Here is a 260,147-nt window from a genome sequence, read left to right as displayed (position 1 = left end):
ACCAGGAACTACCCCACAAGTACAGGGATAAAAACCCCACTACCACAATATTACCCAACACTGGAAACTACCCCACCAGTACCGTGATACAGAGCATCCGGAAAGTATTCACAGAGCTTCACTTTTTCCACATTTTGTTATGTTATGTTAGAAATTCTCATGTACGTAAGTATCACAGACTCCTCCCATCACAGGCTCCTCCCGTCACAGGTTCCTTCCATGTACATAAGTATTGCAGGCTCCTCCCATGTACATTAGTATCACAGACTCCTCCCATCACAGGCTCCTCCCATGTACATAAGTATTGCAGGCTCCTCCCATGTACATTAGTATCACAGACTCCTCCCATCACAGGCTCCTCCCATGTACATAAGTATTGCAGGCTCCTCCCATGTACATAAGTATCACAGACTCCTCCCATCACAGGCTCCTCCCATGTACATAAGTATTGCAGGCTCCTCCCATGTACATAAGTATTGCAGGCTCCTCCCATGTACATAAGTATCACACTCCTCCCAGCGCAGGTTCCTCCCATGTACATAAGTATCACAGACTACTCCCATCACATGCTCCTCCCATGTACATAAGTATTGCCGGCTCCTCCCATGTACTCCTCCCATGTACATAAGTATTGCCGGCTCCTCCCATGTACATAAGTATTGCCGGCTCCTCCCATGTACATAAGTATCACAGGCTCCTCCCATCACAGGCTCCTCCCATGTACACAAGTATCGCAGACTACTCCCATCACAGGCTCCTCCCATGTACACAAGTATCGCAGACTACTCCCATCACAGGCTCCTCCCATGTACACAAGTATCGCAGACTACTCCCATCACAGGCTCCTCCCATGTACATAAGTATCGCCGGCTCCTCCCATGTACATAAGTATTGCCGGCTCCTCCCATGTACATAAGTATCACAGGCTCCTCCCATCACAGGCTCCTCCTGTGTACACACGTATCGCAGCCTACTCCCATCACAGGCTCCTCCCATGTACATGAGTATCGCCGGCTCCTCCCATGTACATGAGTATCGCCGGCTCCTCCCATGTACATGAGTATCGCCGGCTCCTCCCATGTACATGAGTATCGCCGGCTCCTCCCATGTACATGAGTATCGCCGGCTCCTCCCATGTACATGAGTATCGCCGGCTCCTTCCATGTACGCAAGTATCAGACTACTCCCATCACAGGCTCCTCCCATGTACACAAGTATCGCAGACTACTCCCATCGCCGGCTCCTCCCATGTACATGAGTATCGCCGGCTCCTCCCATGTACACAAGTATCGCAGACTACTCCCATCACAGGCTCCTCCCATGTACATAAGTATCGCAGGCTCCTCCCATGGCACTCAGAATGGAGCTCAGGTGCCTCCTGTTTCCACTGATCGTCCTTGAGATGTTTCTACAACTTGATTGGAGTCCACCTGTGTGGTAAATCCAGTTGATTGGACGTGATTTGGAAAGGCGCACCCCTGTCACAGGAAATACCCCTCAATACCAGGTTATAACCCCCCTAATACTGAAAAATACCCCTTCAATACCAGTAAATACCTCCAATATCAGGAAATGCCTCCAATACAAGGCAAATACCCCCCAATACCAGGGGAAATACCCCACAATGTCCGTGTATTGTGTACGGAGAACAACTAAAGAAATTCCCCTCCCCCACCTTAAAGTAGAGACCCCTTACCTGCACATAGTGTGGGGCACTTATAGAAAGACCCCTGTGCCTGTTGCAATACCTGAAGCTAGATGCCTCCCCAATACCCTGAAATACCCCTCCATTACCCCCCAGTAATCTCAATACCAAGAAATACCTTCCTAATTCAGAGAAATGCCCCTCTAGTACCAGGAAATACCCCCCCCCCCCCCCAGTATAGGGGGAAATACCCCAAGATGTGTGTGTATTGTGTGCAGAGAACACCCTGTATCTGTAACCGGAGAAATCCCCCTCACCTTAATATATGGACCTCCTCCTTACCTGCACGTGGAAACCCCACCGTACCTGCACAGGAAGACCCCCCCCCCACCTGTACATAGAGACCCCCACCCTCCTTCTATCTACACATAGAAAGTGAAACCTCTACCTGTACCTGCAGATAAAGATCATTCCCTCCCTCCCCCCGTGTACCTGCACATGGAGACCCCCCCCGTGTACCTGCACATGGAGACCCCCCCCCCCCCCCAGTGTACCTGCACATGGAGACCCCCCCCCCCGTGTACCTGCACATGGAGACCCCCCCCTTCCGTGTACCTGCACATGGAGACCCCCCCCCCCCCCGTGTACCTGCACATGGAGACCCCCCCCACAGTGTACCTGCACATGGAGACCCCCCCCCACAGTGTACCTGCACATGGAGACCCCCCACAGTGTACCTCCACATGGAGACCCCCCCCAGTGTACCTGCACATGGAGACCCCCCCCCCCAGTGTACCTGCACGACCCCCCCCTAGTGTACCTGCACATGGAGACCCCCCCAGTGTACCTGCAGATAAAGATCATTCCCTCCCTCCCCAGTACCTACAGAAGGAGACCCCACCTGACCTGCATAATATAGAGACCCTCCAGCATAGGTGCACATAGAGCCCCCCCACTGTACTGCACATATTTGGGGACAGATATAGAGGGACCCCTGTGTGTCGCAATACCTGAAGTTAAATTAAGAGACCAGCAGTGGGGCAAATATAGTCCATGCGTGGTACCTGCATTTGGGGGGAGGGGGGGCACACCTCTCTACCAATGGTGAGGAGCCTTTAGTCTTCCTAACATTTCAGTTCCTGGTCACTATAGAGAGAATTTTCCAGCTTTTTTCTGACCTCCTTGGCTATAAATCTTCATTTTATACATTTTACAGTGATTTCCCGATGAAGGACATAAAGCAGATTCTGGCGGCTCCCCCTGTATTGTGTCCCATAATGGACTGATATTGTGACAGATGTCGGAGGTGTACCGTGCCCCCGTCTCCGGTATCTCCCAGTATGTGCTATAAGCAATGCTAACCTTTGGAGACCCAGGCAGATCATACGACCCAAAAGTCATTCAAAGTCTTCTCTCTGCACAGGTGCCGATGTGGAATGTGAGAAGAATCCCGACTACGTTGAGCATTTGGCTCGAAAATACATGGTAAGAATTCTACTCCTTATGTTGTAGGAAGTGGTGGAGAATGCGGGCAGCATAGCTAGCAGAGAGCACACTGTTATGTTTTTATGTCACTGTAATTCCTTTATTAGTACCCTCTAAACACACAGAAAAGGAGAATCGGGCCCCACTGGTGGTCACCTACAACCCACACTGAGAGGGTCCAAGAAAGATCACCAACTAACTACAGCTTCTTCCACATGAGCTCAAAAGATTTAAAGATTCGCACATGTATCCATAGTACTGATACATAGTTACATAGTCTGGATGAAAAATGACACAAGTCCATCTAGTTCAACCCAACTGGTACCAGTACCCGGATCACATGACTGATAGGGTACCAGTACCTGGATCACGGCAATGACTGGGTACCAGCACCAGGATCACAGTATCAATAGAATACCAGTACCAGGATTACATCACAGACTGGGTAACTGGATCACGGCACTGACTGGGTACCAGTACCTGGATCACGGCAATGACTGGGTACCAGCACCAGGATCACAGTATCAATAGAATACCAGTACCAGGATCACGGCACTGACTGGGTACCAGGATCACGGCACTGACTGGGTACCAGGATCACGGCACTGACTGGGTACCAGGATCACGGCACTGACTGGGTACCAGGATCACGGCACTGACTGGGTACCAGGATCACGGCACTGACTGGGTACCAGCACCAGGATTACAGTATCAATAGAATACCAGTACCTGGATCACAGGACTGACTTGGTACCAGTACCAGGATCACAGTACCGGTATCAATAGAATACCAGTACCTGGTTCACAAACTGATAGGGTACCAGGACCAGGATTACAGCACCAATAGGATATCATTACTGGGATCTTAGTGCCAATAGGGTACTGGTACAGGAATCGCAGTACCAATAGGATACCGGTACCAGGATAAGGATAGGATACCAGTAATGTGATCACCGTGCCAAATAGGTACCAGTGTAAGGATCACAGCGCTAATAGAGCACTAGTACTGGGATCCGAATGCTGATATACCAGTGTCAGGATCACGGCACCCATAGGGTACCAGTGTCAGGATCACGGCACCCATATAGGGTACCAGTGTCAGGATCACGGTACCCATAGGGTACCAGTGTCAGGATCACGGCACCCATAGGGTACCAGTACTGGGATCACGGCACCTATAGAATACCGTGACAGTACTTGGGCTGCCCATAGATGGTTTGAATCTCAGCCGGGTTCCTGCTGAACCGGCTGAGATTCAAACCATCTATGGGTGCAGGAAGTGGTGGAGAATGCGGGCAGTGTAGTGAATGCGGGTACATTCAGCCAGTGCAGGCTGAATGTGCCAAGTTGATCGATCAATAATTTGGGTACAGCCACTCAATCACTTGAATATATTGCCAATGGCTGCTATAGCCGCTAGCAATGATCCCTGTTTACTCCTGGTGGGGACGGCTCCCCTCGCCCGCAGCCACAGGCCTGCTGGGAAAATACAATTGCCTGGTAGGAGGGATTGCCCTATTAGCGCTGTCTGTGTTCATGATGGGAGAATCGTGCAAATTTTCTTTCCTGCAAACCGTGGTTGCAGGAAAAAAATTTGCCTCGTCAATGGCCTGCCTTAGGAATGGATGGAAATCGGCATGTAATTAAGGCCAGGTTCACATCCATGCATTCCCGCAGCAAGAACGTGCCGCTGTGTAGCAGATGCACGGGGGGTGCCATTAATTCCTAATGGCACCCCCACACATTGGAGATCGCAGTGCATAGCACATCACCGATAGGGTACCGGTACCAGGATCACCAGGTTCGGGGGACCCTTTCCTTGCTTTTCTCGCAGGTACAGCACCCCATTGAAATGAATGGGCTACAGTGTGTGCACGAATGCTGCTGCAGGGAAACCGCATAAGTGTGAACCCAGACTTGCTGCCGTTTGGAGTAACTGGGGAGATGCAGATTTACATTCACCGACCATTGTAGAAGTGTATCACATGACCACCAGATACGAACCAAATTTACAGTAATCTACAGCCTCCTCCTGGGCACACCCCATGCATCGGCGCAGGAAGAATGTGCTGAAGTGTTGTCCCAACATGACCTGCCTTGACACCTCCGCTTGTCTCTCTCCAGTACTCATCCAACAAATCTTTTTTTTTTGTCTTAGAGGAAGTGCCGAGTGGAATCCAGCACAGACTCCGAGTCCGACAATAACGAGGTATTCCCTGAGCTTCTGTCTCCTTGCTTCATTATATTCATTTATCGTAGATGTTAGTACTTGGTCACATCCAAGATTCCTTCTGTAATGCTGAAGACCTTTTGTAGCTTCTCCAGTTCACTACTTCGGTTCTTCTAAGTGTCGGGAAGATACTCCAGTATTTCTATCCGGACAGGTAACGCCTTCATCCATTCACCATTGGACGTGTCGGGGCAGATGTCGGTTGTCCAAGGGCAGGATGGGAGGTGTGAAAGTTGTGGAGCCACCCTGTTTGAAATTAAAAATTGTGCACGGTCGTGTAATAGCGACTAACTACGATACTTAAAAATTCCATAGGCAACGTCGGGGGTTAACACCGTTTACGATCTTCCATTCCACCAACCACGACAGCTTATCCGACAATCCAGCAGACAGGACCCATTCCATTCCCCGGAGTAAAGACGAGACACACACACAGCTCTGTTCTTTCTGGTTCCAAACAAATGAATCCTTTAATGGTACACTCAGCTTGTTATACAGTTACAAACATGCTACAGTAGTCACAGGGACAATGAAACTCTCCACCCAAAACATCACACAATGGGTGGTTAACGAGTTCCCCCTCAATCCACATCCCAGACAGACATTTGGACACCGCATCTAGAGGAGTTATTTACTACAGCTGACATGGCAGGCGTTGACTCCAGTTTGTCGCACCTGCTACATAAAACACATTTCTTTTAGTAAACATAATTGACATGCTAATCCACTGAACCTGCGAAGTCAGACATCTGACCTTTCAGACTGCCAACACATATCTATCATCAATAGAACTTCCACAGAATACAGTGTCATTAGCATACACAATGAAATATCTTAGGAGCAGATCTAATTAGCACAGTGGACACAGAATGCAATCACAGCAAGACACTTAAACATCCCATAATAGGCAGCCAGACTGGCTACCAAGCTCCAATTCACATCACCACAGTAGCAGACTTAATTAGCATCTCAACAGTCTATTGAATGAGACATTCTTATTGACCTGTTGGGGGTCAGAATAAACCACCTGTAATATGTCAAGATCCTGCAGTACATGAATTATCATTAATGTCCCATCTCATGTAAATCATGATATCAGTTCTCAGTCACCCTATGCCCAAAAGGGACATAGGATGACCCTAGACCCAAGAGTCATTAGTGAAGCTGGCACAGGAGTACCCCCCATCCTTCAAAAGTCTCTGGGTGTCGCGGGCCATTCCGTTACACAAAGCTTTAATTTTTTTTTTTACAGATTAGCAGGTTAGAGTTACAGAGGAGGTCAAGCACTAGAATTATTGCTCTCGCTCTGACGTTTTTGCCGATACCTCACCTACGCGGTGCGAACACCATTTACATATGCGCGCATGCAACTTGCCTATTGGTTTGCTCTATATTTTTAATTAATATTTGTTGTTTTTGTTTTTTATTTTTATACAGTGCCTTTTTTTTAACACTTTTATTCCTTTTTTTCCTATCGCAAGAAATGTAAACCTCCCTTGTGATAGAAATAAGGGACGACGGGTCCTCTTTATGGAGATATCTGGGGTCTAAAGGACCTTTTTTTAAAAGCATAAGCGAAATCAAAAACATTGATCTTTTGCTTTAAAAAAATTTTTAATAAAAAAATTACTTCTGCCCTAGACCAGAAGTGATGTCATGACATCGCTCCGGTCCTCCTAGATCAGGCATGTCCAAAGTCCGGGCCTGCGGGCCAATCGCGGCCCGCGTTATGGTTTCGGACGGCCCGTCTGGTAATTTTGATGTATATATTTTTTTGTGGCCTCCAACAAATCCCTGAGCTCAGGGGGGGGGGGGGGGGGCACAAAAGATATATATATATTCTGGCTGCTTGGAGGGGACGGGACCAGTGCCGTGCATACAGGAGGGTATTTCCTGTTTACATGGCGTCCTGTGTAAAAGGAAGTCTCGTGTCCTGCGCTGCCATTGGACGACTGTTCTGTCCATCATAGGAGGCGGGACATTCTATTAAAGAGGCAGCCGAGAAAACAGGAGTTTCTCCTGTATGTCTGTTGGCGCTCGTCCCGCCCTCTCCCTGTCTCCTCCAAGGCTGCAATGGTGGGTGCTGCATTCATGGCAATGGTGGGTGCTGCATTCACGGCAATGGTGGGTGCTGCATTCATGGCAATGGTGGGTGCTGCATTCATGGCAATGGTGGGGCTGCAGATGGGCACTGGCCCTTATTTTGCTTCACAATTCTTTATTTAAAATATAAAAAAAATTTCCTGAGTTTTTTAAACTGAACCCTAGTGCGAAACGCGTCAAGCTATACACCCCACTACTTGCTGTTTTTTGTAGTGCTTTTACCATTAAAGGCTACCGTTTTTACGTATTTTTTTTTTTTGGTGTGCGGCTGTCCATACCGCCTCATCAAGTTTTGGGAAGGTGGTGCTGTCTGGGTTTTCTCTTGTCCTGATACAGTTCAGGGAGTGACCCAAGAACAGGAAGTGTGTTACTGGCAGGATCAGCCTGGAAAAAAAGCAAACGAATGCAGCCACCACATCGAAGGACTAATGAGCTGCAATGTGACATATTTTGTTCTTGGGGTTTCGATCTTTCCGGGAAATATTTTCAGACAGGGCCATAGTCATTGTGGGGGGGGGGGGTACACCACTAATACACCTACATTCCTCCTCATCATTTGTTTTTTTTGTTTCTAGAACTTTGGAAATCCATTGTCCAGCACCCCGACACATGAGATCACATCCAATGTGGAATTCCTGACATTACAGGTATTTATCATAAGTGATTGTAAAGTCTTTGTTATTAAAAAAAAAAAAAAAACATGTTCTACTTCCCTCCTCTGTGTATTGGATTTGCCCAGATCCTCCTCTTCTTGGGTCCTCCTTCGCAAGCTGCAGCTTCCTGTGTCCATTCAGGCACAGAGTTGTGATTCGGTTTCTTCTTCTTCTATCTTCTATATCTTTTCTATCTCCTTCTTTCTCCTTCTTCTTCTTCTCTTTCTTCTTTCTTTCTGCTTTTTCTTTCTTCTTTTTCTTTCTTCTTTTTCTTCCTTCTTTTTCTTTCTTCTTTTTCTTCCTTCTTTCTTCTTTTTCTTCCTTCTTTTTCTTCCTTCTTTCTTCTTTCTCTTTCTTCTTTCTCCTTCTCCTCCTTTTTTCTCCTTCTCCTCCTTTTTTCTCCTTCTCCTCCTTTTTTCTCCTTCTCCTCCCTCCTTCCTTCCTTCTCCTCCCTCCTTCCTTCCTTCTCCTCCCTCCTTCCTTCCTTCTCCTACCTCCTTCCTTTCTTCTCCTCCCTCCTTCCTTTCTTCTCCTCCCTCCTTCCTTCCTTTCTTCTCCTCCCTCCTTCCTTCCTTTCTTCTCCTCCCTCCTTCCTTCCTTTCTTCTCCTCCCTCCTTCCTTCCTTTCTTCTCCTCCCTCCTTCCTTCCTTTCTTCTCCTCCCTCCTTCCTTCCTTTCTTCTCCTCCCTCCCTCCTTCCTTCCTTTCTTCTCCTCCCTCCTTCCTTCCTTTCTTCTCCTCCCTCCTTCCTTCCTTTCTTCTCCTCCCTCCTTCCTTCCTTTCTTCTCCTCCCTCCTTCCTTCCTTCCTTCCTTCCTTCTTCTCCTCCCTCCTTCCTTCCTTCTTCTCCTCCCTCCTTCCTTCCTTCCTTCTTCTTCTCCTTCCTTCCTTCTTCTTCTCCCGCCTTCCTTCCTTCTTCTTCTCCCTCCTTCCTTCCTTCCTTCTTCTCCTCCCTCCTTCCTTCCTTCTTCTCCTCCCTCCTTCCTTCCTTCTTCTCCTCCCTCCTTCCTTCCTTCTTCTCCTCCCTCCTTCCTTCTTCTCCTCCCTCCTTCCTTCCTCTCTCCTCCCTCCTTCCTTCCTCTCTCCTCCCTCCTTCCTTCCTCTCTCCTCCCTCCTTCCTTCCTTCCTTCCTTCTCCTCCCTCCTTCCTTCCTCTCTCCTCCCTCCTTCCTTCCTCTCCCCTCCCTCCTTCCTTCCTTCCTTCCTTCTCCTCCCTCCTTCCTTCCTTCTCCTCCCTCCTTCCTTCCTTCTCCTTCTGTCTCTCCTCCTCATCCTTTATAACCATATAGGGGGTGCATGAGTTTAGTCAGGCCTAGGGCAGCACAAAACCAAAATACATCCCTGTGTGTGAGATATAGATAAATACACACACACACACACATATATATTTATCTATAATCTCACACACAGGGATGTATTTTGGTTTTGTGCTGCCCTAGGCCTGACTAAACTCATGCACCCCCTAATTTAAATGCACCCCCTTCCTGTCAAGACCACACCCCTTGCAGTTTAAGACCCACCCTGAAATTTTCACGTGGGGACACTAGTTCTGATGGCCGGGGGGGGGGGGGGGCAATGGATTCCCTTAATTTTCATAGATTTCCTCTTACTTCCTGTTTGGCTATGGGACAGGAAGTGAAGGGAAATCTCTGCAATGGGACAGGGATGGTAAAACATTTGAAGGGGGGGGCCCCCCCCTAACAGTTGCAGAATGCCAACCGCCCACATACTGGAAGCAGTGCAGCCAATTTATGGGGGTGCTAAACTAATTTGCCTAACAGTGTAGCGCAAGCCGGCGGGGACACTGTCCGTGCTACCCCCCCTGCAAAGTGCTGCCCTATGCCTGGGCCTTGTTGGCCTAGACCAGGATACAGCATTGCGCACACACACGGATCCAACATGGAGCTTACACATGGTTATAAGGCTTCAGTTGGGAGGGATGAACTGCATGGTGGTACGATGACGGAGAGTAGTCATGGGGTGGGTTGGAGCCTTGGAGAGAACCTGTATTATTTGATACTTTGGGGCAAATGATGGACATTTGAAGTCCTGTGTCCTGCTGGATGACCTCTGCACCTTCTGTTGTAGTGCCGGGACCCGTACGATGGGGACTCTGAATCATCGGCACAATCTGAAGGCAGCACCCACGATCCCTTTCTGAGTGAAGCCGACTCGACTATCCATGGCACTAAAGATGACCAAGTCCACATGGAATGCAGCTCGGGGGCCGCACAGGAGCAGCAGTCCACATGGGACGATTGCAGCCTCGCCTCGTGTGAGATTACCGACGTCAGTTTCCAACCTCGAGCCACCACAGACTCTTCACCAGATAACGTCCGATCGTGTCAGAGCGCCACCTCCAGGTCTCGCCAGTCCATGGACTCCGGCATCGTGGCCGAGGAAGCCAGTCCTACATCTGGGCGCTTCGTCCTGCTTGGTGTAGACCCAAGAGCGCCAAATTCTCCTCCTTCCGTGTTTGCGGCCAGTATGACCTCAGAGGAGAACAGTGACTTCAGTATGGTGGAGTCCTCTGTCATCAAACGGAAATTTGGACTAAAAATGGACATTGAGAAGCTGAGAAGGAAGAAGGCTCGCGTGGCGGAACATTCCGTAAGTTTCAACCACTTTGCTGTTGAGGGCCATTTTGTTGTCCACCTGTACAGTCCATTGAATGTATTTTTGTGTTTCACACTCTATTTTTGTGTGCTGCAGGGTATAGTTCTCCACTTGCCGACCGCTATACATATACAGGGGAACCTCGGATTGCGAGTAATGCGGTTAATGAGCGTTTCGCAATACGAGCGCCGTATTTGAAATAATCTTAACTTGGTTTGCGAGTGTTGTCTCGCAACACAAGCAAGATTCAGGCCAAAGCGGTGTGCAGTACTGCGTTTGGCCTGAGATGGGGGGGCGCCCCCCCGACCTCTGGCCGCATGCGGTATTGCATGCCATTGAAGTCAATGTAGAACAAATTATTTTCTTTTCCATTGACTTATGATCTTCCCTGTAATAGAAGAGGCATTCTATCCCCCCCCCCCTCCGGTGTCCTGTGTCTCCTACCTCCCCTCCATTCCCTGTAATAGAAGGGGTATTATAGCTCCCCCTCTCCGGTGTCCTGTGTCTCCTACCTCCCCCCCATTCCCTGTAATAGAAGAGGTATTATAACCCCCTCTCCGGTGTCCTGTGTCTCCTTCCTCCCCTCCATTCCCTGTAATAGAAGGGGTATTATACCCCCCTCTCCGGTGTCCTGTGTCTCCTACCTCCCCTCCATTCCCTGTAATAGAAGGGGTATTATACCCCCCCCCCCCTTTGGCGTCCTGTGTCTCCTACCTCCCCTCCATTCCCTGTAATAGAAGGGGTATTATACCCCCCCTCTCCGGTGTCCTGTGTCTCCTTCCTCCCCTCCATTCCCTGTAATAGAAGGGGTATTATACCCCCCTCTCCGGTGTCCCGTGTCTCCTACCTCCCCTCCATTCCCTGTAATAGAAGGGGTATTATACCCCCCCTCCGGTGTCCTGTCTCCTACCTCCCCCCATTCCCTGTAATAGAAGGGGTATTATAGCCCCCCCCCTCTCCGGTGTCCTGTGTCTCCTACCTCCCCTCCATTCCCTGTAATAGAAGGGGTATTATAGCCCCCCCCCCCCCCTCCGGTGTCTCCTACCTCCCCTCCATTCCCTGTAATAGAAGAGGAATTATATCCCCCTCTCCAGTGTCCTGTGCCTCCTACCTCCCCCCCATTCCCTGTAATAGAAGAGGTATTATACCCCCCCCCTCCCCTCCATTCCCTGTAATAGAAGGGGTATTATACCCCCCCTCCGGCGTCCTGTGTCTCCTACCTCCCCTCCATTCCCTGTAATAGAAGAGGTATTATACCCCCCCCTCCGGTGTCCTGTGTCTCCTGCCTCCCCCCCATTCCCTGTAATAGAAGAGGTATTATACCCCCCTCTCCGGTGTCCTGTGTCTCCTACCTCCCCTCCATTCTCTGTAATAGAAGAGGTATTATACCCCCCTCTCCGGTGTCCTGTGTCTCCTACCTCCCCTCCATTCCCTGTAATAGAAGGGGTATTATACCCCTCTCCGGTGTCCTGTCTCCTACCTCCCCTCCATCCCCTGTAATAGAAGGGGTATTATACCCTCCCCTGTAATAGAAGGGGTTTTATACTCTCCTTTGCATTGAATTATTGCGGTTTGAGGCTCTTCGGGTCTCAGCTGTTCAGACTTTTTATGTAATTTTATCAGAGATTTGAGACGACTCCTCCTCCCCTCCTCCTTCTTTCTGTATTCATTACATTTTTTGTGCCCACAGAGCTGATGATGATCCCGGGATGAACTGAAGGGCCTCTGCAGCTTCTGTTTACTTTATCCGCATAATGTAATAAATATGGAGATTGAATACTTCTGTCTCAGGCGTGGCTTCTCTAGGTAATGCTGGCGGTGAAGCATACAGGGGTCTGGCTCCAGACATTTATTGGGTAACGCGGCGTCCAAATTGCTAAATACAAAAAATATATATATATAGGATCAGATACTTGGCTAAATGTGTGAAATGCGTAGGGTTGCGATTCCCCCCCCCCCCCGTCCCTTTCATAGCAAGGAGGATGACCCTAAACTGGGGACATCCATGCATTGCCCTTCTGAACTGTAAGTCCATCTGAGTACTTCTCTAACCTATGAGCTTCCATCTATGGTTGTCCACTTTTGTGATATAGGGGCCTCGAGTGTGGTCCCTGACACCCCCCCAAAGGGACACAGAAAATAACATTTATAGGATACAAAAAGACTGCAGACACTCCTGTCCTATGTCTGCAGTCTCTGACCATCTCCTGTATTATCTCTGCAGTCTCTGATCATCTCCTGTACTATGTCTGCAGTCTCTGATCATCTCCTGTATTATGTCTGCAGTCTCTGACCATCTCCTGTACTATGTCTGCAGTCTCTGACCATCTCCTGTACCATGTCTGCAGTCTCTGACCCTCTCCTGTACTATGTCTGCAGTCTCTGACCGTCTCCTGTAGTATGTCTGCAGTCTCTGACCATCTCCTGTACTATGTCCGCAGTCTCTGACCGTCTCCTGTAGTATGTCTGCAGTCTCTGACCATCTCCTGTACCATGTCTGCAGTCTCTGACCATCTCCTGTACTATGTCTGCAGTCTCTGACCCTCTCCTGTACTATGTCTGCAGTCTCTGACCCTCTCCTGTACTATGTCTGCAGTCTCTGACCCTCTCTCTTGTACTATGTCTGCAGTCTCTGATCATCTCCTGTACTATGTCTGCAGTCTCTGACCCTCTCTCCTGTACTAAGTCTGCAGTCTCTGACCCTCTCTCTTGTACTATGTCTGCAGTCTCTGGCCCTCTCTTGTACTATGTCTGGCTGGCATCAATGGGAGGAATATTGCCCCGTGGTTGGGGGTCAATGGCACGATTAGTGCCCCATGGTTGGCATCAATAGGAGAAATGGTGCCCCATCAGCAATGTCAGTGGGAGGAATAGTGCCCCATCATTGGGTCTTAGCAGGAGAAACAGTGCCTAACCAATCGTGTCAGTGCGAGGAATAGTACCCCATTAATGGTGGTGTTGGGAGAAATGGTGCCTCATCATTGGTGTCAGTTGGAGCAATAATGTCCCACGGGCCGGATAGAGGCAAGGAAAGGGCTGGATCTGGCCCCCGGGCCGCAGTTTGGAGACCACCGGTGTAGAGGGTCAGGGAGTTATATACAGGGAATGCCATTGTGACCCACCCCAGGATCCTGTGTGCCCCCCAGTACAGTGGGGGGCTGCATTTAGAAGGAACCAATCCCTCCCTGTAGCTGCTGAATGCCCGCTTCTTGGTGGGCATCAGTTCCTCTACATGTTGCTTCCGCCGTTTCTATATCTCTGGCACCCCCCTCCTGCTGCGCGCGGGGGGTGAATCTATCACGATGGAGAGCAGGGAAGAGAAGCGGTAAATGTGTCATCGGTACCGATCACTGACTGTTTTTTGTTATTGTTTTTTTGTTCATAACCGAGGCATAGTAAACGGTTTCCTATGCTTCATTTTATGAATGAATGGGAGGTCTCTGTACAGAGCACTCTGTGAAGTTGAGGCTGCAGGGGAAGGGATTGATGAATCTGTCCTCAGACCTCCGATGTCTCACTTTTGAGACAGAAAGACTGTTTTTAGACCCCTAATCATTCACCAAAGCCCCCCAACAGGGATCCCAAAAGGTATATCATTTTTTTTTATAAAAAAAAGAAGAAAACTGGTGACACCGGTGGTGGAACTACCAGGGTCACAAAGGTCACACTTGTGACGGGGCTCTGGTGTTCCGCCACCATGGGGGGGGGGAGGGGAGATCCCAAGATGGCAGGAAGGTGATCTGATGCAGGACCATAATAAAGGGTGTAAAGTGCCCCAGGATCAGTGGGAAAGGCCCGGGTCCCAGGGGTCCTTTTTTATGGTTTCTTGCACCGGGTCCCTGAAGGCTCTAGTTGCGCCCCCTGCAGAGAGTTAAAAGTAAACCTACAAACTGGCAATGGCTGGAAATTGAAATTTAGCCAGTGAATTTTTTTTTTTTTAACCTCCTACGGCGTAACCTGTAATGATGTATCTGCCCTCCCCTTCGACCTGTGTCCCTCCCCCTTCGACCTGTGTCCCTCCCCCTTCGACCTGTGTCCCTCCCCCTTCGACCTGTGTCCCTCCCCCTTCGACCTGTGTCCCTTCCCCTTCGACCTGTGGCCCTTCCCCTTCGATCTGTGGTCCTTCCCTAAACTGTCTGCTCTACAGCACAACTCGATGGCCACGCCGATTAAGAGAAGTTCCCACTTGGGCAGAGTGGCTGATATCAGGCTCAGGGCAAATGTTCAGCACTCTACTTAACTACTTCAGCCCCCGGCCCATTATGCGGGTAAAAGACCGGGCCCCTTTTTGCGATTCGGCACTGCGTCGCTTTAACTGACAATTGCGCGGTCGTGCGACGTGGCTCCCAAACAAAATTGGTGTCCTTTTTTTCCCCACAAATAGAGCTTTCTTTTGGTGGTATTTGATCACATCTGCGGTTTTTATTTTTTGCGCTATAATCAAAAATAGAGCGGCAATATTTTTAACTTTTTTTCTATAATAAATATCCCCCAAAAATATATAAAAAAAATATTTTTTTCCTCAGTTAGGCCGATACGTATTCTTCTACCTATTTTTGGTAAAAAAAAACGCAATAAGCGTTTATTGATTGGTTTGTGCAAAAGTTATAGCGTTTACAAAATAGGGGATAGTTTTGTTGCATTTTAAATATTAATTATTTTTTTATTAGTAATGGCGGCGATCAGCGATTTTTTTTTTTTTTTTTCGAGACTGTGACATTACGGCGGACACTTCGGACAATTTTGACACATTTTTGGGATCATTGTCATTTTCACAGCAAAAAAATGCATTAAAAATGCACTGATCGTTCCTCACCACCATTGCACAGGGGTGAAGCTGAGCATAGTTTAAAGTGATTGTAAAGGCACAAGGTGCATTCTATGTATGAAGCCATGGGCGTAGCATAAGGGGTTGCAGGGGGTCACAATCCACCCCTAGCTCCAGGGGGCCCCTGCAGTCTCCCTGTCATATCCTCCATAAAGTTCTGCTCCGATCTGCCCAAGGGCCCCATAGCCACACTCCAGTACTGGGCTTCCACGGCCCACGCCCCTCCGTTCTCATTGGCTGGGGACAAGCTGTGAGACATTTCCTGAATGGAGAGGAGCACAGGGTGAGAACAGCCCAGGGGCAAGGGGCCCACATGCTTCAAGCTACACCTCCTGTATGAACGTAAAAAAATAAAACACCTGTGTGCAGCAGCTCCCCCTAATACTTACCTGAGCCACCCCTCTTGATCCAGCGAGAGCCTTGTCTCTCCGGGGACTTGCACTCATGCGGTCAGAGTGGAGGACATCTATTCCTCTGCCGACTGGTAACCTGGAAGCTCTGAGGATTTCAGGTTTACAGCTGGTAACATCCTGGCTGAAAAGCCAGGGGGGGGGGGGGTATTCAGCACAGATCAGATCAGGCGCAGGCTGTACTCGCTCAGCTGGAGCAAAGGATATAAGAGGGAGATGATAGACTCCTGATGTACTCATCACATGTGGCCTTAGCAGTGCGTCCAAAACCTTTCCTGTCCACTCCTTAGTGCAGGACGTTCTGTAGGTTGAATGGCCACATCTGGGAAAAGCAGATGATCCACCAGAACGCTTTGCAGAACCAACACGGTTTCTCTTTTCTTTTTCCTTGGGAGAACGACATTTTCAATTTGTGGTGCTTCCCTTGGCTTGGACACTGGGGTCATCACAAAGGCCTTACCCTACTCTTCCCCAAGGAGTCTATGAAGTGGGGTACCTGGACATCTTGATGTTCAAGGTCTGATCAGTGGCAGTGCCTCCATAGAGGGCGCAGGAGCGCCGCTCCCTCTCTCCTGCCCCCCGTTGGGTTCATGCCATGCAGAAGAGATTATCTAGGGTTGCTGCTGCCGCCCCCTATTCAGGTGTCCGGCCCCTTGTTTGGCACCGGGCATCTGAATTACAGTGCGTTCGCTGGTTACACAGTGTTGTGTGTTAGGGAAGCTTTTTTTTTTTTGCTTCCCTAACACTGACCCGCCTCTCGGCCAATCAGGTTCACCGGGTCTGGTTACCTGTCACCTGATTGGCTGAAGTGACAGGTGCTGTGATTGGGTGCCTATCAGGTGTCCAATCCATAGCAGAAGAAGACATCGAGGACTTGGAAGGGAGCATGGAGGCCAGGGGCCATGACCCGAGACGGGTAAGTGCTAGGCGGGGGGGGTGGGTACACCGGCAGCATTTGCGACACACTGCCGGCGTTTGATGGGCACAGTGGCCGCGTTTGGCACAGTGGTTGCACTTGATGGGCACAGTGGCTGCATTTGTTTGTTTTTTTTCCAGTTTGTTTGCACCTCCCCCCAAAAAAAATTAGAGCACCAGCGCCGCTGGGTCTGATGTAGCCAGATTCTGTCCTGCAACATTCAGTGGGTGACTCCGATGTAACAAGTCTTTGTTGGATCCTCCGCTGCCAAAAATGTGCATGGTCTCCAACGTATGGCTTGGAGTAGCAAGGCCTTGTCCTGGACAGGTCCCTGGGTCAAGTGGTTATTCCTCCACAAGGCTGGGAACAAGTACAGACACGCTTATTTGACCCTCAGCGCAGTTTTGCATGCTTTCAGGACAAGAAGACTTCTTCTCTGGGGCGACCCATGTGGCTGTTGGCTGGAGCCAGACCCTCTGATGTGGTGGATTTGCACTCCGTTTCTGGAGTTGGAAAGGTCCTTTCTCAAACTAGACTGAGCAGTGATCATGATGGAATGACAGCCTTCGGGGCTGGGGGGGTGGCGGCCTCGGGACAGTGAGGGGGGGGAAAAAAAATGTAATAAATCACGACTTCCCTTAACCAGTTCTAGACCGCCCACCAAACCTTGTCCGTCGGCGGCCTTGTCCGGCGTCCGTCACATCTGTCTGCTGGTCCGTCCAGCCTTGATGGTGTCCGTCGTGCCCGTCTGCCGGGGGTTGCAGCTTTGAATTTGGCGCCTCAGTCGAGCTGTGCAGAGCCGGATTTCCGGTGTGTTCGGCTTCTCTCGCATTGGCCGAGCCTAGCCGAGTGCGCAGTACACGCGGCTCGGTCTTTGTTGGCTGCGCTCAGGGACAGCGAGGATCGGCTGTCCCTGAGGAGGATCGGCGTATATCACGCACCTACAATTTCCCCCTGATTTTAAGGGGAAAAAAGTGCGCAGTATACGCCGATAAATATGGTACATCTCATGAAAATCCCAAATCTACAATCTCAGAAAATTTGAATATTGTGAAAAGGTGGAATATTCTCGGCGTAAAGTCAGATAATTGAGCCATAACACCTGCAAAGGGTTCCTGAGCCTTTAAATGGTCTCAGTCGGGTTCAGTAGGAATCACAATCATGGGAAAGACTGCTGACCTGACACCATCATTGACACCCTCCATAAGGAGGGAAAGCCTCAAAGGGTAATTGCAAAAAATATTGGATGTTCCCAAAGTGCCGTATCAAAGCCCATTAATAGAAAGTTCTGTGGAAGAAAAAGGTGCACAAGCAGCGGGGATGAGCGCAGGGGTGTTGGGGGGTGCAGGCATACACCTGCCACCCTGTCTGTGCTGTCATTCGATACAGTTCAAGTCAGTTAGCAGGTCCTAGCCAATGATTGATGGCTGGGACCTGCTGATTGGCTTGACAGAAGACAGTATAGAGCTCTGTGTTTTTTTAACCACTTAACCCCCGGACCAGAGCACTTTTTGTGCCGGTTTAACTGACAATTGCGTGGGCGTGCGACGTGGCTCCCTAACAAAATTGGCGACCTTTTTTTCTTTCTCCACAAATAGAGATTTCTTTTGGTGGTATTTGATCACCTCTGCGGTTTTTATTTTTTGTGCTATAAACAAAAATAGAGCGACAATTTTTGCAAAAAAAAACCAATATTTTTGACTTTTTGCTATGACCGTGTATAGTATTAGCAGTAATCGCTGTATTGGTGTCGCAGGTGATATCAGATTTCCATTACTGGGTGTATCGGTCGTGGGGGGGGGGGGGGGTTTTTGGACATCAGGCTTTGTTTGTACAATTGTAGGAGGACCATCTGGTCACCAAGATTTACGTGGTGGATGGTCATGCCTGGGCTGGTGCAGCTTATGGTCACAAGGTGCTTTAGGCTGACGTTTAATTTGGGTTCTGTACCCTTTTGGTTGTTGCCCTTTTTAATTTTTTTTTTTTTTGCCTTTTTCAATCCTTCCCTCATTAGAAAAATGAACCTTTTTCCCCCCCCAAGTCAAGTCGCACCGATTAGAACAGTTCCATTGCAGTTAATGGGGGGCAAGACTTTGATTTCTCAAGTCACACCAGTGTGAATGGGGGGGTTAGTGGCATATCCAGCGTATGGCAGCCATGGCACGTGCCATGCGGGAGGGGGTGTGGCAAATAAAAAAGAAAATGCTGCCCGTACGAAAAAATATTCCCACCTGTTGTCCTGCGGGTGCCGCCTCCCACACCATAGCTCTGATGACGGCAGCGGCATGGCAATTCACTTGTAGTACACTGTTACTGGCTGGCTGGCAGTGTAATGGCGCCCCCCCATGCTTGCCTACGAGACCGCCCAGACCGTCATTCGGCTAAAGCTCCGCCTACCCTCCTCTGCGCAGCGCTGCTTCGTCATCTTCTCCCCGAGCGGGTCGGTGACGTCACCGGCGTCACTCGGGAGGAAAAGGAGTTAAACAATTGTTGGACTCTAGTCTCTGAAACCCCCTCCCAGCACTGCAGCAGGCCAGGTACTTCCGAATAGTCACACACTAATCTGTTAGCATAATCATGTTCATGTGAACAGTATGACGATGTGCGTCACTGCCAAGCAAATATAGTGCCTAATATATGGATAAAATTAATTATATTTATGCAAAGCCAAAGTTATCATAAATAAAGTGATAAGTGCAACAGCATGTACTACTTTCACAAATCACTTTATTCATGATCTCTATGGCTATGCAGCATTATCATTTATTCAATCCACATTGAGCAAGCACTAGATTTGATTGGCTGCTTGCTTCTGTTTGGGCCTGTGCCCGGCGCATGATGACTTAGGCTATTTTCACACTGGGGCGTTGCGCCGCATTTATGGGTGCCGGTAAGGCCGCATTTATGGGTGCAGCTTTTATGGGTGCCAGTAAGGCCGCATTTATGGGTGCCGGTAAGGTCGCATTTATGGGTGCCGGTAAGGTCGCATTTATGGGTGGGGAGGGAGAGAATATGGTGAGGGATCACAAGGGAAGCAGCATACTTAACTTCTCCCCCAAGGGTAAGCTGTACCCCCAGATCTATGAGAAGTGAGAACACCGAGTGTAATAGTGAAAAGTCAGATTGCTGCACCCCGGGAACCGATACGTTCACCTCAACATGTTGTGCCGCCCTGGGCTTCTTCAGGAGATCTTATATCATGTCTAATTGTATAAAGAACATTAAATGAAAACACGGCCATCCGACTTTTCTGTGCGATCACCACAAGTCTGGGGGTGCAGCTTACCCCTCGGGTCGCAATACTCAAGTATAATGCCACCGTTATATACAGGTTGTGCTCATAAGTTTACATACCCAGGTAGATTTTCTGATTTCTTGGCCATTTTTCAGAGAATATGAATGATGAAACAAAAACTTCTCTCTCATGCCCATTACCCGTTGCGTAGAACCCCCCTGCCCATTACCCGTTGCGTAGAACCCCCCCTGCCCATTAACCGTTGCGTAGAACCCCCCCTGCCCATTACCCGTTGCGTAGAACCCCCCTGCCCATTACCCGTTGCGTAGAACCCCCCCCTGCCCATTAACCGTTGCGTAGAACCCCCCTGCCCATTACTTAGAACCCCCTGCCTATTACCCGTTGCATAGAGCCCCCTGCCCATTACCCCGTCGTGTACCCGTTGCATAGAGCCCCCTGCCCATTACCCCGTCGTGTACCCGTTGCATAGAGCCCCCTGCCCATTACCCATTGCATAAAGCCCCCGCTGCGTAGAGCCCCCTGCCCATTACCCGTTGCGTTGAGCCCCCTACCCATTACGTAGAGCCCGCCCATTACTCTATGTTATAATCAGCTGTAAAACACGAAAGAAACAAGAGCACACAAAATAATGTACTGAATATTTATTAGGATAAAATGGACACATCACAGATTACTACAAAAACATATAAAGCGGCAGACCTTTTGTATATTTTACGTATTTTTGAATTGCGGTGCGGCGCAGTATACAAGACATGATTGGTTCCGAACACAAATAAGACAACGTGTCACCGAAATATTATTTGTTGTAAAACACAAACTGCATTCTTTTCACTGTCCGAATGTGAACCCACCAAATTCTCTCTATACAAGCAATCCCCTCCCCGACTCTCTCCATACAAGGAATCCCCTCCCCGACTCTCTCCATACAAGGAATCCCCTCCCCGACTCTCTCCATACAAGGAATCACCTCCCCGACTCTCTCCATACAAGGAATCACCTCCCCGACTCTCTCCATACAAGGAATCACCTCCCCGACTCTCTCCATACAAGGAATCACCTCCCCGACTCTCTCCATACAAAGGAATCACCTCCCCGACTCTCTCTATACAAAGGAATCACCTCCCCGACTCTCTCCATACAAGGAATCACCTCCCTGACTCTCTAATTCAGTGATGGAGAACCTCGGCACCCCAGATGTTTTGGAACTACATTTCCCATGATGCTTTTGCACTGTGCAATGTAGTTGAGCATCATGGGAAATGTAGTTCCAAAACATCTGGGGTGCCAGGGTTCTCCATCACTGCTCTATATACACCTCATCTTATTCCTTCCTCCACCTGACATAAAACTTTCTTCTCTTTCTTGTATGCAGAACATAAAAAGCGAGGAATCAGAGAAATGAGGGCCGCCGTCTACTCTGTGCTCAGGATGGCCACTCCGCGCTCATAGAAGCTGTGAGGATCTTCCTTCGTGGCAATTTCGAGGTCAACCGTAAAGATCAAATCGGCCCGAGTGAAGTTCAGATAGACCGGAAGAGTCACCTAAAAAAAAAGAAAAGAAAGGCGGCCGTGAGTGGAAGATCTGAGTTGGCCCTTCCACACGGGGCCGGTTCTGTTGGGAGTCGCCCTTCTCAGGGAATCTGTCCACCGATCCCACAGCTGGCTGGTCCATGCAGAGCGGACAGCCCACTCTTCTCTATGGTCGATCGAATGGAAATAGACCGCCTTGTCCATTTACACCAAACTGCCATCCGATCCACAAATGGGAACAAATCCCCATCTGCCCGTTTTTAGCAACTAGGATGTTGGGGGGTGTAGATTGTCACATGGCCATAGAGAAGAATGGAGGGTCTGATCGGGTACACCTTCTGCTCCTCCATAGAGAATTGATTGCCTGAAAAACCCAACAGGCTGACCCCCGATCTGTCTGCTAGTGTGAGACCTCCCCCCCCCTAAAACTACAGGAAAGAAGTCTATTGGCTTTCCCCGTCTCCATGTTGGAGGTCTACTCACCACATTGGCCTTCTTCTCAGCGTTGGTCTGTCGGGACCAGCGGAGTTGGGTGAGAGCCAGCGCCGTAGAGATGGCGTTAGAAAGGGACAGCTTGTTGTTGGTACAGGTCGCTCCTTGAAGTTTGAGACCTAAAATGTGATTGGATATTAGAAATCAGAAAAGCCATACATTTTTTTTATTAACCATTCCACAAAAACTGAGGAACTCCCGACACCGTTATGTCCGAATAAAGTGCCGGAAGTGTCGTGTGCCACAGGAACCAAGCAGATCGACCCCTCCCCCATTACTATCCCTTGTATACGGTTTATGTTGGTGTTGTACAGACGTGGTCTAGCATTAGGGGGCACTTTGGCTATATAGCCCTTTACCGCAGAAACTTTATCTAAGTTTATTTCCTGCATGTTCCTTGCCGAGTCCTGATAATACAAGAAGGATGCCACTGGTGGCGAGATTTTACCCATCTTCTCAGCAGAAGCCAAAAAGAACCGACTACAGTCTTCTCCCCCCGGAGACCGGGGGCCAGAGGTCTCAACTGCTGCCCGGGGGCCAGATGTGGCCCTTTGCTTGCTTTTACTAGCCCTTAGGGGCACCAATTCTCCCCACTGCCACCAAGGGCCCAATTCCTGCCAATAAATGATGAGGCCCAATTCCTCCCAATGACACCAATGGTGGGGCCCAATTCCTCCCAATGACACCAATGGTGGGGCCCAATTCCTCCCAATGACACCAATGGTGGGGCCCAATTCCTCCCAATGACACCAATGGTGGGGCCCAATTCCTCCCAATGACACCAATGGTGGGGCCCAATTCCTGCCAATGAATAATGGGGCCCAATTCCTGCCACTGACTGGGGCCCAATTCCTGCCAATGAATGATGGGGCCCAATTCCTGCCAATGACACCAATGAATGATGGGGCCCAAATCCTGCCAATGAATGGTGGGGCCCAATTCCTGCCAATGAATGATGGGGCCCAATTCCTGCCAATGAATGGTGTGGCCCAATTCCTGCCACTGACTGGGGCCCAATTCCTGCCACTGACCGGGGGCCCAATTCCTCCCAATGACACCAATGGTGGGGCCCAATTCCTCACAATGTCACCAAAGGTGGGGCCCAATTCCTGCCACTGACAGGGGCCCAATTCCTCACAATGACACCAAAAGTGGGGCACAATTCCTGCCAATGATGGCTTTTTTTTACCAACTGACGTCGAGACCTTTCTTACTCAATAGCCACAGTCCGGACCCCCCAAAGTCTGAAGGACAGTAAACTGGCCCTGTGTTTAGAAAGTTTGGAGACCCCTGATCTAGTCTATAGACCTCCATTAAAGATGGACTCCCCTTTGGCTCACCTGCAAGCCCTGCCATTATAAAGTCTGCCGAAGCCTCAGACAAGCATTTTGCACGAGGGTGCGCCACTTCCCAGAGTACATTATTAGGTGGCCCACGCCTGTACAATATGTAATTCAGGTAAGTTGGACATACCGGTCACTCCGAAGCTGTAAGCATCCATCACGGCATTCTGGGAAGTGGTCACGCTGACTTCCAGGCAGAGCTCCTCCAGCGACCAGCTGTTGGCCTGGGCCACGTATTGCCTGGTGGCAGTGATGTAGGCTTCAGGGACAAACAGACCACCCAACCACACGTGGAGGTTCTGTGAGGAGAAAACAGACCAGCAGCTGAAATCAAAGCAGAGCTAAAGCCAAAGCGTGAAACATTACAGTCACAGACGCATGTGTAAACGGGAATCGGCGGCATCACCGGAGAGATACCACAGAGTAGACATGTGCAATTCGTTTCGAATTCGTTAACCACTTTCCCACCGGACCATTTGTCAGCCTTAAGACCAGAGGTGTTTTTACAATTTTCCACTGCGCTGCTTTAACTGGTAATTGCGCGGCCATACAATGTTGTACCCAAACAAAATTTGCGTCCTTTTTTTCCCACAAATAGAGCTTTCTTTTGATGGTATTTGATTGCCTCTGCGATTTTTAATGTTTGCGATATAAACGGAAAAAGAGCGAAAATTTTGAGAAAAAATGATATTTTCTACTTTTTGTTATAAGAAAAATCGAACAAACTCAATTTTAGTCATACATTTTGGCCAAAATGTATTCAGCCACATGTCTTTAGTAAAAAAAATGCCAATAAGCGTAAATTTATTGGTTTGCGCAAAAGTTATAGCATCTACAAACTAGGGTACATTTTCTGGAATTTACACAGCTTTTATTTTATGACTGCCTATCTCAATTCTTGAGGTGCTAAAATAGCAAGGAAGTACAAAACCCCCCCAAATGACCCCATTTTGGAAAGTAGACACCCCAAGGAACCTGCTGAAAGGCATGTTGAGTCCATTGAATATTTTTTTTTTTTGTAACAAGTGATTGAATAAAGAAAAAAAAAAAAAAAGAAAAAAGAAATTACAAAAAGTTGTCACTAAATGATATATTGCTCACACATGCCATAGTTATATGTGGAATTGCACCCCAAAATACATTCTCCTGCTTCTCCTGAGTACGGGGATACCACATGTGTGAGACTTTTTGGGAGCCCAACCACGTACGGGGCCCCGGAAATCAAGCACCGCCTTCAGGATTTCTAAGGGCGCAAATTTTTGATTTCACTTCTCACTACCTAAGACAGTTTTGAAGGCCATAAAATGCCCAAATAGCACAAAATCCCCCCAAATGACCCCATTTTGGAAAGTAGACACCCCAAGGAATCTGCTGAGGGGCATATTGAGCCCACTGAATATTTTTTTTTTTTGTACCAAGTGATTGAATAATGACAAAAAAAAAAAAAGAAAAAAGAAATTACAAAAAGTTGTAACTAAATGATATATTGCTCATACATGCCATGGTTATATGTGGAATTGCACCCCAAAATACATTCTGCTGCTTCTCCTGAGTACGGGGATACCACATGTGTGGGACTTTTTGCGAGTCTAGCCGCGTACGGGACCCCGAAAACCAAGCATCGCCTTCAGGATTTCTAAGGGCGCAAATTTTTTATTTCACTCCTCACTACCTATCACAGTTTTGAAGGCCATAAAATGCCCAAATAGCAGAAACCCCCCCCAAATGACCCCATTTTGGAAAGTAGACACCCCAGGCTATTTGCTGAGAGGCATGTTGAGTCCATGGAATATTTAATATTTTGACACAAGTTGCGGGAATATGACAATTTTTTTTTTTTTTGCACAAAGTTGTCACTAAATGATATATTGCTCACACATGCCATGGGCATATGTGGAATTACACCCCAAAATACATTCTGCAGCTTCTCCTGAGTACGGGGATACCACATGTGTGGGACTTTTTGGGAGCCTAGCCGCGTACGGGACCCCGAAAACCAAGCACCGCCTTCAGGATTTCTAAGGGCATACATTTTTGATTTCACTCCTCACTACCGATCACTACCTATCACAGTATTGAAGGCCATAAAAGGCCAAGATGGCACACAACCCCCCCAAATGACCCCATTTTGGAAAGTAGACACCCCAAGCTATTTGCTGAGAGGCATGGTGAGTATTTTACAGCGCTCATTTATTTTTGAAAATGAAGAAAGATATATATATATATATATTTTTTTTTTCTTTTTTCAATTTTCAAATCTTTGTGACAAAAAGCAAGATCTGCAAAATACTCAACATACCTCTCAGCAAATAGCTTGGGGTGTCTACTTTCCAAAATGGGGTCATTTAGGGGGGTTTTGTGCCATCTGGGCATTCCATGGCCTCCGAAACTGTGATAGGTAGTGAGGAGTGAAATCAAAAATTTACACCCTTAGAAAGCCTGAAGGTGGTGATTGGTTTTTGGGGTCCCGTACGCGGCTAGGCTCCCAAAAAGTCTCACACATGTGGTATCCCCGTACTCAGGAGAAGCAGCAGAATGTATTTTGGGGTGTAATTCCACATATAACCATGGCATGTTTGAGCAATATATCATTTAGTGACAACTTTGTGCAAAAAAAATAAAATAAAATAATAATAATTCTCTTTCCTACAACTTGTGTCAAAATATAAAATATTCCATGGACTCGAGATGCCTCTCAGCAAATAGCTTGGGGTGTCTACTTTCCAAAATGGGGTCATTTGGGGGGGTTTTGAACTGTCCTGGCATTTTATGAACAACATTTAGAAGCTTATGTCACACATTACCCACTCTTCTAACCACTTGAAGAAAAAGCCCTTTCTGACACTGTTTGTTTACATAAAAACATATTTTTTTGCAAGAAAGTTAAGTTGAACCCCCAAACATTATATATTATTTTAAAGCAAAGGCCCTACAGATTAAAATGGTGGGTGTTGCATTTTTTTTTACCACGCAGTATTTGCGCAGCGATTTTTCAAATGCATTTTTTTGGGCAAAAATACATATTTTTTTATTTTAATGCACTAAAACACACTATATTGCCCAAATGTTTGATGAAATAAAAAAGATGATCTTAGGCCGAGTACATAGATACCAAACACGACATGCTTTAAAATTGCGCACAAATGCGCAGTGGCGACAAACTACATACATTTTTAAAAGCCTTTAAAAGCCTCTACGGGTTACCACATTAGATTTACAGAGGAGGTCTACTGCTAAAATTACTGCCCTCGATCTGACCTTCGCGGTGATACCTCACATGCATGGTACAATTGCTGTTTACATATGACGCCAAACCGACGCTTGCGTTCGCCTTTGCGCAAGAGCAGGGGGGGACAGGGGTGCTTTTTTTTTTTTTTTTTTTTTTATTATTATTTAATTTGCTTTTTTAATTTTATTTTAAACTGTTCCTTACTTTTTTTTATTATTTTTATAATTTTTATTGCCATCTTAGGGCATGTAAATATCCCCTATGATAGCAATAGTTAGTGACAGGTACTCTTTTTTGAAAAAATTGGGGTCTATTAGACCCTAGATCTCTCCTCTGCCCTTAAAGCATCTGACCACACCAAGATCGGTGTGATAAAATGTTTTCCCACTTTCCCAATGGCGCAGTTTATATCCGGGGAGGGGACATACCCTCCCACTGCTTGTAAAAGCAGTTTAGAGGCTAATTAGCCGCTAGGACTGCTTTTACATGAAAGCCGACCGCTGGCTGAAAAGAATGATACCAAGATGATACCTAAACCCGCAGGCATCATTCTGGTATAACCATTCAAAGTCCAGCAACATACCATACGTTGATGGTTCTTGTTGGACATGTATTGTAATCTTTTTTTTTTTTCATGCAGCCTGTTGGCTGAACGAAAAAAAGATTGATCGGTGGGTATGCCCACCATTAGAATACCTCCCTTCATCCACCCACTTCTAATGATGGGCATACATGCACCATTTATATATGCCGAAGCATGGGGCATCCTCCCGCAAAAAAGTTATGCCGCTCACACACGTATGTACGCCGCATAAAAAGTTATGGCGCATACACACGGTCGGACTTTTCCACGGGCAAGCTTCCGACGGAATTTCGACCGTATGTACGCGGCATTAGGAGCAAAATCGCTCCTCCGCCCCTAATGCCCCCATGCTTCGGCATATATGCTCTTTTTTTAACTGTGGTGGTGAAATCACCTCCCACAGTGTTGGAGTCGCGGCTTTATGTATCGTGGGAGCAAACGCTGTTGCTGTCACGCTAAATAAATCCGTGCTGCAACTGAATGGCGTACCTGCTAAGCAAATGATGGTTAACATTATAACAAAGTAACATTACATTTTAACATTAAGATCTTACCATACCATACCTGCAAAGCAAATACCAAAAAAATAAATACAGTAAAAAATAAAACATTTTTTAACGCAACCTGTGCCTAAAAAATATACATGCCAAAGCATGGGGGCATCCTCCCGCATAAAAAGTTATGCCGCATACACACGGTCGAACTTTTCCACGGGCAAGCCTCCGTCGGAATTTCGACCGTATGTACGCGGCATTAGGAGCAAAATCGCTCCTCCGCCCCTGCTGCCCCCATGCTTTGGCATATATGCTTTTTTTTTTAACCGTGGTGGTGAAATCACCTCCTACAGCGTTGGAGTCACAGCTTTATAAATCGTGGGAGCAAACGCTGTTGCTGTCACGCTAAATAAATCCGCGATGCAACTGAATGGCGTACCTGCTAAACAAATGATGGTTAACAATAAAACAAACATTACAGTATAACATACCATACCTGCAAAGCAAATACAATAAAACATTGTAAAAATAGAGAGAATAGATATAGAACAATAGTGAGTGGACAGTAGAGAGTGAACATAAGAGAACAATAAAGAGAGGAGAAAAATACAACCACAACTATTTTTGGATTTTTTATTTTATATATTTTTTTGTGTTTTTGTGTAAGTTTTTTTAATTTTTTTTCCACTTTTTTTTACTTTTATAAAAACTGTAAGAAAACTGTAAACTGAACGTTGCAGATTATGGTCTCTCAAAATGTGATGGCCATCACATATTCCGAGACCCTGTGTTGGTGTGCCTAGGACTGTGTGGTGCTGTACCCTACGCTAAAACTCAACTAGTGTGTGGTAGCGTTTGAAACATGCACCAATGCAGAGACCAGGTTGGTCAGGACAGTCGGGACAATAAAAGCGGGTGTCACGCCTAAATCCGAGTTTGCTGCAGACACGACATCTTTTTTGGCGGGCTCTTTGGGTAGGGGTACCAGGGAGGACAAAAGGAAAATGCCTCTCATACAGCCGGCTCACTGCATTTGCGTTGGGAAGGTGGGGCACAGCACCATCTGGAAACAGAAGGGCTTCGACGATCTCTTCCTGGAATTTTAGGAAGGATCCAGTCCGTCCTGAAGCTCTGTATAGCACATGAGCGTTCAGCAAAGCCAATTGAAACAAATACACTGACACTTTTTTGTACCAGCGTTTGGACCTCCGGGCAATTAGGTACGACGCCAACAACTGGTCATTGAGGTCCACCCCTCCCATGTTAAGGTTGTACTCGTGGATACAGAGGGGTTTCTCCACAACACCAGTCGCCGTAGGAATTTGGACTGCCGTGTCTGCGTGAAGCGTGGACAGAACGAAAACATTCCGTGAATCCCTCCACTTCACTGCTAACAAATTATTACACCGTAAGCAGGCTCTCTCCCCCCGACTAAGACGGGATTCTACAAGCCGTTGGGGGATGCCCCGGCGATTAGGTCGCACGGTGCCACATGCGCCAATTCCATAATCAAAAAGGTGACTAAAAAGTGGCACGCTTGTGTAATAATTGTCCACGTACAAGTGGTACCCCTTTCCGAATAAGGGTGACACCAATTCCCACACTATCTTACCAGCGCTCCCTATGTAATCAGGGCAATTCTCCGGCTCTACGTGACTGTCTTTTCCCTCGTAAACCATAAAGCTAGATGTATAGCCTGTTGCCCTGTCACAGAGCTTATACAACTTGACCCCGTATCTGGCACGCTTGCTGGGAAGGTATTGTTTGAATGACAAGCGGCCAGAAAACTTAACCAGGGACTCATCAACGCAGACAACTTGATTGGGATTATACAAGGCTGCAAACCGTTCGTTGAAGTGGTTTACGAGGGGCCGAATTTTGTAGAGCCGATCGAATTCAGGGTCTCCCCGAGGACGACAGAGTTCATTGTCACTAAAATGCATGAACCGCAAGATCTGCTCGTATCGTGTCCTGGTCATGGAGGCAGAGAAAATGGGCATATGGTGAACTGGGTGCGTGGACCAATACATCCGCAGCTCACTCTTTTTAGTAATGCCCATGATGAGGGAAAGGCCCAGAAAGATCTTAAATTCGGAAACCGTAATTGGCTTCCAATCTCTGGCAAGGGACAGCTGGGGATTAGCGGCGAAGAATTGACCAGCGTACAAATTGCTTTGGTCCACAATAGATCTATAGAGATCTTCCGTGAAATACAGCGAATAAAAATCCAGTGACGTAAAATCAACTGTATTCACCTGAATTCCGGGTTGGCCAGTGAATGGGGGAAGTACGGGTGCTGCAGAAGTGGTGGGTACCCAATCAGGATTGGCGAATGCAGCAGGAAGGGCACTATGGGGACGGGCCTGTCTTTGTCGTCTTCTTCTTCTTGGTGGCAGCGGGACACTACTCGTGCTTGCCACCTCTCCAGCTTGAACTGCACTTATGGGACTCGCCACGTCACCAAGTGTTACTGCAGTGCTGGATATATGACCAGGATGTACTAGGCCGCTGGTGCTTGCCAGTTCACCAGAAGGAATAGCGGCGCTAGTACTTCTCTCCTCCATACGAGAGCCCTGCGGTTCTTGCACCTCAGCGACAGCAGAAGATCGGGGTCTGGTACGCCTGACCCTAGCAGGGACCACTCCGTCGTCAGAGCTATCTGTCAGGGAGCCACTGTCGTCTACAGGATCGTATTCTGAGCAAGAATTTGACAGATGCGTGACCTCCTCATCACTATCCGTCAGGCTCATAAACAAGTAGGCCTCTTCATCACTGTACCATCGATTTGCCATTTTGGGCTCTAAATTTAGGGGTACAGTGGTGAGATTCACAGGCAAAAAAGCACCTGACCTGTTAGCGACTGAGTCAAGCGCTACCAAAAAAACTGTTAGCGATCGCAGAGATCAGGCCTGACTCTGCGAACGCTGCAGTTATGTGTTTTTGTGTTTTGTGTCAGTGATCGATCGATTGATCGATACTGCACTTCGGTGGGCTGGACTGGGCGAAGGGGCTAAACGCAGGTGCTAGCAGGTATCTGGGCTGATCCCGCTAACCATGCGTTTTTGGGAACCCTAAACTGCAGGGGACGCTAGTATAGATCTGATCAGATCAAGTATCGATCCGATCAGATACTATACCACTAAAGGGATGCGTATGGTGCGTGCGTGGGTGTTAGCGCTATTGGCCGCTGCCTGGGGCGACGCAGACCCTATCTGGCGCTAAAACCAAACTTTGATCACCCGCCGGGCGATCAGGGGGTTAAAATTTTATTGCAAAAAATATGGCGGGTGCCTTGATGCAATAAAAAATTAACTAGCTAAACTGCGTCACCGGTGACACTTATACTGTGATCACTGGTGACAGGGGGTAATGATGGGGTTAAACCTTTATTGGGGGGGGTTAGGGGGGGTCCCTAGACTATTTAGAGCCTAAGTCTGATTACCCTAACACTTATTTTTGTCACTAATGACACTAGTACAGCGATCAAAAAAAAATCTGATTGCTGTACTGGGTGACACAGTGACAGGCAGTGAATGGGTTAATTTGGGGGGTGATCGGGGGGTGATCAGGGGGTTAAAAGTGTGCCTACGTGACCTGGTGTCAGTGTAGTGTTGTGCAACTCACTGTTAGATGCTCTCTCCCTCTCGGTCTGGAACGGAAAGACCGACACGAGGGAGAGAGCAGTACTTCCCCTGCCAATGTTTACAAAACATTGCCAGGGGAAGACAACCATTGGTTGGAGCGATCGCCAGGTCCAGGCCAGATTTTATTGGCCTGGACCTGGTGATTGATCAGTTCTGCATCGAATCTGATCATCGTGAACGGCGGTGGGGCGCGCGCGCGCGCCCCATCGCCGTTCACGCGCCGGACGTCATAATACGTGATCTCGCCCAGGAGTGCCATCTTGTGGACGTATTATGACGGTGCGGCGACGGCAAGTAGTTAAAACATTTCGGAATGAACCAATTTGGCAAAATTCATTAATTTACGGAATCTTGAAATCTGAAGTTGTAGTAATTGGAAAATTCGAAATTTTGGAATATCAAAAAATGTCAGAAATTCCAAAAATCGGAAAGCGAAAATTAGAAAATTCAAAAGTTAGGAAATTCTAAAATTTAGAAAATTTAGGGAAATTCTAAAATCTTGGCATTTCGAAAATTTGGATTTTCAAATATCAGATTTTTAATTTTTTTTCTTTAGAATTTTGTCATTCGGAAATACAAAATTCGAAAATCTGAAATGTTTTATTTTCGAATTTCCAATTTTTTTTTGAATTTGAGTTTCTGAAGCAAAAGCACGAAAATTCTATTTTCCGTCAGAGCGTGTGTCTACCACCTCCGTGATCTCAGGTCTGTCCAGTGAACAGTGAAGACATTACTTGTAGACGATTGTAAATCTGATCGATATTCAGGGACCCTGGACTTGCCTTTAATTCCTTGGCTCCTATGGCAGCAGCCGCCTGAGAAATGTTCTGAAGCTGTTTAATGCGGTCACTGAAATCCGCCACCCACTGAATGACCGTCAGCCCAACCGGGACGGTAAAACGAGACCAACTTCGGGGCAAGATGCCTGCAGGGAAAGAACGACAAATACATTAGAAATGATTCTGGGAATCTTCCTGATGGGGCTCCAATCAGTGGTGCCGATTGAGTTTTATAATGGTAGTGGATCGGGCCGAGAGGCTGTGTGGGTCTATTGACGTACACAACTCTGCTCAGGAGCCGAATGCCCCCCCCCCCTCCTGGCAGCCAGCTTGTAACGGGGGGCAGTCACAGAAGAGAAGCAGAGAGTGGCGGTGAGGGGGGGCGGGGCCAGATAAGGTAAGACCTCCGGTCTGTTGTGGCCACTTACCTTTCACCAGCTCATTGATCAGGGTGCGCAGGTAGTTGGTCTGCTTCTTCTTTCCTTCGCAGACCTGGACAACGTCAGTGAGATCCTGGCGCACATCCTGCAGTAATTTGGCGCCCATCTTCACTTCTCGTTCAAAGAACCTGAACAGAGGATCCTGCGAGGAGAAGACAAAAGTCAACATCTCCAGTAAGATTGCACCACAGGACTTCGGATTGCGAGTAACACGGTTAACGAGCGCTTTCGCTGTGTTTGAAAAAATTCCTAACTCTGAGTGCTGACTCGTAAAATGAGCAGGATTCAGGCCAAAGCGGTGTGCAGTACCACATTTGGCCTGGGGTGGGGGCATCAAAGCCGAAAGGCGCCGTTCGGAAATACTCCATTCCCAAGGTTTTCCCAGGTCAGCTGAGTTGTCCTCGGACCTTTTATGTACCCATGTAACTTTAATAAATTGCGATTTTATGAAGTCCCGTCCCATCCCCCCTACTCTGTATTTTCTATACCTTTTATGGGGACGTTGGTGCGGTAACATAGCATGTTTAAATCCTGGAGTTGACCACTTAACTACATATAAAAATGTTATTGTTCAGCCACCTGAGGCTTCTCACACCTTGCACTGCCATTGACGCCCTCCCTCCAAAGAGGGCCCAGCAAGCACTCACGCCCTCCCTCCAAAGGGGGCCCAGCAAGCACTCACGCCCTCCCTCCAACTGGGGCCCAGCAAGCACTCACGCCCTCCCTCCAAAGGGGGCCCAGCAAGCCCGCCCTCCGAAGTCAGCACTTTTTCTTGTCAACTCACCTTGATGTTCTCCACGGTACGTTTGAGGTGGTTGAGGGACTGTGGAATGAGTTGGAGCCAGTTGCAGGCGGTGGTGTGCAAGGTTCTCATCCAGGCCGGGCGCCCGTCAGAAGTGGAGTCCTTCCTCTGCTTCTTCTCCGTCTCCGCGTACGCCAAGTCATCCTCATCCTCCAGCATTTGCATTTTCAGCATTTTACTGATCATATCAATGCCTGAACCACAAAGGGGAGAAAACAAAAACAAGCGGCCAAAAGTAAAGCAAACTAAAAACTGAATCTGGAAAAAAAAAAGATATAAAAGCACAACAGAAACTAGGCCCGAGGACGTTCCATCCAAATAAGTCTACAGGGGGAGGGGGGGGGAGGGGCAAATCTACAGGTTCTCTTTCTGAAGGGTGCAATCTATAATCCTCTGGAATATTCAAATATATATTCCCAGCCAAAACTTTGTTCTGGATACAGCAGGTAAGGGTTAGGACCCCTACCTGGTTTTACTGTTCTGTTTCCACACCGGTGCAAGTCGCCCTCACTTCCTGTACGGTTGACCTCAAAACACCCAGACAGGAAGTTAGGGAAATCCTCCAAGTATCTGACAAAGGTTAAAGTCACCATTGGGACCTTCGGGTGTTCCCAATATGGCAGCTGCAGCCCAACCCCCCCCCCCCCCCTGTGGCAGAAGTTTCCCCATACTAGCGGTCACGGTTTGAAATCAGCGCGGCCGTGCGGGGCTCCACCCACTTGGCCACGCCATTCATTCACAAAAATGTGCATCGATTTTTTTCTAAAAAGTGAACTTGTCCTTTAAAGTTGGTTAAAGGAGCCGGAACCCGGATGTTTTATTATCAATTTGTATTATCGAATGAATTCCTTCACACCTATAAGTGCCGCTTCACACAGGGGCGGCTTCAAAGTCGCTCGACTCTGAAGCCGCCCCGTAAAGGGCGACTTCAGCGCGGGTTGCAAAATGAATTCTGTATAGAAATCAATGCAAGCCGTTCCCGAAGTCACCCCCCAAGTAGTACAGGGACCTTTAAGGCCCCTTTCACACTGGGGCGGGGGTGAAGCGTGGCTATTTTTAGCAGCTTTTGATCGTCATTTTTTGCGGAGGTAGTCGGCCGCTAGTGGGGCGCTTTTAACCTCCCGCTAGTGACAAAAAAGGGTTAAAACCACCCGCAAAGCATCGATACAGCGGCGCTTTGCCGGCGATACCCACCAATTTCAATGGGCAAGAGCGGTGGAGGAGCGCTATACACACCGCTGCTCCTTCACCGCTCCAGTGTGAAAACACTCTGGGCTTTCACACTAGAGTGTGAGGAGCGGCTCTTTACGGGGGTCCTTTGCAGGTGCTATTTTTTAGCATTATAGCCCCTCAGTGTGAAAGGGTTCCAAGTCAGAGCGACTTGAATCGCTCCAATTAGAACGGTTCCATTATACTGCATGGAGCGCAACATGTTAGGTTGACAAGTCGCCCGACAGGTCGCCCCGTGTGAACCGACACTAAATCATTGCATCCACAATCAGCAGGTGGTGGGTGCAACGCCATGGTCCTGCAGACTGTCTCTACCTCCAATACAGGAAGATCAAATAACCACAGACACAAAGGCTGCTGGGCCTTGTAGTTCTCCCATTTAGAGAACACGGTGAATGGATGGACGCAGTCGTATGGCGGAGCTCCGCATTGACCTCACATTTTTTCAGATTGTGACAGCTACGATGGGAGACCATTCCCTCTCTAGATGTCAAAACGGAATGGGGGGGGGGGGTCAGTGCATATGTACTCTTATTCTTCAATCTATTGAGACTACATGTTCAGATTCCCACAGAGGCCCAAACGTATCATTCTCATCAATACGTTGTTTATTGGGCTATAAGGAATGACACCATTTATTTCCTCAGACCAGTAGAGTAGATGTTCCATTAGCAATACAAGGATCCGAGGGGAAGCACAAGCTAATCGAGAGCCTGATGGTTACAGCCCTCCGCGGCCTTAGGGGCCCCCGGTGCAAACTCCAAGACTGTGCTGGCTGCAGTTGTGTTCTACTTCCACATACGGAATTATAGAAATATCCCGAGGGCAGGGAAACCTTCGCCGCCGCCACCAGGTATCCCGAGGGCAGGGAGACCTCCCCCTTCCATCAAGTAACCTGAGAGCAGAAAGACTTCCATCAGAATATGTGACGCAGGCTATAATGCAGATTAAGTGAGGAAAATCCTGACAGGGTGGTTGTACAGAAGTCGAATGATTGTACAACCTTTCTGTTCCTGCATGGATAAAACTTCGCCCGGTCCCTGCTGAACTGGCCAAAATTTGATCCATGGATGGCTGGCTTTAGACAAGTATAGGAGAACATTTAGAAGACATAATCATGGAGGAGAGGTTAGCTGGACACAGGGAAGATCTGGCCCTGTGGGGGGTACTTTACCCTGAGTGGTGAGGAGGACCCTCTCTGCGTTGTTCGGTAATCCCAACCAGGACGGGGTCTGCGTGTCGGGCAGCAATTCAACCCACTGCACAAACTCGTCACGTCTAAAAGATGGGAAAAAAAAAAAAAAAAATTGTAACACATTATATGTTAAAGCAAAGAAACAAATAAACATTCAGTACGTCTTCAATACACATTCCCTGATGTTCTACCCTTAAGACATTTCTCCATAATACAACATTTATAATGTACCAATCAGCGTTGGCCTCCACACACCATTCCACCCGCATAGACACTTCATTCAGGTTTGGGATGGTTTACATTAAACAACGTGTCCCATCCGCCCCTGCAGACTGTCCCGAGCGCCAGGACAAACCTCTCTCCCCCCGTAGTCTGCACTTCCTCCAGTCTTATAACTGCAAGTCCACACCGCCGGTGGAGACACAAAGCTCATGCAATGCCTGTGCAAAATGCACTCAATGCAAAAAAAAACAGGAGGGAGGAATAAGGAGAAGAGTGGGAGAAGAGAGGAATAAGGAGAAGAGTGGGAGAAGAGAGGAATAAGGAGAAGAGTGGGAGAAGAGAGGAATAAGGAGAAGAGTGGGAGAAGAGAGGAATAAGGAGAAGAGAGGAATAAGGAGAAGAGTGGGAGAAGAGAGGAATAAGGAGAAGAGTGGAATAAGGAGAAGAGTGGAATAAGGAGAAGAGTGGAATAAGGAGAAGAGAGGAGGAATAAGGAGAAGAGTGGGAGAAGGGAGGAGTAAGGAGAAGAGTGGGAGGAGTAAGGAGAAGAGTGGGAGAAGGGAGGAGTAAGGAGAAGAGTGGGAGAAGGGAGGAGTAAGGAGAAGAGTGGGAGGAATACGGAGAAGAGTGGGAGAAGAGAGGAATAAGGAGAAGAGTGGGAGGAATACGGAGAAGAGTGGGAGAAGAGAGGAATAAGGAGAAGAGAGGAATAAGGAGAAGAGAGGAATAAGGAGAAGAGAGGAATAAGGAGAAGAGAGGAATAAGGAGAAGAGTGGGAGAAGAGAGGAATAAGGAGAAGAGTGGGAGAAGAGAGGAATAAGGAGAAGAGAGGAATAAGGAGAAGAGTGGGAGAAGAGAGGAATAAGGAGAAGAGTGGGAGAAGAGAGGAATAAGGAGAAGAGTGGAATAAGGAGAAGAGAGGAGGAATAAGGAGAAGAGTGGGAGAAGGGAGGAGTAAGGAGAAGAGAGGAATAAGGAGAAGAGTGGAATAAGGAGAAGAGTGGAATAAGGAGAAGAGAGGAGGAATAAGGAGAAGAGTGGGAGAAGGGAGGAGTAAGGAGAAGAGTGGGAGAAGGGAGGAGTAAGGAGAAGAGTGGGAGGAGTAAGGAGAAGAGTGGGAGGAGTAAGGAGAAGAGTGGGAGGAGTAAGGAGAAGAGTGGGAGGAGTAAGGAGAAGAGTGGGAGGAGTAAGGAGAAGAGTGGGAGGAATAAGGAGAAGAGTGGGAGGAATAAGGAGAAGAGTGGGAGGAGTAAGGAGAAGAGTGGGAGGAGTAAGGAGAAGAGTGGGAGAAGGGAGGAGTAAGGAGAAGAGTGGGAGAAGGGAGGAGTAAGGAGAAGAGTGGGAGGAGTAAGGAGAAGAGTGGGAGGAGTAAGGAGAAGAGTGGGAGGAGTAAGGAGAAGAGTGGGAGGAGTAAGGAGAAGAGTGGGAGGAATAAGGAGAAGAGTGGGAGGAATAAGGAGAAGAGTGGGAGGAGTAAGGAGAAGAGTGGGAGGAGTAAGGAGAAGAGTGGAACCCCGGGAATCCATCCGTCGTTATTTGCTGGGATCCCATTTATTCCATGAAGAAAAGATTGGAGCTTCTGCGCCATCAGCTGCACATTTATGAAATTTGTAAAACACAAGAATCTGTACACATTTACCTGATACCGTCCGGCATCTGGATGTCCTTGTGGCCGTCGATCTTAGAGGCCAGCTTAAAGTCGCCATCAAAGCTCGAGGTGGTGAAGAGCCTGTCCAAGAAGGTATTGAGCAGCCGCTGATCGAATTCGTTGTCGATTCGGCCTCCATAAATAGACTGCGCCATCAGAGTCTTCAGGGCGGACCACGGGATCTTATCGGGGGAAATGTTCTGGCGGCCCTGGAACAGGATCCGGATGGGAGGTAAGTATTTGATGGTGAACACCAAAGGGGGGGGGGTCACATTTATCAAGCAGTGAATGTGACTTTCATTAAACATTCTCTGGTGGTGAATCCATTAAAAAAACACACATGGACCTAAAAGATTGCTCTGCAGCGAAGGTCTGCGGATTGTCAGAAGTGCTGCTTTATAAACATTGGGCAATACTTCGGGAGTCAGACCTTCAGGGTCCCATAACAATGATCGGGGGGGGGGGGGTCACTTATTGGGCAGCCCTTTAAAGTTCTAAATAACAACTCACAACTGCAAGCGTGTTTGAACCCCCTTATATACTGCACCACAATGATGATAGACAAGAGGTAAAGCTGGCCATAGACTTGTAGGAATCCCCCCCAACCCTCGGGACTGCTCTCACTTTACATCGATCAGTGGCTGCAGCTCCTCCCTTTAATAGAGGTCGATAAAACGATGATTTCTCTGATCGAAGTTTGGCCCGTTCAGCAGGGACTGGCCAAAATTTGATCAGTCTGACCACACCTACCGTGTTTCCCCCCCCCGAAAATAAGCCCTACTGTGATTTTCAGGGAGGGCTGAAATATAAGCCCAACCCTGAAAATAAGCCCTAGTTTAAGTCCTAAAATGCACTTTATTGCATAGTGATCCATGTTTGATTCATGCCTTCTGTGCGGCACCGCTCAGTTTATCCCCCCGCTGCTCTCCTCTTCTCCAAGCTGTCAGCGGGGGATCTCGGCCCCCCTCTCTGCAGTGCTTGGAGTAGGGAAGGAAGCTCCGAGCGGCACTCGGCTGATCCCCCGCGGCTCTCCTCTTCTGCCAGCAAGGGGGGGGGGGGGGGAATCTCACCCTACCCCCCCTGCAGTGCTCAGAGCAGGGAAGGAAGCTCCGGCTGGCCATGAAAGCACTGAGCGGCGCTCAGCTGATCCCCGCTGCTCTCCTCCTTCTGCCAGCGGGATCTTGCCCCCCCCCTCTGCAATGCTTGTAAGGCGCGTCCTGGACGGCACCAGAAAATTAAGGTCAGGACGGGAAGAGAGGATCGGCGGGTCACGGGTGTTTATCACAGATTGCAGTGAAATGCACGGCTTGCATTGTGTAATAAGGTGCATGTTGGGATTTTACTCAGTTCCACTGGCCTGACAGGCAGGAAAGGAGGGAGATAAAGAGAACAGACAGCACATGTCAAGCCCTCCCCCAAAAATAAGCCCTACTGGGTCTTTTGTTGCCAAAATTAATATAAGACCCGGGATTATTTTCAGGGGCACACGGTACAACATTGGCTTTCCTCCCAGCGACTTACTTTAGCCGTGTCATCCAACCAGGTATCCACCGTGTCACAGGCGGATCTCAGATCGGATTCACCAAATTCATATTTCTTAGACCAACCCAGGGGAGCGTAGCGCAGACGTTCCTGGATGATTGCATGGAACCAAGCCAACAGGAAGTAGAGGCGAGCGCGCTCATTTGGAGCCTAGAAAATGGAGAGAAAGGATTTAGTAATTGCGCCGATGTCTAGAGAGCGGATTGGCTGACCCCCTCAGTGTTGTTACTTCTCGTACCTTACAGATCCTGGAAACTGGAATACTGCTGAAGGTTCTCAGCATGTTGGCCTTCACACCGGGAGGAGGCTCAAACACAAAGATCCGTCCGGCACGCAGAAGATTCACGGGGACCTATGATAGAAATTAAAGGCTCAGAACACACACAGCAGCTAAATATCATTTTCTTGTTAATCAACAATATTTCCAGCTGTACCTTGGGATTGATCTCCATGGTCAGAAATAGTCGGAAGGAGGAATGTGGTTGTAGAGAGTGGAGCTTCTTCTCCAGCTGCATCAGCCAGCCCGGCGCCAGATGTACGTTCTTCAGCACCACCCACCTGAAGCCAGAAACGTACCCGTCATTCATAGAACATTACCCAGACAAGGCCACCACTCATAGAACATTACCCAGACAAGGCTCACAAGGCCACCACTCATAGAACATTACCCAGACAAGGCCACCACTCATAGAACATTACCCAGACAAGGCTCACAAGGCCACCACTCATAGAACATTACCCAGACAAGGCCACCACTCATAGAACATTACCCAGACAAGGCCACCACTCACAGAACATTACCCAGACAAGGCCACCACTCACAGAACATTACCCAGACAAGGCCACCACTCACAGAACATTACCCAGACAAGGCCACCACTCACAGAACATTACCCAGACAAGGCCACCACTCACAGAACATTACCCAGACAAGGCCACCACTCACAGAACATTACCCAGACAAGGCCACCACTCACAGAACATTACCCAGACAAGGCCACCACTCATAGAACATTACCCAGACAAGGCTCACACGGCCACCAGTCATAGAACATTACCCAGACAAGGCCACCACTCATAGAACATCACCCAGACAAGGCCACCACTCATAGAACATCACCCAGACAAGGCCACCACTCATAGAACATTACCCAGACAAGGCTCACACTGCCACCAGTCATAGAACATTACCCAGACAAGGCTCACACTGCCACCACTCATAGAACATTACCCAGACAAGGCTCACACTGCCACCAGTCATAGAACATTACCCAGACAAGGCCACCACTCCTAGAACATTACCCAGACAAGGCTCACAAGGCCACCACTCATAGAACATTACCCAGACAAGGCCACCACTCATAGAACATTACCCAGACAAGGCTCACACTGCCACCTCTCATAGAACATTACCCAGACAAGGCTCACACTGCCACCAATCATAGAACATTACCCAGACAAGGCTCACACTGCCACCAATCATAGAACATTACCCAGACAAGGCTCACACTGCCACCAATCATAGAACATTACCCAGACAAGGCCACCTCTCATAGAACATTACCCAGACAAGGCTCACACTGCCACCTCTCATAGAACATTACCCAGACAAGGCTCACACTGCCACCACTCATAGAACATTACCCAGACAAGGCCACCACTCATAGAACATTACCCAGACAAGGCCACCACTCATAGAACATTACCCAGACATGCGCAGTAGGGAATTGGGCAGTGAAGCCGCAACGCTTGACTTCCAGGTTCCCTCACCGAGGATGGCGGGGGGGGGGGCAGCAGAGTGACGAGCGAATTGCTCATCTTCTGCTGCCGACCTCGCAGGACAGGTAAGTGTCCCGATATTAAAAGTCAGCAGCTGCAGTATTTTAATATTTTTTTTTTTACAGCAGAGTTACGCTTTAAGTTGTATGCAGCATAGTGATGTCACTACTTACAATCTCACAAGGTAACATCTGTGTTTGCAAAGGAATTTGTCTCGCACAAAGTGGCTTTATATCCTTTATGACTACTGAGAATATTTTTTAACTAATCTGCATTCCCTGTTCTACCATTAAGAGCCAATAGAAATGCCCAGAACTTTAGTGTATGGAGAATACATGTCTTGCTCCCTTTCCTGTAGTGTATGGCGATTATAGATGCCCGAGTGACCAATCACAAAGCCAGAGGGGTCACTCGGGGGAGGGTAGAGACTAATCAGCTCTCAAATGTTCGATGCACAAGCTGTTCCACCTATTCAGCAATACCAACGCGTTTCACAACATCTGGTGCTGAGGAATACTCTCCGGCTGGGGTGGAAGAGGTTCGGATTTGCAGGAAAGGTGAAACTGTTTGCTCATCGAACATTTGAATAAACCTACACAAGGCTTCTAATGGAGAGCGGCTTCCCTTTACCAGCACCCAGAGCCGGAGGAGTGAGGAGAGTGTGAGGTCTGAACGGGACGGAGGATTCTGCAATGCCTAAAATCTCATTAGAACCAACCTTCCAGACTTCACAGCTGTGTTGATGGCTTTCTCCGCTTGGCTGAATCCTTCTGCAGAGCCTGGAAGTGAATAAAAAAAATCAAATACCATTAGGAAAAGATTTGGTGTTCTAAAAAAAAAAATGCAGAAAAAGCAAGAAAATTACAAAAAAAAATCCCCAGGCCACATGGGCCCAGAGGAGCCATGTCATTCTCCTGTGCTAGGCAGAAAAAAAACTGAGGCTGCAGATGCAGAGAGAAGGGGGATGTACCCGGGGGAACCGCCCCCTAGGAGGTACTGTACTGTGTGATGTGTTTTAACACTTAACATGCTGTTTTTTTGCCTAGTCAATCTCCTAGAAAGGAGGATAATACCCCAAGGTCAAGATGCTGCTGTGTCCGTCCATTAACTGAAGAGAAAAAAAAAGTCTTGACCGCGTCACTTCCGGTGCGGATACGTCGGCAAACAGCTGTTCGTGGGGCGTTGCCACGCATGCGCGACTTTACAGCCGCTTTATTACGCATGCGTGGGTGCAATTTTCAGGGTCCAGAAAAAAATTCTAGACCTGAACAAGTGGGCGGAGCGGCAATTTGTTTAAACTCGTCAGCACCACGTGCAGCCCCGCCCCCAACCTGTTCTTTCTACTAACCCGTACCAAAGGAAAGTAGGAGGGGGAGATAGAGCGGAGAGTGGGATGGTCCCCACAGTGCAATGCACAGGGCCTGCCCTCCTCACCAAGCACCGCTCCACCTCCCTCTTTCCTTGGGTACGGGTTAGTAGAAAGCACAGCCTAGGGGGCGTTCGGAGCGGTGCTGCCGATGACTAGTTTAAACAAAATCGCCCACTTGCTCAGGTCTATAAATTTTATGGACCCGAAAATTGCATCCGCGCATGCGCAATAAAGCAGCGGTGAAGTCGAATGCGCGGTAAAGCCCCGCGAACAGCCGTTTGCTGACATAGCCGCACCGGAAGTGACGCGGTCGAGGAATTTCAGGAGGTCGAGATTTTTTTTTTATTATTACACCAGCAAAACAGTAACAGTCCATGTGCAGAGAGAAAACAGGACATACCAATGGCTATATTTGTGATCTGGGTGTTCTGTTCTGCCGCCAGATCTTCCACGCGACCGCTGGCGTCATAGCCGGGAACGGAGCACATCAGTACCGGAGTGCTGGGCTTCACCTGAGGAAATCACACAAATCATTTCTACTACAGAACCATCAATCAGCAAAGTCTTACATTCACTGCTTTTATTGGGAATATAAATTGATATATATATATATTTTTTTTAAACGGCTCATTACCTCGGTATCCACGATAAACGCCAAATCCAACGGCTGATCAATGACCGACATGAAGGATTCTCCCAGGATGGTGGCGACAAAGACATGAGCCATGGCCAGAAGGCGGTCCGGACGGAAGGCTTGGGTGAGGAGCAAGCGGTGGACGTCTTGACCGATAGGTGCTGAAAATATCAAAGCAACAAACTTTAATTTTAAATGATTAAATGTAATTTCTTTTTAATACTCATTACTTTGTCATTTGGCGCAATCACACAGCCATAACCTTTAAAGTGATTGCAACATGTTTTTTTTTGTTTTTTTTTAACCACTTAAGGACCGAGCCTGTTTTTCAGACTCTGTGTTTACAAGTTTAAAAGTTTTTTTTTGCTAGAAAATTACTTAGAACCCCCAAACATTTTATATATATATATATATTATATAAAAAAAATTAACACCCTAGAGAATAAAATGGCCGTCATTGCAATACTTTGTCACACCGTATTTGCGCAGCGGTCTTACAAGCGCACTTGTTTTGGAAAAAAGCACACTTTTTTTTAATAAAAAAAAAAAAAAAAAAAACCCCACACACACACACACACAGTAAAGTTAGCCCAATTGTTACGCCGAGTAAAAGGATCCCAACACGTCACGCTTCATAATTGCGCCCGCTCGTGGAATGCAGTCAAACTTTTACCCTTAACAATCTCCATAGGCAACGTTTAAGAAAATTCTATAGGTTGCATCTTTTGAGTTACAGAGTAGGTCTAGGGCTAGAATTATTGCTCTCGCTCCAACGATCGCGGCGACACCTCACTTGTGCGGTTTGAACACCGTTGTCATATGCGGGCGCTGCTCACGTATGCGTTCGCTTCTGCGCGCGAGCTCGTCGGGACGGGGCACTTTAAAACATTTTTCTTTTGTTTTCTTATTTATTTTAATTGGTTTTATTTTTACAGTTTTTTTTTTTTTTTAAATGGGTCCCTTTCATTCCCATTACAAGGAATGTTAACATCACTTAATAGAAAAAAGCATGACAGGTCCTCTTATATATGAGATCTGGGGGTCAAAAAGACGTCACATCTCATATTTACACTAAAATGCAAAAAAAAAAAAATGTTTTTTAAATGACAAAGTGCCTTTAAGAAGCATGGGCCAAAGTGACGTTTTGACGTCGCTTCCGCCCTGCTATGGTATGGAGACGGGTGGGGGCCATCTTGCCCTCACTCGTATGCACACACAGCAGCGTGAAGGACTCGATCGCCTCCGGTAAGCGGCGGGAGGGGGGGGGGGGCGCCCTCTCCCGCCGCCGATAATGGTGATCTTGCGGCAAATCCACCACGGAGGCCACCAATATAGTTTACAGGACCGGCCGCGGAAAATATGAATATCTCGGTTGTGGCAGCAGCTGCTACCGTTACCGAGATATCCATCTTTAAAGTGCCAACGTGTATGTACATGAGCTGGTCCTCAAGTGGTTAAACAAGTGATACTTACCTCCGTGTAAGGGTTTTGCACAGAGTGGCCCAGATCCTCTTTTCTGCCCCCCCCCCCCCCGGCTTCTCCTTATCAAGTGCCCCCCTGGAGAGCCGCTTTCCAATGGGGGGCACTCGTGTGGGTGCGCTCCCAAGTCCTGCTGCTGCATCCATTGACGCAGACAGCAGGACTCGGACTTGGATTTTCCCCCCCTCCATCACTGGATTTGATTGACAGCAGTGGTAGCCAATGAGGACCCAAGACAGCGGCTGGAGCTCGTCCCCGTTTCTGGGGTGAAAAAAGGGGGTGGGGGGGCAGAAGTACAGTACAGAACTTTTTGGTTCAATTATAAAAGCAGCACACCAAAATTCAAAATGTTTTTTGAAAAAGGAAAAAAACCCAAACAATTTTCAGAGCAATCTGCACCCCTTTATCAGGCACACAGGTAATGGTTGAGGATAAGACCCGTGTGGTGTCCCCCCCTCCCCCCATGAATGATGGACACTTACTAGCGGGCTTCTCTTCACTCCACAGGTACGGCACCGTCTGCTCCGGAGAGCTGCTCTCAAGCCAGATGCAGAATTGCTGGAAAAGGAAAGAAAAAAGGTAAGTCCTCAATGCGGATGACTCTGCGGTGGGAAACGTAGGAGGTAGACATCTGTCTGCACACAGGAGGAGGACACAAGTATACTCACATCATCAGCTTCCACCTTGGCTAGAAGATCCCTGAAGGCCGGCAGATTGGAGAGTCTCACCATGCCTTCCACCTGCTCCTCCGTCAGCCCGCTGACTTTTGGCACAGAGGAGGAACTGAGGACGATCTCTCTTCCCCTGAGGAAGTGCTGGAACTCCTGATCATAGGTCGGCTCCCTGAAATGAACACAAATAGAAAAAGGATTACTACAACAGCAGTGCGGCCGTCTATAAAAACTACACTTCCTGAAGACATCACAGCGCCTGCGGGGCGCTTCGCTGAGAGGAGCTCACAGTGTGCAGCGAGATCCGAGTTATCAAATTCAGGACAGGACCGTGCAAGACGGAAGGTGATCCGATGTGAAGCTGAACTCCAGCTTGATGTCCCTCACCAATATGCGAGGGCGCTGGATGTGCGGTGTAAAGTGTAGCTGAGGCTAAAGCTAGCATATTGCACGGTGTTCCGAGATGGAGCCGAGACTTTGTCTCCTACCCAAAACACAGACGAGTCCGATTGGTGCTCAGCCAGAGAAAGCAATGAATTCTAGCAAAACTTCCTCCAATTGGCTGAGGTTGTGACATCATCCCGCCTCTCTGTATACATCACTTTCTCTGAATGGCTGAGGTTGTGACATCATCCCGCCTCTCTGTATACATCACTTTCTCTGTATGGCTGAGGTTGTGACATCATCCCGCCTCTCTGTATACATCACTTTCTCTGAATGGCCGAGGTTGTGACATCATTCCGCCTCTCTATACATCACTTTCCCTGAATGGCCGAGGTTGTGACATCATCCCGCCTCTCTGTATAAATCACTTTCTCTGAATGGCTGAGGTTGTGACATCATCCCGCCTCTCTGTATACATCACTTTCTCTGAATGGCTGAGGTTGTGACATCATCCCGCCTCTCTCTATACATCACTTTCTCTGAATGGCTGAGGTTGTGACATCATCCCGCCTCTCTGTATACATCACTTTCTCTGAATGGCTGAGGTTGTGACATCATCCCGCCTCTCTGTATACATCACTTTCTCTGAATGGCTGAGGTTGTGACATCATTCCGCCTCTCTGTATAAATCACTTTCTCTGAATGGCCGAGGTTGTGACATCATCCCGCCTCTCTGTATAAATCACTTTCTCTGAATGGCTGAGGTTGTGACATCATCCCGCCTCTCTGTATACATCACTTTCTCTGAATGGCCGAGGTTGTGACATCATCCCGCCTCTCTGTATACATCACTTTCTCTGAATGGCCGAGGTTGTGACATCATCCCACCTCTGTATACATCACTTTCTCTGAATGGCTGAGGTTGTGACATCATCCCGCCTCTCTGTATACATCACTTTCTCTGAATGGCTGAGCACCAGACTCTAGGGTGTTCCGGATATGAGAGACGAGAAGTCTCGGCTCCAACCTGGAACACCGTGCGGTATGCTGGATGTAGCCTCACCTACACTTTAAACAGTGGCCTCACATGTTGGTGAGGGACATCGTTGATTTGGCTGTAAAGTAGATCAAAAGCCGGAGTTCAGCTTTCATTCGGGGTGTCAAAATTATCCCAACCTGCAAAGAAGAAAAAAAAAAGACAAAAAAATAAAACACCTTACCCAATAGTTCCCTTCAGCTTAATCCTGGCCAGAAGCATGGCAAAGGTGATGTGGTCCTGATGCAACATTCCTCGGGCCACCCTGTTGAAGGCCACCTGGAAAATAAGAACGTGGAAGGGTCACCGATTTATGTTCTGTACAGCGGGGGATCAGGGATCTCATCCATCAGAGGATGATAATCTGCATCTTATACCATCATGGGGGGGGGGGGGGGGTCACTGTACCTGGAAGAGGTCTTTGGTGATGACAGACAGACGCTGAGTGTGATCGGTGATACCTTTGAGGTTGGCGTTCTCATAGAGCACAGTGTGGTAGATGTCCAGGAAGAATTGCAAGGAGTACTGGTACAGGAAGTGGATCTACAACCAAGGAAACAAGTACTATTAAATCACAACACTTGGTGGATCATTCATGGGCAAAGCAGATCTAAAAGGTTCCTTTTCCCTGAAGAGTCTTCCGGGCTCCGAAACAAAGAGTCTTCCGGCCCCCGAAAGAAAGAGTCTTCCGGGCCCCGAAAGAAAGAGTCTTCCGGCCCCCGAAACAAAGAGTCTTCCGGCCCCCGAAACAAAGAGTCTTCCGGCCCCCGAAACAAAGAGTCTTCCGGCCCCCGAAACAAAGAGTCTTCCGGCCCCCGAAACAAAGAGTCTTCCGGCCCCCGAAACAAAGAGTCTTCCGGCCCCCGAAAGAAAGAGTCTTCCGGCCCCCGAAAGAGTCTTCAGGGCTCCGAAAGAGTCTTCAGGGCTCCGAAAGAGTCTTCAGGGCTCCGAAAGTCTTCCACCCGTCGGATGCAATGAACGCGATACGTCACTTCCGCTCTTTGCTGGAACGCAGCTGAAGCGATACGGCGTCCCCGCTTCTTGAATTGTTTGTACCAATGTATGTTATGGTTTTAATTAGGGTTGTCCCGATACCACTTTTTTAGGACCGAGTACGAGTACCGATCCTTTTTTTTTAAATGTGTCCCCATATGCAGCCATATCCCCCCACATATGCAGCCATGTCCCCCCACATATGCAGCCATGTCCCCCCACATATTGCAGCCATGTCCCCCCACATATTGCAGCCATGTCCCCCCACATATTGCAGCCATGTCCCCCCACATATTGCAGCCATGTCCCCCCACATATTGCAGCCATGTCCCCCCACATATTGCAGCCATGTCCCCCCACATATTGCAGCCATGTCCCCCCACATATTGCAGCCATGTCCCCCCACATATTGCAGCCATGTCCCCCCATACCTTGATGCCGCCGCCGCATGGGTTAAACAGCGTGCGGGGAACATCACAGCTTTCATTTGAATAGCTGTAGTATTCCCGCTGCGCCGCGTATAGACACTCCCCCTTGGACAGATCCCGAGCAAGGGGGAGTGTCTATACGCGGCGCAGCGGGAATACTACAGCTATTCAAATTAAAGCTGTGATATTCCCCGCACGCTGTTTAACCCATGCGGCGGCGTTGTTGCGGTATGCGACGGGGTCGGCGGCGGCATTCGTTGCGGGGGGGGGGGGGGGGGGGGGGTTTGGGTGGGAGTTTTTCAAGTATTCTATTTAGGTATCCCGCAAATACTCGGTATCGGGACAACCCTAGTTTTAATCCTTTTAAAATAAATGATCGTGATGTGCTTCACCATGGAAGCTTGTTTGTTTCTTTTCTACATTACTCCACGGGTGTTTGAAGTGGTGACGGCACGATCTGAGTCTGGAGGGACCGGCGCCATTGGTTGCTCGTCTTGCGTATCTTGACTACCTGTAATGGGTGTCATGGCGATTTGGTGGGTAGGATGTGTGACAGGTGGTGGTAGAGGAAGACGCAGTCACTTCTAAATCGTGGTTACAAAGATCAACCTTTATCAGTTAATTTGTCATTGTATGGATGTTCCTGACAGATCCCTGTACTACACATTGGACTTGTTTTGCACAATCGCACTTTATTGGAATTTTAGATTTTTTTTTTATTCTGCATATTGCACTTTGTTCATGATCAACATGCAATCATCAAAATACAGAACAGAAAACGCGTTGTCGTGTCACAAAGTTACTTTCAATGAAAACTGTACATGTGTTGCTGGACTTGCAATACTAAAACCCCGCCGTCCTCCCCGCACCCCACATGCGACTCTCCGTCATACAAGGAGACGGTCAGAGCTCCTCACCTGTTTGAGGGATTCCATGGTGAAGTAGATGCTGCTGCAGGCGGTGGAGAGGGGTAGGTACTGCTGGGACACAGTCTCCACCTCCTTCATGATGATGTCCGTCTCCTGCACTTTGCGGGTGACCTCGGCCGCCTCCTTCTTCAGGTTCTCCAGAGTGGTGATGATGGTGTCATCGTCCAGTATGCGACCTTTCACCTCGTTGAGAGCCTGAAGAAGAGATTTCTCCAGCTGTCTCAGGCGGAGCTGGAACTCACCTGGAAAGTAAGAAGACAGTTATTTCCCTCTCCCTGCATGGAAATGTAACGGTTACAGTCTCTGCCCCTCCTTGTCCCCAACACCCCAGAGAGCTATCCCCTGCTGTGTTATGTACCCTTTGCTGTCGGACTATAAGCCGCAGTTTTTTCTGGGGGGGGGGGGGGGGGAATGTCCCTGCGTCTTATGGTGCGAATAGATGACAGGCACCGCCCCCCCCCCGCTGGCAACGCCCCCCGCCGGAAGAGGCAGGAGAGCGGATTACAGACTCCCAAACCCCCCGTGCGCGCCAGGCGATCTTCCGGCTGGTTCCTGAGGCAGAGGAAGGCGGAAGTGATAACATGAGGAAAAGGCTGCGTTTGTGGCCGCGGTCACTGTGCATTGCCTATGGGCCGCGGTCACTCTGCATTGCCTATGGGCCGCGGTCACTCTGCATCGCCTATGGGCCGCGGTCACTCTGCATCGCCTATGGGCCGCGGTCACTCTGCATCGCCTATGGGCCGCGGTCACTCTGCATCGCCTATGGGCCGCGGTCACTCTGCATCGCCTATGGGCCGCGGTCACTCTGCATCGCCTATGGGCCGCGGTCACTCTGCATCGCCTGGGCACTGGAAAATATTTTAGTATACCATTTGGTTCAGAATTTTTTCTTCTTGTTTCTCCTCCTCTAAAACCTAGGTGCGTCTTGTGGTGTGAAAAATACGGTATATATGAAAATATAAATATGTTTGGGGGTTCTGAGTAATTTTCTAGCAAAAAAAAAAAGGAAAAAGAAAAAAAATATTTTTACATGCAAGAGAGGAGTGCCAGAATTGGCCCGGTATGGAAGTGGTTAAGTTGCATGAACTACTTTAAAGTCGCAACTTTAAGTTGCGCATTTATGAATGGTTATCATTGGAAAACATGGGGAATGGCTTGTCATGCGACTTTGATGTCCATAGAGGCATGACAAGTCGCACACGTGTGAATGGAACCGATACGTCCCGCTTCACTCAACCAGGACGAGCCTGAGCTCACCTTGAAGTTTAAGGAGATCCGATCGCTTCTCATCCACATCGGGTCGTTCTGCCTTCAGGACCTCGTTCAGACACTGGCTCTGCAGACTGCTGCGAGTCACGGTGAAGTTGACAAATGTCACACGGGAGCAAAGATCTGGCGGGAATTCCACCTATATAGAAATGGATAAATAACAGTAAGCATGGGGGGGGAAGGGCGCCATTCAAGGTGTCATTTCTTAGAACCCACCTGTGTATAAGAGGTACTTACCGTGGGGTCTCTGGTGGAGAGGAATATTACAAAGGATGGGGACAAGTCAATGTCCTGATCTCCCAGTGTGATCAACACTCTGCCACCAGTTCTACGAACCTCGCGGTTCAGGACGGGGTTCAGGATTGGATCGTAGCTTTCAACATCCTAAAAAGGGGGAAAATATAAAATAAAAGTTACAAAGCATCAAATCCCAAGAAGTAGTAGGAAGCAGACATGTGCAATTCGTTTAGTGCCCGAAAAACTCAAGGTGGTTTCGAAAGTTCGGAATACTTAAATTTTGAAAATTCCAAAATCCAAATTTTTTCGGATTTTTGAACTTCAGAATTTACAAGAAAAAAAAAAAAAATGCAAAAAAAAAAAAAAGGAACACATTTTTGGCAGTGCACATGTCTAGTAGGAAGTAGAACTACACATACATTTAGCTGACCCCGCAGGACTTCCTTTCCGCCATTAGCAGTTCTTAGTCTTTAGGGGTAACTGATAGCCAGCCTCAGTCAAATCACTTTGTTCAAGTCCAGTCATGTACCCCCCCCCACCTGTAGTGACATTACACCAGACCAAGCAAAAGTGTCACCAGCACACCATGGATCTCCACAATGGATCCAAAGCTTTATTCAGCGATTGCATCGTTGCAGCAAACATGTCAAGGCCTTGAAGGACCCCTTTTTCATCTGACCATGCCCAATAAAGGGGTCCTGCGAGGATCTGATGCATTGATATTTTTGCTGCAATGATGTGATTGCTGAATAAAGCTTTGGACCCGTTGTGGAGATCCATGGCGTGCCGGTGACATCCTCCCACTCTGACTATTCACGGTTCCAGCCGGTGGTTGCTTGAGCACCCATTTATATGCACAGCCAGTCTCAGGGCTGGTGCAAGGATTTTTGACAGCCTAGGTGAAACCTCATTTTGCCACCCCTGACTCCACAGCCTTTGCCCTGCCCATGTGACAGAAGGCATTGCTATACAGAAAGCATCGGCTCTGCTTCCGCTGGCTCCAGTGCTGCACCTCCAATTACACTACCAGTCGTATCGAGTTCGTTACATGCTGCAGACGTGGAGGGAAACCAGTGGCCGGGCGCCCCTAGGCAGCAGTGAGCCCTAGGTGACTGCCTAGTTTACCTAATAGTAGCACCGGCCCTGACCATTCTACAGGAACGCGAGCGCTGGGAATACGTTGTAATATTACAGGCAGACTGGGCTGAATATATTACCACACTAAACAGCTCCGGTGTGATTACATTTCACCATTCGGTACAAGAAAAGCCGACAACCGTCACAACCAGGAGAAGGATGGAATTGGACCATTTGGAGGACCCCTTGGTTCAGTTTGAGAGATCAGACCTCACCTGGACAAGTAGCGGGTTTCCAAAACGCAGAGCGCTTTCCAAGTTCTTTCTGAAGGCGTCATCCAGGAAGCTTGTGCGGGTGATCTTGCGGTCCTTGTATTCGTTCATGATGAACTCTGTTGCCTGGCCCGACGGGTCGATGATCAGAGGATACCTGGAACACACACACAGGATTGTGGCATCTGATCTCACATTGGCTTTACCTTCTGGTGTGTGTGTGTGTGTGTGTGCATGTGTATGTATTATTATTTATATGAATATATAAACACACACACACACACACACACACACACAGCATACCTGAATCTATCAAAACCATAACAAATAAGACCCCCGAAGTGATTAGCCCTTTAATTATTGAATAGAAGAGATGTACCTGTTGAATCGTTTCAGCATGATGGCGTTCTCTGTACACAGGTCATCCGCAGGTAAGGAGCTGGCCTGCCAGCGAAGCCTTTCATCTGCATTGGACAGATATTCTGTTCTGGCAATATCTGTGCGGAACTGTGGACAAAAAACAAAAAACAGTAAGTAAAAAGGGGGCACGGTAAAAGCTGGTAAAGCAGATTCAGATCATTCTGGTATTTAAATTATTCTATCGCACATTAAATGTGTTGCAGTGTGCCGACCCAATAATTTTGAATAGTCTCATCGTACTGAGAAAAAGAAAGAAATAAAGAAAGAAAGAAAGAAAGAAAGAAAGAAAGAAAGAAAGAAAGAAAGAAAAGAAAGAAGGAAAGGAAGAAAGAAAAAAAGAAAAAAGAAAGAGAAAGGAAAAGAAAAAGTGGAAAGAAAAGAAAGCTTACCTGTACTTTTTTTTTAGCACAACACCAACACAGAGGGCCATATTCTCGTACTTTCTGCGGCGGTATCGCGTAAGCTATTTACACTACGCTGCCGCAACTTACTGGAGCAAGTGCCGTATTCCTCAAGCACTTGCTCCGTAGTTTGCGGAGGCGTAGTTTGCGGAGGCGTAGTGTAAAAGGCCCGGCGTATCCCCGCGTATTTCAAAGGGGGCGGCTTATATTTAAATTAAGTGCGCCCCCGTTTCGATCGAAACTGCACATGCACCGGGCTAAAAATAGTGTAAGTGACTTACACATGTCGGATCTTCAGCGTATCTATGCGAAAATGATTTTAGGAATCACTCGCATAGGTACGCGGGCCAAAAAAGAGAGATGACGGAGTTTCCTGAGATACTCCGTCGTAACTCTACTGAGAATATGGCCCAGAGTGGATTTCTGTGTCTGATGTTAAACAATGAAAGTCCAATAGCTCGTCATCCAAAAATCATTGGTACTACAAGGCTCACCATTCATGGAATCTGGTACCATGGTGTAAAAATGAGGCGTGAATCTGGCCAAAAACAAATGAAAATCTTCTTTTCTGCAACACCAGATTTTAAAAAGGGGGTTGGAAACGCTCATGGATTTTCCCCTGAATGCATTGAGGTGAACAACATTCCCCTCTTGCTGCAGCCCCCCCGTGCCCCCGTTTTACTTGCCTAAAACCCAGTCTTTCTTCTCCAAGGACGAGCACACCAGATCTAGCTGGTGTCCCGATTAGATAGATTAATAGCAGCGGCGCCATTGGCTCCCACTGATGTCAAACAAATCCAATGACATGGGCACCAAGGGGGCGGGGCTGAGTTCCGATTTCCACATCAATAGACGCAGAAGAATGACTCTGCAGTACGCCCGTGCGGGTGTCCCAAAGGAGAACGTTTCTCCAGTGCGTCACTCGAGAAGAGGAGGAACTACCAGCGTCACAGAGGGACCCCAGAAGAGGAGAATCAAGTGTCGAAAAACGTATAGAGAAAGTGTGGAGGAAAAACAAACCTTTAGCAACCCTTCAAGCAAGAAAAGGCGGAGTAGAGTAGATTACCTGGATGTTGGCTTGCTGCAAATGATGAGACCAGGTGGTGAACAAGTTCTGCCTCATCTGCTGGTCGAAGTATCCAGCGTAGGCGATAAACGCCGCGGAGAGCAGACAGTCGCCAGCAATGGTGGACATCTGGTTTTTGAAGGTTTCGCTGGTTTTCTCCCACCTCTCGCTCTCCGCAGACAAGCTTTTCAGGAGTGCAGTACTACGGTTCACCTGGAAATCAGATCATATATAAAAGTGGGTGCAAGATCTATAGAAATAAGCCTGTGGAGGAGGTCACCTGGCATTGTGACCAAAGGCCCATCTTCAGTGTATTATGCCATAAGATTGGTCCATCTGATGCCAAACATGCAGCCACCTCCATTACATATCTGTCTGTGGTTTGGAACAATGTCAGGATCCCCCCCCCCCCCCCCCCAAAAAAAAGTTCTCTCTTCATATCCTCCATCTCTCCCTCCATATCCCTCCATCTCTCTCTCCATATCCCTCCCTCCATCTCTCTCTCCATATCCCTCCCTCCATCTCTCTCTCCAACCATCTCCATATCCCTCCATCTCGCTCTCTGCCTCCATCTCTCTCTCTCTCCATATACCTCCCTCCATCTCTCTCTCCATATACCTCCCTCCATCTCTCTCTCCATATCCCTCCCTCCATCTCTCTCTCCAACCATCTCCATATCCCTCCATCTCGCTCTCTGCCTCCATCTCTCTCTCTCCATATACCTCCCTCCATCTCTCTCTCCATATCCCTCCCTCCAACCATCTCCATATCCCTCCATCTCGCTCTCTGCCTCCATCTCTCTCTCTCCATATACCTCCATCTCTCTCTCCCTCATGTCAACACAGTGCAAACTTCTGCTACACCGATCTAGATCTGCTCAGACATGTGACAGATTTGGCCACATAGATCCTATGCATGTGTATTCTATATACCCGCTCAGAGCCCACCCACCCAAAATTAGGCCGGGACGTGTTCATCTAAAGGCCCGTACACACAATCTGATTTTCCGACAACAAATGTGTGATGGAAGGGTTTTGTTGGATAATCCAACCGTTTGTGTGCTTTAATCGGACAATTGTTGTCGGATTTTCCGACAAGAAATGTGGGGGTCGCAGGCTTTAACCGCTTGCCGACCGCCGCATGACTTTTTTACGCCGACAGAATGGGCGTAATTACACGTCCTTTAATTTGCCTTCGTGTGCACTCGCGACCCTGTCGCGAGCTCGGGACCCGCGGACTCCATGTCCGCCGGTGTCCCGGAGCCAAAGAACGGGGAGATGTCAGTGTAAACTCATCTCACCGTTCTTCCTAGTGACATGTCACTGATCATCTGTTCCCTCCCATCGGGAGCGGCGATCAGCGACGTGCCATGGCAAGCCACGCCCCCTAACAGTTAGAATCACACTTAATAGCTTCAGCGCCCCCTACAGGTTAACCCCTTCCCTGCCAGTGTAATTTTTACAGTAATCAGTGCATTTTTATAGCACTGTTCACTGTAAAAATGACAATGGTCCCAAAATGGTGTCAAAAATGCAGATCACCGCCATTACTAGTAAAAAAAAAAAAATGTCAATCCCCTATTTTGTAAACGCTATAACTTTTGCGCAAACCAAACGCTTGTGATTTTTTTTCCCAAAAATATGTAGAAGAATACGTATCGGCCTAAACTGAGAAAAAAAAAAATATGTTTTACATATTTTTGGGGATTATTATTGTAGCAAAAAGTAAAAAATAGTGTTTTTTTCCTTCAAAATTGTCGCTCTATTTTTGTTTATAGCGCAAAAAATAAAAACCGCAGAGGTGATCAAATACCACCAAAAGAAAGCTCTATTTGTGGGGAAAAAAGGATGTAAATTTTGTTCGGAAGCCACGTCACACGACCGCGCAATTGTCAGTTAAAATGAATCGGTGCCGAATCGCAAAAAGTGGCTCGGTCTTTGGCCAACCAAATCCTCCGGGGCTGAAGTGGTTAAAAACTGTCCAACAAATGCGCGATGTCGGATTATCCGATCGTGTGTCCGTCAGAATACGTGTATGTTGGCTGAAAAGGTTCTGCCGTCTGTATGCAGAACAAGTTCATGGCCAAGGCCCTTCGGACAAAAATCCACGGATTTGTCCGATGGAAATCTGATTGTGTGTACGAGGATTTGGAATCAAACACTCAGTGGAATTCTGTGTCCTCCATTCTTCTTACCTTGGCTTCTACAGCAGCCAAATCGGCTTTGATGGCCTGAGCTTCGGAAATGAGGACGGCGTACTCCTCCTTGTAGCGGGCAATGCTGGACTCCAAGTCTCGGATCATCTGCTCCACTTCATTGGCCTTTGCCTGGTTGTCGTTGGCATCGTCCTCCAGTTTTTGGAGTTCGTTCCTCAGGGGCTCCACGCGCTTCAGCATGTCGGCGTAGTTCAGCTGTACAGGAAAATAAAAAAAGGAATTTATTCTGACAGGCTTGTCTTTTTGGAGGCTGCCTCCAAGAACCGAGCTAGAGTTCTACCCAAATGGTGACGGCATAGTCCAGGAACAAGTTTTCCCTCTGCAGGGCTCAACATTTCAAGTCCTGAGCTACTAGCCGGGTCTCAAGGGTTACTCGCCACCAGTTGCCCCACCCAACCCCTACCCTGCCCCGCCCCTAACCACACCTTCACAAATTCTCATGAAATGACACTTAAAGTTGTTAATATTTATTTTTATAACTTAATTCTGCATTTTATCTGCCCCCCCCAATGCAGCCCGCTTGTGTCCCCCCCCCCCCTCCCAATGCAGCCCGCTTGTGTCCCCCCCCCCCTCCCAATGCAGCCCGCTTGTGCCCCCCCCTCCCAATGCAGCCCGCTTGTGTCCCCCCTCACAATGCAGCCCGCTTGTGTCCCCCCCCCTCCCAATGCAGCCCGCTTGTGTCCCCCCCCCTCCCAATGCAGCCCGCTTGTGTCCCCCCCTCCCAATGCAGCCCGCTTGTGTCCCCCCCTCCCAATGCAGCCCGCTTGTGTCCCCCCCTCCCAATGCAGCCCGCTTGTGTCCCCCCCCCCCTCCCAATGCAGCCCGCTTGTGTCCCCCCCCCCTCCCAATGCAGCCCGCTTGTGTCCCCCCCCCCTCCCAATGCAGCCCACTTGTGTCCCCCCCTCCCAATGCAGCCCGCTTGTGTCGTCTCCCCCTCCCAATGCAGCCTGCTTGTGTCCCCCCCCTCCCAATGCAGCCCGATTGTGTCCCCCCCCTCCCAATGCAGCCCGCTTGTGTCCCCCCCCTCCCAATGCAGCCCGCTTGTGCCCCCCCACCAATGCAGCCCGCTTGTGTCCCCCCCCCCCTCCCAATGCAGCCCGCTTGTGTCCCCCCCCCCAGGGCATTACTTTGCCCAGGGGCCCATGATGCTATTAAGACGGCCCTGAGTGCCACATAAGCCATTTCAAAACTAGGAATTCCGCCAAGGAGGTACATTCACCTGCAGAAAATAAACCCAATAAACCCTTCAACACAAAAGTCAGCAGAACATCGGCGCGTTACCTGAGCAATCGCCCATTTGACCATAGGCCCACAAGCCAGGGAGGCTCTGTTCACAATTTCATAGTTGTAGCTGGGATTGGACATATAATTCTTCTTCATTTTCTCACGAATGGCGTCACTAAGGGAGGGAAATAAAAAGTCAGGTTTATACGAGAACAGCGACTACACAGCAGCGATTAACTGCGCTAACCGACTAAGGGGGCAATTCTGAGAAACTGAGCGCCTGTCCTGGTGAATTGTGACAGGGCCTCTTCTCTCACCCTTGGTCAATGGCGGGGGACGCAGAGACACAATGGCGGGGGGACGCAGAGACACAATGGCGGGGGACGCAGAGACACAACGGCGGGGGACGCAGAGACACAACGGCGGGGGACTCAGAGACACAACGGCGGGGGGACGCAGAGACACACAATGGGCTTTTTAGCAGAGAAGAAAAAGCATTCAACTCTTTGATAGGCTGTTAAAGTGCAAGTTCACCTTTAGGCCCCTTTCACACTGAGGAGTTTTTCAGGCGGTACAGCGCTAAAAATAGCGCTGCTATACCGCCTGAAAAACGCCTGCACTGCATACTCAATGTAAAAGCCCGAGGGCTTTCACACTGAGGCAATGCGCTGGCGGGAGAGAAAACAATCTCCTGCCAGCAGCGGTGAGAGGAGCGGGAAACCGTGGCAATACCGCCCGCAATGCGCCTCTGCAGAGGCACATTGCGGGCGGTATTAACCCTTTATTGGCCGCTACCGGGGGTTAATACCGCACCGCTAGCGGCCGAATCCCGCGGCAAAACCGACGGTAAAGCGCCGCTATACCGCCAGCGCGGCTCCCGCCCCAGTGTGAAAGGGGCCTTACAGAAAAATCAGAACTTACAGTCAGTGCCCCGATTTGTGTTTTACTGTGGGGGGCGTTGCTTAGTGTGTGACGTCACTGATCGTCGTTCCCCATGACAGTCTCACTAGGAAACATGGGGAGAGATTTGTTTACACTTACCTCTCCCTGTTCTTCCTCTCTGTGCCCCGATCGCGGGACACCAGTGCCGATCGGGTCAGCTGTTCCCGCAGGGACGGTCAAGGGAGCTTAGGACCGGGTCGCGAGCGTGCCGGCGGCGGTGCGCGACCCACGGCTGGGCTCTTATAGGGGACGTACATGTACGCCCTTGTGCCCAGCCGTGCCATTCTGCGTGCGGCGGTCCTTAAGCGGTTAAGCAGGTAAAGTAGATCTCCTTCTGCAGCCAAACTGGGACATGGCTGGGTGTTGTCTGGCTACAATATAAATTGACCTGTAATCTTGTATGAATTCTGTGTATTCAGTGCCGATCCTGACCTCCCTGGGGCCCTAATCAAAATGACATGTCACGTTAAAGTTGAGAAGCGCGGGGGGGGGCTCGCTGCCGAAAATGGCATGTCGCATTAAAGTTGAGAAGCGGGGGGGACAGGGGACGCCGACATGTCACATTGAAGATTAAAGTTGAGAAGGGGGGGGGGGGTTTCTTTCTGCTGTCGAAAATGACAAATTACATTAAAGTGAGAAGCGGGGGGGGGGGGGGGGCCGACTTCTTACCTCTTCTCCCATGCAGGCAGCGAGTTGAGAAGCAGGGCGAGGGGCCGAAAAGGACTTCTCACCAGGCGGGGCCTCTAGTATATTTGGGGGGCCCTCCACAGGTTTGCGGAGGCCCAAAGCAGTGAGTATAGTGAGCCTATAGGGCGGATCAGCCCTGTGTGTATTTAGCGACGTGCCTGGAGTTTTGCCGAGTGTCTGCACTAAGGATGAGCTCCGGTGTGTTCGCATAGAACACGTGCAGAGCCCGCCAGGAAGTCTGCACAGCGCTGCTCTAATCACAGCCAGGGAGACATTTACCGATCTCTGCCGCCGAGCATCGGGACAATGTCTCCCTGCCTGTGATTAGCTCAGTGCCGTGCACACTTCCTGGCGGGCTCTGCACGTGTACACTTCCTGGTGGGCTCTGCACGTGTACTATGCGAACACGCCGGAGCTCACCCTTAGTCTGCACTGGACCCAGCACACTTCATGCAGCAGACTGGGTGAGGGGTGAACGAGCAGATCTATATCTGGGATCAGATCCTGATCAGTTTAGTTATCTGCCTGAAGATGGACCACATGCACGCCCCTCCAAAAAAAATAAAAAATACGCTGCAAGAAGCCGATTCTTACACAGCAAGGATTAGGAAAGACAGAAGTAAAAAAATAAAGCATGAAGAATAGTTCTGCGCACTTTGAGGGCAGACGGAAGTGAAGAAAGTTGCAGTTTGTTAGCGCAGTGGTCATCACCCCCGTCCTCAGGGCCCACTAACAGGCCAGGTTTTATGCATTACCTTGGGGAAAATAGAATAATGCAATCACTGAGCAGCAAAGGATATCACCTGGGATGTATTTCAGTTATCCTGCAAACCTGGCCTGTTAGTGGGCCCCGAGGACGGGGGTTGATGACCACAGAGTTAGAGGGAGAAGATTGCTGAGGACAGAAGACAGTACCTGAGATCTTCTGGGACCAGGTTGATAATCTGGCTGATGAAATTGTCCCTCATAACCACAGTTCTGATCCTTTTCCAATCGTTGGTCTCCTCGCCCAGGAGGAGACAGATGGACTCTAGGGCCAGTTTTACTGCAGCGGGAGGGTTGGCCATTGCTTTTACTTCAACAAGGTGTTGTCTTTTTATAGAGCTCACCGCTATGAAGGGGGTGGGGGGGGGGGGGAACAAGGTTAATATACATGCAATGTTAGTAAAGAAACTGCCGCTGGGGATCCATGAAAGAAATTTCAGTTCCAGGAAATGAAAAAAAAAAAACAATCCAAACAATGAGCACCTCCAGCCAGAGGGGGGCACTCTAGTTCTGGGCGGTGTCATCTGTGAGATCTTCCTTGCCAAGTCCTTGGCTGGGTGTTGCCACAGGGGCCCTAAAAGTAAGGGGACCTTGGACTTGTTCACACAGGGGCCCTACGGTAAGGGGACCTTGGACTTGTTCACACAGGGGCCCTAAAAGTAAAGGGACCTTGGACTTGTTCACACAGGGGCCCTACGCTAAGGGGACCTTGGACTTGTTCACACAGGGGCCCTACGCTAAGGGGACCTTGGACTTGTTCACACAGGGGCCCTACGCTAAGGGGACCTTGGACTTGTTCACACAGGGGCCCTACGCTAAGGGGACCTTGGACTTGTTCACACAGGGGCCCTACGCTAAGGGGACCTTGGACTTGTTCACACAGAGGCCCTACGCTAAGGGGACCTTGGACTTGTTCACACAGGGGGGCCTAAAAGTAAGGGGACCTTGGACTTGTTCACACAGGGGGGCCTAAAAGTAAGGGGACCTTGGACTTGTTCACACAGGGGCCCTAAAAGTAAGGGGACCTTGGACTTGTTCACACAGGGGCCCTACGCTAAGGGGACCTTGGACTTGTTCACACAGGGGCCCTACGCTAAGGGGACCTTGGACTTGTTCACACAGGGGCCCTACGCTAAGGGGACCTTGGACTTGTTCACACAGGGGCCCTACGCTAAGGGGACCTTGGACTTGTTCACACAGGGGCCCTACGCTAAAGGGACCTTGGACTTGTTCACACAGAGGCCCTACGCTAAGGGGACCTTGGACTTGTTCACACAGGGGGGCCTAAAAGTAAGGGGACCTTGGACTTGTTCACACAGGGGCCCTAAAAGTAAGGGGACCTTGGACTTGTTCACACAGGGGCCCTACGGTAAGGGGACCTTGGACTTGTTCACACAGGGGCCCTACGCTAAGGGGACCTTGGACTTGTTCACACAGGGGCCCTACGCTAAGGGGACCTTGGACTTGTTCACACAGGGGCCCTACGCTAAAGGGACCTTGGACTTGTTCACACAGAGGCCCTACGCTAAGGGGACCTTGGACTTGTTCACACAGGGGCCCTACGCTAAAGGGACCTTGGACTTGTTCACACAGAGGCCCTACGCTAAGGGGACCTTGGACTTGTTCACACAGGGGCCCTAAAAGTAAGGGGACCTTGGACTTGTTCACACAGGGGCCCTAAAAGTAAGGGGACCTTGGACTTGTTCACACGGGGGCCCTACGGTAAGGGGACCTTGGACTTGTTCACACAGGGGCCCTACGCTAAAGGGACCTTGGACTTGTTCACACAGAGGCCCTACGCTAAGGGGACCTTGGACTTGTTCACACAGGGGGGCCTAAAAGTAAGGGGACCTTGGACTTGTTCACACAGGGGCCCTAAAAGTAAGGGGACCTTGGACTTGTTCACACAGGGGCCCTACGGTAAGGGGACCTTGGACTTGTTCACACAGGGGCCCTAAAAGTAAGGGGACCTTGGACTTTTTCACACGGGGGCCCTACGGTAAGGGGACCTTGGACTTGTTCACACAGGGGCTAGGGCAATCAAAACAATGAGCACCTCCAACCAGAGGGGGGCACTCTAGTTCTGGGCGGTGTCATCTGTCAGCTTTTACAGCAGTGAGATCTCCCTTGCCAAGACCTTGGACTTGTTCACACAGGGGCCCTACCGTAAGGGGGGACCTTGGACTTGTTCACACAGGGGCCCTACCATAAGGGGGGACCTTGGACTTGTTCACACAGGGGCCCTACCGTAAGGGGGGACCTTGAACTTGTTCACACAGGGGCCCTTAAAGTAAAGGGACCTTGGACTTGTTCACACAGGGGCCAAGGCATGGGTCTTCTAACTACGGCCCTCCAGTTCAGGAACTACAATTCCCATCATGCCTTGTCATGTCTGTGAATGTCAGTGTGTTACAATGCCTCATGGGATGTGTAGTTCTACAACAGCTGGAGGGCCGTAGTTTGAGGTTCCCTGGGCCAGGGCATCACAGGGGGCTCACAGGGCATCACAGGGGGCTACAGGGCATCACAGGGGGCTACAGGGCATCACAAGGGGCTACAGGGCATCACAAGGGGCTACAGGGCATCACAGGGGCATGAAATGATTGCATCCACCGGCTGAGAAATGCACGCCGGGTATTGACTTCCTTTATGAACAATTGCTCTCGGTCCTCCCAGCGGCGGCTTCGTACACAGATCTCATCTAGTCACCTGATCTCCTCAGCAGAAAAGTTTACAATAGTCGGGATGAAGTTTTCCCTCATAATGATGGAACGGATTTGCCGCCAGTCCGTTGTACTTTCTCCCAGCAGCAGACAGATGGACTCCAATGCCAGCTTCACTGCTGCTGGAGGATTAGCCATTGAACGGACCTCTACCAGGTGCTGCTTCTTGATTGATTTTACAGCTAATCAGGAGATGCGATCACAGCAGATCATAAGAAGGACAGACAGCGGGAGAGACAGAAATCCAAAAAAAGGGACAGGAAGAAAAAAAAAATAAACGGAAGGAAAGAAAAATGAGGAAAATTTGATTAGAACATTCATTATGGAAAAATCTGAATTATAATTCTTCTGATAGGACCGTACAACCGACCACAAGAAATAAAAACTTTCCTCCAATTAAAACCAAAAGCCCCTTCAACCCTCGGGTGTATTTACTAAAGTAAAATAGGCGGCGCACTCCGCACGAGCAGAGTTCAGGAGATGAGGGGAAGCTCTGCTGACTTCCATCCTCCAATCACGTGCAAGCGCAAAAATGCTGCTCATTTATTTTCTTTGCATGTTACTGTATGCAAAGTCACGCTTCACCTCTTACTAAAAACAGTACTCAAAAACATGCAAGAAAAAAAAAAAAAAAAAAAAGCTTGCATGTGATTGGAGGATGGAAGTCAGCAGAGTTTCTGCTCATTAATAAACTCCGGAGCAACTTAACTCGCAGAGTACACAACCTATTTGCCTTTAGTAAGAGCCCTTTCACACTGGTGCATTTTTGCGGCATTTTTGCAGTCAAAATAGCGCTATTAAAACGCTCATTAAACGCTCCCCATGCATCTCAATGGACCCTTTCACACTGAGGCGTTGCGCTGGAGGAGCGTTGAGAAAAGTCCTTCAAGCAGCATCTTTGGAGCAGCTTTTGAGTGCTGAAAAAAAAACGCTCCAAAAACGCCCCTCTCCATTAAAATGAATTGAAAACGCTGTAAAATAGCAGTGTTTTACCGCTATTTTAACCCTTCGCTATAGGCGTTTCCAGTGTAAAAAGGGCTCTAAATGTATCCCTCCGTGTCTGGGAGTCGCCCAAGTCCAGGCCAAATTTTGCAGCATCTACAGCGGAACCTCAGATTACGAGTATAATCCGTTCCAGGAGAACGCTCGTAATCCAAAGCACTCGCATATCAAAGCGAGTTTCCCCATAGAAGTCAATGGAAACTAAAATAATCAGTTCCGCATTGACTTCTATGGCATGCAATACCGCATGTGGCCAGAGGTGGGGGGCGCCGGAGAGCCTCGGAAACGGCCGGAAAGGCACGAGGACAGTTCAGGCTGACCTCGGCAAGACTCCGTTCACGAGCCTTTCCAAGGTTTGCTGAGCCGTCCTCAGGTTCAGGCGCCCCCACCTCAGGCCAAACGTGGTACTGCACACCGCTTTGGCCTGAATCCTGCTCGTGTTGCGAGACGCTCACAGTTTAAATGCACAGCACACGTATTGCAAAACGCTTGTTAACCACGCTACTCGCAATCTAAAGACTCCACTGTACAGTATTTGTTCATGAAATGCCTCTGTAGGACTTCTTTGCGCCTCTAAATCATTTCATGTAATAAATCCTTTCCTCATTTTTTAGATTCACAATTGCAGAAATATAAATCTGGCTGTAACGCATCATTTTATGGAACCAGTAATGTGACAATTACAGAATTGGGGGCGGGGGCACCGCAGATTATTCCCCAATGTAACTGCTGGCCGGCAAGTGGTCACCAGACACACCCATCATCATGATCACATGATGGGGAATTGGGGTTCCAGATCATTGGTGGGAACCCCAAGATAGCAGCGCAGCGGCCGGCTCTCAATCCTGGACGTCACCAAGGGGGTTTATTTACTAAAGCTGGAGAGTGCAGAATTAGGCTCACTTCTACATAGAAACCAACCAGATTCTAACCTCGGCTTGTTCATTTAAAGGGATTGTAAAGTCTTGTTTTTCTCCTATAAAAACAAACATTCTACTTCCCCTCATCTAATGGTTTTGCACAGAGCACACCGGATCCTCCTCTTCTCAGGTCCCTCTTCTGTGATCCTGGCCCCTCCCTCATGTTGCGTGCCCCCCCAGCTCAGTCACAGCTTCCTGTGGCCAGACACGGAGCCCAGACCCAGATCCAACCGCTCTCTCCCCTGATTGACTGACAGCAGCGGGAGCCAAGGGCACCACTGTTTTGTGTCTCAGCCAATCAGGAAGGAGAATCTCAGATGGCTGGGACACTTGTGGACATCGCTGACAGAGAGGGGGCACAGGCAAGCATTAGCAGACCCAGTAAATGATGGGATGTGGGGTTGCAGCACCTTGCACCTCTGGGCCCATTTACATTACACAGCACTCTGGGCCCCTTTACAATACACAGCCGCCCACAGTTTGTTACAGACACCCCCCTAACAGTTCTGGACTCCCTGCGTGGTACACAGACCTCCCTACAATACAGACCCCCTCCCTACAATAGACGTAAACCTGCGGGCCACACGAGCATATGCCCGGTATGCCCTATGGCCAGTCCGGGCCCGAGTATTAGGGTGGCTGCTGCACACAAAAGGCTTTTCACCTTCATGCATAGAATGCACCTTCTACCTTTAAAACACTCAAAGGGGTTGTAAAGCTGCGCGTTTTATCACCTCAATGCATCCTATGCATTAAGGTGAAAAAACATCTGATGCTTACCATTGGCTCCCGCTGTTGTCAATCTAATCAACGACGTGGCGCGCCGAGGGCGGGGCCGAGTGATACACTTGCTGCCACAGTATCACACGGGAGCATGCCTGCAAGCTAACCACCCCGTTGGCAGAGCGCTTCCCAGAAGTGTGTTCGCTCTTGCTGGGAGGAGCCGAGACAGCTGCCAAGGGACCTCAGAAGAGGAGGATCGGGGCCAATCTGTGCAAATTGAGCTGCACAGCGGAGATATGTATGACATGTTATTGAAAGAAAAAAAAAGGAACCTTTACAACCCCTTTAAGTTTTGGCAATAAAGCCTGGAAGCCGATTGGTTTCTATGTAGAAGTGAGCCTGATTTTGCACTCTCCAGCCTTAGTAAATAAACCCCGCCCCCTCGTCACAGGAGAGCAATTAATTTTGCACTCCTGTGACCCGTTTTCAGAGAGTGATCTAAACTCCGCTCGCCACTGACATCACTGGAATGAGCGAGGAGGATCAGAGCAGGAGAGATGCTCACCGACAGGCAGCATCTCTCCGCTCGGGGAGTGAACCGAGCCATCGGGCGTTGTTCGGTGGCTTGGTTCTCAGTGCAGAGACGGCAGGGGACAGCTGCACCCTCCACCTGGGTAAGTACGATTATAAATAACACAACACCAAACCCATACTTCTCTCTTAACCTCTTGGCGCCGACGGCTCACAAATATGCAGTCTCCTGGCGGATGGGCCTTGGCGCTGAGCGTCCACCTATTGGCGTACCCAATTACAAAGAGCTCTGCCAGAAATAAACAGCCCCGTGTTCTCCCGGTGGCCAACAGAAAGCTCCCAATCGCTGCCAGTAATTGGGAGCTTTCCAATCATGTGACCGCCAAGCACAGCGGCCACATGATCGTAAACCCCGCCCCCCGGTATCTGGAACCCCTTAAAGGTGACCGCCAAGCACAGCGGCCACATGATCGTAAACCCCGCCCCCCGTATCTGGAACCCCTTAAAGGGCCCGGGAGGTGCCGGCGCTAAGAGGTTAAAGGAACGCTGAGGCGGGTAAAGTGAATAGCAGCAATGTCTGTAATTGATCATCACTATGGACCTCACCATTCTGGGCCTCAATGACGGCCGGCTCCACTTGGTCCAGCTCCTCTTTTACACTCTTCTGCTTCTCAGCAATACCAGCTTGCTGCTTATGTACCTGTTCCTGGATCTCCTGACTCATCACCTGCACGACACAAAGTCATCATCACATCAATGTTAGTAGAGGTGAGGGCGCTCACACACGTCATCCTTGGCATCAGCATTCTTCAAGGATACATCTACTTGGTGCCGCACCATAGAAGAGGGGGCAGAGCTGTGCATTACTGGGCAATATACAGTACATGGGCACGTATGGTCTGAATGTTGGGCTACCAGGAGAGATAATTGGGCAATTCCGCTCCTAAGTTTGCAAAAGTTCCAAGTATGGGTTTCCAACACAGTGGCGGCTGGTGCTCAATATTTGGGGGGGGGGGCACGTCAAAGCCAATCCCCCCACTGGAGATGGACGGGAAGGTGGCAATACCCCCCCCTCTTCCACCCCCGTGGGAGACGGAGAGGAATGTGGCAGCAATCAGAGGCTGCCTTACCTTAGGACGGAGGCAGATGAAGAAGGCTTGGATCTCAGCTCCTCACTCCGGGGGGGGGGGGGGGGGGGGGGAAATGCTTTTCCTCCAGGCCCAACAGGAGTCCCTGGCCAAAAATTGGGTCTCAGGAACTGCTTCCCGATTGGCCGGGAGGAGAAACAGAGATACAATAGCGAATATTAATCAACTACAATTAGGTGGGCTTGGGGTACAGTGCTCTGCGCCCTAAGCACACCCTTTTAAAGCGGAGGTTCACGCTAAAACAATTATATACCATTACATCCAGCATGCTTCCGAGATCTACAGTATGCTGGTATTTTTTGTTTTTCGCTGTACATACCGTTTTAGGCGTTCCTATGAAGAGGCGTAGATGATTGACGTGCGGATAAGGCGCGTTCCGAAAATAGCCGAACTGGGACTCGGCTATAAACGGCGCCTGCGCAGTCAGCTCTACACGGCTCCTAGTCTGTGCGCAGGCGCCGTATAGCGCCGAGTCCCAGTCCGGCTATTTTCGGAACGCGTGACGCGCCTTATCCGCACGTCAATCATCTACGCCTCTTCATAGGAACGTCTATTCCCCCGCGGGAGTGAGAAAAGAAAAAATAACTATAAAACGGTATGTACAGCGAAAAAATACAAAAAAACAGCATACTGTAGCGGTCGGAAGTATGCTGCATGTAAAAAAACAAAAAAAACAAACATGGAAATCCATGCGTCTGGTGCCGCGCATGTAGATTAGGGGGCCGTATGCATGAATTGGGAGGGGGGCACTGCCTAGATGGCTACAGCATTGCTCCAATGCTGCACCTGTCCTCCATGTACAACACTTAGGAATGATAAACGAAGGCAGATCGCTCAGTTTTCAGGGAGCAGAGGTGACCATTCACCCCCTCTCTAATCTGCCCCTCCAGTGCTCACAGGGCATCAGGCTGTGGAGGGGGCGAGGGAGTGCGTGTCTCAGAAAGACTGAGCCAGCTGATGGTCCAGACATCTGGGTGGATCCAGACTCGAAAGTCGGGATCTTTGCCAGAGTCTGGACGGGCTGAGTGATATCAGCCAAAACGAGTCACAGAAACGCAGAACAAAATCGCACACTTCTGTGACGCCGAGAAGAAAAGTGTAGCCCATGACTTCTCCTGGACACATGTACGATTACTTCCAAGGAAAATCCTTCAGAAAGAAAAAACAAAAAAAAAACAGATAAAATTACCTTTTTCTTCTCCGCTTCCTGCTGATCCTTCACCATTTTCTTCAGCTTGTCATTGGCCGCTGCATTTTTCACCTCCAGCTCCTGACTCTTAATGCGCAGATCACGGCGGAGTTCCTCCACCTGAAGTCACGAAAAAAAAAAAAAAAGGACTTCCATTACAATTTTAAGGTATAATGGAGAGCGGGTATACAATCTGTGCGCTCAACGTATTAACAACGCAACCGTCAATATTGGGGGGGGGGGTTCTATGGCGGTAAAGGAATATTGGGGGGGGGGGGGGGGGGTTTATGGCGGTAACGGAAGCTTCACAAACCTGATCCACCGTCTCCTTGATCTTCCGCAGACCGACATTCAGATGCATCTGCTGCTCCTCCAGCTCGCTCCTCTTCTCATTGAAGAGATCCGCATAGTGATTTATAAAGTCCAGGTAGTGGCGCGGTGTGATGGCCATCGTTCTGCCGCCTCGCTTAGCAAGTCGAGTATTTGCCTGGGGGGGGGGGGGGGGGGGGGGACAAGACACATGACTTCAGTCAGACCCAAACAAATCTTGTGTGAACCAAACACATTACTCAGGAAAACTCCATGGATTGGCCGATGCAAGCGCTGAAAAAAAGGATTTTTGTACTCACCGTAAAATCCATTTCTCTGAGTTCATAGACGGACACAGCCTTCCTAAATCTCCTGGTAGGAAGAAGTATAACCCTAAGGTCAATGAAGGCTGTGTCCGTCTATGAACGAAAGAGAAAGGAGGAGAGCAAAGTCTCTGGTTTCCTAAACCCGCCCCCGAGGACAAGCCAAAGTAAAAATAAGAACTCCTTCTGGTAGGATCTCAAAGCTGGGAGAGAGGAGCCAGGTCAGATCACTTTAAAAAAAGCCGAAAAAAATAAATAAAACACTAAATGTGAGCGTTCTCACCAGCAAATATTTGCATTTCTGGCCATCCAGCTCTAAGATTTATACAGCTCTGCCATACAGTATAAGCCAGCCCGGTGCACTTAAGCAATACATCCTGTGCCCTATACAGTGGAATCTTGGATTAATAATCCGTTCCAGGAGAAAGCTCGTAATCCAAAGCACTCGCATATCAAAGCGAGTTTCCCTAATGGAAACGAAAATAATTTGTTCCGCATTGACGTCTATGGCATGCAATACCGCATGTGGCCAGAGGTGGCAGGGCGAAGGAGAGCCTCGGAAAGGCTCAGGGACAGCTCGGCTGAATGCGGAAAGCCTCGGTAACGGACTACTTTCGAGTTTTTCTGAGTATTTCCAAACGGCTCAGCTTGGCTCTGGCGCCTCCACACCTCTGGCCAAAGGAGGTATTGCACATCGCTGTGGCTTGAATTCTGCTTGTTTTGCGAGACAAAAAAAGAGCTTATATTGCAAAACGCTTGTTAACCGCATTGCTCGCAATCCGAGGTTCCACTGTATATGAAAGATGCCCTTTTCTATCAGTACATGTGTATGCAGGATGCCCGATAGTGCATCAGTACATGTGTATGCAGGATGCCCGATAGTGCCCAAGTAATGCCCCTTCCTCTACCAGTGCAGGATGGATACAAGCCAAAAATGTTTTTTTTAGGGATGCACCGATATATCAGTGGCCGATACATATCGGCCGAAAACCGCTGTTTTGGGGACATGCCGGAACAGCTTTAAAATTGCCAATATGACTAGTGGCTGCAGAGCGGTAACCCACACTGAAACTGTCTCCGCTCGCACACAGCCCCGCCTCCTCCTAACCACGCTGTGATAGACAGAATGCCGTTCTAATGCTGAGATTTTTTATGTCTATCACAGCGTGGGGTTAGGAGGCGGGGCTGTGTAGCAGAGCGGAGACAGTTTCAGCATACGGGCGGCAGTGAGTTGCTTTCTTTTCTAGCAGCCATCCATCCTCCCAGTCCCCCCCCCCCCCCGCTCCATACCTCCCTCCAGGTGGCTCTATCTTCGGGTCTCTGTCCACCTCCCCCCTCCTCTGCTGCCAATCCACTCCTGAGGTGACAGGGTTAATAAAGAGAACCTGTCACCTCCAATTGCTATCACACAGGGAATTATTTTCTCCTGTGTGTTAGCAATAAAGTTAAGGGCCCTTTCACATGCATGGACAAACGGTCCGTTTATTACAAGTCCGTTTAAGCACTTGTAATGTATCCCTATGGGCTTGCAGACGTTAGCGGATGATGCATCCGCTAACGTCCGCAACCATCCGCGTCCGCAAAGATCTGCTTTTGTGGATGGAAGAAAACCCTATTTTTCTTCCGTCCGGCGGAACGGATCGGATGAATACGGACACATGCTCCCTATTTATCCGATTCCCCATAGGGGAGAGCGGAGGAGAGACAGGGCGGTCTCTGCACAGTGTGCAGGGGTCCGCCGACAGCTCAGCGGGGATTAAAGGAGCCAAACGGGCTAACGGAGCGGATCAATACGGATCCGCTTCGTGTGAAAGAGCCCCAAGTGTAAAAATAAATAAAATAAGTAATTAAAAAGTAAAGAATAAGATATTAAAAAGAAAATTAAAAAAAAAAAAAAAAAAAAAAAAAAAAGTGATAAAGTATTAAAAATAAATAAAAACAAAGAAACAAGAAGCAGCAATTGGGGGCACAGTGAGTATGTTTTAACATATATATATATATATAAAAATAAAATAAAAAAAAAGCCACTTTCGGTTTCGTTTCTGAAATTTCCATTTCGGTGCACCTCTAAAAAATGTTTTTAATACATTTGCATTCATTGGTGTGTTTTCCTAGATCTCAAAAGTTCATTTTAAAGTTAACCATTTGCTGTCCCTCCTCCTCCCAGCGACAGGAGAAGCAGACACACCCCCCGGCTGACCGCAGATGCCAAGCATTTGATATTAAGGAAGGGTGGGGGGAGGGTGTACCTGGTGAAGAGTTTGATGGACAAACACACATCCGTTCACAATGGCCTCCCTATGGGAAGGAGTCTGGGGAAGCTTGTCATAGACCGCAGGCATGTAGTCTGGAACAATGTAGTTTGGCTTCTCCAGATCCATTTTGCTGGTGAACTCCTTGGCCACTTGATAGAGGGCTTCTGTTGACCAGTCACCAAACCAGTTCAGCACACATCTTAAAAGAGAAAAAATGAGTATATGAAATGAATACAACATCCAATAGAGCAGAAGAGTTTCCAAAAGTCACAAACCTGTTGAACAGAGCGGGGGAGGTGGCGGCTCGGTCCTTCAGCCCTTCTGAAGAGGGGTTCATGGTGAAGACCACGTGGAGATTTCGGATGACTTGGCTGGCGAACCATTTGTAGAGCTCTTCATGGGAATCCAACATCAATCCTTCTTTCTGAGCCCCTTCCTTGCATTGTGTCATGAGTGTGGAAAACTCGTCGCCCTCAAACAAGCCGGGAACCTTCATATGGAATCAGAGAGTCAGACCTGGAAACACGACGGAAAAACCGACCAATCAGGGAGGAAACAAAAACTCACCTCTCCATTGGCCAGTAAAGTGTTCATTCTCTCAAGGAATCCGGAGTCCAGCACATTGGACTCATCCATGATGAACGCAATCTTTTCATTTTTGCAGCCGGAGCGCCTCAGTACAGTTCTTAGATCTTCATCAAAGTCATCACCTGTGTACTTCCTGTGCACCTGTGTAACACACGACACACGCATTGTGTAACATACGACACACACACATTGTGTAACATACGACACATACACATTGTGTAACATACGACACATACACATTGTGTAACATACGACACATATTATGCAACACACAACATACAATACACACTCGGCACATTGCAAAATCTAAAAGAAAAAAAAATGCAACATCTTCACAATGTGGACACATTTTCCTAGGTCTAAAACACAGCAAAAGAAAAGTCCCCTGCAAGGTGATGTCATAGTATGCGCATCACATACTAGCACATGAAAGACTTGCCTTAAAATAAAACCCTCCAGTGGTGTGCTGTCATTACCGACAGGGCTTCTATCTTCACCTGGTCTTTTCTTATGGCTTTGCGGGCGCCGGATGTTTAACCACTTGCCAACTGGCTCATGCCGATATGTGTCGGCACAATGGGACCGCTGGGAAAACCGCCGTACCCGTATCCTTTAAGAGCCGTAGCAGGTCAGAACGGGACAAAATCCGGTTCCGATAGTAGGAACAATGATCTGTCTCTCCTCCCCTAAGTAGGAACAGCGATCTGGCTGCTCCTCTAGTCAGTCCCATCCCTTCACAGTTAGAAACACCTCCCAGGGAACACATTTAACCCCTTGATTTTTATAGCTCTGATCGATGTATAAATGTCTATGGTCCCAAAAAAGTGTCAAAAGTGTCCGATCTGTCTGCCGCAATCCCGATAAGAAAATCGCTCATCACCGCCATTACTAGTAAAAAAATAAAAATGCCACAAATCTATCCCCTATTTTGTAGACGTTGTAACTTTTTTGCAAACCAATCAATTTTTTAGAATACATATTGGCCTAAACTGATGAAGAGGAAAAAAAAAAAAAAAAAAAATCATTATATATATATATATTTTTTTTTTTTCCCCCCCGCAATAAGCGTATATTGATTGGTTTGCACACAAGTTACGTCTACAAAATTGGGGATAGATTTGCGCCATTTTTATTTTTTTACTAGTAAGGGTGGTGATTAGCGATTTTAAAAACACATTAAAAAAAAAAAAAAAAAAAAGTTTTTTTGTTTATTGCGCAAAAAATAAATACCGCAGGAGGTGATCAAAAACCATCAAAAGAGATCTCTATTTGTGGGGGGAAAAAAGAGTAAATTTTATTTGGGTACAGCATCGCATGACCGCGCAATTGCCAGTTAAAGGGACGGAGTGCCACATCGCAAAAAAATGGTGTGGTCAGGAAGTGGGTAAATCCTTCCGGGACTGAAGTGATTAATGGCCGAGCCAAGATGACGTCAATCCACAGGGCTTTGGATTGACGGCACACTCATTACGCCCTCAACTCAGAACGCTGTGCACATGTGCCAGGGACATGAGCGGCCTCAGAAACAGAGCAGATCTCCTGAACTGTGCACGTTCAGGAGGTACTCATTGTAACTACAGGTAAACTTGATACCTGTAGGTACAAGTGACCATGCGGTGTTTACCATCTTTAAATGTATCAGTCCTTACCTTGATCTGGTAAACGCTAAGGCCATTCATCCACGCAACGAAACGCGAAAGCGTGGTCTTCCCGGCGCCACTCACACCAATCAGAAGCAAATGACCTTGTGGCTGTCGGAAGATTCTACAAACATGAAAAAAAAAAAATGACAATTCAAATAAAAAAAATGTGCCTTCTTGGGAATCTAAAATGGGAGGTAAAAGTATCCAATTTAAAAAAAAAAAAAGACGAAGGGGAAGGAAAGAGGGAAAGACGAGGGGGAAGGAAAGGGGGGAAGGAAGTAGAGAAAGACGAAGGGGCAACTACCACCAATTAGATTGAGTAATCTTTCAATTTGGCATCCAATGCTGAAGGGTCCAGTATTCATTCACCGGCATGTGCCGGGAATAGGTGCGCGGTTCATCATACCTGTCAATTCTCAGGACGTGATCCAATACTTCATTAAACAGCACAAGAGGAACATCCAGCTCTTCCTCATAGAAGACTTTCAGACGAGCTTTGACGTAATCTCTCAGCTCTTCTTGGTCCACTGGAATGTAATCCTGACAAAGTAAAAATCAGGAGGAGATTAGACCCCCGCCAAAAAAAAAAAAAAAAAGGGGAAAATCAACCCAACAAAACCAACGAAGGATTGTTTTTGTAATGCACAATCTCTGGTCATGTGATCTTATATAGCATTGCATACTCCATGCTGCTGCAGCTACAAAAGCCGTTTTATAGACACATGCAACTGCATGATCCCCGAGAGAGAGAGAGAGAGAGAGAGAGAGAGAGAGAGAGAGAGAGAGAGACACACACAGAGACACAGAGAGAGAGAGAGAGAGAGAGAGAGAGAGAGAGAGAGAGAGAGAGAGAGAGAGAGAGAGAGAGAGAGAGAGAGAGACAGAGACAGAGAGAGAGAGAGACAGAGACACAGAGAGAGAGAGAGAGAGAGAGAGAGAGAGAGAGAGAGAGAGAGAGAGAGAGAGAGAGAGAGAGAGAGAGAGAGAGAGAGAGAGACACAGACAGAGAGAGACACAGACAGAGAGAGACACAGACAGAGAGAGACACAGACAGAGAGAGACACAGAGAGAGAGAGAGAGACACAGAGAGAGAGAGACACAGAGAGAGAGAGACACAGAGAGAGAGAGACACAGAGAGAGACTTCAGCTACAGAAGCTCTGACTAGCACTGCAATGTGTAGACGAGTTTCCCTGAACACTCTGCAGACGAGATCAGACATAAATTCCTATTACCTTGGACAGCCAGTTGCTGTAGAGGATTGGTCGGCTCAGAGCCTTTTCTTTCTCAACATTCGGGAAATGTTTCAGGGCCACAATGTCGATGTTCTCATCTGTCCAGCGTCTCTCCTCATCTTCAACAAGCCTATCGTCAAACAAAACAGAGCAACACATTTTCAAAGATTAAAGTGCATCTAAAATCCCTTTTTATTTGTTTTGGGTAGAGTAAGGAGGGGATAGAAATCTGTCAGATCCTTATTGCTGGGGAGATTGTTCATCAGTTAGGTTTGGATAAGGGAAATCTTACAAGAAAAAGGATACAGATCAGTATGTTGCATCATAAGCTGTATATATATATATATATATATATAGCATTCTCAGGTTTACTGATGAGTAATACAGTGAACTTGCTCTTTGAACTGTAACAGAAAATCTTTAAGGTGAACATACACAGGACCCCTGTCCCGGGCTGTATCTTAGTCCCGCAATCCCCCCCCCCCGTGTCAGGCACCAGGCTCACCGTTCCAGGGATTTGAAATCCCAGTAGCTTAGGCCCCTTTCACACTGAGGAGTTTGTCAGGCGCCTAAATCCCGCCTGAAAAACGCCTGCCCAAGCCTTCTCAATGTGAAAGCCAGAGGGTTACACGCTGAGGCGATGCGCTGGCAGGAGAGAGAAAAAAATCTCCTGCCAGCAGCATCTTTGGAGCGGTGAGAGTAGCGGAGTGTATACCGCTCCTTCACATTTAAAACAATGGGAAACCGCGGTAATACAGCCCGCAATGCGCCTCTGCAGAGGCGCATTGCGGGCGGTATTAATCCTTTTTCGGCCGCTAGCGGGGGTTAATACCGCACCGCTAGCGGCCGAATCCCGCGGCAATTCCGACGGTAGGACGCCGCTATACCACCACCGCACCTCCACTGCCCCGTGTGAAATGGGCCTATATCTTGTGTCGGTACCTCTCAGTGTACGGACATGCAGCTATTTTTAACTGGAACACCGCCATATGGACGGTGCTGACCAATCAAAATCCATCTAGTCCGTCCTATCAGCGCCGAGAGGAGCGACAGCCAGATGACTGGACCGGTGAATTGGCATCACGGTGCCCGTCAGCGGTGGATTGCGGGACTACGGTAGAACAGGACCGGGAGGGGGGACTGATGTAAGATCACAGGATTTTCTGTAAAGGTGAACTTACCCTTTTAAATTATAGTTGCCATTTTTTGGTATTGCTGCCAAGAGAATTACTGTATTTGCCGGCGTATAAGACGATCCCCTAATTTTCCAGCTAAAATTTTGTTTTTGGGATATACTCACCGTATAAGACGACCCCTCACTGTGCCATTACTGCAGGCCTCGCTGTGCCATTAGTACAGGCCTCGCTGTGCCATTAGTACAGGCCTCGCTGCGCCATTAGTACAGGCCTCGCTGCGCCATTAGTACAGGCCTCGCTGCGCCATTACTACAGGCCTCGCTGCGCCATTACTACAGGCCTCGCTGCGCCATTACTACAGGCCTCGCTGCGCCATTACTACAGGCCTCGCTGCGCCATTACTACAGGCCTCGCTGCGCCATTACTACAGGCCTCGCTGCGCCATTAGTACAGGCCTCGCTGCGCCATTAGTACAGGCCTCGCTGCGCCATTAGTACAGGCCTCGCTGCGCCATTACTACAGGCCTCGCTGCGCCATTAGTACAGGCCTCGCTGCGCCATTACTACAGGCCTCGCTGCGCCATTACTACAGGCCTCGCTGCGCCATTACTACAGGCCTCGCTGCGCCATTAGTACAGGCCTCGCTGCGCCATTAGTACAGGCCTCGCTGCGCCATTAGTACAGGCCTCGCTGCGCCATTAGTACAGGCCTCGCTGCGCCATTAGTACAGGCCTCGCTGCGCCATTAGTACAGGCCTCGCTGCGCCATTAGTACAGGCCTCGCTGCGCCATTAGTACAGGCCTCGCTGCGCCATTAGTACAGGCCTCGCTGCGCCATTACTGCAGGCCTCGCTGCGCCATTACTGCAGGCCTCGCTGCGCCATTACTACAGGCCTCGCTGCGCCATTACTACAGGCCTCGCTGCGCCATTACTACAGGCCTCGCTGTGCCATTACTACAGGCCTCGCTGTGCCATTACTACCTTCTCCTGTTTGCAGCGTACAGACGGCGGCCATCCATTATTCAAAAGCCGCGCCTCCTTCACAGGCTGTTCCGTGATAGGCGGAACACAAATTTTCCCAGCAGAGCCTCTGTTCAGTGTTCCGCCTATCACGGATGTCCTCCCATTCGAGGCCGAGGATGAGAGGACATCCGTGATAGGCGGAACACTGAACAGAGGCTCACCTGAGGCCGAGGATGAGAGGACATCCGTGATAGGCGGAACACTGAACAGAGGCTCTGCTGGGAAAATTAGTGTTCCGCCTATCACGGAACAGTCGGAGGAGGCGCGGCTTTTGAATAATGGATGGCCGCTGTCTGACACAGGTACCTGGCGTATAAGACGACCCCCGACTTTTGGGGCATTATTTTAGATGCAAAAGGTCGTCTTATACGCCGGAAAATACGGCAACAGATTTAGGAACTATGATACAGGAAACATTTGCAACCTTATTGAATGATAAAAGGGTGCCATTCAGAGAAAACATTTCCTGAATTACTGTAACATTCTCTGATTGGACAGGATAGACCGTGAGCCATCACTCCCCCATCTCACCACCCAACCAGAGAACCATCTGCATGTATTCAGAAAAGGCAAATGATTGTCTGAATGGCACCCATGCCAAGTGGTCAACCTTCTATGTTCAGAATGCAGACGCAGGACCCGTAGGCAAGTGAAAGATCACTGGAGGTGTTTAGTCCAGTAAATCCATACCCCCCGGGGCATCGAATATGGATAGTTACAAGCTGAACCAATGCGACTAGGCATGAAATATCCATACCTGGAATTCTATAAGTCTGTAGGATACAAAGCAAAAAAACGCATACCTGTCCTGGAAGAGACGAAGTGCTTCATGGGCCCAAATTCGGATTAACCCTTCAACAGGTAGGGTTTCCAGTGGCCTCAAGGCTTCAAATATGCCCCTCACCCATCGCGTCATCTCACGGGGGGAGTAGATGTAATGTGGCTGAGTATCCTGGGTAAATCTCTCCTGAAAAAACAAACATTACAAACCAAAAATTAAGCTTCACCCCTGAATACAGGTAAAACGACAAGTATTTTATCATCACCAACGGTTGGGTCATTACCTGGGACATAGTGTAGAACTCCACCATGGCGGCAGTCAGCGGCTCGGCGTAGGTGCGCAGTGTAGGAATGAGCCTTAGCATTGCGCGGTTGAATGTTCCGTAAATCTGAGTCAGTGAGGCGGGTCCGGGGTAGTCCACATACACCACCGGGACATGTCGCAAAAACCTGGAGGGAGAGTAAACAGAAAAATAGGATTTTTGTACTCACCGTAAAATCCATTTCTCTGAGTTCATAGACGGACACAGCATTCTTTGACATTAGGGTTATATCCGCTTTTACTAGGAGAGTTTAGGCAGAAAAAAAGCGCTTAAAGTGTTAACAAACACAAGCCTTAGTGCAGCTCCTCCCAGGGGGCGTGGCCCCCCCGGTATAACCCACACCCTGCTCTAACAGCCTCAGTACGTAACAAGCAGTACAAACCAAGGAGGGGTGGGTGCTGTGTCCGTCTATGAACTCAGAGAAATGGATTTTACGGTGAGTACAAAAATCCTATTTTCTCTTTCGTTCATAGACGGACACAGCATTCTTTGACATTAGGGACGTCCCAAAGCAGTGTCAAAAAATTCGAGGGGCGGGAAATAACACAGCAAAACAGGTTACACCCCAAACAAAACCGGGAGTTGCTCAACGGAGAAACTCCCACCATAAAACGCCGCCTGTAACATCTGCGGCCGAAGGAGGCATCAGAAGATGCGCACACATCCACCTCGTAAGACCTTGAAAGTGTGGATCGACGACCAGGTCGCTGCCATATACCCCTGTAACACAGAGGCCTGATGCCAGAAAAACCAAAAAGGCTCCGATCGCCCTGGTCGAATGCGCTGTAACCCAAAAGGGAGGCGCCAGCCCCTTCAGGGCATAGGCCTGAAGCACAATTCGTCGGATCCACCCCGAAAAAGGGGTGGCTGACGAGACTACCAGGCCCCCTGGTAGAACCAGCCAGCGACACGAACAGTGAGTCCGACTTCCGGAACGGAATCGTAGCAGATAAGTACATACGTAGGGCCCAAATCACATACAGAGGATGTAAAGAGGCCGCCTCCCTGCATTTCGGCCAAGGACATAAGGATGGAAGAACAATGTCCTCATCAACGTGAAAAGCCGAAACGACCCTGGAGAGAAAAGACGGCTGCGGTCGCAGCACCCCCTCATCTTTATGGATGACCAAGTAGGGAGCCTTGCAAGACAAGGCCGCCAGAACAGACAAACACTCGTCTGATCGAGGTAATTGCTACCAGAAAAAATCACAGTGTAAATGCCCACGCTGAGCCATGGCCACGTGACGACGCAGACCTTCCTGGGCTAGCACCCAGAGTCAAATGCATGAAGGGCAGGTACTCTAGCGCTGAGCTAAACCTGCTCCCGTCTCGTGACAGTCAACAAAAAACCTCCCGAATGTCCACAAAGGGAGCATCCAGAAGAACCAAAAGGACTAAATTCAAGTCCCATGGGGGTAGTGGAGGGGCCACATGCCAGACCCCCAGACCAGACGTACGCACCAAGGAGTGCGACGCCAAGGCTCATTGAAAGTAACAGCCAGAGCAGAAAACTGACTCCTAACCGTACTTAAGGCGAGAGCCTGATCCACTCCCTGCTGTAAAAAACAGCAGAATCCTGGACACCACGTATGTCCGAGGGTGCCACTTCATCTCCTCACACACAGAGATGCAGGCCTTCCACGTATGATGTAAAACCTACGTGAGGTAGACTTCCATGCAGGCAGCACGGTAGAGACCACTGAGCCCAATAGGCCTCGGGCCCACAGCCCCAGGCTCTCAACAGCCACGCCGCTAAGCCAGTGGCTGTAAAAAACCGGGTGGATGATCGGACCCTGTAACAGAAGATCAACCCCCAGGGGAACGCGCTAGGGGGTGTCTGCCACCAGACGCACCAGGTCCGCGTACCATGAGCGACGCGGCCAATCTGGGGCAATCAGGATTGATAGAATTCCCTCGGCTTCCATTCTGCGCAGCAGTCGAGGAAGAAGCTACCGAGGAGGGAAGGTTTAAAGTAGGCGACAGTGACCCCAAGGAGCCACCAACGCGCCTGACGCGTCTGCCCATGGTTCCCTTGACCTGGCCAAAAAAACATGGCACCTTCCGGTTGAGGCGGGACGCTAGAAGGTCCACGCATGGAGTGCCCCACTTTCGGCACAGACACTGAAAACCCCTACGGGTGGAGAGACCACTCTCCTTGGTCTAGCGCAGTCCGACTCAGGAGTAGGCCCGCAAATTCCATACTCCCAGAATGTACACGGCCGATAGAGCCGGAACGGACCTTTCGGCCCACCGAAGGATGTGCGCGACCCTCGTCGCTGCAACAGAACTCCGTGTGCTTCCCAGATGGTCGACGTACGCCACAGCGTTGTCGGACAGGGTCCTGATGGTCAGCCCTGTAGATCCAGGGACCACCAGGCAAGGCAAGCCTGATCCAGAACACCGATTGGTTCCAGCGCCACAGGGCTGACTGGGTGCCCCAAAAAAAACCCTCCCCGACCGGAGAGGCTGGCATCCGTCGCGACCACCGTCCAGTGACATGGCAGAAATGCCTTTCCAGCCCGAAGCACCGGAAAAGTCAGCCACCACACCAGGGACCAGGTGACTCAACTGAACCTGGTAATCCAGGGATGACGGAAGCTTGTCCCCACGAGACAGCAGTTCCCTCTGTAGCACCCTGGCGTGGAATTTGGCATACGGAACCGCCTCGACAGAGGCCACCGTCAGACCCAGCACCCTCATGCAGAATCGCAGAGATGACCACTACTAGGTCGACAACTGCTGCCCAGCAGATTGCAGAGTCTGAATTCTTTCCGTTAGGAGAAAAAAATTTTCGCCCCGGCGGAATCCAGGACTAGTCCCAGGAATTCCAGTCCCCGAGACGGGACCAACACTGACTTCTGGACAAAACAGAAGTCAGCCAAACTCTTGGAGAGTCTGACACGTGACAGACATGGCTCCACTAATTCAGAGCTCGAGGAAGCTCGTAGGAGAATGTTGTACAGACATCCCACAATAACAAACCCCCTCTGCCACAGCCGGGCCAGTATCGGAACGAGCACCTCGGTGAAAACCTGTGGTGTCGACACCAAGCCGAGCGGGAGGGCCACAATGAAAAATGGTCCTCCCTGACCGCAAAGTCCAGAAACTCTGGTGCTTTGAGCATATGGGAACATGCAGGTATGTGTTCACGGCATCCAAGGACGCCAGAAAAACCTCATCCTGATAGTTTGCACTTTTATAAAAAAACAAACAAGGGCCTGAGGCCCAGGATTGGACGGGCCCCGTCCTCCTTTGGGGACCCCAAAACAGATTGGAGAAAAACCCCGGAGCCTGTTCCACGAGGGAACTGGCACAATCACTGCCCTGACCAGAAGATCCTGGACAGCCCCTGACAGAGCCACCCGGCGAGCCAGAGGATGGAGGGAAAAAACCTGTTTGGTAGACAAGAGAGAAATCCTGTCTCGCACCCAGAGGAAACTACCTCGCAACCCAACGGTCAGAGAGGAGAGACCTCCACCGAGCCGCGAATTCGCGGAGCCAGCCCCCCACCCAAGATGCGAGCGGAGGCAAACCTCCAAGCGGGAGCAGGCTTGCTGGGCTTGCGGCACCCGGGGCGCCTGTGTCCTCAGTGGACGTCCTAGCCCCTTGAAAATGTTTTCCTGCCGCACTTGGCGGGCGAAAACCAAAAAACGCATGGGGGAACAGTAAATGAGGGCCCTCGCCTACAGTGAGGCACCTACCCTTTTTTAGATTGCGGGAGCAGAGTGCTCACACCGCCCGTGGCATCCTTTATGATGGCAATCAGAGACACCCCTGCGTACACCCCCACAGGGCAATACCACCAGGGACTACTGAAAAGACCGTCCGCAGACCAACCCCCAGCCATACAAGGCAGGGCAGAAAACATGGCGCAGGCGGATGCCCTGGAGAGCAAGGGGAGCATATCCGGGGTCGACACACAGACAAATATCTGACCTAGTACAAACTGGTCGGTCAGGACCACGCAGGCCATAGAAGCATTCTGCGCCTCCAGCTCCCCGTCCGGGAAACGTCTGCGACACCAGAGTCCCGGCCAAAACCGGACTCACCCCCCCCCCCCCCCCCCCCCCGCTGTGAATATGGAGCGACCACATTCACAGCACCCCTATCAGCGGGGTCCCCAAAAGCGGGAGCCCCTTCCCCAGGGGTAATGTGGCAGCCTTGTTTTAAAAACAAGCTACCCAGCTGAACACGGGGGGGGGGGGGGGGGGGGGGAGAGAGAGAGACACCCTGATACAGGAATCCTCCCCAAAAAAGAGGGGACAGACCGCAAAGCATTTTGTACCCTGCGACTGATCCCAATCCTTGCACAACATATTCCAGACATGGAACACAAGGAAAAAACACATATTGCGGTGCGGGGCGGCACGGAACCCAAAAAGGGACTGACACCACTGATGCCACCTCCGAAACCACCATAGCTAACCATGGTAACCCGCACCGCAGTGTTAAGAGCCCCAACAACAGCACCATCAAGTGCTGACCCTGAAACAGGGCCATCCTCACAGTCCGTGTGGACTTCAGCCAGCAGCTACTGACAAAAAAGGCCTAGTTAGACTTACCGGTGACGGTATTTCTAAGAGCCTTTCAGGACAACCTTGGAGAGAGCGCAGCTCCGCCTCTTCTGTAGGAAACACCCACAGGCTTTAAATCCCTCCTCTTCCACCATGGCTTCAGTTATTGTGTGGCCTCCGGCACTGGAAAACAAAGCACAGAGAACCACAACACCATGATAGATACATACTTTACTTTTTTATACACATTTAGGGAGGGAAATAGCGGTTGTCCTGAAAGGCTCTTAGAAATACCGTCACCGGTAAGTCTAACTAGGCCTTTCTCAAATCGCCTTTCAGGACAACCTTGGAGAGGATAACCAAGTAACTTACCCTAGGGTGGGACTACTGCCTGCAGTACCTTCCTGCCGAAGGCTTGATCTGCGGCCGACAGCAAGTCCAACCTGTAGTGCCGAATAAAAGTTGAGAAACTGGACCAAGTAGCAGCCTTACAGATCTGATCAGGCGTAGCACCGGCCCTTTCGGCCCAGGAAACTGCGGTTGACCTTGTAGAATGAGCAGCGATCCCAGAAGGAGGAACTTCTCCTTTTGCTTGATAGGCTTCAGAAATTGCTTGTCTAAGCCATCTACCGAGCGTACTCTTAGAAGCTTTTTCCCCTTTACGGGAACCAGAGAATACCACAAAAAGAGCGTTTGATTTCCTGAACTCCTTGGTGACGGAAAGGAACTGTAACAGACATCTCCTTACATCCAGTGTATGGAAAGCTTCTTCTCCTGCATTAGCCGGAACTGAGGAAAATGTTGGTAGAATTATTTCTTGCGACCGATGGAAAGTTGAGGCCACTTTCGGTAGGAAGGCTGGATCCGTTTGAAGGACCACTCGGTCTGGCAAAACTCTAAGGAAGGGTTCCTTAATTGCTAGAGCTTGGAGCTCACTGATTCTCCTTGCTGATGTAATGGCAACTAAAAAAAATTGTTTTGAGAACTAAACTTTTTAACGATGCACTCTGTAAAGGTTCAAACGGAGCTCCCGTGAGACCTTGCAAAACAATAGATAAGTCCCAACAAGGGAAAACTTTGAGGGCTATCGGTCTATTTCGAGCCAGAGCCCTAAAAAATCTAGAAATTAAAGTTTCTTTGGATAAAGATCTTTCAAGATAAACTGAGAGAGCCGCTACCTGTGTTTTCAGGGTGCTGGCGGCTAGACCTTTCTCCATTCCTTCATGGAGAAATTCCAGAACTGAAATAGTACTCTTGATTTCAAAACTTTTGGAAGAACACCAAGAGTTAAATTTCTTCCATACCTTGAGGTAGATGGACCTAGTTACCTCTTTTCTACTTGATAGTAGAGTTTTAACTACTTTATCAGAAAGTCCTTTAGATTTTAGAAGGTCTTCTTCAGAAACCAAGCAGTTAGATGTAGCCTGCTTGCTTCCGGATGGCACACAGAGCCCTGTGTCAATAGATCCTTCCTGTATGGTAATCTCCAGGGAGGTTTTGAGGCCAGGTTCAAAAGTGTTGCAAACCAAGGCCTTTTTGGCCAAAAAGGAGCGATCAGGAGCAAGTTGGTGTTCTCCTCCCTGAATTTCCTTAGGACCAGAGGGATTAGTGGAAAAGGGGGAAAGGCGTAACACAGCCGGTAATTCCATGGGTGTGCCAGGGCATCTATCCCCACTGCCTGATCCATTCTGTGAATTGAAAAGAATTCCTGGACCTTCGCATTTTGTTGACTTGAAAATAGGTCCACTTGGGGATGTCCCCATTCCTCCGATATTATATCGAACACCTCCTGGTTCAGACTCCATTCTGCTTCCACCACTCTTTTTCTGCTTAGCAGATCTGCTAGGAGATTTTGTGATCCCTTCAGGTGGACTGCCGATAGGGAGGCCACATTTATTTCCGCCCATGACAGAAGTTGATTGGCTAAGTCCATGAGCCCTTGGCTCCTGGTTCCCCCTTGCTTTAACACATAGATCACTGCTGTCGTATTGTCTGACAGAATCTGTACATGATGTCCTTTGACCTCCTGTTGAAAAGCTATCAGACCCAAATGAATGGCTTTCAATTCTCGCCAATTTGACGATTTTCTTGCCTCTATTTTTGACCACTTGCCTTGAGCGGTTTGACCCTCCAGGTGGGCTCCCCAACCCCAGGAGCTTGCGTCGGTTGTTAGACGCTTGTCCAGAGGAAAAAACCATGGGAGACCCTTCGTTAGATTGGAGGGGTCCCTCCACCACCATAGTGCTCGTTTCACTTTCGTAGAAAGTCTGAAACGCTTCTCGAACGGCACCTGGTGTGACCAGACCTGCAAGATGTTTTTCTGAAGTGGTCTGGAATGCAGTCTTGCCCACTGGACTGCCGGAATTGTAGCTGTAAGAAGGCCCAGAACTGACATAACTGTTCTGACTGGTACTGAAAGGTTCGTCTGGATCTGACCCACTGCTGAAAAGATTTTGTCTATCTTTTCCTGAGGCAGGAACACTTTTTGCACTACTGAGTTTAGGGTGTAGCCCAGAAACCTCATCTCCCGAGAGGGATCTAGATGCGATTTTTCTAAGTTCAAAATCCAACCTAGATTTTTGAGATGAGTCTGTGACGTTTGGAGGTTCGTCACAAGCTGATCCCTGGAATCTGCGAAGAATAATAGGTCGTCCAGGTATGGCACGACCGAGATCCCCCTCAGTTTTAGAGGCTCCAGGGCTTCCGCCATAATCTTTGTGAAAACTCTGGGGGAAGATGACAGGCCAAATGGTAGGGCCCTGAATTGGAGATGCCATACTGATGTTCCCAGATTGATGGCTAGGCGAAGGAACTTTTGGGAGGCTGGTGCTATTGGCACATGTAAATAGGCATTCCTTAGGTCCAGGGATGCCATGAAGCAACCTGGAGACAACAGTTTTGTGATGGAGTAAATTGTGTCCATACGGAAGTGTTTGTACCGTATTGATCTGTTCAGGATCTTTAGATTCAGAATCAACCGGTATTTGCCTGAAGGTTTTTTTACAAGAAATATATGGGAATAAAACCCCCGACCCTCCTGCTGTTTCGGGACCTGGACAATGACTTCTTGTTGAATCAGATCCTGTAAAAGGTTCATCATGGCCGAAGCCTTTTCTTGGTCTCTTGGAAGGGCTGTAATGTAAAACCTGCTTGGCGGACATTCCGAGAATTCCAGTTTGTAACCTTGTGAAATGATGTTCTTCACGAAAGGACTTGTGGATATTTGACTCCACTGAGGGAGAAAGGATGACAGTCTTCCCCCTACTGGAGTAGTTACGTCATTTGTCTTTAGGGTTTTGATCTGGAGGAGATCTGAAGAGAACCCCACCTCTTCCCCTACCCTTTTGAGGAATCCAACGTTTTTTGTTGACATCTTCTCTATTTTTGTAGGGTTGTTGAACAGCACGAAAATTCTTTTTAAACGTCTGTTTCTTCTTGGCTGGGAAAGCCTTCTTTTTATCGGCCGTTCTATCTAAGACTGTTTCCAGGTCTGGCCCAAAAAGAAAATCCCCTGAAAAAGGGATGCCACAAAGTTTAATCTCTGAGGCTGTATCCCCTGACCACGTTTTTAGCCAGACTGCACGCCTAGCTGAATTGACAAGTGCTGAGGATCTGGCTGCCATTTTAATTGATTCGGCTGATGCATCAGCCATGTATTTAATTGCATTAAGGATTAGAGGAAAGGAGTCTAAAAGGTCTTTCCTATGGGTGCCTGCTTCAATGTGGCCCTTCAGTTTCTCTACCCAGCATTCCAGGTTTCTTGCTACCACCGTGGAAGCCATGGCTGGTTTAAGGCTGGCGGATGCGGAGTCCCAAGCTTTTTTAAGGAGAGCATCTGCTCTTTTGTCCATCGCATCTTTCAAGACCCCCATGTCTTCAAAGGCCAGATCTGTCCTTCTAGAAACCTGTGAAAAGGCAGCATCCACTCTGGGTTTCTTATTCCAAACCTCAGTTTCTTTGTTTTCAAAGGGAAATCTTCTCTTAAGAGATTTAGGAAGGAAGGGACCTTTTTCCGGGTCTTTCCATTCTTTCTTAACTGTGTCAGATAACACTTTATGGACAGGAAAAACTCTATGTTTGGAGTCATCCATACCCTGGTACATTTTATCATGGACTGATAGTTGTACTCTTTCCTCCTGAATGTCAAGGGTAGTGTAGATTGCACCTAAAAGTTCATCCACATCCTCCAGGGATAATTTATATTTAGAGGTTCTGCCTGCATCCTCTTCTTCCTCTTCCTCAGAGTCTACAAGTGAGGGAAGAGTACTTGTCCCCTCATCCCCAGAGTCCACCACTACCGGCCTGGAGGTGGAAGCTCTTGGGCTTGCTGGTGGTTGCTGGGGCTCAGTATGGACCGCACTCTGCACTAGCATGGATTTCACTGAACTAAGTGAGTCCGAGAGTTCCTTGACAGATGAAAATAATTCTTTAATTTGTTGAGAAGATTCCTCTTCAACTAGATCTTTAATACATGATCTACACATTGCTTTCTGCCAAGAGTCTCTCAAAGGGTTTTTACAGGAAGGACATTTCCTTTGGCTTGGTGGATTTGCTGGTTTAGATTTACTAGCAGTTTTCTCCTGAAACGAGAAATTAAACTGATTTAAATCAAAGCCCTATTGGCTAAGCAAGGGAAACCACCACCGTGCTAATACCACCACCAGAGTGAAAAATGTCCCCTTTAAGAAAAAGATAAGACATAGCAACCACCAGTGTTTCTGCTAGATGGCCCAGCATAAGCTTCCATCAGAGCAGAGCAGGCTCCCATGAGGAGGAAAACAACAAAACACAATAGTAAGCCCATAAGGATAAGAATAAAGGCACCATTGTACCCCTCTTACCTGGGCCTGACCGGTGCTGACGGCGCCTGCATCCGCCATCGCTGTGACTCTTTCCTCCATTGCAGAGAGACAGCTATAGAGGAAAACGCTGGGCTTTTTGAGTTTCCCGGGCTCCGCGTCATCAATAGGAGCCGGAAACGGAAGCGCCGGTCAGAGAACCCGCCCCCTAGTCCCTGCGTTCCAGGCGCCAGGAGCCACGAGCGCCACGCCTCCACAGGAAAGGCCGCGTCGCCGGCGTGACGTCACCCGCCAGACCGGGACCCGGAACCGACATGCAGGGCATGTTTCTTGTTAAAGAAAACGGTACCTGCCCGACCACCGGGGTCAAAACCTGCGGACTCCGGGCACCAGACGCAGCGTCCCCTATGGATCCTAAAGCTCCCGTGAGCAGGCGAGACCAGAGGACTCCGGAGCATCCCCCCTTAAAGGTACAGTGGAGAAGCTGGGATGGTTCAGTTACACCTTACAAAAAAGGCAAAATAATGAGGGAAAAGCCTGTCTCCAGCCTTGGAGAGAACGCAGCTCCCTGGCTCCAACCTGATGCTTCCACCATGGCGGAGGAAACACAATAACTGAAGCCATGGTGGAAGAGGAGGGATTTAAAGCCTGTGGGTGTTTCCTACAGAAGAGGCGGAGCTGCGCTCTCTCCAAGGTTGTCCTGAAAGGCGATTTGAGAAAACAAAACCAGACGCCTCAGTGAGGCCTGATTCCCTGTCAGAAAAAATACCCAGAGAGAGGCAGAGGGGGGAACAAGTGCAATTCCCACATCCCTCCAACACTCCCATCCTGACCCAAAACGCCTCAGGGACTGCCAGCACAGCATCCCTGGAGGCCGCAGGAACAGGGACACTAAGGGTTAACATCCCCTAGTACTGGCAGGCTCCACAGGACATCCCCCCAGCCGCCACAGAGAACAGGGAAACCCCCCCCCCGGAGGACTCACCGTCCGACCAGACCGCCGCTGCCGAGAGCCAAAAACGCTGCCTGTGCCGCGCCATCCAAAAGGAAAATGTGCAGAGCCGTACGCGCTGTCATCCTAGGCACAAGAGCTGTATCAAAATGGCCGCCAATATGTCTGCGGGCTCCGAGAAAATGGCCGCCGCAATTACAACTGCGCCATAAAACACTGCCGTCAGCGGCAAAATGGCGCCCGAAAACGGCGTTTTTTTCAAAAAACACACAGCAAAGCCCCAGTGACACACGCAGTACACAGGCCCACAGGACCCCCTCCGCACATATGGCAGCCCAGAAAAACACAGCACCCACAGCAGTAGCAGCCCCCAGGTCAGACTGAGCCCCCCAAGCGGGGCCCCCACCTCACGGCCGTCACCCAGAAACTGGGAAGGAGGGAGAGGAAAAAAAAAGGGAGAGAGGAAAGCAGGGCAAACCCTCAGTCGACCTCCCCAGGGGAAAAATTCCAGCCAGACCACTTACCTGAGCAAGAGGCCACTACTTACCCGTCCTGCGACCACCGGCTGGAGGTATCCCAGACAGATCCAACGTCCGCTAAACGGCATGGCTGTCGGCCAGACACACTGTGACAAGGCCATAAAGACCGGTCATATGTGTGCCCTAGAACCGAAGTTCCCCGGCCGCCCCTGGAGCAATGGGGCCTGTCGTGGACGTCCCAAAGCTGAGCTGAGGGCCGGCACACGCTCGAAGGCCGAACCTGGGGGGACTACAAGGGCCGAGGACCCAGCCTGTCACCCAGTCGGCTGTTGATAGAAGAATCACAGGATTCCAAAAAAAAATGCAGGAACAAAATAATAAAAAGCGAGAAAATCGCAAGAAAAAAATCTCCAGAGTACAGGAACTCCAGAGTGCCTGACTCTCCTGACGTTAGGCAGGAAAAAACTGAGGCTGTTAGAGCAGGGTGTGGGTTATACCGGGGGGGGGGGCCACGCCCCCTGGGAGGAGCTGCACTAAGGCTTGTGTTTGTCAACACTTTAAGCGCTTTTTTTCTGCCTAAACTCTCCTAGTAAAAGCGGATATAACCCTAATGTCAAAGAATGCTGTGTCCGTCTATGAACGAAAGAGAAATGTATATGTCCCCATGTGACAGATTCATTTTTAAATTAAGTGAATAAAAAGTGCCAGGAGGAATGTGACATGTCACATGACTTGTCATTGAGCGACCGCCATTTAACAGATGCAAACATTCATTGAACAGTAGCATAAAAAAATAAATAAATACACAACCCCTGATGGCGAAGAACAATATTCCCAATAAGAACGTCAGCATTTGAACCCAACCATACCTGTGGGACAGAGGCTTTCTTCCAGGGTCTGTTGGCGGATTGCACGCTCCAACAAACTGAATCCTTTCCAGCTTCACCCAAGTCTGATCTGAGGTCCTGTAGAACCCACCATGTTCCACCATCTAGAAAAAGAAAAAAAATACCTGAGGAAGCCATTACAGTGAAACGCGTTGATATCACGCACTTACTATATAGTTTTAACCAGATGGCACTTTTTTTTTTTAATATGACCTTGAAAAATTATGATTTTATATATTGAAACCCCCCCCTCCCATTTGTTGGCACATTCAAAGTCCCTTCCCCTGTGGATGGGGAGGTTCCCGTCCCCCCTTTGTTAGGGTGTGGTCCTCCCTCTTACAGGGTTAATGGTGTGGTCTGATATATTTTAGAGTGGGATGGCGCCACCATGAGGATAAATATATTCCGTCGTCAGGCTTGCATCTTCGTCATGGTTTGAGTAGCCATTCTCCAGAGACCTACATCAGAGAATGCAGCCTATCCAATCCCTAGAGAGCGGTGACGTCACTGAGAATGCAGCCTATCCATTCACTAGAGAGCGGTGACATCACTGAGAATGCAGCCTATCCAATCACTAGAATGCAATGACATCACAGAGAATGCAGCCTATCCAATCACTAGAGAGCGATGACGTCACTGAGAATGCAGCCTATCCAATCACTAGAGAGCGATGACATCACTGAGAATGCAGCCTATCCATTCACTAGAGAGCGGTGACATCACTGAGAATGCAGCCTATCCAATCACTAGAGAGCAGTGACATCACTGAGAATGCAGCCTATCTCACTAGAGAGCGGTGACGTCACTGAGAATGCAGCCTATCCAATCACTAGAGAGCGGTGACATCACTGAGAATGCAGCCTATCCAATCACTAGAGAGCGGTGACATCACTGAGAGTGCAGCCTATCCAATCACTAGAGAGCGGTGACATCACCGAGTCAAGAAGCCTATCCAATCACTAGAGAGCGATGACATCACTGAGAATGCAGCCTATCCAATCACTAGAGAGCGGTGACATCACTGAGAATACAGCCTATCCAATCACTAGAGAGCGGTGACATCACTGAGAATGCAGCCTATCCAATCACTAGAGAGCGGTGACATCACCGAGTTAAGAAGCCTATCCATTCAGATACAGATTGGGGGGTGCCAACAAGATAGGAAGATGAATTGGCAATCCCTACATGGTGGAACTGATAAATGCAAGGATGGGGCGTGGCTCCTCGTACCTGTCTGATGAAGGAGATGACTCTCTGGGTGCCGTATTTGTCCATGTCTGGCAAGTTGATTTCATCGCAGAACAGCACCAGCCACTTTCCAAGCTGGACAGGTGACAGGACCACGCCATTCGGTGTCCGCCGGTACTCGCAGTAATGATCGAAGGTCTTCAGCAGCAGCTCTGGAGTGGTGGCGCTGGAGAAGTTCAAGCCGACAACCTGCAGAGAGAAGACCTGTCATTCGAGGCCCCAGAGTTTTACAAGCACTGAAACGCGTAGCCTAGACAAGCTGATGGCCTCACCTCCATATCAGGCAGAGCTCTGAGAGCGCTGAACAGGGTCATGGTTTTGCCAGAGCCGGGAGGACCGCACAGCACCAGAGGTTTGTGTTCTGCCAGCCAGGTATACAGGAGGGCTTCGTGGCGCACGGTGTCCAGGGTGGGCACAACCACATCTGGCGCAGCAACTTTGTGAGTCTCAACCTCAATCTGTGGCACCTTCGTTTGCCACGGCTGCCATTCTCCGCTGATGGAAACCTAAAAAGAGAGAGTGCAGAACAAAATGTAAGTCTGTCCAAAAAAAGTCACAGCATCTCAAATCTTTCCATTACTGGAGCCTCACCTCATAGTCAATGATCGGTATGTTGGGCGCCATCGGGAGTGGGATGGTAGTAATCCGTCTGATGTATTCTCCAAGCTCCGCCCTCATCTTAAGACGTCCGTCCCCGGAGAACGACCACAGCACGGCGTAAATCAAGTAACGCTAGAACACAAGAGAATACGTTGAAGATCAAATCAATATTAAAACCAAAAATATTCATTAAAAAGATGAAATATAGAGGCGCACACAGCGTTTTAACTTAAAGACCGCGCCTATTTTTCAAACTTGTTGGTCACCAGTCATCTCTATGACCGTCGGAGGACCGGGCGCGACGTTATGACGCCTCGCCGGGGATTCCGGAAGTAAACAAAGAAGCAATTTATTTATTCCTATTAGAAGAAATGTAAACATCCCTTGTAATAGGAATATGACGTGACAGGTCCTCTTTACAGTGAGATATGGAAGGGGAGGGGTCAATAAGACCTCACATCTCACCTCTAGGCTAGGAAGCCACAAAGAAAAAAACGATCACGGTTTCCTAGCCGAAGCGGCGACTTTTTTTTTTTTTTAATGCAGAGGCCGGGCGTGACGTCAAAACATCGTATCCGGCTTCCGACGATCATAGAGACTCTGGCGACCATCTGGTCAACCGGAAATCTCTATGGTCAAGAACCGGGGCCGGCGGATCCATTCTTCGACTCGCCGATCCCTCAGGTGAGTCGGTAGAAGCATCAGAGGGTGGAGGATGGGACGTCTCCTCTCGCCGCCCGTAAGAACCATCAAGCGGCGGAACAACCCCTATGATCGTTCTTCTGGTGTAGGGGATCGCCGGCTGAAAACGGCAATATCTGAATGATGCCTGTAGCTCCTCCCACCATTCAGATATCCCCCCCACAAAGCCCAGGACGTCTTTAGACCTCCAGCCGTCGGCAAGTGGTTAAACATATTATTGGAAGCTCGCAAGATTTTTAGTTTACATTTAGAGCCGGTTCACACAGGGGCGACCTGTCAGGCGACTCAGCCGCCTGACAAGTGGCGGTCCGCAGTAGTTAAAGCGGGGGTTCACCCTAAAAAAAAAAAAAAAATTCTACCATGCCATCCAGCATATTAGCACGAGCTACAGTATGCCTTTATTTCTTTTTTTGGCGCCGTACTCACAGTTTAATCCCTTAGTAGGCATTCCTAGGCAGAGGGAAACATGATTGACGGCCGGCTATGGCGCGTCACGCTTCCCGAAAATAGCCGAAATAAGACTTGGCTCTTCACGGCGCCTGCGCAGTCCGCTCCTAGTCTGTGACACTGGCAGTGAAGGGGTTAATCAGGAGGGGGTGCTGGCTCCTAGTCTGTGCGCAGGCGCCGTAAAGAGCCGAGTCCTACTCCGGGAAGAGCGACGCGCCATAGCCGGCCGTCAATCATGTTCCCCTCTGCATAGGAACGCCCATTCCCCGCGGGTGTCTGAAATTTAACTAGGGGATTAAACCGAGTACGGTGCAACAAAAAAAATAAAAAAATAAAGGCATACTTTAGCTGACGCTAGTATGCTGAATGGCAAGGTAGAAACTTGTTTTTTAGGGTGAACCTCCGCTTTAATGGAACCGTTCTAATAGGAGTGACGAAAGTCGTTTCGACTTAGAAAAAGGTTCCTGCACGACTTTGGGGGCGACTTGCATGGACTTCAATACTGAAGTCATTTTGCACGTTGCCTCTCAAGTCGCCTTGAGATCGCTTTGCCGAGTCGCCCCCGAAGTCGTGCCGCCTGTGTGTGAACCGGCTCTTCGTTCAACCAATCCAGTAGGATAGTAAAAATATAAAGTAGGATTTGATTTGCTCCGGAGGAGGGAAAAATAAAAAATGTCACCTGTATGTAGCGTTCCAGTTGATCCACGGGCATGGGGAAGTCCGGGTGGTTGGCGTTGTACTGGGCGATGTTGCGGCAGGCCTGGTGCAGCATGGAGAAGAGGGAGCCCAAGCAGCGAAGACGAGTCAGGTCCATGATGTGCTCAAGCTTGAAGGCGTGCTCCAGAGCTTTGATCACCAACCCGTTGGATGTAAAATACGGCTGCAGTACCGTTGAGGCATCACGTTGGATCTGAAAAAGACAATATACACTTCTGAAACGCGCCAGCTACCCATGTGAAAAAAGACAATTTCCTATTTACTGGATATGTACCGTCCAGGTGTCCTTAACTCAATAAAGTTTTTATTTTTCCAATCCCATTTTGTAAATTGAGCCAGGCCCTTTTCTGCCCCCTGCAGCCTTCCTGCGGTAGTGCTTAGCCGTGGTCTCTGGGTGAACTTTGTGCCTATCCGGCCATTTGGATGCAATAGGGTAGGTGGTGAGTAGACTTAGTGATATGGGTGGGAGATGTTACATGCCGTGTCGCTTTCCCAGTCCAATATATCATGTGAATGTCGTTATTATAAAACAATTTTTAGTAACATTTGCCATCTTGAATATCTTTCTATTATTTCTAGAGCTATTTATACAGTTCTGGGTCACGATCATTTGCCCTGAAGAAGCCAATGTTTTGGTGAAACATGTAGGCACTACCTGATCTACAACTCCACCAGGCCTTTAAAAGGGGTTGTAAAGGTTCACGTTTTTTCACCTGAATGCATTCTATGCATTCAGGTGAAAAAACATTTAGAGTTTGCTGACCCCCCCCCCCCCAGCCCTGCCTTTACTTACCTGGGCCCTTGAAAGACCCGCGTCGTGAACGAGGAGGCTTCTCAACTGGGCTTTTCGGCTCACTCATTGGATGACTGATGGCACCGCAGCGGCTGGCTCCTGCTGCCGTCAATCAAACCAATGACGTGGTGCGCCCGGGGGTGGGGCCGAGCCGCTGGCTGTATCACGGGAGAGGGCCCACAAGCTAACACCCTTGGGAGAGAGCTTCCCATGAAGGGGGTTGGCCGATCAGGGGAGGAGCCGAGACAGCCGTCATAGGGAACCATGATCAGTGACGTCAAACGTCGAATCGCAAAAAGGAGCCCGGTCCTTTACCTGCATAATGGTCCGGGGCTGAAGTGGTTAAAATATTTCTTAAATGTATTTGTTATTTGTATAAGGCACTGTTATAATCCCCACCTTCACAATATACACTTGTAAAAACTTGCCAGCTACCCATAAAAAAATAAAAAAAATAAGAAAAAATATAATAATCTAAAATGCATGCATAGTTGCCTCAAAAAAGTTAAAATATATAAATAAAATTAAAAAACGACCAAAGGATTTTATTCTGGTCATTAAAAAGTGATGTTCCAGCAATGTTTTGAATAGAGAAAGGAACAGGAAGAATCTCATTTCCTGTCTGAGTGACATCACAGAATGTGAAAGGAAATCAAAAAAATCGCAAAAAAATCTCCAGAGCACATGGGCTCCAGAAAGGCCATGTCTTCTCCTAACGCTAGGCAGAAAAAAAAACGGAGGCTGGATGTTCCAGAGAGTGGGATGTACCCAGGGAACACGCCCCCTGGGAGGTGCTGTACTGAGAGAAGTGTTTTTAACACTTAAAGTGCCGTTTTTCTGCCTAGTCTCTCCTGAAAGGAAGGTATATAACCCTAAGGTCAATGCTGCTGTGTCCGTCCATGAACGGAAGAGAAATAAAATGAAGGGCGGCTGTGCTCACCTGTAGCATTGGTGAAGCGGATTCTTCCCCTTCGTCCTCCATGCCCTTCCTTCTGCGGGAAGCCTCGTCCTCTCCCTCATCCAGCGGAATACTGCGCATGCGGGCCAGGAAATGGTTGAAAATCATGTCGGTGCTCAGGACGTCCTCACTGAACCAGACCATGCCGCATCTGGACACGGTGGCCAAAGTCGCGTACTTCAGGTCCTGGACTTCAAACATGATCCGAACCTGGAAATGAACCAATCGCAATACGAGATTATTCAGTGCTATCGCAACACCAAATACCAGGGATCCTCAAACTACGGCCCTCCAGCAGTTGCGGAACTACACATCCCATGAGGCTTTGTAAAACTCTGACATTCACCGACATGACCGGGCATGATGGGAATTGTGGTTCCTGAACCACTGGAGGGCCGTAGTTTGAAGACCCATGCCCAATACATTCAGGCTAACAAAAAACAAAAAAAAACACACAACTCTTTGTAACACAGCTGCCAGCTTGGAGTAATGCCCGGTACACACGATCCGATTATCAGACGAACGATCATCCGTTTTTTTTTTTGTATGCTAATCTCACGTTGAATCTGATGAGTTTACTAAAGTCGCGAAAATTCTCGTACGACAGAATATAAAAAAATAAATAAATAAATAAATAAATAAAAAAAAAAATCGGAAGCGATGTCATGTGTTGTAATGCATTTGTATTGCATTTTCAAACGACAGCTGTACTAAAGCCCCGTGAGTGAGAAACATATAGCGCAACACATGCAAACTGAATCGCCTCTGGGCGATCCGAAAATCGTACGAAAAATGCCGCTTTCGAAACGATCGTACGATAATCGGATCGTTAGTACAGAGCTTTCGAGAGCCGATCAGGACAGTTCATCTGATTTTATTCTATCGGACATGCACGGAATTTTTTCGTACGATGCCAGATCGTACGATTTTAGTTTAATCAGTACAGCCGTCGTTCGAAAATGCAATACAAATGCATTACAACACATGACATCACTTCTGAATTTTTATTCTGCCGTACGAGACTTTGTGACTTTAGTAAACTCATTAGATTCGATGTGAGATTAACATAGAAAAAAAAAAACGGACGATCATTTGTCCGATAATCGGATAGTGTGTAACGGGAATGATTAAACGAAAATCGTACGATCTGGCACCGTACGAAAAAAAAATTCCGTGCATGTCCGATAGGATAAAATCGGATGAACTGTCCTGATCGGCTCTCGAAAGCTCTGTACTAACGATCAGATTATCGTACGATTTTCGGATCGTGTGTACGGGGCTTTAGTTTGTCCAAGAGATGGACAACTACAAACATCTGGCTAGGAGTAGCAAAATATATATATATATATATATAAAAGTTTTTTATATACACACACACACATAAAAAAAAAAAAAAAAAGGCTTAACACTGCGCTAGAAAGAATAAAATAAAAAAACTACCACAAATGAGTGGTAAAGGAAGCTGCCGGCACAATAGTCTGCAGTACAAAACTCAAATATAGAATATAAAAAGAAAGTGCAGCACTAAAATATATATATTTTTGAAGGCATCCGTCAGCCTGGTCCAGAACTGTTCAATTTGCTTTTTTTTTTTTCGGAGTTCCGCCAAATTTATTTTATTTTTTTGAAAGTCACCTGCTACAAATACTGCAGCTGCTGCCTTTTAGTATAAGGACACTTAGGGCCCTTTCACATGGAGCGGATCAGTAATGATCCACCTCCGTGTGTCCGCAAAGCTCAGCGGGGATCTTCCGTAAAATCCCCGCTGAGCTGGCAGGGCGGTCCCTGCACACTGTGCAGGGACCGCCCTGTTTTTCCTCCGCTCTCCCCTATGGGGGATCAGACGAACACGGACCGAATGTCCATATTCATCCGATCCGGCAGATGGAAGAAAAATAGGATTTCTTCCGTCTGCAAATGCGGATCTTTGCGGAGGCGGACAAATTATGGGTGTCAGCGGATGTTCATCCACTGACACCCGTAATCACATAGGTACCCATATATGTCCCGTTTTCATCCGCAAACGGACGGATAAAAATGCGGACATACGGTCCGCTAGTGTGAAAGGGCCCTTACCTGTCAAGCGCGCCAGTGATGTCGGCACCCAAAGCCGATCTGTCCCTCAGCTGTCGGGGTGCTGCCGCCGCCATCCTCGGTAAGAGAATCAGGAAGTGAAGCCTTGCGGCTCCACACCCTGGTTCCCTACTGGCCATGCATAAGTCGTGCTGCGTGATCCCACTGGTCCAGACTGTCTTCTGGGACCTGTGTCTCCCAGAAGATGGAGGAGGCGCTGGACGTGGCGTAGATACTGCAGCTATCTATCCCCAGAAGTGGGAGCAAATGCCTGTATTAGACAGGTATCTGCTCCCTCCCCCCCCCTGAAAGGTGCCAAATGTGACACCGGGGGGGGGGGCTTTCATCTTTTGGAATTTAACCTCGAGAGCCGAGGGACAGATCGGCTTTGGGTGACATCGCTGGCGCGCTCGACAGGTAAGCGTCCATATACTAAAAGTCAGCAGCTGCAGGATTTGTAGCAGATGACTTTCAAAAAAATAAAAATAAATTCGGCGGAACTCCGAAAAAAAAAAAAGCCAAATTGAACCGTTCTGGACCAGGCTGAATGATGCCTTCAAATATATATATTTTTTGCATAAATCCTTACATTGGGTGGCAGGCTGAGACGCTCTCCATTGGGAAGAGTGAGAAGTTTGTTGTCATCCAGGACAGAATTCAGATTCTCAACCCACTCGGGATCCACATCGCCATCAAAGATGATCCACTGGCGCTTCTGAAGCTCTCCTCGCACATTGTCGATGATCCTACAAACCAGACATGTTTAGGTTATTAAAAGGTCTCCTGAACATTTAATTTCTCCTTCAATAAAAAGGGACCATCGGGGGTGTAAAAAAAAGGGACCCTCGGGGGTGTAAAAAAAAGGGACCCTCGGGGGTGTAAAAAAAAGGGACCCTCGGGGGTGTAAAAAAAAGGGACCCTCGGGGGTGTAAAAAAAAGGGACCCTCGGGGGTGTAAAAAAAAGGGACCCTCGGGGGTGTAAAAAAAAGGGACCCTCGGGGGTGTAAAAAAAAGGGACCCTCGGGGGTGTAAAAAAAAGGGACCCTCGGGGGTGTAAAAAAAAGGGACCCTCGGGGGTGTAAAAAAAAGGGACCCTCGGGGGTGTAAAAAAAAGGGACCCTCGGGGGTGTAAAAAAAAGGGACCCTCGGGGGTGTAAAAAAAAGGGACCCTCGGGGGTGTAAAAAAAAGGGACCCTCGGGGGTGTAAAAAAAAGGGACCCTCGGGGGTGTAAAAAAAAGGGACCATCGGGGGTGTAAAAAAAAGGGACCATCGGGGGTGTAAAAAAAAGGGACCATCGGGGGTGTAAAAAAAAGGGACCATCGGGGGGGTAAAAAAAAGGGACCATCGGGGGTGTAAAAAAAAGGGACCATCGGGGGTGTAAAAAAAAGGGACCATCGGGGGTGTAAAAAAAAGGGACCATCGGGGGTGTAAAAAAAAGGGACCATCGGGGGTGTAAAAAAAAGGGACCATCGGGGGTGTAAAAAAAAGGGACCATCGGGGGTGTAAAAAAAAGGGACCATCGGGGGTGTAAAAAAAAGGGACCATCGGGGGTGTAAAAAAAAGGGACCATCGGGGGTGTAAAAAAAAGGGACCATCGGGGGTGTAAAAAAAAGGGACCGTCGGGGGTGTAAAAAAAAGGGACCGTCGGGGGTGTAAAAAAAAGGGACCGTCGGGGGTGTAAAAAAAAGGGACCGTCGGGGGTGTAAAAAAAAGGGACCGTCGGGGGTGTAAAAAAAAGGGACCGTCGGGGGTGTAAAAAAAAGGGACCGTCTGGGGTAAAAAAGGGACCGTCTGGGGTAAAAAAGGGACCGTCTGGGGTAAAAAAGGGACCGTCTGGGGTAAAAAAGGGACCGTCTGGGGTAAAAAAGGGACCGTCTGGGGTAAAAAAGGGACCGTCTGGGGTAAAAAAGGGACCGTCTGGGGTAAAAAAGGGACCATCTGGGGTAAAAAAGGGACCATCTGGGTCTACACTCGCTTCGGACGACAACTAATCTAAGATTGAAAGTTTGCGGTCAGATCAGCTGCTCTAAAAAATAGATCGATCTAAATTCGGCCCATTTAGCAGGAACCTGCTGAACTCTGATCCATGTGTGGCCACCGCCGCTCAACGGAAGTCAATCAACTTCTATTAAACAGACAAAGCCGCTTAACCCCTTCAATACCGGGCTTTAACACCCACCTCCATACCGGGCCTATTCTGGCACTTCTCTCCTTCATGTACAAATCATTCTTTTGCTAGAAAATTACTCAGAACCCCCCAAACATTATGTTTTTTAGCAGACACCCTAGGGAATAAAATGGCGGTCATTGCAACTTTTTATCTTGCACGGTATTTGCTCAATAATTTTTCAAATGCCTTTTTTTTATAAAAAAAATGGTTTCATGAATTAAAAAAACAAAACAAAAAAAAAAAAACAGTAAAGTTAGCCCAATTTTTTTGTAAAATATGAAAGATGTTACGCCAAGTAAATAGATACCCAACATGTCATGCTTTAAAATTTCGCACACTTATGGAATGGCGCCAAACTTCGTTAAAAATCGCCATAGGCGACGCTTTACATTTTTTACAGGTTACCAGTTTAGAGTTACAGAGAAGGTCTAGCGCTAGAATTGTTGCTCTCACTCCAACGCACGCAGCGACACCTAACATATGTGGTTTGAACGACATTTACATACGTGGGCGGGACTTACGTGTGCGTTCGCTTCTAAACGCGAGCTACCGGGGACAGGGCAGTTTTAATTAAAACATTTTTTTTAATTTTACTTATTTATTTTTTTACACTTTTTTTTTCGATCGATTTTATTCCTATTTCAAGGAATGTAAACATCCCTTGTAATAGGAATGGTGTGTAACAGGTCCTCTTTATGGAGAGATGGTCAATAAGACCTCCCCCTCCCCCCACATCTCTCCTCCAGGCTGGAAAGAATGAGATGGTGAAAAAAAAAATAATTCACGGATCTTATTCTTACTAGCCGCAATTGCGGTTTGTTTACTTACGGGTACATGGGCGTGACGTCATCACATCGTGCCCGGGCCTCCGATGGTCATAGAGATGACTGGGTGTTGCAATACTTTGTCACACTGTATTTGCACAGCGGTTTTACAAGGAAAAAATACACTTAACAGAAAAAAATTAAATAAGACACCAGTAACAATAGCCCAATTTTTTTTTTTATAATGTGAAAGATAATGTTACGCCAAGTAAATTGATACCCAACACGTCGCGCTTCAAAATTGCGTCCGCTCGTGTAATGGCGACAAACTTTTACCCTTTAAAATCTCCATAGGCGACGTTTAAAAAAAAAAATCTACAGGTTGCATGTTTTGAGTTAGAGGAGGTCTAGGGCTAGAATTATTGCTCTCGCTCTACCAATCGCGGCGATACCTCGCGGCGGGGCGCAGTATCGGATCTGGCATCGGGGGCATTTGCGGGAGTACAAGTACTCCCGCAAATGCTCACTATCGGTGCCGATACCGGTATCGGGACAACCCTAATTTTCGGGGTAGGTCTTCATTTCGGGGAAACGCGGTAGTAGCTGGCATGTTTTCTAACCCTCCCCCCCCCCCCATACGCCTGACAGATTCCTGAACACTTACTTTCTGAGAACGTGGGTGAACAGCCCATCAGTCCATTCTCTGGTGTTAGGGTCCAAGGTGCCGTACAGATGGTCCTTGCTGATTGCTTTGGGATCGATGATGTGAGCAACTCCCTCTACGCCTTCCAATCGTTCCAAGGCTTTCAGCAACACCCTCCAGGCCATACTCTTGCCGCTGCCGGAGGGGCCGACCATCATCAGGCCGTGGTTGATTTGAGTAATTTGGTAGAGTTGAAGAACCTAAGAGGAAAAATATAATATGAGTGCACATTCTGTCCTATGGCAGCATTTTCCTCATAGCAGACCTGTAGCACTGGTGACATGTGACATGGCAGGACTTACACCTGCCAGAGTTAGGGGGAGCGCCTGTTCTGTCCACCAGACGTATATTCCGATTATCCGTTTTATTTTCACAAGACAATCATATGTGGCGTGCAGGCTCCATTTTGTGTTCTTTGTTGGTTTTGCTTCAGTTCTGTTTATTTAATTACTGTGTGTGTGCAGTTAACCACTTAAGGACCCCCTACCGACGATATACGTCGGCAGAATGGCACGGCTGGGCACATCCACGTACATGTACGTGGCTCTTAAAGCCCAGCCATGGGTTCGCGTGCACGCAATCCGATCGCCGCTGGAGTCCCACGAACAGTCTCCAGAGCTGAAGAACGGGGAGAGCCGTTCTTCACTGTGGCGGCTGCATCAATCGAGTGATCCCTTTTATAGGGAGACTCGATCGATGACGTCACACCTACAGCCACACCCCCCTACAGTTGTAAACACACACTAGGTGAAACATAACTCCTTCAGCACCCCCTGTGGTTAACTCCCAAACTGCAACTGTCATTTTCACAATAAACAATGCAATTTAAATGCATTTTTTGCTGTGAAAATGACAATGGTCCCAAAAATGTGTCAAAATTGTCCGAAGTGTCCACCATAATGTCGCAGTCACGAAAAAAATCGCTGATCGCCACCATTAGTAGTAAAAAAATAATAATTAATAAAAATCCATTAAAATATCCCCTATTTTGTAAACGCTATAAATTTTGCACAAAACCAATCGATAAACGCTTATTGCGATTTTTTTTTTTACCAAAAATATGTAGAAGAATATGTATCGGCCTAAACTGAGGGAAAAAAATTTTTTATATATTTTTTGGGGATATTTATTATAGCAAAAAGTAAAAAATAGATTTTTTTTAAAAATTGTCGCTCTATTTTTGTTTATAGCACAAAAAATAAAAAACGCAGATGTGATCAAATACCACCAAAAGAAAGCTCTATTTGTTGGAAAAAAAGGACGCCAATTTTGTTTGGGAGCCACGTCGCACGACCGTGCAATTGTCTGTTAAAGCGAAGCAGTGCCGAATCGCAAAAACTGGCCGGGTGCTTTAGCTGCCTAAAGGTCCGGGTCTAAGGAAGTTGTTAGTAAGCAGGGAATTCTAGGTAGAATCTTCACAGGAAGTGAACAGCCACCATTCTTTGAGAAGACACTGCAGGGAGCAGGACATGTCTTGCTCAATCTATCGCCATCACCCCTTAGAGAACTTAAAACGTTTTTACTTTCTCATCTTGTATATCGTTGTTTCTGCAATGTATGCTGTATTGTATGCAATAGTGTACTTATTATTGAGGTCCATTTGTTATTCTGTAGTTTCACCTGGCTTGTTCTAATAAAACTGAGACCAAAGAAATATGGTATCTGAAGTTTATGGGATAAGAAGGTTTAGCTGAATGTCCTTGAGACATAACAGCGCCTGGTCACTTGTACTACAACCTTAACACTCTGAAAAGAATGAGAATGAAGGATCCCGCCTGCTAACAGCAACACGCACATTATATATTACATAGTAGGTGAGGTTGAAAAAAAAGTCCATCCTATGTGTGCGATTATATATATCAGTATTACATTGTATATCCCTGTATGTTGTGGTTGTTCAGGTGATCTAATAGTTTCTTGAAACCATTGATGCTCCCCGCCGAGACCACCGCCTGTGGAAGGGAATGCCACATCCTTGCCGCTCTTACAGTAAAGAACCCTCTACGTAGTTTAGGGTTAACCCTCTTTTCTTTTAATTTTAATGAGTGGCCACATGCCTTATTAAACTCCCTTCCGTGGAAAAAGTTTTCTCCCCATCGTGGTGTCACCAGTACGGTATTTGTACATTGAAATCATCGCCCCTCTCATCGTCTTCTCCAGAGAGAATAAGTTCAGTGCTCACAACCTTTCCTCATCACTAATATCCTCCAGACCCTTTATTAGCGTTGTTCTTTGTACTCTCTCCATTTCCAGTACATCCTTCCTGAGGACTGGTACCCAGAACTGGACGGCATACTCCAGGTGCGGCCGGACCAGAGTCTTGTAGAGGGGAGAATTATCGTTTTATCTCTGGAGTGGATCACCTTTTTAATGCCAATATTCTGTTAGCTTTGTTCGCAGCAGCTTGGCATTGCTGATCCCATCTACTAGGACCCCCCCCCCCCCCAGGTTCTTTTCCATCCTAGATCCCCCAGAGGTTCTTCCCCCATTGATGAGCCCATCATCTACTAGGACCCCCAGGTCTTTCTCCATCCTAGAACCCCCCAGAGGTTCCCACCCCATACCTGAGCTCCTCCCCTCCCCCATTGATGAGCCCATCATCTACTAGGACCCCCAGGTCCTTTTCCATCCTAGATCGCCCCAGAGGTTCTCCACCCATACCTGAGCTCCTTCCCTCCCCCATTGATGAGCCCATCATCTACTAGGACCCCCAGGTCCTTTTCCATCCTAGATCCCCCCCCCATACCTGAGCTCCTCCCCCACTGATGAGCCCATCATCTACTAGAACCTCCAGGTCCTTTTCTATCCTAGATTCCCCCAGAGGTTCTCCCCCCATACCTGAGCTCCTCCCCTCCCCCATTGATGAGCCCATCATCTACTAGGACCCCCAGGTCCTTTTCTATCCTAGATCCCCCTAGAGGTTCTCCCCCCATACCTGAGCTCCTCCCCCATTGATGAGCCCATCATCTACTAGGACCCTCAGGTCCTTTTCCATCCTAGATCCCCCCAGAGGTTCTCCCCCAGTGTATAGCTTGCATTCAGATTTTTGCCACCCAAATGCATTATTTTACATTTCTGTACATTGAACCTCATTTGACATGTAGTTGCCCCCCCCCCCCCCATTAATTTGTTCAGATCTTTTCGCAAGGTTTCCACATCCTGCGGAAGTTATTGCCCCGCTTAGCATCGTCCACTAATACAGAGATTGCATTGCTTACCCCATCCTCCAGGTCGTCTATGAACAAATTAAATAGGATTGGTCCCAGCACAGAACCCTGGGGGACCCCACTACCCACCCCTGACCATTCCGAGTACTATATATAAATAAAATACCTGCCTGCTCACAATATCACAGCAGAGCTTTAGTTCCGCTTTGAACAAGCAGCATTTTGAATAATAAAAGTTTCCCTCCATTACCTTCTCCACCCACATGCTGCCCACGTCTTCTCCATCCCCGTAGGTCATGTACATCTCCTGGCAGACTTTCTTCAGCTCTTCCCGAAGCGCGGTCATTTCCCCGCGGTGGTATGGGATACCGGGGAAGACATCGGAAAGAAGCGAAAACAGAAGCGGGATGTCTTCTGCCACAAGCTTGGGCACCATGGTCTCACAGACACTCTGAATCAGAATCTGAGGAAGAGAAGAAAAATCGCAAAATTACCGAACTTCTGTCCGATTTCACAAAGCCGGGAGAATGGAGACGATTGATAAAGGTCATACCTCTTGCTCAGGCAAATGTTCCGCAACTTCTCCTTCAACGGCGGCCTCTCCGCGTTCCTCCTTCTCCTTTTTGATCTTCTGAATGCGCTCTCTCTTGACGTTGCCGGCGCTCACCAAGACGCTCTTCAAAGCTCGCAGCCCAAAGTCGTAGTGGCTCTGAGAAGACAGCTGTTCATCACACAACCTATGGGGGGGGGGAATTTGGATGTAAAATGTTTTGTCAAGGTTCTCATTCATAACCATTAGAGTCGCACTGTATTTTGGTCTGTCATTCCACCGCTTATCCAAGTAGCTTATCCAGTTACTGAGGCAACTCCATCGACTTTAACCGCCTTCTGACCGCCTCCTGTACTTATACCTCGGCAGAATTGCATGGCTGCGCAAAGCAACGTACCGGTATGTTACCTTGAATTTGCTGCCGTGCGGGCACGCGCCCCTGACGCAAGCTCCGTGACCGTGGGACCCGGACTCTATGTCCACCGGTGTCCTGCAATCGTGTCACGGAGCTGCAGAACAGGGAGATGCCTGTGTAAACACTGTTCTGCCTAGTGACAGGACACTGATCTACTGCTTTCCGTAATTGGGATCAGTGATCACCGTCTTGTCATTTGTAGCCCAGCCCCCCCGCTCACAGTCCGAATCACTCCCTAGGACACACTTAACCCCTTCCTCGCCCCCTTTCGTTTACCCCTTCCCTGACCGTGTCATTTACACAGTAATAAGTGCATTTTAGTTTAGCACCGATTGCTATATAAATTACACTGGTCCCATAATAGCGTCAAAAGCATCTGATGTGTCCACCATAATGTCACAGTCCCAATAAAAAAAAAAAAAAAAATCCATAAATCTACTCCCCATTTTGTAGACGCTATAACTTTTGCGCAAACCAGAAGCTTATTGCAATTTTTATTACCAAACATATGTAGAAGAATACGTATCGACCCAAACTTAGATTTTTGTATACCATACTATTGTCCTCCATGCTACTACTATAATGTATATACCCTATTGTCCTCCATACTATTACTATAATGTATATACCCCATTGTCCTCTATACTATTACTATAATGTATATACCCTATTGTCCTCTATACTATTACTATAATGTATATACCCTATTGTCCTCCATACTATTACTATAATGTATATACCCTACTCTCCTCCATACTATTACTATAATGTACATACCCTATTGTCCTCCATACTATTACTATAATGTATATACCCCACTGTCCTCCATACTATTACTACAATGTATATACCCTACTCTCCTCCATACTATTACTATAATGTATATACCCCACTGTCCTCCATACTATTACTATAATGTACATACCCCATTGTCCTCCATACGATTACTACAATGTATATACCCCATTGTCCTCCATACTATTACTATAATGTATATACCCCATTGTCCTCCATACTATTACTATAATGTATATACCCCATTGTCCTCCATACTATTACTATAATGTATATACCCCATTGTCCTCTATACTATTACTATAATGTATATACCCCATTGTCCTCCATACTATTACTATAATATATATACCCCATTGTCCTCCATACTATTACTATAATGTATATACCCCATTGTCCTCCATACTATTACTATAATATATATACCCCATTGTCCTCCATACTATTACTATAATGTATATACCCTACTCTCCTCCATACTATTACTAGAATGTATATACCCCACTCTCCTCCATACTATTACTATAATGTATATACCCCATTGTCCTCCATACTATTACTATAATGTATATACCCTACTGTCCTCCATGCTATTACTATAATGTATATACCCTACTGTCCTCCATACTATTACTATAATGTATATACCCCATTGTCCTCCATGCTATTACTATAATGTATATACCCCATTGTCCTCCATACTATTACTATAATGTATATACCCTATTGTCCTCCATACTATTACTATAATGTATATACCCCATTGTCCTCCATACTATTACTATAACGTATATACCCTATTGTCCTCCATACTATTACTATAATGTATATACCCCATTGTCCTCCATACTATTACTATAACGTATATACCCTATTGTCCTCCATACTATTACTATAATGTATATACCCTATTGTCCTCCATACTATTACTATAATGTATATACCCTACTCTCCTCCATACTATTACTATAATGTATATACCCTATTGTCCTCCATACAGAGCTTTTTGCAGGCAGCCCTTAGAAGTGGAAGCACGCGCTGCGGCCGCACAGACACATTTGCATATCAAAATTTGACATGCAGGGAGTAGAGGGAGCACAAATCCAAATGCCGAGATCGCGTGTTCCGATCGGTGCCCCTACTTCCGTCAGCATGTCAGCTTTTGACATGCGATTATGTCCTCGCTTTCATTTCTACGGGCTGCCTGCATGCAGCTCCGAAGTGGATGCACACACACACACACACACACATCTGCCAGCGGCTCTGCATGTAGGACCGCTGTCTAAATGAGCCCTAAAGAGAACACAACCCCCAACAATCACTCACTTGAAGAAAGGTACAATCTTGTTGGCGAGCACTTCTGCTGTGCGGAAGCCTTGAGAGTACAACATGACCTGAGCGATCAGCTGGCGGTCAGGTTTGGTCATGGCCAAGCTGCGGAATAACTTTTTCAAGTTGTCGGGGAGGTTGGATCTTCCGGCGTATCCGGGGTTCATGGTGATGAAGATCGCCATGTCAGGGCTGACCTTCACTTGCTTGCTCAGCAGTTCACATGTGACCGTGAGACCTGAAGAAAAAAAAAAAACTGTCAATACTCCAACATAACAATTCGCTTTACCACCTCAACATTGCAAACAAATATTACCGTATATACTTGAGTATAAGCCGACCCGAATATAAGTTGAGGCACCTAATTTTACTACAAAAAAAATGGGAAAACTTAGACTCGAGTATAAGCCTAGGGTGTCAAAAAAAAAAAAAATAATAATTGGTGCTCCCCGGCCGTAGGTCCCCCAGACAATAAACTTTGCACACTTGTAGAGGAAACAAGGGGGGCTACATGTGTGCCAAGTTCGGGGTACAAAAAAATATGTGCTGAAAAACTCGGCTTGTACTCGAGTATATACGCTACATTTTATATAAATATGGCCCGGATTCACAAAGCACTTACGCCGACGTGTCTTCAGATACGCCGCGTAAGTGCAAATATGCGCCGTCGTATCTGTGCGCCGGATTTAGAAACTAAGATACGCCTGAAAATAGGCTTCATCCGACCGCCGTAACTTGCCTACACCAGCGTAGAGTGGGCGCATATTTACGCTGGACGTATTTGTCGCTCCCATTGATTTTCTATTCACATATGCAAATGAGGGAGATACGCCGATTCACGAACGAACGTCCGACGCAGTGCGCATAAAGTCATACGTCCGGCGTAAAGTTAAGCCCCATAAAGGAGGTGTAACTCAGCAGCATCCATGCAAAGGGCTGCACCAGGGAACACAAACCGACGTATTTTACATTGGACGTGAATATGACTAAGCGTAGGTTACGTTCTCGCCGTAGGCAGTGATCTGACGTATCTTAGGGAGTACTTCCGACGTGATTCTGAGCATGCGCACTGGGATGCGTCCACGGGACGGCGCATGCGCCATTCGTTATACGTATCTGTCTGGCGCTCGGCCCATCATTTGCATGGGGTCACGCCTCGTTTGTTAGCCTCACGCCCACTTCCACCTACGCCGGCTTACGTCTAGGAAACCCAGCACAGTTTTGGGAGCACTGGCTTTGTGAATTCAGTGCTTGCCTCTCTGCGCTGCGTTGGCGTAGCGTAAATGAGATACGCTACGGCGGCATAAATGTGAGCCGCTGTCTGTGAATACGGGCCTATATATTTATATTATTTAACAGTTAATGTTAGGCCAGACAGTGGATTTTTTTCGCTAAACTTTAAGGGGTTGTAAAGGTTCTTTTTTTTTTTAATTAACAAACATGTTAAACTTACCTCCACTCCACTGTGCAGCTCGTTTTGCACAGAGTGGCCCCAATCCTGGTCTTCTGGGGTCCCTCGGTGGCTGTCTCCGCTCCTCTCGGCAAGAGCTAACCCCAGTTCTGGGAAGCTCTCTGCTAAGGGGGTTAGCTTACGGGCGCGCTCCTGTGATACAGTCGGCGGCTATAGCCGCCAAGTGTATCTCTTGGTCCCGCCCCCGGCGTGCCGCGTCATTGATTAGATTGACAGCAGTGGGAGCCAATGGCTGCACTGCCATCAATATCCAATGAAGAGCCGACAACATCCTGAAGACAGATAGAGATAGAGATAGAGATAGAGATAGAGATAGAGATAGAGATAGAGAGAGAGAGAGAGAGAGAGAGAGATGACCAATGGGATGGGGGGGGAAGGGGAGAGAAGTGTTGACCGATGGGGGGGGCGATTTGTCGCGATTAATCGTGCAGCTCTAAATCGTATCCCGTTCATTCAGGTCGGTTTGGATAGGAGGAGTAATGTTGCAGGGCAAAGTAGGAGTCGTCGCACAACAATGGTGCTGTACCGGTGTGATCCCGGCCTCAGGCATGAGCCACCCTAAAGTACACAACCCCCATCCCCCCACACTCACTCCTGTCTCGGTTTGGATTGGCGTGCTCTTTTAGGGCCTCCTGGATGCATTGCACTTGCTGTGAAACAGCGGACAGCATGCGTTCCTCCAATCTGTTGAATTCATCAAAGCAGCCCCATGCTCCGACCTGGCACAAGCCAACAAAGATCCGGCCCATTGCCTACAAAGAACGAACGAGAGAGATTACAGCAAAACAGATCTAATTCACAATTACAGTTCACGTTATAAAAGATGATACTAAATGTACCTGGAAGTCGAAGGTTTCATCGCAGTTGAATACAAGCACGAAGCGCCCAAGCTGGTGTCCGAGGGCCTTGACTGACTCGGTTTTTCCAGTACCGGCAGGACCTGATTACAGGAGAGTTAAAAAGCTGTAGGTTATCCCAGCATTGTACATTGCTACACATCATACGGCACAATAGACTCACCAAAGGGAGACCCCCCAAGCCTGGCCTCCAGAGCCTGGGTCATGGTCAGGTAGCAGCGATCCGTCAGCGGAGTCTGGACCAGTTTGTCCTGCACTCCCAGGTATTCAAACCCGTAATTGAACTTGGCGTTTGCCATCTGAATAGAAAGCTGCTGGAGGACGTCGGTCTGCTTCGGGTCGAAGTAAAAACGCATCTGGCTCAGCCAATCAAAGGACTTGGGGTTGTCCACCTTGTGCTTCATCAGAGATCTGGTGACGTCCCTCTGGTGCACCAGTTCTGTGATCTGTTAAATACGAAGCATATTAATATAGAAAAATCTCAAACAACTGGAGTCACATGATTAGTGTAATAAAAAAGGCCTTACCAGGTGCTCAAGCTTTCTTCTGCGCAAGGGTGGCTGTTCCATCAACACAGAATCCGCCAAGACTGTCAGTGTAGCCTTCACGTTGGTCAGGACACCCTGCATGGGGCCCAAGTCACTCCCTCCGTCATTGGACATGCTGTTGAGAGCGGACTCCACGTTCTCGGACCAGGCAATCTGAGCCGACAGGACCACCAGCTGAGCCTACATGAAAAACGAACAAGGAAACCATTTACAAATGACCTCTGGGGGGGTGGGGGGGGGGGGTGTGTGTTCGGGAGAGAGTCGTTGGGGGGGGGGGGGGGGGAGGCGTTGACCGATGGAGGAGGGGGGGGGGGGGGAAGAGGTATTGAGCAATAAAACATACCAAGAGATAATTCGCATTTTAGTTTATGTTGGGTATCCCCCCCTTTGATCCAGCTCCATCCGGATGCTTTGCATGAGTCAACATGAACATCCACCAGGTTTTATTTATTCACTGGCAGGGAAAGAGTTAACACTAGGGGGCAATCAAGGGGTTGAGTGTTCCCCCGGGGAGAGGTTTCTAACTGTGGGGGGGGGGTGTGGTGACTGCGAGGAAGAGACCGCTGTTCCTGATCACTAGGAATAGCAGATCTTTCTCTCCCCTGACAGAACGGAGATCTGTCCTCTACATTAACAAATCCCCGTTATGGCTCTCTGTGAAGCGATCGTGGGTGACCGGCAGACATGCAGGCACCCACCCCCAAGAGCTCTTAAAAGCGGGCGACGTACAATGATGGCGTTTCGCCCAGGAGATCCAACCTGCCGCAGTACAACTGCGGCGGCTTGTCTTAAAATTGCGTTGCCCCTTTTAATGGCCAAATATCTTCTACAGAATTACTATGGGGGCGTTTTTCACATGGCAGAACTTGGCTATATGCATGCCAGAAAATTGTACGTACCCCACTACTGTGTAAACGTACATTATACACGATTTATATAGCGCCAACAGTTTACGCAGCGTTTTACAATGTAGAGGGGGCACAGCAGAATACAGAAGGTACAGGAGGGCCCGGTTTGTAGAGCTTACATTCTAAAGGGAGGGGGTGGTGGTACAAAAAGGTAATAGCTGCAGAGAATGATTTGATAGGGGTGGCTCGGGGATAGTTTTTAGGTGGGTGTGGGATAGGCTTCCCTGAATAAATGAGTTTTCAGGGATCTCCTAAAAGGTGGACAGGGTAGGGGCTGGTTGGACATACTGGGGCAGGGAGTTCCAGAGGATGGGAGAGGCTCTGAAGAAGTCCTGAAGACTAGCATGGGAGGAGCCAACAAGAGAGCAGGAGGTCCTGGGAGGGGCGGAGGGGACGATTTGGGCGATATCTGCAGATGAGGTTGGTGATGTAGATGGGGGGCGATGTTGTGAATGGCCTTGTATGCTATGGTTAGCATTTTGAATTTTTACTATACTGTAAACTTTATAAAAGTGTATGCACAAGGAAGGCCGAATCCCAATACAAAGCCAAGATCTGGAAGGGGTCTCAAAACTAGCAAGAAGTGAAGGGTAACCGACTCCCAGCAAAGTTAGCAAGACATAAATAAAAAACACACACAGCTCGTGTTATAAGATAAAAATCGATCATGGAGAGCCACGACTTACCTGGTACTTGTCGATCCATTCGATGTAGGTGGCGGAGTCTATGGCTGTGGACTTCCCAAATATCTCCACTTCTGTCACAGATTCTGCCAACAGTTTGGCCAAAGTGACCCTCATCTCTTTCTCCACCAGTGTGAGCCATTCGTTGATCTTCGGGTGTTCGGTGATGGACACCGGAGTCTTGAACATCACCTGTAGAACAGAAATTGTTTAAGGATTGCCGTATTTCAATGATCGACAATTGGATGACGGAGATTTCCATCAAACTTAATGGATCCAGTACTTCTTTGTTCGCGCAAACCAAAATAAAAACTCTAGGTCAACAGGCACACCTCCCACCATCCTTGGACAAACCATCGCCCCAAGCGCTAAAGTCAAAAGCCTTGGCGTAATCTTTGATTCAAACATGACGATGGATGCACAAATAGGATCAGTAGTCAGCGGATCCCAACATCTTCTCCGCCTGCTGCGTAGACTCCTCCCCTTCATCCCGGAAGAGGATACAGCAGTAGTGGTTGGAACAATCATCAATTCCCGACTCGACTACGCAAACTCCCTCTACATAGGACTCCCTAAATACCAGATTTCACGTCTACAAGTCGTCCAGAACTCGGCAGCCAGACTGGTAACGGGAAAAAAAAAACTGGGAATCATTCACCCCGTCCCTGAGGATGCTCCATTGGCTAACCGTAAAGGATCGGGTCTCATTCAAGACCCTCTGCCTCACTCACAAATGTATACCAAGGAAAAGCCCTGCAATACCTATGCCAAAAAAAAAAAAAAAAACACTACAACCCTGGTTGCGCCCATCGGGCCAACGAATCAAAGCCTCCTCTGCATCCCCTAGACCCGCTACAAATCTAAAGGAGAACAAGGGCCAGATCCACAAAAACGGCCGTATATTTAGAGTGGTTTGTAGGGTATTCACAAAGCACTTGCTCCCATATGTGCGCCGGCGTAAGCCCGCGTAATTCAAAGTAGGCTTGGAGTGGGCGTGTTGTATGTTAATCTAGCATGACCCCACGTAATTGACGCTTTTTACTAAAGGCGCATGCGCCGTCCGTGGACGTATTCCAGTGCGCATGAGCGAAATCACGTCGCAAATAGTCAATGCTTCCGACGTGAACGTAACTTACGCAAAGACCTATTCGCGAACGTTTTACGCAAATGACGTAAAATTTGACGCTGTCCCGACGTCCATACTCAACATCGCGTACGCCTCACTATAGCAGGGGTAACTTTACGCCGGTCCGACGCCTTACGCAAACAACGCATTTAGATACGCCGGGCGCACGTACGTTTGTGAATCGGCGTATCTACCTAATTTGCATATTCTATGCGTAAATCTACGGAAGCGCCACCTAGCGGCCAGCGTAAATATGCAACTAAGATACGACGGCGTAAGAGACTTGCGTCAGCCGATCTAAGCAAAAATCCGGCATATCTTGCTTTCTGGATACAGAAAAAAAAGATACGCCGGCGCATCCTAGAAGTTAGGCGGCATATCAATAGATAACGCCGACACAACTTCTTTGCGGATCTGGCCCTAAAGGTTTGCAGTTCAAGGGCCACGGCTGTGGAAAGCGCTACCAACAATCAAGAAAACCATTGCGCCTTCAGGGAAAAAAAAACAAAAAAACTTAAGACCCGCCTCTTCTGAAAGGATCAGGGCGACTCTGGATGCAAAGCGCCTTCAGGCGATTTACTTCGCATTTGCAGCGCTATACAAGTCCTCACTCAATGGCTTCATAAAAGATTCCACGCCCTGCACCTCGTGTTTTACACCTCCATAGATGTGCATTGATCCTGTGGTGTAATTGTGCGACTCATAAAATAGACATTAATCCCATAGTGTCATTGCGTAGAAGCTGGGGGAGGGGGGGGGGGCAGAGGCAGCACACTGATCTTCCCCAGTGACAGTGCAGTATACAACATACCACTGTTTTCATTCATTGATAGAATAAATTGCTTGCTCCGAGTGCCGCTGCGGTAGACTGTGTTGCGGGTACGAGACAGAAAGTCTCGGCTCGCACCGGGTGCGGTATACTGTATACAGAGACACAGCTACGTATGTATACATTATACTGCACATCCAGAGGCCACACAGGTTAATGAGGGACAGTGTTTGTTTGGACCACCTTGTAAAGTTTGTGGAAAGATGGAGTATTCTTTAAAAGAATAGTTATGGCTAAAAACAGGAATTCCCCATTTATCGGCTGCACCGATAGATCAACAATGCAGAAACAAAGCGTAAAGAGTGCCTAGGCACCGATGATTATGCCTAGGCACCGATGATCATGCCTAGGCACCGATGATCGTACCTCCTCTCCTTCCCTGGAAGAGATCCCAAGAACGATGGAGCTATCCTCATTCAGGATGATACTGGAGACTCCGGCAAACATCTTCTTGAAATGTTTTTGCAGCTTGGGAACGTTCTTGCTGTTGCCAATAATTTCAAGGAGATCCTCATCTCCAACAAAGTAGAACCTACAAAGGGCAAAATAAAAACCATGAGGGTCCTCCGGTGTGAAATCCGAGTTTGTTTCAAGCGCCGTTATTTACTCACAGCATCCACTTCATGAGAAAAATACAGCATGTCCGGCCAGTTTTATTTTAGTTTTGATTATACAATAAAATTTGAACACCTAGTTTATGGCTATCCAATATTAAACTCCATCTTTTCTACATGTTACACCCATATTTAGGCACACTTGCCGCCACCCCCTTACCCAGTCAGATTGTGACCACACACAAATTTTTACTGACAGTCTACTGACTGGATTGGCACCAACTGATTGGAGGAAAGCCAATGTAGCACCAATATTTAAAAAGGGCCCAAAATACATCCCTGGGAATTACAAACCAGGTAGCCTAACATCAATAGTATGTAAGCTCTTGGAGGGGTTGATAAGGGACTATATACAAGATTTTAGTAATGAGAACAATATCATTAGCATGGATTCATGCAAGAATCGTTCTTGCCAAACCAAACTAATACCCTTCTATGAGGAGGTGAGTTGCCATTTAAATAAAGGAAGGCCCGTAGACGTGGTGTATCTAGATATTGCAAAAACATTTGACACAGTTCCTCATAAACGTTTACTGTACAAAATAAGGTCTGTTGGCATGGACCATATGGGGAGTACATGACCCATAGGGGAGAGTACATGGACCCATAGGGGAGAGTACATGGACCCATAGGGTGAGTACATGGACCCATAGGGTGAGTACATGGACCCATAGGGTGAGTACATGGACCCATAGGGTGAGTACATGGACCCATAGGGTGAGTACATGGACCCATAGGGTGAGTACATGGACCCATAGGGTGAGTACATGGACCCATAGGGTGAGTACATGGACCCATAGGGTGAGTACATGGACCCATAGGGGGGAGTACATGGACCCATAAGGGAGAGTACATGGACCCATAAGGGAGAGTACATGGACCCATAAGGGAGAGTACATGGACCCATAAGGGAGAGTACATGGACCATAGGGGGGACTACATGGACCATAGGGGGGACTACATGGACCATAGGGGGGACTACATGGACCATAGGGGGGACTACATGGACCATAGGGGGGACTACATGGACCATAGGGGGGACTACATGGACCATAGGGGGGAGTACATGGACCATAGGGGGGGAGTACATGGACCATAGGGGGGGGGGGGGGGGGGAGTACATGGACCATAGGGGGGGGGGGGGGGGGGGAGTACATGGACCATAGGGGGAGTACATGGTTTAAAAAAACAATTGATGGCTTAAAAAAACTATTAGCCAAGCACCTGAACGACCACAACATACAATGTAATACTGACATATAATCACACACATAGGTTGGACTTGATGGACTGTCATTTTTCAACCTCACCTACTATGTAACAGCCAGAAACAAAGCATTACCAGCTCTGCTCAAAAATTACTTACAAACAGCACTTACCGGGGGAATGAGGACCTCTCCCTCTCCAGATACTCTCCCAGTGCCTTCTGGATCTTTCCCAGCAAGTCGGCCAACCTTTCCAAAGATCTCTGCACTCCCTGAATGTTCAGGACATCCATGACCAGGGGCGATTTGGTGACCTTCTTCATGAGGGACAAGAACTCTGTGCTGATACTATGAGACAGAAGGACCTAATCAAAACTCCCAGCAGAATACACACAGAGATCATCCATAGACAAGAAGAGGAGAGGTAGAGACAGATCACGAGGAGAGGAGCGGTAGAGACAGATCACGAGGAGAGGAGCGGTAGAGACAGATCACGAGGAGAGGAGCGGTAGAGACAGATCACGAGGAGAGGAGCGGTAGAGACAGATCACGAGGAGAGGAGCGGTAGAGACAGATCACGAGGAGAGGAGCGATAGAGACAGATCACGAGGAGAGGAGCGGTAGAGACAGATCACGAGGAGAGGAGCGGTAGAGACAGATCACGAGGAGAGGAGCGGTAGAGACAGATCACGAGGAGAGGAGCGGTAGAGACAGATCACGAGGAGAGGAGCGATAGAGACAGATCACGAGGAGAGGAGCGGTAGAGACAGATCACGAGGAGAGGAGCGGTAGAGACAGATCACGAGGAGAGGAGCGGTAGAGACAGATCACGAGGAGAGGAGCGGTAGAGACAGATCACGAGGAGAGGAGCGGTAGACACAGATCAGGAGGAGAGGAGCGGTAAACACAGATCAGGAGGAGAGGTAGGCACAGATCAGGAGGAGAGGTAGGCACAGATCAGGAGGAGAGGAGCGGTAGACACAGATCAGGAGGAGAGGAGCGGTAGACATAGATCAGGAGAAAAGGAGCGGTAGACCTAGACCAGTGCAGTACCTCTGGAATCGCTGAGTTTCCACAGGAAGAAGGTGTTTGATATCTGCGCTGCCGGTAAAGATTCCTTCCAGGTACACCCAGCGCCTCTGCACGTCGATCCAAATATCGAACAAAGCCAAGATTCTGTTCAGCTTGTCTTCCCAGCTCAGAGCATCTTCTTCAAACACCTGATGTGTCCAAAAGACAGAAAAAAAGGAGTCAGTGGAGGAACGGAAACATAAAAAAAATGTACAGAGTTGTTCCAGAAAACAAAGTCCTACCTTGTAGTACGGCGAGAGCTTCATGGCCGAAACGCTGTTGATGTGCTCCTTGACTTTGTTGAAAAGGTCGTCCCAGCCACGGATCAAGCGACATTTATTCTGATAGTTGACCAGATCCAGTTCATAGGCGTTCCAAACTTCACGGATCTAACGGGAAAGAATTATAGATCACAATTCATACCGTAATCATTTGCTGCATTTAAGAAATTGGAGTTTTTTTTTTTTTTTTTTTAACAACTCGCCGACCGGCTCACACAGATACAAGTCGGCAGAAAGTCTGCGATGTCCCGCGATCGTGACACGGAGCTGCAAAACGCTGCCTTCTGACAGGACACCGATTGTCTGCTCCCTGTAATCAAGAGCAGTGAGTGATCGCGATTTCACTCCTGCCAGGCGGAACAGCTCCGGTCACTTGCTGGAGAGAGAATTAGGCCATCTGCTCCCTCCAGCCTGCAGGGGGAGATAGAGATCCGGCAGACTTTCCTTCCTCTCACCTTATCACTCATCACATGACTGGAAAGAGGAATGAGATGCTGCCTTCAGAACTGTGAGTACACGTGGGAGAGGGGGGACACTGGCGCAAGGAGGCTGCCGATTGGGGACACTTAAATTTATGTGGGCCAGTCTGGATGTCCCAGTCCAGCCCTGGTGGGGGGGGGTGGAGGAGGCGCCGGACGTGGCGTAGATATCTGCGGATACTGCGGCAAACAATGCCCGGAGGTGCGAGTAAAATACCTGGTATCTGCTCCCCCCGAAAGGTGCCAAAATGCGACACCAAAGGGGGCGGAAAATCCAATTTTGGGTGGCACTCCGCAGTGGCGTAGCGTGGGGGGTGCGAGGGGGCCCACCGCCCCGGGCGCAAAATTTAGAAAGGCTCTGTCATTAGCGCCAATAACAGATGGGACATAGGAACATGAACATGATCTCACCACTCCAGGCTTTAGTCTCACACAGTGGATCATGTGACCAGACTGGAGCTAGCTGAAAATAGGCAAGTCCATGGGTCAGGGGGGGGGCGCAAATTACTTGCCTCGCCCCAAGTGCCGACAACCCACGCTACGCCACTGGCACTCCGCTTTAATACTAGCTGCATGTGAACACATTTTACAGAGCATTAAATGATGCATTTTCCTTTATTTTTGGGTAAATGTAAAGTACCTGCTTCAAGAACTCCTCCAAAGCCATTTCTCCTTGGGCGACCAACAAGACATCTTTGACAACGGCCTCATTCCTTTGCAAGTCGACATCCCAGATCTGCCCCAGAGTGAGTTCAGACACCACCCAATTCACATGCAGTCTCTTCATCAGCTGCTTCCAATGTCGATCCTTCAAGGCTTCGGACTTCAGCTCGATCACCAGCATGTTCACCTAACAGCAAAAAATTGTCAGTAGAACAACTTCTAAAAAACAATACGAGGCCAACCAAGTCTACTATGACATCACTCTACCTTCATGTAACCCTTCAGCAGCCTTTGGACGAATTCGTAGGATGCATATTGTCTCAGTCGGGCAGGGAAGTTCTTCAATTGGTTCAGCAGCCCGTCCAGGCTTTGACGTAACTGTAAAATGATTAAATATTATCAGTACGCTGATGAATAGACGCCATTGTTCTGTAGGACCGGATTAGGGAAGGTTTTGGTACCTTGCGTGGTTGAACCGACACCCACGGCTGCTCCTTCATCTGGTCAATCTGCTCCCACACTTTGGACAGCTCAGACCAAACACCCTTCAGATCTTGTAATTCTTCCAACGCCACCTGTGGGCCGGACCAAGATACACGGGAATCAGTTCTTTCCGGCGCTATGAAAATCGCTTGTGGTAAACGCTAGAAGTGAATCGCCAACCAAGACCTACCTGAACGCGTTCTTCACTGCCACTGAGAAGTCCGGTATCGGTCAGCTCCAAGGCTTCCTTGGCTTTGGCGCATTTCTCCCGGTCATCTTTCAGCCTGCCAAACTTTCCTTCGTAAATCATGAGCGCCTGGAGGGCGTCTTCTGGACGCAGATTACCCTGAAACATGAATGTACAATAAAGTATAGCAAGTTCATTCATTCTGGACATGAGATGTCCCAAGAAACTCATTTTCTTTACAGTTAAAGCTGAAAACCGGGCAGAAATGTTATTGTATCCTTACACGATCCATCTCATATCCATCCGATCCTTATTTAGTCCCCTTTCCCACTTATACGACTCGTAGCACGATTTTAGATGGCAAAAATCGCATGACAAGTCATTCTCCATGATTTTCAATCACTATCATTTATATTGGCTCGACTAAGTCGTGCCGATTTCAAAGTAGTTCCTGCACTACCTTTTACTGAAGTCGGATTCCGTATTAACAGATCCGACTTTGGCATGCGACTTGTGCATGAAGGGGAACTCCATGACAATTTTTTGGAAAACACACTTGGAAAAAAAGAGCGCGCAGGTCCGCTCCCTGACTCGCGCACGCTCTGAAACGCGTTGGACCTCCTCGGCCCCTGTCCAACTGACGTCACACGCCAGCACACGAGACTCCAGCCCAGCAGCATTCCATCATCATGGACACAGTCGGCTCCCCCCCCGGCTCCAGTAATCTGGTACAGATGACATCTCCCGGTCCTGGCTCCACTGGTCGTCAGCCTAGTTTCACACCAGCTTCCCAGACTTCACCATTGCCATTTATGATGTAAGTGCTGGATACTTTTTATCCCAAATATTAAATACAGAATACTCAGAGGCGCTTTTCTTGTTTAATCTTTTGCATATTTTGAGCTGGCTTCGCTTCTGGAGAGCTGCCCTGAGCAACTGTAACCATCTACACTGGCCATTTATAGCTACCAACAATAGCCTATTGGCACTTTGCTTGGACTGATTGCAAAATGGACTTATGAACCCATGGACTTTTAGACCATATACGCCGCTGTTGTGGTTTTATCCTATCACCAATTAGAATAGAATCTTGCCCTATAATTGATTTGTTTGCGCAGACAACCTGAGCGCTGTAACCCACTGCCGTTAACTCTCTAATGGATCCAGAAGGGAGTAATAGGGCGTATATATTAGATAATTGTTTGGTTGGCTTTTGTTCATCTGTTAATTGTTCGAATTTAGTCTTGGGTCTATATATTAGAGGTAACCATCTTTGTTGCAATATATGTAGAAACCCGCATAAGTGTACACCCAGCCTATAAGGGACGAAATTTCTGGAATTCACCTTTAATTGCTAAAAATTAAAAATCACCACAAAATTCACTTACAGCAACAGGCTTGGTCTTCTCCCAGTCGGTCAGCAGGTCGATGGAACGGCTCTCCACAGCCCGGTCCTCTTGAACAATCTTCATCTGCAGATTGGCCACTTGCTGCTGGATGGCGGAATCCTTTCTCCGCATGATGTCATTGAACGCGCCCCATTCACCCTCAATGTTGTCGATGTAAAGCCAGGAGGAGGGGAACTGGAAGCGCTGCTTCTCCAGCAAACGCTGTCCATTCCTGTACAGCTGTAGGATAAAAAGGAGAAGCAGTGACTATGGAGTCCGGGGGAACAAAGCAGCAAGAAATCAGGAGCTTACAAGAGAATGATGAATATAGGAGGAAGATAAATGGCAGCGTGGATAGGATCTAGCAAGACTTAACCACTTCCGGACTTTTTGACCCCAGATCCGACATTTAAGAGGACCCGTCATGCTTTTTTCTATTACAAGGGATGTTTACATTCCTTGTAATAGGAATAAAAGTCACAATTTAATGTATTTTATTTTTAAAGAACAGTTAAAAAAAAAAAATAAAAAAAAAAAAAAAAAGTAAAAGAAAAAAAAAAAGAAAAATGTTTAAAAACTTGCGTAGCCCTGCCGAGCACGCGTGCAAAACCAAAACGCATACGTGAGCAGCGCCCGCATATGAAAACCATGTTCAAACCACATGTGAGGTATCGCTGTGACCGGTAGAGCGAGAGCAATAATTCTAGCCCTAGACCCCCTCTGTAACTCAAAACATGCAACCTGTAGAACTTAAAAAGTTGCCTATGGAGATTAAGAGTTTGTCGCTGTTCCACGAGCGGGTGCAATTTTTGAAACATGTTGGGTATCAATTTACTCAACATAACAATAACTTTCACAATATAAAAAAAATTGGGCTAACTTTACCGTTGTCTTAATTTAATTCCAAAAAGTATTTTTTCAAAACAAAAAGTGCGCCTGTAAGACCGCTGCGCAAATACGGTGTGACAAAAAGTACAGCAATGACCGCCATTTTATTCTCTATGGTGTTAGAAAAAAAAATTATAATGTGTGGAGGTTTTAAGTAATTTTCTAGCAAAAAAACATTGTTTAAAACACATCTGAAAAAGAGGCTTGGTCCTTAAAGCGGGATTCCACCCGTGAATTTTTTTTTTTCTTCCTTTGAAAGTCAGCAGCTACTAACAGTGTAGCTGCTGACTTTAATAAGGAGACTTACCTGTCCCTACTCGCCCGCGCTGATGGCCCCCCGCGATACCAATTCCTCGATCTGTGCAGGTCCTGCGCCCGTTTCCTACTGCGTGAGTTTAGCACTGACTTGTGAATAAGTGGCTGCTTTCTGGGATTACACACAGTTCCCAGAAAGCAGCGCGCCCCATTTGCTAGAAGAGGACGCTGAAAACGAAAGACTGCGGGTACGGAAGAGGCAGATTACAGAGTTCCGCATAGCAACAGGTATTTCGGGTGAGCATAACAAAAAAAATACAGAGAGAAGGAAGGAAGTTACGAGTCTTCTGCATCACAGTGACTAGCTTCTGTACTGTTTAGGCGCTCATACCGGACTGACTTTAGTTGTACTAACCACCAATTCACGCGTTTCAAGGCAGAAAAAAAAAAAAAAAAAAACCTTCCACTTTGCCTCCAATGACCCCACAATCCACTTACATCAACTTGTTTTTCAAACTGCTTGATCTTGCGTTTCAGAGATTGGACATAAGTGATGAAGGTCACTGCGTCGGACGTGCTGGCGGTATCCACTGAATGTTGCTCCAGCTCTTGACGGGACTGAAATAATAAAAAAATAATAATTGAGAAACGGATTAAAGAAAAAAGTAGAGAGAGAATACAAGAGAACAAGAAGTTTTCCCAATAATGGATCCATACCTTGGAAATCTGTGAATGAAATTCGGTCATGTTCTGCCCGAGCATCTGTCCGAACTTGCTGAGGACCTCTTTGTGCCAAGAATCGTATTTCAGGTTGACTTTAGATTGGACCTGTCACATCACAATAATACCGAACAGAATGAGAGGACAGCCTGACCGTTATCAAATCATTTCACTTCAATCTTTAACAAAAACTTTTACAAGATAAGATATTTATAGATACAGACATTGGTAGAAGACGGAGGAGAAAGAAAGAAAGAAAGAAAGAAAGAAAGAAAGAAAGAAAGAAAGAAAGAAAGAAGGAAGAGGAGAAGGAGAAGAAGGAGGAGGAAGAGAAGAAGGAGGAGGAAGAGAAGAAGGAGGAGGAAGAGAAGAAGGAGGAGGAAGAGAAGAAGGAGGAGGAAGAGAAGAAGGAGGAGGAAGAGAAGAAGGAGGAGGAAGAGAAGAAGGAGGAGGAAGAGAAGAAGGAGGAGGAAGAGAAGAAGGAGGAGGAAGAGAAGAAGGAGGAGGAAGAGAAGAAGGAGGAGGAAGAGAAGAAGGAGGAGGAAGAGAAGAAGGAGGAGGAAGAGAAGAAGGAGGAGGAAGAGAAGAAGGAGGAGGAAGAGAAGAAGGAGAAGAAGGAGGAGGAAGAGAAGAAGGAAGAGAAGGAGGAGGAAGAAAAGGAAGAGAAGGAGGAAGAGAATAAGGAAGAGGTGAAGGAAGAGAAGGAGGAGGAAGAAAAGGAAGAGAAGGCGGAAGAGAATAAGGAAGAGGTGAAGGAAGAGAATAAGGAAGAGGTGAAGGAAGAGAATAAGGAAGAGAATAAGGAAGAGAATAAGGGAGAATAAGGAAGAGAATAAGGAAGAGAATAAGGAAGAGAAGGAGGAGAAGGAAGAGAAGGAGGAGAAGGAAGAGAAGAAGGAGGAGGAAGAGAAGGAGGAGAAGGAAGAGGAGGAGAAGGAAGAGAATAAGGAAGAGAATAAGGAAGAGAATAAGGAAGAGAATAAGGAAGAGAATAAGGAAGAGAATAAGGAAAAGAATAAGGAAGAGAAGGAAGAAGGGAAGAAGGAAAAGGAAGAGAAGGAGAAGGAGAAGGAGAAGGAAGAGAAGGAAGAGAAGGAAGAGAAGAAGGAAAAGGAAGAGAAGGAGAAAAAGAAGGAGAAGGAAGAGAAGGAAGAGAAGGAGGAGAAGGAAGAGAAGGAGGAGAAGGAAGAGAAGGAGGAGAAGGAAGAGAAGGAAGAGAAGGAGAAGGAGAAGGAAGAGAAGGAAGAGGAGAAGGGGCCAATAGAACCCACCTTTCCATAGTCAATGATGATGGGTCCAAACTCTTTCCTGGTCTCGGCGTTGTCAAACGTCCCTCGGGCCTTCCGGATCTGCACCAGCAGCGCCTGCCACTTATTCAGATCTTCTTCCAGACGGTTGTAAATGTTTTCGGCTTGCATGTCCCACAAGCACTGGTACTGCAGCCACACCTGATACATACAAATCATCAATTATTCACAATGCAGAAAGACTCAAATATCAAAATAAATAACTTAGAATTGCCATTTTATTTTCTCTGATCGCCACAACATTACACGGCTAGAGGTCGACCGACATTTGGCCATTTTGGAGAAATTATTATCCAAATTAGGCCGATATAACAGCAGAGTGTGGAGACCTGAGAGATTAGGTTCAATGTCAGGGGCGGACCCAGCTATCCAACACCTGCCAATGGGATGGGATCTGGGCAGGCCACTACGTGTATGTGGTCCGCCCCTTAAACAGCCCAATCATTGGCTGAATAGCTACTGGGTCCCGCCAGGAAAAAATAAAATAAAAGCAAAAAAAAAAAATCTCCAGAGCACATGGGCCCAGAGGAGCCATGTCTTCTCCTTACGCTAGGCAGAAAAAACCTGGGGCTGCATGATGCAGAGAGAGGGATGTACCCGGGGGACCCGCCCCCTGGGAGGTGCTGTACTGAGAGAAGTGTTTTAACACTTGAAGTGCTGTTTTTTCTGTCTAGTTATCTCCTGAAAGGAAGGATAATAACCCCAAGGTCAACTGCTGCAGTGTCCGTCCATGAACGAAAAAAAAAAAAAAAAAAAAGTCCTTTTTTTGGGAGCCACGTCGCACGACCACGCAATTGTCAGTTAAAGCGACGCAGTATCGCATCGCAAAAAAGTGGCCCGGTCATTGGGCAGCCAAATGGTCCAGGGCTTAAGTGGTTAAAGAGTTCTGGGCACCCGGGGAAGGAAAGAGTTAAAAAAAAGGATCTCATGCAGGTAGACCAGGGGGAGGCAACCTGGGGGCCCCTCCAGCTTTTGCAGAACTACAAATCCCAAGTAATTTTAAAGCGGTTGTATAGTCCCAAACAAATTTTTTTTGTCACCTGTAAGGCATAATGAGCTAGTATGCACCGCCCAGTGACAGTGTGTATACAAGACGGCTTGAACGGAATTCCAACGGAAAATTCCATCGGATTTTAGGCAATCGGAAATTCCGATCGTGTGTACGGGGCATAAGAGTCTACAACCACTTTAATACCCTTGTGTTCCCACACACTGAACGCTGCAATAAGTCATCATAACTCTGGGTGGCCTCACCTTGACATACTGCTCCACCTCGGTCACAATACCCATAATAGCGCTGTACGCTTCATCCAATCCAAACTGACCGTCTGGCATACGAGTCAGGGCGTTCCTGTAGTACTTTTCCTCTTCTGACAGCTCATAATGGACGCCCACCTGTCCAATGCAAAACATCGCCATCAACTCACCAGCACTAGAGAGAACGTCGGAAGAGAAGACGACTCGGGGAAAGTCTACCAATACACGGCCTTACCTGATATCTCTGACTCTGGATTCGGGGGAGGGCCAGAACGTGGGTTTCCCAGTTGAACAATTCCTGGTACAGCTTATACCTGCAATCTTCAATCGGTGGATTCAGATAGATGACCTGATTGGTGATGCGGAGTTCATGGACAATGTTCTGCAAGGAAACAAAGAAAAAAAAATTACACAATGATTGTAGAAAATAAAAGGATCCAGAGTGGTGAAATGTATAGACCGTGGAACTTCTAAATACGGCCCTCCAGCTGTTGTGGAACTACAAGTCCCATAAGGCATTGTAAAACTGACATTCACAGACAATATGGGAATTGTAGTTCCTGAACAACTGGAGGGCCATAGTTTGAGGTCCCCTGGTATAGAGGAACGATCGTGTACCTTGATTTTGGGCTCTCCGCCTGGTTTGTGGCTGGCCTGAGGAGCGTCCGTGTCCATGTCCACGTCGGCTTTATCATCGAACTGACCCAGGAGGACTTGTGTCCACGATTTCAAACCGGCCTGAAGACGCACTCCCAGGATTCTTTCAATCTACGGAACAAAAAAAAAAAAATGGAGAAATCAGCAGATGATAAATCAAACAACCCACCATGGGCAGCTGTCCAAATACAACATGACCTCGGTGCTTGTTGGGAGAGGAGTGCCTTATGATGAACGGCTTGGGTGGTATAGAATTCACATTTAAAGTGATTGTAAAGACTCGTTTAACCACTTCCCTACCGCACTCCGTCATACGACGTCCTGGACTTCAGTGGGGATATCTGAATGATGGGGGGCAGCTACAGGCATCATTCAGATACCCTGGCAAAGAAAAATCAAACCAAGTCACCATACTAACTGCAGCCCCTCACCTCCATATCCAGCTTGTTGACCCAGATGGAAAGGTTGGAATAAGAGTGAAGGTTCAAATCATCCACCGCCTTCTGGACTCTGTTCAGGATCTCGGAGAAGGTTTTGTTGTCGTACAGACAAGTCTCCAGAGACCGAACTTCCAAGTCAATTTTCTCCTCGATGATGAGTAGATCGTCCACCTGGGAGACACAAAACATCAATTAGGAAATATTTTCCTCCAAAATTTTCATTGGTGTCACACCATTGCTTCTGTGCCCCAATGAACATCCAGAGAGAGAAAAGAAAGAGCGAAAGAAAGCAAAAAAGAAAGAGCGGAAAGAGCGAAAAGAAAACAAAAAAGAAAGAGCGAAAAGAAAGAAAGAAAGAAAGAAAGAAAGAAAGAAAGAAAGCAAGAAAGAAAGCGCAAAAAGAAAGCAAGAAAGAAAGCAAGAAAGAAAGCAAGAAAGAAAGCAAGAAAGAAAGCAAGAAAGAAAGCAAGAAAGAAAGCAAGAAATTAAGAGCGAAAAGAAAGAAAGAGCAAAAAGAAAGCAAGAAAGAAAGAGCGAAAAGAAAGGAAGAGCGAAAGAAAGAAAGAAAGAGCGAAAGAAAGAAAGAAAGAAAGAAAGAAAGAAAGAAAGAAAGAAAGAGCAAAAAGAAAGAGCGAAAGAAAGAGCGAAAGAAAGAGCGAAAGAAAGAAAGAAAGAAAACAAACACCCCCATACCTTTTCTTGGAAGTTGAAGACGGTTTCAGCCAAGCGTTGGACATAAGGATCCAGTTTGTACGACTCCCAAACCAGAGCGATTCCTTCTGCTATCAGAGCCTGGACCTCCTTCTTTAGACCTGCGACCAGCAAGATGATGGTATTGCGCTCCTCCACTTTCTCACAAGTGCGCTCGTAGGTACGGACGCTCTCAATAAGGGAAATCGCAAACGGGTACAGCTGATTGGCCTGGTGGGCTTTGTTGACGATGGCCAATGGGACGCGGAACCCGAGCCATTTGAGGTTGCGGACCTCTTTGGAGAGGGTTATGATTTCTGGCAGGAAGTTGACCTTCAGCTTGAGCACGTTCCCGGTCCTCCCTCTGGCGCGTGTGCTTTCAATGGTGAAGATGCGCCCGGACACCCCGAGATTACGCTGCTGAACCTTCCTCGCCCAGTCATCGAATATTTCCTGGGTGTTGAGTTTCATGCGGAAGCTGTCCCCATCTTGTTTCAGTTTCTGCCCTTCCACGTGGTTTTCCCAGCCTTTGCCGAGGACGTCTTCCACTCGCTTCATGTAGGCGGTGAGCTGCCGGTCTATCTGCTTGGCCCAGATGATGGAGCCGGAGACGGGCGGGAGGTCTCGTACGTGGCTCATCTTACACGCTTGGCTTTGTGGATATTGTACTTTGAACTTGTCATGAAGGGATTCGATGTCGTCCTTCACCCGCTGGATGAGCTGCGTTTGGTACTCGCGGATCGCTCCCCTAATGTGAGGTCTAACAAACAGAGCGTTGAAACGGGAGAAGATCCTGAACATCTCGTTGGCGTTCTTGGCCGTGCCGAGTTGATCTCGGAGACGGGCGGTGATTCTGGTCTCCACTCGGTCTATCCTTTCATCGTATCTTTTCAGCGCCGCTTCCCACGCCTCCGTGCCTTCTTTTGAGACATCCAAGCCATCAACTTCCTTTACGTTCTCGTAGGCAAGGTTGACCTCCTCGATGGCGTTGGCATCTGCGGCATCAAATAAGACTTCCGCCACCTTCAAGTCCTGGGGTTCAGGTACGTCCCCCTGGTTCTGCTGAGCCACCGCTGTGACCTGGAGAAATACAAATGGGGAAAAAGTTTATAAAATGTAACTTCTAATAAAACCTTTAAGGTACGTTCACACCAGATGAGTAGAACTGCCGCCATTTCAGTGCAGTCCCAAGGCAAGAAAGGAAAATTCCTCATTTTCTACCTGGACGGTTTTCACCGCCGCGCTGTGCACTAAACAAGATTGACAGGCCGTTTTTTTTCCTGCTTAGGGCAATCCACTGCCTCGTATCACATGGTGGCCAATAGCATTTTGTGACATTACAAAGTTTGGGGGGGGAGGGGGGCGCACTGCACTCACCATTGGCACTGCAGTCATTTCACCACATACCAGCTGCCATGATGTCATAGTGGCTGGTGTGAACAGACCCTTAAACACAGGATGTCTGATACCATGCAAAGCATTCTGGACTTTCTAATAAAATCCAGCGCCAATTTTGCACTTGATAACCAAAAAGTGTGGGCAGGTTTGGATTTGTTTGGAAAACTGGAGGGGGGGGGGGCTGCATTGTGCCTGATTATGGGGGTATGTGTGCCCCAATATCCAGCAAGTCAGGTCTTCTCAAAACTAACTCCCTCCTAACAGGTCAGTCAGTGATTAGGAGGCTCTGCTGGCTGCAAGTGGAAAATATGAAATGTGTTTAGACAAGGTCCCATACATACACACACACACAAAGCTGTGTTACGGAGCTGGACTGAATCGCCAGACAGCGCTGTAACAAAGTCCCGGCTCTTGCGATAGACGGCACACTGATCCAATAGCGGGAATCATTGTGCCGTGTGTTTTATGAGGCGGGACATTGTTACAGCGGCTGCCCAGCAATTCAGATCCAGCCCTGACACAGCATGCGATCGCACTACCAGGCTGCATCTCACGGGCACTAGGGAGGCTGCGTTGATCTCCTGTATTATGCCTGCATTCTCAGAGAGATAGAGAGAGAACACACAAGAGATCGAGAGAGAGAGAACACACAAGAGATCGAGAGAGAGAGAACACACAAGAGATCGAGAGAGAGAGAACACACAAGAGATCGAGAGAGAGAGAACACACAAGAGATCGAGAGAGAGAGAAACACAAGAGATCGAGAGAGAGAGAGAGAGAGAGATAGAGATAGAGATAGAGAGAGAGAGAGAAACACAAGAGATCGAGAGAGAGAGAGAGAGAGAGAGAGAGAGAGAGAAACACAAGAGATCGAGAGAGAGAGAGAGAGAGAGAGAGAACACAAGAGATCGAGAGAGAGAGAGAGAGAGAGAGAGAGAGAACACAAGAGATCGAGAGAGAGAGAGAACACAAGAGATCGAGAGAGAACACAAGAGATCGAGAGAGAGAGAGAGAACACAAGAGATCGAGAGAGAGAGAGAGAGAGAGAGAGAGAGAGAGAGAGAGAACACAAGAGATCGAAAGAGAGAGAGAGAACGAACACAAGAGATCGAGGATCGAGAGAGAACACAAGAGATCGAGGATCGAGAGAGAACACAAGAGATCGAGGATCGAGAGAGATATCGAGAGAGATATCGAGAGAGATATCGAGAGAGATATCGAGAGAGATATCGAGATTTTCCACATTTTATCTATCTGAAACGTGGAAAGCCTCTGAGTTTGCAGTGAAAAGTCCAACCAATTAGTCGTCTATTTCAGGGGTCTCTGAACTTTCCAATTAAAGGGCCACTTTATTGTCTTTCAGACTTTAGGAGGGCCGGATTGTGGCCAGCAGGGGCAGAAAATGTCACAGGCCCAAAATCAGTGAGAATAAATATGGCCTCAGGGTTGGTGGCGTATTCCCCCTATTAGTAGGAGGAATAGTATTCCATCATTGGTATCCGTGGAAGATACAGTGCCCCATTGTTGGTGTTAATGGGAGGAATAGAACCTCAGATCATTGGAAGGAATTGTGCCCCAAGGGCCACATAAAAGCTAGCAAAGGGCCACATCTGGCCCTCAGGCCGCAGTTTGGAGACCCCTGGTCTATTTTATCTATGACCCGTATTGCATCGTTCAACCTCTTCATAATACTGGCACTCACCTGAGGTCGGAGGACCCGCACAATGACGGCTCTCAGCTGTTCATGCTGCCGCCGAAACTTCCTCATCTGGTCCAGGCGGGACTGGAGCTTCCTGTGGGCGGGATTAATCCTCCAAACCATCTTCAAATTCTCCTCACGTTTTCTTTTAACGATATCCCTCAGAAGAACCTGAAGCTTCTCGTACTCGTCGTCCCAGGTTTGGAAAACCTCAAAGCAGGCGACCATGACCTAAAACAGAAGTAATGTTTTCATTAATAACCAATCCCTAGACAACATCCTACCGTGACAAAACACGTAGGGTGGGGCCTGCAACGTCATTACGTTTTTCCTCTCAGGAGGTGGATGGGCAAACATAGGAAGTGAAGCGTAGCCGATAAAGACACGGTGGCCTTGCTGTATATTTTATCGCCCTCGATTGCCTTCTACTCTAAGTGCGATTCTTTTGCTTTATCAAATTCACTTTTAATCAACATACTGCACTATGGAAGTTTTTTCGTTTTAGCATTTCCGAGCACTATGAACCTTTAGCTGCTGTTCCGGCTTTGGCGAGACCGATTTCCCTATGCCGGATGAAACTACTGTGTAGTAGTCATCGCTATCTGGTAAGCAGACTATGGGGCGTGGCCAGGATGGCGGACTGAGCGGACGTGTTCCTTGAGCTCTCCTGTAGTGTGATCCGATTAACCCATCCGTACACCGTGACTGAGTGGATCGACGGGATCCTGGCACGTCTGAATGCCTTCTAAAGCCTCTGGGACTCAGAAGAGGCGTAGGCAGATAAGATGGAAACTTCGCTGGAAACTTCCCCAACCTCCTGCGACCCAAGGCCTCCTGCTCGCCTTTGCAATATGGCCTTGCAGACTGACCACGAGGAGGACTCCGCCCCCCGACGCCTCTGGGCATACCGGAGGTTATGGCAGCTATTACCTCCTGCCAAACTGCCCTCACATCCAAGATCGAGGAGGTGCAGCTGGATCCAAGTCTAATTCGTCAGGATCTGGACAAGATCCGATCTTGTGTGGCTGAAACTGAACGTGGAGGACAACGTGTCTGACCATGCGACCTCTACCCAGGCCTTGCAAACTAAAGTACGGGCGCTGGAGTATAGGGCAGAGGACGCCGAAAACAGAAGCCGACGGAATAATCTGCGGATAGTGGGCCTCACGGAGGGGGTTGAGGGTTGGTCCCCTGCTTTGTTTACCAAAGACCTCCTGCAGTCCCTGCTACCCGGCTCTACCCAAACTTCACTGTCGAGCGGGCCCATCGTAATTCACCCAGGCCTGGGCCGAAGGGAGCCCCACCCCGTACGTTAATCTTGCAGCTGCTTAACTTCCGCGACCGGGGTGAGCTGCTAAGGGCTGCCCGGGCGGATGGGGAACTTCCGTACTGCAATGGTAAGCTCCTTACGTTTCCGGATTACTCGACGGTAAGCAGACCATTTTACTCACCTGGGTGTGCAATTGCACATCAGATCTCTCCTGCAGTTTTCCTTTTCCTGCAACACGGAGAGGTGCCATTTCCTTGCCAATTTATGGACTGGAATCTTAATGGGACTTTACCTTAGTTTTCTTTATTTTCCCCACTTGCAAAATATTCTTTCACATGATTTTTTACTAGAGCTGGAACCTTAAAAATGGGACTGCCTTAGTTTTCACTTTTAAGCAATATATTTTTTCACATATTTTCCAAAACATTTTAGCGCTGCATCCATTCCGTTTATTTTTAAACCATGACCTAAAACAGAAGTAATGTCTCATGGACAGGGCGAAGCGCCGGGATTGGAACTTCAGCTGCTGTATTGCAATACAGCAGGTCGTTCGTTGCGATTTGAACATTGACAGGTACACTTTGGAGCTAAAAAAACCTACCTTCTCAAACTCCTCATAAGCCACATGCATGAGTTTCCTGGTGCCCAGAACCTTCAGCAGCTGAGAACTGAGGTCTCGGGAGATGGCTTCCACCAGCCGCAGGGCCCTCTGGATGGGATACTTGGTGTTGCGGATTTTTCGAAGGTGGGTAAAGATGGCGACCAGAGCCTGCCGTATTTTGTCCAGTTCGGTGGCTGACAACAGGTCATTCAAAGGGAAGTCCTTCATGAGAGGGTTGTAGTCATTCACCGTTTCCAAGGCTTGCTTGAGACCTGCCCAACAAGGTGACAAAATTCTACATCAAGGGGCAAACCCTTTACCACTTGCCGACCGCATCCTGTAGATACAACGCCGGCAGAGTGGCACGTCTGCGCAAAGTAACATATATACCAGGGATATGCAATTAGCGGACTTCCAGCTGTTGTCAAACTACAAGTCCCATGAGGCATAGCGAGACTGACAGCATCAAGCATGACACTCAGAGGCATGATGGGACTTTTTGGCAACAGCTGGAGGTCCGCTAATTGCATATTTCCTGAGAAATTATACACACATACATATATATATATATATATATATATATATACATACATATATACACACACACACACACACACACACACATACATACATACACATACACACACACGTTACTTTGAATTTCCTGCACGCGCCCCTGCCGCAAGTTCCATGACCGAGCCCGCGGACCCGATCGTGTCACGGAGCTGCAGAACGGGGAGATGCCGTTCTACACAAGGCATGTCCCTGTTCTGCCTAGCAACAGGACACTGATCTACTGTTCCCCCGTCATCGGGAGCAGTGATCAATGTCGTGTCACTCGTAGCCACGCCCCCACAGTTAGAATCACTCCCTAGGACACACTTAACCCATTGTTTGCGCCCCCCCCCGTGTTTTTAACCCCTTCCCTGCCAGTGACATTTACACAGTAATCAGTGCATTTTTATAGCACTGATCGCTGTATAAATGTGAATGGTGCCAAAAAAAGCATCAAAAGTGTCCGATGTGTCCGCCATAAAAAAAATCAAAACTATCCCCTATTTTGTAGACGCTATAACTTTCGCGCAAACCAATCAATAAACGCTTATTGCTTTTTTTTTTTGTAGAATACGTATCGGACTAAACCGAGAAAAAAAAAAAAAAAAAAAAAAAAAAAACTATTTTTTGGGGGATATTTATTATAGCTAAAAGTAAAAAAATATTGCTTTTTTTTCAAAATTGTCACCCCTTTTTTGTTTATAGCGCAAAAAAATAAAAAACCACAGAGGTGATCAAATACCACCAAAAGAAAGCTCTATTTGTGTGGGAAAAAAAAACTATTTTGTTTGGGAGCCACGTCGCACAACCGCGCAATTGTCAGTTAAAGTGACGCAGTGCCGAATCGCAGAAAGTGGCCATGTCTTTTAGCTACAAAATGGTCCAGGGCTGAAGTAGTTAAAAAAAGAAAAAAATGCCATAAAAATATCACCCATTTTGTAAATGCTATAACTTTCGTGCAAACCAATCAATACTCGCTAAATTAGATTTTTTTTACCAAAAATATGTAGAAGAATACGTATCGGCCTAAACCAATTCCCGGGTTCTATTGCTTACCGGTGTCGGTGTCAAAGCTGACCGTGGCATGGAATCGCTTGCCGTGCTTCAAGATGTCCAACGTCAGAAGAACCTCGGGGCTCTCGCGCTTTTCCTGGATGCGGTAGAGCGCCCTCTCCAGGTTTAGCCAGAAACTGATCTCCTGCAAGGCTGTGCCAGACGCAGGATCGCGGTCTAGTTTTGTTACCTAAAAAAATAAAAAGTTTGGATTTAGTTACTGATAAAGAAGAACGTTATTTCAAAAGGGTCGGCCCACCCAAAAAGAAAATAAATAAAAATAAATCAGTGACTAAATGGAAAGCACGTCGGTTTAAATCCCGACTACCAACTGTATGGAGTTTTCCTAGATGAAGAGAAGGATTGGGATTTTTTAGGTGCAGAGTTACGAGAACAAATAAACTAAAAAAGCTACAATTTCTGGGGAAATTGTGTGAAGTGTTCTTGTCTCCACCAGTGATCTACAACTGGAGTGGCTTGAGTAACTTGTGTGGTTAGAGTAACTGTGCAAACTGTAAATCCGTAAGAAAAAGTTGTAGAAGTGAGAATAGCTGGTAAAGTCGGAATGGATTTAATGGTTTATTTTTCTTCAATTTTTTTTTTTTTTTTTGTGAACATTTTAAAGTTTATTTGGCGTCTTTAGGTGAAAGTGTGAAGGAGCTGAAACTTTTGGGAGCGGAAGAAGATTAAGGATTTGAAGCATGCTCTCATTGTCGTCAATGTTAAAAAAAAAAAAAAAAAAAAAAAAAAAAAAAAGTTAAAAAGCTTAATATTTTAAAAGTTATAAATAGTAGAAAAATAAGTTGTAGCAGTCCCATCATTAGCTGAAAATTTTAAAAGTTGAATGGTTTTAATAGCTGAAAGAATGCAGAAGTTACGCAGAGCCAAAAAACATACGGAATAAGAATAAACTGGAATAAAAAAAAAAACAAACATCAATACTGGGAATGCTTGGAGAGCATTGCCACCAATGAATGTCAATGGATGGCGCGAGTTGAAAACAAATGGTCATATAGTGAAAACTATCAGGACTATGGCTTAGCCGTGGACATGTGTAGCGGCAGTAGGGATCGGCGATTAGTGTAGGTCTGCTTGAAAAGGAGGGAGTGGTGGCAGTTTAGAAATCATGTCCTGATTTTTCAAATTTTGTCAGCTCACATTCTAGTTTCGCCATTCATTCCTATGGGACCAATTTCGCTGCAAAAACAACGATATTTCGTGAACCATTCGACGAAACGTTCCACAAAGTAATAGCACACCAATCAGGAACAATCCACACATTACCCTATACTACTTGTCTATGTAGTGTAAAAGGTGTGGGAGGAGTTAGGGTGGTAAATTTGGCTATATATATGTGAGAGAACAGTAAGTGGTCTGTTATCTCACGGTGAGCTGCGGGCAGGATTTTTAAGCGAGGCCGCGGCTTCGGCCTAGACCGCGGAGCCCTGACCTATGGAAATTAGTTTTTTTTTATAAAAAAAAACCATTCAAATCGTTTTTCCCAGCCCTAATATGATATACAAATTTCAAATAAACTGACTTAAGATATGTATGTTTTCTTGGTAGAAGGCTTGTACCTCTTATCAAACAGCACCCCCTGAAGAAGCCCGACATATGGGCGAAATGTGTTGGGAGGTCCATCTTGTAGTGCCGTTTCGATAAAACTGTATTAAGCTGTACCTGCCATGTTTTAATATTTTTTATTTTGCCTTTCAAAATAAAAAATCTTTTAGACATTATATTTGATATTATCGTAACTTACTCTGCACCTACAAAAATCCCAATCCTTCTCTTCATCTATTAAAATCAGGGATGTGGTGATATAATTAAATTGGTCTGTCCGTGATTATAAAAATCATGGAGTTTGCCCGTTCTCTGTACCTGCATTGGGTTTCTTCCAGGTACTCCTCACATCCACCAAGACATGGTGGGAGGTTAATTGCCTCTAATGTGAGATACAAATTAGATTGGAAGCTCCTAGAGGGCGGGGACTGATGTGAATGTACAGTGCTGTGTAAACTGTTGGTGCGAGATTCAGAACATGGGTGAACACCAATAGGCTGAATCTCCTGAGCTTCTATAACCTTAGGGGGCGGGGCAACCAAGACCCTTCAGACTTCCTAGGTCTGTAACCCCCCCAGACTCCAAGATGTAAGTTTTGGGGACACGTCTTGGTCAAAAAATTGAAGACATACAGCGAGTCCTACAGACCAGGCTCTTTGCCTTGGATCACTCGCTGGAATCTCACCTTCTGAATCTCGCGAATCCATCGGTTGACCCCGGATTGCAGCTGATTGAGGTACGTCGGGTCTTCTACTTTGTCTCCGAAATCGGTAACTTTGGGTTTTTCTCCTCTCTCGTAGCACTGCTTGGCTACATTGGTGATGATGGGATGGATGAGAAGACTGATTTCTGGGATCTCAATGTTCTGCTGCAAGTGCAGAAGACCCATTTCCAGCTCCGCGATCTTCTTCTCAACCGAAGGCGCCATTTTGTCTCCATCCCTGGGGGAAAAAAAGTAAAAAAGTATGAAGAGATAGAAGTCGGGAGTAATGAGGATCACTGAATGCGGAGGAGATGAGTTGATCCCATAGAGTCCCCAAGGGGATACATTGCTTCCGGGAAAGAAACCTGTCCCGTTTGAGGGGGGAAGAGACAAGAGAAGAGAGGGAGGGAGGAGAGGGAGGAGGAGACAAGAGAAGAGAGGGAGGGAGGAGAGGGAGGAGGAGACAAGAGAAGAGAGGGAGGGAGGAGAGGGAGGAGGAGACAAGAGAAGAGAGGGAGGGAGGAGAGGGAGGAGGAGACAAGAGAGGGAGGAGGAGGAGGAGACAAGAGAGGGAGGAGGAGGAGGAGGAGGAGGAGGAGACAAGAGAGGGAGGAGGAGGAGGAGGAGGAGGAGGAGACAAGAGAGGGAGGAGGAGGAGGAGACAAGAGAGGGAGGAGGAGGAGGAGACAAGAGAGGGAGGAGGAGGAGGAGGAGGAGGAGGAGACAAGAGAGGGAGGAGGAGGAGGAGACAAGAGAGGGAGGAGGAGGAGGAGACAAGAGAGGGAGGAGGAGACAAGAGAGGGAGGAGGAGACAAGAGAGGGAGGAGGAGACAAGAGAGGGAGGAGGAGACAAGAGAGGGAGGAGGAGACAAGAGAGGGAGGAGGAGACAAGAGAGGGAGGAGGAGACAAGAGAGGGAGGAGGAGACAAGAGAGGGAGGAGAGTCCAGGTGACAACACAGAAGCACAATTGTGAGACGGGGACACGTCCCGGAGGTGTATGGACTTAATGGATTAGAAGAAAAAGCAACATAGGCGTGCAAAGTGACTACAAGATACATTGTGACCGCTGCTCTGACCAATGATATTCTGAACCCGGGGTTCTGTCCTCATGCACCCCCAACAGGCCATGTTTTCAGGTTTTCCTTTATCTTGCACAAGTGCTTTAAATCAGAGTCAATGGTTTGGTATTTTGGATGGATATTTTATCCAAGAGAAATTCCCCAGAACACGTCCTGTCGGGGGGGTTCATGAGGACCTGTCGGGGGGGGGGGGGGTACATGAAGACCTGTCGGGGGGGGGGGGGTACATGAGGACCTGTCGGGGGGGGGGGGGGGTACATGAGGACCTGTCGGGGGGGGGGGGGGGTACATGAGGACCTGTCGGGGGGGGGTACATGAGGACCTGTCGGGGGGGGGTACATGAGGACCTGTCGGGGGGGGTACATGAGGACCTGTCGGGGGGGGTACATGAGGACCTGTCGGGGGGGGTACATGAGGACCTGTCGGGGGGGGGGGTACATGAGGACCTGTCGGGGGGGGGGGGTACATGAGGACCTGTCGGGGGGGGGGGGTACATGAGGACCTGTCGGGGGGGGGGGTACATGAGGACCTGTCGGGGGGGGGTACATGAGGACCGGGACGAGAACCTCCGATCTGAGCGCCCGCCGATCATCTCATGGGTAGAATTACCTGTCGGCTTTCCCAGATTCTCGGATGTAAGACTTGAAGAAAGGTGCGACGGCGTTGCTGATGAAGGAGTGTAAAGTCTCGTACGGAGAATCCTCGCTGAGCGTCAGCACCCGCAGCTGGGACGAGATCGGTTTGTCGGCATCAATAACGGGCGTGCGTTTAATGAACGCCAAACTGCAACAGAGCAAAGACAGCGGAGAAGGTGACATTTACAGCAAGTCTGAGATAAAAACACGTTTTACCACATCGGTTACAAGAGGATCATTTTTTATTAAATTAAAAAGCAGCTTCAGATAAAAATGTACAAATATTGTGCCGACTTTTAGAGCCCCTTTCACACCGGCAGAGGAAACGTCCGATTACCTGTTGGATTTCAGTCCGTAGTGAATATCAATGCTGACGTTGTACGAGATGAATTCCCTCTCCTCCTCTCCTTCATCCCCAACATCCTCTGTGGGAGAAAAGAGGAGAAATCAGTCTGGAGGACAAGGACCCTCCCCACCGAGAAGAGGATTCCCCCCCCCCGCCATAAAGAGCATCACCCCCTGATAAAAAGGATCACCCCCCCCCCACCGAGAAAAGGATTCCCCCCCCCGCCATAAAGAGCATCACCCCCTGATAAAAAGGATCCCCCCCCCCCCCCCGAGAAAAGGATTCCCCCCCATAAAGAGCATCACCCCCTGATAAAAAGGATCACCCCCCCCCGAGAAAAGGATTCCCCCCCCCATAAAGAGCATCACCCCCTGATAAAAAGGATCACCCACCCCCCCCCCCCGCCATAAAGAGCATCACCCCCTGATAAAAAGGATCACCCCCCCCGAGAAAAGGATTCCCCCCCATAAAGAGCATCACCCCCTGATAAAAAGGATCACCCCGAAGAGGAACTTCATAAAGATAAAAAGTCAGCAGCTACAAATATAATAAAAAGGTTTTTATTGGATTATAAATTCACACCTCAGTTTGGATCCAAATGTGGGTCCGATCATTCTACCAAATGAAAGATCAAACTGCATGACACGTGACAGAACACGCCTTCCTATGGAGCCCACTCACATACATGACACGTGACAAACCACGCCTTCCTATGGAGCCCACTCACATACATGACAGAACACGCCTTCCTATGGACTCACATACATGACACGTGACAGAACACGCCTTCCTATGGACTCCACTCACATACATGACACGTGACAGACCACGCCTTCCTATGGAGCCCACTCACATACATGACACGTGACAGACCACGCCTTCCTATGGACTCCACTCACATACATGACACGTGACAGACCACGCCTTCCTATGGACTCCACTCACATACATGACACGTGACAGACCACGCCTTCCTATGGAGCCCACTCACATACATGACAGAACACGCCTTCCTATGGACTCACATACATGACACGTGACAGAACACGCCTTCCTATGGACTCCACTCACATACATGACACGTGACAGACCACGCCTTCCTATGGAGCCCACTCACATACATGACACGTGACAGACCACGCCTTCCTATGGACTCCACTCACATACATGACACGTGACAGACCACGCCTTCCTATGGACTCCACTCACATACATGACACGTGACAGACCACGCCTTCCTATGGACTCCACTCACATACATGACACGTGACAGACCACGCCTTCCTATGGACTCCACTCACATACATGACACGTGACAGAACACGCCTTCCTATGGACTCCACTCACATACATGACACGTGACAGAACACGCCTTCCTATGGAGCCCACTCACATACATGACACGTGACAGAACACGCCTTCCTATGGAGCCCACTCACATACATGACACGTGACAGACCACGCCTTCCTATGGACTCCACTCACATACATGACACGTGACAGACCACGCCTTCCTATGGACTCCACTCACATACATGACACGTGACAGAACACGCCTTCCTATGGAGCCCACTCACATACATGACACGTGACAAAACACGCCTTCCTATGGACTCCACTCATACATGACACGTGACAGAACACGCCTTCCTATGGACTCCACTCACATACATGACACGTGACAGAACACGCCTTCCTATGGACTCCACTCACATTCATGACACGTGACAGAACACGCCTTCCTATGGACTCCACTCACATACATGACATGTGACAGAACACGCCTTCCTATGGACTCCACTCACATACATGACATGTGACAGAACACGCCTTCCTATGGACTCCACTCACATACATGACAGACCACGCCTTCCTATGGACTCCACTCACATACATGACACGTGACAGACCACGCCTTCCTATGGACTCCACTCACATACATGACACGTGACAGACCACGCCTTCCTATGGACTCCACTCACATACATGACACGTGACAGACCACGCCTTCCTATGGAGCCCACTCACATACATGACACGTGACAGACCACGCCTTCCTATGGACTCCACTCACATACATGACACGTGACAGAACACGCCTTCCTATGGAGCCCACTCACATACATGACACGTGACAGAACACGCCTTCCTATGGACTCCACTCACATACATGACACGTGACAGACCACGCCTTCCTATGGACTCCACTCACATACGTGACACATGACAGAACACGCCTTCCTATGGACTCCACTCACATACATGCCAGTGACAGACACACGCCTTCTATGGACTCCACTCACATACATGACACGTGACAGAACACGCCTTCCTATGGACTCCACTCACATACATGACATGTGACAGACCACGCCTTCCTATGGACTCCACTCACATACATGACACGTGACAGACCACGCCTTCCTATGGAGCCCACTCACATACATGACACGTGACAGACCACGCCTTCCTATGGACTCCACTCACATACATGCAGTGCGGCTGGCAAGTGACTTTGAAAAGCATCCTGTGTGAGTTTCTCCTTTCATAGTGCAGCACGGTACACCCTAAAGAATCTTCAGCATCAAACAAGCTGGAGATCAGTGAGCGCCGCGTCACGGCCGGGAACATTTACCCCCCACAGTGATGGAGAAGACACGCGCATGCTGGAAACATTACTGTCACATGTCATGGGGTGTCACCCGACGTCTATTCATACCAAATATAAAACAATCTCCTCCATTGTACCAAGTGTCGGGGGGGGGGCGCTAAGCCAATTCACCCCCTCCCCACCCCCGAAGAGCCGCTCTTAGAGCTTGTATACACATTATAATCGCGGGGAGAATCGCGATCTCGATTGTCCCCGCGGGATGACCCGCGATTCTTCTGTTTCACGGCCGGTTCCATGTAACCAGCGTGCACCGCAAATGGCGCCAATATCGGAACCGACGTCAGCAGCCTGCGCCGCTGGATGGATGCCTGGGCGTCTCTTGCAGATCTGTACAACTGTAGTGTGTATCCATGTGCCACCCAGTGGTTGCCGGCGGTACTGCTTCTGATGTATAAAAAAGAGACCAGTGATATGTCTATAATGTTAAAGACCAAATGACTCAAAGTTTGATTCTGCTTTTTTCATAGGAGTTCTATGGTCTTTAATGTTATAGACATATCACTGGTCTGTACTTTATATATTCATATTTTCAGATAAATCACAGGTTTATTTATTGGGGGGGGTTCTGGCATTCAGTTTTTGAGAATCGTGATCTTTAGTCTAAGCAAAAGAATCGTGATTCTCATTTTGACCAGAATCGTGCAGCTCTAATACACAGTAGCCCACGAAAGGGAGATTCGGATTTTGATTGCTCTTCAGGGGGCATTTGAACAGCGGTGAGGAGGAGGCGCCGCATCATCCCATCACCACCGGCTTTAATCCCTTGAACCTCTTCACTAAGGATGAGCTCTGGCGTGTTCGCATAGAACACGTGCAAAGTCCGCCAGGAAGTGTGCACGGCGCTGCGCTAATAACAGCCAGGGAGACATTTCACGATCCCTGCAGCCGAGCATCGGGACAATGTCTCCCTGGCTGTGATTAGCGCAGCGCCGTGCACACTTCCTGGAGGGCTCTGCATGTGTTCTATGCGAACACGCCGGAGCTCATCCCTACTCTTCACTAGCATGCAAACACGTAACTGTGGGCCACAGGCAAGCCACGCCCAGGGGGGGGGGATGCAGGCAAGCCACGCCCGGGGGGGAGGGGGATGCAGGCAAGCCACGCCCGGGGGGGAGGGGGATGCAGGCAAGCCACGCCCGGGGGGGAGGGGGATGCAGGCAAGCCACGCCCGGGGGGGAGGGGGATGCAGGCAAGCCACGCCCGGGGGGAGGGGGATGCAGGCAAGCCACGCCCGGGGGGGAGGGGGATGCAGGCAAGCCACGCCCGGGGGGGAGGGGGATGCAGGCAAGTCACGGCCGGGGGGGAGGGGGATGCAGGCAAGCCACGCCCGGGGGGAGGGGGATGCAGGCAAGCCACGCCCGGGGGGGGGGATGCAGGCAAGTCACGCACACCAGGGGGGAAGTCACACCAACGACGACGCAGGCGACACATAAGAATTGGTAACTGAAGTGACGTTTCATCGCCGCCATCTTGTTACGCCCCGGACTCACCACAGTCAGGATACACTGAGAAGGGGGCAAGCGGACATCTTGTTACACCCAATCGGATTTTTGCATTTCACACTTTTTTTTTGTAAAAGTAAAACGGAGTTGATCTCGTGAAATACCGTGCTCACAACGCCGTGTATATAGGTTTACATGTCGAATTTTAAAATCAGCGAACTAACGTCCGATCAGCAAACCTGTGAGATCGGCAGGCCTGGCCGCTGCTTTTAAAATTCAACATGTAAATAGTCAGGAGTCCTGGATTTCACCACATCCACTCCGTCTACTGCTGTAAATTATAAAATGCAAGATGTCCGCTTACCCCCTTCTCACTGTATCTTAACCGGTTGCCGACCGCCGCATGTACATATACGTCCACAGAATGGCACGTACAGGCATATGGGCGTATATATACGTCCCTGCCTTTCCGCGGGGCGGGGGTCCGATCGGGACCCCCCCCCCGCTACATGCGGCGGTCGGATTCCCGCGGGGAGCAATCCGGGACGACGGCGCGGCTATTCGTTTATAGCCGCTCCATCGCGATCGCTCCCCGGAGCTGAAGAACGGGGAGAGGCGTATGTAAACACGGCTTCCCCATGCTTCACTGTGGCGGCGTATCGATCGCGTCATCCCTTATATAGGGAGACTCGATCGATGACGTCAGTCCTACAGCCACACCCCCCTACAGTTGTAAACACACACTAGGTGAACCCTAACTCCTACAGCGCCCCCTGTGGTTAACTCCCAAACTGCAACTGTCATTTTCACAGTAATCAGTGCATTTTAAATGCATTTTTCGCTGTGAAAATGACAATGGTCCCAAAAATGTGTCAAAATTGTCCGAAGTGTCCACCATAATGTCGCAGTCACGAAAAAAATTGCTGATCGCCGCCATTAGTAGTAAAAAAATAATAATAAAAATGCAATAAAACTATCCCCTATTTTGTAAACGCTATAAATTTTGCGCAAACCAACCGATAAACGCTTATTGCGATTTTTTTTTACCAAAAATAGGTAGAAGAATACGTATCGGCCTAAACTGAGGAAAACATTTTTTTATATATATTTTTGGGGGATATTTATTATAGAAAAAAGTAAAAAATATTGAATTTTTTTCAAAATTGTCGCTCTATTTTTGTTTATAGCGCAAAAAATAAAAACCGCAGAGGTGATCAAATACCACCAAAAGAAATCTCTATTTGTGGGGAAAAAAGGACGTCAATTTTGTTTGGGAGCCACGTCGCACGACCGCGCAATTGTCAGTTAAAGCGACGCAGCACCGAAAACCTGGCCTGGGCATTTAGCTGCAAAATGGTCCGGGGCTTAAGTGGTTAACAATGATAGTGTGTGAGGTGTAGCGAGAAGGCGACGAAACGTCACTTCCGTTACCAATTCTGACGGGTCATCTAATCTAACGGAAAACCGAATTGTATTCGGCGTCCAATCAGAAATTCATCTAAAGAAACCGGAAATGACGTAATTGGAGTTCCTGACATGACACAGCGCCCCCCTGTGATCGGAGGACCCAATCAATGACAAGCGGTCCGTAGCCCCTCCCCTCCCCGGCTCCTCACCCTTCAGTGTGCTCCTCTCCACCAGCACGGTGTGTATTTGCGGTTCTGAGAGGAATTTCCTCATCTCCTCCATGGCGCTTTTCTCCTCCAGCGCGGACTCCAGAGCGGCCGGCGCCTCCCCTCCATCCTCCAACAGGAGCGGCACCAACTTCCGGATATATTTCTGTAACACCGAGGGGTCCGCTACGTTCTGTACCGCCGACACCTCCACATTCCCTCCCGCCGTACTGTCCTCCGACACTCCGCCCGGGTCCGCCATCTCCGATCCGATCAGTACGCCGATCTCCGGGAGAGTGACAGGAAAGGGGCGGGGACTGGCTCATACATATAGGAGGAGGAGGGGCCTGGACACGTCAGGGGGAGGAGGAAACACCGGGGGATTCTGGGATTGTAGTTCTCTCACTCCGCTCCGGACGTGCTTAGGGCGGGGCGTGGACTACATATCCCGGCATGCACCGCTCCTGCCGCAGTATTACACAGCTTATTGTGCCTGTGCCACGCCCCTCCTGTCAGCTATTGTCTCCAGTATGTCAGCCTATTCTGGCCCCTCCCACTGTGCCACACCCCTTCTCCATCTCTTCATATTATCAATGTGTATGTTACCGCTTCCTAACCCCACCCACCACCACCACTGTGCCACACCCCTTCTCCATCTCTTCATATTGTCAATGTGTATGTGTCCGCTTCCTAACCCCGCCCACCGCCACAGTGCCACACCCCCTTCTCCATCTCATCAATGTGTATGTTACCGCTTCCTAACCCCGCCCACTACCACTGTGCCACACCCCTTCTCCATCTCTTCATATTATCAATGTGTATGTTACCGCTTCCTAACCCCGCCCACTACCACAGTGCCACACCCCTTCTCCATCTCTTTATATTATCAATGTGTATGTTACCGCTTCCTAACCCCGCCCACCGCCACAGTGCCACACCCCCTTCTCCATCTCTTCATATTATCAATGTGTATGTTACCGCTTCCTAACCCCGCCCACTACCACACCCCCTTCTCCATCTCTTCATATTATCAATGTGTATGTTACCGCTTCCTAACCCCGCCCACTACCACAGTGCCACACCCCCTTCTCCATCTCTTCATATTATCAATGTGTATGTTACCGCTTCCTAACCCCGCCCACCGCCACAGTGCCACACCCCCTTCTCCATCTCTTCATATTATCAATGTGTATGTTACCGCTTCCTAACCCCGCCCACTACCACACCCCCTTCTCCATCTCTTCATATTATCAATGTGTATGTTACCGCTTCCTAACCCCGCCCACTACCACAGTGCCACACCCCCTTCTCCATCTCTTCATATTATCAATGTGTATGTTGCCGCTTCCTAACCCCGCCCACTACCACATACCACACCCCCTTCTCAATCTCTTCATATTATCACTGTATGTTACCGCTTCCTAACCCCGCCCCCTACCACACCCCTTCTCCATCTCTTCATATTATCAATGTGTATGTTACCGCTTCCTAACCCCGCCCACTACCACACCCCTTCTCCATCTCTTCATATTATCAATGTGTGTGTTACCGCTTCCTAACCCCGCCCACCACCACTGTGCCACACCCCCTTCTCCATCTCTTCATATTATCAATGTGTATGTTACCGCTTCCTAACCCCGCCCACCACCACAGTGCCACACCCCTTCTCCATCTCTTCATATTATCAATGTGTATGTTACCGCTTCCTAACCCCACCCACCGCCACATACCACACCCCTTCTCCATCTCTTCATATTATCAATGTGTATGTTACCGCTTCCTAACCCCGCCCACTACCACACCCCTTCTCCATCTCTTCATATTATCAATGTGTGTGTTACCGCTTCCTAACCCCGCCCACTACCACAGTGCCACACCCCTTCTCCATTCTCATCATATTATCAATGTGTATGTTACCGCTTCCTAACCCCGCCCACTACCACAGTGCCACACCCCCTCTCCATCTCTTCATATTATCAATGTGTATGTTGCCGCTTCCTAATCCCACCCACCGCCACAGTGCTACACCCCCTTCTCTTCATATTATCAATGTGTATGTTACCGCTTCCTAACCCCGCCCACCGCCACAGTGCCACACCCCCTTCTCTTCATATTATCAATGTGTATGTTATCGCTTCCTAACCCCGCCCACCACCACAGTGCCACACCCCCTTCTCCATCTCTTCATATTATCAATGTGTATGTTACCGCTTCCTAACCCCGCCCACTACCACAGTGCCACACCCCCTTCTCCATCTCTTCATATTATCAATGTGTATGTTATCGCTTCCTAACCCCACCCACTACCACAGTGCCACACCCCCTTCTCCATCTCTTCATATTATCAATGTGTATGTTACCGCTTCCTAACCCCACCCACTGCCACACCCCTTCTCCATCTCTTCATATTATCAATGTGTATGTTACCGCTTCCTAACCCCACCCACTGCCACACCCCCTTCTCCATCTCTTCATATTATCAATGTGTATGTTATCACTTCCTAACCCCGCCCCCTACCACACCCCCTTCTCCATCTCTTCATATTATCAATGTGTATGTTACCGCTTCCTAACCCCGCCCACTACCACAGTGCCACACCCCCTTCTCTATCTCTTCACATTATCAATGTGTATGTTACCGCTTCCTAACCCCGCCCACTACCACAGTGCCCCACCCCCTTCTCCATCTCTTCATATTATCAATGTGTATGTTACCGCTTCCTAACCCCGCCCACTACCACAGTGCCACACCCCTTCTCCATCTCTTCATATTATCAATGTGTATGTTGCCGCTTCCTAACCCCGCCCACCACCACAGTGCCACACCCCCTTCTCCATCTCTTCATATTATCAATGTGTATGTTGCCGCTTCCTAACCCCGCCCACCACCACAGTGCCACACCCCTTCTCCATCTCTTCATATTATCAATGTGTATGTTGCCGCTTCCTATTCCTAACCCCGCCCACTACCACAGGGCCACACCCCCTTCTCCATCTCTTCATATTATCAATGTGTATGTTACCGCTTCCTAACCCCGCCCACTACCACAGTGCCACACCCCCTTCTCCATCTCTTCATATTATCAATGTGTATGTTACCGCTTCCTAACCCCGCCCACCGCCACAATGCCACACCCCCTTCTCCATCTCTTCATATTATCAATGTGTATGTTACCGCTTCCTAACCCCGCCCACTACCACAGTGCCACACCCCCTTCTCCATCTCTTCATATTATCAATGTGTATGTTACCGCTTCCTTACCCCGCCCACTACCACAGTGCCACACCCCCTTCTCCATCTCTTCATATTATCAATGTGTATGTTACCTCTCCTAACCCCACCCACTACCACAGTGCCACACCCCCTTCTCCATCTCTTCATATTATCAATGTGTATGTTGCCGCTTCCTAACCCCGCCCACCACCACAGTGCCACACCCCCTTCTCCATCTCTTCACATTATCAATGTGTATGTTACCTCTTCCTAACCCCGCCCACTACCACAGTGCCACACCCCCTTCTCCATCTCTTCATATTATCAATGTGTATGTTGCCGCTTCCTAACCCCGCCCACCACCACAGTGCCACACCCCCTTCTCCATCTCTTCATATTATCAATGTGTATGTTACCGCTTCCTAACCCCGCCCACTACCACAGGGCCACACCCCCTTCTCCATCTCTTCATATTATCAATGTGTATGTTACCGCTTCCTAACCCCGCCCACCACCACAGTGCCACACCCCCTTCTCCATCTCTTCATATTATCAATGTGTATGTTGCCGCTTCCTATTCCTAACCCCGCCCACTACCACCGTGCCACACCCCCTTCTCCATCTCTTCATATTATCAATGTGTATGTTACCGCTTCCTAACCCCGCCCACCACCACCACAGTGCCACACCCCCTTCTCCATCTCTTCATATTATCAATGTGTATGTTACCGCTTCCTAACCCCGCCCACCACCACACCCCTTCTCCATCTCTTCATATTATTGTAGCGCTACCCTCTCAGGAGCCGCTGGTTGTTGTTGGGATCGGCATATTAAGTTACCTCTCAGTGTTGTCTAGGGGTGCAGCTGACGAATAAAGTAGTGAGCGAAGGTCCAGTCAATGAATAAAGGTTTTCAAATGCTTTATTTCCAGGCCCAACATCCACATGAAATAGAGCAAAAAGGTTGATGAAGCGATAGAGAACTTTGCGGTATCAGGCCTGGATATGAGAAAGAGCAATCCTGCTCTCAGTAGTAGTAGATACAGTTCGTCGCCACTCCAGCCAGAGTGGGTGAAGTGCCCCCGGACAGACTCCTGCCACCAGCCTGGCAGCCGAGGTGTCTCTTTAGGTTGCTGGGAGGAACAGGCCTCTGCCACATACCCGGCTCTGGGGACCTCTGCCACAGGCCTGGCTCTAGGGACCTCTGCCACAGGCCTGGCTCTAGGGACCTCTGCCACAGACCCGGCTCTAGGGACCTTTGCCACAGACCCGGCTCTAGGGACCTCTGCCACAGACCTGGCTCTAGGGACCTCTGCCACAGACCCGGCTCTAGGGACCTCTGCCACAGACCCGGCTCTAGGGACCTCTGCCTCAGACCCCGGCTCTAGGGACCTCTGCCACAGACCCGGCTCTAGGGACCTCTGCCACAGACCCGGCTCTAGGGGCCTCTGCCACAGACCCGGCTCTAGGGACCTCTGCCACAGACCCGGCTCTAAGGACCTTTGCCACAGACCCGGCTCTAGGGACCTCTGCCACAGACCTGGCTCTAGGGACCTCTGCCACAGACCCGGCTCTAGGGACTCTGCCACAGACCCGGCTCTAGGGACCTCTGCCACAGACCCGGCTCTAAGGACCTTTGCCACAGACCCGGCTCTAGGGACCTCTGCCACAGACCTGGCTCTAGGGACCTCTGCCTCAGACCCCAGCTCTAGGGACCTCTGCCACAGACCCGGCTCTAGGGGCCTCTGCCACAGACCCGGCTCTAGGGACCTTTGCCACAGACCCGGCTCTAGGGACCTCTGCCACAGACCCGGCTCTAGGGACCTTTGCCACAGACCCGGCTCTAGGGACCTCTGCCACAGACCTGGCTCTAGGGACCTCTGCCACAGACCCGGCTCTAGGGACCTCTGCCACAGACCCGGCTCTAGGGACCTCTGCCTCAGACCCCGGCTCTAGGGACCTCTGCCACAGACCCGGCTCTAGGGACCTCTGCCACAGACCCGGCTCTAGGGGCCTCTGCCACAGACCCGGCTCTAGGGACCTCTGCCACAGACCCGGCTCTAAGGACCTTTGCCACAGACCCGGCTCTAGGGACCTCTGCCACAGACCTGGCTCTAGGGACCTCTGCCACAGACCCGGCTCTAGGGACTCTGCCACAGACCCGGCTCTAGGGACCTCTGCCACAGACCCGGCTCTAAGGACCTTTGCCACAGACCCGGCTCTAGGGACCTCTGCCACAGACCTGGCTCTAGGGACCTCTGCCTCAGACCCCAGCTCTAGGGACCTCTGCCACAGACCCGGCTCTAGGGGCCTCTGCCACAGGCCTGGCTCTAGGGACTCTGCCACAGACCCGGCTCTAGGGACCTCTGCCACAGACCCAGCTCCAGGGACCTCTGCCACAGACCCGGCTCCAGGGACCTCTGCCACAGACCCCGCTCCAGGGACCTCTGCTACAGACCCCGCTCTAGGGACCTCTGCCACAGACCCCGCTCTAGGGACCTCTGCCACAGACCCGGCTCTAGGGACCTCTGCCACAGACCCGGCTCCAGGGACCTCTGCCACAGACCCGGCTCTAGGGACCTCTGCCACAGACCCGGCTCTAGGGACTCTGCCACAGACCCGACTCTAGGGACCTCTGCCACAGACCCGACTCTAGGGACCTCTGCCACAGACCCGGCTCTAGGGACCTCTGCCACAGACCCAGCTCTAGGACCTCTGCCACAGACCCCGCTCTAGGGACCTCTGCCACAGACCCCGCTCTAGGGACCTCTGCCACAGACCCCGCTCTAGGGACCTCTGCCACAGACCCCGCTCTAGGGACCTCTGCCACAGACCCCGCTCTAGGGACCTCTGCCACAGGCCTAGTACTTAAATGAGCTGAACAAATTGAGTGAATCCTCCCAGTAGATTAAGTTTGGGTCACCGGGTGACAGTGGAAGTGTACCTGTCAGTGTCCCGGTCACCAGATCCCTGATTGGTTCGTTCAAGTCCTGTTGGACAACCTGCCTCCGGGTTCTTCTCAAGCCGACCCCCTCATCGAACGGCATACAGCCTGGGATCTTCTCAGTAGAGCTGGGAACCCAGTAAATCACTGGGGCCCCTTCTCAGGAACATGGAGCTCCACGTAGCGCGTGACCCCGGCCTGGTAGGCCATCGCCGGGGGCCGTTGGATGCGCACACCCTGAAGGTGGATGCCCCACCTGGAACCCGCGAAGAAGAACCAGATATACTCTCCCGCAGCATGCCCCGCGAAGGAAAACTCCTCTAATTGGCTGCTGGGGAAAAGTGGCACCGCCAGAACCCCTCTAGCACCACCTGTCGCCCATTGGTGGAATCAGCACCCCTGGAGCACAGACTGACCTACAGGACAGTTCAGGAACGACAGCAGCCCAGAATTTAGCAAATTGTGAATGGGAGCAAAAATAACTCTCCCATTCCCCACTAACTTTAGCGTAGTGCCCATACAGAAAGTAAGGGGGCGTTACATTATCAATGTGTATGTTGCCGCTTCCTAACCCCACCCACTGCCACACCCCCCTCTCCATGTCTTCATATCAACGTGTATGTTGCCTCTTCCTAACCCCGCCCACTACCACAGTGCCCAACCCCTTCTCATTATCAATGTGTATGTTACCGCTTCCTAACCCTGCCCACTGCCACACCCCCTTCTCCATCTCTTCATATTATCAATGTGTATGTTGCCGCTTCCTAACCCCGCCCACTGCCACACCCCCTTCTCCATCTCTTCATATTATCAATGTGTATGTTGCTGCTTCCTAACCCCGCCCACTACCACAGTGCCCCACCCCCTTCTCCATCTCTTCATATTATCACTGTGTATGTTGCCGCTTCCTAACCCCGCCCACTACCACTCTGCCAACCCGCTACTAGCAAGGGGGACCCAATAAAGAGGGTCCAACCCGCTACTAGCAAGGAGGACCCAATAAAGGGGGTCCTTCATCGGTTGTTAAAGGAGTTTTAAAGGAAATTTTTTTTTCACTTTAATGCAATCTATGCATTACTTACCTGGCCCCTCAAAGTCTCGCACTCGGTCCCAAGATCCTCTTCGCCGATCAGCCTGGCCGCTGATTGGCTAGAGCAGATGGATTGAGAGCAGCGCAGCCATTGGCTGGCGCTGCTGTCAATCACATCCAGTGACAGCGCGCCGAGGGGCGGGGCCGCTCGCTGTATCACGGGAGCGCGCCCCGCAAGGACTCATCACCATGCGAGCTCTCTCGCATGAATGTGATGAGTTCATGCGGGGAGGACCAGAGACAGCCGCCGAGGGACCCCAGAAGAGGAGGATCGGGGCCACTCTGTGCAAAACGAACTGCACAGTGGAGGTAAGTATAACATGTTTGTTATTTTGAAGAAAACATTTTTTTTCCCTTTAGTGACACTTTGAGGACGCGGCGGCCGGCTTCCCAGCCCCCCTTCTTAGCAACCAGCTATATACAGTGTGAAAAAAAAAATGTGTCAAGCACCGCAAAAACTCTCAAAAGCAACATGCACAGATGTGTAAAGAAACCACAACCCTGTGTTCAAACCAACCTTTCCCGACCTTCTTACCTCGGAGGAACACTTGGGATTCCCCAAGTCCTGAAAATGATTGAGACAGCGCTACCCCAGTGATCTCCATTACCTGAGCGGCTGCCCTGCTGCATTCTGGTTGGCTGCTCAGCACGGGTGCCAATGAGAGAAAGCTCTAATGCTTTCTAATTGAATGCAAAACATTCTGAGTGGGAAAGGGGGAGAGCAAGACGTCACCAACCCTCACCGCCCCATCCAATCACAGAATGCTTTGCATTCATTCAGATAACGCAAAGGCTTTGTGCCGAGTAGCGGACATCCTCGGAATGCAGCAGGACAGTCACTCAGCATGGGACCCAGAACCAACTGGAGATCACTGTAGTAGTAGTAGTAGTTAGTAGCGGTGTCTACTTCAGTGATATCCAGCTTTAGCTGCATTTTGCCAAGTATATCACATATACATACTGCTTCTCCATAGAAAATATTTATTGAAGCAATACAGCAGTAACATCATCCAAAAATGCTGACACGTTTCGGCCTTAGGCCTTCATCAAAGCATAACATTTATGATTTGATGAAGGCCTAAAACCGAAACGCATCAGTATTTTTGGATGATGTTACTGCTGTAATGCTTCAATAAATATTTTCTACGGAGAAGCCGTCGAGTTGCCGGCCTGTACTTTCTAAGGATCACTTGTGAGCTTAATGAGCCAGAGCACCAACTACTCTACACACCAACTATACTATAATATATATATATAAGTGGTAGGGCTTGGCCGAGTTTTCCTCATAACATTATACATAACTGCATTGATCCAGCTCAGACCCATGTAACTATGTACAACGTGCTGATGCCTGAAATTATCAGCTGCCGCCCCCCCTCCCCTCAACCCCTATAGAACAAAATGTTTGCAGTAATAATCCTAAAAGAAAAAAAAAGATGAAAATAAGAATAAAAGATTAAGAAAAAAAGATAAAAATAAATAAAAGAAAGATAAAAAAAAAAATGAAAGATTTAAATAAAAATAAAAAAAGATAAAAAGAAAAATGGAAGAAAGATAAAAAAAATCTAACAATAAAAGAAAGATTACACATAAAAATCTTCCTTTTATTCTTCTTTTTCTTTCTTTTATTTTTAATAAAAAAAAAAAAAAAGATTAGGAGTAAAGAAAGATTAAAAGAAAAGAAAGGAAAAAAAAAAATGCATTTCCTCCAGAAGGGACCCCTTACATTGGTGGTCCATGTAGAAAAGACCCCCTTACATTGGTGGCTCATGCAGAATGGACCCCCTTACATTGGCGGCCCATGTAGAAGGGACCCCCTTTACATTGGTGGTCCATGTTGAAAAGACCCCCTTTACATTGGTGGTCCATGTTGAAAAGACCCCCTTTACATTGGTGGTCCATGTTGAAAAGACCCCCTTTACATTGGTGGTCCATGTTGAAAAGACCCCCTTTACATTGGTGGTCCATGTTGAAAAGACCCCCTTTACATTGGTGGTCCATGTTGAAAAGACCCCCTTTACATTGGTGGTCCATGTTGAAAAGACCCCCTTTACATTGGTGGCCCATGTAGAAGAGACCCCCTTACATTGGTGGCCCATGTAGAAGAGACCCCCTTACATTGGTGGCCCATGTAGAAGAGACCCCCTTACATTGGTGGCCCATGTAGAAGAGACCCCCTTACATTGGTGGTCCATGTAGAAGAGACCCCCTTACATTGGTGGTCCATGTAGAAGAGACCCCCTTACATTGGTGGTCCATGTAGAAGAGACCCCCTTACATTGGTGGTCCATGTAGAAAAGACCCCCTTACATTGGCGGCCCATGTAGAAGGGACCCCCTTACATTGGCGGCCCATGTAGAAGGGACCCCCTTACATTGGCGGCCCATGTAGAAGGGACCCCCTTACATTGGCGGCCCATGTAGAAGGGACCCCCTTACATTGGCGGCCCACGTAGAAAGGACCCCCTTACATTGGTGGCCCATGTAGAAAGGACCCCCTTACATTGGTGGTCCATGTAGAATGGACCCTCTTACATTGGTGGCCCATGTAGAAGGGACCCCCTATATTGGTGGCCCATGTAGAAGGGACCCCCTTACATTGGCGGCCCATGTAGAAGGGACCCCCTTACATTGGTGGTCCATGTAGAAAAGACCCCCTTACATTGGTGGTCCATGTAGAAAGGACCCCTTACATTGGTGGTCCATGTAGAAAAGACCCCCTTACATTGGTGGTCCATGTAGAAAAGACCCCCTTACATTGGTGGTCCATGTAGAAGGGACCCCCTTACATTGGTGGTCCATGTAGAAGGGACCCCCTTACATTGGTGGACAGTGAAGATGGCAGATCAATCTGCTTATTGATCACACAGCCCTTAGAGGGGGGGGGGCAGTTTAGAAAGGGTGAGACGATCACCAACTCCATAAGTACACTTGGCCCCTGAAAGCCGAGTGTGGAACTCAATACACATCATCAGTATACCCCCCCCCCCCCCCCCCAATACCATGGTACACATCTAGTCCCATCAACCAGGGGATAACATGGAGAGGTAAAATCAACAGCGAGGAGTTTATTCCAAAATTACAGGGTTGTGAATTGTGCGTTGGTCACTCGGAGGAGAAGGTTTCCTGCGGCCCGCGTCTGGCCTTGTTGCTCTAACAATGCTGCAAGATGACTTGCAAAAAAAAAAAGAAAAAAAAGGATATATAGATATAGGAGGGTACATAAGAAAAAAGCAGCAAGTAAATTTGCGGGAAAAGACAACTTTTCAAAGAATGATAAATATACATAAATTTCTCAGTCTTCATAAAAGAAAAACAAACAAAAAAAAAAAAACTTCCCATCTTCACAAATCTGGATCTGTTGGAACCCGGGAAGCGGCGTTTCCCCACTCGAGGTCTTCCGGGGGCTCGTTGGCCATTGTAGTGGATCTTGTCGGATCATTTGCCTATAATGTTTATAGTTTGCATGCAAATAGCTGGAGCCGGCGTCTTCAGAGTCCTTAGGAGCTCACCAAGACGTAAATCATGCTGAAGGAGAGGGGGGGGGGAAAAAAGGGTTAGTTTTAACGATGGCGGGGAACAAAGCACAACTCCAACTTTGTAAATATTTGGGATGCACCGATACTAGTATAGGTATAGATACCGAGTATTTGCACTCGGGCAAAAGCTCCCGATGCCGGACCCGGTACTTTATGAATGAAGAGGCGGCTCCCGGAAGTCAGTGAGCGGAGAGCGAGTCCTGGCAGCCGAGAGCGAGTCCTGGCAGCCGAGAGCGAGTCCTGGCAGCCGAGAGCGAGTCCTGGCAGCCGAGAGCGAGTCCTGGCAGCCGAGAGCGAGTCCTGGCAGCCGAGAGCGAGTCCTGGCAGCCGAGAGCGAGTCCTGGCAGCCGAGAGCGAGTCCTGGGCTGTCAGCAGCGGAAGGTAAGCTGGCCGGGGGCAGTGGTGTGGGTCGGTCGCACTCATCAGAATCGGTGACCTGGGCCATCATATTCATTAACGGAAGTGACAGCCCCGATCTCCTCAGAGATTGAACAGTGCGACGCCCATCTTTGTACACCCTGCACTCGGCCTCAGTAAGTCAGCAGTCACAAGGCGGTGGCGGACATCTGATTACACCCGGCCCATATAATTCACCAACTATATGGGCCGGGTGTATCCAGATGTCCGCCTTGTGACTGCTGGCTTACTGAGGTTGAGTGCAGAATGTACAAAGATGGGCGTCGCAGCACTTGTATACTCGAGAAAGTTTGAACTTTGACCGTTATTGACAGTCTCTCTCATTTCATTGCCACAGCGAGCTCAGAGCCCGCCCATCAGTGCCACCGGTCAGAGCCCGCCCATCAGTGCCACCGGTCAGAGCCCGCCCATCAGTGCCACCGGTCAGAGCCCGCCCATCAGTGCCACCGGTCAGAGCCCGCCCATCCGTGCCACCGGTCAGAGCCCGCCCATCCGTGCCGATAAATGCCACCCATCCGTGCCGATAAATGCCACCCATCCGTGCCGATAAATGCCACCCATCCGTGCCGATAAATGCCACCCATCCGTGCCGATAAATGCCACCCATCCGTGCCGATAAATGCCACCCATCCGTGCCGATAAATGCCACCCATCCGTGTCAGCATATCAGTGCCCATAAATGCCACCCATCAGTGTCAGCGCATCAGTGCCCATAAATGCCACCCATCAGTGTCAGCGCATCAGTGCCCATAAATGCCACCCATCAGTGTCAGCGCATCAGTGCCCATAAATGCCACCCATCAGTGCCCATAAATGCCACCCATCAGTGCCCATTAATGCCACCCATCAGTGCCCATTAATGCCACCCATCAGTGCCCATTAATGCCACCCATCAGTGCCCATTAATGCCACCCATCAGTGCCCATTAATGCCACCCATCAGTGCCCATAAATGCCACCCATCAGTGCCCATAAATGCCACCCATCAGTGCCCATAAATGCCACCCATCAGTGCCCATAAATGCCACCCATCAGTGCCCATAAATGCCACCCATCAGTGCCCATTAATGCCACCCATCAGTGCCCATAAATGCCACCCATCAGTGCCCATAAATGCCACCCATCAGTGCCCATAAATGCCACCCATCAGTGCTACTGTCACGTAAAATTAAAAAAAAAAAGTGGTATCGGTGCATCCCTAATAAATATGATTAAAGGATTTGTAAAGTCAGAAGCCTTTATATCTTCATGCATTCTATGTATTAGACCCCTTTCACACTGGGGCACTTTTCAGGCGTTTTAGCACATAAAAATAGCACCTGAAAGGCGCCTCTCAAGCCACCCCAAACGTGAAAGCCCGAGTGCTCTCACACTGGGACGGTGCGCATGCGGAACGGGGGTAAGATTCCTGCAAGCAGCGTCTTTGGGGCTGTGCAGGAGCGGTGTATACAGCGCTCCTAAACCACCCCTGCCATTGAAATCAATGGGAAGTGCTGCCGAAGCGCTGCTTTTTTGGGCGCTTTTAACCTCTTGTTACCCCCTTCTTTGGGGTTAAAAGCGCCCCGCTCCCGCCCGCAGAGCGCCGCTAAAACGGCCCGCATCCCAGTGTGAAAGGGCTCTTTGTGCGCAGCAGCATCTCCAGCACCCCCTAAGCCCCATGTCTCTCCAGTCATGTCCACGAGTCCTTCAGCAGTCTGGGACTCTCCCTGTTGATTGGCTGAGACACAGCAGCAGCGCCACTGGCTCCAGTGCCCATGAAAGTGAGTTAGCCAATCAGGAGAGAGAGGGGGTGGGGCTGAACGGCAGCTCTGTGTCTGAACAGACAAGCTGCTTGCTGTGAGGGGCTCCTGACCAATAGAAGAGGAGGATGACTGAACACAACTTACCCATAAAGATAGTAGAAAAACGAGAGCAGGTAAAAAGCGAGCTTACACCATCCTTCCTTCTGACAGTATGCCAGAATATCGGCATTCATTATAGTGGTGGGATCATAGAGGCCGGGGCCGCTCATCACCGGCCGGCTCATATACCTGAAAAACGGGGGGAAAAAATTACGCTGTGCAAAGAAACTTTTTATTTATATTTAAACAAGATTCTAATATATATATATATATATATATACACAGGGTTTGACAAATGTGCTTGGAATCTAGGAGCCAGCTAAAAAAGTTAGGAGCCAGAAACGCGCCCGTCCCGCCGAGCTCGGGCGCAGAATCGAACGCATACGTGAGCAGCGCCCGCATATGTAAACGGTGTTCACACCACACATGTGAGGTATCGCCGCGATCGTTGGAGCGAGAGCAATAATTCTAGCCCTAGACCTCCTCTGTAACTCAAAACATGCAACCTGTAGAATTTTTTTAAACGTCGCCTATGGAGATTTTAAAGGGTAAAAGTTTGTCGCCATTCCACGAGCGGACGCAATTTTGAAGCGTGACATATGTTGGGTATCAATTTACTCGGCGTAACATTATCTTTCACAAGTTGGGCTAACTTTACTGTTGTCTTTTTGTTTTTTATTTAAAAAAAAAAAAGTGTCTTTTTTTTTCAAAAAAATGCGCTTGTAAGACCGCTGCGCAAATACGGTGTGACAGAATGTATTGCAACAACCGCCATTTTATAGGTGTTGGAATAAAAAATATATATAATGTTTGGGGGTTCTAATTAGAGGGAAGGAGATGGCAGTGAAAACAGACAGGGGAAGGTTCCATTAGCATGGCTGGTTGTATGTCATACCAACGGCCACCACAAGATGGCGCCAGATCACAGGCCTACAGAAGGCTGCAAAGCCGTGGCCTCAATTACCGGCCAGCACGGCGGGGGAGGTGGGGGCGCACAGAGACACAGGATGGTGTGGCTGTAGGTGTGATGTCATCGATTGCGCTTCCCTATATCAGGGAACACACGATTGATGACGGCGCCACAGTGAAGAATGGGGAAGGTGTGTTTACACACAGCTCTCCCCGTTCTTCAGCTCCGGGGACCGATCGCGGGACTCCAGCGGCGATCGGGTCCGCGGGTCCTGCTGTCACGGAGCTTCGGACCGGGTCGCGGGAGCGCGCCCGCAACCCACGGCTGGGCACTTAAAGAGGACATACCTGTACGTGCTTGTGCCCAGCCGTTCCATTCTGCTGACGTAAATGTGCAGGAGGCGGTCCTTAAAGGGGTGGTTCACCCTAAAAACTACTTTTTCTCATTACACTGCCCCCCCACATTACAATATGATTAAGGCTATTTTTTTTTTGATGCTGTACATACCTTTGTACAGCATATTCACACGTGGCATCCGGGTTGCGAGTCCCGCGGGAGTGGGCGTTCCTAACATGTCTGTGATTGACGTTTTGCCCAAAAACTAGCTCCCCCCCGTCGCGTAAGCCGCGTCACGGTTGGCGAAAGGAGCCGAACGGCGATGCGCATGTGCAGTATAGCGCCGACTCGCCGTTCGGTTCCTTTCGCCAACCGTGACGCGGCTTACGCGACGGGGGGAGCTAGTTTTTGGGCAAAACGTCAATCACAGACATGTTAGGAACGCCCACTCCCGCGGGACTCGCAACCCGGATGCCACGGGTGAATATGCTGTACAAAAGGTATGTACAGCATCAAAAAAAATAATAATAGCCTTAATCGTATTGTAATGTGGGGGGGCAGTGTAATGAGAAAAAGTAGTTTTTAGGGTGAACCACCGCTTTAAGTGGTTAAAAACTGCATTTGTGTTTTTTGGTTTGTGGTGCTCAGATGCAGTGAAGATCCGCTTTAAGGCCTCATTCACACTAGTGACCAAGGGGCAGTAACCCCTCCCCCGAGGGCTCCCCTTTTAGCTGCAGGGGGTGTACATATTCACTTTCCTGTGCAGCTGCAGCAGGAATCGCACACCCCGTCACTCTGCAAGCGCCCCGCAATCTGGTGCAATGTGCAGGGTTGCGGTGCGCTTCTTGCAGGGCTCAGGGGGGTTAGACAACCTCCCCTCACCACTTGTCAAGTGCGCTCTAAAGAGAGATCCAATCACAGATTGCTCTTCAAATGTGACTGAGCTCTAAAGGGATTTCCTTATTAAAGACAGATGGCGACGAGTGAAATATTACCTCCAGATGTGGTACGCCAGCAGCGGCATGTTTAAACTGAGAGTGAGCCATTCCGCGGCACATAGAAACATGACGCAGAAGAACGCATGGATGAGATATTCCGGGAGCACGAGCTGCAAGAAAAACGACAAAACAGAAAAAAAAGAGAGTTACATAGACAGACATGGGACATCGCACCCAACATATACACACAGGACTACCCCCCCCCCCCCCGTATATTCCCATCACCCATCCCCCCGGGACATCGCACCCTACATATACACACACACACAGGACTACCCCCAACCCCCCCCCGTATATTCCCATCACCCAACCCCCCGGGACAGACATATACAGAGCCGACATCACACGCTACATATATACACAGGACTACCCCCCCCCATATATTCCCATCACCCAACCCCCCCCCCCCCCCCGGGACAGACATGGGACATCGCACCCAACATATACACACAGGACTACCCCCCCCCCCCCCATATATTCCCATCACCTTCAACACATTCCTCTGACTTCCAATTTGTTTTAAATTAAAACTAAAAGCAAATAAAAATAAAATAGAACGCAGCATGTCAGTAATATGTTGTGTCTGAGCCCCCCCCCCCCCCCCAGTAAGATTGTTATTACCTGTTGATCCTGCCAGTGATGGGTCAAGCTGTCCAGCATCTCTGACCGTTACAAGAAGCCACTCTGCTGCTTATTGGTCAACCAACCAGCAGTGGGCAGTGACAGCAGATGGGTGACCACAGTCCTGCAGCTTTGGAAGCGGGTGGTCACCCTATTAAAGGAGATCTTATAGAGAACAGAAACTGGCGGGATCCACAGAGATTTTCAATTATTTGCTCACACCAACATAAAACTCTTCAGCTACATTTACAAGGCGAAAAGGAGCCATTTATAGAAAAATAGAATTTGGATTTACGTGGCGGTGCGTCTATAGTGGGTGCAGGAACGCTGCCTCCTCTCTCCTGCACCCATTTACTCAACAATACATAGATTCATGCATTGCATCTATCAATGTATTGTCGCCGCTGCCGCCCACTATTCAGGTGGCCGCCCCCCTGTTGAGCGCCGGCCATCTGAATAACAGCGGTGGGTGTGTTTGAGAAGTGTCTATCAAAGCCAGCGTTTCTGATAGGCTGGCTCTAATCGGCTTCCAAATGGTTAACCAGATGGCGCACAGGGTGTGCGTTCCCTGGCTAACACTGACACGCGTCTCAGCTCATCAGGTTCACCGGGTCTGGTTACCGGTCACCTGATTGGCTCAAGCGACATCGAGGGCAGGAGAAAACATTGAGGGATCGTGGAGGAGGATGGCTAACCCGAGAAGTGCCAGGCAGGGGGACAAACTGGCAGCATTTTAAGGGGCAAACTGGCGGCGTTTGATGGGCACAGTGGCTGCGTTTGATGGGCACAGTGGCTGCGTTTGATGGGCACAGTGAGGCTGCAATTGATGTGTTTTTTTTTCTTTTGTTTGCGCCCCCCCAAAAATTTTGGAGCACCAGCCGCCACTGGTCAACATTGACAATTATTAATCCTCAAGCTGCGAGTATTAGTAGATCTATAGAAAAGCCGATCATATTTATAGGTTTTAAACATTTATTTCACATTTCTTCAGTTACTTCCTGGTTTCCATGCCTAGGCAAATGAGGTCATATGTCCCAGGAGTCTTCAGGAGGGGGGAGGTTTTTTCAGCTGAGCACACCCCCCCACCCCTTCCGGGTGTTTCGCCAGATTAGATGACCCGTCAGATTTTGTAATGGAAGCGCGGCACCGTCGCCGCCATCTTTGTACACCCCGCACTCGAGTGAGAAGGCGGCAAGCGGCCATCTTTGTACACCCCGCACGCGAGTGAGAAGGCGGCAAGCGGCCATCTTTGTACACCCCGCACGCGAGTGAGAAGGCGGCAAGCGGCCATCTTTGTACAACCCGCACGCGAGTGAGAAGGCGGCAAGCGGCCATCTTTGTACGCCCCGCACGCGAGTGAGAAGGCGGCAAGCGGCCATCTTTGTACACCCCGCACGCGAGTGAGAAGGCGGCAAGCGGCCATCTTTGTACACCTACCGGAGTCTAACATTTCAGAGTTATTTCTTTACCAGTAAGCTGACCTTATACAGCGAAATTCAAGATTTAGAAATCCATGAGACCGTTTTGATGTCAGGTGTTCTGTCAGATTACCAAACCTGTGAGATCAGAAGGCTCGCCCCGATGCTTTTAAAATTCAACATGAAAACATTCTGATTTTAAAATCCTGCATTTCACGATATAAGTTCAGTTTACTATTAAAAATAATCTGATGAAACACCCACATGCCTGAGATAAGGGCAGATGGATTGAAGGAAGTAAATGTTACATGAAAAATATACCCTTAAAGATGGCCATGGGCAGAAATGCTGGGGGGGGGGGGGGGGGGGGCAAAAGTGATTTCTCAACAAAATAAAGTATGGAGACGTGGATGGATGGAAGGATGGAAGGATGGAAGGAAGGAAGGAAGGAAGGAAGGAAGGAAGGATGGATGGATGGATAGAAGGATGGAAGGAAGGATGGAAGGAAGGAAGGAAGGATGGAAGGAAGGAAGGAAGGAAGGAAGGAAGGAAGGAAGGAAGGAAGGATGGATAGAAGGATGGAAGGAAGGATGGAAGGAAGGATGGAAGGAAGGAAGGAAGGAAGGAAGGATGGAAGGATGGAAGGATGGAGTTGGAATATAAAACAATGAATGAAATGGTGCGTTTGGTTTGTGGTGCTCAGATGCCGAGTGGTTCCATTGTAAGACGGAGTGATTGGATTCCTCATCAGTCTGAATTCAATTCACCTCTTTAAAGTGGAGCTCCACCCTAAAATGGAACTTCCGCATTTCGGAACCCCCCCCCCCCCTCCGGTGTCACATTTGGCACCTTTCAGGGGGGAGGGGGGGTGTAAATACCTGTGTAAGACAGGTATTTGCACCAACTTCCGGGCACAGACTTCCGTGGGAGTCTACGCCACTTCTCCCCCCCCCCCCCCGCTGTCTCCAGGGAAACACACTGTTCCCTGAAGAGAGCGAGGACCCGTGACGGCGCGCCACGCTACTCGCGCATGGGCAGTAGGGAACCGGGCAGTGGAGCCGCAAGGCTTCACTTCCCGATTCCCTCACCGAGGATGGCTGCGGTAGCATCCGTGGACCGAGCGATTGCTCAGCCTCGTCTGCCGACATCGCGGGCGCGCTGGACAGGTAAGTGTCCATTTTTTTAAAGTCAGCAGCTGCTGGACCTCCGCTTTAAATTTAACAAATTTTAATTTCTAGCAAAAAAAATATGCAAATTTTCACAAAAAGTTTACATTTTGTGAAAGCAAAGACCCTGGAAAATAAAATGGTGGTAGCTGCAGCCTGTGGGCATCACCCTGGTACAGATGCCCCCCCCCCCCCCCCCGAAAAATAAAACTCAGAGGTAAAGGGGAGGGAGCCGAGGACTCGCGTGCAAAAGGGGAGGACCAAGCTTGCAGGCCTGTTGCTATAGGTTACTGCACTGCTAAATACATTATTACATCCGATACAGTTCACTCCAAGCACAGCATGCAGCAGAGATTATTGAGGGCTCAGCTCGGAGCATGCTGGGGGTCCCGGGCTTGGGGGCAGCGGAAAGCAGATCAGGAACTTTGAGGCTTATTTATAAAAATAAAAAAGGTCTAAAAAAAAAAAAACACCACACCCATTAGAATTGGTAGAGCAACCGTTATAAATAAGCCGTATTTATGTATTATTATGTGACAACCTAACCTGAAAGAGGGGGAGGGGCTCAGCCTGACCCCCGCACATCCCGTGTTAATATCATGCAGAACAATCTCATAACCTGTTATTAGAATTGGAGGGGAAGCGGGGGGAATGATTTTATGACCGGAAATGAAACTGTAAACTGCCTTCTGAATGATGTAATGAGTGACAGACCGGGGACGCGAGGCTCCGCCCACACCTGAGCGCATCGATTTCAGGCAGAAAGTCGCACAATTTTTGTTTGGGAGCCACGTCGCACAATTGTCAGTTAAAGCGACGCAGTGCCGAATCGCAAAAAAATGGCCTGGTCTTTTGGCAGCCAAATCCTCCGGGGCTGAAGTGGTTAATGATTTCGGGGCTCTGAAGGCAGAGAACAGTTTATTGGCATTTTAGTTCAGCAGGCAAAACCAAGGAGCTCCGTGTGAGCAGATCAACAGATTTATCCGAATGTGAGAGGATGGAGATGAAGCAGGCATGTGGGGGGGAGGGGGGCATGTGGGGGGGGGGCATGTGGGGGGGGGGGGGGAGGGGGGAGGGGGGGCATGTGGGGGGAGGGGGAGAAAACAATCCAACATACAGATGTTCCTAAAAATAAAACGTGGCAGTTGAACACGGATGTACACACCTTGAGTGCAATTTTCACTCTTTTAATCTTTTTCAGCTTTTCAAATGTCTTTTGTTTGCGACAAAGTAAAAAGCAGATTGGGAGAATGTTAGTGCGACAGCTGGCAAGAGATTAATGGATAAAAACACAAAATCGCTCATCAAAACGCACAACGCCCAGAACTCATCACAACCTCTTAAAGGTACAGTCCCACCTACGCAGATTTAGTTTTCTACGTCACCTTTCTCCTCCATCATAGAAAAATCAGAATCATCAATGGAAAAATTATAAGATTGGAAGCGTTCACGAATCCACCGCAGAGACCACTTTTATTTGAAAGCGGACCACCCGCTGTTAAAGAGGATACCGGGGTTATGGCCGCCGTCTGCTACCACAACAAGGGTATTCCACTTCAAAGTGCCGACGTACGCTGCAATGCGGTCCGCAAGTAGTTAAAGAATTTTTTAATACCGTATATACTCTTTACACTCTCTATATACCGTATACACTCTATACTCTCTCTATATACTGTATATACTCTATACACTCTCTATATACCGTATACACTCTATACACTCTCTATATACCGTATATACTCTATACACTCTCTATATACCGTATATACTCTATACACTCTCTATATACCGTATATACTCTATACACTCTCTATATACCGTATATACTCTATACACTCTCTATATACTGTATACACTCTATACACTCTCTATATACCGTATATACTCTATACACTCTCTATATACCGTATACACTCTATACACTCTCTATATACCGTATATACTCTATACACTCTCTATATACCGTATACACTCTATACACTCTCTATATACTCTATACAATCTCTATATACTCTATACAATCTATATACCGTATATACTCTATACACTCTCTATATACCGTATATACTCTATACACTCTCTATATACCATATATACTCTATATATACCGTATATACACTCTCTATATACTCTCTATATACCGTATACACTCTCTATATACCATATACACTCTCTATATACCGTATACACTCTCTATATACCATATACACTCTCTATATACCGTATACACTCTCTATATACCGTATACACTCTCTATATACCGTATACACTCTCTATATACCGTATACACTCTATACACCCTCTATATACCGTATATACTCTATACACTCTCTATATACCGTATATACTCTATACACTCTCTATATACCGTATACACTCTATACACTCTCTATATACCGTATATACTCTATACACCCTCTATATACCGTATATACTCGAGTATAAGCCGAGTTTTTCAGCACTTTTTTTGGTGCTGAAAATGCCCCCCTCGGCTTATACTCGAGTCACCTTTTTGTGCCTGATCTCCCAGACTTTGGGGACCCCAATACCGGCTGGAGGTCTCCTGGACCCCAAACTCGCCCTCTACAAGTGTGCAAAGTTTGTTGTCTAGGGGACCTACAGCCCGGAAACACTGATTTTTCAAAGTCAGGCACCTCTTCTATAGACTCCCATGTTAAACGGTAATATCTCTGGTGATTTTGGGGACCCGGTACCAGCCGGTCGTAGGTCTCCTGGACCCGGAACTTGGCACACATGTAGCCCCATTTCTCCTCTACTAGTCTGCAAAGTTTGTTGTCTGGGGGACCTACAGTCGGGGAGTACCGATTTTTCAAAGCCGAGCACCCCTTCCATAGACTCCCATATTAAACGTCAGTCTAGTCATGGACACAGTGAGGCACGCAGATGGGCACAGTGAGGCACGCAGATGGACACCCTAGTCTTATATTTGAGTCAATACCTTTTCCCATTTTTTTGTGGTAAAATTAGGTGCCTCGGCTTATACTCGAGTATATACGGTATTTTATTTTTTATTATTTTAAATTTTACTGTGCCTTTAATTTTTTTTATCACTTCTATTATAAGAAATGTAAACATCCCTTGTAACAGGAATAAGACACAACAGGGCCTCTTTATGGAGACATCGGGGGTCAATAAAACCCCTAATCTCTCTTCTATCCTGGAAAGCACAAGAAAAAAAAATGGTGGTGTTTACATCTGCCAGAGCAGGAAGTGAGGTCATGACGTCACTTTCGGCCTCCCAGGGTCATAGAAATGGCTGGGGACCATCCAATCCATAGCCAGCTCTATGGTAACCCACCTCCGCCACCACCGGATCTCCAGCTTCCCAGTGGCACGGGACGGCCCCGAGACTGAGGTGATGTTGGGCGGCGGGAGGGACGGTTCGTGATTTGGTAAAAGTGAACAAACCCTTTAAAAATTTGACAAAACATTACAAAGAACATTTGAATAAATAGAAGAGCGCCAATCATGCATGTTGGGTCGGTGGTCTCACGGGTCGCTTTGCAGTGCCGGGGGGGGGGGGGGGGGGGTCCGGTTGCAATTCCAATCAGAACCTCATCAATATTTTGCATGTTGACGAGTTTCCTTTTAGTAAACCGGCTTTCTCCCAACCCAAACCCAGAGCAGCGTGGTGATTGGTTCAGAGGGGCGGCGGCCGGATTAGGAGATTGGAAGCTCTTCTAGGCCAGAAATTGAGGTCAGCGGTTCTCTAATCTGTAAAGCTCCGCCTCCGCACAGCGTCAGGAAATAAACATGAGAAAAAAAAACATCTGAATGTAACGAAATGGAATCTCAAATTGACCTGAAAATATAAAACGTTGGTGAGCTTTGGTGCTGCAGCAGAACTACAAGTATCAGCAGGTCCTTCACATGGTGCGGGCATTAACCCATCGTTACCAAAACTGGACCATTGTCTCCTCCCAGGACGATGCTGCCAAGTGGGACCGTACCTTTATCTCCTGCCCCACCCCCCCCCCCCAACACACTCTCATACAACCTTCACTGACACACAGCGAGCATGAATGATGCACACACGCCATGGCGGGGAATGAATGATGCACACACACGCCATGGCGGGGAATGAATGATGCACACACACGCCATGGCGGGGGGGATGAATGATGCACACACACACACACGCCATGGCGGGGGGGTGAATGATGCACACACACACACACGCCATGGCGGGGGGTGAATGATGCACACACACACACACGCCATGGCGGGGGGGTGAATGATGCGCAGACACACACACCATGGCGGGGGGGTGAATGATGCGCAGACACACACACCATGGCGGGGGGTGAATGATGCACACACACACACGCCATGGCGGGGGGGGGGGGGGGGGGAATGATGTGCACACTCAATGGCGGGGGGTGAATGATGCGCAGACACACCATGACAGGGGTTGAATGATGCGCAGACACACCATGACGGGGGTTGAATGATGCGCAGACACACCATGGCGGGGGTTGAATGATGCGCAGACACACCATGGCGGGGGGTGAATGATGCGCAGACACACCATGGCGGGGGTTGAATGATGCGCAGACACACCATGGCGGGGGTTGAATGATGCGCAGACACACCATGACAGGGGTTGAATGATGCGCAGACACACCATGGCGGGGGGTGAATGATGCGCAGACACACCATGGCGGGGGTGAATGATGCGCAGACACACCATGGCGGGGGTTGAATGATGCGCAGACACACCATGGCGGGGGTTGAATGATGCGCAGACACACCATGGCGGGGGGTGAATGATGCGCAGACACACCATGGCGGGGGTGAATGATGCGCAGACACACCATGGCGGGGGGTGAATGATGCGCAGACACACCATGGCGGGGGGTGAATGATGCGCAGACACACCATGGCGGGGGTTGAATCATGCGCAGACACACCACGGCGGGGGGTGAATGATGCGCAGACACACCATGGCGGGGGGTGAATGATGCGCAGACACACCATGGCGGGGGGTGAATGATGCGCACACTCAATGGCGGGGGGTGAATGATGCGCACACATGCCATGGCGGGGGGTGAATGATGCGCACGCACGCGCCATGGCGGGGGGTGAATGATGCGCACGCACGCGCCATGGCGGGGGGTGAATGATGCGCAGACACACCATGGCGGGGGGTGAATGATGCGCACACTCAATGGCGGGGGGTGAATGATGCGCACACATGCCATGGCGGGGGGTGAATGATGCGCACACATGCCATGGCGGGGGGTGAATGATGCGCACGCACGCGCCATGGCGGGGGGTGAATGATGCGCAGACACACCATGGCGGGGGGTGAATGATGCGCAGACACACCATGGCGGGGGGTGAATGATGCGCAGACACACCATGGCGGGGGGTGAATGATGCGCACACTCAATGGCGGGGGGTGAATGATGCGCACACATGCCATGGCGGGGGGTGAATGATGCGCACACATGCCATGGCGGGGGGTGAATGATGCGCACGCACGCGCCATGGCGGGGGGTGAATGATGCGCAGACACACCATGGCGGGGGGTGAATGATGCGCAGACACACCATGGCGGGGGGTGAATGATGCGCAGACACACCATGGCGGGGCTCTGTCATCAGGCGTGACTTACCGGATTGAGCGTGTTACACTGGTCTATAGGATTCTTGTAGTCGGTTTTCAATTCATCAAATGCGATTATCTGAAAGGAAAAAAACAAAAAATAAAAATCACTTTCCTGCGATGTATTCCATCCGCAAACCCTAAAAATACGGCTCCTCTCCACTATAGATCCACATGACCCCCCCCCCCCCCATGATCACCAATCCTTCAAACCCCCCCCCCCCCCAGCGTTCAAAACTATTTAAGGTTATGCAGGTGGGAAGGGGTTAAAAAGCAATATGTAAACAAACCGTTCCCCACCCAAAAAATAAAACGACTTTCCTAAGCCCCGCCCCGGTGATGTCACAGTATCTCCGGCAGAACTGGAAGCCGGGGGGGGGGGGGGGGTTGCAGTCTTGCTGTAATTGAAGCTCCCAGATGTGCGGGAAAATGACATCGCCCCCCCACACTTCCCAGCAGTACAGCAAAACCTTGGTTTGAGAGTAACTTGGTTTGAGAGCGTAAAGGGGAAACAACAACTACAGGTAGATATTGATGGTCAGACTTTCAGGCCAAGGAAGTATATTAAAAAATAAAGTTTCATTTACAAAAACTTTATTACAAAAACAATTAAACTTTATTTTTTAATATACTTCCTTGGCCTGAAAGTCTGACCATCAATATCGACTTGTAGTTGTTGTTTCCCCTTCACTATATTTACAGATGAGTGCTATCCCTTTGTGTCGTTTTCCCCCCTTTACCCTCCTTTTTCTTGATTTTTTCCCCCTTTGTTTTTGCACTTTCTATTCCCAACTTTTTCCCTGATTATATTGGTTTGAGAGCGTTTTGCAAGACAAGCAAAATGTTTTCATAAATTTTGCCTTGATATACAAGCGATGTCTTGATATACAAGCGATGACGTGATATACAAGCGATGCCTTGATATACAAGCGATGCCTTGATATACAAGCGATGCCTTGATATACAAGCGATGCCTTGATATACAAGCGATGCCTTGATATACAAGCCATGCCTTGATATACAAGCGGTGTCTTGATATACAAGCGGTGTCTTGATATACAAGCGATGTCTTGATATACAAGCGATGCCTTGATATACAAGCGATGTCTTGATATACAAGCGATGCCTTGGTATACAAGCGATGCCTTGATATAAGAGCAGCGTCATGTCACCCCTGAGTATAAAAGAGAAGAGAGGCTCCGCCTCTAAGTGTAGCAATATGGTTACATGTAATGAAGGGACAACATTTAGCAACTTATTGCTACACTTAAGAGGCGGAGCCTCTCTTCTCTTTTATACTCTGATATACAAGCGCTTTGGATTACAAGCATGTTTCTGGAACAAATTATGAAGACGGGGGACGAAGGTTTTATTTATTTTCTGGTGACAGTTTTGTTTACCAATGGCATTATTAACCACTTCCCGCCCGGTCGATAGCAGAATGACGTCCGGGAAGTGGTTCCGTTATCCTGACAAGATAACATGTCGGCGCCCGCCGTGGGGGGTGCGCAGTGCGGAAAGTGCAGAGTGTCAGTCCGACACCCGGCATCTCTGATCGCGAGAAGAAGCCCCTGACAGAGGCTTCGTACCACATGAGCAGCTGTGACCAATCACAGCTGATCATTGCGTGAACCAGGAAGTGCCGGTAAACGGCATTCCCTCGGTTCACGCTGACAGGGAGAGCCGCCGCTCCACATCAGACAGACGTACGTGAGAGGACACAGCCACCACTCCACCCCGCCGCTCCACATCTGACAGATGTACGGGAGAGGACACAGCCACCACTCCACCCCGTCAGTGCCGCCCGTCACAGCCCCCTGTCAGTGCCGCCCGTCACAGCCCCCTGTCAGTGCCGCCCGTCACAGCCCCCTGTCAGTGCCGCCCGTCACAGCCCCCTGTCAGTGCCGCCCGTCACAGCCCCCTGTCAGTGCCGCCCGTCACAGCCCCCTGTCAGTGCCGCCCGTCAATTCTACATATGAGTGCCCGTCAGTGAGGGAGAAAACAAAATTGTATAACTGAAACAAAGAAAAACATATATTTTTTCAAAATTGTCGCTCTTTTTTAGTCTGTTAAACAAAAAATAAAAACCTCCGGAGGAGATCAAATCCCACAAAAGAAATCTCTATTAGTGGGAATAAAATGATACATTTTGTATGTGTGCAGTGTTACATGACGGAGTAATTGTCATTCAAAGTGCGACAGGGCAGAAATCTGAAAATTGTCCTGGGCGGGAAGGGGGTAAAGTGTCTGGTACGGAAGGGGTTAAAGATCACACTACCCTCCCCCCGGGGTTATGTATAGCAGAGAGGGTGGAGGATGGGATCTTCTTCTCGCACACACCGCACCTCACTGCCTGAACTTCGCACCGCGACCGACTGCTGATCAGGAAATGAACTTTCCACTACGACGAGGTGCAGATCACATTCGCCTCTCTATACTGCAGTGCCGGGGGGGGGTGCACCGGTGTTCCAGCCCGTCACCATGCATGTCAATTTGGACATGATAGCTCCATGGACACAGCCGCCGCTCCACATCCGACAGACGTGCGGGAGAGGACACAGCCGCCGCTCCACATCCGACAGACGTGCGGGAGAGGACACAGCCGCCGCTCCACATCCGACAGACGTGCGGGAGAGGACACAGCCGCCGCTCCACATCCGACAGACGTGCGGGAGAGGACACAGCCGCCGCTCCACATCCGACAGACGTGCGGGAGAGGACACAGCCGCCGCTCCACATCCGACAGACGTGCGGGAGAGGACACAGCCGCCGCTCCACATCCGACAGACGTGCGGGAGAGGACACAGCCGCCGCTCCACATCCGACAGACGTACGGGAGAGGACACAGCCGCCGCTCCACATCCGACAGACGTGCGGGAGAGGACACAGCCGCCGCTCCACATCCGACAGACGTGCGGGAGAGGACACAGCCGCCGCTCCACATCCGACAGACGTGCGGGAGAGAGGACACAGCCGCCGCTCCACATCCGACAGACGTGCGGGAGAGAGGACACAGCCGCCGCTCCACATCCGACAGACGTGCGGGAGAGAGGACACAGCCGCCGCTCCACATCCGACAGACGTACGGGAGAGGACACAGCCGCCGCTCCACATCCGACAGACGTGCGGGAGAGAGGACACAGCCGCCGCTCCACATCCGACAGACGTGCGGGAGAGGACACAGCCGCCGCTCCACATCCGACAGACGTGCGGGAGAGGACACAGCCGCCGCTCCACATCCGACAGACGTACGGGAGAGGACACAGCCGCCGCTCCACATCCGACAGACGTGCGGGAGAGGACACAGCCGCCGCTCCACATCCGACAGACGTGCGGGAGAGGACACAGCCGCCGCTCCACATCCGACAGACGTGCGGGAGAGAGGACACAGCCGCCGCTCCACATCCGACAGACGTGCGGGAGAGAGGACACAGCCGCCGCTCCACATCCGACAGACGTACGGGAGAGGACACAGCCGCCGCCCCACACCCGACAGACGTGCGGGAGAGAGGACACAGCCGCCGCTCCACATCCGACAGACGTGCGGGAGAGGACACAGCCGCCGCTCCACATCCGACAGACGTGCGGGAGAGGACACAGCCGCCGCTCCACATCCGACAGACGTACGGGAGAGGACACAGCCGCCGCTCCACATCCGACAGACGTGCGGGAGAGGACACAGCCGCCGCTCCACATCCGACAGACGTGCGGGAGAGGACACAGCCGCCGCTCCACATCCGACAGACGTGCGGGAGAGAGGACACAGCCGCCGCTCCACATCCGACAGACGTGCGGGAGAGAGGACACAGCCGCCGCTCCACATCCGACAGACGTGCGGGAGAGAGGACACAGCCGCCGCTCCACATCCGACAGACGTGCGGGAGAGGACACAGCCGCCGCTCCACATCCGACAGACGTGCGGGAGAGAGGACACAGCCGCCGCTCCACATCCGACAGACGTGCGGGAGAGGACACAGCCGCCGCTCCACATCCGACAGACGTACGGGAGAGGACACAGCCGCCGCTCCACATCCGACAGACAGGCGGGAGAGGACACAGCCGCCGCTCCACATCCGACAGACGTACGGGAGAGAGGACACAGCCGCCGCTCCACATCCGACAGACGTGCGGGAGAGAGGACACAGCCGCCGCTCCACATCCGACAGACAGGCGGGAGAGGACACAGCCGCCGCTCCACATCCGACAGACGTACGGGAGAGAGGACACAGCCGCCGCTCCACATCCGACAGACGTGCGGGAGAGAGGACACAGCCGCCGCTCCACATCCGACAGACAGGCGGGAGAGAGGACACAGCCGCCGCTCCACATCCGACAGACGTGCGGGAGAGAGGACACAGCCGCCGCTCCACATCCGACAGACGTGCGGGAGAGAGGACACAGCCGCCGCTCCACATCCGACAGACGTGCGGGAGAGGACACAGCCGCCGCTCCACATCCGACAGACGTGCGGGAGAGAGGACACAGCCGCCGCTCCACATGCGACAGACGCGCGGGAGAGGACACAGCCGCCGCTCCACATCAGACAGACGTGCGGGAGAGGACACAGCCGCCGCTCCACATCCGACAGGCGTGCGGGAGAGGACACAGCCGCCGCTCCACATCCGACAGACGTGCGGGATAGGACACAACCGCCGCTCCACATCCGACAGGCGTGCGGGAGAGAGGACACAGCCGCCGCTCCACATCCGACAGACGTGCGGGAGAGAGGACACAGCCGCCGCTCCACATCCGACAGACGTGCGGGAGAGGACACAGCCGCCGCTCCACATCCGACAGACGTGCGGGAGAGAGGACACAGCCGCCGCTCCACATCCGACAGACGTGCGGGAGAGGACACAGCCGCCGCTCCGCATCAGACAGACGTACAGTAGAGAGGACACAGCCGCCGCTCCACATCCGACAGACGTGCGGGAGAGGACACAGCCGCCGCTCCACATCCGACAGACGTGCGGGAGAGGACACAGCCGCCGCTCCACATCCGACAGACGTGCGGGAGAGGACACAGCCGCCGCTCCACATCCGACAGACGTGCGGGAGAGGACACAGCCGCCGCTCCACATCCGACAGACGTACGGGAGAGGACACAGCCGCCGCTCCACATCCGACAGACGTGCGGGAGAGGACACAGCCGCCGCTCCACATCCGACAGACGTGCGGGAGAGGACACAGCCGCCGCTCCACATCCGACAGACGTGCGGGAGAGAGGACACAGCCGCCGCTCCACATCCGACAGACGTGCGGGAGAGAGGACACAGCCGCCGCTCCACATCCGACAGACGTGCGGGAGAGGACACAGCCGCCGCTCCACATCCGACAGACGTGCGGGAGAGGACACAGCCGCCGCTCCACATCCGACAGACGTACGGGAGAGGACACAGCCGCCGCTCCACATCCGACAGACGTGCGGGAGAGGACACAGCCGCCGCTCCACATCCGACAGACGTGCGGGAGAGGACACAGCCGCCGCTCCACATCCGACAGACGTGCGGGAGAGAGGACACAGCCGCCGCTCCACATCCGACAGACGTGCGGGAGAGAGGACACAGCCGCCGCTCCACATCCGACAGACGTGCGGGAGAGGACACAGCCGCCGCTCCACATCCGACAGACGTGCGGGAGAGAGGACACAGCCGCCGCTCCACATCCGACAGACGTGCGGGAGAGGACACAGCCGCCGCTCCACATCCGACAGACGTGCGGGAGAGGACACAGCCGCCGCTCCACATCCGACAGACGTACGGGAGAGGACACAGCCGCCGCTCCACATCCGACAGACGTGCGGGAGAGGACACAGCCGCCGCTCCACATCCGACAGACAGGCGGGAGAGAGGACACAGCCGCCGCTCCACATGCGACAGACGTGCGGGAGAGGACACAGCCGCCGCTCCACATCCGACAGACGTGCAGGAGAGAGGACACAGCCGCCGCTCCACATCCGACAGACAGGCGGGAGAGGACACAGCCGCCGCTCCACATCCGACAGGCGTGCGGGAGAGGACACAGCCGCCGCTCCACATCCGACAGACGTGCGGGAGAGGACACAGCCGCCGCTCCACATCCGACAGGCGTGCGGGAGAGGACACAGCCGCCGCTCCACATCCGACAGGCGTGCGGGAGAGGACACAGCCGCCGCTCCGCATCAGACAGACGTACAGTAGAGAGGACACAGCCGCCGCTCCACATCCGACAGACGTACGAGAGAGGACACAGCCGCCGCTCCACATCCGACAGACGTGCGGGAGAGAGGACACAGCCGCCGCTCCACATCCGACAGACGTGCGGGAGAGGACACAGCCGCCGCTCCACATCCGACAGACGTGCGGGAGAGGACACAGCCGCCGCTCCACATCCGACAGACGTGCGGGAGAGAGGACACAGCCGCCGCTCCACATCCGACAGACGTGCGGGAGAGGACACAGCCGCCGCTCCACATCCGACAGACGTGCGGGAGAGGACACAGCCGCCGCTCCACATCCGACAGGCGTGCGGGAGAGGACACAGCCGCCGCTCCACATCCGACAGACGTGCGGGACAGGACACAACCGCCGCTCCACATCCGACAGGCGTGCGGGAGAGGACACAGCCGCCGCTCCGCATCAGACAGACGTGCGGGAGAGGACACAGCCGCCGCTTCACATCCGACAGACGTGCGGGAGAGAGGACACAGCCGCCGCTCCACATCCGACAGACGTGCGGGAGAGAGGACACAGCCGCCGCTCCACATCCGACAGACGTGCGGGAGAGAGGACACAGCCGCCGCTCCACATCCGACAGATGTGCGGGAGAGGACACAGCCGCCGCTCCACATCCGACAGACGTGCGGGAGAGGACACAGCCGCCGCTCCACATCCGACAGACGTGCGGGAGAGGACACAGCCGCCGCTCCACATCCGACAGACGTGCGGGAGAGGACACAGCCGCCGCTCCACATCCGACAGACGTGCGGGAGAGGACACAGCCGCCGCTCCACATCCGACAGACGTGCGGGAGAGGACACAGCCGCCGCTCCACATCCGACAGACGTGCGGGAGAGGACACAGCCGCCGCTCCACATCCGACAGACGTGCGGGAGAGGACACAGCCGCCGCTCCACATCCGACAGACGTGCGGGAGAGGACACAGCCGCCGCTCCACATCCGACAGACGTGCGGGAGAGGACACAGCCGCCGCTCCACATCCGACAGACGTGCGGGAGAGGACACAGCCGCCGCTCCACATCCGACAGACGTACGGGAGAGGACACAGCCGCCACTCCACATCCGACAGACGTGCGGGAGAGAGGACACAGCCGCCGCTCCACATCCGACAGACGTGCGGGAGAGGACACAGCCGCCGCTCCACATCCGACAGATGTGCGGGAGAGGACACAGCCGCCGCTCCACATCCGACAGACGTGCGGGAGAGGACACAGCCGCCGCTCCACATCCGACAGACGTGCGGGAGAGGACACAGCCGCCGCTCCACATCCGACAGATGTGCGGGAGAGAGGACACAGCCGCCGCTCCACATCCGACAGACGTGCGAGAGAGGACACAGCCGCCGCTCCACATCCGACAGACGTGCGAGAGAGGACACAGCCGCCGCTCCACATCCGACAGACGTGCGAGAGAGGACACAGCCGCCGCTCCAAATCCGACAGACGTGCGGGAGAGGACACAGCCGCCGCTCCAAATCCGACAGATGTGCGGGAGAGGACACAGCCGCCGCTCCACATCCGACAGATGTGCGGGAGAAGACACAGCCGCCGCTCCCAGTTGAAATTAATGGGACTGGAAACCACAGGTCCCCCACCAAGTCAGATGCCCCCCCCCCCATGACATCAGGAATTACATCATGTCCAAGGTCCATCATAAAACACAGGTCCCCCATCATATCTTCCCCCCCCCCCTCCCAATTCAGAGGGTCCTCCAGGACCTCAGAGACCAACCCCCCCCATCACAGCAGAGGCCCCCCAAAAATCACAGCTACCCCATCACATTCCTCCCCCAATTAGAGGTCCCCAATGACATCAGAGATCATCTCCATCATGTCCAAGGTCCTCCAATCATGTCCATGGTCCCCATTCAGGTCAGAGGTCCCCTCCCATTCAGGTCAGAGGTCCCCTCCCATGACGTCAGAGGTCCCCTCCCCATGACGTCAGAGGTCCCCTCCCCATGACGTCAGAGGTCCCCTCCCCATGACGTCAGAGGTCCCCTCCCCATGACGTCAGAGGTCCCCTCCCCATGACGTCAGAGGTCCCCTCCCCATGACGTCAGAGGTCCCCTCCCCATGACGTCAGAGGTCCCCACCCAATGACGTCAGAGGTCCCCTCCCCATGACGTCAGAGGTCCCCTCCCCATGACGTCAGAGGTCCCCTCCCCATGACGTCAGAGGTCCCCTCCCCATGACGTCAGAGGTCCCCTCCCCATGACGTCAGAGGTCCCCTCCCATGACGTCAGAGGTCCCCTCCCCATGACGTCAGAGGTCCCCTCCCCATGACGTCAGAGGTCCCCTCCCCATGACGTCAGAGGTCCCCTCCCCATGACGTCAGAGGTCCCCTCCCCATGACGTCAGAGGTCCCCTCCCATGACGTCAGAGGTCCCCCCCATGACGTCAGAGGTCCCCTCCCATGACGTCAGAGGTCCCCTCCCATGACGTCAGAGGTCCCCTCCCATGACATCAGAGGTCCCCCCCCTCCCATGACATCAGAGGTGATCTCCATCATATCCAAGGTGCCCCAATAACAGAGGCCCCCCCAAATCACAGGTCCCCCATTCAGGTGTCCCCTATGACATCAGAGACCCCCCCATCACGTCAGAGGGCCCCCCCAGGAGAACCCCAATGCCCCCCTGGTTGGGACACCCTGCCACCCAATAACCATATATAGAATGGGGGAGGGGGACACCTCCTTCACTATCTCCTCCCCCCTCCCCATGTGACTCTGTATTCCAGGATAACTGGTTGCCCCTGGCAACTAACACCCTGATAGGAAAGCTGGAAGAGGCCGTCATCCATAGCAACCCTCTCTCCTGATTGGCTGCTGGGTTCACCAGTGATGTATGAGGGGTGTCCGGTACTCACATGCCAGATAGCGAAGAAGATGAGGGCGGCGGTGAGGAGAAGAGCGAGCATATAGCAGAAGGCCGCGAACGTGAACGCCATGTTCAGTCCGGGGAGCGAGGAGGAGGCGGCCGGCGCGGGGGCTGCTGGGAGAAATCATTCACCGGTCGTCAGGGGATGGGGGGGAGCGAGCACGTCCTTTCCTCGGGAGCGAGCACGTAGACTGGTAAGGTCGCTGCACGCAGGAAGGAGAGCGCGCGGGCCCGGGTCTCTGAAGGGAGAAGCGGGGGCGCGCCTCCTCATTCCTTCCTGTCACTGTCCATCTTCATTCCCCTCATCCTCATCCATCATTCCTCATCTTCATCCTTCCTCCTCATTCCTGTCACTGTCCATCTTCATTCCCCTCATCCATCATCCCTCATCCCCATCATTCCTCCTCATTCCTGTCACTGTCCATCTTCATTCCCCTCATCCTCATCTCCATCCTTCCTCCTCATCCCCATCCTTCCTGTCACTCATTCATGGAGAATGTCCATCTTCATTCCCCTCATCTCCATCCTTCCTCCTCATCTTCATCATTCCTCCTCATTCCTGTCACTGTCCATCTTCATTCCCCTCATCATCCCTCATCTCCATCATTCCTCATCCCCATCCTTCCTCCTCATTTTCATCATTCCTCCTCATTCCTGTCACTGTCCATCTTCATTCCCCTCATCCCTCATCTCCATCATTCCTCCTCATTCCTGTCACTGTCCATCTTCATTCCCCTCATCCTCATCCCTCATCTCCATCATCCCTCCTCATTCCTGTCACTGTCCATCTTCATTCCCCTCATCCCTCATCCCTCATCTCCATCATCCCTCCTCATTCCTGTCACTGTCCATCTTCATTCCCCTCATCCTCATCCCTCATCTCCATCATCCCTCCTCATTCCTGTCACTGTCCATCTTCATTCCCCTCATCCTCATCCCTCATCTCCATCATCCCTCCTCATTCCTGTCACTGTCCATCTTCATTCCCCTCATCCTCATCCCTCATCTCCATCATTCCTCCTCATTCCTGTCACTGTCCATCTTCATTCCCCTCATCCTCATCCCTCTTCTCCATCATCCCTCATCTCCATCATTCCTCCTCATTCCTGTCACTGTCCATCTTCATTCCCCTCATCCTCATCTCCATCCTTCTTCCTCATCAATGATCCTTCCTCCTCATCCCCCATCATTCCTGTCACTCATTGATGGAGAATGTCCACCTTCCTCCTCATCCCCATCCTTCCTCCTCATTCCTGTCACTCATTGATGTAGAATGTCCACCTTCCTCCTCATCAATGATCCTTCCTCCTCATCCCCATCCTTCCTCCTCATCCCCCATCATTCCTCCTCATCAATGATCCTTCCTCCTCATCCCCATCCTTCCTCCTCATCCCCATCCTTCCTCCTCATCCCCCATCATTCCTCCTCATCAATGATCCTTCCTCTGTCGCCTGCAGATCAGGATCATCCCACAAGAGCTGCAGTTTTGGAGTCGCTCTGACCCGCCGTCCAATCAATGTGGCCCTCTGATCCTTCCGCAAACTTCGGGGACAAAATGTTCACTTGCCGCCTCCTATATCCCGCCTCCAGCTGTGATGGTAATGAGATGTCGCCTGTCATTGGTCAGAATGTTACGGCTGATCGGTGTACATACATTATATATTTATTATCCTAACCGCCTGCCGACCGCGGGACGTCATCTGAGGTCCTGGACTTTGTGGGCGGGGAGATCTGAATGATGGGAGGAGCTACAGGCATCATTCAGATATCTGCATTTCCCGCCAGCGATTCCCTGCACCATGTGATCGATCATAGCGGCTGTTCCACCACTTGATCGTTGTTACGGGCAGCGAGATGGGACGCCCCCCTCCGGTGCTTCTCCCGACTCACCTCTGAGATCGATGAGTCGGAGAACGGATCCGCCGGCCCCCGGATGTCCACCATAGAGATTTCCAGCGGACTAGATGGTTGCCGGAGTCTCTATGATCGTTGAAGGCCGGGCGCCATCTTGCCTGGGAAGCGGTGATCGTTTTTTTTATTATTCCCAGCCTGGAGGTGAGATGTGAGGTCTTATTAACCCCTCCCCCATATCTCACTGTAAAGAGGACCTGTCACGTCATATTCCCATTACAAGGGATGATTACATTTCTTCTAATTTTTTAAAAAGTGTCAAATTAGAAAATTTTAAGTAAAATTAAGAATAAAACTTTTTTTTAAAGTGCCCCTGTCCCCGTGAGCTCGCACACAGAAGCGAACGCATACGTAAGTCCCGCCCACATATGAAAACGGTGTTGAAACCACACATGTGAGGCGTCGCCGCGAATGTTAGAGCGAGATCGATAATTCTAGCCCTAGGCCTCCTCTGTAACTCAAAACATGCAACCTGTAAAAAAATGTAAAGCGTCGCCTATGGGGATTTTTAAGTAGCCAAGTTTGGCGCCGCCATTCCACGAGCGTGTGCAATTTTGAAGCGTGACATGTTGGGTATCTATCTACTCGGCGTAACTTCATCTTTCACATTATGCAAAAAAAATAAAAATTACGTTTTGTTTTTTAACCACTTCAATACCGCACACCGTCATATGACGTCCTGGACTTTGTGGGGGGATATCTGAATGATGGGGGCAGCTAGAGGCATCATTCAGATATCATCTGTGTTCCGGCGGCGATCCTGCGCACCACCAGAAGAACGATCATATCGGGGGTTCCGCCGCTTGATCGTTCTTATAGGCGGCGGGAGGGGACATCCCCCCCCCCCCTCCCGCCACCATCTGGTGCTTCTCCGGGCTCTCCTGTGCCATCAGGGCCCCGGAGAAAGGATCGCCCTGCGCCGGATAGGAAGCATAGAGATGACTGGTGACCAGATGGTCACCAGTCATCTCTATGACCGTCGGAGGCCCGGGCGCGATGTGATGACGTCACGCCCGGGTACCCGTAAGTAAACAAAGCCGCAATTGCGGCTAGTAAGCAACAGTAAGCATGAGATTTGTGAATTTTTTCCCCCCGATCTCATGCTTTCCAGCCTGGAGGAGAGATGTGGGGGGAGGGGGAGGTCTTATTGACCCCGCCTCTCTCCATAAAGAGGACCTGTCACACACCATTCCTATTACAAGGGATGTTTACATTCCTTCTAATAGGAATAAAAACCATAAAAAAAAATAAAAAAATGTAAAAAAAAAAATAAGTAAAATAAAAAAAAATTAAAAAACACCCCTGTCCCCGGTAGCTCGCGCTTAGAAGGAACGCACACGTAAGTCCCGCCCACGTGTGTAAACGTTGTTCAAACCACACATGTGAGGTGTGGCCGCGTGCGTTGGAGTGAGAGCAACAATTCTAGCGCTAGACCTCCTCTGTATTTCTAAACTGGTAACCTGTAAAAAAAATTCAATGCGTCGCCTATGGAGATTATTAAGTAACAAAGTTTGGCGCCATTCCATGAGTGTGCGGTATTTTACAGCGTGACATGTTGGGTATCTATTTACTCGGCGTAACATCGTCTTTGATATTTTGCAAAAAAAAAAGGGCTAACTTTATTGTTTTGTTAAAATTTATGCGCAAATACCGTGCAAGATAAAAAGTTGCAATGACCGCCATTTTATTCCCTAGGGTGTCTGCTTAAAAAAAACATATATAATGTTTGGGGGTTCTGAGTAATTTTCTAGCAAAAAAATGATTTGTACATGAGGGAGAGAAGTGGCGGAATAGGCCCCCCGGTATGGAGGTGGGTATAAAAGCCTGGGATTGAAGGGGTTAAAGCATTAAACTGTTTTTTTTTTTCCCCCTCTAAAAAAAAAAAAAAGTTTGAAAAATGATTGCGCAAATACCGTGCGAGGAAAAAAAGTTGCAATAACCGCCATTGTAATCTCTGGGGTCTCTGATAAAAAAAGAACAAAAGAAAACATATATAATGTTTGGGGGGGTTCTGTGTAATTTTCAAAAATAGAAATAAAAAAATATGATTTTTACATGTAGGAGAGAAGTGTCAGAATTGGCCTGGTGGGCGAGTGGTTAACCACTTCCATACCGGGCACTTACGCACCTTCCTGCCCAGGCCAATTTTCAGCTTTCAGCGCTGTCGCACTTTGAATGACAATTGCGCGGTCGTGCTACACTGTATCCTAATGACATTTTTATCATTTTGTCCCCACAAATAGAGCTTTCTTTTGGTGGTATTTGATCACCTCTGCGATTTGTATTTCTTGCGCAACAACTAAAAAAAGACCGGCATTTTTGAAAAAAAATCAGTTTTTATTTTTTTCTGTTAATTTTTTTTTGTAAATAAGTACGTTTTCTTCTTCAATTATGGGCACTGATATGGCGGCACTGATGGGCACCGATGGGTACGGATAGGCGGCGCTGGTATGCTGCACTGATGGGCATTCATAGGTGGCACTGATGGGCACTCATAGGCGGCACTGATGGGCACTCATAGGCGGCACTGATGGGTACTCATAGGCAGCACTGATGGTTACTCTAAGTGGCACTGATGGGTACTTATGGGTGGCACAGATGGGCACTGATGGACACTGAGGGGTGGCACTGATGGCATCATTTCAGCCAGTGCCCATGTTGCCAGTCAGTGCCCATTTGTGGGCACTGATTGTGTTATTTTTTTTATTTTATTGGTGTTTTTTATTTTTGCTCTATTGAGCACTGGGGGCACTCCCTGGTGGTCCAGTGTTGGCATCCGAGGGGGGGCTGCGCTGATAAACAATCAGCGCGAACCCCCCCTGTCAGGAGAACCACCGATCGGCTCTCCTCTACTCGCGTCTGTCAGACGCAAGTGAGGAAGAGCTGATCAACGGCTCTTCCTGTTTACATTGTGATCAGCCGTGATTGGACACAGCTGATCACGTGGTAAAGAGCCTCCGTCAGAGGCTCTTTACCGAGATCAGAGATGCAGGGTGTCAGACTGACACCCCGCATCACCGATCGCCGCGCGCCCCCACGTGCGCGCGCCGGCATGAAATCCTGCAGGACATCAATAGTGCAGTCAGGATTTCACAACCACTTCCCGGACGTCAATTGACTATTGACCGGGCGGGAAGTGGTTAATAAGTAACAATAAATGCATAATAATGAAAAAATAAATAAAGTTTCAGCTTTAGATCCACAAAGATGAAGAGAAACTCTGAAATTGAAATGATTTATTTAACCCATAAAATGCACAAAACACCACATGGAAATATACAGAGACATCATATACTACAACCTGGGAGGAGGCGGCAGAAGGTTCAGTCTTCTCATCACAAACATCCAAATGTGCGAGGAATCTTTATTTTCTTTTTATTTTCTTTTATTGCATACAAAAAAACGAGTTCACAAGTAAAATGATTTCACCAAGTCTCAGTAAGAAATAAAATTGTGTCCGATGTGCTTTATATACAGAGAAGACGGAGATCTACCATCCGGAAGAGAAGAGGCGGAGCCGGCGGCGGCGTCCTCGGGAATCAGGTAGTTTAGTGTCGTAAAGGAATGTGAATTAAGTGATTTCAGAACATGCACAGGACTGAAATGAAGGACTAACAAGGGTGTCAAATTCATGGCGGGGGCTGCATCAGCATTACAACCCGCCCTTTTGAGGGCAATCATATCTGTAAGATTAGATGTCCAGCGCATCCCCTCCCCCTTACATTAGATGTCCACCATCAGAAGTTGAGCCCCCCCCCCCCCATTTCATCACAGAGCCCCCCCCCCCTACCTTATGCTGCTGCGGTGAAGAAGATGGGTGCATTGCTTGAAAGCAGAAAGTACGGGGTCTGGAGCTTTCCTGCAGCTGAGTTAAATCCAAGGAGGTGCATGACAACCCATGAACTTATCTCTATTATTTAAATCTGGCAAGTAAGACCCCTGCAGGAGTTAAATCCAAGGAGGTGCATGACAACCCATGAACTTATCTCTATTATTTAAATCTGGCAAGTAAGACCCCCCCAGTCACACCTGAGCATTGTGTCGCTTGAAGCCCGAAGCTACAAAACGCTGGAGGGGGAAAAAAATCAATTATTCTCTATAGAGACGGTTGACATCTCCACTACAAAACGCCTGAAGCTCAGCAAGTTCTGTGATTTATTTTTTTAGGCAGATTTGGGCATTTTTCTGCTTTTTACATTTACATTTGACCTGTACAAAATCGTGGTAAAAAAAACGCCGCAAAAATCGCGGTAAATTTACGCGACTTTCTGCCTGAAAACGCTATGCTCAGGTGTGAATGGGGCCTTAAAGGGGAGTTCCACCCAAAAGTGGAACCTCCCCCTAATCCACTTCTCGCCACTGGCATATAATTTTTTTTTGGAGGGGGGAGTGGGGGTTTTAGGAGGAGTGGGACATCGGAGAGGCTGCCCTGCTGCATTGTGAAAACAGGAGGTTGGCTGCCACTCAAGAGAACACTTTGCATTTTTTAACTAAATGCAAAGTGTTCTCTGATTGGACGAGGTACAGATCATGACATCACTGCCCCGCCTCTTCTATCTGTCAGCTGTTATTGTGAGCTTACCAGATTTCAGCTTTAATGAAGCTTTGCCCCTATTGGAGGGGACCACAAACACCGGGGGGGGGGGGGGCCTTGGAGGACCAGGAGTTCTGCGTCACCAAGTCACAGCACAGCTACACCATAAATAATACACCAAAAAAAAAAAGGAGGTAAAAAGGTACAATGTGGTAGAAAATCCAGAAGAGAAACACGGAGCTCCAGTCTGGCCAGGATTACATTGGCAACATGTTAAAAGGAACTACAAGTCACAGCTGGCTCCACCATCTGGTAATGCTGGCGCTTGTAGTCCCCTCCCTAAGTCATTGTGCCCCCACCTTTCCCTCTGAGTGGCTCTGCGGGCGGGGGGGGTGGAGGTGTGGGGGGGGCGCCTGGGAAGGGTGTGCTCCCCCCCCCATCTTTCCCTCGGAGTGGCTCTGCGGGGGGTGGAGGTGTGGGGGGGGGCGCCTGGGAAGGGTGTGCTGCCCCCCCATCTTTCCCTTGGAGTGGCTCTGCGGGGGGTGGAGGTGTGGGGGGGGCGCCTGGGAAGGGTGTGCTCCCCCCCCCCCATCTTTCCCTCTGAGTGGCTCTGCGGGGGGTGGGGGGGGGGGGTGGAGGTGTGAGGGGGGCGCCTGTGGAGGGTGTGCCCCCCCCACCTTTCCCTCTGAGTGGCTCTGCGGGGGGTGGAGGTGTGAGGGGGGCGCCTGGGAAGGGTGTGCCCCCATCTTTCCCTCTGAGTGGCTGAGGGGGGTGGGGGGTGAAGGTGTGAGGGGGGCGCCTGGGAAGGGTGTGCCCCCCCATCTTTCCCTCTAAGTGGCTCTGCGGGGGGGTGGAGGTGTGGGGGGGGCGCCTGGGAAGGGTGTGCTCCCCCCCCCCCATCTTTCCCTCTGAGTGGCTCTGCGGGGGGTGTGGAGGTGTGAGGGGGGCGCCTGTGGAGGGTGTGCCCCCCCACCTTTCCCTCTGAGTGGCTCTGCGGGGGGTGGAGGTGTGAGGGGGGCGCCTGGGAAGGGTGTGCCCCCCCATCTTTCCCTCTAAGTGGCTCTGCGGGGGGGTGGAGGTGTGAGGGGGGCGCCTGCCTGTGAAGGAGTTTTGCCGCCGGTTTATTTGAAGGAATTCTTGCGCGTTTGCAGCGCGGACGCTCAGCGAGTGGGCGGGAACATCTTGTGTGAGGGAGAATTAGGCGGTACGAAGGGAATACTTTCGGCTCCGACATAAAAAATAGAGAGGAGTTTAGTGGAAGAAACCCAACTTCTCGTTCAGCCATTCCTCGGTGAGGTCTTCCGTGTTCCGGATCTCAAATACCTACAAGAGAAAAATCGCCAAAAATATTAATTGCGTCGACAAATGTGACAGAGGAAAGAAAACGTCACATGGAGAGTAACATTTCTTCCTGAAGAAACAAACACTCTGTGTAATTAGTTTTTATATATATATATATATATGAACCCCCCCCCCCTTCACATTTGTGTAAATCTTTTCATGTATATATATATATATGTGTATGAATGTATGTATGTATGTATGTAAGTATATGTATGTAAGTATATATGTGTGTGTGTGTGTGTATGTATGTATGTATGTGTGTGTGTATATATGTATATATGTGTGTGTATGTATGTAAGTATATGTATGTGTATGTGTATGTGTGTGTATGTATGTAAGTATGTGTATGTGTATGTGTGTGTGTGTGTATGTATGTATGTATGTGTATGTATGTATGTAAGTGTATGTGTGTGTGTGTGTATGTATGTAAGTATGTGTATGTATGTATGTGTATGTATGTATGTAAGTGTATGTGTGTGTGTGTGTGTGTGTGTATGTATGTATGTATGTAAGTATATGTATGTGTGTGTGTGTGTGTGTGTGTGTATGTATGTAAGTATATGTATGTGTGTGTGTATGTAAGTATGTATGTGTGTGTGTGTGTGTGTGTATGTATGTGTGTGTGTATGTAAGTATGTGTGTGTGTGTGTGTGTATGTATGTGTGTGTGTGTGTGTAAGTATGTATGTGTGTGTGTGTGTGTGTGTATGTATGTGTGTGTGTATGTAAGTATGTGTGTGTGTGTGTGTGTATGTATGTAAGTATATATATGTGTGTGTATATATATAAATAAAATCACACGCAGACAATCACCTTTGTGAGTTGGGCTTCCTGAACCAGTTTGTTTTTGCTGCCGGCGTACATCATCTGCTGTTCTGGCTTGCAGCCTAGGTTAGAGGAAAAAATATGTAGAAGCAGAGCTTTTTTTCTCGAAAAATAGGTGCAGGAACTCAACCACGACCCCATTCAGATTTCACAAACAGTAGAAGGGTCTTAAAGGGGCATTAAATACCAGAATTTCATTACATACAGAGTGTAGAGTTCAGTGGGTTTCACACAGAGTGCAGAGCTGTCACTTGTAAACACAGAAACCAGACTTCTGTGTTTACAAGTGATTGTGGTGAGCAGGCGCCAAAGGGTCTGAGCCAGAGGTGGTGGAACTGAGTTCCCCCAAGTTCCCCCTGAAAAAAAGCCCTGTGTAGAAGAATACGTATCGGCCTAAACTGAGGGAAAATAAATTTATATATGTTTTTGGGGGATATTTATTATAGCAAAAGGTAAAAAAATATTGCATTATTTTTTTTTTTTTTTTAATCGTCACTCTTTTTTTGTTTATAGTGCAAAAAAACAAACAAACAAAAAAAACCGCAGAGGTGATCAAATACCACCAAAATAAAGCTCTATTTGTGGGGAAAAAAGGACATCAATTTTGTTTGGGAGCCACGTCGCACGACTGCGCAATTGTCTGTTAAAGTGACACAGTGCCGGAAGCTGAAATTTCGCCTGGGAACGAAGGGGGTTTATGTGCCCAGTAAGCAAGTGGTTAGGCATCGTAGGGTTCGACAAATCCCAGATGCCAGAAATTGCGTCCTGGCGCCTGTGCTTTTGTCAGCCAAATTCACTTGTTGCAGGGACATACAATTTGTGTCGCCCGACGCACAGAACAGGCAGTTTTGAGCACCAGGTAGGTAGTTTTGTTTCTACATTTGGCCCTGCAGGGCTCACTTGTAAGGGGGAAGCATTCGGGCGGCTCCTCTACTGCCCCGATTGCTTCCACACATGCAGGAAAAACGCCACCCGTGTGCCCCCCCCCCCATGTATCCCGGGCTGGACTTACCTACAGGGCTGGAAAAGATGAAACACAAGGGGTACGAGACCCTTCCATCTTCATGTTGGTATTTATAACTGTACACTATGAATGTAAGCCAAGATTAAGGGAAATAAAGATAAAAGTTTGGAATACGGCGAGCATGGACTAAAATATACACACCGCTGTGGAATCTAAAGCAACGTCCTGCCTGTTTTCCACAGAATGCACCCACCCCCATAGACACTGCGAGCCCTGGCTCCACATCTACCGTATAGCCAAACCAAAATCCCCCGCGATGGGATTCTGAAAAGTCCTCACTTCTACAAACATTTAGGCCCCTTTCACACTGGGGCGTTTTTCGAGCAAAGCCTCATCTGGTAAAGCGCCGCTAAGACCCTAACATTTTAGGGCGTTTTTGCAGTGCCTCAGTGTGAAAGGGGTAAGGGGTTTTTACAGCGCTTTCAATTCATTTCAATGGAGAGGGGCGTTTTTGGAGCGTTTTTTTCAGCGCCCAAAGGCTGCTGCTTGCAGGACTCCGTGTGAAAGGGTCCATTGAGATGCATGGAGAGCATTTTATGAGCGTTTTAATAGCGCTATTTAACGCTAAAATGCTGTAAAAACACTTCAGTGTGAAAGGGGTCTAATACAGGGGAACCTCGGATAATCAGTTTCAGGAGAATGCTTGTAATCCAAAGCACTCGCATATCAAAGCGAGTTTCCCCATAGAAGTCAATGGAAACGAAAATAATTTGTTCCGTATTGACTTCAATGGCGTGCAATACCGCATGCGGCCAGAGGTGAGGGGGGGGGGGCACCGGAGAGCATCAGAAACTGCCGGAAAGGCCAGAGGACAGCTCGGCTGACCTCGGGAACTGAGTTTTTCCATGTCTTTTCCGAACGGCGCTGATCGGCTGCGATAGGCTCCCACGCCCTTCACCTCAGACCAAACGCGGTACTGCACACCGATTTGGCCTGAATCCTGCGGGACAACACTCACAAACCGAGTTAGGATTTTTAGGAATACACAGCGGTTGTATTGCGAAACGCTTGTTAACCACATTACTCACAATCCGAGGTTCCCCTGTATTCTGCAATGACAGGTTCACTTTAAAGCACAACTCCATGGGATAGCTACTCGTTATATCTAGGGCAGAGGATTGAGGAGAAAATACCCCATTCCTTCTCCGTCCTTCCAGCCTCCAAAATGTGAAATGCGCGGTCATTGTATTGTGTGTGATAAAGCCGAAGCTTCCACCACAGACTGGAGCCTCGGGAAGGAGGAGAGCAATGGAGACGGCCAGAGCAGGAAGGAAGTTATGGCTCCTGCTCTGAAATCTCCGAGGCAACACAAGCAATTAACTCTTGCAATGCAGGGAGGGGGGGGGGTCACGGCACTGTAAGAACGTTTTGTTATCTTCATGGAGTTGGACTTTGAAGTGAATTTCTACCTTTGCAGTCCCAGCAAATGTATTGCAGGAGGCGCCATCAGATGTCTGCATACAATTTGGGTTGTGCTGCAGTATACACCTGGGCCCCAAAAAATACATCGCACTGCTATGGAGGATATAGTGACCAACTAGTAGTCACTGGGGCCATTACCTGTGGATGAAACCAACTCCTGTGATCACTGGAGCCATTGCCTGTGGCTGAAACCAGCTCCTGTGGTCACTGGAGCCATTGCCTGTGGCTGAAACCAGCTCCTGTGGTCACTGGAGCCATTGCCTGTGGCTGAAACCAGCTCCTGTGGTCACTGAAGCCATTGCCTGTGGCTGAAACCAGCTCCTGTGGTCACTGGAGCCATTGCCTGTGGCTGAAACCAGCTCCTGTGGTCACTGGAGCCATTGCCTGTGGCTGAAACCAACTTCTGTGGTCACTGGAGGCTTGTCTTGGCTGAAACGAATCCCTGTGGTCACCAGGGCCATTACCTGTGCCTGAAACCAATTCCTGTGGTCACCAGGGCCATTACCTGTGGCTGAAACCAACTTCTGTGGTCACGGGAGCCATTGCCTGTGGCTGAAACCAACTTTTGTGGTCACTGGCGCTGTTACCTATGGCCAAAACCAGCTTCTGTGGTCACTGGCGCTGTTACCTATGGCCGAAACCAGCTCCTGTGGTCACTGGAGCCATTGCCTGTGGCTGAAACCAACTTCTGTGGTCATTGGAGGCTTGTCTTGGCTGAAACGAATCCCTGTGGTCACTAGGGCCATTACCTGTAGCCGAAACCAACTCCTGTGGTCACTGGAGCTACGGTCTGTGACCAAAACCAATTCCTGTGGTCATTGGAGGCTTGTCTTGGCTGAAACGAATCCCTGTGGTCACCAGGGCCATTACCTGTAGCTGAAACCAACTCATGTGGTCACAGGAGGCATTGTCTGTGGCTGAAACCAACTCCTGTGGTTACTAGAGTAATTTTCTATGGCCAAAACCAGCTCCTGTGGTCACTGAAACCATTTTTGTGGCCAGAACCAACTCTTGTGGTCACTGGAGTCATCTCCTATGGCTAAAACTAACTCTGGTGATCACTGCAGCCACTTCCCATGGTTGAACCCAACACTTGTGGTCACTGCAGCCACTTCCCATGGCTGAACCCAACACTTGTGGTCACTGCAGCCACTTCCCATGGCTGAACCCAACACTTGTGGTCACTGCAGCCACTTCCCATGGTTGAACCCAACACTTGTGGTCACTTCAGCCACTTCCCATGGTTGAACCCAACGCTTGTGGTCACTTCAGCCACTTCCCATGGTTGAACCCAACGCTTGTGGTCACTGCAGCCACTTCCCATGGTTGAACCCAACGCTTGTGGTCACTGGAGACACTTCCCATGGTTGAACCCAACGCTTGTGGTCACTGGAGACACTTCCCATGGTTGAACCCAACGCTTGTGGTCACTGGAGACACTTCCCATGGCTGAACCCAACGCCTGTGGTCACTGCAGCCACTTCCCATGGTTGAACCCAACGCTCGTGGTCACTGCAGACACTTCCCATGGTTGAACCCAACACTCGTGGTCACTGCAGACACTTCCCACGGTTGAAACCAATTCCTGAGATCACTGGAGCCACTTCAAATGGCTGATACCAATTTATATGGTCACTGAGCCACTTCCCATGGCTGTTAGCAGCGCCTGAGGTCACTAGCTGTGGCCCACAACCCTCCCTCAACACTGGCCCATCGTTATGATGCGTGGGGTCATCAACTAATAACAAGGGATGGAGGCTGGGAGAAGATGATGAGCAAGGGGCAGCAACCACAGACCTGTCCACACTTCAAAACACATGACGATCACCGCCGATCATGGGGTAAGAAAAGGATATCTGGGCTGTCTTTCTGGTAGTTCATCTTTCAGCTCATCTGGAGAAATCCCCTGCCCAGGAGAAAAGAGAGAAAACAGCAGCAATTAGCAGGGCAGGTCCCTGGGGGCAGTAATTGCAGAGTTGGATTGGCCCCCCGGGGGATTTGGTGGAAGGTTCAGATAATTTAATCACAGCTCTGCATGTCTCAGCTGCACAAAAATACACACAACACACACACAACACACACACAGTGCTACTGAGAGCATGCAGCTGCCACCCGTCACCAACAGTGATGGAAATATTCCCCGGGCATGGGCTCAGCACACCCAGGACACCCAGCCACGTCTTGTAGACCCCATGGGGTGTGCTCCCGATCGTCACCCATTACAGTTACAGCCCAAGTCTGCCGCCAAAACACCCAATTCAATTCAATTTTGGAACAATTTCCCTTTGGGATCAATAAAGTATTCTGTAGAAGAACGGTCAGTGCCAAACCGTACATGGCAAACACAGACCTATATATATATACACACACACACACCGTATATGCTCAAGTATAAGCCGACCCACCTAATTTTACCACAAATTTTTTTTTTTTTTTAAATGGGAAAACTTATTGACAAGTATAAGCCTAGGGTGTCCATGTGCATGCTTCACTGTGCCCATGCCTCACTGTGCCCATGTGCATGCCTCACTGTGCCCATGCCTCACTGTGTCCATGTGCATGCCTCACTGTGTCCATTTGCCCATGCCTCACTGTGCCCATGTGCATGCCTCACTGTGCCCATGTGCATGCCTCACTGTGCCCATGTGCATGCCTCACTGTGCCCATGACTAGACTGACGTTTAACATGGGAGTCTATGGAAGGGGTGCCCGGCTTTGAAAAATCAGTACTCCCCGGCTGTAGGTCCCTCAGACAACAACCTTTGCACACTTGTAGAGGAAGAGTGGGGCTACATGTGTGCCAAGTTTGGGGTTCAGGGGACCTACGGCCAGCCAGTACCGGGTCCCCAAAATCCAGGAGATCAGGCACAAAAAGGTGACTCGAGTATAAGCCGAGGGGGGCATTTTCAGCACCAAAAAAAAAAAAAAAAATCGGCTTATACGGTATATAATATTTTTAGTACAATTTAACCTTTTCAATATTTATTACAATTCCTTTTTTGGATATTTTTTTTATATCCTTTTACATCTTTATAAAGTTCCATTACCTTGTTATGCAGGTTGTTGGACAGTTCTTTTTAGGGTTGCACTGATACTAGTATTGGTGCCGATACCGAGCATTTGCCCCGAGTACTTGTACTTAATCCGATACCTGGACAGTCAGGGGTGATCGGTGCGCCGCTGGGGAGGAGTTACAATCACCGATCTCACTGTATAGATTTCAATAAAGGAGCTGAAAGGAGAGAGAGGAGGAGAGAGGAGAGAAGGAGGAGGAGGAAGGGAGGAGAGAGAAGGGAGGAGGAGGAGGAGGAAGGGAGGAGAGAGAAGGGAGGAGGAGGAGGAGGAAGGGAGGAGAGAGAAGGGAGGAGGAGGAGGAGGAAGGGAGGAGAGAGAAGGGAGGAGGAGGAGGAGGAGGAGGAAGGGAGGAGAGAGAAGGGAGGAGGAGGAGGAGGAGGAGGAGGAAGGGAGGAGAGAGAAGGGAGGAGGAGGAGGAGGAGGAGGAAGGGAGGAGAGAGAAGGGAGGAGGAGGAGGAGGAAGGGAGAGAGGGAGAAGAGGGAGAAGCGGCTTTCAGCTGCTTTATTGAAATCTATACAGGAAGATTGGTGATTGTAACTCCTCACCAGCGGCGCACCGATCACCCCTGACTGTCCAGGTATCGGATTAAGCATCAAGTACAAGTACTCTGGGAAAATGCTTGGTATCGGCACCAATACTAGTATCAGTACAACCCTAAAAAGAACTGTCCAAAGACCTGCGTAACAAGGTAATGGAATTTTAAAAAGTTAAAGCATCTGAAAGTTGTCGGTAAAAACGTTTAGGAGACAATGACCCCGGATGCAGCTGGTGACGTCACCGGCGCATGCTCTCTGAGGGTCTGCCAAATATAGCGCTGTAACCGAAGGGCTCCCCCCCCCCCCCCCCCCAAAACAATGACAGGACTGACCTCATGCTCCTCTTCCAGCACCACAAGACGCCGGTCTTTGTCGATTTTCACTGCAGAAGAATCAAAAGAAACAAAATCAGCAATTCATCCCGGACAGCAACTTCACTCCGAACTTCAGAGATCAAAGTCACAAATTAATATATCAAATGGATAATGAGAGATGAGCTTGTTGTGCTGCTTCTCCTTCCACTGTTCAGCCACAGTCTGGGGGAGGGGAGGAAGCGGATCCAGCACAACCTGGGCTCAGAGGAAGTGGATTGAATTATGCTGGTTATGACGAGGCGTGTTCTGAGGGGAACCCGTCCTGTTATGGGGGGGGGGGGTTGTACACTCCTCCCCCCCCCATACACTCACTACACAACACATTGTAGAGAGACGAGCTTCATGACCAACTTAATTTTCGCGCCACATCCCTTCATCAGACGTAGAGAGAAGGAGGATCGGGAATTTTAGGGTGCAGAATATATTGAAATCGTATCAACTATACTGTATAAGAATTTTTTTTTATTTTAAAGAACAAAATAAATTTAAAAAATTGTTAAAAAACATAACAATTAGCAAGAACAGAGTTTTATGGATACAGCACTAAAAGATGGAGTTCCCAACACGTTTCGCCCATACATCTGGCTTCTTCAGGGGGGATGTTGTCCAATTCCAGCTGCTTGGAAATAAGCATTGGCGTGTCTAGACAGCATCCGTCCCTCGTGTTTGAGTCCACTGCAGGAATTTTGTTTTTCTGGTCTCTGAATGCCCTCTATGGTCACCTGTAGCACATGGTTTCTCCAGTGTGGGCGGAGCCATGTAAACAATACTACAAGTCCTGTAGTGTGGGCGGAGTCATGTAAACAATACTATAAGTCCTGTAGTGTGGGCGGAGTCATGTAAACAATACTACAAGTCCTGTAGTGTGGGCGGAGCCATGTAAACAATACTATAAGTCCTATAGTGTGGGCGGAGCCGTGTAAACAACACTACAAGTCCTGTAGTGTGGGCGGAGCCGTGTAAACAACACTACAAGTCCTGTAGTGTGGGCGGAGCCGTGTAAACAACACTACAAGTCCTGTAGTGTGGGCGGAGCCGTGTAAACAACACCACAAGTCCTGTAGTGTGGGCGGAGCCATGTAAACAACACTACAAGTCCTGTAGTGTGGGCGGAGCCGTGTAAACAACACTACAAGTCCTGTAGTGTGGGCGGAGCCATGTAAACAACACTACAAATCCTGTAGTGTGGGTGGAGCCATGTAAACAATACTATAAGTCCTATAGTGTGGGCGGAGCCGTGTAAACAACACTACAAGTCCTGTAGTGTGGGCGGAGCCATGTAAACAACACTACAAGTCCTGTAGTGTGGGCGGAGCCGTGTAAACAACACTACAAGTCCTGTAGTGTGGGCGGAGCCGTGTAAACAACACTACAAGTCCTGTAGTGTGGGCGGAGCCGTGTAAACAACACTACAAGTCCTGTAGTGTGGGCGGAGCCGTGTAAACAACACTACAAGTCCTGTAGTGTGGGCGGAGCCGTGTAAACAACACTACAAGTCCTGTAGTGTGGGCGGAGCCATGTAAACAACACTACAAATCCTGTAGTGTGGGCGGAGCCATGTAAACAATACTATAAGTCCTGTAGTGTGGGCGGAGCCGTGTAAACAACACCACAAGTCCTGTAGTGTGGGCAAAGCCATGTAAATTTTGCTTCTCCAGACACAGATAGACATCTATGATCTCTTAGGCCCCTTTCACACTGGGGTGGGGAGGTGCGGTGGCGGTATAGCGGCGTGATTTTTAGCGCCGCTATACCGTCGTATTTACTGCCGTATTCGGCCGCTAGCGGTGTGGTTTTAACCCCCACTAGCGGCCGAAAGGGTTAGTACCGCCCCCAAACTGTGGCTACAGCGGCAGTTTGTGGGCGGTATTATCGCGATTTTTTTTCCTCCCGCCAGCGCACCGCCTCAGTGAGAAGGCCCCCCGGGGGTTTCACATTGAGAATGCTGGGGCAGGATTATTTCAGGCGGTATTTATGCGCTATTTTTGGCGCTAAATACGCCTCAGTGTGAAAGGGGCCTTATTATTAACATTTCAAAAGACCTAGAAGGCTTGTACCTCTAATTGGACGTCATCCCCCTGAAGAAGCCCGCTATATGGCCGAAACATGTTGGGAACTCAATCTTTTAGTGCTGTATCCATTTAAAATTGTATTTCATTTCTTCAGTGTTGTCACAATGAAAAGATACAAAAAAATAATAAAAGATTTATACCGACACGCAGGTTTATATTATCCGGGGGGAGGGGTCACTCACTGATAATGGCGGCATTGTTGGTCTCTTTGCGGAAACGAAACTTTTTCAGCATCTCCACCAGTTGCTCGTCCACTTCACACACGACCAGGGTCTCACTCTGCGGGATGAGGACACACGTGAGGAACTCGTACCGTGAAAAGGGGCGGAGCAAAATCAACGATCAAATGTTTTTTCACCTCAATGAATAGATTGGAAGAAGGTGAAAATGTTTTCTTTACAACTCCTATAATGATGGGATGTGAGGTTCCTGCACCTCTGGGGACCCCTTTATGAGAAAAAAGGGACCCTATATGATTCCCATACAGTCCCTATGTGAACCCTATACAGTCCCTATGTGATCCCTATATGATTCCTATACAGTCCCTATGTGATCCCTATACAGTCCCTATGTGATCCCTATACAGTCCCTATGTGATCCCTATATGATTCCCATACAGTCCCTATGTGAACCCTATACAGTCCCTATGTGATCCCTATATGATTCCTATACAGTCCCTATGTGATCCCTATACAGTCCCTATGTGATCCCTATACAGTCCCTATGTGATCCCTATATGATTCCCATACAGTCCCTATGTGAACCCTATACAGTCCCTATGTGATCCCTATATGATTCCTATACAGTCCCTATGTGATCCCTATACAGTCCCTATGTGATCCCTATACAGTCCCTATGTGATCCCTATATGATTCCCATACAGTCCCTATGTGAACCCTATACAGTCCCTATGTGATCCCTATATGATTCCCATACAGTCCCTATGTGAACCCTATACAGTCCCTATGTGATCCCTATATGATTCCTATACAGTCCCTATGTGATCCCTATACAGTCCCTATGTGATCCCTATACAGTCCCTATACAGTCCCTATGTGATCCCTATACAGTCCCTATGTGATCCCTATACAGTCCCTATACAGTCCCTATGTGAACCCTATACAGTCCCTATGTGATCCCTATATGATTCCCATACAGTCCCTATGTGATCCCTATACAGTCCCTATGTGATCCCTATACAGTCCCTATGTGATCCCTATACAGTCCCTATACAGTCCCTATGTGATCCCTATACAGTCCCTATGTGATCCCTATACAGTCCCTATGTGATCCCTATACAGTCCCTATGTGATCCCTATATGATTCCCATACAGTCCCTATGTGATCCCTATACAGTCCCTATGTGATCCCTATACAGTCCCTATGTGATCCCTATACAGTCCCTATGTGATCCCTATACAGTCCCTATACAGTCCCTATGTGATCCCTATACAGTCCCTATGGGATCCCTATACAGTCCCTATGGGATCCCTATACAGTCCCTATGTGATCCCTATACAGTCCTTGTGTGATTCCTATACAGTCCCTATGTGATCCCTATACAGTCCCTATGTGATCCCTATATGATTCCTATGCAGTCCCTATATGATTCCTATACAGTCCCTATATGATTCCTATGCAGTCCCTATGTGATCCCTATATGATTCCTATGCAGTCCCTATGTGATCCCTATATGATTCCCATACAGTCCCTATGTGATCCCTATACAGTCCCTATGTGATCCCTATACAGTCCCTATGTGATCCCTATACAGTCCCTATGTGATCCCTATACAGTCCCTATGTGAACCCTATACAGTCCCTATGTGATCCCTATATGATTCCCATACAGTCCCTATGTGATCCCTATACAGTCCCTATGTGATCCCTATACAGTCCCTATGTGATCCCTATACAGTCCCTATGTGATCCCTATACAGTCCCTATGTGATCCCTATACAGTCCCTATGTGATCCCTATATGATTCCTATACAGTCCCTATGTGATCCCTATATGATTCCTATACAGTCCCTATGTGATCCCTATATGATTCCCAAACAGTCCCTATGTGATCCCTATATGATTCCTATGCAGTCCCTATGGGATTCCTATGTGATCCCTATACAGTCCCTATGTGATCCCTATATGATTCCTATGCAGTCCCTATGTGATCCCTATACGATTCCTATGCAGTCCCTATGTGATCCCTATATGATCCCTATGCAGTCCCTATGTGATCCCTATATGATTCCTATGCAGTCCCTATGTGATCCCTATATGATTCCTATGCAGTCCCTATGTGATCCCTATATGATTCCCATACAGTCCCTATGTGATCCCTATACAGTCCCTATGTGAACCCTATACAGTCCCTATGTGATCCCTATACAGTCCCTATGTGATCCCTATACAGTCCCTATGTGATTCCCATACAGTCCCTATGTGATCCCTATACAGTCCCTATGTGATCCCTATACAGTCCCTATGTGATCCCTATACAGTCCCTATGTGATCCCTATATGATTCCCATACCGTCCCTATATGATCCCTATACAGTCCCTATGGGATTCCTATGTGATCCCTATACAGTCCCTATGTGATCCCTATACGATTCCTATGCAGTCCCTATACGATTCCTATGCAGTCCCTATGTGATCCCTATACGATTCCTATGCAGTCCCTATGTGATCCCTATACGATTCCTATGCAGTCCCTATGTGATCCCTATATGATCCCTATACAGTCCCTATGTGATCCCTATATGATTCCTATGCAGTCCCTATGTGATCCCTATACGATTCCTATGCAGTCCCTATGTGATCCCTATATGATCCCTATGCAGTCCCTATGTGATCCCTATATGATTCCTATGCAGTCCCTATGTGATCCCTATACAGTCCCTATGTGATCCCTATACAGTCCCTATGTGATCCCTATACAGTCCTTGTGTGATCCCTATACAGTCCCTATGTGATCCCTATATGATTCCCATACCGTCCCTATATGATCCCTATACAGTCCCTATGGGATTCCTATGTGATCCCTATACAGTCCCTATGTGATCCCTATACGATTCCTATGCAGTCCCTATGTGATCCCTATATGATCCCTATACAGTCCCTATGTGATCCCTATACAGTCCCTATGTGATCCCTATACAGTCCCTATGTGATCCCTATACAGTCCCTATATGATCCCTATACAGTCCCTATGTGATCCCTATACAGTCCCTATGTGATCCCTATACAGTCCCTATGTGATCCCTATACAGTCCCTATGTGATCCCTATACAGTCCCTATATGATCCCTATACAGTCCCTATATGATCCCTATACAGTCCCTATGTGATCCCTATACAGTCCCTATGTGATCCCTATACAGTCCCTATGTGATCCCTATACAGTCCCTATGTGATCCCTCTCACTGGAATGAAGCGCTGGGAAGACGTCTCCGGGGATCGGGGACAATGTCACTGAAAAGAGAACAATGGGGTTTCCTCCGATCTTCTTCTATAAATCTTCCTCACCATCTCATGTGACCGGAGAGGAGGGGGTATCACTGTCATGATTTGGGGGGCGCCCCACCCCCCCTATTTATACCGGTGACCCCGGGACAGGAAGAGATGTGAAACCAGAACTGTTACAGTTGTCACAAGAACAGGAAGAGAGAGGGAATCTTCCAATGGGGACACCTCTTCCTGTGTTATGTCTGCAGGCTCCTCCCACCAGCCCTGATCTGCCCGCCTCGCATAGAGAAGCACAGGGGCCCAGTGATGACGTCACAAGGTGTAATATATAATGTATTGGTGATGGGGGAGGGGTGGACATTGCTATGGAAGGAGAGGAATGTCGGTGCTGCCCCCTGCAGGCCGGGATCGGGTATTACACGCGGTATATGGAGGAGAATCTCCCCGGTGGGGGGCGGGGACACTGCAGGGGGGGGGAGGGGTGACACCCGCCACCTCTCCGGTCACCCCTCCCCCAACACTCACCATTTCCGCTCCGCTGGTGATTCTCCGGTCTGCCCGCCGCCTGACTGCTCAGCCAACACCCGGTGAGGAGGGAGAGAGAGAGGGGGCGTCATGTGACTACCACCCCGGCCAATCAGAGAGCACAGCCCGCAGCAGTGGGCGGAGCCGCGCCTCTATCACTGAAGGGAGGCGGGGCTTCCTTCTTCTTAGGCGTCACTGACGCCATCTTTGAAAAGGGCGACTCCCGTCTCCGCCGCGGCTATAAAATGTAAAGATTGATTTCCTGTGACGCGTCTTCTAAAAATAAATAAACCGAACGCTTCATCCGGAGTTCCTCGTAATTCATTCCGGACACTTCCGGTTCTGTGTCCAGCAACAAAAATGGCGGCGGAGCGCTCAGTGACACCCAGTCATGTGATAGGTCACTGAGCCGACCAATCAGCGCCGCCATGGAGGTGACAGCTACGGCGTCCGGGAGGGAGATCCGGGGGGAGGGGAGGGGAGAGGCGATGCCGGTGACTTGTCCTCAATGTTCCCCTAACGGGGAAGTTCCTTCAAGGACTGCGCAGGCGCAAACTTCCCGACGGAAATCTCCGAACCTCGCCCGGCAGGAGGATGTTAAAAAAAAGAGCCAGGAGGCCGAGCGAGCCGTCCGAGCGCAGCGAGGACGTGAGGCCAACTGGCCACTTACCTCGAAATCCTCGAGATGTCCGTCAGCAAGTTTGCGCCTGCGCAGTCCTTGAAGGAACTTTCCCGATAACTGGAACCATCTCAGCACATCAGCTTGCGCATGCGCTGGAACTTCCACGATAGCTGGAACCAGCACGTCAGATCACCGGTGTATTGTCACAGTCTGCTGCCTATCGTAGAATGCTCCGGAAGTCACGTGGCTGCCAACTGCGCATGCGTGGTGCGTTCCAATGGATTCACGACAGTGCACACCGGTGAAACCTCGGTGGTCGGCATCCAGGCTCTTTCCTTAACATCCCCGTGGATTGGAGGATGTTAAAAAAAGAGCCAGGAGGCCGAGCGAGCGGAGCAAGCCGTCTGAGCGGAGCGAGGACGTGAGGCCGACTGGCCACTTTCCTCTAATTCCATGTCGCCCTGAATGCCGGGTTCGCTGGTTTGTACTGTCGTGAATCCATTGGAACGCATCGCGCATGTGCAGTTGGCCGCCACGTGACTTCCGGAGCATTCTAGGATAGGCAGCAGACTGTGACACTACCCCGCCCACAGTCCTCAGTACATTGTACGGATTTTCCCCCCATTTCTACATCGCCGTGGTCTTCATCTGCTTCCTGGTCACCTGCGGCCTGGTGCTGGGCTGGTGAGTGCTGCATAGTGTCAGCCTGGTGTCATCTGAGACCTGAGAACATCCTCCTCTCCCAATTATATACAATGTGTATGGAGCTAACGTCTGACAACCGTCCCATACCGTATATAGAGAGCGACAACCGTCCCATACCGTATATAGAGGGCGAGAGAGCGACAACCGTCCCATACCGTATATAGAGGGCGAGAGAGCGACAACCGTCCCATACCGTATATAGAGGGCGAGAGAGCGACAACTGCCCCATACCGCATATAGGGGGCGAGAGAGCGACAACCGTCCCATACCGTATATAGAGGGCGAGAGAGCGACAACTGCCCCATACCGCATATAGGGGGCGAGAGAGCGACAACTGTCCCATACCGTATATAGAGGACGAGAGAGCGACAACTGTCCCATACCGTATATACGGGGCGAGAGAGCGACAACCGTCCCATACCGTATATAGAGGGCGAGAGAGCGACAACCGTCCCATACCGTATATAGGGGGCGAGAGAGCGACAACCGTCCCATACCGTATATAGAGGGCGAGAGAGTGACAACAGTCCCATACCGTATATAGGGGGCAAGAGAGCGACAACAGTCCCATACCGTATATAGAGGGCGAGAGAGCGACAACCGTCCCATACCGTATATAGGGGGCAAGAGAGCGACAACAGTCCCATACCGTATATAGGGGGCGAGAGAGCGACAACCGTCCCATACCGTATATAGAGGGCGAGAGAGCGACAACTGCCCCATACCGCATATAGGGGGCGAGAGAGCGACAACCGTCCCATACCGTATATAGAGGGCGAGAGAGCGACAAACGTCCCATACCGTATATACAGGGCGAGAGAGCGACAACCGTCCCATACCGTATATAGAGGGCGAGAGAGCGACAACCGTCCCATACCGTATATAGGGGGCGAGAGAGCGACAACCGCCCCATACCGTATATAGAGGGCGAGAGAGCGACAACTGCCCCATACCGTATATACAGGGCGAGAGAGCGACAACCGTCCCATACCGTATATAGAGGGCGAGAGAGAGCGACAACCGTCCCATACCGTATATACAGGGCGAGAGAGCGACAACCGTCCCATACCGTATATAGAGGGCGAGAGAGCGACAACCGTCCCATACCGTATATAGGGGGCGAGAGAGCGACAACCGTCCCATACCGTATATAGAGGGCGAGAGAGCGACAACCGTCCCATACCGTATATAGAGGGCGAGAGAGCGACAACCGTCCCATACCGTATATAGAGGGCGAGAGAGCGACAACCGTCCCATACTGTATATAGAGGGCGAGAGAGCGACAACCGTCCCATACCGTATATAGAGGACGAGAGAGCGACAACCGCCCCATACCGTATATAGAGGGTGAGAGAGCGACAACCGTCCCATACCGTATATAGAGGGCGAGAGAGCGACAACCGTCCCATACTGTATATAGAGGGCGAGAGAGCGACAACCGTCCCATACCGTATATAGGGGGCGAGAGAGCGACAACCGTCCCATACCGTATATAGAGGGCGAGAGAGCGACATCCGTCCCATACCGTATATAGAGGGCGAGAGAGCGACAACCGTCCCATACCGTATATAGGGGGCGAGAGAGCAACAACCGTCCCATACCGTATATAGAGGGCGAGAGAGCGACAACCGTCCCATACCGTATATAGAGGGCGAGAGAGCGACAACCGCCCCATACCGTATATAGAGGGCGAGAGAGCGACAACCGTCCCATACCGTATATAGGGGGCGAGAGAGCGACAACCGTCCCATACCGTATATAGATGGCGAGAGAGCGACAACCATCCCATACCGTATATAGGGGGCGAGAGAGCGACAACCGTCCCATACCGTATATAGAGGGCGAGAGAGCGACAACCGCCCCATACCGTATATAGAGGGCGAGAGAGCGACAACCGTCCCATACCGTATATAGAGGGCGAGAGAGAGCGACAACCGCCCCATACCGTATATAGAGGACGCGAGAGAGAGCGACAACTGTCCCATACCATATATAGAGGGCGAGAGAGCGACAACCGCCCCATACCATATATAGAGGGCGAGAGAGCGACAACTGTCCCATACCATATATAGAGGGCGAGAGAGCGACAACCATCCCATACCGTATATAGGGGGCGAGAGAGCGACAACTGCCCCATACCGTATATAGAGGGCGAGAGAGCGACAACCGTCCCATACCGTATATAGGGGGCGAGAGAGCGACAACTGCCCCATACCGTATATAGAGGGCGAGAGAGCGACAACCGTCCCATACCGTATATAGAGGGCGAGAGAGCGACAACCGTCCCATACCGTATATAGAGGGCGAGAGAGCGACAACCGTCCCATACCGTATATAGAGGGCGAGAGAGCGACAACCGTCCCATACCGTATATAGAGGGCGAGAGAGCGATAACTGCCCCATACCGTATATAGAGGGCGAGAGAGCGACAACTGTCCCATACCATATATAGAGGGCGAGAGAGCGACAACCATCCCATACCGTATATAGGGGGCGAGAGAGCGACAACTGTCCCATACCGTATATAGAGGGCGAGAGAGCGACAACCGTCCCATACCGTATATAGGGGGCGAGAGAGCGACAACTGCCCCATACCGTATATAGAGGGCGAGAGAGCGACAACCGTCCCATACCGTATATAGGGGGCGAGAGAGCGACAAATGCCCCATACCGTATATAGGGGGCGAGAGAGCGACAACTGCCCCATACTTTGCTACACTTTCCATTTGGAATAAATGAAGAATATAGTTTGGTGGTGAAAGGGTTAAATCTCATTGACAATAACATGTTCTTCCCGGAGCCGTACCCCTATTAGATCCGTATTCTGATCCTACAGCCTGAATTCACAAAGTTCACACACAAGGACGCGGCTCCCCCCCCCCCCCCCCGAGCCTCTTCCTGAGATTTGCTGTTTACAAGTTAAAATCTTTTTATCTTGCTCGAAATTTACTTAGGACCCCCAAACATTATACATTTTTTTCTTACACCCTAGAGAATAAAATGGCGGTGGTTGAAATACTTTCTGTCACACCGTATTTGCGCCCATTGATGACACTCGTCTCCCAGGAGGCATTGCAAACAGGAAATGATGTGATAATAAAGAGGATTTCCTTTATTTATAAAGTAACATACGGGGAGAAATGGGGGAAAAATAAATATCGGATTGTCAGTGAAAGGGTTAAAAACTAAAGGAAGAACAATTATGATTTGGTAGTGAAAGAGTTAAAAAAACTTGGGGCCAGATTCTCATACATTTACGTTGCTCCTGGGCAGCGTAACGTATGTGATTTACGTTACACCGCCGCAGGTTTACAGCCCGATTCTCAGAACACTTACCTGTAAACTTGCGGCGGTGTATCGTTAAATGGGCACCATTTAAATTAGGGGGCACCATTTAAATTAGGCGCGCTCCCGCGCCGAGCGTACTGCGCATGCTCCGTCGGGTAAATTACCCGACGTGCATTGCGCTAAATGACGTCGCCCCGACGTCATTTGCTTAGACGTTTACGTAAATGGCGTCCTGCGCCATTCACGGACGTCTTACGCAAACGACGTAATTTTTTTTTAAATTCGACACGGGAACGACGGCCATACTTAACATTGGTTGCCCCTCCTAATAGCAGGGGCAACCTTACGCGTCGCGTACGCTACGGAAACAACGTAAATTCTCAGCGGCGACCGCGCGTATGTTCGGGAATCTCGTGTAATTACCTCATTTGCATAGACGACGGGGAGAACGACGATGCGACACCTAGCGGCGGGAAAAAAAATTGCTTTTAAGAACTGACAGCGTAAGAGCCTTACGCCTGTCAGATCTAATGGGTACCTATGCGTAACTGATTCTAAGAATCAGACGCATAGATACCCGGGGCCAGATGAGGAGTTACGACGGCGCAAATGGTGTTGCGCCGTCGTAACGCCTTTGAGAATCTGGGCCAAAGTTTGGCGCTGAAAGGGTTAAAAAAGATGAAAGGCTTAAAATAAAATAAAAATTATTGGTTTGGCAGTGAAAGGGTTAAAAACGGGGAGGTGGAGGGTTATAAAAAATAATAATAATAATTTGGCTTTGGTACTGAAAAGGTTAAAAGAAATGAAAGGATTAAAAAATAAATCTTGGTTTGGCAAAGAAAGGGTTCATAAATGAAAGGGAAAACATTCCACCTGGAAATTAAAGGGTTAAAGTGTGTGTGTGGTGGGGGGGGGGGGGAATATGATTTGGCAGTGAAAGGGTTAAAAATGGGGAGGGGGAGGGGTTTATCAAAAACATTTGGTTTTGGCAATGAAAGGGTTAAAAAAATGAAAGGATTAAAATAAATCTTGGTTTGGCAAAGAAAGGGTTCATATATGAAAGGGAAAACATTCCACCTGGCAGTGAAAGGGTAAAAAAAAAACGAGGAGGGTTAAAAAATTTGGTTTGGCGCTGAAAGTGTTAAAAACGAAAAGAAAGACATTGTGATTTGGCGGTGAAAGGGTTACACATGTAGAAATAATTGGGGGGTGTAATAATAATAATAATGAAGAGATCTGGGACTGAAAGGGTTAAATCTCATCCACAAGAACATCTTCTATGAGATCCATATTCTGATCCTACAGCCTGAATTCACAAAGTTCACAAATAAGGATGTGGCCCCTTTAAGAAAAAACGGCAGTTATTTTCATCATGAGATAAAAAAAAAAAGAAGGAGGTCACATGACTCTGTGCCGTGATGTCATATAATGTGGTGCAGACAGTGCGTCTGTTGCCATGGTTACCATTGATGTCATCAGCAGAGCGAATATAAGGCGGTGCGGAGGGGAGGCGGCAGAAGACGACTGATCACTGACCAGTGAAGACGTGTTTCTAATCTCTCCTGAGATTTTTCTTGCGATTTCATTCGATTTCATTCGATTCGATTTCATTGCGATTTCTAATTCTCGTACATTTAAAGCGCGTTTCTTTATTCTTAATAATGAGACAACTTAAATGTAAAAAGCTTTTTTCTCTGAAAAACACCGAAGAGAAGCCCAGCGAAGGAAGGGCGGCTGTGGAAGGAGGAGGTATCAGTGTCCAGCCTGCAGATACCCCCAAAAAGCCCTCCAGAATGAAGAGGAGCCGGGCGCTTGTACGCGGCTGTATCAGAGCCGTCGTTGGATGTCTCGGATCCGGCTGTAAAGCCAAAAGACATCACCGGGATACCGACACCGAGATTGGTAAGTACTATGGATAGTGATCGATACAAAATGTACTGTACAGGGAGGGGGAGGAGACATGTACAGGGAGGGGGAGGGGTCATGTACAGGGAGGGGGAGGAGTCATGTACAGGGAGGGGGAGGAGTCATGTACAGGGAGGGGGAGGAGTCATGTACAGGGAGGGGGAGGAATCATATACAGGGAGGGGGAGGAGTCATGTACAAGGAGGGGGAGGAGTCATGTACAGGGAGGGGGAGGAGTCATGTACAGGGAGGGGAGGAGTCATGTACAATGAGGGGGAGGAGTCATGTACAGGGAGGGGGAGGAGTAATGTACAGGGAGGAGGGGAGGAGCCATGTACAGGGAGGGGGAGGAGTCATGTACATAAAGGGGGAGGAGTCATGTACAGGGAGGAGACATGTACAGGGAGGGGGAGGAGTCATGTACAGGGAGGGGGAGGAGTCATGTACAGGGAGGAGGAGGAGACACAGGGAGAGCTGCAGATAGCAGCGTATGATGGAGCCACGTACTAACTCCGGGGCCAGGACTCATAAAACATAAACCACCCCATATGTACACATGTATAGGGATTTCCATGGACATTGATGGTTTTTGTCCTGTAAAAATAAATCTGCAGATTTTTAAACCAAGAAAAGCAAACAGTAATTCTTGGCGCTGTATACAGAAAGCCCCCTCCCCCTCCCCTTTATACAGAGAGCCCCCTCCCCTTTATACAGAGAGCCCCCTCCCCTTTATACAGAGAGCCCCTCCCCTTTATACAGAGAGCCCCCTCCCCTTTATACAGAGAGCCCCCCCTCCCCTTTATACAGAGAGCCCCCCTCCCCTTCATACAGAGAGCCCCCTCCCCTTTATACAGAGAGCCCCCTCCCCCTCATACAGAGAGCCCCCTCCCCTTTATACAGAGAGCCCTCCCCCCTCCCCTTTATACAGAGAGCTCCCCTCCCCTTTATACAGAGAGCCCCCCTCCCCTTTATACAGAGAGCCCCCCTCCCCTTTATACAGAGAGCCCCCTCCCCTTTATACAGGGAGCCCCCCTCCCCTTTATACAGAGAGCCCCCTCATACAGAGAGCCCCCTCCCCTTTATACAGAGAGCCCCCCCCCTTTATACAGAGAGCCCCCCCTCCCCTTTATACAGAGAGCCCCCCTCCCCTTTATACAGAGAGACCCCCCCTTTATACAGAGAGCCCCCTCCCCTTTATACAGAGAGCCCCCCTCCCCTTTATACAGAGAGCCCCCCTCCCCCCACCTGTCAGCTCCTAACTGACTTTTTTTGAACAAGCTTTGCATTCCCCTCATTACAGGCTGGGCCGATCCCCTCAGTGCCAACCAACTGCCAGAAATTGCCAACATGGACATTGTAGCCAACATAAAATAAAATGGTGATGTCTTTAGGGTGCAGGTGGTGTGATCTGCAGAGCTGCGCTCCCCAACAATTACAGTCCAGGCCTGTCCCTGATTGGTTGATATAGAAGAGGCCAGAACTTAAATGTAATTATTGGGAACTGCAGTGCAGAAGATCACTCCGTCTGCACCCCAAAGGCATTAAATAGACCCTTTATGCCCCTCCCCCCTGCTGAACAAATGGGGCCCCTAGTAGGTCCCTGCAGCTCCCACAGACAGTTTCTATTTCATCATTTGCCTGGAATTCTGCCTGACACTCCGCCCACACTGGCCGATTTGGAATGGCCGGTAGAAGTGCTGTGATTCCAAATCATGGGAAAGGGGGGGGGCAAGAATTCGGATTACATTATTCTTAATGGCACCCCAAACATGGCAAGATCTTGTCACATGACAGAATCGCATAGAAAATCGATCCAAAACGTGCAGGGGACTATTTCTTCACTTTGGGGGTGCGGCGGAGTAATCTGCAATACATCAGTTCCCGGTCCCCGGCCTCTTCTATATCAATCCACCGCAACAATTCGAGGGATTACAATAAAAGAGGCCGAGTGTTTAATAATCAGAAACAGAAGCCCTGCAGATTACTCCCCCGCACCCGGAAGTGACGAATCAGTTCCCTTTCTGACTCCATTCATTTTACTGGGTCGGCATGAAGGCCAGGCAACCAACATTTTTATATGAAGGCCAACATTAGTCATCCCTGTGTCCCTGTCATGTCGGGTTTATTTATTGCCCCTGACACTGGGATTTGGAACTTTTCTCTCTATAATTTGATGTTGTATAAAAAATATATAAAATGTAGATGAAGTGAAGGTGCTAAATCCGATTCTTATTTTTATTGCAGATGTACGCAGTATTTACTGCACAGACAGCTCACAAGGCAGGACTGCCCCAGTGAGCGAGACAGAATATGAATGCTACATTGAGACTCCACCAGCATGTGACGTTCACACAGAGACTCCACCAGCATGTGACGTTCACACGGAGACATCAACAGCATGCAGCGTTCACACGGAGACTCCACCAGCATGTGACATTCACACGGAGACTCCACCAGCATGTGATGTTCACACGGAGACATCAACAGCAAGTGACGTTCACACGGAGACATCAACAGCATGTGACGTTCACACGGAGACATCAACAGCATGTGACGTTCACACGGAGACTCCACCAGCATGTGACGTTCACACGGAGACATCAACAGCATGTGACGTTCACACGGAGACTCCACCAGCATGTGACGTTCACACGGAGACATCAACTGCATGTGACAATCACACGAAGATGCCACAAGCATATGGCGTTTACACGGAGACTTTGCCAGAATGCGACGTTCACATGGAGACTCCAAGGAACCAAGGTACGGATGTACCAATACAGGTCCACACAGTGGTGGCGGATGCCACTCCAGCAACGGGAGGGTCATCCCATCAGCCCTCCCAGGGACCAGGTACAGCTTTACCAACAGAGGTCCCCACACTGGTGGCAGCGGCCACTGCAGAAACCAGAGGATCTTCTAATCAGTCCTCCCAGGGGCCTGATTTGGCTGTAACATGGGTTTCTACACTGATGGCGGCGGCCACTGCAGTAACCGGAGGGTCTTCACATCAGCCCTCTATGTCTCTTTCTGCAGCTTCTGAATCACCAACTATCAATGTGGTTGGACTAACAAGACAATTAGCTGTTCCTAGAAGAAGACTCAACAAAAAGTCTAAGAAACCATGCCAGGGACCAGGTACAGCTGTACCAACACAGGTCCCTACACTAGTGGTGGCTGCCACTCCAGTAACCGGAGGGTCTTCCCATCAGCCCTCCCTTTTCGTTGTTGATGCTTCTGAATCACCAACTATTAATGTTGTTGGTCAAAAACCATTAACTGTTCCTAGAAGACTCAACAAAAAGTCTGAGGAACCCTCCCAGGGACCAGGTACGGCTGTACCAACACAGGTCCCTACACTGGTGGCGGCTGCCACTCCAGTAACCGAAGGGTCTTCCCATCAGCCCTCCATTGTTGATTTTGGAGCTTCTGAATCACCAACTATCAATGTAGTTGGTCAAACAAGACGATTGGCTGTTCCTAGAAGAAGACTCAACAAAAAGTCTGAGGAACCCTCCCAGGGACCAGGTACGGCCGTACCAACACAGGTCCCTACACTGGTGGCGGCTGCCACTCCAGTAACCAAAGGGTCTTCCCATCAGCCCTCCCTTTTTGATGCTTCTGAATCACCAACTATAAATGTTGTTGGTCAAAGACCATTGGCTGTTCCTAGAAGAAGACTCAACAAAAAGTCCGAGGAACCCTCCCAGGGACCAGGTACGGCTGTACCAACACAAGTCCCTACACTGGTGGCGGCTGCCACTCCAGTAACCGAAGGGTCTTCCCATCAGCCTTCCCTTTTCAACGCTTCTGAATCACCAACTATCAATGAAGTTGGTCAAAGACCATTGGCTGTTCCTAGAAGAAGACTCAACAAAAAGTCTGAGGAACCCTCCCAGGGACCAGGTACGGCTGTACCAACAAAGGTCCCTACACTGGTGGCGGCTGCCACTCCAGTAACCGAAGGGTCTTCCCATCAGCCTTCCCTTTTCAACGCTTCTGAATCACCAACTATCAATGTTGTTGGTCAAAGACCATTGGCTGTTCCTAGAAGAAGACTCAACAAAAAGTCTGAGGAACCCTCCCAGGGACCAGGTACGGCTGTACCAACAAAGGTCCCTACACTGGTGGCGGCTGCCACTCCAGTAACCGGAGGGTCTTCCCATCAGCCCTCCCTTTTCGATGCTTCTGATTCACTAGCTATCAATGAAGTTGGTCAAACAAGACGATTGGCTGTTCCTAGAAGAAGACTCAACAAAATGTCTGAGGAACCCTCCCAGGGACCAGGTACGGCTGTACCAACACAGGTCTCTACACTGGTGGCGGCTGCCACTCCAGTAACCGAAGGGTCTTCCCATCAGCCCTCCCTTTTCGTTTTTGATGCTTCTGAATCACCAACTATAAATGTTGGTCAAAGACCATTGGCTGTTCCTAGAAGAAGACTCAAAAAAAAGTCTGAGGAATCCTCCCAGGGACCAGGTACGGCTGTACCAAAACAGGTCCCTACACTGGTGGCGGCTGCCACTCCAGTACCCGAAGGGTCCTCCCATCAGCCCTCCCTTTTCGACGCTTCTGAATCACCAACTATAAATGTTGTTGGTCAAAGACCATTGGCTGTTCCTAGAAGAAGACTCAACAAAAAGTCTGAGGAACCCTCCCAGGGACCAGGTACGGCTGTACCAACACAGGTCCCTACACTGGTGGCGGCTGCCACTCCAGTAACCGAAGGGTCTTCCCATCAGCCCTCCCTTTTTGATGCTTCTGAATCACCAACTATAAATGTTGTTGGTCAAAGACCATTGGCTGTTCCTAGAAGAAGACTCAACAAAAAGTCTGAGGAACCCTCCCAGGGACCAGGTACGGCTGTACTGACACAGGTCCCTACACTGGTGGCGGCTGCCACTCCAGTAACCGAAGGGTCTTCCCATCAGCCTTCCCTTTTCGACGCTTCTGAATCACCAACTATCAATGAAGTTGGTCAAAGACCATTGGCTGTTCCTAGAAGAAAACTCAACAAAAAGTCTGAGGAACCCTCCCAGGGACCAGGTACGGCTGTACCAACACAGGTCCCTACACTGGTGGCGGCTGCCACTCCAGTAACCGAAGGGTCTTCCCATCAGCCCTCCCTTTTTGATGCTTCTGAATCAGCAACTATCAATGTTGTTGGTCAAAGACCATTGGCTGTTCCTAGAAGAAGACTCAACAAAATGTCTGAGGAACCCTCCCAGGGACCAGGTACGGCTGTACCAACACAGGTCCCTACACTGGTGGCGGCTGCCACTCCAGTAACCGAAGGGTCTTCCCATCAGCCCTCCCTTTTCGTTTTTGATGCTTCTGAATCACTAACTGAGGTCAAACCTGCAAAAATAAGACAATTAGCTGTTCCTAGAAGAAGAATCAACAAAAAGTCTAAGAAACCCTCCCGGGGACTAGGTACGGCTGTACCAACACAGGTCCCTACACTAGTGGCGGCTGCCACTCCAGAAACTGGAGGGTCCTTTCATCAGCCCTCCATTTTTGGAACTTCTGAATCACCAACTATATCTGTAGTTGGTCAAACAAGACGATTGGCTGTTCCTAGAAGAAGACTCAACAAAATGTCTGAGGAACCCTCCCAGGCACCAGGTACGGCTGTACCAACACAGGTCCCTACACTGGTGGCGGCTGCCACTCCAGTAACTGAAGGATCTTCCCATCAGCCCTCCCTTTTTGATGCTTCTGAATCAGCAACTATCAATGTTGTTGGTCAAAGACCATTGGCTGTTCCTAGAAGAAGACTCAACAAAATGTCTGAGGAACCCTCCCAAGGACCAGGTACGGCTGTACCAACACAGGTCCCTACACTGGTGGCGGCGGACACTCCAGTAACCGGAGGGTCTTCCCATCAGCCCTCCATTGTTGATTTTGGAGCTTCTGAATCACCAACTATCAATGTAAATGGACAAATAAGACGATTGGCTGTTCCTAGAAAAAGACTCAACAAAAAGTCTGAGGAACCCTCCCAGGGACCAGGTACATCTGTACCAACACAGGTCCCTACACTGGTGGCGGCTGCCACTCCAGTAACCGAAGGGTCTTCCCATCAGCCCTCCCTTTTTGATGCTTCTGAATCAGCAACTATCAATGTTGTTGGTCAAAGACCATTGGCTGTTCCTAGAAGAAGACTCAACAAAATGTCTGAGGAACCCTCCCAAGGACCAGGTACGGCTGTACCAACACAGGTCCCTACACTGGTGGCGGCGGACACTCCAGTAACCGGAGGGTCTTCCCATCAGCCCTCCATTGTTGATTTTGGAGCTTCTGAATCACCAACTATCAATGTAAATGGACAAATAAGACGATTGGCTGTTCCTAGAAAAAGACTCAACAAAAAGTCTGAGGAACCCTCCCAGGGACCAGGTACATCTGTACCAACACAGGTCCCTACACTGGTGGCGGCTGCCACTCCAGTAACCGAAGGGTCTTCCCATCAGCCCTCCCTTTTCGTTTTTGATGCTTCTGAATCACTAACTGAGGTCAAACCTGCAAAAATAAGACAATTAGCTGTTCCTAGAAGAAGAATCAACAAAAAGTCTAAGAAACCCTCCCGGGGACTAGGTACGGCTGTACCAACACAGGTCCCTACACTAGTGGCGGCTGCCACTCCAGAAACTGGAGGGTCCTTTCATCAGCCCTCCATTTTTGGAACTTCTGAATCACCAACTATATCTGTAGTTGGTCAAACAAGACGATTGGCTGTTCCTAGAAGAAGACTCAACAAAATGTCTGAGGAACCCTCCCAGGCACCAGGTACGGCTGTACCAACACAGGTCCCTACACTGGTGGCGGCTGCCACTCCAGTAACTGAAGGATCTTCCCATCAGCCCTCCATTTTTGTTTTTGGAGCTTCTGAATCATTAACTGAGGCCAAACCTGCAAAAATAAGACGAATGGATGTTTCTAGAAGAAGATTCAACAAAAAGTCTAAGAAACCCTCCCGAGGACCAGGTACGGCTGTACCAACACAGGTCCCTACACTAGTGGCGGCTGCCACTCCAGAAACTGGAGGGTCCTTTCATGAGCCCTCCATTATTGTTTTTGGAGCTTCTGAATCACCAACTATCAATGTAAATGGACAAATGAGACGATTGGCTGTTCCTAGAAAAAGACTCAACAAAAAGTCTGAGGAATTCTCCCAGGCACCAGGTACGGCTGTACCAACACAGGTCCCTACACTGGTGGCGGCTGCCACTCCAGTAACTGAAGGATCTCCCCATCAGCCCTCCATTTTCGTTTTTGGAGCTTCTGAATCACTAACTGAGGTCAAACCTGCAAAAATAAGACAATTAGCTGTTCCTAGAAAAAGATTCAACAAAAAGTCTAAGAAACCCTCCCGGGGACCAGGTATGGCTGTACCAACACAGGTCCCTACACTAGTGGCGACTGCCACTCCAGAAACTGGAGGGTCCTTTCATCAGCCCTCCATTTTTGGAACTTCTGAATCACCAACTACATCTGTAGTTGGTCAAACAAGACGATTGGCTGTTCCTAGAAAAAGACTAAACAAAGAGTCTGAGGAACCTTCTCAGGGACCAGGTACGGCTGTACCAACACAGGTCCCTACACTAATGGTGGCAGCAAATCCAGAAACTGGAGGGTCTTCACATCAGCCCTCCATTGTTAATTTTGGAGCTTCTGAATCACCAACTATCAATGTAGTTGGTCAAACAAGACGATTGGCTGTTCCTAGAAGAAGACTCAACAAAAAGTCTGAGGAACTCTCCCAGGGACCAGGTACGGCTGTACCAACACAGGTCTCTACAATGGTGGTGGCTGCCACTCCAGTTACTGAAGGATCTTCCCATCAGCCCTCCATTTTCGTTTTTGGAGATTCTGAATCACTAACTGAGGCCAAACCTGCAAAAATAAGACGAATGGATGTTCCTAGAAGAAGATTCAACAAAAAGTCTAAGAAACCCTCCCGGGGACCAGGTAAGGCTGTACCAACACAGGTCCCTACACTAGTGGCGGCTGCCACTCCAGAAACTGGAGGGTCCTTTCATCAGCCCTCCATTCACGTTTTTGGAACTTCTGAATCACCAACTATAACTGTAGTTGGTCAAAGACCATTGGCTGTTCCTAGAAAAAGACACAACAAAGAGTCTGAGGAACATTCTCAGGGACCAGGTACGGCTGTACCAACACAGGTCCCTACACTAGTGGTGTCAGCCAATCCAGAAACTGGAGGGTCTTCCCATGAGCCCTCCATTATTGTTTTTGGAGCTTCTGAATCACCAACTATCAATGTAAATGGACAAATGAGACGATTGGCTGTTCCTAGAAAAAGACTCAACAAAAAGTCTGAGGAACTCTCCCAGGCACCAGGTACGGCTGTACCAACACAAGTCCCTACACTGGTGGCGGCTGCCACTCCAGTAACTGAAGGATCTCCCCATCAGCCCTCCATTTTCGTTTTTGGAGCTTCTGAATCACTAACTGAGGTCAAACCTGCAAAAATAAGACAATTAGCTGTTCCTAGAAAAAGATTCAACAAAAAGTCTAAGAAACCCTCCCGGGGACCAGGTACGGCTGTACCAACACAGGTCCCTACACTAGTGGCGACTGCCACTCCAGAAACTGGAGGGTCCTTTCATCAGCCCTCCATTTTTGGAACTTCTGAATCACCAACTACATCTGTAGTTGGTCAAACAAGACGATTGGCTGTTCCTAGAAAAAGACTAAACAAAGAGTCTGAGGAACCTTCTCAGGGACCAGGTACGGCTGTACCAACACAGGTCCCTACACTAATGGTGGCAGCAAATCCAGAAACTGGAGGGTCTTCACATCAGCCCTCCATTGTTAATTTTGGAGCTTCTGAATCACCAACTATCAATGTAGTTGGTCAAACAAGACGATTGGCTGTTCCTAGAAGAAGACTCAACAAAAAGTCTGAGGAACTCTCCCAGGGACCAGGTACGGCTGTACCAACACAGGTCCCTACACTGGTGGTGGCTGCCACTCCAGTAACTGAAGGATCTTCCCATCAGCCCTCCAGTTTCGTTTTTGGAGCTTCTGAATCACTAACTGAGGCCAAACCTGCAAAAAGAAGACGAATGGATGGTCTTAGAAGAAGATTCAACAAAAAGTATAAAGAACTCTCCCGGGGACCAGGTACGGCTGTACCAACACAGGTCCCTACACTAGTGGCGGCTGCCACTCCAGTAACCGGAGGGTCTTCCCATCAGCCCTCCATTGTTTTTGGAGCGTCTGAATCACCAACTATCAATGTAGTTTGTCAAACAAGAGGATTGGCTGTTCCTAGAAAAAGACTCATCATAAAGTCTGAGGAACCCTCCCGGGGACCAGGTACGGCTGTACCAACACAGGTCCCTACACTGGCGGCTGCCACTCCAGTAACCAAAGGGTCTTCCCATCAGCCCTCCATTATTGTTTTTGGAGCTTCTGAATCACCAACTATCAATGTAAATGGACAAATAAGACGATTGGCTGTTCCTAAAAGACTCAACAAGGAGTCTGAGGAACCCTCTCAGGGACCAGGTACGGCTGCCACTCCAGTAACCAGAGGATCTTCCCATCAGCCCTCCATTTTCATTTTTGGAGCTTCTGAATCACTAACTGAGGCCAAACCTGCAAAAATAAGACGAATAGATGTTCCTAAAAGTACTAATGTACCAAAAGAGGTTATTAAATGGAGAGCCTTCTAATCAGTCCCCCCAGGGGCCCGATATGACTGTAACAACACAGGACCCTACACTGGTGGCGGCTGCCACTTCAGCAACCCAAGAGTCTTCCCAGGAACCAGATAAGGCCGTACCAAGACAGATCTCTGCATCAACGATTCATCTACTGCGCTCACCTAAAAGTTATTTCCAATTTTTCAGCCACATTTTTTACGCCTTCTTTATATTTGTTACGTGTTCCCATTCACATAGCAAAGCTTTAAGAAGAATATAAAATATGCTGCTCACCATTAAAGGAGGAACCCCATGGAAAAAATTCATGAATAAATAAAAATAAACATGGCCACCCAAAATCCAGACCCTTACTGAGCATGCATCCTGGCAGGCCAGGAAAGGGGGGGAGGGGGGTGAGCATGCACCGCCCTCTTCTCTTCACCCATACCAGGTCACATGCCCTCGACATGGGGAGGTACCTTGTCATGGGGGAGGGGGGTCCCCCTTTGCAAGGACACTCCCCATGTTGGGGGCATGTGGTCTAGTATGGCTCAGTGGAGGGGGGTGCACGCTCATCCCCCCCTTTCCTAGTCTGCCAGGCTGCATGCTCGGTTGGGGTTCTGGTATCAGATTTGGGGGTGCCATGTATTTTTGTCGTTTTTCCCACGCGATTCCTTCCTTAAAGGTGAGCAGAAAACATTATAATCTTTATGAAGTTTTACTCTGTGATGAGAACATGTAAGAGATATAAAGTAGGTGTCGTCCCAATATGGCTGCAAACGCGGAAATACCTTTTAGGTGAGCGTCAAAGAATTAGCGCTGGTGCCCCATTCAAACGGTCACCCTTCAGACGCCCATAAAACCAGCAGAGGCCGGCCAGCAGACCTGGGCGCGGTAGGTGGAGCTGGTAGCGGCTCCACAGACAATCATAGACAATGATGATGGACCATCAGGACATCCACCATACTGGGAATAGACTCTCTAGCATCTATGAAGAGCCAGGCTTACACATTCTAGTGACCTGTCCCCGTCTGTCTCACACTCATGGCGAGTTCTCTTACATAAGACAGAGCTTATCCATAGAGACACTATACAGAGCAGAGGACATGGATTTCTCCCACTCCACACAAAGGACACCAGGAAAACACCAACTTCCCTTTATAGGTGGAGTTCTGCTTTAAGATCGGGCAGCACCGAGGCTTAGTGGTTAGCACTTCTGCCTTGCAGCACCACGGTCCTTGGTTCATATCCTGACCAGGGCACTGTCTGCATGTTCTCCCTGTGCTTGTGTGGGTTTCCTCCTACAGCCCAAAGACATGCTGGTAGGTTAAGTGGCTCCATTCAGTGGCCCAAGATGGCTGCTTCTCCTCCTAAGAGCTTTGAGTGGAGATCACTGATTTACCCCGCTCAGCGGGGGCGGGCCTCAGAAAACAGAGGCCTCATATGGGCAACACAGAGGCTTAGTGGTTAGCACTTCTGCCTTGCAGCACCACGGTCCTTGGTTCATAGCCTGACCAGGGCACTGTCTGCATGGAGTCTGCATGTTCTCCCTGTGCTTGTGTGGGTTTCCTCCTACAGCCCAAAGACATGCTGGTAGGTTAAATGACTCCATTCAGTGGCCCAAGATGGCTGCTTCTCCTCCTAAGACCTTTGAGTGGAGATCACTGATTTACCCCGCTCAGCGGGGACGGGCCTCAGAAAACAGAGGCCTCATATGGGCAGCACAGAGGCTTAGTGGTTAGCACTCGGGTTCGATTCCCGGCCAACTAAATCTCACAAGATGGCTGCCTCACCTGGTAAGTGTCACCCCTCCCCCATTATATCTGTATATACAGTGTTCTATATAAAGCCGTGACTCCAGCGCTGTAGGAGGTGATTTCACCACCACAGTTAAAAAAAGAGCATATATGCCGAAGCATGGGGGCATTAGGGGCGGAGGAGCGATTTTGCTACTAATGCCGCGTATATACTCGACATTACTACGGAGGCTTGCCCGTGGAAAAGTCTGACCGTGTGTACGCGGCATAACTTTTTTGCGGGAGGATGCCCCCATGCTTCGGCATATATATATATTTTAGGCACAGGTTGCGTTAAAAAATGTTTTATTTTTTACTATGTTTTTTTTTTGGTATTTGCTTTGCAGGTATGGTATGATCTTACTGTTATACTGTAATGTTACTTTGTTTTAATGTTAACCATCATTTGCTTAGCAGGTACGCCATTCAGTTGCAGCGCGGATTTATTTAGCGTGACAGCAACAGCGTTTGCTCCCACGATATAAAAAGCCGCGACTCCAAACCTGTAGGAGGTGATTTCACCACCACAGTTAAAAAAAGAGCATATATGCCGAAGCATGGGGGCATTAGGGGCGGAGGAGCGATTTTGCTCCTAATGCCGCGTACATACGGTTGACATTCCTACGGAGGCTTGCCCGTGGAAAAGTCCGACCGTGTGTACGCGGCATAGAAAAGTCTGACCGTGTGTACGCGGCATAGAAAAGTCCGACCGTGTGTACGCGGCATAACTTTTTTGCGGGAGGATGCCCCCATGCTTCGACATATATAAATGTATGCCCATCATTAGAAGTGGGTGGATGAAGGGAGGTATTCTAATGGTGGGCATACCCACCGATCAATTTTTTTTTTTCGTTCAGCCAACAGGCTGCATGAAAAAAAAAAAGATTACAATACATGTCCAACAAGAACCATCAACGTACTGGTATGTTGCTGGACTTTGAATGGTTATACCAGAATGATGCCTGCGGGTTTAGGCATCATCTTGGTATCATTCTTTTCAGCCAGCGGTCGGCTTTCTTGTAAAAGCAGTCCTAGCGGCTAATTAGCCTCTAGACTGCTTTTACATTCAGTGGGATGGAATGTCCCCCCCCTGGATATAAACAGTGGGGTAGATTCAGGTAGATTTGCCCATTAATTACACCTGTGCAGCTCAGCTCAATTTCTCTGCGCCGGCGCAATTGGGCGAGATTGCCACCTGATTCAGGATGCCTTTTGTGTGGTAATTTGCGCCTGTGTAAGCAAAAATTGAGCTTGCTGTGCTTGGTGCTCAGATAAGGAGCTTTTTCTCTTTAGTTGGATTATGCTCATATGTTGATTTTTTTTTATATTTATTTTTTGCTCAGATTATGAGCTTTTATATATTTATTTAATGCTCAGATAATGAGCTTTTATATTTTTAATTTATGCTAAGTTTGAGTTTTTATTTTATTTTGTAGTCCCTACACACGGTGAGGAGTGTATACTACAGTGTGACTGGTGTGTGAATGGGGGGGGCGTGTCACTCCTACTGGAAAAGGGGTGTCACCCTCTGCCGTGTGAAAGGTGTATGAATGGACAGCAACATAATTGGAGCCTTGACGCGGCGTTGCTGCTCCCTAATACCATGGGGTATCCTTGGGTCTAATCCAATTTTGGGTGCATGTGGGGTGTGTGTGCTAGGGACCACAGTGGTGTGCACGCGTGCATTCTACTTGTGACATGATTATTGTGTGTGTTTAACGTGCAAAGAGACGTTCCACGAGACCACTCCTGATTGCTCTTCCCTCAGTAGACCGGGTAGAGTTGCTTGGGGGGGATTGTGGGGTTCGGGGGTCAGGTCATCACGTATGTCAATCTCCAGGCCCTTTCTCATGGCGAAGTTGTGCAGCACGCAACATGCCCAGATGATCTGGCATACAAAGTCTGGGGAATACAACAGGGTCCCCCCAGACTTATCCAGGCATCGGAAACGGGACTTCAGGAGGCCAAAGGTGCTTTCACCACTCCACGGGTACAGGCGTGAGCTTCATTGTATCTTCTCTCTCCTGGGGTTTGGGGATTCCGGAATGGAGTCATGAGATGGGGTCCAAGTGCATATGCCGCGTCACCTGGAAGGGAAAAGACAGGAGGATGTTAGTCATGCATGTGCCCCTCGTGAGGTCTGCATCATGGGGGGGGGGGGGGGGGACAGTCATACCTGACACCCATGTCACTCACCAACCAGCCAGCTGTCCCCGTACACGTTCTGTTCAAATTCTGTTGGGATGTCGCTTTGACGGAATATAAAGCTGTCATGACAGGACCCGGGGTGTTTGGCACGGACGTGCCATATGAGGCCTTGGGCATCCACTATCACCTGGACATTGATGGAATGCCAATGCTTTCTATTGCAGTATATGTGCTCGGTCTCACAGGGGCGCCGTAGTGCCACATGGGTGCAATCAATGGCGCCCACAGTGCGTGGGAATCTGGCAATTTGATAGAAATCTGTCACTGCCTTCTGCCGCAGGTCCTCCTGGGTGGGTCTGATGATGTGGTGGGACATGCGTCTGAGGATTGCAGGGATAACTTGGTGCACACACCTGCTCATGGAGGATTGGGACATCCCAGCCACCATTCCACTTGTGCGCTGAAAAGATCCACTTGCCAGGAAATGCAGTGTTGCCAGGACCTTGACCAGTGGCTGCACTGCATGTGAGGGGTGTGTCTGGCTGGTGATGTCATCATGCAGGGGTGTGGCTAATTCCAGGATGACCTCAGGGCTGAATCTAAACATGCGATACACCTCCGAATCACCCATGGCAAAGACGTTCCTGCGCACTCGGTATACCCTCTCCCGTGCCCTCCTACGAGTCGGTTCACTCAATAGTATTGCTAGAACCATAGCTGCCCCTGGCATGTTGGCACACAGATGTGAGGTCCAGAAAGTGTGGGTGCTCTGCTTGCTCAGCTCGTCCGTAACGGTGCTGCTGTAGTTGCTCTCCAGCTGACCTGTGGACGTCTGTTGCCAAGTTGCCCCTGCTTTTATGAGGAGCAATTTTGCCCGGGCCAAACAGCTTGCGCGCTTGGTGTGCAAACTGCGCCTCACACGCGCAGGTTTTTGAATCAGCGTTAGTTCCTCATTTGCATATTTGCTGAGGGAAAACAATGAGAGCGCAAGTTGCACCCTGCGCAAAAATGCACATTACATGCGCCGGGGCAGAGAAACTGCGTCCGTTGAAAAAAGCCTAATTTCAGGCTTAGCTTGTTTTCTGGGTCATCCGCATATTTGCCTGGGCGCAAATCCGTACTTGCGCGGCGCATTTTGCGATTGCGCCCGTGCAAGTCGTACCTGAATCCGGGCCAGTGCCATTGGGAAATTGGAAAAGCATTTTATCACACCGATCTTGGTGTGGTCAGATGCTTTGAGGGCAGAGGAAAGATCTAGGGTCTAATAGACCCCATTTTTTAAAAAAAAAGAGTACCTGTCACTAACTATTGCTATCATAAGGGATATTTACATTCCCTGAGATAGCAATAAAAATGGTAAAAAATAAATAAAATGGAAGGAACAGTTTACAAATAAAATAAAAAAGCGAAATATATATATATAAAAAAAAGCATCCCTGTCCTCCCTGCTCTTGCGCAAAAGCGAACGCATGCGTCGGTCTGGAGTCATATGTAAACAGCTATTGCACCATGCATGTGAGGTATCACCGCAAAGGTGTTTGGTATCCATGTACTCGGCCTAAGATCATCTTTTTTATTTCATCAATAATTTGGGCAATAAAGTGTGTTTTAGTGCTTTAAAATAAAAAAAGTGTATTTATTCCCCAAAAAATGCGTATGAAAAAACGCTGCGCAAATACTGTGTGGAAAAAAAGAATGCAACACCCACCATTTTAATCTGTAGGGCTTTTGCTTTAAAAATATATAATGTTTGGGGGTTCAACTTAACTTTCTTGCAAAAAAAAAAATCAGTTTTTATGTAAACAAACAGTGTCAGAAAGGGCTTTTTCTTCAAGTGGTGAGAAGAGCGGGTGATGTGCGACATAAGCTTCTAAATGTTGTGCATAAAATGCCAGGACAGTTCAAACCCCCCCAAATGACCCCATTTTGGAAAGTAGACACCCCAAGCTATTTGCTGAGAGGCATCTCGAGTCCATGGAATATTTTAGATTTTGACCCAAGTTGCGGGAAAAATAAATATATATTTTTTTTATTTATTTTTTTGCGCAAAGTTGTCACTAAATGATATATTGCTCACACATGCCATGGTTATATGTGGAATTACACCCCAAAATACATTCTGCTGCTTCTCCTGAGTACGGGGATACCACATGTGTGGGACTTTTTGGGAGCCTAGCCGCGTACGGGACCCCAAAAACCAATCACAGGACAATCTTAGAAGAAAACCTGTTAGGCCCCATACACACGAGAGGATTTATCCGCGAATACGGTCCAGCGGACCGTTTCCGCGGATAAATCCTCTAGAGAATCTCAGCAGATTTCTATGCGATGGCGTGTACTCACCATCGCATTAAAATCCGCGCCAAAATCCTCTGGCGATGACGTGTCGCGCCGTCGCCGCGATTATGACGCGGCGACGTGCGCGACGCTGTCATATAAGGAATTCCACGCATGCGTCGAATCATTACGACGCATGCGGGGGATCCCTTCGGACGGATGGATCCGGTGAGTCTGTACAGACCAGCGGATCCATCCGTTGGGATCAGGCCCGGACTGGGACAAAAAATAGGCCCGGGCATTTTAGACTGAGCAGCCAATTTTTCCAGGGATTCGGGGGGGGGGGGGGGGGGGGGGTGTGCGGCGCGGTAGACATTCGTGGGTGGCTGGTGTCGGCCCTGCTCTCCACACTGTAATGTACAGGAAACACTGTAATATAACGGGAACTGCATTGTAAAGGGGCACTGCAATGATTACAGTGCCCCTTTACAGTGCAGTCCCCTTTATATTACACTGTCCCAGTCCTATTGTGGCCATACAATGCTAGTACTGTCTGTCTCCTATTGTGCCCACACTGCCCAGTGACACTGACCTGCTCTCTTTTTGGTGGTGCGGTACAGCGTGTCTCTCTCTCTCTGGTGGTGCAGGAACAGTGTGGCTCTCTCTCTGGTGGTGCAGGAACAGTGTGGCTCTCTCTCTGGTGGTGTGGTACTGCACAGCATGGTTCTCTGGTGGTGTGGGTACAGCTTGGCTCTCGGGTGGTGCGGTACAGCGTGGCTCTCCCTGGTGGTGCGGTGCAGCGTGGCTCTCCCTGGTGGTGCGGTGCAGCGTGTCTCTCCCTGGTGGTGCGGTACAGCGTGGCTCTCCCTGGTGGTGCAGTGCAGCGTGTCTCTCCCTGGTGGTGCGGTACAGCGTGGCTCTCCCTGGTGGTGTGGGTACAGCGTGGCTCTCCCTGGTGGTGCGGTACAGCGTGGCTCTCCCTGGTGGTGCGGTACAGCGTGGCTCTCCCTGGTGGTGCGGTACAGCGTGGCTCTCCCTGGTGGTGCGGTACAGCGTGGCTCTCCCTGGTGGTGCGGTGCAGCGTGTCTCTCCCTGGTGGTGCGGTACAGCGTGGCTCTCCCCGGTGGTGCGGTACAGCGTGGCTCTCCCTGGTGGTGCGGTACAGCGTGGCTCTCCCTGGTGGTGCGGTGCAGCGTGGCTCTCCCTGGTGGTGCGGTGCAGCGTGGCTCTCCCTGGTGGTGCGGTGCAGCGTGTCTCTCCCTGGTGGTGCGGTACAGCGTGGCTCTCCCTGGTGGTGCAGTGCAGCGTGTCTCTCCCTGGTGGTGCGGTACAGCGTGGCTCTCCCTGGTGGTGTGGGTACAGCGTGGCTCTCCCTGGTGGTGCGGTACAGCGTGGCTCTCCCTGGTGGTGCGGTACAGCGTGGCTCTCCCTGGTGGTGCGGTACAGCGTGGCTCTCCCTGGTGGTGCGGTACAGCGTGGCTCTCCCTGGTGGTGCGGTGCAGCGTGTCTCTCCCTGGTGGTGCGGTACAGCGTGGCTCTCCCCGGTGGTGCGGTACAGCGTGGCTCTCCCTGGTGGTGCGGTACAGCGTGGCTCTCCCTGGTGGTGCGGTGCAGCGTGGCTCTCCCTGGTGGTGCGGTGCAGCGTGTCTCTCCCTGGTGGTGCGGTGCAGCGTGGCTCTCCCTGGTGGTGCGGTGCAGCGTGTCTCTCCCTGGTGGTGCGGTACAGCGTGGCTCTCCCTGGTGGTGTGGGTACAGCGTGGCTCTCCCTGGTGGTGCGGTACAGCGTGGCTCTCCCTGGTGGTGCGGTACAGCGTGGCTCTCCCTGGTGGTGCGGTACAGCGTGGCTCTCCCTGGTGGTGCGGTACAGCGTGGCTCTCCCTGGTGGTGCGGTGCAGCGTGTCTCTCCCTGGTGGTGCGGTACAGCGTGGCTCTCCCCGGTGGTGCGGTACAGCGTGGCTCTCCCTGGTGGTGCGGTACAGCGTGGCTCTCCCTGGTGGTGCGGTGCAGCGTGGCTCTCCCTGGTGGTGCGGTGCAGCGTGTCTCTCCCTGGTGGTGCGGTGCAGCGTGGCTCTCCCTGGTGGTGCGGTGCAGCGTGGCTCTCCCTGGTGGTGCGGTGCAGCGTGGCTCTCCCTGGTGGTCGGTACAGCGTGGCTCTCCCTGGTGGTCGGTACAGCGTGGCTCGGTACAGCGTTGCTCTCTTTGTTGGTGCTGGGGCTATTAGTTCCCCCATAGTTGCCAACATTTGTCCAGGGACACTTTGCAGCACAGCTATTAATTAATTACCACACTCACTTCCCCGAAGCTCCACCCACTCCGCATAATCTTCGCCAGGCGAAGATTATGCGGAGTGGGTGGAGCTTCGGAGAAGTCAGTGTGGTAATTAATTAATAGCTGTGCTGCAAAGTGTCCCTGGAAATTTTTTAAAAATGTTGACAACTATGTTCCCCCAGCACAGTCCTCTCTTTCAATTTACATGTCTCCTATAATAGCAGCCATAAGCACTCCTTTAGCGTGTTTTTGGGTTCCCCCCAGCAGAGTGCATGCTGGGGAGTGTAGTTAGCTGCCTGCTGAAAACAATTGGGCCAACTATCTCTGGGACTACATTTCCCATAATGCCTTTCTGTTTCTTCCGATTGGCTGCTGTTGTGAGGACATCTCCTCACATGTGCTGCCGAGTCCCGACAAGAGAAGGGGAGGGGGTGAGCGGGGGAAACGTCCTGCCAGCAGCCTGCAGCTCTCCCCCTTGCCCCACTGTGCAGACCTGACCGTGACACCTTGGCTGTAGGAGGAGGAGGAGCAGTCCCTGGGAGCAGAGGAGCGGAACTGTTCGTATCGGCTCTGAGGCTGGGCTGTGTGTGAGTGAGACACACAGCTCAGCCGATGCAGCCGAAAGTTCCGCTGAAGGCACAGGCACGGCCGCATAGCGGTATCGGCGAGCGGCGGCCGCGGCCTGTGTTAACCATGTTCAGGCCGCGGTCGGCGCTTACCTACCGCTGTGCAGCCTGAACAGCAACAGGCGCGGGTGGCCCTGGCCAGGTCGGCCTACCGGGCATATGCCCGGTCTGCCCTATGGCCAGTCCGGGCCTGGTTGGGATGGATTCCAGCGGATAGATTTGTTTGGCATGTCAGCAAATATTCGATCTGCTGGAATCCATCCCAGGGGATAAATATCCGCGGAAAAAGATCCGCTGGAGTGTACACACCATAGGATCTATCCGCTGAAACCCATTCGCTGGGATTTTTCAGCGGATGGATTCTATCGTGTGTACGGGGCCTTAGGCCCCGTACACACGACCAAACATGTATGCTGAAACTGGTCCGCGGGCCAGTTTCAGCATACATGTTCGGTCGTGTGTAGGCGCGAGCGGGCCGAATTCCAGCAAACATTTGCCCGCCGGGCCTTTTCCCAGCAGACAAATATTCGTGGACGTGTTTTAAAACCGTCCGCTGGAATCCTGCCCGCTCGGACATGTACGGTCGTCAGTACAGACCTACCGTACATGTCCGAGCGCCCGCCGTCCCTCGCATGCGTCGAATGACTTCGACGCATGCGTGGAAGACTTTAAATGGCAGGCCCGCCCACGTCTCCGCGGCGACGACGCGGACACGCCCCGCGTATTGTTTACGCGCGGACTTCTGTACGATGGTGTGTACAACCATCGTACAGAAGCCCTCTGGCAGACATGTACGGTGAAAACGGTCCGACGGACCGCTTTCACCGTACATGTTTGTTTGTGTGTACCCGGCCTTAGAGTCGGCAAAAGACTTGAGACCGAGGGGGAGGTTCACCTTCCAGCAGGACAACGACCCTAAAGTACAGCCAGAGCTACAATGGAATGGTTTAGATCATGGGTCTCAAACTGGCGGCCCTCCAGCTGTTGTGAAACTACAAGTCCCATCATGCCTCTGCTTGTGGGAGTCATGCTTGTAACTGTCAGCCTTGCAATGCCTCATGGGACTTGTAGTTTTGCAACAGCTGGAGGGCCGCCAGTTTGAGACCCCTGGAAAGCCTATTCATGTGTTAGAATGGCCCAGTCACAGTCCAGACCTAAATCCCATTGAGAATCTGTGGCAAGACTTGAAAATTGCTGATCACAGACGCTCTCCATCCAATCTGACAGAGCGTGAGATATTTTACAGAGAAGAAGAATGGAGGAGAAATGTCCCTCTCTAGATGTGCAAAGCTGGTAGAGACCCCCCCAAAAAGACTTGTAGAGAAAGGGGGTTCTACAAAGTATTGACTCCGGGGGGCGCCATACAAATGCCCCTCCCCCCACACTTTTCACAGATTTATTTGTATCATTTTCCTTCCACTTCACAATTATGTGACACTTTGGGGGTTATTTACGAAAGGAAAATCCACTTTGCTCTACAAGTGCACTGGAAGGGCTGTAGACCCAAGGGGGACATGCAAGGAAAATAAAAAACATACTTTTAGCTTGCACATGATTGGAGGATAAAATCAGCAGAGCTTCCCCTCATTTCAGATCTACCCCTCAGATTTACAGCGACTACACTTTCAGGTGCACTTGCAGTGCAAAGTGGATTTGCCTTTCGGAAATGTGTTGGTCTCTCACATAAAATCCCAATAAAATACATTTATGTTTTTGGGTGTAACGTGAAAAAATTGGGGGAAATTTCCAGGGGTGTGAATACTTTTTCCCGGCACTGTAGTATTTCTGTTGGGGGGGGGGGGGGGTGTTAGACACACAGGAGAATAAAGTTGAGTTTCCTTCTAAAACAAAATACAGAAAATGTACTTGAGGCCGAGTTCTCCGCATCCTATTGGCAATAGCAGAAGGTTCTGATTGGCTCTCTATGGATCCGGATCACAGATCTCCGCTGGGAATTTGCATTGTGCGTCTTTTTGGTGAACGGGGGATGCACAGGACCCCCTGCTGGGAGGTTCTGGGACTGTTCAATGCCTCGGTGTCCTGGGTATGCGGTTGTCAATGCTGAAATAGGTGGCCTGGCATAGCGGTATGTTCCGGAACTCGTTCCTCGGTCAGCGGGATGGAACGTCTCTTCTAGTGTATCCAGAAAACCTCATCCCTCGGGTGGTGGACCTCGTCCCTCGGGTGGTGGACCTCGTCCCTCGGGTGGTGGACCTCGTCCCTCGGGTCGGGTGGTGGACCTCGTCCCTCGGGTGGTGGACCTCGTCCCTCGGGTCGGGTGGTGGACCTCGTCACTCGGGTGGTGGACCTCATCCCTCGGGTGGTGGACCTCGTCCCTCGGGTGGTGGACCTCATCCCTCGGGTGGTGAACCTCATCCCTCGGGTCGGGTGGTGAACCTCATCCCTCGGGTGGTGAACCTCGTCCCTCGGGTGGTGGACCTCGTCCCTCGGGTGGTGGACCTCGTCCCTCGGGTGGTGGACCTCATCCCTCGGGTCGGGTGGTGAACCTCATCCCTCGGGTGGTGAACCTCATCCCTCGGGTCGGGTGGTGGACCTCGTCCCTCGGGTGGTGGACCTCATCCCTCGGGTGGTGGACCTCATCCCTCGGGTGGTGAACCTCGTCCCTCGGGTGGTGGACCTCATCCCTCGGGTGGTGGACCTCATCCCTCGGGTCGGGTGGTGAACCTCATCCCTCGGGTGGTGAACCTCATCCCTCGGGTGGTGGACCTCATCCCTCGGGTCGGGTGGTGAACCTCATCCCTCGGGTGGTGGACCTCGTCCCTCGGGTGGTGGACCTCATCCCTCGGGTGGTGGACCTCATCCCTCGGGTGGTGGACCTCATCCCTCGGGTCGGGTGGTGAACCTCATCCCTCGGGTGGTGGACCTCGTCCCTCGGGTGGTGGACCTCATCCCTCGGGTGGTGGACCTCATCCCTCGGGTGGTGGACCTCGTCCCTCGGATGGTGAACCTCGTCCCTCGGGTGGTGGACCTCGTCCCTCGGGTGGTGGACCTCATCCCTCGGGTGGTGGACCTCATCCCTCGGGTCGGGTGGTGAACCTCATCCCTCGGGTGGTGAACCTCATCCCTCGGGTGGTGGACCTCATCCCTCGGGTCGGGTGGTGAACCTCATCCCTCGGGTGGTGGACCTCGTCCCTCGGGTGGTGGACCTCATCCCTCGGGTGGTGGACCTCATCCCTCGGGTGGTGGACCTCATCCCTCGGGTGGTGGACCTCATCCCTCGGATGGTGAACCTCGTCCCTCGGGTGGTGGACCTAATCCCTCGGGTGGTGGACCTCATCCCTCGGGTCGGGTGGTGAACCTCATCCCTCGGGTGGTGAACCTCATCCCTCGGGTGGTGGACCTCATCCCTCGGGTCGGGTGGTGAACCTCATCCCTCGGGTGGTGGACCTCGTCCCTCGGGTGGTGGACCTCGTCCCTCGGGTGGTGGACCTCATCCCTCAGGTCGGGTGGTGAACCTCATCCCTCGGGTGGTGGACCTCATCCCTCGGGTGGTGAACCTCATCCCTCGGGTCGGGTGGTAGACCTCATCCCTCGGGTGGTGAACCTCATCCCTCGGGTGGTGAACCTCGTCCCTCGGGTGGTGGACCTCATCCCTCGGGTCGGGTGGTGAACCTTATCCCTCGGGTCGGGTGGTGAACCTATAATCATATAGGAATCCCATAGGGACTGTATAGGAATCATATCTATACAGTCCATATGGGATTCCTATATGATTCCTATGCCGTCCCTATGTGATCCCTATATGATTCCTATACAGTCCCTATGGGATTCCTATATGATTCCTATGCAGTCCCTATGTGATCCCTATATGATTCCTATACAGTGCCTATGGGATTCCTATACAGTCCCTATGTGATCCCTATATGATTCCTATACAGTCCCTATGGGATTCCTATACAGTCCCTATGGGATTCCTCTATGATCCTTATACAGTCCCTATGGGATTCATATATGATTCCTATACAGTTCCTATGTGATTCCTATACAGTCCCTATGTGATTCATATACAGTCCCTATGTGATCCCTATATGATTCCTATACAGTCCCTATGTGATCCCTATACAGTCCCTATGTGATCCCTATATGATTCCTATACAGTCCCTATATGATTCCTATACAGTCCCTCCCTATGTGATCCCTATACAGTCCCTATGTGATCCCTGTACAGTCCCTACATGTTCCCTATGTGATCCCTATCACTGGAATGAAGCGCTGGGAAGACGTCTCCGGAGATCGGAACCACAAAACACAACAATGTCACTGAAGGGGGGCGGGGCTTCCTTCTTCGGCGTCACTGGCGCCATCTTTGAAAAGGACGACTCCCGACTCCGCCGCGGCTATAAAATGTGAAGATTGATTTCCTGTGACGCGTCTTCTAAAAAAATAAAATAAACCGAACGCTTCATCCGGAGTTCCTCGTAATTCATTCCGGACACTTCCGGTTCTGTTTCCAGGAACAAAAATGGCGCCGGAGCGCTCAGTCATGTGATAGGTCACTGAGCCGACCAATCAGCGCCGCCATGGAGGTGACAGCTACGGCGTCCGGGAGGGAGATCCGGTGTGAGGGGGGAGGGGAGAGGCGATGCCGGCCACAGTCCTCAGTACATTGTACGGATATTCCCCCCATTTCTACATCGCCGTGGTCTTCATCTGCTTCCTGGTTACCTGCGGCCTGGTGCTGGGCTGGTGAGTGTCAGCCTGGTGTCATCTGAGACCTGAGAACATCCTCCTCTCCCAACTATATACAATGTGTCCTCCATTCTTCCTGTTCTTTTTCCTTCCCATATTCATTCCTTCCTTCCCTTTTCCCTTCTTCCTTCCTTAACTACATTTCTTCCTTCCCCCTTTTCCCTCTCCATTCATTTCTTTTTTCCCTCCTTTCCTTCCTTGCCTTCTTCCTTCCTTCCTTCCCTAAATTCTTTCATTTCATTCCTTCTTCCCGTTCCTTCCCTTCTTCCTCCCCTTTTCCCTTCTTTCCTTCCCATTTTCCTTCCTTCCCTTCTTTCCAATCCTCTTTCCCTACAATCCTTCCCTTCCCTTATTCCTTTCTTTATTACATTCCTTCCCTTCTTCCCGCTCTCCTTACTTCCTTCCTTCCCTTATTCCCTTCCTTCCTTTTTCTTCTTCATTCCTTTCCTTCCATCCTTTTTCTCTTTCGTTCCTTCCTTTCTTCCTTCCTTTCTTCCTTCCTTCCTTTCTTCCTTCCTTCCATACATTCCTCCCTCCTTCCTTTCTTCCCTCCCTTCTTTCCATTCTTCCTTCCCTCCCTTCTTTCCATTCTTCCTTCCCTACATTTCTTCCTGTTTATTTCCTTCCTTCACTACATTCCTTCCATTCTTCCTGCTCTTTTCTTCCTTCCCTTCCTCCCTTCTTTCCCTTTTTCCTTCCAATTGTCTTTCCTTCCTTTCTTCTCTTTTTTCTATTCTTCCTTTCCTTCTTCCTTCTCTTCTTCCTTCATTCCTTTCCTCCTTTTATTCTTTCCTTTCTACCTGCTCTTCTTCCTTTTCCTTCCTTCCCTTTTTCCTTCCCTACATTTCTACCTTCCTTTCCTGCCCTCCCGTTCTTCCTTCCTTCCCTCCTTAGATTTTCCCTACATTCTTTACTTTCATTCCTTCCTACCCTTCTTCATTACTTCCCTACTTCCTTCTCTTCTTCCTTTCTTCCTGCTCTTCTTTCTTCCCTTATTCTTTTCCTCCCCTTATTCCTCCTTTAATTTCCTTTCCTTCTTTCCTTCTTCCTTCCACTTTTCCTTCCTTTCCTCATTTATTCCTTCCTTTCTTCACTACATCCCTTGCCTACATTCTTTTCATTCTTCCTGCTCTTCTCCCTTCCTTCCCCTTTTCCCCCCTTCCTTCCTTCCTTCCCTACATCTCTCCTTTCCTTCCTTCCATTAATTACTTCCTACCCTTCTTCCTTCCTTTCTTCACTTATTCCTTTTTATCCCTTCCTTCCTTCCATCATTCCTTCCTTCCTTTCCTTCCTTCCTTTCCTTCCTTCCTTCCTTCCTTCCTTCCTTCCTTCCTTCCTTCCTTCCTTCCTTCCTTCCTTCCTTCCTTTCCTTCACTTTATTCCTTTGTATCCCTTCCTTTCCTTCCTTCCCTCCTTCCTTCTACTTCCTTTGTTTTACCTTGTCATTTCCTTTCACTTCTTTTTCTTTTCCTGTTGTGTTTTTTGTTTTTGTTTTTTCCTTTCCTTTTTTTTTCATTTCCAATTTCTTTTCCTCTCTTTTCCCTTTTTTCTTTTCTTTTCTTTTTTTTCCCCTCGTTTTTCTATTTATGTATTTTTCCTCCCTGTCTGTTATCCAGACTTCTCAGATGATATTGTGGGCGGAGGAAGTTTTGGTCCCTCTGTTGGGTCTCTATTGTTGTCCCCTCTGAGGACTTTCACCCTCCGTGTGTCCCGGTGACCCCAATAAATACAATCGCAGTTTCTTCCAGCAAATATGAGAAGACCAGACACTTCTGTCCAATGGGAAGGGTTAGAACAGCCCCACCCCCTCCAAACCACAGGGGGGGGGCAATCACTGGTTGCTGTAGCCCGGGGCCCTGTTCTCTGTGCTCGGATTGGTTATTGGGGGAGGGGCTGTGCAGAGTGCCAGGCACACGTGACGTGGAAGGTCCAAAGTTTATAAATAGACCTCGGGTCACATGACGTTATTTTTCCTGGAAGTCTGAGTGTTCTTTACTTGTTGCTCCGCCCCCAGGTTCGGTGTGGACGTTCCCGTCATCCTAAGGAATTCCGATGACTCCGCCTCCAATACTTTCCTCTCCAGGAAGCGGATGGTGCAAGTGAAGAACCCCTTTGGACTGGAGATTGTGAACCCCGATACCGCCAACATTACAAGTGAGTGATTAATGCTGGACTCAGATTGTTCCAGCTCCGTGCCCTCCCCCGCTGGCCTCTGCACCCGTGCCCTCCCCCGCTGGCCTCTGCTCCCGTGCCCTCCCCCGCCGGCCTCTGCACCCGTGCCCTCCCCCGCTGGCCTCTGCCCCCGTGTCCCTCCCCCGCTGGCCTCTGCCCCCGTGTCCCTCCCCCGCTGGCCTCTGCTCCCGTGCCCTCCCCCGCCGGCCTCTGCACCCGTGCCCTCCCCCGCTGGCCTCTGCTCCCGTGCCCTCCCCCGCCGGCCTCTGCACCCGTGCCCTCCCCCGCTGGCCTCTGCCCCCGTGTCCCTCCCCCGCTGGCCTCTGCCCCCGTGTCCCTCCCCCGCTGGCCTCTGCCCCCGTGTCCCTCCCCCGCTGGCCTCTGCTCCCGTGCCCTCCCCCGCCGGCCTCTGCACCCGTGCCCTCCCCCGCTGGCCTCTGCTCCCGTGCCCTCCCCCGCCGGCCTCTGCACCCGTGCCCTCCCCCGCTGGCCTCTGCCCCCGTGTCCCTCCCCCGCTGGCCTCTGCCCCCGTGTCCCTCCCCCGCTGGCCTCTGCCCCCGTGTCCCTCCCCCGCTGGCCTCTGCTCCCGTGTCCCTCCCCCGCTGGCCTCTGCACCCGTGCTCTCCCCCGCCGGCCTCTGCTCCCGTGTCCCTCCCCCGCCGGCCTCTGCTCCCGTGTCCCTCCCCCGCCGGCCTCTGCTCCCGTGTCCCTCCCCCGCTGGCCTCTGCACCCGTGTCCCTCCCCCGCCGGCCTCTGCACCCGTGCTCTCCCCCGCCGGCCTCTGCTCCCGTGTCCCTCCCCCGCCGGCCTCTGCTCCCGTGTCCCTCCCCCGCCGGCCTCTGCTCCCGTGTCCCTCCCCCGCCGGCCTCTGCTCCTGTGTCCCTCCCCCGCCGGCCTCTGCTCCCGTGTCCCTCCCCCGCCGGCCTCTGCTCCCGTGTCCCTCCCATCCGGCCTCTGCTCCCGTGTCCTCCACCCCTCTCTTCAATGTCCTCAACTTGGTGTTCTCCACCGTTCTTTACAAAATCCCTCCACTGGCCTCCACCCCTCTGTGCCAATCCCTCCACCCCTCTGTGCCAATCCCTCCACTGGCCTCCACCCCTCTGTGTCAATCCCTCCACTGGGCTCCACCCCTCTGTGCCAATCCCTCCACTGGCCTCCACCCCTCTGTGCCAATCCCTCCACCCCTCTGTGCCAATCCCTCCACTGGCCTCCACCCCTCTGTGTCAATCCCTCCACTGGGCTCCACCCCTCTGTGCCAATCCCTCCACTGGCCTCCACCCCTCTGTGCCAATCCCTCCACCCCTCTGTGCCAATCCCTCCACTGGCCTCCACCCCTCTGTGTCAATCCCTCCACTGGGCTCCACCCCTCTGTGCCAATCCCTCCACTGGCCTCCACCCCTCTGTGCCAATCCCTCCACTGGCCTCCACCCCTCTGTGCCAGTCCCTCCACTGGCCTCCACCCCTCTGTGCCAGTCCCTCCACTGGCCTCCACCCCTCTGTGCCAGTCCCTCCACTGGCCTCCACCCCTCTGTGCCAGTCCCTCCACTGGCCTCCACCCCTCTGTGCCAGTCCCTCCACTGGCCTCCACCCCTCTGTGCCAGTCCCTCCACTGTGCTCCACCCCTCTGTGCCAATCCCTCCACTGGCCTCCAACCCTCTGTGGCAATCCCTCCACTGTGCTCCACCCCTCTGTGCCAATCCCTTCACTGGCCTCCACCCCTCTGTGCCAATCCCTTCACTGGCCTCCACCCCTCTGTGCCAATCCCTCCACTGGCCTCCACCCCTCTGTGCCAATCCCTCCACTGGCCTCCACCCCTCTGTGCCAATCCCTCCACTGGCCTCCACCCCCCTGTGCCAATCCCTCCACTGGCCTCCACCCCCCTGTGCCAATCCCTTCACTGGCGTCCACCCCTCTGTGCCAATCCCTCCCCTGGCCTCCACCCCTCTGTGCCAATCCCTCCTGATATGCAATCCTGGGGGAGGATCGGTTACACAGCACACACACAGCCAGCCCGAGTGACCAATCTCTTCAACAGGAAATAACTGCCATTAGACTAATTACCAGCATTATTCCACCCACTTCCTCTGAGCCCAGGTTGCCCTGGACCCGCCCCCAGCCTGTGATTGGACAGTGAATAAAGAAGCAGCACAGTGGAGCTCATCTCTCTATCACTCTGCTCTCTTCTCCTATCAGCCTGCTTCTGGTCGGCATATGAAGTGATTGGCTCTTTGTGCTGCTTCTTCCTCTCACACTCCAGCCCTGCTGTACAGGAGGCTGATCCCGGGTCACGTTCAGGTGCTCGCGCTGCCTGGAGTTCAGGGGGGGTGGTCACGGCGGTGTACACTGCAGCTCACTGATAAAGTTTTGTTTGTTTTGTCCGCAGCGGGCGTGACGTTGCGGCCGCATTGCCTGGAGGAGAGCACCCTGACCTGTTACTGGGGCTGCAGCGTCCAGAAGGTGCAGGAGGTCCTCCAGAGACACGCCTACCGCTTCCTGATCAGGACCCCCGGAGCGCTGGAGGAGACGCTGAACAACCAATACCGGCACAGGGAGCAGCATGCGTATCCTTCCTCTGTGATATCCCCTCCCCCCCCCGGGTCCCCGGGCCCCCGTACTCATCCCAAAACAATGTCGTGTCCCCTCCCCCCCCATGACAGAAGGGGTCCCTTCACTTCAAGGTGTACTGTGCCACTAATTCCACCATCTTACCACCAGGGGGCAGCATATACCCAGGAACTGGATGCTTGCCTATACAACAGAGTTTGTTTATTTTCCTGGTGAAGACGGATTTTTACAACACAGAGTACATAGAGCGATGGGGGCCACTTCCTAGGTGTGGGGGGGTCTCTAATGTGACCCCCAAGATCATCAAAGAGCCACACATCATAGTGACATAGTACAGGAGACGGTCAGAGACTGCAGACATGATACAGGAGAGGGTCAGAGACTGCAGACATGATACAGGAGATGGTCAGAGACTGCAGACATAATACAGGAGAGGATCAGAGACTGCAGACATAATACAGGAGAGGGTCAGAGACTGCAGACATAATACAGGAGAGGGTCAGAGACTGCAGACATAATACAGAAGATGATCAGAGACTGCAGACATGGTCCAGGAGAGGGTCAGAGACTGGAGACATGGTCCAGGAGAGGGTCAGAGACTGGAGACATGGTCCAGGAGAGGGTCAGAGACTGGAGACATGGTCCAGGAGAGGGTCAGAGACTGGAGAAATGGTCCAGGAGAGGGTCAGAGACTGGAGACATAATACAGGAGAGGATCAGAGACTGCAGACATAATACAGGAGAGGGTCAGAGACTGCAGACATGGTCCAGGAGACGATCAGAGGCTGCAGACATGGTCCAGGAGAGGGTCAGAGACTGGAGACATGGTCCAGGAGATGATCAGAGACTGCAGACATGGTCCAGGAGAGGGTCAGAGACTGCAGACATAGTACAGGAGAGGGTCAGAGACTGGAGACATGGTCCAGGAGATGATCAGAGACTGCAGACATGGTCCAGGAGAGGGTCAGAGACTGCAGACGTAGTACAGGAGATGGTCAGAGACTGCAGACGTAGTACAGGAGATGATCAGAGACTGCAGACATGGTCCAGGAGAGGGTCAGAGACTGCAGACATGGTCCAGGAGAGGGTCAGAGACTGCAGACATGGTCCAGGAGAGGGTCAGAGACTGCAGACATAGTACAGGAGAGGGTCAGAGACTGGAGACATGGTCCAGGAGATGATCAGAGACTGCAGACATGGTCCAGGAGAGGGTCAGAGACTGCAGACGTAGTACAGGAGATGGTCAGAGACTGCAGACGTAGTACAGGAGATGGTCAGAGACTGCAGACGTAGTACAGGAGATGGTCAGAGACTGCAGACGTAGTACAGGAGAGGGTCAGAGACTGCAGACATGGTCCAGGAGAGGGTCAGAGACTGCAGACATGGTCCAGGAGAGGGTCAGAGACTGCAGACATAGTACAGGAGAGGGTCAGAGACTGCAGACGTAGTACATGGTCAGAGACTGCGTAGTACATGGTCAGAGACTGCAGACGTAGTACAGGAGAGGGTCAGAGACTGCAGACATGGTCCAGGAGAGGGTCAGAGACTGCAGACATGGTCCAGGAGAGGGTCAGAGACTGCAGACATAGTACAGGAGAGGGTCAGAGACTGCAGACATGATCCAGGAGAGGGTCAGAGACTGGAGACATGGTCCAGGAGAGGGTCAGAGACTGGAGACATGGTCCAGGAGAGGGTCAGAGACTGGGGACATCTGCTGTATGATGCCGGCCATCAGACCCCCCCCTCCCCCCACCCCCATTCTCTGCCCAGTGTCGCGCTTTCCTTAGCTCGTCCATTTAGCGTCCAGAAAGAAAGCAAAGAAGAAATTCTGGTGCGGCTGCCAGAGGACAGCGAGACGGAGGATTTTGGCGCGGTTCCCCGCACTCGTTATCCACTTATAGCTCTGCTGACGTTGTCTCATGCGGATGACCGGGAGTTGTACCCCATTGTGAGTGTCACGCCCTTCATTGTCAGAAGACAGCATGGCCGCCGCTATTCACCCTTTCCCTGCCAGGGACAATGGTCGTTTCTTGCAGGACCCCCGGGCCTCCTGTAGGTCACACAAGGGGGGCCCCGGGCAGCAGGGAATCGGTGCGTCAGGACGGGAGGACAATTACAGAACATTGCACTGTGTCTGCGTCTCTCCCTCCAGCAGCTGAAAGCAGGTTTCTCCTCCTCTCCCTACTTCCTGCTTTTAGCTGGTGGGGGGAGAGACACGGACACGGTGCATTGTTCTGTCCCACCTGCTTTCCCGGGCCCCCCTTGTGTGCCTGGGCCCCCTACAGGAGACGTACTGGTCACCCCCTTCCCCCCAGCATGGTGTCTGCTTTCATAATGTTTAGGGGGGTTTCACATGGTATTAGTGCAATAAACAGGACCGCCATCAGGAATTATGGGGCCCCTTACACAGCTGCAGGCATGGGCCCCCCCTGGAGCAGAGAACCGGGTAACCGCTGCTAATTGAGAAGTGGGCGGGGCCGTAAATTGAGAAGCGGGGGTGGTGCCACGAATTGGGGGGGGGGGGGTTGCCCTGGGGACCCCTGGGCCCCTTACAAAAAAAAAAGAAATAGTGTGTGTGTGTGTGTATATATATATATATAAAAGGGGGGGGTTGCCATCTGGGGACCTCTGGGCCCTTTAATAAAATAAATATATAAAAAAGGAGGAGTTGCCATCCGGGCCCCTGGGGATTTCTGGGCCCCTTTAATAAAAACATAAAAAAAAATATATAAAAAAAAAGGGGGGCAGGGTTGCCACCCGGGGCCCTGGGGACCTCCAGGCCCCTTTAAAAAAAAAAAGGGGGGGATGCCATCCGGGCCCCTTACAGGTGTACTGCCTGTACCCCCCTGATGGCGGCCCTGGAAATAAATTACCCAATTTGTAGGTAAAATATAAAAGATGAGGTTGCACCGAGAAATTAGATACCCAACATGTCCAGGCTTAGAATTGCGCGCGTCCATGAAATGGCGTCGGACTTCGGTACCCTACATTTCCCGCGGGTGACGCTTTAAGAGCCCCCCCCTACAGGTCATCAGTTTGGAGGTATCTGGGCCGGGAATTATTCGTCTCATTCCAGCGGGGGCAGTGATATGTAACGTGCATTTCAATCGACCTTTTTGTTTGCAGGCGCGCCCCCAACGCAGGTATTTACATTTGTACATGTGGGCATGGGGCGGGGGGGGCTCCAAAAATGTTTTTTTTGTTTTTTTTGTTTTACTAAACTTTATTTTTCATCGGCTCCAAAGTTTCTAACCTGGGGGCCGGTTTACTGTGCTTCAGACTTTAGGGGGGCCGGACTGTGGACGATGGCAGTAGAAAAGTCCCGACCAACCCCCCCCCCCCGCGGAAAAAAACATGGCCCCGTCTTTGGTGTCCATGGAAGGAACAAGTGCCCCTTCACTGGGCTCAGCAGGGAGAGGAGTAATGCCACATTGTTGGCATCAGTAAATCGAATAGTGCCCCAAGGGCCGGATCTGGCCCCTGGGCCATAGTTTGGAGACCACTGACTTAGACAAAAGGTGATGGGAATGCAAACATTTTTATCCTTCACCAGAAACCGAATAGAAGATTTCAAATGGGGGCACCAGTTCTTGTGGCAACACGTGAGCAGAGCTGTGGGAGGGGCCCAGGAGTCTCCACCCACTACAGGAGGGGGCAGAGACGAGACCCGTCCCCCTGCACAAGGAGAGAGAGCAAAGCTGTGGGAGGGGCCCAGGAGTCTCCACCTATTACAGGAGGGTGCAGACACGAGACCCACCCCCTGCACAAGGAGAGAGAGCAGAGCTGTGGGAGGAGCCCAGGAGTCTCCACCTATTACAGGAGGGGGCAGAGACAAGACCCATCCCGCTGCACAAGGAGAGAGAGCAGAGCTGTGGGAGGAGCCCAGGAGTCTCCACCTATTACAGGAGGGGGCAGAGACGAGACCCGTCCCCCTGCACAAGGAGAGAGAGCAAAGCTGTGGGAGGAGCCCAGGAGTCTCCACCTACCTTCAGGAGGGGGTGGAGACCAGACCAGCTACCTTGCACAAGGTGAGAGAGCAGAGTTGTGGGAGGAGCCCAGGAGTCTCCACCTATTACAGAAGGGGGCAGAGATGAGACCCGTCCCCCTGCATGCGCCGTCCCTAAAATTTCCCGACGTGCATTGCGCTAAATGACGTCGCAAGGACGTCATTGGTTTCCGACATTAACGTAAATGGCGTCCAGCGCCATTCACGGACGACTTACGCAAACGACGTACATTTTTAAATTTCGACGTGGGAACGACGGCCATACTTAACCTTGGTTGCCCATCATATAGCAGGGGCAACTTTACGCGTCGCAAATGCTACGGAAACGTCGTAAAAATTCACTGCGTTGACCACGCGTACGTTCGGGAATCTCGCGTAAATAGCTAATTTGCATAGACGATGGGGAAAACGACGAGGCGACACCTGGCGGCGGGAAAAAAAATTGCATCTAAGATCTGACAGCGTAAGAGCCTTGCGCCTGTCGGATCTAATGGATATCTATGTGTAACTGATTCTTAGAATCGGGCGCATAGATACGACGGCCCAGATTAGGACTTACGACGGCGCAAATGGCGTTGCGCCGTCGTAAGCCTTTTGAGAATCTGGCCCTAAGCGTACAAATAAAAAACACAAAAATGGTCCTGGCAGTGAAGGGGTCAAAAGTCATTTAAAAAAAATAATAATACAAATAAATAAATAAATTCTTCCTATATTATTATTATTATTATTTATTTTTTTATGTTTTTTTTGGCCGGACTTTGTAACACTGGGGTGGATTCAGTAAGCAATTGCGTCTGCGTAACCATAGTTACGCAGCGCAATTGCTTAGTTGCGCCGGCATAAGGACTTTTCTGTATTCAGGTAGCTCGATACGCCGACTGCAGCCTAAGATATGCGCGGCATAAGGCTCTTATGCCGTCGTATCGTAGGCTGCATTCTTGCGATGGCCGCTAGGTGGCGTTCCCGTTGTGGTCAGCGTAGAGTATGCAAATTGCATACTAACGCCGATTCACAACCCTACACGCGCCCGGCGTTCGCATTTTACGTCATTTGCGTTCGTCGGGTTCCGCGTAAGGCTGCTCCTGCTATTAGCAGGGGCTGCCAATGCTAAGTATACCCGTCGTTCCCGCGTCGCGATGTTTGAAAATTACGTCGTTTGCGTAAGTGAATCGTTCACGTTAAAGCAAATGACGTCCTTGCGATGTTATTTGCCGCAATGCACGTCGGGAAAGTTTCCCGACGGAGCATGCGCACTACGTTCGGCGCGGGAACGCGCCTAATTTAAATGATCCACGCCCCCTACGGGATCATTTAAATTACGCGCGCTTACGCCGGCCATTTTTAAGGAGCGCCCACGCAAATTACGTGGCTACTGCTTCCTGAATCAAGCGGAGCGCAAGTAATTTACGGAGGCGTAGCGTAAAAACGTAACGCTGCGCCTCCGTAAGAAGTGCGCAGCAGTACCTGAATCTAACCCAAAGTATCTGATATAAAACGTGGAATTGGCCGATGCAGAGGAAGGATATCGGGGTAGCAGGTTTTGGCGGATATATTGTTTCTCCTCTTGTGTAATTGTCCTCTGTAAACAGTCAGCCCTGCCTTTGTGTGACCCGCTGTCTGCTCTTCCTCCAGGTCTCCATGCTGAGCGTCCTCCATGTCCCGGATCGGAGTTACAGTCTCCCCTGCAGGATCCTCTATCAGTATCTGCTCACCGCGCAGGGACAGTTCTATGACCTCAAGGTAAAAATCCGGAATCTTTGTTGCCGCGTCCCAACTTGTGAAATCCGCAACGCGGCGAGCCGACCGCGCCGCATTCCAGGCACATAGAAAAAAGTCCGTTCCGGGTGCATCAAAACCAAAAGGAACGGAAAGGTCTTTAGAAGCAGCCACAGCCCGAGAAGGATCGGCAAAGACATTTGCACTCTGTGTGGAAGCAGTGGTCTCTCAGCAGAGGTCTGACCTTCTCTAATAATCCAAGCGCACATTCCCTGCTGTCTTGGGGAGCTTGGCTTGGGACTCATCAAGGAGGCATGTTGGACCTCTGCAGAGAGACCACTGCTTCCCCCCACAGAGAGCAAGAGTCCTTTTCTGTGTGGAAGCAGTGGTCTCTCTGCAGAGGTCCAATGTGCCTCCTTGATGAGTCCCAAACAGAAGGGAATATGCACTTTGATTATTGGAAAGGTCAGACCTCTGCTGAGAGACCACTGCTTCCACACAGAGAGCAAGAGGTCCGATTCTGTGTGGAAGCAGTTTTCATTTTTCTCTCAGCAGAGGTCTGACATTTACCTTTCTAATAATAAAGGGCATGCCCCCTGCTGTTTGGGGAGCTATGACTGGGATTGAGCAAGGGGGCATGTTAGAACCTCTGCAGAGGGACCACTGCTTCCTCATAGGGAGCAAGGGTCCTTTTCTGTGTGGAAGCAGTGGTCTCTCAGCAGAGATCTGACATTCCATTATCCTTTCCAATAAACTGCACATTCCCTTCTGGTTGGGACTCATCAAGGAGGCATGTTGGACCTCTGCAGAGAGATCACTGCTTTCCCCACAGAGAGCAAGACTCCTTTTCTGTGTAGAAGCAGTGGTCTCTCAGCAGAGGTCTGATATGTCATTTACAAGTAAGCAAAGTTCATGCTCCCTACTGATTGGAGGAGCTCTGGCTGGGACTCAGCAATGGGACATGTCAGACCTCTGCAGAGAGACCACTGCTTTCCCCACAGAGAGCAAGAGTCATTTTCTGTGTGGAAGCAGTGATCTCTCTGCAGAGATCTGACATTCCCCTTTCCAATAATCAAAGTGCATATTCCCTGCTGTTTAGGAGCTCTGGTTGGGACTCATCAAGGGGACATGTCAGACCTCTGCAGAGAGACCACTGCTTTCCCCACAGAGAGCAAGAGTCCGTTTCTGTGTGGAAGCAGTGATCTCTCAGCAGAGGTCTGACATGCCCCCTTGCAGTGAGTAAAGCGCACCCTCCCTGATTATTGGGTGGTTCTGGCTGGGATTCAGCAAAGGGGACATGTTGGACCTCTGCAGAGAGACCACTGCTTCCACGCAGAAAAGGACTCTTGCTCTCTGTGGGGGAAGCAGTGGTCTCTACACAAAGATTCTAACACGCCCCCCTTGCCGAGTGCCAGCCAGAGCTTTCCTAAATCAGTAGGGAGCATGAACTTTTCTTACTTGAAAAGGGGCATATCAGATACTCTGCTGAGAGACCACTGCTTCCATACAGAAAAGGACTCTCTGTGGGGGGAAAGCAGTGGTCTCTCTGCAGAGGTCCAACATGCCTCCCTGCAGAGAGCAAAAGTTCTTCATGCTGGCAGTGGATAGGCTTAGCTGACCTTTTTGTTTCGATGTGCCTGGGGCTGTTTTGTAAGGAAGACCTCGAACCCTTTCACACTTTGTGCGACCGGAAAGTTGCGCAATTTTGCCACCATTTTCATGCGTCTTTAACCGCTTGCAGACCAGCGCACGTTTACATCGTCAGAATGGCACAGACAGGCGAATGAGGGTACGGGGATGTCCCTTTAAATTTGCCGCCATGTGGGTTCTCGCAGTGGCGTCACTAGGGTTGGTGTCACCCGGTGCGGTAAAACATGGTGTCACCCCCCCCTCTGTCTAGGCTGCCCAGCACCAAGCAGGCAGCGCACGGGCACGGGGCACACCCCAAACCAGCCCCTGTAAATGATAGTATAGGGCAGTATAGTGGCAGGTTAGTGTAGTATAGAGTGGTATAGTGGCAGGTTGGTGTAGTGGGGTGGTATAGGGCATGTTGGGGTGATATAGGGTAGTTTGGGGTGGTAATGGGCAAGTTAGGGTTGCATAGGGCAAGTTAGGGTAGTACAGGGCAGGTTGGGGTGGTATAGTGCAAGTTAGGGTGGCATAGGGCAGATTGGAGTGGTATAGGGCAAGTTAGGGTGGCACAGGGCAAGTATAGTGGCAGGTTAGGGTAGTATAGAGTGGTATAGTGGCAGGTTGGTGTAGTGGGGTGGTATATGACAGGTTAAGGTGGTATAGGGCATGTTGGGGTGATATAGGGTAGTTTGGGGTGGTATAGGGCAAGTTAGGGTGGTACAGGGCAGGTTGGGGTGGTACATGGCAAGTTGGGGTGGTACAGGGCAGGCTGGGGTGGTACAGGGCTGTTTGGGGGGGTACAGGGAAGGCTGGGGTGGGGGTACAGGGCAGACTGGGTGGCACAGGGCCGGCTGGGGTGGTACAGGGCAGGCTGGGGTGGTACAGGGCAGGCTGGGTGGCACAGGGCAGGCTGGGGTGGCACAGGGCAGACTGGGGTGGTACAGGGCAAGCTGGGGTGGTACAGGGCAGACTGGGGTGGTACAGGGCAGGCTGGGGTGGTACAGGGCAGGCTGGGGTGGTACAGGGCAGGCTGGGGTGGTACAGGGCAGGCTGGGGTGGTACAGGGCAGGCTGGGGTGGTACAGGGCAGGCTGGGGTGGTACAGGGCAGGCTGGGGTGGTACAGGGCAGACTGGGGTGGTACAGGGCAAGCTGGGGTGGTACAGGGCAGACTGGGGTGGTACAGGGCAGGCAGGGGTGGTACAGGGCCGGCTGGGGTGGCACAGGGTAGGCTGGGCATGTCAGCTAAAAAAAAAAAAAACACGGGATGGTGTCACCCCTCTAGCGGTGTCACCCGGTGCGGACCGCACCCCCCTAGCAACGCCTCTGGGCTCTCGTGAGCTCCGTGACCGCGCCCGCTGGTGTCCCGCGATCGTGTCACGGAGCGGAAGAACGTGGGGGGGGGGTTGCCGTTGTAAAGAAGGCATCTCCCTGTTCTGCCTAGTGACAGGACACTGATCGTCTGTTCCCTCTCATCGGGAGCAATGATCAGTGACGTGTCACTTGTATCCCCGCCCCCACACAGTTAGAATCACTCCCTAGGACACACTTAACCCCTTCCTCACCCCCCCCCCCCCCCAGTAGGAAAAGGGGCGTTACCGCTCCAGGTGGACAATCAATAGCTTCTCAGGAGACCCGGAGTGCCGGCAACGCACAAGGCAAATTGTGAATGGACAGCCGCACTTCCAAAGAACCCTTGGGTTGTCTTTATTAGGTGCTTAATCATGGCATGATTAAGCACTGACCGCAGGACGAAACGCGTAGGCTGCGATCTCCACTGCTTTGCTGTACTTTGTAGTGCATTTTTACCCTTTTGCTGTACTTTGTAGTGCATTTTTACCCTTTTAAAAAAAAATAAAGACAACCTAAGAGTTTTTCGGAAGTGCGGCTGAATTTGGAAGCTGATTGGTTGCTCTGCACATCGGCCCCGCCCCCCCCTGTTATTATCTCTCAGAGGGGGAGGGTCAGCCCTAGGAGCCAATCAGACTCCGCAGCATTGCACATGTGATGAAGTCCAGTTTTAGTAAATAAGCCCCTCCCATCTTATTGTTGTTGTTATTCTGTGTGATGTAAAGTTTTGTTTGTTGTCAATTCCAGCAACTTTATATGTCTACGAGCGAGCCGACGCCGGAGTGTGCCGAGGAGAGCCGGGACTGTGCCAGGGACACGGAGCTCCTGCAGAGGTTGGGGCTGTCCGAGGAGGGGGAGGGGGCGCAGGACGGCGGGGGCAAGGACTGCGTTGTCTGTCAGAATGACACGGTGAACTGGGTGCTCCTGCCATGCCGCCACGTCTGCCTGTGTGACGGCTGCCTGACCCGATTCCAGCACTGCCCCATATGCCGGCAGTTTGTACAAGAAACCTTCCCGCTGCGCAGCAGAACACCGCCAACCGGGTGAGGACCACCGAGGCCGGAACGTCCAACCGTACCCATCACACCCGTCCCGGCACCGGAACACCCTGCCCACCCTCATAATTACACTGCTGCGGTTTGGTATGGGGGTAGTTTCCCACCGGTATGGTAAGGGGGGTAGTTTCCAATCGGTATGGTAAGGGGGGTAGTTTCCCACCGATATGGTATTGGGGGGGTCAGTTTCCAATTGGTATGGTAAGGGGGGTAGTTTCCCCCTGGTATGGTAAGGGGGGTAGTTTCCCCCTGGTATGGTAAGGGGGGTAGTTTCCCCCTGGTATGGTAAGGGGGGTAGTTTCCCACCGGTATGGTAAGGGGGGGTAGTTTCCCACCGGTATGGTAAGGGGGGGTAGTTTCCCACCGGTATGGTAAGGGGGGTAGTTTCCCACCGGTATGGTAAGGGGGGTAGTTTCCCCCCGGTATGGTAAGGGGGGGTAGTTTCCCCCCGGTATGGTAAGGGGGGGTAGTTTCCCACTGGTATGGTAAGGGGGGTAGTTTCCCACTGGTATGGTAAGGGGGGTAGTTTCCCACCGGTATGGTAAGGGGGGTAGTTTCCCACCGGTATGGTAAGGGGGGTAGTTTCCCACCGGTATGGTAAGGGGGGTAGTTTCCCCCTGGTATGGTAAGGGGGTAGTTTCCCATCGGTATGGTAAGGGGGGTAGTTTCCCACCAGTATGGTAAGGGGGTTATTTACCCATCGGTATGGTAAGGGGGGTAGTTTCCTACCAGTATGGTAAGGGGGGTAGTTTCCCCCTGGTATGGTATTGGGGGGGTAGTTTCCCACCAGGAATGGTAAGGGGGGTAGTTTCCCCCTGGTATGGTAAGGGGGGGTAGTTTCCCCCTGGTATGGTAAGGGGGGTAGTTTCCCACCGGTATGGTAAGGGGGGTAGTTTCCCACCGGTATGGTAAGGGGGGTAGTTTCCCCCTGGTATGGTAAGGGGGGTAGTTTCCCACCGGTATGGTAAGGGGGGTAGTTTCCCCCTGGTATGGTAAGGGGGGTAGTTTCCCACCGGTATGGTAAGGGGGGTAGTTTCCTACCAGTATGGTAAGGGGGGTAGTTTCCCCCTGGTATGGTAAGGGGGGTAGTTTCCCCCTGGTATGGTAAGGGGGGTAGTTTCCCCCTGGTATGGTAAGGGGGGTAGTTTCCCCCTGGTATGGTAAGGGGGGTAGTTTCCCCCTGGTATGGTAAGGGGGGTAGTTTCCCACCGGTATGGTAAGGGGGGTAGTTTCCCACCGGTATGGTAAGGGGGGTAGTTTCCCACCGGTATGGTAAGGGGGGTAGTTTCCCACCGGTATGGTAAGGGGGGTAGTTTCCCACCGGCATGGTAAGGGGGGGTAGTTTCCCACCGGTATGGTAAGGGGGGTAGTTTCCCACCGGTATGGTAAGGGGGGTCAGTTACCCACCAGTATGGTAAGGGGGTTATTTACCCCCTGGTATGGTAAGGGGGGTAGTTTCCCACCGGTATGGTATTGGGGGGTAGTTTCCCCCTGGTATGGTAAGGGGGGTAGTTTCCAATCGGTATGGTAAGGGGGGTAGTTTCCCATCGGTATGGTAAGGGGGGTAGTTTCCCCCTGGTATGGTAAGGGGGGTAGTTTCCCCCTGGTATGGTAAGGGGGGTAGTTTCCCCCTGGTATGGTAAGGGGGGTAGTTTCCCCCTGGTATGGTAAGGGGGGTAGTTTCCCCCTGGTATGGTAAGGGGGGTAGTTTCCCCCCGGTATGGTAAGGGGGGTAGTTTCCCCCCGGTATGGTAAGGGGGGTAGTTTCCCCCCGGTATGGTAAGGGGGGTAGTTTCCCCCTGGTATGGTAAGGGGGGTAGTTTCCCCCTGGTATGGTAAGGGGGGTAGTTTCCCACCGGTATGGTAAGGGGGGTAGTTTCCCACCGGTATGGTAAGGGGGGTAGTTTCCCACCGGTATGGTAAGGGGGGTAGTTTCCCACCGGTATGGTAAGGGGGGTAGTTTCCCACCGGTATGGTAAGGGGGGTAGTTTCCCCCCGGTATGGTAAGGGGGGTAGTTTCCCCCTGGTATGGTAAGGGGGGTAGTTTCCCCCTGGTATGGTAAGGGGGGTAGTTTCCCACCGGTATGGTAAGGGGGGGTAGTTTCCCACCGGTATGGTAAGGGGGGTAGTTTCCCACCGGTATGGTAAGGGGGGTAGTTTCCCCCTGGTATGGTAAGGGGGGTAGTTTCCCCCTGGTATGGTAAGGGGGGTAGTTTCCCACCGGTATGGTAAGGGGGGTAGTTTCCCCCTGGTATGGTAAGGGGGGTAGTTTCCCACCGGTATGGTAAGGGGGGTAGTTTCCCACCGGTATGGTAACGGGGGTAGTTTCCCCCTGGTATGGTAAGGGGGGTAGTTTCCCCCTGGTATGGTAAGGGGGGTAGTTTCCCCCTGGTATGGTAAGGGGGGTAGTTTCCCCCTGGTATGGTAAGGGGGGTAGTTTCCCCCTGGTATGGTAAGGGGGGTAGTTTCCCACCGGTATGGTAAGGGGGGTAGTTTCCCACCGGTATGGTAAGGGGGGTAGTTTCCCACCGGTATGGTAAGGGGGGGTAGTTTCCCACCGGTATGGTAAGGGGGGTAGTTTCCCACCGGTATGGTAAGGGGGGTAGTTTCCCCCCGGTATGGTAAGGGGGGTAGTTTCCCCCTGGTATGGTAAGGGGGGTAGTTATTCACCGGAATGTTCTAGAAGTGAGAAGCCGGTGCATTTGCAGGAACCGCACACACATTGAGGCTCCATAATGGTCTCTGGTGGAAACTGAGCCCAGGATACCGGCGCTGACACACCGGATTGCTGACCACTGAGCCTCCTCAAGGGCCCCTTTCACACCGATCCGGTGCACTTCCCCTACAGTGCCGGTGCCATAGACTTCTATTATGTCCCGCATGTTTCGGTGTGCTTCCAGAGAGTGCGCCTTGGGACGTGGATGACGTCTTCGGCAAAGCGCAGCCAACAATCGTGAAAACCGCGGGTACATTGCGCCGCGCCATTGCTGCCGGATCGGTGTGAAAGGAGCGCTGATGGCCAGGCTCGTATTTTATAAAAGCCGATAATTGGAATCGAGTGTTCACTAAGACTCCGTTCACACTTGTATGACTCCGATCTCGTGCGACTTTAGAGCAGGGCCGATCCTCGGGTCACAGACGCCTGGGTGCAGAAATATTTCTGGCACCCCCACATGGGCGTGGTCATCTTACTAACTCCTCCCCTTTACACATTCTATGGCTACGACTCAAACACAGAGATGCTCCCCTAAGAAGTCTTCATTAGTGTCCCATATCAGAGCCCCCCACAGCAGGTGTCCCCATCAGAGCCCCCCACATCAGGTGTCCCCCATCAGAGCCCCCCACAGCAGGTGTCCCCATCAGAGCCCCCCACATCAGGTGTCCCCCATCAGAGCCCCCCACAGCAGGTGTCCCCCATCAGAGCCCCCCACAGCAGGTGTCCCCATCAGAGCCCCCCACATCAGGTGTCCCCCATCAGAGCCCCCCACATCAGGTGTCCCCATCAGAGCCCCCCACATCAGGTGTCCCCATCAGAGCCCCCCACAGCAGGTGTCCCCCATCAGAGCCCCCCCACATCAGGTGTCCCCCATCAGAGCCCCCCACATCAGGTGTCCCCATCAGAGCCCCCCACAGCAGGTGTCCCCCATCAGAGCCCCCCACATCAGGTGTCCCCATCAGAGCCCCCCACAGCAGGTGTCCCCCATCAGAGCCCCCCCACATCAGGTGTCCCCCATCAGAGCCCCCCCACATCAGGTGTCCCCCATCAGAGCCCCCCACATCAGGTGTCCCCATCAGAGCCCCCCACAGCAGGTGTCCCCCATCAGAGCCCCCCCACATCAGGTGTCCCCCATCAGAGCCCCCCACATCAGGTGTCCCCATCAGAGCCCCCCACATCAGGTGTCCCCCATCAGAGCCCCCCACATCAGGTGTCCCCCATCAGAGCCCCCCACAGCAGGTGTCCCCCATCCGAGCCCCCCCACATCAGGTGTCCCCCATCAGAGCCCCCCACAGCAGGTGTCCCCATCAGAGCCCCCCACATCAGGTGTCCCCATCAGAGCCCCCCACAGCAGGTGTCCCCCATCAGAGCCCCCCCCACATCAGGTGTCCCCCATCAGAGCCCCCCCACATCAGGTGTCCCCCATCAGAGCCCCCCACAGCAGGTGTCCCCATCAGAGCCCCCCACATCAGGTGTCCCCCATCAGAGCCCCCCCCACATCAGGTGTCCCCCATCAGAGCCCCCCCACATCAGGTGTCCCCCATCAGAGCCCCCCACAGCAGGTGTCCCCATCAGAGCCCCCCACATCAGGTGTCCCCATCAGAGCCCCCCCACATCAGGTGTCCCCATCAGAGCCCCCCACATCAGGTGTCCCCCATCACGGAAGTGCACGGAATGATTGGCAGCAGCTCCGGCCAACCCAGAAGCCTCTCATCACACCGCCTATGGGAGAAGAGCCGACACACGCAGAGGGGGCGGGGCAGACAGGAGACGGCTCCACGCACACCGGACAGAATTAATTAGTGGAGCCTCGTGCCGGAACGTGTTCCAGTACTAGGCTCCGCTGTGGTACCCAGCCCGGATTCCGGGGGCAGCGGGAGGTATGCGCTCTTGTCAGTGGCCAGCGGAGAGAGCAAGCGGGATGGGGAACCGCAGCACCCGCTACATGCGCTCCGCCTCTGGACACAGACAAGGAGGAGGGAGGGAAGCACTTTGGAGCTTCAGCGCCCCCACCTCTGCGGCGCCTGGGTGCGGAGCACCCCGTGTGCCCTGCCTAGGATCGGCCCTGCTTTGGAGCGCAACTTTGACTCGACTTTGGATAGGTGCGACTTTGGCTTTGACCAATGATAATGGACAGCTGTCCCACGTATAACATTCAGGTGAGGATTACATTGCAGTCTATGGCACTCGGGTGGCATGAAAGTCGCACCAAAGTAGTGCAGGAACCTTTTTCAAGTCGCACATATTTGAACGGTTGTCATTGAAAGACATGGGGTGCGACTTTAATATCCAAAGCCGCATAAGTGTGAATGGAGCCTAATGGGGTAGTTTACGTCCTCCCAAAATCTGAAAAGGTGAACACATTTACAACACCACCCCCCCCCCCACAAACCCCGTCCTGACCAAACCCCCCCCCCTTCCCAAGCCCGGTCTGCACAGCACTTACCCCATCCCAGACTGGGCCCGGCACCCGCAGTCGGGGGTCACATGGAAGGCTCCTGGAGCGATATGGTTTGGAACTGATCGGTCACCTTGGTGATAATTGGTCGGTTTTGGCTACAAATTTTACTTTGATTTTATTTCATTTTAAACGTGAAGTTTTGTCTTTGTAGCCATAAAAATATAAGTTTGTGACATTAGGGGGTCCGTTTATAAATGCCCCCCCCCCCCCCCCCCCCCGGACTTCACACGATCCCAAACGCCACATACCACCACATGCGCTATGTGTTACTTTTATTTATGATTTCTCTGCGGCACATTTATAGTCCCAAGGACTTCCCTCGCCCCTCCCCCCTCACCCTCTTTGTGGGTCGGACCCCTTTATTGTCTTACAAGGGGTGGTGTCCATAGTTGGTGTCTATTGGGCACTCCCACATAATTCCAACCAATACCAACATTCTCCAGGGACGGAGCTCCGCCTCCAACTGACAATCTCATACATCACAGGAAATCCAAATGTATTATTTTTAAAGTTTTTTTTCTCTATTTAAAGCTTTTTTGTTTGTTTTTAACATTTGAATGCGAATAGAATCCGACCAATGGGATTCATTTTATCAACAAGTAAAATATGAAGAAAATCTTCTGTCTGTGTTTTTATTTAAGATTTAGGAATATAAGTGGCAGCCACCTTTTTCTAATTACGTGTGCAGCCTCTGCTTCCTGAGTGTGCAGCCTCTGCTTCCTGAGTGTGCAGCCTCTGCTTCCTCTGCTTCCCGAGTGTGCTTCCTCTGCTTCCCGAGTGTGCAGCCTCTGCTTCCTCAGTTTGCAGCCTCTGCTTCCCAAGTGTGCAGCCTCTGCTTCCCGAAGGTGCAGCCTCTGCTTCCCGAGTGTGCAGCCTCTGCTTCCTCTGCTTCCTGAGTGTGCAGCCTCTGCTTCCTGAGTGTGCGGCCTCTGCTTCCTCTGCTTCCCGAGTGTGCAGCCTCTGCTTCCCGAGTGTGCAGCCTCTGCTTCCTCAGTTTGCAGCCTCTGCTTCCCAAGTGTGCAGCCTCTGCTTCCCGAAGGTGCAGCCTCTGCTTCCCGAGTGTGCAGCCTCTGCTTCCCGAGTGTGCAGCCTCTGCTTCCCGAGTGTGCAGCCTCTGCTTCCTCTGCTTCCTGAGTGTGCAGCCTCTGCTTCCTCTGCTTCCCGAGTGTGCAGCCTCTGCTTCCCGAGTGTGCGGCCTCTGCTTCCCGAGTGTGCGGCCTCGGCTTCCCGAGTGTGCGGCCTCGGCTTCCCGAGTGTGCGGCCTCGGCTTCCCGAGTGTGCGGCCTCGGCTTCCCGAGTGTGCGGCCTCCGCTTCCCGAGTGTGCAGCCTCCGCCTCCCGAGTGTGCGGCCTCTGCTTCCCAAGTGTGCGGCCTGTGCTTCCCGAGTGTGTGGCCTGTGCTTCCCGCGTGTGCAGCCTCTGCTTCCCGAGTGTGCGGCCTGTGCTTCCCGAGTGTGCGGCCTCCGCTTCCCGAGTGTGCAGCCTCCGCCTCCCGAGTGTGCGGCCTCTGCTTCCCAAGTGTGCGGCCTGTGCTTCCCGAGTGTGTGGCCTGTGCTTCCCGCGTGTGCAGCCTCTGCTTCCCGAGTGTGCGGCCTGTGCTTCCCGAGTGTGCGGCCTCTGCTTCCCGCGTGTGCAGCCTCTACTTCCAGAATGTGCAGCCTCTGATTCCTGAATATGCAGCCTCTTCTTCCTGAGTGTACAGTCTCTCTGTTTCCTGAGTGTGCAGCCTCTGATTCCTCTGCTTCCTGAATGTGCAGCCTCTGCTTCCTGAGTATTGTGTAAAAAAGGCTTCTGCGCTACTATGGCAGCGGGCGCATGGTGGCAGATTCAAACCGACATAAATATACGTTGATTTGCCTGTCGGTGCCATTCTGCCGACGTATACATACAGGAGCCGGCCCTTAACCGGTTAAAATCTGCAGGTTTTAATAAAATAATCCTCTGGTGATCCCGCCATGAAGGTCCTCGTTCCGCCACTTCCTGGTGTAGGGTCAGCCCATCACGTGGGCTTTTTTCGGTGCAGATCCTTTACAGGCATTTTCCACCGTTTTTCATGATCAGGTGACCCGCCCTGAAAAGTGCCATACAGTCATCGGCGGGATGCATGTAGACAGGAAGTGGCTACAAAAAATCCGCAGGAGATCAGCAACACGGAGATGTCACGTGTGAGAACAAGGATTTCATTGGTGGAATTTATACGATGATACGCGGCGCTTTAGCAAAGGAAATGTTCGACATCTACAGAAGTATAAGCTGTTGCATTACGTCAGTGCTGCAGTTCCCTACTTGTCCACTAGGGGGAGTGTGAAGAATGCTGTATTGTCACCGGGGAGGGGGGGGAACCTTCAATGTCACTGGGGAGGGGGGCAGCCGGGAGGGGGGGGAACCTTCAATGTATTCATTCATCGCTATGCTAATTCTGGAAGTCATTGCACAGCGATACACCACCAGCCCAACTCATGGGACATCTGTATGATAGGAAAACAAAAGACCGTCTTCATCCCGTCACTGCCCACGCCTAGCGGAGAGTCCGATGGAAGAGTGAGATACGGGGGGGGGGGGGGGGAGAGTATGGTCACTCATAAAAATAAAATCTATTATATCAGTAAAATTTAAAGGATCACATCAGTAAAATTGAATAACAATACAAAGAATAGTTCTTACTGACAATCCAATATAAGATGATTGGAAGAATCTCCTTTCATGCTGTGAGCTCTGCCTGTCTGCTGGCCGTCTCTTTCCACAACTTCCTGCATTCCCAGCATGCTCTATTTCTAAGGACTACAAATCCCATGGTACATTGCTTCCTGTACTGACTCCGCTTCATGAAACCCCTCCCCTCAGAAGGCGCCACAACTTCCTGCATTCCCAGCATGCTCTATTTCTAAGGACTACATATCCCACGGTACATTGCTTCCTGTACTGACTCTGTTTCCTGAAACCCCTCCCCTCAGAAGGCGCCACAACTTCCTGCATTCCCAGCATGCTCTATTTCTAAGGACTACATATCCCATGGTACATTGCTTCCTGTACTGACTCTGTTTCCTGAAACCCCTCCCCTCAGAAGGCGCCACAACTTCCTGCATTCCCAGCATGCTCTATTTCTAAGGACTACATATCCCATGGTACATTGCTTCCTGTACTGACTCCGCTTCATGAAACCCCTCCCCTCAGAAGGCGCCACAACTTCCTGCATTCCCAGCATGCTCTATTTCTAAGGACTACATATCCCATGGTACATTGCTTCCTGTACTGACTCCGTTTCCTGAAACCCCTCCCCTCAGAAGGCGCCACAACTTCCTGCATTCCCAGCATGCTCTATTTCTAAGGACTACATATCCCATGGTACATTGCTTCCTGTACTGACTCCGTTTCCTGAAACCCCTCCCCTCAGAAGGCGTCACAACTTCCTGCATTCCCAGCATGCTCTATTTCTAAGGACTACATATCCCATGGTACATTGCTTCCTGTACTGACTCCGCTTCCTGACATCCCTCCCCTCAGAAGGCGCCACAACTTCCTGCATTCCCAGCATGCTCTATTTCTAAGGACTACATATCCCATGGTACGTTGCTTCCTGTACTGACTCCGTTTCCTGAAACCCCTCCCCTCAGAAGGCGCCACAACTTCCTGCATTCCCAGCATGCTCTATTTCTAAGGACTACATATCCCATGGTACATTGCTTCCTGTACTGACTCCGTTTCCTGAAACCCCTCCCCTCAGAAGGCGTCACAACTTCCTGCATTCCCAGCATGCTCTATTTCTAAGGACTACATATCCCATGGTACATTGCTTCCTGTACTGACTCCGCTTCCTGAAACCCCTCCCCTCAGAAGGCGTCACAACTTCCTGCATTCCCAGCATGCTCTATTTCTAAGGACTACATATCCCATGGTACATTGCTTCCTGTACTGACTCCGCTTCCTGAAACCCCTCCCCTCAGAAGGCAGGCTCTGTGAAATGTGTGACGCAGCAGTGCCTACGCACAGGGCATGGTGACTCCGGGTCACAGAATTCCAGGGAGGAAACGTGTGGGGTCTTCACAATCTTCATAGGAGAAGAGAAATAATCCTCACCTTGATTCTGGAGACGTCCCCTGCAGTAAGTACATTTGGCCACTAGATGTGTTAAATGACCACCAGCTTCATTCTACCATTGTCCTGTGAGCCCAGACTGACATGGACCCGCCTCCTGGAGTTGTGCTGAGCGGCACTCGTACAAAATGACATGGTTGTATAGGTGTATGGGGGGAGGGGATGTGGTGACATCACTGGCTAAATGTGGATGTGGCCATATATGGTCTATGGCCCCCGGGAACATTTGGTCAGTGATTTCACCACCACCCTTCCCCTTTGATTACATGGCTGGAGATGTGGGTTCAATGATAATGCAAGTGGTGAGCGTGGACTGCGATGGAGGAATCTTGGTGGTGAGCGTGGACTGCAATGTAGAAATCTTGGTGGTGAGTGTGGACTGCCATGAAGGATCGTCTTGGTGGTGAGCGTGGACTGTGATGTTGGATCATCTTGGTGGTGGGTGTGGACTGCGATTGAGGAATCTTGGTGGTGAGCGTGGACTGTGATGGAGGAATCTTGGTGGTGAGCGTGGACTGCGATTGAGGAATCTTGGTGGTGAGCGTGGACTGTGATGGAGGAATCTTGGTGGTGAGCGTGGACTGTGATGGAGGATCATCTTGGTGGTGAGCGTGGACTGTGATGGAGGATCATCTTGGTGGTGAGCGTGGACTGTGATGGAGGATCATCTCGGTGGTGAGCGTGGACTGTGATGGAGGATCATCTTGGTGGTGAGCGTGGACTGTGATGGAGGATCATCTTGGTGGTGAGCGTGGACTGTGATGGAGGATCATCTTGGTGGTGAGCGTGGACTGTGATGGAGGATCATCTCGGTGGTGAGCGTGGACTGTGATGGAGGAATCTTGGTGGTGAGCGTGGACTGTGATGGAGGATCATCTTGGTGGTGAGCGTGGACTGTGATGGAGGATCATCTTGGTGGTGAGCGTGGACTGTGATGGAGGATCATCTTGGTGGTGAGTGTGGACTGTGATGGAGGATCATCTTGGTAGTGATTGTGGACTGCGATGGAGGAATCTTGGTGGTGAGCGTGGACTGTGATGGAGGATCATCTTGGTGGTGAACGTGGACTGTGATGGAGGATCATCTTGGTGGTGAGCGTGGACTGTGATGGAGGATCATCTCGGTGGTGAGCGTGGACTGTGATGGAGGAATCTTGGTGGTGAGCGTGGACTGTGATGGAGGATCATCTTGGTGGTGAGCGTGGACTGTGATGGAGGAATCTTGGTGGTGAGCGTGGACTGTGATGGAGGATCATCTTGGTGGTGAGCGTGGACTGTGATGGAGGATCATCTTGGTAGTGAGCGTGGACTGTGATGGAGGATCATCTTGGTGGTGAGCGTGGACTGTGATGGAGGATCATCTTGGTGGTGAGCGTGGACTGTGATGGAGGATCATCTTGGTGGTGAGCGTGGACTGTGATGGAGGATCATCTTGGTGGTGAGCGTGGACTGTGATGGAGGATCATCTTGGTGGTGAGCGTGGACTGTGATGGAGGATCATCTTGGTGGTGAGCGTGGACTGTGATGGAGGATCATCTTGGTGGTGAGCGTGGACTGTGATGGAGGATCATCTTGGTGGCGAGCGTGGACTGTGATGGAGGATCATCTTGGTGGTGATTGTGGACTGCGATGGAGGAATCTTGGTGGTGAGCGTGGACTGTGATGGAGGATCATCTTGGTGGTGAGCGTGGACTGTGATGGAGGATCATCTTGGTGGTGAGCGTGGACTGTGATGGAGGATCATCTTGGTGGTGAGCGTGGACTGTGATGGAGGAATCTTGGTGGTGAGCGTGGACTGCGATGGAAGATCATCTTGGTGGTGAGCGTGGACTGTGATGGAGGATCATCTTGGTGGTGAGTGTGGACTGTGATGGAGGATCATCTTGGTAGTGATTGTGGACTGCGATGGAGGAATCTTGGTGGTGAGCGTGGACTGTGATGGAGGATCATCTTGGTGGTGAACGTGGACTGTGATGGAGGATCATCTTGGTGGTGAACGTGGACTGTGATGGAGGATCATCTTGGTGGTGAGCGTGGACTGTGATGGAGGATCATCTCGGTGGTGAGCGTGGACTGTGATGGAGGATCATCTTGGTGGTGAGCGTGGACTGTGATGGAGGATCATCTTGGTGGCGAGCGTGGACTGTGATGGAGGATCATCTTGGTGGTGAGCGTGGACTGTGATGGAGGAATCTTGGTGGTGACCGTGGACTGTACTGGGGGAATCTTGGTGGTGAGCGTGGACTGCGATGGAAGATCATCTTGGTAGTAAGTGTGGACTGCAATGGAGGGTCGTCTTAGTAGTGATGGTGGACTGCAATGGAGGAATGTTGGTGGTGAACGTGGACTACAATTTATCTTGGTGGTGACCGTGGACTGTACTGGCAGATCATTTTGATGATAAGTATGGATTGTATGGGAGATCATCTTGATGGGGAGTGTGGAAATGTGTTGATTGATACATACTGTATATAAATTTCCTTACTTGCCAGGAGTTTTGTCAATTCTGTCCTGTTATTCACACACTCCTGCCACACAGCACAGCCAGTCAGTGACCACGCTTTCTTCCATTGCAGTAAAGCAGCACATTTTTTATTTTATTTTTTAAAGAAGACCTAAGCAGATTAAATGATGGTGTTTTCCATCTTCCATGGAAGAATATAATAAAAAGGTTGGCGTGGACGGAGGCGAAAGCGGCGCCTGTGTGCGGTTGTAGAAATGTGGCGGCGTTGGGAAGAATCGGTAAATAGTACATAAAGCGATCATTCATGGAGCGGCAGAGAAAGGGAAGGTAACAATGAAGAGTTCCCAGCTGAAGCCGGCTTCAGATTACACGCGGCATTCCTTCAGTAACTCTTTGCCTTCCGCCGAGGCCTCTGCACACTGGAGGGGCTTTGTGAGTACAAGTCGTTTAGCTGCCTCGTGGGTCGGCCACGCCGGCGTGTCACTTCTCGGTGCCTAAATGTCAGCACTGGTAGACTTTGGGGCTGAGAATTGAAAGTCTGAAATCTCTCTGAAGTGGCCCCAACTTCTAAATGATCTCTAATATTAAAGCCCTTTCCGTGGCCAAATGCAGCCCCCCCCCCCCCCGCAGGTCCCCCCTCCCAGCTCCAGGGTGGGCATCTTCCCTGGGAAAAAATACCGGCCTTATCTCTTAGCTATTAATAACATTGGCAAGCCGTCAAGTTCTGAACAGATTTACCCTACCCCACCCCCACCAATTCACTGCTTAGTTCACCGTCACGTGGCTGTCCGTGGCGCATCTTCTACTAACGGAGGCTGATGATTCACCATTGCAGATCACGCTCACCACCAAGATGGCCCACCATTTAGATTCACGCTCCCCACAAAGATGGCCCACCATTAAGGGCCACGCTCACCACCAAGATGGCCCACCATTTAGATTCACGCTCCCCACAAAGATGGCCCACCATGAAGATTCACGCTCACCACCAAGACTTCTCACCATTGAGGTCCACGCTCACCACTAAGATGATCCACCATTGGGGACCACACTTACCACCAAGGTGATCCACCATTGGGGACCACACTTACCGCCAAGACGCAAGCAAAGGGGGCGGCGCCTGTGTGCCCTGCATGTAGATTAGAGGGCCGGACGCAAGCAAAGGGGGGGGGTGGCGCCTGTGTGCCCTGCATGTAGATTAGGGGGCCAGACGCAAGCAAAGGGGGCGGCGCCTGTGTGCCCTGCATGTAGATTAGAGGGCTGGACACAAGCAAAGGGGGCGGCGCCTGTGTGCCCTGCATGTAGATTAGAGGGCCGGACGCAAGCAAAGGGGGGGGGTGGCGCCTGTGTGCCCTGCATGTAGATTAGAGGGCCGGACGCAAGCAAAGGGGGGGGGTGGCGCCTGTGTGCCCTGCATGTAGATTAGAGGGCCGGACGCAAGCAAAGGGGGGGGGGTGGCGCCTGTGTGCCCTGCATGTAGATTAGGGGGCCAGACGCAAGCAAAGGGGGCGGCGCTTGTGTGCCCTGCATGTAGATTAGAGGGCCGGATGCAAGCAAAGGGGGTGGCGCCTGTGTGCCCTGCATGTAGATTAGGGGGCCAGACGCAAGCAAAGGGGGCGGCGCCTGTGTGCCCTGCATGTAGATTAGAGGGCTGGACACAAGCAAAGGGGGGGGCGGCGCCCGTGCGCCCTGCATCTAGATTAGGGGGCTGGACGCGAGCACAGGTGGGCGGCGCCCGTGCACCCCTTGTGGACGGGCCACCACTGATGCATCGCATCCCACAGTAAACACGCACGCATTGCCGCAATGCATTGGGATGAACCTCCCCTAAAGGGCGCCCAAACATCTCCAATACAGAAATTGTTCCCAAGCAACATAAGTGGAAAATGTCTGAAACCTCCCATTACACGCCTGATGAAGAATGACCGCGCCTGGAATCCCCCCCCATCCCCCACTCTGCATATACAGCAAAAACCCATTCAGCATTTTTATTTTTTGAATGAGTTGGCGGTGAGTCATTAACGAATCATGTGATCCATCGCCAGCGCCGGGATCTCCCTCATGCCCAAGTAGGGTTTATCTTACAAACATTCGCCGTCCGTCCGCGGCGCAGGAAGTTCAAGAGCTACAAATGGAACAAATTCCTCAAATATTTCCCTCGGCTTCGAGAATAACGCGATTGTGATTTCTTCCCCCGACCTCAAATATTATTCACTCCGGCAAAACGCATTTCTATCCAATAATCGCAGAAACAAAATAAAAACCCGCAACGCGTTCTGATGGAAGATTAGTCACCCAATTAGACAACTTTCCTTTCCCTGGCTCCCCCCCCCCTCACATCGCACATCCTAGGAGGCAGTCTTATTCCGCGTACACACGGTCTGATTTTCCATCGGAAAAACCTTGGATGCAGGCATGTACTGGTCATCGGGAATATCGGGAGTTTCCCGGTGGGCCGATGGCTCAGTGGGCCGGTCAGGTGCATTCGTGGAACCGCTCCTCTGACAGTGAGTGATAGCGAGGAACAGCTCCCGTCACTTGCTGGAGAGCTCTGCTCTCTCTCCTTGTGCAGGGGGACTGGTCTTGTCTCCACCCCCTCTGTAGTGGGTGGAGCCAGCTGGGTCACCTCCCACAGCTCTGCTCTCTCTCCTTGTGCAGGGGGACTGGTCTTGTCTCCACCCCCTCTGTAGTGGGTGGAGCCTGCTGTGCCCCTCCCACAGCTCTGCTCTCTCTCCTTGTGTAGGGGGGCTGGTCATGCCTCTGCCCCTCCTATAATTTTAATTCATGCAGCCTGTAGTGGGTGGAGCCTGCTGGGTCACCTCCCACAGCTCAGCTCTCTCTCCTTGTTCAGGGGGACTGGTCTTGTCTCCGCCCCCTCCTGCGGTTTTCTGTAGTGGGTGGAGCCTGCTGTGTCACCTCCCACAGCTCTGCTCTCTCTCCTTGTGCAGGGGGACCGGTCTTGTCTCCGCCCCCTCCTGTAGTTTTCTGTAGTGGGTGGAGCCTGCTGTGCCCCTCCCACAGCTCTGCTCTCTCTCCTTGTGCAGGGGGACTGGTCTTGTCTCCGCCTCCTCCTGTAGTTTTCTGTAGTGGGTGGAGCCTGCTGGGTCACCTCCCACAGCTCTGCTCTCTCTCCTTGTTCAGGGGGACTGGTCTTGTCTCCGCCCCCTCCTGCGGTTTTCTGTAGTGGGTGGAGCCTGCTGTGTCACCTCCCACAGCTCTGCTCTCTCTCCTTGTGCAGGGGGACCGGTCTTGTCTCCGCCCCCTCCTGTAGTTTTCTGTAGTGGGTGGAGCCTGCTGTGCCCCTCCCACAGCTCTGCTCTCTCTCCTTGTGCAGGGGGACTGGTCTTGTCTCCACCCCCTCCTGTAGTTTTCTGTAGTGGGTGGAGCCTGCTGGGCCCCTCCCACAGCTCTGCTCTCTCTCCTTGTGCAGGGGGACTGGTCTTGTCTCCGCCCCCTCTCCTGTAGTTTTCTGTAGTGGGTGGAGCCTGCTGTTCCCCTCCCACAGCTCTGCTCTCCCTCTCTCCTTGTCCAGGGGGACTGGTCTTGTCTCTGCCCCCTCCTGTAGTGGGTGGAGCCTGCTGTGCCCCTCCCACAGCTCTGCTCTCTCTCCCTGTGCAGGGGGACTGGTCTTGTCTCCGCCCCCTCCTGTAGTTTTCTGTAGTGGGTGGAGCCTGCTGGGTGGGGGTTCTCCTTTAAATTTTTATTACAAATGAAAGTTATTGTGTCCAGAGTCCAGTTTAAAATAAATTTAAATTAAGCCCCCCCCCCCCCAAAAAAAGGAAAGTAATGCAGCCATCACATCTTAATTAAAGTGTAGCTAAACCCAAACATAGTGTAGCCGGTAATGTGTTACATTGTTGTTGGCTTCGGATACACCCCATTTCCTGGGACATGTAGTCCCCCGTTGGGGACGGAGGCGGGGCGTGTCCTTTTATAGGTGTGGATGGCCGGGGGGGGGGGGGGGGGGGCCTCTGGAATGGGATGGATCTCCTTTTTCTGCAGTGGAAACGTCTGATGAAGGGAGAAGTGTGGGGCCGGTCAGATGTGGAATGCGGTTGTGTTCCAGCAGCTTGTTCCACTGACGTCACCCCTCCCCCCCTCCCCTCCCCTCCGCGGATGGCGGGCGGCGTTGGACAGCTGTCTCTAGATTTTTCCCCTCCAGTCCCGGGATCCCGGCCCTCCGCGCTCCATATTGTTTCCTACAACTGGGAAGGTTCAACGAGAGAAACGTTATGTCGTCCCTCACATGACAATAATACGGACGTCGCATGTGACACGCCCGTCACACGGAGGCGCTCACGCGGCTTAAAATATATCCGATTAAGGGCTGGTTCACACCTCAAAAACGAACTCCAGGGGCCAGATTCAGAAAGAATGGCGTAAGTTTAGGCAGGCGTAGCGCATCTCATATACGCTACGCCGCCAGCGTAAATATGCACCCCAAGATACGACGGCGTAGGAGAATTACGCCGCTCGTATCTTGGCCGAATTCAAGCGCAACTGATTCTTTGAATCAGTCGCATAGAGACGGCGTACATGGGGATACGCCGCCGTAAGTCCTTTGAGAATCTGGTCCCAGGTCTGTTCCAGGTGCGTTTCTGCATGCGCGTTTTTAATGCAATTTTTGATGCGTTCCGCTGCATTTTTGGTGCGTTTCCTGTTCTCTTTTTCACTATACGGTGGAGCCTCGGATTACGAGCATAATCCTTTCTCGTAATCCAAAGCACTTGCATATCAAAGCGAGTTTCCCCATAGAAGTCAATGGAAATTAAAATAATTAGTTCCGCATTGACTTCTATGGCATGCAAAACCGCATGTGGCCAGAGGTGGGGGGGGCACCGGAGAGCCTTGGAAATGATCGGGGACAGCTTGGCTGATCTAAGAAACTCTCGGAAAGGCTCGGAAAACACCTGGAACGAAACACTATATATGTTTTCTTTGCAGAAACCCTAGAGAATACAATGGCGGTCGTTGCAACTTTACCTCGCACGGTATTTGTGCAGCAATTTTTCAAATGCGTTTTTTTTTAAGGGGGAAAAAAAATGTTTCATGCTTTAAAACAAAAAAAAACTGTAAAATTAGCTAAATTTTTTTTATATTGTGAAAGATGAAGTTACGCCGAGTAAATAGATACCCAACACGTCACGCTTTAAAATTGCGCACACTCGTGGAATGGCGCCAAACTTCGGTAGTAAAAAATCCCCATAGGCGACGCTTTACATTTTTTTACTGGTTACATTTTTTACAGAGTTACAGAGGAGGTCTAGGGCTAGAATTATTGCTCTCGCTCCAACGATCGCAGCGACACCTCACATGAAATAAAATGGCGGTCATTGCAACTTTTTTATCTCGCACGGTATTTGCGCACTTATTTTTCAAACGCCTTTTTTTGGGGGGAAAAAAACGGTTTCATGGATTAAAAAATAACAAAACGGTAAAGTTAGCCCAAATTTTTTGTATAATGTAAAAGATGATGTTACGCCGAGTAAATAGATACCAAACACGTCACGCTTTAAAATTGCGCGCACTCATGGAATGGCGCCAAACTTCTGTACTTAAAAATCTCCATAGGCGTCGCTTTTTTTTTTTTTTACAAGTTACCAATTTGGAGTTACAGAGGAGGTCTAGCGCTAGAATTGTTGCTGGCGCTCTAACGCACGCGGCGATACCTCACATGTGTCATGTGACAATAAAGGTAATGGAAAAAAAACAATAATAATAAAAATGGTGGCAATAAAGGTAATGAAAAAAATAAATAAAGAAATACATTTATTATGATAATAATAATAATAATAATAATAATAATAATAATAATAATAATAATAATAAGGCTTCATTTCCATGGACGTTTTTACAGCCACTTTCTTTAGCCTTTTTTTACAGCTTAAAAACGCCTGTCCATGTTATTTTTTTTTTTTTTAAGCTGGAGCTCAAAAAAGCCGCAGTAGCGTTTTTGATCATTTTTTAACGTCTGGCGTTTTTACAGCTCTACTCTGGAGCTTCAGAACGCACTGGTCCTGCGTTTTTTGCAGCTCAAAAACGTCATGGTGGGCATGAGGCCATATGCCGCGTACACACCATCGCTTTCTGCGATGGAAAAAAACGTCATTTTCAAAAACGTCAATTTAATTGACCGTGTGTGGGCAAAAACTTCGTTTTATGTCTTCTAAAAAACGACAGAAAAAAATTGAAGCATGCTTGGAAATGAAGCCTAAAAAAAAAAAAAAAAATTATAATAATAATAATAATAATAATAATGGTGGCAATAAAGGTAATGAAAAAACAAACAAACAAAGAAAAAACAATAATAATAAAAATGGTGGCAATAAAGATAATGAAAAAAAACATAAAAAATAATAATAATAAATAATTGTGGCAATAAAAGTAATGAAAAAACAAACAAAAAACAAAAAATAATAATGATAATAATAATAATAAAAAAATGGTGGCAATAAAGGGAATGAAAATACAAACAAAAAAACACAAAAAAATAATAATAAATAATAATAATAATAATAAAAAATGGTGGCAATAAAGGTTATAAAAAAAACAAAACAAAAAAACAATAATAAAAAAATGGTGGCAGAGTCGATGGACTTCTCATTTGTCCCCCCCCCCCCTTTCTATGTTTCTATGGTATGGTCCAGGTGTTTGGGGGCGGAGTCAGGCTTTAAATAGCAGTTACTATAAATAGTAGTTAGACATATTTAAAGGGAAAGTATCGTGTATTTTCAGGACATTGAGGGACTGGGGGGAGGGGGGAATTCTCCTTGTTGGACCCGGCCCGGTATATGGAGGCGCCATAGAGAGCCCGCCTTTAGTGATAGCACCTTATTACAATGACATGTTCACTTTAAGGCCAGCTGGAACTTGTAGTGCGCGGCAGCTGTGGAGCCCCGGGAGGGGGAGGGGGGTGCCCATCGCCGCCCTGAACTGAGGTCACTCAGCGTTCAGGGCGTTCCCTCCAATTCCCTCACAGAAAGTCAAATGAATTTCAGCTGTACGTCCCGATATCGGATTTCTGCCCAGCAATGTGAATGTTTACAGAAAAAATACAAATCTGGAGCCGAGAGGATCCCTCCAATTCCTTCCCCCCCTCCCCCCATCTCCATGGAGTGTGCGGACGGGACCCCGGAGGATATGATTGGACCACTCTGCCAATACATGGTTTTCTGCTTGCAGCACCCTGTGGGGGCGTGGCTTAAAGTGTATCTACACCTGAGAACCAAAATGTAACACATTGTAACTTCTCAATCCTCAGATGTATCGGCTGCATTCGTTTTCTTCTTCTCCGGGTTTTGCTTTTCACTAATTTCCCCGGTGATCCCGCCAGTAACACACTTCCTGTCTTCGGGGGACCCATCCAACAAACAGGACCATAAAGTATCATTACAGGTCCATTCACAACATTGCGTGCCGCACCAACGCACCGCCACACCACGCACCGC

The 260,147-nt window shown here is 50.1% G+C and overlaps 5 protein-coding genes across 6 annotated transcripts in view; 2 read left to right on the top strand and 3 right to left on the bottom strand.

The window, feature by feature from the left end:
* The window catches only part of LOC120920418, a 23,592-nt gene extending 11,085 nt beyond the window's left edge, over positions 1-12,507 (top strand). The window contains exons 2-6 of the mRNA XM_040332507.1: positions 3,069-3,130; positions 5,289-5,339; positions 8,039-8,110; positions 10,201-10,722; positions 12,419-12,507. Coding sequence (XP_040188441.1) covers positions 3,069-3,130; positions 5,289-5,339; positions 8,039-8,110; positions 10,201-10,722; positions 12,419-12,424 — 713 coding nt within the window. The 3' untranslated portion in view covers positions 12,425-12,507. The remainder of the gene's footprint in view (positions 1-3,068; positions 3,131-5,288; positions 5,340-8,038; positions 8,111-10,200; positions 10,723-12,418) is intronic.
* Positions 12,508-21,390: 8,883 nt separating this feature from the next.
* On the bottom strand, positions 21,391-142,440 carry DYNC1H1 (dynein cytoplasmic 1 heavy chain 1). Of its 2 annotated transcripts, none has more exons than XM_040332865.1 (78): positions 142,138-142,440; positions 136,400-136,487; positions 136,037-136,210; positions 134,330-134,585; positions 132,085-132,271; positions 130,474-130,745; positions 128,606-128,833; positions 125,509-126,585; positions 124,807-124,986; positions 124,337-124,486; positions 123,954-124,100; positions 123,716-123,856; positions 122,426-122,602; positions 121,152-121,262; positions 120,933-121,052; positions 119,292-119,531; positions 117,907-118,062; positions 117,695-117,808; positions 117,501-117,611; positions 117,211-117,420; positions 116,053-116,199; positions 115,793-115,959; positions 114,914-115,087; positions 113,287-113,452; positions 110,969-111,157; positions 109,354-109,554; positions 108,990-109,272; positions 108,809-108,909; positions 108,562-108,721; positions 106,496-106,736; positions 103,963-104,146; positions 103,660-103,872; positions 100,204-100,442; positions 97,194-97,350; positions 94,514-94,741; positions 92,743-92,973; positions 90,906-91,046; positions 90,587-90,820; positions 90,297-90,503; positions 89,049-89,170; positions 77,397-77,562; positions 77,136-77,299; positions 74,175-74,304; positions 73,348-73,481; positions 72,948-73,062; positions 71,278-71,439; positions 70,986-71,200; positions 70,705-70,909; positions 68,137-68,310; positions 67,824-67,943; positions 66,093-66,213; positions 62,297-62,492; positions 57,251-57,368; positions 55,949-56,164; positions 53,755-53,967; positions 52,247-52,374; positions 51,871-52,024; positions 50,519-50,665; positions 50,270-50,420; positions 49,001-49,254; positions 47,071-47,205; positions 46,847-46,941; positions 45,240-45,414; positions 45,054-45,129; positions 43,093-43,253; positions 42,859-42,970; positions 41,808-41,868; positions 39,745-39,868; positions 39,549-39,662; positions 39,290-39,460; positions 37,760-37,977; positions 35,878-35,981; positions 33,456-33,667; positions 32,660-32,813; positions 32,235-32,377; positions 23,633-23,801; positions 22,151-22,278; positions 21,391-21,679 (listed from the first exon to the last, which is right to left on the bottom strand). In XM_040332865.1, exons 1-78 carry the CDS (start codon positions 142,394-142,396, stop codon positions 21,551-21,553), a joined length of 13,947 nt encoding a protein of 4,648 aa, XP_040188799.1. In that variant the 5' UTR covers positions 142,397-142,440; the 3' UTR covers positions 21,391-21,550. The 2 variants fall into 2 exon arrangements, with proteins under 2 accessions (XP_040188799.1, XP_040188800.1); XM_040332866.1 differs by lacking the exon at positions 62,297-62,492 and adding an exon at positions 59,738-59,933.
* Positions 142,441-152,428: 9,988 nt separating this feature from the next.
* On the bottom strand, positions 152,429-175,485 carry CNIH1 (cornichon family AMPA receptor auxiliary protein 1). Its single transcript, XM_040332168.1, has 5 exons — positions 175,335-175,485; positions 166,264-166,332; positions 157,418-157,530; positions 155,222-155,365; positions 152,429-152,908 (listed from the first exon to the last, which is right to left on the bottom strand). Exons 1-5 carry the CDS (start codon positions 175,413-175,415, stop codon positions 152,881-152,883), a joined length of 435 nt encoding a protein of 144 aa, XP_040188102.1. The 5' UTR covers positions 175,416-175,485; the 3' UTR covers positions 152,429-152,880.
* Positions 175,486-182,919: 7,434 nt separating this feature from the next.
* On the bottom strand, positions 182,920-196,558 carry GMFB (glia maturation factor beta). Its single transcript, XM_040332093.1, has 7 exons — positions 196,453-196,558; positions 192,645-192,741; positions 190,349-190,398; positions 188,261-188,310; positions 184,971-185,053; positions 183,947-184,020; positions 182,920-183,113 (listed from the first exon to the last, which is right to left on the bottom strand). Exons 1-7 carry the CDS (start codon positions 196,453-196,455, stop codon positions 183,042-183,044), a joined length of 429 nt encoding a protein of 142 aa, XP_040188027.1. The 5' UTR covers positions 196,456-196,558; the 3' UTR covers positions 182,920-183,041.
* A 29,715-nt stretch (positions 196,559-226,273) lies between these two features.
* Positions 226,274-241,123, top strand: CGRRF1 (cell growth regulator with ring finger domain 1). Its single transcript, XM_040332075.1, has 6 exons — positions 226,274-226,468; positions 228,486-228,625; positions 231,027-231,204; positions 233,009-233,156; positions 236,847-236,954; positions 240,658-241,123. Exons 1-6 carry the CDS (start codon positions 226,365-226,367, stop codon positions 240,955-240,957), a joined length of 978 nt encoding a protein of 325 aa, XP_040188009.1. The 5' UTR covers positions 226,274-226,364; the 3' UTR covers positions 240,958-241,123.
* The last annotated feature ends 19,024 nt before the right edge of the window (positions 241,124-260,147 follow it).

The sequence above is a fragment of the Rana temporaria genome, chromosome 13 (assembly GCF_905171775.1).
Source record: "Rana temporaria chromosome 13, aRanTem1.1, whole genome shotgun sequence".
Lineage (NCBI taxonomy): Eukaryota > Metazoa > Chordata > Amphibia > Anura > Ranidae > Rana > Rana temporaria.
This window is presented reverse-complemented; position numbering and strand designations above follow the sequence as displayed.

Coding starts and splice junctions, on each gene's coding strand:
- DYNC1H1 (XM_040332865.1), bottom strand. CDS start 142,396: ATGGCGGACCCGGGCGGAGTGTCGGAGGACAGTACGGCGGGAGGGAAT. Junction 123,857..123,953: donor TCCAGAGTCAGAGATATCAG/GTAAGGCCGTGT, acceptor TGCATTGGACAG/GTGGGCGTCCATTATGAGCT. Junction 77,563..89,048: donor AGAAAGCCTCTGTCCCACAG/GTATGGTTGGGT, acceptor CTCTCCCTCCAG/GTTTTTGCGACATGTCCCGG.
- CNIH1 (XM_040332168.1), bottom strand. CDS start 175,415: ATGGCGTTCACGTTCGCGGCCTTCTGCTATATGCTCGCTCTTCTCCTC. Junction 166,333..175,334: donor TCTTCTTCGCTATCTGGCAT/GTGAGTACCGGA, acceptor TTTTCCTTTCAG/ATAATCGCATTTGATGAATT. Junction 152,909..155,221: donor TTTTTCTACTATCTTTATGG/GTAAGTTGTGTT, acceptor CCTCTCCTTCAG/CATGATTTACGTCTTGGTGA.
- GMFB (XM_040332093.1), bottom strand. Junction 185,054..188,260: donor CTACCAGAAAGACAGCCCAG/ATATCCTTTTCT, acceptor ATCTTGGCTTAC/ATTCATAGTGTACAGTTATA. Junction 184,021..184,970: donor CATCTTTTCCAGCCCTGTAG/GTAAGTCCAGCC, acceptor CCTCTAACCTAG/GCTGCAAGCCAGAACAGCAG.
- CGRRF1 (XM_040332075.1), top strand. CDS start 226,365: ATGCCGGCCACAGTCCTCAGTACATTGTACGGATATTCCCCCCATTTC. Junction 228,626..231,026: donor CGATACCGCCAACATTACAA/GTGAGTGATTAA, acceptor TTTTGTCCGCAG/CGGGCGTGACGTTGCGGCCG. Junction 236,955..240,657: donor GACAGTTCTATGACCTCAAG/GTAAAAATCCGG, acceptor TGTCAATTCCAG/CAACTTTATATGTCTACGAG.